General features: G+C 41.5%; 4 protein-coding genes, 1 long non-coding RNA gene and 1 pseudogene across 16 annotated transcripts in view; 5 read left to right on the top strand and 1 right to left on the bottom strand.

The window, feature by feature from the left end:
• Window positions 1-19,051, top strand: part of LOC129734925 (uncharacterized) — a 254,926-nt gene extending 235,875 nt beyond the window's left edge. The window contains exon 2 of the mRNA XM_055700346.1: window positions 17,118-19,051. Coding sequence (XP_055556321.1) covers window positions 17,464-18,195 — 732 coding nt within the window. The 5' untranslated portion in view covers window positions 17,118-17,463 and the 3' untranslated portion in view covers window positions 18,196-19,051. The remainder of the gene's footprint in view (window positions 1-17,117) is intronic.
• Window positions 19,052-63,623: 44,572 nt separating this feature from the next.
• Window positions 63,624-68,012, top strand: LOC129734935 (uncharacterized). Its single transcript, XR_008730462.1, has 2 exons — window positions 63,624-63,737; window positions 67,403-68,012. It is a non-coding gene; the product is annotated as an uncharacterized LOC129734935 (long non-coding RNA).
• Window positions 68,013-69,553: 1,541 nt separating this feature from the next.
• LOC129734928 (iron-sulfur cluster assembly 1 homolog, mitochondrial-like) lies at window positions 69,554-77,429 on the top strand. Of its 3 annotated transcripts, none has more exons than XM_055700351.1 (4): window positions 69,554-69,802; window positions 71,290-71,343; window positions 73,125-73,230; window positions 76,983-77,429. In XM_055700351.1, exons 1-4 carry the CDS (start codon window positions 69,608-69,610, stop codon window positions 77,129-77,131), a joined length of 504 nt encoding a protein of 167 aa, XP_055556326.1. In that variant the 5' UTR covers window positions 69,554-69,607; the 3' UTR covers window positions 77,132-77,429. The 3 variants fall into 3 exon arrangements, with proteins under 3 accessions (XP_055556326.1, XP_055556325.1, XP_055556324.1); XM_055700350.1 differs by having other exon boundaries at window positions 69,556-69,811; XM_055700349.1 differs by having other exon boundaries at window positions 69,574-69,856.
• Window positions 77,430-95,934: 18,505 nt separating this feature from the next.
• Window positions 95,935-182,970, top strand: LOC129734914 (ras GTPase-activating protein 1-like). 10 transcript variants are annotated; one of them, XM_055700322.1, is made up of 25 exons: window positions 95,942-97,598; window positions 114,172-114,321; window positions 120,649-120,784; window positions 121,716-121,786; window positions 129,258-129,375; window positions 130,388-130,419; window positions 132,127-132,179; window positions 132,890-133,040; window positions 142,402-142,480; window positions 144,725-144,845; window positions 146,806-146,962; window positions 149,269-149,356; window positions 150,211-150,288; window positions 152,748-152,905; window positions 153,202-153,278; window positions 160,144-160,316; window positions 160,471-160,630; window positions 160,805-160,947; window positions 161,693-161,808; window positions 167,513-167,599; window positions 170,550-170,617; window positions 174,870-174,958; window positions 177,530-177,607; window positions 178,781-178,915; window positions 182,106-182,970. In XM_055700322.1, exons 1-25 carry the CDS (start codon window positions 97,135-97,137, stop codon window positions 182,187-182,189), a joined length of 3,066 nt encoding a protein of 1,021 aa, XP_055556297.1. In that variant the 5' UTR covers window positions 95,942-97,134; the 3' UTR covers window positions 182,190-182,970. The 10 variants fall into 10 exon arrangements, 3 of the variants coding, with proteins under 3 accessions (XP_055556298.1, XP_055556299.1, XP_055556297.1); XR_008730449.1 differs by lacking the exons at window positions 174,870-174,958; window positions 178,781-178,915; window positions 182,106-182,970 and adding an exon at window positions 175,031-175,147 and having other exon boundaries at window positions 95,938-97,598; XR_008730450.1 differs by lacking the exons at window positions 170,550-170,617; window positions 182,106-182,970 and having other exon boundaries at window positions 95,939-97,598; window positions 178,781-178,840.
• Window positions 182,971-202,155: 19,185 nt separating this feature from the next.
• LOC129734924 (endogenous retrovirus group K member 8 Gag polyprotein-like) lies at window positions 202,156-203,088 on the top strand. Its single transcript, XM_055700345.1, has one exon. It carries the CDS (start codon window positions 202,156-202,158, stop codon window positions 203,086-203,088), a length of 933 nt encoding a protein of 310 aa, XP_055556320.1.
• Window positions 203,089-231,819: 28,731 nt separating this feature from the next.
• LOC129734892 (cyclin-H-like) lies at window positions 231,820-267,249 on the bottom strand (annotated as a pseudogene).
• Window positions 267,250-288,358: the final 21,109 nt, after the last annotated feature.

Here is a 288,358-nt window from a genome sequence, read left to right as displayed (position 1 = left end):
CCCATTCTCCCCTGACACATTTGTATTTGAAATATCCTCATTATGTGACTAATCAGGGAAGTTGAGATGAAGGCACAGAAGCTGACAACGGGAAATTACCAATTTTTATAAATGTGGCTTATAAATTATTCTGTCTCTGAAGGGCAGGGACACTTCTTCCCCTCCCAATCATGTAAAAAAAAAAAAAAAGTGCAAAACTGAGGTTCTTAAAGAAAAAACTATTTTTATTCCCAGAAGTAGCAGTTCTCATCTTCTCCCCTATTTGCAAAGCTTGCTCCCAGTTCCCTCAGTTGTAGCACTGCAGTTTATGCACTGCAAAGGGCCTAGAGAGCCTGCCAGCCCCATGCCACCACCTGCTGGGGCTCAGCTCAGCAAGGTGTCAGACAGCCACAACACTGCCTGATGATGCAGATGGGAATAATAAGCATGGTTAGTGTTTTACCACGTTGAGCTTAAAGTCAGCAGCACACAAAATGCCAGCCACATTCCCGGCTGTCCCTCATGAGCATCTGAAGATATTTAGCACTGTTATCTTTCACATAGCACAGCAGACTGATCAAAGACCAGAGCATACCTTAAATATTGAGGTAAACTGGGCTTGGCAGAAGCTGTTTGAAATAAAGGCAAACAGACACTATTTAACAGCACGAGGAGAACATTTGTAAAGGAGAATTTGTTTCCCATCCGTGTTCCCTGCTGTCCTGGTTTCAGCTGAGATGGAGTTAATTTTCTTCTTAGTAGCTAGTACAGCACTGCGTTTTGGCTCTGATATGAGAACAATGTTGATAGCACACTGATGTTTTTAGTTCTTGCTGGGTAATGTTTATACTAAGTCAAGGACTTTTCAGTTTCTCAGGCCTTGCCAGCAAGAAGGCTGGAGGGGCACAAGAAACTGGGAGGGGACACAGCCAGGTCAGCTGACCTGAACCAGCCAAAGAGGTATTCCATACCATGGGACGTCATGCTTGGCATATAAGCTTGGGGGGAGGTTGCCCGGGCCTGCCAATTGTTGCTCAGGGACTGGCTGGGCATCGGTCAGCAGGTGGTGAGCGGTTGTATTGTGCATCACTTGTTTTCTTTCTTTCTTCCTTTCCCTTTGGATTTTATTCATCGTTGTCATCGTCCCCCCCTTATTATAACTGTTATTATCATTATTGTTCTTTCATTTTTATTCTATTTCAATTATTAAATTGTTCTTATCTCAACCCTCAAGTGTTACATTCCTTTCCAATTTGGTGAGGAATTATAGAGGAATGAAGGCAGGTTAATTAACAGTGATAATATACAGCTGTGGGCTGGCTTCAGGGGCAGCGGGTTGGCTGATGTGGATAATGTGCAGCTGTGGCTGGTTCCTGCTAAGTAGTTAAATAGCTCTAAGGGGTATGGAAGAGGAGCTCCAGATAAAAAGAGATCTGGAAGAAGCAGAGGGAGGAGAGAGAGAAAAGCCCTGGATACAGGAGAGGCAGGAAGTAGGGTGGCCTGGCCTGAAGAGGATGAAGAAGCAGTGTGGACAGTAGATGAACTTTTGAAACCTTGTGGGGGATTGGTGGCTGTGCTGGGGTGAGGTACAGGAGCTACTTATTGAAGTTAACCTGGTATGGGATGGTAAAAGCCTTGTTGCAGCTGGCTAGTTTTGATAGTGCTGTGACGCCAATTCCCCCCCCCCCCCCCCCCCCCAATCCCTCTGGGTGAATGGGGGAGGGAGCGAGTGGCTGTATAGTACTTGGTTGCTGGCTGGGGTTAAACCATGACACCTGTGATAGAGCTGGTCTCCATCTGGCTCCAGCTCGTATCCTCAGCCTCCTGTTGACAGCACCAGAAAGAGATATCAGGCCAGACCAGATGGCTTCTGCCTCCCTTCTCCTTTGAAGACAGCCCCTTTATCAGCTGAAATCAAGTTATCTGGCCCTCTTAGAGGAGCCACAGCAGATCGTGGAGCAGTGGAGGAAGCCCTGCACAAGGTGGGCACAAGAGGTCGAGGGGGCTCATTGCACACGCAGAAAGCCAAATCAGGTCCCTGGTTGAGCTGTGAAGGGAGATGAAAGGATGACTGCAGCATCAGTACTCTCTGGGACAGGCTCGGGCACATGCTTGCTGGCTCTTGGCCTTTGTTTAGCTCCATCTGGGCTGCTGCTCCTTCTGCTGTGGAGACGTGGACCTGCCCCAAAGCCCTGTGCTGGGACTCCAGAAGGCCTTGCTGGAAGGACTGCTGCAAGCCATGGAGGGGTTTGCCTGCTTTGCTCGCTGAGCATGACTGTCAAAATCTTTGCATTTTGACAGGTTTTTTCAATTGCCAAGTATCTACTATTTGGGATGAAATTTTGCACTCTGGACATTTCCCTCAGCCTGATTTAAAAAAAAATAAATATATATACACACTTTTTTTTTTGTTGGGGTGGGATGCTGGTAACACACAGGTTTTGTCACCCTGAGCCTTCCCTCTCAGCAACTGCAGTTCAAGGCTGAGGCTGATGAGGGCAGGAGATTGGTAGGGTCTGCCAGGAGGACTAGAGCTGCTTGGAGAAGGGGATGGGGGAAACGGACTGGATGGGTAGCTAGGAGGGGAAATGGGAATGGCTGAAGGATGTTCCTAGAAGAACAGATCCAAGAAGACAAGGAAGAGACAGGACAGGGAGAGTGAAAGGCAGTCAGGGTTAAAAGCACTAGAGGACACCGCTGTTGGACATCTGTGATACAATGCATCTCTGTGCTCTTCCAGGGCTTGTGCACACAAAAGATAACTGACTGTTGCTGTTACTTCCACAGCTGGTCCCAGACTACTTTTGAGTGAAGCTCCAGAAGCCTTCTTGCAATGAAGAGAAATGAATGGGATTTAGGAACCTAACTCTCTCTGTGGCCTGAACATAGCTAAGCCTGGTGGCACAGAGTTGTGTGCTCCTGAACCATGCTGATGCTGCTGTGCCAGGCCATGCTGGGGTTTCTTTATAGTCAGTTTCCCTCGGTTAAAACTGCAGGGAACTGACATTAGTAAAAAAACAGTAGGGCTGGTTTGCCAAGCTCTCAAATACAGCTACTGCAGCCTAATTTGAGCCCCTTCAATCTATGTGCTACAAAACAGTCTTTAATGATATACTCATGTAAACCCTTTTTCTTGGTAATTCAGGGGCCAGCATGGACCTGTGCTGGATATGAATCAGGGTTATGCAATGAAGGAACAGAAGCCCAAGTACGTGATTTCTTGCAGAAGTTGCAAGTCACGTAGGGAACAGGGGAGCATAGTGCACAGGAGTAAAGATGATCTTGTCTTGTGGTTATACAATGTGGGACTGTCCCCGAGAACTGAGACCTTTACACTCTTATGTGAAATGTGCCAAGTCTCTAAAACCAGATTTCCCACAAAGGGTCGCTAATAAGGTCTCCCTCCTTTGCTGGGCTCCTGGATCACAGCTCTGGAGCATGATATGCTGAGTGCTTACAAATGCTACCAAAGTGTGCAGGAGCTGCGCTTTGAGTGAGTGAAAAGCTACAAATTGGGGGGGGGGGGGGGGGGGGATAAAAACATCAGGTGATATGTACATTACACTGAAACCCCCAAATGATATTTTGGCTTTAATCAGTCTCTGTCTCAAGCCCTCATCTATCCAGCCACAAGATAATGAGGGAGAGGGAAGGGAATCTGGTGACGCTGTCTAATCCATCCCCTGACCTAGCAGGAACACTACAGAGATGAACAAGGACTTTGTGAAGTGCTCAGACACTATCTGTCATGCCAAATGCCATGGAGCAGCCCACAAAATGACCGACTTGGTCATCAGAGGGAATTTTGGGTTTATGCCTTTTTTCATCTTGTGTGTGGCTCTGCCATGTCTTTCTGTAGTGGTAGGCCTATCCTTCTCTCCTGGTGCACCGGCATGTCTTGCAACCCTGTTTGCAACTGCCGGGTTCCTTGCCAGTGTCATCCCACTGCCAGTACAGCTGTTCTCCACCGAGAGCTGGGAGAGCAGGAGGACTCATTGAAGTAAGAGCAAAGGAACTATTATAACAAACCAGAGCAGCAGCCCTGATCTTTACCTAGATCTTACCAAAGCCCTCCATTCATTCACCCCAAACAAGGTTAAGAAATCTCTTTTGGGATGACCTGGTGCTTGGGAAAATTCCCTTTTAAGTTCCAGTAATTAGGGGGCTGCCAGAGATGCTGAAACATGAACATCTATTCCTTCTCAGACTGTTTATTTTTACTCTGGTGTAGATTTGGGCATCCTCCTTATCCATTGACTGGTGTCTTGTGCCAGTGGGTCCATAAGCTGTAAGGAATGGATTCATATCCCAGCCTCTCCCCCTCACCCCGCTAACTCAGCTTTGGGATTGGTGTCTTTCAGTCTCACCAAGTTCTTAAAATCTTGTGTTCTGAAGTAGGAGTTTTGGGTATCTAACCCTTTCTCTCTCTCTCTTTTTTTTTTTTTTTTTCCCCCCCCCCCCCTAGCTCCTTGTTTATTTTCCTCCTCCTAGCATGCCTCCTACTATTTGCTTCTTCAAGAAGAAATAATCTCAGTATTTTCACTGTCTCTCTCTTCCTTGTTACAGACCCCCAAACTCTTCCTGATTACATAATATCCTTTTTAGGATGAGTGATCAGAAACACAGGCAATGTCCCAGGCAATGTACTATTGATCTAGAATGGCTTCACAGCTTTTTGTCTGCATTTTCATCTCCCTGAACTTTTGTTTGCCTTTTTGTCTCTGTCACCACACTGCACAGATGACTTTGTGTTCCCTGCAGTGACGCTAAGTTCTTTTACCAGTGTCTCAGCTTTTCTATCCTCCTTTTCATCTTTCAAAGTGGTTTTGCACAGATATTTTATAGTTGGGAAAACTGAGATCAAGAGGTGAAGCTGCTCAACAGAAGAGCAGGAGAGCTGAGTCTTCCTCCAGGTTTCTGTCCCCTGTGATAAGAGCATTTTCATAAATGCACTTCTACTGAATACATTTGATAGCATGCACCAGAAAGCAATAAGTACCAATATTACACTTCAAACTACACTGCAAGGGAAAAAAAAAAAAGTGATCAGGAGCTGCAGTTCCAGGATTATGTTACAGTCCTAAAAAGTGGTCCCTTCCTGCAAGCATTTGATATTAAGCAGGAAATTACATAAATCACAAGTCTCACAGGCCAGACTGTTCCCCAGACATTTTAAAGGTTGGGTTTAGTATACAGGCTTGTTTCTTCATCCTACCATCTTCCTTTTCCAGCAAAACATTTTTCCAGAATTGCCTTGTGAACGGCTGCATGCTCTTTGCTCAGTTAATTTTTTCAGGAGCTTACTCCTTTCTCATTATCATCCAAACTACTGCAATTCAGACAGAGCTCCCCAATGTTTCAATTATGTTACACATCCCTGCCCAATCAATGTGAAGAGTCACCTCTCTACCAGTCTGTTTCATTTGACAATTTCTTCTCCTTATGAGTCTCATTTATATAAGGAGATCACAATAAAAAAGGGAAGAGCAACATGTGATCTTAAATAAAAAAAAATAAATAATAATAATAAAAAAGTGTACAACTTTCCTCCTAAGGTACCTTCTCAGTTGTAAACTTGGAGGCTAGGTCCATGTTTCTGTCTGTTTCTTCTGCTACGTGCACTGTATATGGAAAAGCGGAGACTAGAAAAAGAGTCAACAAAATGTAAGAACTGAGTCATCTGGAAGAGTTTTAATTTGGTTTGTAAGTTGCCTATACAATTAATACAAGGGAAAGCCATTAAGACAACTTCTCATTACCATTGAAGCCTTTTAGCTTAATGAAGATGGCTTAGATAATACATTCAGATAGAGGAGAGATGGTTCACAAAGTTTCTGTAAGAAAGGTCCCTTGAGCCTGGTTCTACCTCTTTGTCTTCACAGCTTTCAACTAACACTGCAGGTGGGCACAGAAACACTTTTAGCTCATTATTCTCTTTTCAAATACCAGTGGACATGAGATATTTAGCTGAAACAGCCCTTTGTAGATATTTTAAATTCCATTATCATTAAGGAGACAAGCATGGGAAAGCGATACTGTTTTCCTTACCTATTAGTTCCATCTTTTGCAGGGTAGAAGCAGCTTTGTGCATTAATTTAAGGTTTGCAACATCTGCGCTGCTGGAAAAAGCTATCTGAAATGTAAATCTTAAGAGCAATGATAGCTTGAAGCTGAACTCAAGCACTTCACTTATGAAGGCACAAATCAGGAATGTTACTGGCTCAAATATCCAGAAGCCTCCCAAAGAAATAAAAAAATGGTAAAGAAATTGGAGTCTCTCTGGGTGATCGTTCTCATTATCTGGCTATACAAGATAACAAGAGAAGCACCAAAGCAATCTTCTTGTTAGCTGTTAATTGAAGGCATTTTCAGAAAGTGCTGCTTAAACCTTGAAAGACAGGCTAGGCTGTCTTTCCAACCACTACCCAATACGTATGTTAGAGCTGTATTAAAGCAGACTCATTAGGTCCTTGCCCCCAGCACCACAGCTCAGAGAGCTGTGTTTTATGTTTTAAATCATGTTTTAAAAAGCTCATGTACATATAGACTAACCCCTGGGCATATCTTCAGCATACTTTACTGCATACAGATCTATCTAAACTGATGCTGTCATGTTTTACAAACACAAGATATCTAAGTATGTTGTTATGACCTTCAAAAGAGGCAGCAGATTCCTGGCTCATCATGATGTATAATCACATAACGTACTAATGACACAAATCATAACAATTAACCTGTGAGCTAAGTGCAGCTATGTCAGGACATGATTTTAGGTTCCTTTGCTCTTTACTGCACTTTCACATACCTTCTTTTGCTCTTACCATCTCCCTCTCCTTATTCCCATACCTTTTATTTTCACCAATAAGTAGCTTATTGCCCATAGATGAGAGCCCATTAGTCTTGAAGTGGGTCTCCTGTTGAGATAATTCCTGGGTGAGACATCTCACTTCTTATGAAGCAGCCAGCCTCTACCCTACCTGTAACCTGTGCTCTAACCTGACAAAACGTGGAGGCTTTCAATTTACTTTAAACTGGTTACATTTCCATTTAAACTCTTCTATGTCTCTACAGTTGTTGAAGTAAAACCCCATCTTGTAACTACTTTACGTCCAAAGCAACATTTTCAATCTAAGTTACAGGACCATATGATCAGTATCATGTCTGGAAACTGGGCATCATTACAAGAGCTTGCGTAAAGTGCCTGCAGAACCATAGTTTTTAGTTGAGGGGTGTGATGTGGGGTGATCCCAAGACAGCACACAGAGGTGGCCTAAGCCCAACAGAACAGGGTCACAGAAACAGAAACAGGGTCATGGCCAGAAAACACCCAAAAGAACTGATGTGGTTCATCTATACCAGATAGGTCAACAATTTAATTGTAATCTGCACTTCACCCAGTTTGCACAGCCACTAGGATAAATATCATATATGAAGAATGATATTAAGATTGTCTTATGTTTAATCACAGGATAGCTCGTGCATATCTACCCTGTCTTTATTTAGTTTTTATGCTTCTACTTCAGCAGTATTTGCAAACATTTGAAGCAGAGCAATGTAGCCAACACTGAGTGTACACCTGTGTTGGGGTCTGGAGCGGGTCTGCAGGCGAGTTAGTTGACTTCAAAGACTTAGCCGTGTACCTTTAAGACAGCCACAAATTGTCAGGTATGTAAACAGGATGTGATGAATAGGAACTTAGGAACGCAGCATACGGGCACCTACAGCAACAGCAAATAGCAAGCAAGAAGAAGGACACAAAAACCTATCAGGGTCTAACACCTGCACTGTCTAAGATATATAAATAGTTTGTATAAACAATAAAGGGGCCATTTTGTCCGAACCCAGCCACGCAGACATAGTGTTTCTTTTAAGTTTGCCTCGACTTGCGTCACCACATTTGGTGACCCCGACGTGCCGATGTGATCCCAGTAAAGGGTTTCAAAAAGAGACCCTGAGACTGTGCCGATCTGACCCCGGTAAGGGGTGTCAGGAGCAGATCCTGAAACTGTGACCAGCGGGTTGCTGGGGAGGCAGAGCCTGGTGAAGCGGAGTAGCGCAGCGAGCGGCTGCAAGATCCCGGGAGAAGGTGACACTTCTCCCTGGTAAGGTGAGCCACCAGGGACAGCATGGGGAGTAAGTTATCTAAAGAAGATACCATGGTGCTATCAATGTGGAAATTAGTATTAGAGAAGCATGGAATTACTTTAGATGGGCTTCGGTTAAAAGATATGTTATTGTGGGCCAAAACACATGGAGTGGAAATGTCCCCCGCGACTGCTCTTAGTGTGTGGACCTGGGACAATTTAGGATCAACAGTGTCAGAAGCTCTGGAAAAAGGGGACAAAGAGGCGTCGGGGTTTTTGCTTACCTGGGGACTGCTTAGACATGTTGTAGGGGGCTTCAAGAATCCGCAAGACGCAAATGGGGGCTTGCAAAATCAGCAAACTGGGATTGGGGGCTTGCCAAATCAGCAAAATGCGACTGGGGGCTTGCAGACTCCGCAAGACGCGAGTGGGAGCTTAAAAAGTCAGCAAAATGCAAGTGGGGGCTTAAAAAGTCAGCAAAATGCGAATGAGGGTACATCGTTCAAACCTACCCTGTATCCCCCTCCGGAGTACAGACAAGAGGATGAGGGGATGGGGGAGGGGGAGAGTCTGTGCCCCTTAGCAGACGCCACTCCCCAATGCCTGAATCCCCTAAATCTCTCCGACTGCATCAACTTATACTTGATACCGATTCCGAGGACGACAAGCAGAAGCCTCGGTGGACCGATCCCAGCCCCCCTGACTCCCCCCAACATTTGTGCCAGCCCACACGCCTTCCCCCCTCGGCTCCGCCCCACCCCGCCCCCTCGGCTCCAGCCCTGCCTGCGCAGGATGGAAATTCCGAAAACCCGGATTTGGGTTCAGCTACAACAACGTTATCAGTCACAGACAATGAAAAAGTTGGAGTTGGTAAAAATCCAGTTTCCAGTGCTACAAGTAATGACGCGTGACCCTCGCCGATTTTGGCAGGCTGTAAGAGATGGGGCATTAAGAGACGGGAACTGGGATTTAGCAGAACTGATAGGCGGACCACTCCTTGATCTTCCTACTCCTTCCACCGATGCACCGCATGCATATCCTATTGTACTGGGAGATGCGGCTGCTGGTAATCCTCACGTTCATACACCATTTGCTTGGAAAGTAGTACAGGACTTGCAAAAAACTGTTTTGCAGTACAGGGTGACTGTGTTCTGTCACGCAGAAAACCTGTCTATAATTTACTGTATTACAGTGGTTGAAATGTATTTTGCTGTTAAAAAAAAAAAAAAAAAAAAAAGGAATTGTAGAATTGTACGGAACAGAGACAGTGGGTTGTTTTGACATTGATAATGTGCAGTTTTGGCCTTGCTTTGAATGATGTGTAGCTGAGATCCTGCAGCAAAGAGTTAAATAACTTTGGGGGAGTATGAGTAGAAACTAGGATGAGATGGAAGTCTGTGAACGAGTAGTTTTAACCTATCACCTTTAAAATAACAAAGTCTGCATAGCATGTGTATTTTTAGCTGGGGGCAGAAATTGGTGTGAATCTATTAATAAAGTGGCACTAACTTAAAAAAAATTAAAAAAAAAAAAAAAAAGGGAGGGCGGGTGGGAAATGAAGGGAATGACCCCAGAGGCACGATTAGAGAAAGCATGAAGGTGTCTTAGTACGCATGAAAAACCCTCGTACCGGGCATTGGTCAGGACCGCATGAATTGTTAACTTGGGGGAGAGGTTATGCTTGTGTTTCTACAGATGAAGGTCTGTTATGGATACCTGCTCGCTGTGTGCGGCCTGAGCTTAGCGTGCCGGATCGTGGGAGCGCTGCTGCCGCCAATCAACCCAACAACTAATGTGTGGCCTCCTTACTGAACCAGTCCTTGTTTGGTGTGCCCTTCCTTGAAACTGACTTGCAGACATTGTTGCAAAAAAGTGAATGTAGGCGGGGAATGAAGAATCTTACTGAAATTCTTGATATTTTCGATAATTGATTACCTCTGTATAATGTTAACCCAAAAGAAGTCAATATTGTTTGCACTTTGAATGTCGATACCTTGTTTGTTAGGCAGTTAAGAATGTGAGTCAAATTTGCCACCATTATATACAAAACAGAGCAACTATTGGTTTTTGTTGTTGGCTCAAGAACATGGCCGTGAGGATTTTGATAGTATGTGCTGGGTGGATTTTAGGCGCCCCATTGCAGCAACATGTTACCAAAATCTGAGAAAATGTCAGCCTTTTTGGCATCCATTCACTCAATTGGCAGTATTGTTTGTTTGCTATTACCTTGGCTGCCGTCATGTTTGCAAGGGCCCTGCAGAACATGGCAAACCTGGTACAAGCTGTTCAAAAAACAAAAAGGGGGAATTGTTGGGGTCTGCAGTGGGTCTGCAGATAAGTTAGTTGACTTCAGAGACTTAGCCGTGTACCTTTAAGACAGCCACAGATTGTCAGGTATGTAAACAGGATGTGAAGAATCGGAACTTAGAACCGCAGCATAGGGGCACCTACAGCAACAGCAAATAGCAAGCAAGAAAAGGGACACAAAAACCTATCAGGGTCTAACACCTGCTACCACCTTCCCAAGGAAATTGCCAACCGGATTGTTTCTTATTTGTGGTAATAGAGCATGGAATGGAATTCCTTTCCGACCTATTGGTGGCCCATGTACAATTGGTCGTTTAAGTCAGTCTAGCACTACCCCATCTAGCATCACCCCAATAAAACTCATCCCACACGCTGGAAAAGAGATACAACGGTCCAATCAAAAAAGGACTGTGATGATAACGTAAAATTATGGAATTATGGGGAATTCATTGCTGCTTCAATATTTTTTCCAGGCTTGGCTGCTGGTAAAGCACGCTCTAACCTAAAAGAACTGTCTAGTTGGGTAACTAAACAAGCAAATTTGACTAGTAGAGTTTTAGGAGAACTAGCAGATGATTTAGCTCAGACTCAGCATGCTGTCTTACAAAATCGCATGGCAATAGACTTTTTGCTTTTAGCCCACGTGCACGGGTGTGAAGAATTTGAAGGGCTCTGCTGTATGGATTTAGAAGATTGTTCTAATTCCATCCACGGACAAATAAAAGAATTAATCAACCATGCTGATAAAATCCAGCAAGACAAGGGATTCTTTGGTCTTGAAGGTTTTACAAATTGGTTTGGTTTGTCAGGATGGATAAAGAGCTTTTTGCAAAGTGCTATGCTTATCATGATTGTAATCATAGTAGTAGTAGTAATATTTTCTTGCTTATTGTCATGTATGCGTAAAAGCTTAGATCGTGTTGTGAATCAGGCCCTGCTCATACAAAAAGAAAAAGGGGGAATTGTTGAAGAATGGCTGGATGAGAAGGGTCACAGATCATTAGGGCATTTGTACGAGCAGAGCCAAATCTAACCGGTGTGCTATCAAGACTAGGCCTCAGCTGAAATTGCCAGCTATGCCGATGGCTGCAGAATTGCAAGGACACCGCGACCTTAACAAGTTTCACAAACAACTCCAAGGAAGTATGTGCAGTAAAGATAAAGAAGTTCCTTAAGCTAGCTAACCGCAAGTAGGAGGACCATGTAAATGAGTAGGTAGTGATTCTAGCCAATCATAGACTGCCGAGTATGCATAATTAGATACACTGTATAAATAAGAGCTATTCGGGCTAATAAATTGAATCATGCTTTATCACTCATACTGAGTCGGCTGCGTGTTATTCCCCGCTGCTCGCGGGTCAGGAGAGTTATTCTCTTCTCAGTATCTGGTACAATGCTGTCTTGGGTTTAGTATGAGAATAATGTTGATATTACACTGATGTTTTTAGTTGTTGCTAGGTAATGTTTATACTAAGTTAAGGACTTTTCAGTTTCTCAGGCCCTGCCAGTGAGAAGGCTGGAGGGGCACAAGAAATTGGGAGGGGACACCACCAGGACAGCTGACCTGAACTAGCCAAAGGGATATTCCGTACCATAGAACGTCATGCTGAGTATATAAACTGGGGGGTGGGGCAGGCTGATCGCTTCTTGGGGACTGGCTGGGCCTCAGTCAGTGGGTGGTGAGCAATTGTATTGTGCATCACTTGTTTTGTTGTTTTTTTTTCCTTTGGGATTTTATTCCTCTCTCTCCTTTTCATCACTATTAATATCATCATAATAATAATATTTATCATAATATTTCATGTTAATTATTAAATTGTTCTTATCTCAACCCACGAGTTTTAGCTTTTTCCTGATTCTCCTCCCCATCCCACTGGGGGGGGGGGGGAGGAGTGAGCGAGCATCTGTGTGGTACTTGGTTGCTGGCTGGGGTTAAACCATAACAGAACATGTTTGCACAAAGTTCCCAGGGTGTGAAACACACTGAGATCATTACCCACCACTGCTGTGAGAACCAGATGGTTTGCAATGAATCTGGCTGGTAGGCTGCTAGTCATGCCTGTTCCTGCACACACCAGATGAGGGGCCTGAAGAGGGACTACTCTCAAAGCCAGGCTACCAAGGAACCACTCTCCTGTAGGATGCACACATGCTACCAAAATCAATGACTTTGTCAAGGGCATAGTCATTGCACTTTGCCCCAGAACATCAGAGCTGCAGAGGAATTAATTTTTGACTTAATTGTTGAAGCAAGTCCATCCATACAAAAGAAGGAACTCTGCTAATGAGAACTAGGCACAGCAGGACCTGAGTGGCTATACTCTGTTATGATGTGATGGGCAGCTAATTCATTTAAAGGGTCTGAAACACTAGTGGAGGTTTCTCCAATATGGTTCTTCTCCCAAACACAGCTTTGATTCAGTCTAAATCTGTGTGGGAGAGGGAAAAGCCAGCATTATTGTAACTGAGGCTTTCACAGAGTCTTAATCTGTTGCTTAGAATGTTTTTTTCCCCATCATCTTCTGCCTGAAGGAAATTGCAATCTATCATTTAAATTGGAAAAAAAAAAAAAAAAGACAACCCAAAAGAAGACCCCACCACACACCCAAAAAACCCACACAACCCCAAAACCAAAAGAACAAACCAAAAAACCCAATCAATATACAGAGGAACATTGGGCTACTGGGGACAACAGGAGATACATCAAAGAACCAGGAACAGAGAAGTCAAAGCACAGGGTGGAAGGAGTAAGTTTACAGCCTCAAAAACAAAATGAAAGTTAACAAAACATGATGCTCAGAGGGGCCTTTCTGAATCATCTCATACAGTCCTAATCCAAAGTGCTCTACTACCATGTGGTCAAAGTTCACCCTTCATTAACATACTTTGTACCTTATGAGTTGCTACTCTGCCAGTTGTTAATTACACTGATCAATAGTCAGATTTTTTTCTCTAAAAATCAACCCTTCTAATTTCCTTCTAAAAAAGTAACAGGCTGCTCCCCTGAGTAGGGAACATTTTTAGTTACTACTAAAAATAGTAACTATTTTTGCTATGACTTTTGCCTGGCCAAAGTAATCACCATTGTTATGTTTATCCAGTCTCTGGTGTCATGATAAATTAATCTGATTTCCTTCCCCGCAAATTCCCACTCTTCTGCTAAAACTATATTTGAATAGAAATTGGAGGTCAAGTGCACAAATCCAACTTTTAAAAAGCAATAGAAAGTCTTAAAAGCACTGCACACCTAAGATTATAAATGCACATTTTGAATCAGTATGTTGCAAAATTGATCAAATTTCTGACCACAGGTCCAACAAGATTTCAGAACAGGTCTCTGCTTCAGACATCTTTCACAGCTTGAAGACAAGTAAGCTTTTTTCCCTTTTTCCAACTCCCAATTGATTTCTCACCTGTGAAATTATTCAACTATTTCAGTTTAATAACCTGAAAAATCTTTTTCATGCCCCTGAAAAGATGATTACCAGAGAAGCTGGGGCTTTGCACATAAACCTAGGCACCAAGTGTTCAGATAGAAACTTTTCCAGTTCACTAGTTTGACAGCAAAATGTTGATATCATGTTCTTCTGAATGTTTTATTTATACAGTAGCAAGTTTCTTTCACACAGGTTGATTCTGAATTAAATATTTGTGTGGAATCTTTAAAATAGCTGATTACATATTGAAAATCAAACCCAGCTATGTTAGCCAGTGAAATGCCTGGCAAGTTCCATATTGTTATCTGTTACCACCTGACAGACATCAATGGTTGAGATTGCAACAATAAGCAATAATATCAAACTAGATTTCTCCAGCAAAATGTTTCTGCACCTGTCTCTGCAATTTCCCTTCCACTAAACCCCCAAGCATCTCCCTCTATCTCTTCCTATCTTTTCTTTATGCACTGTTAAGTCCCCAAATGTTTAATCTCCTACCACCTGCTCCCTGCCATGGATATTTTGCAGCTGCTCAGAGCTTTACAGCTCTTGTAGTCTGTGACTTCCAGGAAAGCAACTAAAGCTAAAAGAGTGCATGTAGTAACCACTACATTCCCTACTTCTGCAGTAATATTCCAAGAAACTTTCTTTAAACTTGGATATAAGACTGTTTCTCTGCTTAACTGTCTCTTTCACACAGGACCTCTATAAGCAGTAGCTTGGTAGAGGGAAAGTTGAAGCATACCAGAGAACAGGCTGACAACTAATCAGACATCTCTGAAGCCTTGCCACTTGTCTCCAGGGTGCAGAAATTTATCTTGTTCAGATTAGTACAGGACAAGCATATATACCTAACCAGAATGTTGCTCTCTTCCAGCAGCAGGAAGCAGTACAGCTTATCTATAGAGGTGATAAAACCAACATGCAGCCTCAAATATTTGTAGGAAAAACAACCCTCTCTGCTTCGGAATTCTGTTCTGCTGACAAGCAGGTGTTGAGAAGTGCACTGCAAAATAAGCAGCTGTCCCAAACCCAGAGTCATTAATGCTTTCAGTGATTAAATGAGCTACATATGTCCCCATGAATGTATTGACAAGAATTTCTCAAAGTGCCATTTAAAATAAGGTGGCCAAAAAAGCTGGGCATTGCTCAAAGCAAGCAAGGTATTTTTTTATGCTGCAATTGCTTTTGGTCTCTGATATGTTGATTCCTATACCTGTACTGTGAAGGAGCTGCCCTTGGCTGTGCAACCCACTTTACGGGGGCAGGAAAAGAAGGGTCTAGCAGAAGGCAGAGGCCTCTCCCCTACAAATTCTGAAGCGGGAGGTAAATTAATGCTGATTTGTTTAGAAAAAGAATTTGGTGCTCAGAGGACCACTGCAGTCGTCAGCCGCAGCAAAAAGTGTACGCCCAATGCATATACCCAAGTGTTACATTTAATGTTTCCTGGAAAAGCTCCCTCCATCCCAGCAGGTTTTGGTGGCATGTTTGTGTCTACCAAGGTTTCAGAAACTCTGACTTTGGAAAAGATTTGACTACTGTGGGAAAATCACCTTGAGGGAGGGAATTAGAGAAAAATTGGGTCCTAATAGAAGCGTAGTATTACAGAAAGATTTTTTAGGGTAAAATACAGCTATCACTTTCAGGATGGTTGGCATGCACGGAATCTACATCACCACAGTTCCCTAAGCAACACACCCTGCCAGCTCAGCACATGCTGATAGGCGTGACAGAGGATGGAGCGGAGTGGAGACACCATGGCCAGGCTCTGTTGTGCTCCCTGCAGGAATGGGAACTTGATGGCACCACACAGCTGATAAGCTGCATAGCAGTTGTCGCATGAAGAATCCATGAGATGTCTGTGGCTGAGTCAACCATTGTGGCAAAATGACTTTCCTCAGATGAAATAATCTCATTGTAATACTAACGCACACCTCCCATGTCAAAGTTACCTGCCTCCAAGGTAACACTACACCTCACTGGGCATGTGATACCAGTTAGCAACAACAATATGTATGACTAGAGTCACTCAAGCGCCACCTAAATGTGATGGAAATGGACTAGTCCTGGACTGAAATAAGTCCAGAGGAGGGGAATTGTCTAAACTCCTGGATTACCACACTCTGATTCAGTGTTCACAGAGCTAGGTCAAGCTGACTCACTCTCTAAAGTTGTTATGAATGAAGGGACTCCTAATCAAGGTAGTCAGCCTTAGGGAGGATGAGAAACACAGAACAGAGAGTGAAAAGAACACCGTTATCTACGTTATGCAGAAAGAAGCCTTCAAGTGAGGGAAGTTCTAGCTATAAGAGGAAACAGGCTGATAAGGTGTTGCAATCCACTGACATCAACAGAAAATTAGTTGAAAATAGGACAAAGGTAATTGTGGTAGCGGGAGACAATGACCTCCAACTCAAATAGCGGCCCCAAAAGAAGGCAAAACCATGCTTGAGGAGCATGCGTAGTTGTTAGAGAACTTCAGTAGTACTATCTGAGGATGCATACTAATTTGCATTGGAAGCAAGAAACTTGTAACCAATCCTGTGTATGATGAATGAATACGCAATATACTATGAAGTATAAAAAGTGGAGAGATGAGGGGAGACGAGAGGGGAAGATTCCATCATAACTCCTGGGATCAGTCGGCGGGCTGAACCTGTCTTCTCCCCCCATAGGGACGCCTATTGGGTAAGAACTTTGTCTTATGCATGCTTAATAGCTAACTCACGCTAGCTGTTATTAGTGATTATAGTTTGGTTGTATATCACTTCAAGCTTGTTTTTGCAGACAGTCTCTATCAATGGCAATCACGAACCTTAATTTGTCAGGATTTTATATTAATAAAGAGTGTTCTTCCGTAAACTGATAGTGTTAGTCCTTTGTGGACGCTAGCAGTTCCTGGCAACAGGTAACATATTCGAATAAAGTGGAAAGACCCGCTGGGGGATCCCCCTTATGCTGTAGAAGAATGGCTGCAGAAGCGTGGCCTTAGAATCTCTGAAGATCTGCACAATCCAGGCCTGGTATTAGAATAGGCCTGTAATCAGAACTGTACTGAAGTTGCTGTGCTGAAGTTAACAAGAAAGGTAGCCTTGAGCTATTCTTGAATCCTGAGACCAAGTAATTATGTTGTGCCAACAGGCCGTGGCTGTAACAAGATACAGCTGCTGGGAAAGCAGGTGCAGGGCCAAGAAAGATAGGGACCGGTATGGGAATATAGGGAGTAACAAACTACAAGGCTGAAGCATAGCAACACAATTAGCTACATGGATAGAATGCTTATTTTAGTCATGATAGTTAGGGGTGTGAGAACCGTGCGTGTTTAGAGACTACTAACCAATTATATTTCTGCTTTACGAATATGCATGTGTATCGGTTCTATATAAGTAGTGTTAGAAACTAATAAAGTTGAGCAAGATGCATAACTCATATTGAGCATCTTCTTGACTCCGGTGAACCCTTCTTCCAACAATTGGCGCCCGAACCACGGGAAAGCTGGAAAAACTCTGCCTTTGCATTGCGAGGGTCGGCTTTGCGAATTGAGAGTCGCTGAGAGGAGTTTGAGCAGGAAGGCATCCGTAAGGAGTAAAGACGTCTGAATCCGGCAGTGAGCTCCTGCACGGATCCGCACCGGTAAGACCGTTTTTCCCTCGATAATGGAAAGGGAGGCGGCACTCACGCTATTATCTGATATTCTTGCTAAGCGAGAGGCTAGCGTGAGCACAAAGAAGCTCCATGATCTCTGTAGGTGGACAAATGAAAAAGGACACCTAAAAGACCCGCAATTGATGTTTAGTGTGACTGAGTGGCGAGAGATCGGGGATTCCCTTTGCGATGCGACCCTTAGTGGCAGCAAGTCGGCCAAGGACTTGGGGACTACCTGGCGGGAGGTCGTGAACCATTTACGATCAATGGTTGCGGAGAAAAAAATGGCTATGGCTGCTTCAGACCTCCTTGGTAGGGAAACCGAGTCGGAGTCTACCCGATTATTTGGTCAAGGCGCTCCGTCTGCAAAAGGCATAATTGTGCCTATTACAAAATCTGCGACAGAGCTATTACAGCCGACACCATCTCCGGAGGGTGCCGCCGCAACAGGTGCTCCACGCCGACCTGAAAGCTACCGAGAGCCGCCCCCCGTGCTAGATGAGGAAGAGGGTACAAGTGCGGGTCCGAGAGCGCCTCTGAATGAAAGCGCAGAGTCCGATAAAGAAAATGAACCCACCCCAGCTGCCCCGATCCCCCGTCCCCGAACAAAACCCTCCGACCGGACCCTAAACCGCTTGCAGCAGCAATTGAACGAATGCCATCTGCCTACTGCCGGTCGTGATCTTCGGGTCCTGACCCAGGAAGGCGTTATCCTCCACCATGCCGCTTCCCAAAGTCGTTAGTCTGGGGTTATATGAGACGCTATATTGGAGGGAGAGTGGCAGGCTGCTTCTGCTGTTGCATGTCTGGTGTGGACCACCACTTTACCAGATGGTTCAGCAGCCGCAGCATGGAAACCTTTTGATTGGAAGTTTATGCAGCACCTACGACAAACTGTTACACAATATGATTTACAATCAGAACCAGCCAAGCACCTGCTGAATTATTTGTTTGACTCTGAAATCATGACACCCAGTGACTGTACTTCGCTAGCCAGATTGCTTCTTACACCAGCACAGTTCCCCGCACCCCACCAGCATGCCGTCAGTGCCCCGCGGCTCCCCCCGCTCGCCCGACCACCCACCGCCACGGATCCCCCCAGCTGCTGGCGAAAAGTGGAGTCCAGAGTTCGGTGTAGAGCTGCAGATCGCACCCCCGCCGGTGGTAAGACCATGTAGAGTAAATCGCGGCAGAACTCTACGCTAAATTCCTCTCTGTGAGAGGAAGGGGGGGGGCACTACGTAAGGCCGCGACAAGTAAATCGCGGCAGGGCTTCCCCGCGCTGATATCCTTTCTGTGAAAGGGGAGAGCTCTGAGAAGACCGCGATGGAATGATGGAATTAGACGCGGCAATTAAACTGTTAACTGGCATCCTCCTTGGGAGAGGGGAGGGCGTTAAAGAGACAAAAGTGGAGACCTTAGTTCGCTGGGCACGAAAAAAGAATAAGAAACCCGAGCCCGCGTTATTGATTAGTATTGCGGAATGGAGAGAACTGGGAAATTGCCTCTGGGGTGGCGGTCGATAGTTAACACTCTGGAAACTATGAAAGCGGGGAAAAAAAAAAAAAAAAAAGTAGCGGCAGCTATAGAAGCCTTGGGGAGAGATGTTGTAGAAAAGCCGGTGGAGCAGAAGGGTGATTCACCTAAGCCTTCTCTCTTGGCTACACTTTTCGGAGTTGGGCATACTATTCCTATGAAGGGTATGTCTGCCCCTGCATGTTCAACAGTGCCGGAGCTTTTAGATAAGACAACGGACAAACCGAAAGTTACTCCTCGGGAGCCTGCTGTAACTGAGCCGAACCCGAAGAGGCTGCTGAGCCTCCCCAGGAGGGCGGGGTAGCGAGTCCTGCTGCACCAATCACGTCAGGGCGGGCAGAAGCGCCGTGCGATGACGTATCCTTGTCGTCCTGAAACATCATCTGACGAATTTGAGGAGGAAGGCGGGGAAAAGCCTTGTGATAACAGTACAGAGAAATCCTTACAGGAGGTAATAGATAAATTAAGAAACCTGGTAAAGCGAGTTAAAATGAACCTGCCTACTACTTCAATACCTGTAGTTCCTCCAGTTAGCCCAACTACCCCACCGATGCTGAACTCGAGAAAAGATCCAATTCTACAGCATTGGTCTGGTATTGTTCGTGATGCTATTTTGGAGGACGATTGGCAGGTGACCAGCTCGTTAGCTTGTCCAGTACTGATTAATAATCGTGATGCACATAACTGGGACACGATTTATGGAAGGTTAATGATCAGATTTTAGTGATGGGAGTGTTGCAACCTCCTCTTCCACCTTTTATGATGATCCCTCAGATTTGGCAAATTGTTGTGATAGACTTGAAAGACAGTTTTTTTTTTCATGATTCCCTTACACCCTGATGACACACAAAGAGACTCACTAACGATGATTTGCAACCGTTCCGATCCTGGTTGCATGGCACCGAAGCCAACAGTCCCCGAACTTGTTCACCAGAACAGCGGGCTGCCCTGAAAGTTGTGTCCCGCAAGATTCAGACTGGCTGGTGTGGTCACCGAATGGCAAATCATCTGTTATCCTTTTTGGTTTGTAATGTTGCCACTTCACCTTTTGCCCTGATTTTGCAATGGCAAAAGAAAAAGGGGGAAAATACAGCGATCATTTTAGAGTGGTTGTTTTTGCCATTGCAACCCAGACATCGTATTTTAAGTCGCCCTGAAGCAGTAGCGGCCTTGGTGAGAAAAGGAAGAGACAGGATTGTTGAAATTGATGGGACTGAACCGGCAGATATCAGTATTCCAGTCCATGGTGATGATTATGAGTGGCTCCTGAGACATTCAACAGCCATACAGGAAGCCTTGATGGGCTATACAGGTGTTGTACACAACAACCGGCCAAAAAGACCTCTCTGGAAGATGTTAGAGCATTACCAGTGGATTGCGAGACCGTTATCCTCAAAAAGACCAGCTGAAGGGCCAACGGTATTTACAGATGCAGGACGAAAGATGAAGAAGGCTGCGTGTGTTTGGCAATCCGATAATCAGTGGCAGAAACACGTGACCACTGGTGAACCACGGGACAACCTTCAAACCTTAGAACTGAAAGCAGTTGTTGAAAGGGCAAACCGTACCCTGAAGGATTATCTTCAGAGACAGAAAGTATCGCAGGACACAGACGTAACTAAAGGGTTGACTAAGGTGTTGTTTACCTTAAACTATCTCTCCCTTATGGAGGGTAGAAAGGGACCACCTGTTGTTATACATCACCAAACAGCACGAGGGAACTAAACAACTACAGCTCCTGGTTTGAATGTTCTGTATAAAAATATGACCTCAGGCCTATGGGAAGGACCTAATCAGGTGTTATTTATCGGTAGAGGTTATTTTTGTATCTCCACAGATAAAGGACCTATATGGGTCCCTAGCAAGTTTGTGCGACCTGTATGTCAAGACCAGAAGACGGAAGAGAAGACTCAGAGCAAGCAGACGGAATAAACTGTCTATGTTGTAAGGGATGTAACCCGCGGGTATTGTGCCAATGTATGCTATGTGGGGTAAAACGGTTCTGTAAGCCAAAGCTGAAATGTCAATGGTGTAAAGAGTGTATGTGTTTGATTAGTAACCGGGCATGAAGCAAGAGAAAGCATACGACTAGTGTAATACCATGCTGATTGGCGACAGCATACATCATCAGAATCTGTGAAAGCACAGATTTGTGGGGTGGAATGTGAGGAAAAAAAAAAAAAAAAAGGTGGAAATTGTAGGACTAAACATGTTTAAGTGGTGGACTTGGTTTACGGTCTTGATGAATTCTTTTACCCGTTGGCCAAAGTATTTTTGACATCTTGCCTAGGACAAACATATGGGTGACATGGGCAAATATCATGGGAATAACAGTCTTTTGTTTAAGTCTGCAACAGGCAGACAACCCCTTTAGAACTTGTTTAATTGGTATTCCCCTGCAAGAGAATTAAACAAATTTTGATGGGTTTTGGAATGTTAAAACAGTGGATCTGACTTCCAGTCAGAATGGTACATGTATGAGTCCAAATGGGCAATTTGTTTGGCCTTCTATGTGTAATGCAGCGTGGCAGAAAACGGTTATTGAGAATTTAAATCGACCATATCATTTACCATTGCATGAGTTAGACCTGTTATAAACGATAACAATTAAAACAATTTTATTTTGGGTTCAATCAATTTAAGTTGAGAAACAATAAGCAAGGACAGCGCTGGGTGCGCGCAGAACTCAATTGGTTCCACCACGCACACACCTGAGTCCTAAAAGCAGCGTCTTTTATGCCTGGATAGCTCAGTCAGTAGAGCATCAGACTTTTAATCTGAGGGTCCAGGGTACAACAATTACACTTATCACAGTACATTCTATTTTTGACATGAATCATGACTGCGTTTATCACAGACCTATTGGGTAGCATTGTGCCCATTAAATACGTTAACGTAACTGCAATGGGAATGCCAGAATACAACGACACGCTATCACCACTTCAACCTCTGAATGGCACTGGAGTAATTTGGTTTGGTGAACCGTGACGATTGTGGCTAGCACGACAAGGTGAATGGGAGTTTTATACAAGGTTTCAAAATCTAACCGGTTCACCTATTTGGGTGTTGGAAGAAGGGTTCGCCGGAGTCAAGAAGATGCTCAATATGAGTTATGCATCTTGCTCAACTTTATTAGTTTCTAACACTACTTATATAGAACCGACACACATGCATATTCGTAAAGCAGAAATATAATTGGTTAGTAGTCTCTAAGCACGCGCGGTTCTCACACCCCTAACTATCATGACTAAAATAAGCATTCTATCCATGTAGCTAATTGTGTTGCTATGCTTCAGCCTTGTAGTTTGTTACTCCCTATTTTCCCATACCGCTCCCTATCTTTCTTGGCCCTGCACCTGCTTTCCCAGCAGCTGTATCTTGTTACAGCCACGGCCTGTTGGCACAACATAATTACTTGGTCTCAGGATTCAAGAATAGCTCAAGGCTACCTTTCTTGTTAACTTCAGCACAGCAACTTCAGTACAGTTCTGATTACAGGCCTATTCTAATACCAGGCCTGGATTGTGCAGATCTTCAGAGATTCTAAGGCCATGCTTCTGCAGCCATTTTTACTACATTAGGGGTGAATTGAAAACTGGAGGCCTACATGTAAATATATCAGGGGGCTATCAGTTGCCACCGGGAGTCTTTTTGATATGTGGAGATAGAGCATGGCCAGGGATTCCTTTGAATCTTGTCAGTGGACCATGTTATTTAGGGCGTTTAACTTTCTTTGCTCCACGTATGAAGGACTTATTGAAAATGACTCCACAATTTCATAGATCACGAAGGGCACTGCGCACCTTTGATGAAACATGTAATGACCGAGTCGATCTGCAGCCTGTAACAACAAATGTCTTAGCCTCCATATTTATGCCAGGAGTAATGACTGCATTAAACGCTAAGAATATACAAAGATTAGCGTGTTGGGGAGAGAAACAATTTAATCTTACATCGCAGATTTTAAGTTCGTTATCGCTTGACGTAGATAGTGTTAGGCATGCTACATTACAAAATAGAGCTGCAGTAGATTTTTTGTTATTAGCACATGGACACGGTTGTGAGGATTTTGAAGGGATGTGTTGTGTGAACCTTTCCGATCATTCCATATCTATGCACAAGAAGTTGTCACAACTGCAGGGAAACATGAAGCATATTCTTGCTGATGATAATCCCTTTGATGAATGGTTGAGAGGATTGGGCATAACAGGTTGGTTAAAGACGTTATTGATGGAAGGAATACGCTTTGTTATAATCATTATTGTAATGCTTTTAGTTTTTAGCTGTGTTTTATTTGTTTAAAGAGAGTAGTTTTTAACATAACCAATCAGGCCTGGCTTGTGCAAAAGAAAAAAGGGGGAACTGTAGAAGAATGGCTGCAGAAGCGTGGCCTTAGAATCTCTGAAGATCTGCACAATCCAGGCCTGGTATTAGAATAGGCCTGTAATCAGAACTGTACTGAAGTTGCTGTGCTGAAGTTAACAAGAAAGGTAGCCTTGAGCTATTCTTGAATCCTGAGACCAAGTAATTATGTTGTGCCAACAGGCCGTGGCTGTAACAAGATACAGCTGCTGGGAAAGCAGGTGCAGGGCCAAGAAAGATAGGGACCGGTATAGGAATATAGGGAGTAACAAACTACAAGGCTGAAGCACAGCAACACAATTAGCTACATGGATAGAATGCTTATTTTAGTCATGATAATTAGGGGTGTGAGAACCGCGCGCGCTTAGAGACTACTAACCAATTATATTTCTGCTTTACAAATATGCATGTGTATCGGTTCTATATAAGTAGTGTTAGAAACTAATAAAGTTGAGCAAGATGCATAACTCATATTGAGCGTCTTCTTGACTCCGGCGAACCCTTCTTCCAACATTATGCTGTTGGCACATTTCCCTGACAAGTCAGTCGAATCACCCTCCAATCGAGCGGGACCATTCAGTGAAGGATCCCTGTAACAGGACACTGACAAACTGGTCGGGCACAAGGGTCTTGGTTTTCCTGGGGTGCTGATAGACCGATCAAACACTAGGGTTCATGAAAATCTTCCCCCTCCCTTCATGTGACAACTACCTTCCCATCAGAAGCGTTGTTAAAGGTCTATGACCTCTGGTATTTCTTCATCAGCCCTTTTGCTGCCTAATTACAGCTTAATTCTTGGCAGAAATCCCAACCTGCTGAACACCCAACAAGCCTGTGGCTCCCTCTTCTGTGCATAGGGCTGATGGGCGGGTTGTTGTTTTGAAGTTCTCCAGGGGGCTCTTTTCCTCTGCTCTGCTACAACTTATAGATGCGACAGCCTGCGTCACATCTTAGGTCTTCCCATAACCTACATGCTGGTGCCTGCTGTCACTCCCTTGCCAACATCTACACCTTGTCACACAGAAAGCACCTTACAAACCTCTGCTGGGAGTTTGTGAGACATCTTTCCTCAGCTGCTTCATCTGCAGTCTCTTTACAGGTGCACACAAAACTCAGTGGCTCTCACATTAAGGACAGAAACCTGCAAATGTACACAAACATACTTGGCTGTGCCCCGGTATTTAAAGTCGTATCGGACCCCACAGCAATCTGAAGTAACGTGGGGGGACAGCAGCAGGAAGGCTGGCAGCAAGGAAGTCTTTAAGAAAAGCATGTTTAGTGATACATGCTAGGCATGTAGGCCAAGGCATACAGATAATTTAAAACTCTTATCTGATGGCTTTCACAGGGGCACTGTAGAGGACTTCCATTGGTTTCCAGTTGCCTCTAAAGCCTAGTGCACCATGGCAGCATGTGAGGTTCAGGCTGTTGTTTGGAAAAAACAAAAAAGAAGAAGTGTACTGAAGAATGGAAACTGCCATTGAAGCCATAAGAGAGGAGCAAAACCGGGCATAGGCCGGGTAGTTTCTTCTTCACACATCCAGTGTTGTAACACCTCCATGTTGTGTCTGAACTGATAAAAAAGGCTTGCCTATCAAAGTTATCCATACAAAAAGCCTACGTGACTGCAAGGGTATAAAATCTCAACTCAGAGAGTGCTCAATGGAGCTCCATCTCAGCCGGCCTGAGATTCCCTATCATCATCACGCTGCACTTTCCCTCTGAGCAAGTTGTATGTCTATTTGCTTTCTTTCACTTGTATCTTACTATAATGTTTTAATCAACTTTTTAGTCTATTTATTTACCTTTCTGTGTGCTGCTTATTATAATACTATCAAGGATGAACAACATACGATCACTGACTCCATTATATTAACAGGGATAGTGGTTTGTTTGTGGGCATTGATTTATGGTGTTTATTAAAGCAATCACATTAATCAGACTGTGAGTCCTAGCATTTGTTTGCACCACCTGGGTCCATAACCGGTGAAGTGGATTCCCTGCTCTGGGTAGCAGGTGGGAAGTCTGTCGGGTCATGACACAGCATAGGAGTCACCTACAGAAACTGCCAAAACAATCTGAAAAAGGCTTACTGAGTAAAGTTATTTCAAGCAAGAACAGAACAGATACCAGAGGCCAATCCACACAACTTGCCCTGTTCTGAAACTTTTCCAACAGCAGCAGGATGCAAAAAAAATCCTCCTCCCAGAACACTTTCCGGACAGTTTTTTAGGAAGGAACATGGCAGCACTGGAACTGGGTAGCAATCTTCCATTACTCTGCAAGAGCTCTAAAAACTGCCCCCAATAATCACTGCCTTGCACAAAACTGAAAGATATGAAACTCTACACAATATTCTGTAGGGCTTATAGATTGCTTGGAAATTTAGTTACAGTTCAGTTCAGCAACTGACAGTTAAGAGAAATAGTTTTCTTCCCTATTTTTAAAGCAAAGACACTTGTATCTGGCTTTCCTCGCTGCCTCCCCTGCAGAGTCATCTACAAAACACATCCTTTAGGACTCAGAAAACTCAAGTCAAATAAGTGAACATCAAAAGAATCTCCCCTCCAGACTCACTCTTCACAAGTAACCTTGCTGGAAGCAGCTCAAATATGTTAGTAAGCGAAGACATGTAACCATGAGGCAATAGAACCTCTGCATGACTGGCATGCACTCTTGCATAGCTTGGAGGCAAATCCCTTCCATGTGGCTAAAAACATTCAGTGCTCTGAGGGACTCACTGCTATCGAGTTACTGCAGTGAGGCTGAAAGACAACTCCACTTAGCTTTAAACAAGTTACCTGAGGTATATTTTCATCACAAAAGCATGAAGCTCACTGAAGGCTAATTTACCTGCCTTCTGGGACAGACCTTGCAGTCCTGCTGGTCTCCATGCTGGGATGCCTGGACAGAGATTCTTTCTTATCTTAACATTCATTCAGGCATCTCTACACAGTGCTGGAGTTGTTGATGTGGTTACAGCACAGATGAACCCTCAGATGTTCCTGGGAATGGAAAACAGTACTGCAGACCCATTCATTTTCCCGCACATTATAACAGCCATCACCACCGTGAAGCCAAGGACTATGTAATATCCTGTCCCATACCAGACAGGAGGTTCCTTCCATGAAAGGGATTTAAGAAACCCATTAGAAGATAATGATATGTTGCTCATAAGGAGAGAGAGCGCTACATCCTATGCCAGTTAGCTAAAAGACGCAGTCAAGTAATTAAGTTGTAAGACACAAAAATTGTTATAGAAGCATTTTTTTATTCCTGGTACAAGCACATTCATATACTTCTGGTCTATATAAAAGTGAAACTGTTTCAGAATTGTAGGTCCTGCATTAAGCCAGCTTGTAACATCATGTCTGTAGGAACAAGAAGAATGGTGGCTATTTGGGGAGAACAGATGTGGATGTCACACTGATATCCCAAAAGGCTCTTTCTATCCTAATATGGCTGTTGACTACCATCTGACTTCAGTGAGAACAACCAGAGGGTATGAAGACAAAAATTAATGCTGCAAGATCACTTTAGAGACCATCTGTGGGACACAAGCATCTAGCACTCTGGAGCCGTAAGGTTTCCTACACTGTCTATTTAGATTTCATTGCCAGGATAGGATACATTTTTCTTTGGGTTGTTTTTGTTGGAGAATTCCCATCACCTCCAAGCAAGCCATGAGCTGCTAAGCTCCAAAAGGAAAGTTGACACTAACAGTCTATTCAGTCTTGGTTTGCCCTCACCTGCCTTGTTGGTTTCTCAGGAAGGTGGCCAGTACCTCCACAGGGAGACCTGCCAGAATCTCAGAGGTGCTGCTGAAGTGTAAACTCAAAATTAACTTTTTAACCTTAGAGATACAGGATGAATGTTGTGCAGTTCTAATGTTTGCCCCTGACCACCCAGGAAGCAAAGGAAAGGCTTAAACAGAAATCCTGATCCACAGTGGAAAGATGTTTAAAAAAAATAAAAATCAATTGAGAACAGAAATCTAAATCCCTGATCTTGTTAGCATTGCTTCTGTGTACTCAACAGGGCTATCAGAGCCCTCTTCATCTATGGGAAGAAACCTTGTTCCTACCAGAAGGACCATGGAAACATTAAACAAATCACACACAGCCTATACACCAAGTCCTACACACGTGCTTTTGGAGTGGCCCAAAATGCAATCTTTTGGTTTTTCTCTTGCACATTTTCTAGACAACAGTAGGATTCCAGAAGGGAGCTGTTTGCATTAAAAATAGGATGTGTCACATTAAGCCATCAGGGCATTCTGTAAAAGCTGAGGAAAAGCTTTTGAAGAAAACACTCCAAAGTATACTGGCTTTTCCTCTTGCTACTACCTGGCCTTTGCATTCAAGGGGCATTCAGCACAGTGAAGGCTACCCTGTGGTTGAGCTCCAGCAAGGAAAGTCCTGACCCAGCACCACAAGCATAGCTAAATCTGTAGAAACCCTTCTCTGAGTTACAAGAAAGAGATATCAACTTCAAAGAGCAGCTCCTCTGGAGATCAAAAAGAATCCCTGCTCGTTGCTTTACCAGCAACTTTTAACCCAGCACTCTGGATTTGTTTTCAAAAGCTTTAGCAAAAGATTTGGTCAATATGCAGCATGAAGCACAGCCTGACACTGGGGCCGGTCAGTGTCCTGTGACATTTCCTGGCACGTATGGCCACAAATTCATCTCTGCCTATAACACTCAAAACTGTGACCATACAACTCGCTGTGGAACAAGTGACAGAAGCACACAGCAACACTGCATCAGGTTCAAGGCAGCTAAGTTTACACGTCCATGTAAACAGAGCTTAACCACATGCTGAAGACTTCATTGAAGACTGGCCACTGCATGGCAAGTTCACAACCTGGTTTTCCTTAAAGTGAAAAGTGTGTGTACTAATAAATCTAGCCAATGTACTATGAAATCCTTTCTGTTTTATCAGAGCAATGTCATGCAATCATTTCTTTAGATACTTACATTGACACTTATAGTTCTAATATTTCAGCCACTAGTTACTACTGGAAACGTCTAGTTGTGGTGACGCAAGTCGAGGCGGACTGAAAAGAAACACTATGTCTGCGTGGCTGGGTTCAGACAAAATGGCCCCTTTATTGTTTATACAAACTATTTATATATCTTAGACAGTGCAGGTGTTAGACCCTGATAGGTTTTTGTGTCCTTCTTCTTGCTTGCTATTTGCTGTTGCTGTAGGTGCCCGTATGCTGCGGTTCTAAGTTCCGATTCTTCACATCCTGTTTACATACCTGACAATTTGTGGCTGTCTTAAAGGTACACGGCTAAGTCTTTGAAGTCAACTAACTTGTCTGCAGACCCGCTCCAGACCCCAACATCTAGTAGCCAATGAAAGCTTGGTGCAGTGTTAAAGCCAGCATCTAGTATCTGAGATGGAGTAAAAACTGGAGTGATGCTCAGCGTCTCAAGTAAGAACCAATCACAGGAATATCCTTCTTATAAGGAGAAGTTACTGGGCTTCAACAACCCAAAGTAACACGTAAGATTAATTTTCTCTCCACTGACAGCTGTAAGAATCTCAACCATTCCTTCACACCAATCTGGTAATAATGCAGATTTCAAGGAAAGATGCTGTTGATCCCATAAACCTACCAAAGTTTGGAACATCACCAAAATATACAGGTTTCTCCATTATCTCTTATTTCTTAATTTGACTTCAGGGGTAGGAGTGGAGGAAACCACAGAGAAAAGTTGTAAGAAAAACTTCCATACAACAGCTAGTGGGAGAATTGTATCAACACCAGAGAGACCTCTATACAAAAAGCAATAAAAGCAAAATGGTTCTTTGGAATAACTAAAAGCGATACCAAAGCTAGGACAGTTGGTCAAAACACTGACATATCATGGCTTGGAACAGCAGAGCGAGATAGTCCTGACAGTTCACAAACACAACTCTGTACAGCAAGGAGGAAGTTCCCTGCAATGGCAAGTATCAAAGACAGGCACAATAGGTTACCTTGCATATGAACAGTATCTTTCCCACAGAGTTGACCAAGTTGGATTAAAGCCCTCTGAAGGTATCGCAGTTTCCAGTACCCTACTGCATCATGTTTTATTTCATATGGACACTGCCTACTAATGACATGCAATTATCTCTGAAGCTACAACAATGACAAGGTAAGACAATAAAACTGATACAGATTAGTTCCACAGCAGCATTTCACTGAGAAAAACTGCAACGCTAGAATTGAAAATCAAGTCTACTTTTGACCCATCATTTCTACAGAGATCTAATTTGCCATTTCCCTTGCTCCACTTTAGTAAGAGAAGGCAGTATACAGAGTTGTTTTATTTAACCATCTCTCCCCAATCAAATCTCAAAGCTACAATACTGTCCATTTTCAAAAAGTGTCCAATTACTACTATTGAAGATAATGACACATGGTGATACTAATTTGTTCCTTTAAGAAAGTATGAATGAAATGACAGCATATTGGGTCTGGTTGAGCCCCATAGCAGCCCTCATAGTGCTGTGCTTGTACTGGTAGCTAGAAAGGTGGTGATAACACACCAGTGGTTTGGCAGTGCTCCCACAGCATCAAGGCTGTCCCTCCAACCTTCCCTCTCCTCACCAGTAGGCTGGGGATGGGCAAGATCTTGGGAGGGGACATAGCCTAGACAGCTGACCCAAAGTGACCAATGGGATATTCCATACCATATGACATCTGCTCAGATAGAAAAGCTAAGAGAAAGGAGGAGGGAGGGGTGGCATTCATTATTTACGACATTTGTCTTCTGGAGCAACCACTATGTGTACTGAAGCCCTGCTTCCCAGGAAGTGGCTGAACATCACCTGCTGATGGGAAGTAGAGAAAAACATCTTTTGTTTTCCTTTGCTTCCATGCATGACCTCTGCTAATGCTTCATTAAACTGCCTTTATCTTGACCCACAAGTTTTTTTAATCTTATTTTCTCCCCCTCCTGTTCTGCTGAGGAGGGAGTGATAGAGTGGCTTGGTGGGCACATTGCATCCAGCCAAGGTCAATGCTCCACAGACAGCTAGAGTTATTGATTTATTTCCATTAGTATGTTCCTTAAGAAAAAGGTGCATAAGTACAACACTGATGGTGCACCACTTTTTAAAGATTCTTTTTAAAGGCTGAAAACAGGACTTAGGATTTCAACACTTGTACTAGGGATATAGACACAAACAAGTCCATGGGGCCAGATGGGATCCACACAAGGGTACTGAGGGAGCTGGCGGAAAAGCTCAACAAGCCACTTTCCATCATTTATCAGCAGTCCTGGCTACCCTGGGAGGTCAGAGTTGACTGAAGGTTAGCAAATGTGACACCCATCTACAAGAAGGGCCATAAGGAGGAACCGGGGAACTACAGGTCTGCCAGCCTGACCTGGGTTCCGGGGAAGGTTCCGGAGCAGCTCATCTTGAGTGCCATCACGTGGCATGTGCAGGACAACCAGGTGATCAGGCCCAGTCAGCATGGGTTTATGAAAGTCAGGTCCTCCTTGACTACCCTGTTCTCCTTCTATGACAAGGTCACCCACTTACTGGATGAAGGAAAGGCTGTGGATGTTGCCTACTTGGACTTTAGTAAAGCCTTTGACACTGTTTCCCACAGCATTCTCCTGGAGAAACTGGCTGCTCGTGTCTTGGATGGGTGTACTCTTCACTGGGTAAAAAACTGGCTGGACAGCTGAGCCCAAAGAGTTCTGGTGAATGGAATTAAATCAAGCTGGCAGCTGGTCATGAAATAGTTAAAGCTTAAAATCATTTGATAAATATGCAGACCTTGCAACTAGTGCTTCATCACTTGTAGATAACAGAATGACTAACAAGGACACTGTCTGCAGCTGTAGATACAGAACTAATAGCTAAGTTGTAAGCAAGAATTGTGTTGTCTACAAAATGTACTACCCGGGAAGAGAACTAGTACAATCTGGCTCTGCGGTTGCTGATGTGGACTACTCAGCATTTTTCTGCCAAAGGGAAAAGTACATCTTGAAGAAGACTGTGAGCCTTCCTCCCAGAGACCTCAGCCCACAACCACCAGGTGTCAATGCACCTTCACCAGAGGGAGGAGATTTATGATAATGAGTTCCTGGAACTAATTGTAATAATCCCATCTTTTCTTGGGAATCTAATGAATATGTATGCTTCTGTGTTATAAGTATTTGCTTATTTAACCCCTCGGTGTGCAGCTTAGGAGGAGAGATCCCCCTTGTACCTGGCGCCACAATAAACATACCTACTTTATAATTCCCCGTGAGTTGTAGAGTTTGATTTCGCACCACAAGTGGTGTTCCCCAGGGCTCAGTATCAGGGCCAGTTTTAATATCAATGATCTGGACAAGGGGACCAGGTGCAGGCACCCTTAGTAAGTTTGCAGACAACACCAAATTGGGTGGGAGCATTGATCTGCTTGAGAGTAGAAAGGCTCTACAGAGGGATCTGGACAGGCTGGACCGATGGGCTGAGGCCAGTTGTATGAGGTTCAACAAGGCTCAGTGCTGGGTCCTGCACTTGGGTCACAACAACCCCATGCAACGCTACAGGCTTGGGGAAGAGTGGAAAGCTGCCCAGCAGAAAAGGACATGGGGATGTTGGTCGACACCCAGCTGAATATGAGCCAGCAGTGTGCCCAGATGGCCAAGAAGGCCAATAGCATCCTGGCTTGTATCAGAAACAGTGTGGCCAGCAGGACTAGGGAAGCGATTGTCCCCCTGTACTCGGCAGGCCAATAGCATCCTGGCCTGTATCAGAAATAGTGTGGCCAGCAGGACTAGGGAAGCGATTGTTCCCCTGTACGTGGCACTGGTGAGGCTGCACCTCAAATCCTGTGTTCAGTTTTGGGCCCCTCACTACAAGAAAGACATTGAGGTGCTGGAGCACGTCCAGAGAAGAGCAATGAAGCTGGTGAAGGGTCTGGGGAACGAGTCTTATGAGGAGTAGCTGTGGGAACTGGGGTGGTTGTTTAGTTTGGAGAAAAGGAAGCTGACGCTCTACAACTACATGAAAGGAGGATGTAGCGAGGTGGGTGTCAGTCTCTTTTCCCATGGAGCAAGTAATTGGATAAGAGGAAATGGCCTCAAGTGGCACCAGGGGAGGTTTAAGCTGGCTATTAGGAAAAATTTCTTCACTGAAAGGGTTGTCAAGCATTGGAACAGGCTGCCCAAGGAAGTGGTTGAGTCACCATCCCTGGAGGTATTTAAAAGATGTGTAGACATGGTGCTTAGGGACATGGTTTAGTGGTGGACTAGTGTCCTTGGTTCAGCTGTGACAGAGGTGTTTTTCTTCTTAGCAGCTGGTGCAGTGCTGTGATTTGGTTTTGGTGGGAGAACAATGTTGATGGCACACCGATGTTTTTAGCTGTTGCTAGGTAATGTTTATACTAAGACAAGGATTTTTCAGTTTCTTGGGCCCTGCCAGCGAGAGGGCTGGAGGGGCACAGGAAATTGGGAGGGGATACAGCCAGGACAGCTGACCCAAACCAACCAAAGGGATATTCCATACCACATGACATCATGCTGAGTATATAAACTGGGGGAAGAAGGAGGGAGAGACATCCAGCATTATGGCATTTGTCTTCCCAAGTAACTGTTATGCATGATGGAGCCCTGCTTTCCTGGGGGTGGCTGAACATCTGCCTGCCAATGGGAAGTAATGAATGAATTCCTTGCTTTGCTTGCATGCACAACTTCTGCTTTACTTATTAAAGTGTCTTTATCTCAACCCACAAGTTTTCTCATTTTTACTCTTCCAATTCTTTCCCCCATCCTACTGTGGGGGTGAGCGAGTGGCTGCGTGGTGCTTTGTTGCTAGCCAGGGTTAAACCACAACAACTTGGCAGTGTTAGATTTATGGTTGGATTCAATCTTCTTAATGGCCTTCTCCAATCAAAATAATTCTGTATTACAGATTCAAACTTGTTAAGCCCTCTGCCTTGCATCATAATTACATTCAGCACTTACTGCTGCAGTAGCTGTCTTCCAGGAGGACTATATCTGCATCCTTCTTCCAACACACTCTCCCCTTGCATCACCTTTCAGTTTCTCACCTTTGCCTGGAGCATTCCACTACCCAAGCCTTACTGTGCTCTTACCATCCTACATATAACCCCCCAAAAAAATCTGCCACTTGTAGGTTTGCAGGGTCCTCCTTTGTAGAGGAATGAAGCTGGGTTAATTAATATTGATAACATACAGCTGTGGGCTGGCTTGGGGGGGCTTGGCCAATGTAGATAAAGTGCAGGTGTGGCTGCTTCTGTTCAGGGGTTGGGCAGTCAGTACAGAGGGAGCAGCCAAGGAAGAGAGAGGAGGATAGGGATGTGATGCATGCCAGGGATGTGATGCATGCCTGGGATGAGGAGCAATTCGGAGATGGCAGTGGAGGGACTGGCATGAAGAGTATATTAGTATGAGATGGTAAAAGACCTTGTTGCAGTTTCATAGTTTTGAGAGTGCTGTGACACTCCTTTGTGGTTTTAAGGGAGACTTCTAACAGCTATTCTCTCTCTGAGGCATCAGTTGCCCTGATGTGTCTCCCTTGTTGTGGGGTTTGTTTTGTTGTTTTTTTTTTTTTAAGTTCTTCACAGAGCACAGCTTTCTGATGCAAGACAGGACAGTTACACAATTCTGTAACAAGTAAAATGCTTCCCACCTACTGACTTAGAGTTATGATGTCCTCAAGCCTGTAGCCCTTTTAAATGGCTGGGGGTTTTGTGCTTTGGGGAGCTTTTTTGTGGGTGGGTTTTTTGTTTGGTTTATTTTTTTAAAAGTATATAAGGAAACATACAGACTTTCTATGTACTGGGGGACACAAGCTCTATCAAGAGTCCACTAGCTTTGTGCAACTAAAAAGTGTATTGCTTTTTAGCCAAGTCTGAAGGCCACTTAAAACCTGCAGCAGAACAAAGCAACAAGGCATCCACTGACCTGGAAGCACACCATGCTCCTTAAGATATTATTTTCTTTCTCCTTCTACACCCCCCCCACACACACACCCATCCCCATCATTGGTGATGAGATCTCAGGGATCAGTCCTTCTGCCCTAGAAGACACATTTGCTTACCATTTAGGGCTTTTTGGTGTACACTTATTGCTCAGCACACCTCTCTGCCCTAAATAAAGTTTTTGCTCTTTCCTGGTACAAACCCAAGTCAGGAAACATTAGATAAATATTCACTGGACATGGTTGGTAGTTTTCCAGGTGCTCTGCCAAATTGAAAGGCCAAATTTACAGAACCACTTACTACAGCAAGCAGTAAAACGGTTTTTAATAGACCTCAGTGGTTTATTAGCCCTTTCTCCATTGTAGTACAGAGAAGTTACCAAGGGACCTGTAAATACTATCAGGCAGAAACAGGACAAATTTGGATAAACCTGTTAAATAAACTAGTAAAATACAGCAACAATGCCTTTTTAAGGTGTTATGTTTCTAGTTATGAAAAAAGTTTCTGCAAGACAAAAGCAGTTTTTAAATGACTTCAGTAGACATTCATCTAGTGGCTCTAGCCTTTAAGAAGTCTGTAACTTGAACTGTCAACACCATTTAGAAGATGGTTAATCTGAATCCTAACCATCAATTATTTTTACCCCATATTAGCCATGTCTGTTAGGTGCCTCTTGCCTTGCTGAAAGGGGACTGTACATCCTACAAGCGCTTGAAGTGACTGCAGTGCAGTCCTCTCTTCCAAACAGTAACAGACATACAGAGGACCTGGCTGGAGCACATATTTGCAGGACGTTACTGAAAACTAACCAAGCAGCTATGGTTTAGAGTGCTATACATGTTCACTGCCCGAGCACTGCTCGCACCAGTTGATCCAGGGTGAAACTCAAGTTCAGACAGCGTTCGCTTATAATAGACTTTGGCTGTGGGCAGACACTAAGTACTACTATCCAAAGGTCATGCTGACAAGTATAGCAAAACTTATCTGGAAACTCAGGGAAGGAAAACAGTTAGCTTTTGAAAAATCTGACCCAGCAATACAAAATGGCAAGTGACACTGCTATTAGCCAACTCTTTGAGTAAAAGATATTTCTACATGTTTAACACTATTTTGACATTTGAGAGGATTCTGGTGGCAGCAATAGATCCCTAATGGCATTCACTATCAGTGCAATACAGGATGGGTAGTAGTACAGTCTACTAGGGAAGCAGCCCTGTCTTTGAAGAGAAGGCAGATATCCAACTAAAAACTACTATTTAGACACACTGTGGTAATTATTCCTAAAGAAAAGTCAGGGTGGGGACTACTGCAATTACCAAAATACTCATTTGTAAGTGATGCCCAATTAATTTGGTATGATTTACCAGTTAAGCTGAAGTCTCTTTTTTTAACATAATTGGCAATCAACAGAATTAAGTCCCATGCCCTAAGTAAGGACCAAGGAAGAGCACTTTTATTTTGGCATAATAAAAAGGATTAATTTACTTCAACCTTGAAAAATTCAAGGATTTGTCATGTTTATCAATTAAGATCACAGCCTGAAGTACAGCTTTAGGCTATTAAGAGCAAGTTCCTCAGCCCTACTAAACCAGAAGAACAAGTTTGCAACATCAAGGGAATAAAATCTCATCAAGGGTCTAATACGCTTCAGAAGGTCAAGCTTGGAGCAGTATTTAATAGGCCTGCCTCAAGCATGCCTCCTGGCTCTCTGTGTGTCAGCATGAAAACCTTATCATCATTGTAACTGACTGCTGGTAATTCCCTGTGATGTTAATGAGTTTGGAATTTATGCAGAGTCTCCCAGCAGATTCTTCCCCAATATCTACCAACCACCATACCAACGGAGGATACCTGTGGTAAAAACATTTAGCTTTCACCCACTTTTATTAATTAATAAAACAAGCCAGACTTCGGTGGCCATTTGAAAATCTCTCAAAAACCCGAAATCAACTGGCCTGGAAAGAAGAAGCCAACAAAGAAAAGCATCAGGACTTAGTTTTGAGTTCCTATATAACTATAAAAAACCCTCTCATAATGTGTTCCTATAATTTTGACTAATCTTCCAAAAAAGACAAGTCAGGAACCAAAATGAAGTGTTCGATCCTCAAACCAATTAAGAGCTGTCAGAACCTTGTGCAATCAAGTGCATCTGCAATACTAGAAAAAACTCACAGCCAGATGTGGACTTAGAAATTAACATGTCTGAAGGCTTAACGTTGAATTTTTCTACTTTTTAGCAATATTATCAATGGTTATTCGGCATCAGAGCCACTGCCAAACTACCATGGCTTGCAGGAGCGGGCTGGAAACTAGGACCACGCGTGGCAATCAGTTAGCTGAGGGGAATGTACTCGAGCTTGTCTAGACAACAATTAACATGATGAGGCGTGTTTGCAGAGCACAGGGGAGTGGGAGAGGGATGGCGCCAAGGAAAGGTAACACCTTGTTGTTAATTGATGGTAGTTAACCACCAATCAGGGATTGCCTAGTATGCAATGCTTAGCTTCAAGAACCAATCTGTTTAAAACGCGCAGCTTCTGAAAGTGTATAAAAACTCGTGCTTCTGTACAATAAATTGACATTTGCTTGCATCAAGCTGCGTCCCGTCTCTTCATTCGCCGCAATGGCTTACTAAGAAAAAGTGAAATTTCTTGCTCATAACACAGAATCACAGAACCATAAAACAAATGAGGAAAGCAAGTAAAACAGCATCAAACATATACCTCATGCCAGTACAAGCACTTTGTTTGTCTCCAGCCAGGCTTTTACTAGAAAATTAGCTACCAACTCCTCATATCAGCACCACTATATAGGCACATAGTACTAAATATTGCTTCTAGGGTTAATCATATGGACAAGCAAGGGAAAACTTTGGCACTATTAGAGTCTATATTGTGGACTACTAGTTTCTGGATCAAAGTTGAAAAGAGAGCTGGTGTCTTGGCAACACATGCACATATTTTCTCCATCTCATACCCAGACTGATCAACAACCAGTCTTAGTCACTGAAAAGAGGTTGAGTGTGCACCTAATTCATACATCTCTATTTGTCAAATGAGCACAGCCTATAGCCACAAACCAAGCAGCAAGCACTGAAAACTTCACATCTCTGAAAGTCAATACAGAAGCACCTGCAGATTTCATGTGTGCGCTACCAGTGAACCTCGTGAGACAAACTGTTTTTGCTGGGTTGGCCTCCACCTGAAGAAATTTTCCCCAAGTTCAGAGATTAATTTTTAAGAATTCAATGTTGCAAATACAAGCATTTATCAACATTAAGGTTCCATATCTGACATTTCCTATTGCAGCACAAGGAAACATTTTTCTGCAGAAAAAATGGATTACATGTAGCTACATGATCCAAATGAAGCGCTTTACCATAAAGAGATTATCTTGTTATGGGAATTTTTACATGCAAAGCATAGATCATCTCAGTTATTTTCACAATCACTCTGCCCAAATTTTTGGAAGAGGTACAATGAATTATTTTCACAGAGAAGTGCTTTTGTGATATGCTACCTAAAGTATGTCCACTGAAGAGTTTGGCTCTGCTGGAATAGATGAAGACCAGGAGCAGCATGTCTTTTTACACTCCATTGGAGCAGCAGAGGAATCACTAGTGGTTTGCAGATTTCTAGACTAGATCTTCAGACTTCACATTTAAAACCCAAACATTCAATACCTGGCTCTGTGATGGGTGTCACCAGCAGAATTTGGGTTTTTTTGATCATGGGCCAGCCTACACAACACCAGGCCTGCTGGTGACATGGGGTACACCTGTCTCAAAGGGGGGAAAGGATTGTTGCGCAGGAGTTAGCAGGGCTCATTGAAAAAGCTTTAAACTAGATTTGAAGGGGGAAAGAGATGAAACCAGCCTCACTCACAGATAAGGGTGCGGGCACCACGACAATGTTTGAGGGACAGTGTGCTAGCAAGGTCCTTCAGTCTGTTCCACGATGGGCTGAGTACACTGGAGCACATTTGAGATGTCTCTATACTAATGCACGCAGCACCTTAGCCATCTCAGTGGGGGTAGGGGATGGAGATCTGCGCAGCAGCAAAGATGCAAGGGTTGTTGATGCGTTAGAAACCATGGAAGCACCTTGAGAAGAGTCATAATAGGAATTAGGGATTCTCCCCCCAAAAAGGTGGCAGGATCAATAGCGCAACTGAAGTGCATCTACACCAATGCATGCAGCGTGGGCAACAACAGGAGGAGTTGGAAGCCATTGTGCAGCTGGAAAACTATGATATAATTGCAATCACAGAAACATGGTGGGATGACTAACACAACTGGAGTGCTGCAATGGATGGCTATAAACTCTTCAGAAGGGATAGGCAAGGAAGGAGAGGCAGTGGCACTTCGAGACATGGGTTAATGGTGGACTTGGTAGCGTTTGGTTAATGATTGGACTTAAGGATCTTTTCCAACCTAAATGACTCTATTCTATGAAAGGGACAATTTCTGCCAGTTAAACCTCTGTACGGATGTTTTGTAACACATTTTCAAGAAGAGTTGGACTTCCTGTAACTCCTTTACCTGTACTCCATTCCCCTTTATCCTAGTGTACTGATTTAGTTATCAGTTTTGATCAAGTTTTTGATACATATAGATTTACAGAAATTGAATCACTAGCTAGCAGTTTCTTCTAGGCTTATCAACTGCCAACAACCCAAAGTGAAGCGCAGCTTTTATATGCTCCAGTGGGCTAGGTGACCTCTGTTAAAGAAAAAGTATTTTGAATTAAGAAATTTAAAGTGCTGAAGCTGCTAAATGGCAGAACCAGGCCTCGGCCCTTGTATAGCCCTAATCCAAGGCTGGTTTAAAACCCAGTCAAGTTAATCAGTGGGAGAATAGAGAAACAATAGATGATCAATTTGTGTACACAGGTGCTCTCAGAAATGCAGGTGTTTTTAGAAAAATTAGTATATGTGAATAGGAATTGCTTGTTCAAAGACTAAGTGTGCTTGAAGGATTGTGTGAGTTAAAGCAGGCAGAAAGAAGATCATGGTCCAGGGAGGACCTTGGAACCAAGACAGAAACTGCAACCGAATAGATGAATCAACTGTGACAGAGTCAGGTGATGGATTTGCAGAACTGACAAGACCAAAGGAAACTTCTAAAAACTTCAGACACCGACTAATGATTTGATAAGTATATATAAGCTGTGCTGCATCCCTTTGTTCTGTGCCACTCACTGAGGTGGTGGCCCAACTCTGAGTTGTGATTAAAGCAAACCTAGTGGTACCCATGTCTGTGTAAATGTCTCCTTTAACAACCTCCATCTTCAAAGCCTGTGAACATGCAGTTCCTACAAATATTCTCAGGACTGCTATTCACAATTTTTTTCTTATATAATTTTAAGAATCCTAAACTTAGAAATAAAGTTTTTCCTGCTGTTTCCATATCAGGTGGGTTCTGTGAAACCCATTACACATTCCCATTCCCGTACTGTTCACATACCCCCCAAGCTTGTCTCAAGGGATATCGTACTCAGCTTTCTCATACTCCACACATATTCCACAGCCAACCGCCACAAGAACTGAAGTTTAGGTACTGTGTATTCCCTTCTGCTTTCAAAATAAATCCACATTTGCAACCATGAAGGCTCAGTGCTGCTACTAAAAAGACCCTACAGTGTTTTGATGACCCAGGCTGTACTTATGCTAAATCAATTTTGCCACTGGAACAAAGCTGTCCCACCGATAATACTGGAAGTGTTGTTGCAGAGGGGAAGCTATGCTGACAGAGATGGTCCCTGTACAGACACAGAAGCACTGTACATTTCTTTGTACATGTGAGACCCCTACTCCAAATGGCAAGCCAAGCCAGCAGGGGTAAACCTTCACTACTTTTGTTCCATATCTGTGATCAACAGCAGAGACCCCTTTCCATGCCCCAACAGAGAACAGTGCCTGTAGAAGCCCTTTGACTATGTGGTCTTCAACTGGAGGGTCTGCTCTGGCCAGAGACAATGTATTTTCCATTTGCATCACACATATGGATGGGAAGAAAATCATGTTTTCGCAGAAAGGAGCATATTGGTTTTAGAAGCATCAATCACAAGATCTAGCCAGACAAAACTTTACAATGCCATTGTTGGTCAGGAACACACCTATTTGTTTTTTCTTCTCAATTAACAACATGCACCCTGCGTGTAATACAGACACCTCTCCCTTTCTCTCCCATTTCTCAGAAGGTCAGTCTGCTCAGACAGCTCCTTGGATGTTCAGGTTTTGCAGACTTCAGAAATTTGTCTTTTACCACTCCTCAAGCTACTTGCAACAACCAACCACAAAAGTTTCAGATGAAAAGTTAAGCCCCACAATTGAGTCACTACCAATGAGGATAAACCCCATGAGTATTATAGTAGTACATTTCTCTACTGCATTAACTACTGCAGGTAAAAGCCTTTATACTCAGAGACTTCTAACCATGGCCACAAACATTAGGACATGACTTATGGGACTGCTCTACTCATACAGAATTCAAATGTTTTCTGAATAAATGAACATCATCACTATGGTTCCTGTGCATTTTGTTTGTTTGACAATCTCTCAATATGAAGACCACTTCAAGCATCAGACTGTTTACTGGACTCAGTATTTGGGGGAGGGGGGTGGTGTGTTTTTTTAAAGATATGGTGACCTTAAAGAACATTTCACATCAGAGCAAGGCAGCAATAATCATTTCAGTCAGGAACTCAGCTAGCACTTCAGCAGAACTGGAAGGCTGAGCAAGAGTGGATTTGAATCCCCTTACCTCCTCATCTGTAACAGATACTAGAACCGCATGCTATGACATGCTCCAAGAAGTTGCTTTCCTAGAACTAGCTTGGCTCAAAACATGGCAAGTCTCATCTGCTTCCCTGGTCCCATCACTACAAAGCCTGGTGTAAGACTGGTACATCAGCCAGAGTCAAACCAACACAGTTCACTGTCAGGGGACATGATTTAAGCAATACTAGCAAAGGAGCTTAGGGAAGCATAAATGAATCTCTTCCAATTTTACAAACATAGGTCTAACCAACAAGTCCTTTTAAATACTGCAATGCACTACCAGTGCATTCTTCTGTGAGGACTGCAGCACTTTCTTTGAGGGGAAAAAAGGAAGTCGCAGTACCTTTAAGCCTGAGAATACCACCACAGAGGTACACGCAGAAACATGAAAAATCTCAAGTTATCTTAGACAACTGTGTATAGGAGTGTAAGGGATGATACCCAAGTGACTGTACTGTGAGTCCAGGCAACAACCAGAGAGAAGGTTCCAGAGGTAGCAACAGGCAGTCATGGGGGGAATGACGACGACACACAACAGCTGGTGTCACTTCCCTTGACTGACTGCTGTCTCAACCACTCCTGGAACTGGGGAGAGAGAAAGTTCCAGAAGTCCAGGGACTGGTGCAAATAAATAGGGGCACGTGCAAGCCTCTGGGGTGTTCTCTTCACTGAACACCCATGTTGGCAGGTCTGATGCTGGATCCAGGACTGGTGATCCCTCCACCCTCCCCTTCTTCTCTTAAAGTTGTTAAGTAATAGAAAGACCTACCTCAACTTCTCATAAAGCCGCATAGTTTGATTGGATATAATTGTGAAAGAGTCAACGTTTACTGAGTGTTTGTTCCATTAAAGTTGATGCTTATTTGTGGACCTGGAGTGTTATCTCGCCTTAGTCTGCACCAAGGGGATCTGTGAATCTGAGTCACTCTCCCCTTCCCATAGGTGGGATGTTGTTGCGACGGAGGGAAGACACAGTCGCTCAATATGAGTGATCAGCAGACTTCGTTTATTGTCTCTTACAGTCACCTTTTATGCCTTCTTATAATTAGCTCATACATATTACAAAAGTTAAGCTCATTATTGGTTAGTTGCCTAATACCAAGCCCGCCCCTTGTTTCTCTTCTGTAGTTATCTGTTCCCACCTGCAACATTCTTTTCCCACCAAAATCTTCCTGTTACTGTGTAACAAGGACAGCCAAAGACAGTGTATTTTGCTTTACTTCAGATAAGCTGAGAGCGATGTGCATTTTTGTCCAGCCAGCTGGACTATGTCTATGTGACCCTTTTCAGCTAGCCAGTTGTCCACAATTCCCCCGTTTTTATTTTGGGCGACACAGGCTTGGTTGACCATTTTCAATAACAGCGTTTTAACACAGGAAGATACACAGCCAACTTATAAAATCTCAGTTCAGAAGTATAATTCCAGAAATACTTGAAAAATAAAGTTAGCTTGAAGCTTTAATTTAGATGCTCTTTCTGTTCCAGTGATATAAAAAGTTAAAAAAATTCAAAGGTAATTTTAAAGTTCTGAACATGGACTAATGCAAGCTCAAAACCCAAAAAGAAACCAAACTGATGTTTGACTAGGAATATTTGCAAATATTTTAGTGGAAAATCCCTGACCATTGACAATTTTCTGTCCAAATAACTGCCCTTATGCAACCAACCAGTCCATACAATTTCTGAAGAATACCTCATTGATATCAAAGAATTAACAAAGGGGGAAAATTAGTTCTAAGCTATATACATTCATAAGTGGATTTTTCAATAGTTACATACAGATTTACACACTAAGCCATAATGGCTTGTAGGTGATACACACAAGAAGAGTACGTTGCTTATCTGTCTGAATGTCTATGCTAAATTTGACAACTGTGCCACAAGCCAAGCCTACATGGGTGCTGTATGTTATGCACGTTCCTTAACAAACAGAAGTATAATAGACAAATTCCCAAGATCTAGTCCCCAACCTAATTATATTATTTTGTAGCCAATTAAGGAAAATAACACAAATGTGCATATCTACATGTGCACACACCTTTTAGTTCAGAACCAATCTGTGATAAAAGGCCTTAGCCTTATGGCATCATTGAATCTTAACGAGTACAGTAATTAAAAATGCAGTCTTACTGTAAGTGCGATTTATGCTGACATTCCCTCAAATGCTACACGTGAGTATTTCTCACTCAACTGCCTCAAGTTAAAATAGTAGTATTTGTTAATATGTATTAAAAAATCAATAATTCTCTACAATAGCAGTTGACTTCCATAACACTATGTAAGCAAAAAGAGGCTTAAGATGGGTTTTCTGAATACTAACTATTTTAGACTGTCTAAACTCAGGTCTTGAAAGATTTCACTCTGCCAGACATAGAAACACTGTTGCACTCCAGTTGTGATATCCCTTTTCCCAAGTTGTCACATGCACATCTCGCTCAAGCAACATTATTGTTAAAGTTTCTCTCTGCTATATAAAAGCATATTGCACTTGTAGATATAAAAGACAGCACGCTTACTTAGATTATTACCTTATTACCTCATAACTCTTAGTATCTCTGATTTCATCACTTCAAAAATTCACCAGAAGCAGATAAAACCACAGCATCAGACTAAACTACACCTTAACTGCTGATTCAAATAAAGGCATTCTCTTCAGATATGCCTAATGCTTACAAATAATTTTGGCTGGTTTTGATCAAGAAACTATTATTACAATAATGATCAAAAATAATAATCCCGTTTGCAAAATGCCTTTAAGCCAGCCTCCTAGTCCCAACCAATTTCCACATTCAGAATTCAGCATAAATACAGAATACAGAATAAATTATCTCCATCAAGGCAAAAAGGCTTCTCTTTAAGCACAGAGATGTTTGCCAGTTCAAGGCAGAAACCCATTTCTTGTAGGTGACATCTGAAGCACTTCTTTTTTTTTTTTTTTTTTTGTGGGTTTGTAATCAAGTCCGTATTTTTCCTTGAGAAGCTTAGGCTGTTCCTCTTGTTTCAGGAGTGTTTCCAACTCTGATTTGTCGACTAGGTCCGTATTTCCCAAACATATCATACATTTCCTCCGCTGTGATTTTATACGGCAGGTTCCGAATATAAAGGATCCGATTGACCTCTGGGGGCAGCCGGATGTCAGCTCGCTTGGCCGCTTGCATCGCCATGGCGCCGATCGGAGGGGGGGGGTGGGGGGTGGGGTGCCGCCTTGGAGAGAAACCGCGGCCGGGAAGGGGCCTGCCGGGCCGCGCCGCCGCTCGCCGCTGCCGCGGGGGACCCGGACGCTATCCCATTCGCTAATAACCCGAGTAATTCCTTTTTACAATCTATGTCCTGAACGCTCCGCTTTTCTAAAAAGCATATGAGCGAATCGTACGTCGCTTGTCTCTCCATACCTTCGTCAGCGCTGTTGCAGCCTTTGCGAGACTTCGGCGACGCGTGGCCGGCGGGACCCTCTGTAGGTGCTCCCGGGCGCGGGGACTGTGCCCTTCCGCCTCCTGCGCTGCTTTCAGGACCGGTACCCGAATCTCCGTCGAACCGTGGCTCGCAGGTTCAGCCCTCTCTAGGGTCCCTGTTCGGGCGCCATTTGTCGCGACGGAGGGAAGACACAGTCGCTCAATATGAGTGATCAGCAGACTTCGTTTATTGTCTCTTACAGTCACCTTTTATGCCTTGTTATAATTAGCTCATACATATTACAAAAGTTACGCTCATTATTGGTTAGTTGCCTAAATACCAAGCCCGCCCCTAGTTTCTCTTCTGTAGTTATCTGTTCCCACCTGCAACATTCTTTTCCCACCAAAATCTTCCTGTTACTGTGTAACAAGGACAGCCAAAGACAGTGTATTTTGCTTTACTTCAGATAAGCTGAGAGCGATGCGCATTTTTGTCCAGCCAGCTGGACTATGTCTATGTGACCCTTTTCAGCTAGCCAGTTATCCACAGGATGTGACATATAAATTGGCATCGCAGACAGGATCCCCTCAGCGTTGGAAGGTCCTAAGGGATACCAATGCTCCACCTGGTGAGTGTGGGTGGGGAAAGCTGGGAAGTAACCTCTCAGTGATAAGCTGGGAGAGGTTTGAGCAGTGGCAAGCCATGGCTGCCTGGGAAATGCCAGTGCTTGACTGCTCCCCTGTTATTGAAAAGTTGAAGGAATATAAGGCATGCCCTTCCCCACCAGGAATGGCATGGGCCCATATTAGTTGGCACAATCTGAAAGTTGTAGTGGCTAGAATTACAATGCTTATGAAGGAACAAAAGGCATGACCAGGAAAAGGAAAAGCCATGGTGTGTGCTGTGTTGGGAGCAGCACTAGTGGTGGCCCAGAAGGAGAGGGACCTGATTAAGTAAACTAATGATGAAATGGTTGAATCCTTGCAAGAAGAAATAAAAACCCTGCAGAGCCAAATAACTGCTGAATGTAATACCAATCAGTGACTCCACGCAGCTCTGTCAGATGTGTTGGATCGAGAAAAACTTTTACAGTCTGAATTAGAGGAAGAGGGACAAGAATCTCCTGATCAGACAGATCTTAATTCTGTTCCGGATAGCGTGCCAAAATTTACAAGCTTGGCACAGCTGGCTGAGAAACAGGGCCTAAGACCCTTGTACCTGACTAAGGAGTTGGAAATTGACCAAGAAATATTTTACCTTGAGAATGAGGAAGTGGTGATGAGGCCAGTAATTAAGACAGAGAACACTAATAACGGCCAAGGTGGGAGAGCCCTGCAAATTACTATCTGGACAGTGCCGTACTCGGTGGCCAAAATGTCAAAAATCCAAGAAAATACACCAGGTTATCTCAAGAAACTGAGACGGAGTATGTATGGAGAGTATCACTGACCGGTGGCGACTGAGTTCTGCTGTCAGAAGACGAGGCCCAGGGATACTGGAGACCAGGAGTTTTCCTAACTACTGATGACCCAAGAGAGCCATGGTCGTTAACTCAACAAGCTGCCTATTGGGCAGGGGGTCTGGACCCCTTGAAAAGGGGGGATCCAGTATGTATTGAGACCCCAACTATAAACCACTTGACCAAAAGTTTGCAGAAGGCCGCTTGTCTTCAATAAATGCATGATAGGCGTTTAGCCCCTCAACAGCCTTCCCTGATGCTATTAATTGTTAACCCTGATAGAATGACTCCCCTGATTTGGGGTCTGCCTGATTCTTTGAAACTATATGCAGTACAACTACAAGACTGTTTGCGGGATGCATTAGCCCCACAAGGAGGGAGACAGGCATGAGGAGGAGGGCCCATGACTTGGGGGAGAAATAGCCCAAGAGTTAATAAACTATGGTAGGAGGATGGGGATCACAGGGGGAGCTACAAAATAAAAAACTGCTGTGTGAAGAGTGGAACAGCAGGAAAATCAATACCACCCCCCGGACCTCAGGGGCAAAGAGAAACCTATTGTGGGCTGAGGGAATTGAAAAGGGGGTTCCCTGGGATTTAATGGATGGTATGCCTACTGTGGCCTTAGAAAAGCTCATTTGAGCGTGAAAAGACAAAAAGAAGGTGCCCCCCAAAATTGAACAGCCCACTCGAGAGTACAAGGACGGAACCCCATTCTGACAACATGATGGTAATTGCCTCCAAGGCACCTACTGTCCCTGAAAAGGATTTGATAGATCTTCAGATGTGAAACTGGACGTCCCGTCCCCAATAAGTGAGCCAGAAGACAGCCAGTGGGTCTGTTTAAGAAGGCTCACAGAAAATAATAAGGGAGACTTGTTGATTACTTTCCCCCTTGGTCCCTTTAAAACCCCAGTTACATTTCTAGTAGATACAGGTGCTCAAATGTTAGCACTTTGGGCAGATAAAACAAATTTGGGTCACATATGTTTTTGGAAACTCTAAGCTGCAGCGAACTGCTTGAGTCAAGTGCTGGCTACTAGGAGATGCAACTCCAATTGAGGTCACGATGATACTGGGTATTTTGCCTATGAACATTTTGGGACTTGATTTATTGAATGGAAGAGCATGGGTAGACGCAAAAGGAAGGGAGTGGAAATTCAGACTCCCCATGGTTTCTATAAGGCTTTTACAACCGGCACCTGCACTTCCTCCTTCCAAAATCGTTAATGTAAAAGCCTGTACCCTACCATCAGGGGCAAGGGAGGGAATCACTCCCATAATAACTGAACTGCAAGAACAAGGGATAATTATCCCAACTCACTCCCCAGTGTGGCCAGTCTGTAAACCCAATGGAAAATGGCAACTGACAATTGACTATCGGCATCTAAATGCCAATACGGGCCCCTTGACAGCTGCACTACCTAACATAGCAGAACTGATTGTGACCATACAGGAGCAAACCCACCAGATTTTAGCAACTGCTGACATGAAAGTTATGTTTTTTATGATCCCTTTACAGGAAGCAGAGATTGCTTTGCCTTTACATGGGAAGGTGTGCAATTCACTTTTACATGTCTCCCCCAGGGATATCACCACTCACCAACCATTACTCACTATGTGCTGGCACAAGAGCTTGCCCGGGTTACTCCCGAGGAAGGAGTCAGAGTATATCAATATATCGACGCTATATTGGTTGGTGGCTCCAATGTCACAGCAGTGGGACAAACCCAAACAGAGATAATTACTCACCTAGAAAATTTAGGGCTCCAAATTCCAGCAGAAAAGGTACAACTCCCATCTTCTGAGGTAAAGTTCCTGGGTATCTGGTAGAGGAATGTGTATTCCCACCAAAACCTTGACTACCCCTGAGCAAGTAACAATGCCTGAAAATATAAAGGAGCTACAACATACCCTAGGCCTGCTGGTATTTTGGAGAAAACACATCCCAGATTTCTCCATCATAGCCTGCCCCCTTTATGATTTAACACACAAAAGGACCACCTGGGACTGGACCCTCATCCATGAAGAAGCCTTAAAGTTGTTAAACTTTGAAGCTGGGGTATATCAGGCCTTAGGGCAAATACACCTGACAGATCCACTTTATATTGAATGGAGCTTTGCGATTTATGGATTATCCATACAGATATGGCAACATGGACCTGAAGGTCTGACTTGCCCTGTTGGGTTTTATTCGCACAGCTTCAAAGATTCAGTTTGGGAGAAGGGTCTCTCTGTGGTTAGTCTAGCTCTACAGGAAGCTGAAAAAATCATATGGCAACAACCAATCATTCTATGAGGACCTTTTAAGGTCTCGAAACTGGTATTGGCCAGAACCCCACCCCCTGTGGGGATTGCACAGTGAGAAACATTAAGAAAGTGGTATGCGCAATTAGATCATTACTGCCATACGTGTCAGAGGAGGGAACACCCAAAATACTCTAAATACAAGAACTGCCTGACAATCAACCAGATCAGGGACCTCCTCCCTCTTATATAAAACCTGCCCCTCCATTTGAACCCCACCTCAAAAACATATGGTTCACTGACGCATCTTCTAGGAGAGAGGGAAAGGTATGGAAATACCGAGCAGTAGCCCTACATGTTGATTCAGGGGACTGAATTGTGACAGAAGGAGAGGGAAGTGCTCAGGTGGGAGAATTGGTAGCTGTATAGAGCATGGTTATCAGAAAGGCTGAAACTAAAGAACCAGTGTTATTTACACGGATTCATATGCTGTGTTCAAGGGATGTACCGAATGGCTCCCATTTTGGGAACAAAACCAACGGGAGGTCAATTGGGTACCAGTGTGGCAACGAGGAAAATGGGAAGAAATCCTAAAAGTTGCTAAACAGAAGTCCTTTCTAGTAGGATGGGTTGCTGCACACCAGGCAGTGGATCACCCAACTCACCTTTTGAATAATCAGGTGGATTCCTTGACCTGCTTAGCAGGAATGGCCGTGGAAGGTAAGGGGGGAAAGTGGGTTGTACGTAAAACAAGGCCATTCAGGAAGTGAAGATCTGTTTGGGGACGCAGTTAGCACAGGGTGGTCTGTAACCAGGGAGTTCTATAACACCATTCTCTCCACATGCAGCCTATTCTGCACTCCATTAGGAGAATGCAACCCTCTTAAGGACCAACCTCTGCACTTAAGGGATAATAAAGGGTTGTTGGATACTTGGCAGGTGGATTATATTTGCCCATTTCGAATCTCTGAAGGAAAGCAAAATGTACTAGTAGGAGCTGAAGTGGTATCAGGGTTAACCCAAGCAGAAGCAGTACGACGAGTGACGGGAGACAGTATTGTAAAGAGGTTTGAAGTTATGGTTCAGCTGTTTAGCCGAACACCAATCACTCCAATTGGATAATAGAAGCCACTTTACCGCCAAGGTGGTTCAAGAGTGGGCATGGGGAGAAGGGATCCAGTGGATCTTTCACACCCCATACTACCCCAAGGTGAATGGCATTGCTGAATGCACCAATGGGCTCTTGAAGCAGACTCTGAAGCCTCACAAAACTGGATGGGTATGGTGAAAAATTATTAAATTGATTACTGCTTACGAAAAAGTTTTTGTCTTTAATTAGGGATCGCTTAACTTGGGCAGGGAGCTCAGGAAGCTCAAGGACAACTTTAATGAGCAGATGGCCAAGCCAAAATCTCTCAAATTGATGTGGAAGACCCTCAACAGGAATATCAGATGGGTCTGGCAAAATGGGCTCATCAAAAATGCAGACATCTTCGAGAAAAAGCCACTTACAGGTGTGCCCAAGATCGAGGTTCATCTAAACTTAATCAAAACTATTATAGTCCATTGCCCCATTTTTCAACACATGCAACGAAGATCTGTGCCCCATATTGTGCACGGGCAATTAAATCGGGGAAAATTACCAGGACAGGGTTGGCAGATCAACTATATTGGACCATTGCCACAGAATAGGGGGTGCCAATATATATATATATATGTATGGTTGTAGATACATATTCTGGGTATTTAGTAGCACATCCCTGCAAGCAAGCTACACAGCAGAACATGATTTGAGCGATAGAATTAATTATTTTATACTATGGTGTCCCTATGCAAATTCAAAGTGCTAATGGGTCACATTTTAGAAATAAGTTAATACAGCAGTTTGCCAAAACTTATAATATACAATTGATATTTCATATACCATATTACCCTCAGACTGCAGGACTGATAGAGGATGAACGGGCTCCTCAAAGAACAGCTGAGGAAATTGGGAGGTGGTCAGTGAAATCAGTGGAAGGAGCACCTCTTAGAAGCCCTGCAAATACTTAACAATCGCCCCATTGGTGAAGCAGACTCCATTGATGAGAATGACTATGCCTAATTTGCAAATTAAACCTTTAACTATTACTGATACCATCACTTATTGGGAAATTAGAGATGGGGCCCCATACTGAGCTACTCCAGATGCAGCAGGTTTGGACCTATATGCACTACAACAATATCAATTGAATGCCCGAGATATTTGTATTATTGATACAGGAATTGGAATACAGAACCCTCCTGAACATTTTCGATTCGTAGCTCCCAGATCCAGTCACGTTATAAAGGGCATACAGATATTAGGAGGAATTACTGATTCTGATTATCAGGGAGAAAATAAAGTTATATTATTGAACAATGGCACACAAGACCTATTGATTCAACCCCAAGACAGAGTTGCTCAAATCTTAATCCTACCACTAATAAAGGCCAAGGTAATTAAAGGACAAGCTCGACAATTAACAACTGTAAGGGGTGATAAAGGATTTGGATCTACTAATACTTTTAATAATGGAGCTAAAATATGGGTGCAGAGGCACAATGGCCCTCTGGAGCCAGCTGAAGTCATTGCTACTGGGAAAGATAACACTTAAAGTCAAGACAAGAGAAATGGGAATATGTCCCTGCTAGCAGATGTTATCTCCAAGAATGATATCACAACCTTTTAGCCTTGTCTTTTACAAAACTACCTGGTTTGGAGCGCAAATCTCATCCTGTGTCTTTTGGTCGATTTGGATGATGCCATTACCCCAGGAAGCTATCTAAGAAAGATTAATACAATGACCGCAAGCTGGTGGTGGAGAAATAGTACACACTTACGAACACAAGGCAACTATACCTGCAGTGTGAATAACCCTTGTCAGATGGTTAATCTGACATTTTCACCAGGAGTGACCTTGTGAAGAGAGAGCCTTTGGAAGGAATGGATGTCTCTTCATGCAATAGCAAATGGACCGAGACACAGTGATATTGCCAAATGATAGTACTTTTGCTAGCAAATGCTGTAATGTTTCTACTCCTTGCATGCGTAACGTAGAAATAGATAATAATTGCTGTGTTAACGATACTACTAATATGTATAATTTTAGCAGTAGTGGTACCATAACCTTAGCTATGCTCAATACGTTATTTGGTATTAATGCTACTGTGATGCAAAACAGATCAATCTGGGCTGACTATATAACTGTTTTTCAGAATCACCCTGTTGGTAATACTAACCAATTAAATAGAGTACCAGCCACCTGTGTTTCAGTTGCACAACAGTATCAGAAGAATGTTATTAATTTTAATATCTTTCCCACATTTACTATTATGTTGGAGGAAGAGAGCTTGGTGGGACACTCTATTGGGTAGCACAGGTGCTGGTATAGGATTTGTAAATAGTATAGACACAGAACGATTACAAAATAAGTTAAAGATGGGAGGACAGGATATATCCCAACTGATCAACTTACAAGCACGCTACTGTGTTCCAACCTCAAAAGCTCACATTAAAATATTATACTGAATTCTTATAATTGGTCGTTGTCACAAGCCAACAGATTGCAGGTAACCCAGAACACGAATCAGTTTGTAAATTGGGCTGAATGTACTTTGCAAAAGTGATATATAATCATGCAGCAAAATAAGGCCCTGAATGATTTAATGGGTAACAATTAATTAATTTGGAGGATCGTATTTAAACCATGGATTCCTGCAACACATTGGATTCTGTTGTCACCCAAAACATTATAACACACTATTACTGTGCAGGGAAAATAACATGCTTTAATGTAAGCCGACCCTCCCAATTAATGTGTAAATTTGTAGTTTTACCCATTATCTTTGGGGAAAATCCTCCATTTATTCCTGAATACTGGCTACTCCATTTTGAGGGTACATATCTAGATGCTAGAAATAAAACACACAATTTGAACTTGTGTTCTTGCACTATGAATGGGGTAGCATGCAGTCAAAACTCTCAATTATCTGAGCCTTGTCTTCTAGAACACTCAGTACATTTATGCTGATGGTCAATACTACCATCCACCTTTTTCTACGTTTATTGAAATAGGGCCACAACACGTTTGTGTAGTGACCTCTGACCAAAACACAACTCAGATGTATAATTTGACCACCCCCTTTTCAGGATCTTTAGAAAACGTGAGTCATTTATATTGGAAAGGGAGAAACCTCACTTTTATCCCATATAAAGAGCAGCCAGTAACTTTGTACTGGCATCCTGATATCTTACCCCAAAGTAATTTGAGTATCTCTTTGGAACCCTTAAAGCAAATTTTGGAAGGAAACTGAACACATGAAGAAACATTTGGCTATAAGAAATAAAATCTTGATTGACAGTCAAATACAAACCATGATAGTGGGCAACAGCTAGTTGATTTTGGGCATTAGAGCATGAACCTGCCCATCCTTGGTGGGATATATTTACTGGATATTCACCTTCCACGACTAAAGTGTTAAACATTTTACTTCATCCTACAATTGTAATTTTGATTTCTATTACATTCTTAAGAATTACATTGTGGAATTGTCATTTATGGTATAAAATTCGTAAGCTAACGCAAGATCCTACGATGATACCTTTATCATATGTTTTTCATGAGCAGTAATCAAAGGACCGAACGTGGTGAAAAAAAATATTAAATTGATTACTGCCTATGAAAAAGTTTTTGTCTTTAGTTAGGGATCGCTTAACTTGGACAGGGAGCTCAGGAAGCTCAAGGACAACTTTAATGAGCAGGTGGTGTTTGTCTTGAGCCCCCCGAACAAGCAAGATATGAGCAGGAACATCCAATTAATATTGTGTGCAGCTATGTCATGACAGTGACTCCACCACGCTCAGGCGCCTGGCCAACATCCCTGGCATGTGCGAACCTTACGAATCATGAGATAGTGCATGCTTGCACTTAGCCTAAACTTAAAAGTTTACACTAGGTGTGTAAACTATTTTTCTTTTTCACCGAGTATAAAGACGGGTAAGCTCTGGGACTGGGCCAGAAGCCTCACCTACAGGTAGACGCACCATGTAGGAATTTCCCAGGTACCAAGAGACTCATGACGCTGGCTGCAATGGAACTTCCCACCCAAAGCGTGGGCCTGGATGATGTTAAGGTGGTAATTGGTGATGTATCCTTTTCTTAGTCTCTGTAACGCTTTGCAGTAATGATTTGATGCTTCACTCCTATTGCTCTTTTATCATATTGTGCATAATAACTAGTACTGTTTCCTTTCATCATATCGCATGCTATTTTTTCCTTTATTATACTGTAATATAATAATCTGCATTTATTCCTAGATTTCATTTGGAATTCATTTTTGCTTGGTATCCAGTCAATTGGCAAAACAGTGGGCACAGCAGGTGTCAGATGCAGTATATAAAGTCACTAGCCACTGGGAAATTAACGGATGCCCACGACTGACTGCGTTCTGTCCCAAGCCTCCATCCATACTCCCCAGGAAAAAGGAGGCCAAGGACCCTGGCAAACCTGCTCCATTATCCAGGACAAACTTTTCTGGTGGACCTGCTGACAGTGGGAGCAGTGCCCCTAACCTTAAAAAAAAAACCACCACCAAACAAACAAAAAAACGCTCAACCTTTATAATTGGGTGGCCACCAATGCACATGGGAAGGATCACCAAATTCACACCCGATGGATTGTCCCATCCTTCTAATCATTGTACACATACTTTCAGGTTGTCAGAAGCCCACCGTGTGAGACATGTTCTCAGTTGTTGAGTGGGTCACTTTTGCATTTGTCTGATTTTATCAAGTCTTACTTTACTAGGGAAAGATGGTGCGGGAAGTTTTTATTCTTACTTTGTGAATGTATAATCTTGTGTCAGTCAACTGGGAATATGAATAACCAACTCTACTTGGCATGGGAACTGATTACTGGTTTTAGCCAAATATGGAATTGACCAGACCAAGGTCTTTGTGTGGACCTCCCTACATCCGCATCAGCGGGCTTTAAGTTCACTATCATTTGGCTACATTTCTCATAAATTCTAAATTCAAAGCTAGAAATATTAAACCAAAAGTGCATTTGGAATACACACAGGAAAGGAAAACGTTTGTGATGAGTTGCCTTATTCCTATTCCAAGAGAACACCTTGGTATGCACCCTCTCTGGTGGTCTATTCATTTCTGGTTAACTCTACTTGGAGAGACATGTGGAATACTACCTGTTGGATGAAACACCCGTGTTTGGGAACTACAAGTCAGACCCTCACAGCCCAAAGAAATCGGACATGGTGTCCCTGGAAAGGGTGGACCCCCTGTCAACATGTACTGAATATGACACGGCGTTCCCCTGAAATGAAGATCCCCTGTAATCCGGTACATTGGTGGGGGGCCCCCCACCTCACAATGAACCCCTACACCACGAATATAGAGTCCCCTTATCCCCGGGTTGGTGTATTCAAAGTCTTAGCAAATGGGGTAACTATATCCACCATGATTGTTCTCATTGTGAACGTGCTTTGCCCCTTAAACATTTTTTGTCCAATCCAGATAACATAGTTGATGCACAGGAAATAGATCCCCAATCCCATAGAGAATATTCCCCTAATGAATTGTTCATGAACGATTAGTTGCAAATTGTAACCATAGGACCCAATAGAAACACGGTATATCCCAGAGTCACAAAACTTTATTTGGGATATGTGTACTTGTTATGGTTTTCCAATACCATTATTTAAACCTAGAGATCCCATAGCGTTATGGAAAAATTACCAATCAAGAAACCATGTTAAAAATGTGGAGTTACGCTTACCCACAAAAGAAAGTGGAGCTTTACATGGGAAAGGGAAACCAGACATGACCCATTAACATGCTTCACTGTTAAATATCCAGCCTCTCAGGGTACTTTCCAGGCGCATTCAGATGGGAAGATTTACTTGCACCTGCATGTGCACAAAATGGCAGGTTTATGATGTACCATTGGTATTCCAACAACACGCCCCTCTAAAACATTTTACTTTATTGACCCCAAATATAACCTGAAGAAACAGGATGTTCAAACGCCTCAGGCTGCACCCAAGTGGATAAGAGGGTCTGAGCACCCAGTTGTTACACCTGGGGAATTAAAGCAACCCTTGCATTCAAGGCCAGTTTCACCCCAGGTGTGCTTCTATGAAGGCACCAGCTTGTGTTGGAAAATTTGACCTGGCAGGTACACACTAAGCGGACTGCACATGCTTTTTGAGAATTAAATTTGCAGGTTCAACAGGCATCAAAGATGGCCTTGCAGAATCGTCTAGCTCTGGACATGCCATTAGCCAAAGAACAAGGTGTGTGCAGAGTGCTGAAGCATACAGCTGGAGAATGCTGCGTTACCATACACAATGCCACAACCACAATCAAGAAAACACATCAAAAGATGCAGGAAGTCACAGCCAAGATGGGAGACGGGTTCCAATCAATGTTACAGAATGAATGGAAGGTGGACTGGAACCCTACCTCATGGATCTCAAGTTTGCTCAAACTTAAACTTGGGGTATTGATTAGTGGAGGCTTTAGTAAAGCTGCAATAAGGTGCCCGACTAGCTGTTTACTCTCTCACCTTCAATAGGATATGTTCAGATCACCACTGTTCAAGAGGGCCTTGGAGCGTTTGAGCCACGAGGTGGTGTAAGGGACAAGACCCAAATGACTGTACTGTGAGTCCAGGCAACATCCAGAAAGAAGGCTCCAGAGGTAGCAACAGGCAGTCGGGGGGAGGGGGGAAAACACGGGATGGGATGACAGGCAGGACACACGACAGCTGGTGTCACTTCCCTTGACTGACTGCTGTCTCAACCACTCCTGGAACTGGGGAGAGAGAAAGTTCCAGAAGTCCAGGGACTGGTGCAAATAAATAGGGGCACGTGCAAGCCTCTGGGGTGTTCTCTTCACTGAACACCCATGTTGGCAGGTCTGACGCTGGATCACCAGTCCTGGATCCCTCTCCCCCCCACCCTCCCCTTCTTCTCTTAAAGTTGTTAAGTAATATAAAGGCCTACCTCAACTTCTCATAAAGCCGCATAGTTTGATTGGATATAATTGTGAAAGGGTCAACATTTACTGAGTGTTTGTTTCATTAATGTTGATGCTTACGTGTGGACCTTGAGTGTTATCTCACCTTAGATTCGCAAATCCCCTTGGTGCGGACTGAGTCACTCTCCCCTTCCTGTAGGTGGGATGTGACAAGGAACGAAATGAAGAAGCAATGAAGATACAAAAATAATTGCATTTAAGGAAGCTAAAGATACTCAGTCCACCAGGTAAAAATAGATCTACTGCTGGCCAACCATAAGAGATCTGTTTGAAAGCAAGAAACAGGAAAGGCCACCACCAAAGCAGGCCATCTCATCCCAGCTCAAAAGCTCTTCCAATGCCTGCAGCAATCTTAATGAATGAAACAGACATTCCCTCCCTTCAGCTTTACTAGTAAAAATAACAAACTTTTCTTAATCCCCAACTAAGAGGGCCTTGCAACTCACTTAGTAAAAGCAGTTTGGATATAGCCAGTATACTCGGTACATATCAAAGAGAACATTTCTTCCCAGAGAAGCGATAAACCTTGTTATCCTGTGAATCCATGGCAGGTATGTCCAAAAGCAGGTACTCTTCAGAACTGAAGAAAATTTCCATCTAGAATTTCGTTTGCTCCAACTTGCTATCTTCAAAGCAGAGAAGCAAATGCTTGCTTACATATTCCAAAACAGACACCAATCCATTGTACAAGATTACACTTTAAGCCTCAGAGAGAAGATTAACAGTCAGGGAGAATACACAGGGTTAGAGCTGGAACTGACAGCTTTACTAGTTGCAAGTGGTTGCAGCGCTACAATGTCAATTTTATAGCGACAGACACAGAATAACCTCAGAGACCTTATATTCAAAATGGCACAAGACTTCACCAAAGATGCATGGTATATGCAAGTGAGGGGAAGTGGAGATGCATTTCTACAGAGTCTGTGGAAAGTGACAGATAACTGATCTGCATAGAAGCAAAAAGACAACTACTCCAGCCAAGACCTTAAAATGTCTGGAAAAAACAGGTACACCATCATGACTTACTGACTTCCAGTCCTGCCATTAGCCAGCTCCCATCTTAGTCTCCTGCCCCACAGATCAAACCAATGATGGAGTCCCCTCCTTTCCTTATCAGGTTCAGTCTTCAATTTCACAGCAAGGAAGATGCAACTCCAGAGAGGCTGTATATGCCTTACATTCCCCAGGGGTAAGTTGAGGGGTTTCCTTGAATGAAAGCTTTCAGAATTGAACAGTATGCATTGTTCTCCTCTCTCACCCTAGCATTTCACTCCTCATCTGACTTCTTACAGACCTGCCACTATCAACTGGCAAAGAGAATATATGGCTATTTCCTGTAGCAGAAGTTGGTGTCTGAGTAGATATTAATATATCAAGCTCCCGGGAGTTATGGAAGAATCCCAAGAGGAGACTGCACATTTAATTCTTTATAAAGTTCAGTGCCCCTTCTTAAACACCTTTCTTCACTCAAGAAATACTGACAGAACAACTACATATAAGATTTTGTGCCAAGAAGCGAAGAAGAAACAGCATGCCTGCAGAGACAGTGCCAGCCAGAACATGCTCCTGTGTCCTGATAAGTCATCCTCTAGCAACAGCAGCCGCATCCCTCACCACAGCTGTCCAGGAGCCCGTGCTGGAATCTCTGCTGGAGTTTCTCCCTGGCCTGGGGGGATAATAAAAATGATCCTATACCTCTGCACCTAAGGCCTGATACAGGGCAGGGGAGCAACAAAACAACCCAAATGACAGAACTGAAGTATGCAAGGGGGTCATTTTTAGGCTACTGCTATAAACGACACAGCAGCACATCAAAACAGGCTGTATAACTAAAAGCAGTACTATCTGAATCAGTTTAATTTCAGAACCCATAGTACTGCAACTTTACAAGTCTCATGTACTGTAGGCATTTACAAAACATATAGCTGTGTAACCCCTGGGTTACATTACAATGAATATACATAGGAATGACGTTTTCATTTTAGAAGCTTTTTCCTTCTAGAAAGATGAGTTTCTTGTGTATCTACACTAGGGACCTAATGTTATATTAACACACCCTTTCTAAGCCCTACAGGTATAACCTTTCTTTTTGCTTCTTAGTTACTCTTGCTTTTCTGTTTTCATGTTTTTCCCCATTTCAGGGATGCATCAGACAAAAAGAAAGATCTTGACACATAGCACAACTTTCCTAGGATGAGACAGTCAATATTTTCCAAAAATAAAGAACACAGATTTTATAAGCGTGTTCAATGCTCATACTGTCCACTGACTAAAGATAGTTCATTTTTTAAAAACTAAGCATCTAATAGTTAGTTTAGTTTTTTCTTTTGTGTTTTTTCTTTCCTAATGTTCAAGAAAAAAAGCTATATAGAAATGTATCTTCTGTACCTTCCAAGTTTTTGGAAAATTTACACCTCCAGTAGCAGCACAGATTTGGCATCTCAGCTAGAAAACCAACAACCTCACTGCAGGATGTGGCTAAGCAAAATCCTTAGGTCAGCTATAGTCATCACAACTAGAGCTACCAACCCAAGGTCCCACAGCCTGGCAAACATCTGCAAGGAACCAGCCTGGCCACAATGCTTCAGAATGAGATATAAGAACCATCGACCCAATTTCTCCAGAAAAAGCTCCCACTTTTCACATGAGCATAGAATTGGAAAACTAAAATACTGCATTACACCTGCCACTTTCAGAAAGCAAGCCAAAGTCGGAGGAGCTTTGCCACAAACTTCTGAGAAGCTGCTGCACTTTAACAGGTGCTTTTTCTTAGGAAAAGTCATACTGGTGCCATGTGGGCAAGAGCACTTTTATTCTACTTCCATTTTTGTGCTAAGAACAGAAACTGCCTGCATCACTGTATAGGAGCAACATGTGATCCAACACCATCACCTGTCAGTTTGCCATCAAACACTAACCAGTACTTGATGTATGCTAGAGACAGGCTCAGGAGGATTTCAGACAGCTGATCAATGGCTGTGTGGCAGGATTGGAGGCTGAGGGGCTCAGAAAGGCTTCAGGCTACTTTCTGAGAAAGGTTTCCCTTCAGCATTTAACAACCATACCCATCTTAATTTTGAACAGTAGCAGATCAGCAGACCTGTCTGTCAGATGGTTTTAGGCAGATCTCCAGCAGTTATCCTAAATTTCAGCATGAAGACATCAGAAGCTAAGATAAAGTGTTATCTATGCAGATGAACAGGACATTCAAAAGTGTGCATGCTGGTCAAGAACACAAAGTTTTCAAGAGTTTCAAGAAAAGCCTAGCTTCACAAACTTCACTTCAGGGCCCTTCTCACACTGCCCCCGGATACTAGCCAGGCTCAGAGGAAATTGTGCTCTCCTAGGACACCCTCCAGCCTAAACAGGATGAAAAAGCATTTCTTATAGTGTATGCACTTCAGAACAGGCAAGGGACTTTATTTGCTTTCAGCAGGGGATCATGTTTCAAAACAGTTTGATAGCTTTAGAGGCAGTTCACAACAGCTCTCAGGTTACACCTGGAAAACAGACTTCCACCTCAGATCTTTGGATGGGGAAAACATTGCCAGACTCCTTTGGCCTTCAACATTGGATGACCCACCTGTCTGAGACCAAGTGGAACTGAAAGCTTTTCATACTGGGGGGGGGAAGTCCCAAGATGCTAAGATTATTCTACACTTAAAAGCGTTGGATGGGGGGGACAACAAATGGTAACTGTAATAGAACAAAGCAGCAATATTGGGCAAAATTGTGTTACCCAAGCAAAGTACTATGATAAACCCCAGCTGGCTTCTGTACTGCAAGGATTCTTGCAAGCATCCAGTCCCTACTTGCAAGATACAGGCCAAGAGTTACAAAGCAGACAAAGCCACGGGAAGCGTTATACCAGACTTTTTCTGTCCCACTTATGAGCCAAATGCCAGCATTTCCAGGTACGCAGAAGAATCCCACACATCCAGTCATAGCAACAGCCCCTCACATACACATTTCACTGTGAACTCCATTAGTAAAAAAAAAAAAACAAAAACAAAAAAAAAACCAAAACACACCAAAGCAAAGGTTCAGAGTATTCTTTAAATGCAAGTGTTAAATCCCTTCGTGAAAATTTCCTAATTCTTGGCTGGTGAAAAAGGGAAGGAAACCTACTTCCTAAACTCACTATCACAGCTGCATAATATACCATCCTACCCTGCGACAGCAGGGCTGGACCAGACAACCTCTTTGGGTTCTGGTCACTCCACAGCCCTGCAAATGTGCATGCACATGCCAATTCCACTCCTCTTGATGCCACTGTATGTACATTTATGTCAAAGTATCCTGTTAAGGGGAGGTTGCTGGCATTAAACAAAGCTGTGCACAAAGTTTGGGTCAAGCTGACCCACCCTCTCAAGTCATTAGATGAGACACCTTCTCAAGTACCTACCACCTCAAGTCGTCAAAACTGATGAATGAAAGGACTTCTAATCAAGGGACTCGACCTTGAGAAACAAAGAGCAGATAATGATAAGAATACCCATCATGTAAATTATGCAGAAAGAAGACAAAGGTACTTGCGATAGTGGGAGATTGTGACCTCCAACTCGATACCCACACCCACCCCACAAGAGGGCAAACCTTTGCTTGGGGAGCATGGGTAGTTGGTAAAAAACTCCAATAGCGAGCGCACTAGTTTGCATTAGAAGTGAGAAACTTGTAACCAAACCTGTACGTAACTGAATATGTAACGTACTATGAATATGCAAGTACTCTACTGTATATAATGTGTACCCTTGAGTAGCTTGGTGTACTGCATGCCCCCAGCACTGTAATAAAGAATGCCTGCCTTCTAAAACTTCAAGTCTTTGAGGGTTTTTCTCTGTGACTGACTTTAAAGTATCACTCTACTACTATCATGGGGTTTCTAAAAAATACTTATGTGTATTTTTTTTTTTTTTGTCTGCCAACAGCTTTTCCAAACTTGCTAATCTCACTACAGTGTCTGCTGCCCGAAACATGAATAAAGAGGGCCAACCTTATCACATCTGCTGCCTCTGCTTGACAAAAACCACACAAGTAGGGCATGCAACAAGTCTACATGAGCTTTTATGGACAGTTTTCTTCCCCACCACAAAGGTTGGAAGTTAAAAAAACCAAAACAACCACCTCTAAACTAAAAATATTTTCACAGTTTTTCAACGCTCCCACCATAAGAAAAGTGGGTTTCTTGCCACTGAGGGGTAATTTGAGTTTATAGACCTTCATAGGAGAGTCTTTCCATTCATAAGACAATTATCTTGTTCTCAACTTTTTGCAAACACTAGCTGCAACGAGAAACCAAGGATTGGTACATCAACTCTAAATAATGTACAGTTTAATATACTATAAATCTCAGTAGTATCTTCAAGTGCTAACATGAACCTGTCAATAACCTATTGTCACCTGCTGTCAAAAGGATCCGTACAAGTATTTCATTATGGTTCTTTCCACTTTTCCAAATATTCATATCACTGTCTCACGCAATCAGATGCTGAGATGGAATTCGCTTACTCCAGGTGCCAAAGGGAATCAACATCTTGAGTGAGTCAGCCCATTATCCAGCTTTCACTTTAATGCCAAAGTGAACTGTTTCAACAGGTTCCAGGTTACACATAACAATGCACCTTCAAGCAGAGAGTGAGGCAGACCGGAGTAAATGGAGAGGAACACACAAGGGAACCTTTCCCCAGCTGAGAAACATAAACGGATAAACACATTCAAGTGTTCTGCAGAATGCAGCTGGGGCACACCACACACAAGCAAGACTGTAGCATCAAAGCAAAGCAGCTACACGCTCACAAGAAGTCTTGAACTACCTGGTGATGATCTAGTATCTCCCATGGCTGCCAGTCAGTTGGCCTTTCTTCATAAGTGTCATTTCAGAAGCTACTAAGAGCCCAGAACTGCTCTACCTGCCCATTTATGCAGCCACAAAGTCCCACAAGCCTGTATACTTCCTTTTGCGGCAAGATTCCCCAGGGCCCCATATGGTAGGTAGTGTAATCATCATGTCAACTTCTTCAAAGCAAGTTAACTGAGCATAATTGTGTCTACAAAATGAAAAAAACATCCTGAAAAACACATACCCTGGCATGGGGGGAAAAAAACCCAAAATACAACCCATCACAGATTGTAGTTTTACATTAAGAATTTTATGTGAGCAAAACGGTAATTTGGCAGAGATGTTTCTTTGCATAACACCTGGATTTTCCACACGAGTATCTAATAGCAGCTTTGCATTAAGAGCAATGGCTATAAAATCAGCCACAAAAAGCATTCGGCAGCTTTATACCACAACTTAGACCAGACACGCATTTCACACCCATCCCGCGCATGCATCCCATCCCTGGGGAGCACCTCTCAGGCCGGACTGCGCACAAACGCGGCCTAATTCTTCCCCCAGATCTCACGTATATTGTAAGAGTCAACTAAAATCCCACCAGTCCTCTGCGCCTCCAGCTGTTCTGGCTGCCCGTCCTTCCCCGGACAGACTCCTCAGTCATATCACCGCTCCCCACCCCCTAAGGCGGCGGGAAACACCCGCCCAATGCGCCAGCCAGGCCAAGGCGCTCCAGGATGCCGACATGTTTGGAGAAGCGACGTTTCAACCGAGGCAGGAGCAGAGCCACTACCGTCCGGCTGCCGCTGCCCCCGCCCTCCCCGCGCACGGCTCCTGCCATTGCTACCAACAGGGAGATGCCGAAGGAGAAGAGCAGAACGGAAGAGCCAAGCAGAAAGCCGGAACCACGGGCGCCCCGAGATAACACGGAAGCCGCCGGTAGGGACAGCCCCGGGATGGCCGTTACATAACAATCGCGGCGCGAAGGCCCCCCCACAGCACCGCCACCGTCCTTCAGCCCCTTGGCAAGGCGGCGACTCCCGGGAACGTGCGCAACCCCACCCGCCCCTCACCAGCAGCTGCATCTCGGCTTGAACGGCAGGCACCTGGAACCGGTCTATCTCCTCCATCATGATGGTGGAGGCAAGGCAGGAAGAAAGAAGAGCAAACGCAGTGAAACTCCTCAAGCGCCGAAAGACGACAACGACGACACCACCTACCACAAGTTCTACCTCATCCTCGCCGCCGAAGTGACTCAGCCGCGCCACTTCCGGGCCCGGTCGCTCCGCCCTATGTTTTCATATTCATGAAGAGGGTGAGGCCTCTGGCAATAATACCAAAGGCCAGATGCTCGGTCCCCCGCGGCACTCGCCCTACTGCTACCAGGACGTACCATTCCCTCCCTCGGGGGGAGCTGGGACACTTCGGTAGGAGGTGGGAAGTGGGAGGAAAGGAAAAGCCAGCGCCGTCGGCGTTCTGCGGCCGAATTAACCGCACACCGCTTCCGGCGCGTTCCCGTGGTTGCCGCTATCAACTTCCGGACAGTGGTTGGCTGGGAGGGTGCGAAGTTGTCAGGAGCGACTGGTGGCGGGGAGCTGCTGCGGAAGCCGCCATGTCAGCCAAAGTGGGCGACAGGCACCAGGCACCAGCAGGTAAGGGTTTGTCCCAAGCGGACATCGTAGCATGTTGGGAGAGGGGTCCGCCGGAGTCAAGAGACTACTCAATATGAGTTATGCATCTTGCTCAATTTTATTGGCTTCTAAACATTTCTTATATAGCCTCAATGCACAAGCATGTTCCCAAAGCAAACATATAATTAGTTATTAGCCCCGAAGCACGCGCTGCTCACACACCACTATTTATCATGATTGGAACAAGCATTCTGTCCATGCAGCTATTTGCGTTAGCTATGTTTTAGCCTTGTGGTTTGTTACTCCTTCTGTTACCGAAATCTCGGAATGAAGAACTTATCGACACCAATGTGATGTAGATAAGCAGACACTTCTTTATTAACGGCCGGGTGCGTGAGCGAGTCCTCTCACGATCAACGCACACCAAGTCTCAAAATCAGACACCATATATAGAACATACTCATTCATATTCATTAAATATTCATGCATAATCATAATATTTCCAGTAAATCATTAACATACTCTCCTCCTATATCCGATTCTGCGCAGTAAAGGTTAGAAAGGTCTAGAAATGGGTCTGGGGTACGATTTGGGTAGGTGGTATGTGAGTCGGTGGTCGCGATCTCCCCCTGCCGGAATTACCTTTTACTAAAGTTCACGGTTTCTTGGCAGGCAACTACAAGCTGTTCCAGTCGACTCTTCCCAATTTCCATTAATCTCATATTCTGACATCTCAATACACTTTCTACATCAGAAGACTGGTCAGATACAAAGAAACCTTTCAAACCCTAAATTATTACCTAAGTTTCAACAATGATTCCAGCCCATTCTTCTGGCCTTGGTACAGGATGTACAGAGGGTCTCATAGCAGCTTTTACTGAGCAATTATAAGTTTCCTCAAAATATGTTTTTATCCTTCTATATTTCTATTCTATAAAATAATTCTATAAAATAAAATAATCAATCAAATAAAGTCAATCAATCTTAACTTATTAACAAATCGATAACACAGGTCAGGAATCCATGTTTGCAGAATATCAGACGTAATAAGCCATGTTTAACTGAATTCTGTGTTTCTTGCTTGAAAAGGAAAACCTGTTGAAGTGACAACAAAACAAAGCAGATACTCCATTAACTTTTACTTCCTGATGCCTTTTCTGGAGCGAGAATTTTTCCTTGCAGCCTAACACATCTTTTACCTGATTTGCAAATTACCGAGTGCTTGAGACATAGAGGTGTTTAGTAGGAGGTGACCAGGCACTCAGCATTGCACTAGACTAAGGGTTGATATGTGGGAAACAGCCCGTCCAGTTCCATATCCGCAACTGACTGTGGATCCCAAAGTTTGTATACATATATTTAATTACTGCTGTAAAGCAACTGCTGTAAAGTTTCCTCAAAATATATTTTTATCCTTCTATATTTCTATTCTATAAAATAATTCTATAAAATCAAATAATCAATCCAATAAAGTCAATCAATCTTAACTTATTAACAAATCGATAACACCTCTATCTACATTCCGTTCTCTATGTCCCTTGGCCTTGCACATGTCCTCCCTAACAGCTGCAGCTGGTTACAGCCACGGCCTGTTATTACAATAAAGTTACTTGGTCTTAGGATTCAAGAATAGATCAAGGCCACTTTCTTGTTAACTTCAGCGCAATAACTTCAGCACAATTCTAATTCCAGGCCTGGATTGTGCAGACCCTCAGGGATTCCATGGCCACGCTTCTGCAGCCATTCTTCTACAGTAGCAGGGCGGCTCCACACTCCTGTGTGATAGCACCTTGGTGACGTCACCCCCGAATGGCATCACTGCGGTGCCTCGAGCTGTGGGGCGATAGAGGTAGCGTCGCTCTGTGGCCCCGCTCTGGCTCTGCCACCCTCAGCCCCTGCTCTGAGTGGGTGCCACAGTGTCACCCAAAATGGCATCGCTATTCCCAGCACTACCACACTTTACATCACCATGCATAGCCCAGCTCGTTTCCTTCCAGGATGCCCCGCAGAGCTGTAACCCTGCAGGGCTGGGTGGGACATAAGGGTTCAGCACAGCCCCTCCTTGGTACTGCTTGCCTTGTGGTTACATCACGTTGCCCCTGCACTGAGGTGTCATCACCCTGCCAGTGACACCCTGCATGTTCTGTGGCACTTCTATGCATTGCCACCCTACTCAAGGCAAAGCAGCATGTCCCAAAGCTGCAGCACCCCACATTGTGTCACTGTAGTGTTGCATCCCTGGGAAACTACAAAGGTCTTTGGACATCATTATGTCGTGCCATTTTGTCACTGTTACAGTGTGTGACACTTCTCTTCCAGGGCAGGTTTTAATGCACTTGAGATGTCCCCAGTCTGTCAGAGAACCTTTAAGGGATGCTGAATTGACAGGTTGAAATCCCTGTTTTTAAAAAGTTTTAAAAAAATGCTTTAAATTATAATTACCTATAGCTTTTATCACTTTCCTTTTTGTTTTACTGTTTGGTCTTCTCTCAGTTCAGACAATGAAGTGAGGTCACTGCTAATCTTTGTGGCCCTACCCCTACTCTGGGAGCAGCAGCGCGCGTGGATCTGTGTCTATGACACCTCACTGTCTGCCTTTGGGCTCTGCATGGGCATCCTCTCACAGGATGAAGGGCTCAGTCAGATTCATTCCTGGATCTCATCTACTACTGGAGTTTCAAAGTGTTTAATTTAAAAGCAGAAGCTGACCTGGCAGATAAAACCTTTTTCATAACAAGTTTAGGTCAGTCCCAATGTATTTGATTTTTAGGGTGGGGAAAGAGAGTTAGCATAGGTGGCCCAGAAGTGACTGAGAACAAGCAGCCTGCTTCCTCAGTCCAAAACACATGCCAGAAAGCCATAACTGACCAAGGAATGCAGAAGGAAAAAAAGAGGGACTGATGTGATGGTTCAGAGCTGTGAGGTGGTAGCTGAGATCCCTGGACAATCCCAGTGGTCTGTGAGGGAATCCAGACAGCAGGAGCTCTTTCAACAATGAGGGAACAGCAACCCTTCCTGATCAACTGATTCCCATCTAGTTACCCAAGGGTGATTCATCTGGACTCTGGTTTATCCACGCTAGAGCTGTATAGACTCTGTACAGATCTATGCGACTTCTGAAGCCTGAGCTAATAAACCCTAAGTGTGAGCTGACTCTGCAGAGCCAGATCAGATCTCCCTGTTCCTGCAACCAAGGGTTGGAGCCTAAAAACCAGAAGTATTGAAATAGTTGTGCATGGGCCTGATGTCTCTGGGAGCCATCTGGGTATTTCTGCACACGTGATATAAGGGCTTGTGGACTTTAGAGTAGGCAAGAATAAAAGAGAGGATCACCGTGGTGTTCCTAATACACAGCATTTGGGGAATTTTGAGAAGATGCGGAATTATGTAAATGCATAAGCCAACATCCCTAAATTAGACTGAAGGGAATGGAAGAATTAGATTCTCAGCTCTCCTGAAAATGAGGTCTTGAGTATGACAAGTGGGACACCCAGAAGTGTAGTATTCCTTAAAAACACTGACCTGTGTGGCATGTACAAGAACATGCAGGAAGTTGTTGATAGGGCAGGGAACAGCACCCTGTTAGCCCTGTGTAAGTCCCATGTGTGATCCTGGATGGTGAGAGGGTGGCCAATGACTTTGAGATTTATAAAAGCAGTTATTTCAGACATGGTTATCTATTATAGGTATGCTATTGGAGGTATTGGTTCCAAACTTCCATGTCTTCGCTTTGTGGCTCAAGGAAAACACCTTGACTGAGCAGTGGAGAGCACCCTGTGCTGCTGTGAACCTCTGTGGCTGAAACTGCCCCAAGGAGAAGCAAGATTTGGCTATGGTTTCTTAACTGACATTGCATAAACTTATTTGCATTTACAGTGCATAAAACCAGACCGGCTGGACTTATTATTTAGGGTCAACTCCACTGTCAGCAACTATAGAGGATGGAGACAGTGGGTTGTTTGACAGTGACAATGTACAGCTATGACTTTGCTTTGACTATGTGCAGCTGTGATCCTACAGCAAAGAGGAAAATAACTTTGAGGGAGTATGAGAAGAAACCTGGATGAAACAGAAACAAAGGAATGTGATCTAACCTCTAGAAGATAAGGAAACAGCGTGAACAGTGTTGGGGTCTGCAGACAAGTTAGTTGACTTCAGAGACTTAGCCGTGTACCTTTAAGACAGCCACAAATTGTCAGGTATGTAAACAGGATGTGAAGAACCCGAACTTAGAACCGCAGCATACGGGCACCTACAGCAACAGCAAATAGCAAGCAAGAAGAAGGACACAAAAACCTATCAGAGTCTGACACATGTACTGTCTAAGAGTATATATTTGTATAAACAATAAAGGCCGTTTTGTCTGAACCCAGCCACGCAGACATAGTGTTTCTTTTCAGTCCGCCTCAACCTGCGTCACCACAGAGTGATGATTGGAAGCATACTAAGGGCATAAAAGAAGGTAAAGCTCTTCATATCTTCATGGTAAACTGTAAATGATGTATTAGTTGCATTCATACAGAAGCTTCCAGTTTATAAGCATACGTATTACTGACACCAGCTTCAGGCTGATAGAAGGTTTAAGGGCGCTGCCCCCCCCACCCCCCCCCACCCCCTGGTGTGTTTTAGATGAGAACATGTGCACAAGTTGCATATATTTTGTGTAGCTAAAGAAAAGGCCAGGTTAGATGGAGCTTTGAGCAACCTGATCTAGTGGAATGTGTCCTTGCCCATGGCAGGGGGTTTTGAACTAGATCAGGGGTCCTCAAACTATGGCCCGTGGGCTGGATACGGCCCCCCAGGGTCCTCAATCCGGCCCTCTGGTATTTACAGACCCCCCCCCGCCCCCCCCCCCCCCCCCCGGGGGTTGGGGGGGGAAACCAAGCAGCCGCAGATGACCTCCTGCCACTTCATCCACGCGCCAGCCCCCTGTTTAAAAAGTTTGAGGACCCCTAAACTAGATGATCTTTAAGGTCCCTTCCAACCCAAACCATTCTATGATTCTAAAAAATGTAGCTTTTTAAAAACATTTGCTATCTTGATTTTTATATTTGCGGTGGAAGTACTATGCCTCAGTCATGGTGTTAGAAAGGAGTGGCATGATTCTGTATATTAAAAAAAATACCTGCACATTTACTATTAAGCTATTTACAACTGGCTAAGCATGCAACGAGTTTGTTATCCAAACTACATCCAGTAATGAGATGCAGAAGTGTTGCTTGTGTTTCAACTTCGTAGATTAAAGGTAAATATAGGTTTAAAGTATTGTCATCCCTAACTGTAAGGGCTGCACAGTCACGCCTCTCCCTTACATACAGTGCAACTCTCCCACCTCACCTGCCCTGCCTATCCCTCCTGAACAGCCTGTAGCCCTCCATCCCAGCTCTCCAATCATGGGACTCATTCCACCAAGTCTCACTAATACCAATGACATCAGAGCTCTGGGAGCTGACCAACGCTTCCAGTTCATCCTGTTTGTCTCTCACACTGCATGTGTTGGCGCACAAGCATTTCAGATGTGCTCCTATGTCCTCAGTGCTCCCTGGAGCAGCATAAATGTACTAATTTGATTTTAGTGGGAGCCTGGGGTGGGGGTGGAATAGGGTTAAAAACTAGTATCTGATGCTAGATGCTGTTCCTGAAAAAAAATCAAAGGGGAGATTTTATTTTTTCCCCTCCCCCTGCCTTCCCCTCGGGACTGCCAGTGGAGGCCCAAAGGGAAGGGCTTCCTACTCCTGCTCCCCTGGCGAAGTCTCAGCACCATCCGCCTGCTTATCTCTGCGAACAGCCCTCCTGCGTGCACCGCTCTTCCTTTCCTGGGTGCACAACATCCAAGAGTTTAAAATAAAAAGGCACGTACACACCACTTGGCAGCGGGGTTATAACAGTTGATGGCACGGCTCCTTCTCGGCAATAGCCGGGGAAGGAGGCAGGGCTGTTGCTGGTTGCCGATCATGGGCTGCTGCCCAATGGGGGTGGGCGCAGGGAGCGTGCTATGCGTCGTGGCGTCATGTCGGCTGTGCCTAGGGCAGATGGGAGAGGAAGGGGCTGAGATGGTCATGGCTTCGTCTGTCGTGAGGGCTACGGTGCGGGCCGTGAGTAAGAGGAAGATCCAGGCTACCCGCGCTGCCCTCACCCTGGTCAGTGCTGGAGACGTGGCGGGCTCCACCCTGCCCCATGGGATGCCGGTCACAGGCCTCTCTGATCTGTGCCTTTGTCCTGAGAGCGGGCCTTAGAACTGTGCCACGGGCAGGGCAGGGTTGAAGGGTTTCCCTCAGCCTGACTCTCTGTCCGCCCCGAGACAAATGCTACGCTGAGGCCTCTAGGCTGCTAGTGGCAGTGGGACGGCGTGGGCCGTGCTGTCGAGCCTCTGTACGTGGCTGGCGGTGCTGCACGACTGGCCCAGCAGCAGGCGAACCTGCGCCCGGCACTTCTGAGCGATGTCTCTGTGTAGGGCCGTAGTTGCCATCTGCGCGCTGGCGTTGGGATTTGGTCGCTAGGAAGGGTCTACAAGGAAGCGGAAAGGACTTATTCCCACTTGTGAGCTTGCCGGGGGCATTTGTGCTCCCAGTGAGGAGAAGACTCTGGTGTTTCCTCATCTGCACCTGTGTAGAGACAATGCTTGGGGAAAGCGGGTTTGTCTCGGGTCTCTGGCCTGATAACTGCTGGCAGGCAGTGGGGAAAGGGGGAAAGACCGGTGCACAGTCACTCTAAGAAGTATATTTATTCTGAAGAATGGAAATTCAGTACAGAAACTGGCAAGTAGGTTGCCTGTGTTAATTGAGAAAGCGGATTTACTAGTTGTGGCAGTATTGTAGAGGCCGTATGTACAGTTGGGAAGGCTTACTCCAGAGGGAGGTGCAGCCCTCTGCGTTGATGGGGGCAGACTAAGTATGTCTATAGTTCAGTCAGGGCAGGTAATTCCTGTATTGTAGTGATCTTGTAGCAACTGAACATTAGCTATTAGCACTAACTAGAAAAGGTATTCTAATGTAAACCTAGTAGAAGTTTTCTTTGTGTGTTTGAATCTGCTAGTAATACAAGCTTCACCTTACTCAATATCTTGGAAACTTGTAAGCATGTAAGGGGGGCTTTTTCATGTATATTTTGTGTATGTAGTCTTGCATTTCTGCAGCAACTAGATAGATCTATGTGAACTATGAGTTTATCTTCTGTAAAGTCATAGTTCCCCCCATAAGTTAATGGGAGCAGAAGGGAATAAACATTTCTGTGCCTGGCTGATTTTTTTTTTTCTGTAATGCATATATGACGACATTTTTACTAGAACAGAACTGTTTAATTGAGCTGTAGTAATTTTGCAGTATGTTTCTTGAGGCATTGGTTTCAACTAGAAGAAAGGCTAGTTGACAGTGTCCGATGGTTGGTGCTGTCGGTGGACTCTGCGGATAGGAGACAAAACTTAATTGTGCAATCAAATGTTGTCTTAGTTTACAAAAGTAACTTTTTATTTGCAGTGTGTGACTTGCATGTATTACAAAGTGTGTAACGTACTTGAATTTTAATTTATTTTTTTTAAACTAAAGTCAAGCATATGCATTTATCTGTCTTTCAGACCCCATCGGCTGCTCAGAAGATAAAACACCTTCTTAAAGATAAACCTGAGCATGTAAGTGCAAACAGGGCTATCTTGCAGATTATACTAAGGTATTGGCACTGCTGGTTATTATGAAGCATTTCTGGCTTAACCTAGCATCTTGAAATAAACACTTAAAAAACTTGGAGATGATGGTGTCTTGTTTTGGATGAGACTGTGTAAGTTTATCTATTGAGCTTCATTTCTATATAAAGTAAAATGCAGAAAATAATGGACTGTAATGACCTTTCACTGTACAGTTACTTTTGAGATGGGCAAAACTGAAGGGGGGGGGGGAGCCACCTTAAGCTTGAAAAATATTTCTAAGCCATATTTTAATCAACTATTCTAGTATGGCATAGTGGTGACTTCTGGTAGGGCTAGAGATCTTCAGCTGTTGATACTAAGATGTTATTAATTTCTTGAAGGCTTTCTGGTTTTGAAATAGATAATAATGTTAGATCCATACCCTTTGGAAAAGGTATAATTCTTAGGAAATTTGCCAGACAATGTCTTTTTTTGTAAAATAATTGGTGTTTCAACAAATAGCTGATTGAGAATGTAATCTTCTCTTCTTGGGAAGAGTGCACAGTCTTGCTTTCTAACCATTATAAAAGCAAGCATTAGGCTTTCTTCTTTACAGCAAGTACTAGTTCAAGAAGACCATTTCCCTCAACTTTTGTATAAAACCCCATTGTTTCATTTGCTTCCTGCACATCTGCAACTAGCTAGACACTTAATTCTAATGTTTTAAACCATCCTAAAGAAGCCCAAAGCCTATAGCTTAGCAGATCAGTCATCCCCCTTGTTGTAAATGGTGTTCATGTTTTCCAACCCATTATTTCTAGCCCTTCTTGTAGAGGAGGGTATTTAGTCTGAAAAGAACAAGTGCTGTTTGTCTGAGATTCCACTTGTCATCAAGTGATGCATTTTGATATGTTTTTAATCATAACATTGGTTACATAGATTATTATACTTCTCAAATTATGTACTGAAAGCATTTGTGTGTGGAAAGGGGTATAGATACTTTTGGAAGATCCTTGTGCACAAATAATTTTCCAGTTCATTTTCAACAGCCTGTATCAACCTCTTCTACAGCCTTATCTCAGCTCTTGCATAGATGCTCTGTTTGATTTACAGGGTCATGTTAGATAATTGCAAATTATCCATTATCCACAAACATATTGACTAGGTTGGGCTTTAGTATTGATTAACACGGTAAATCAATAAGCTTACTTGCAAAAAGGAGAGGATTAAGTTTTAAGTGTGAATGGTAATGTGGATAATGAAGATCTTAAAGTAGTGTTTTCAGAACTTTGAAGTAGTAGATTTCTGATGGTCATTATAGGAGTTATGTAAAAATCTAGCAACTGCCCTTGGCTTGGCCTCACAACCTCATAATTATGTTACTCTCAACAATCTTAAAATAGTGCCTGAATTACCGTCTGAATCCATTTCCATTTGAAGTCACAAAAACATCTGTCTGAGGTTTGACTTTTATGAGATCAAACACCAAGGAGTGTCAACAGTTCATTACTTTGTTGAGGTTTTTTAATCCTTTGTTTTGTTTTGTTTTCAACATGCTTTAGGGCTTGGTCCACAGTAGCAAACATCTGATGTCTGCTTGGTAGTCAATTTTATATGAGGAAAAAATGTTACCTTTTAATCGATTAAACTAGTTTACTTCCCCCCCCCCCCCCCTTAGCACTGGCCTTGAGGCAAGGGAGAAGAAATGCCAGCTTTTTGTTGTTCTGCATGCTTTTTTATTTTGGTATTCAAGAATAAGTTAAAAAAAAATAAATGTTTTATTTTAGGTAGGTGTGAAAGTAGGTGTTCGTACAAGAGGATGCAATGGACTTTCTTACACACTAGAATATACAAAGTCAAAGGGAGACTCTGATGAAGATGTAGTTCAAGATGGTGAGTTTCTGATGTAGTAAAGAAAAACTGCATGCGTGTGTGGGAAGAATAACCTAATTACAAGTTTGCCGAGGGACAGGTTAGGACTTCAAAGTAGCAAGTTATTGTAAGAGGTTCTAGTGCTCTGTTATAGGAGTTGTCACCTTGGTTTCTGTTGTGAGGATGTAGAAGTAATCAGTTAGCTAAATCTGCAGCTTTGTAGAGTGTGGATAACTGGCTAGCTGAAAAAGGTCACATAGACATAGTCCAGCTGGCTGGACAAAAATGCACATCGCACTCAGCTTATCTGAAGTAAAGCAAAAATACACTGTCCTTGGCTGTTTTTGTTACACAATAACAGGAAGATGGTGGTCGGTAAAGAATGTTGCAGGTGGGAACAGATAACTACAGAAGAGAAACTAGGGGCGGGCTTGGTATTTAGGCAACTAACCAATAATGAGCTTAACTTTTGTAATATGTATGAGCTAATTATAACAAGGCATAAAAGGTGACTGTAAGGGACAATAAACGAAGTCTGCTGATCACTCATATTGAGTGACTGTGTCTTCCCTCCGTCGCGACAGTAGAGGAAACAAGCAATATCCTCGGTCCAACCTTCATTCCATGCCCATGTTGGGATAAGTTGGAGTTCCCTATGATAACAACAAAAAAGCCTCTGTACTGGGTCAGAATAAATGCCCTAGCCCTTTATTCCTGTCTTTGGAGGCAGCCAATAGCAAATATCTGAGAGAATACAGAACAAGGCATGGACAGACGGATACCTTACTAATGTACCTAAAAGTACTTGACAAAGTAAAAGCTTTATTTGCAAAGTTTTCCCAACTATCTTCTATAGCTAGCCTTATAATCGACTTCTTTTTTTAAATGCCTTTATGCTTTTGATCTTGACGTTATTTTGTGACAATGCATTCTATAATTTTAATTAAGCATTATGTTTGAAACTGTTTTCTTAGGTTGGTATTGTGTGCTGGGTTGACCCTGGCTGGCTGCCAGGTGCCCACTAAGCTGCTCTATTACTCCCCCTCCTCAGCTGGACAGGGGAGAGAAAATATAATGTAAAGCTTGTGGGTCGAGATAAGGACAGGGAGATCACTTGGCAATTACAGTCATGAGCAAAACTGACTCAACTTGGGGAAATTGGTTTAGTTTATTACCATTCAAATCAGAGTAGGATAATGAGAAATAAAATCAAAACCACCACCTCAACTTCACTCCCAATTTCTCTACTCCCTCCTCCCGAGTGGCACAGGGGGACAGGGAATGGGGTCAGTTCATCACACGTTGTTTCTGCCACTCCTTCCTCCTCACATTCTTCCCCTGCTCCAGCATGGGGTCCCTCCCACGGAGCACAGTCCTCCAGGAACTTCTCCAACATGGGTCCTTCCCACGGGCTGCAGTTCTTCATGAACTGTTCCAGCGTGGGTCCCATCCACAGGGTACAGTCCTTCAGGAACAGACTGCTCCAGCGTGGGTGTCCCCGTCCCGTGTCCTGTCCCCCCTCCCCCCGAGTTCACAAGTCCTGCCAGCAAACCTGCTTCAGTGCAGGCTTCCCACAGGTCCCAGCCTCCTTCAGGCATCCATCTGCTTCGGCGTGGGGTCCTCCACGGGCTGTAGATGGATATCTGTTCCACTGTGGACCTGCATGGGCTGCAGAGGAATCTCTGCTCCGGCGCCTGGAGCACCTCCTCCCACTCCTCCTTCACTGACCTTGGTGTCTGCAGAGTTGTTTCTCTCGTATATTCTCACTCCTCTCTCTAGCTGAAGTTGCTGGGTTGTTCGTTGTTTGGTTTTTTTTTCTTCTCCCCTCTTATTAAATATGTTATCACAGAGGTGCTACCACTGTCTCTGATTGGCTCGGCCTTGGCCAGCGGCAGGTCCGTCTTGGGGCTGGCTGGCATTGGTTCCATGGGACTTAGGGGAAGCTTCTGGCATCTTCTCGCAGAAGCCACCCCTGTAGCCCCCCTCCTGCTACCAAAACCTTGCCACGCAAACCCACTACAGCTTGCTGCCCGATAATTTCACTGAGTAGTCCCGTTGTAGGTCTATTGTTAAAGTACTGAAAGTTCCATACATCTTTCCAATTTTTATGGAACCTTCCCTTGGTGATATTTTTGTCAAGCATGAATTTTTAGGAAGGCATAATAATGTTTGTTTTGGCTTCTGTTCTTCTAAAATTTGCTAAATTTTTTTATACGTTATTGAACTGTGCTGCGTTTGCATCCAGAAAGATTACTTTTCAGCTGGTGGCAAAGTAGGAGATTTGAATAAGAGTAGGATATCACAGTTACTTTCTTACAGAAGCTATGCTGCTTGGCAGAGCTCAAATTCCAGCTGCCTTGAAAATATCTGTGACCAAATCTTAATATTTAATTTTTTTAGGTAACTTTTTTTTAAGATAACTTTTTAAGGAGCTTCAGCAAATGACTAAATTGAAATGGAGTAGATGAGATCAGGACTGCCACCTAATTTTGCAGGTGCTTCTTGACTTCAGATTTAGCTGGATCCTAGAGTTGCCTCTTCTTGCCTCCAGAGCTGCTCTGGCTTTACAGGGCTGAAAACACACTTTTCAGAAGGCAGTTCCTGGCTTGGTTCTTAAGGGAGATGACAGCAGTTTCCCTCAGTCACAACAGAGGCCTTAATCTCTGAAGCCAGATGATGTTTCAGTTGTGGCTGTGTCCCTTCTGTTTTACTTTGATTGCTTCTAGACAGTCTTCCACTGAAGGCTCTAACTTTTTATATAGCACAGTGAGCTGGTGGCTTTGGGTACCAACCCAATTCTCCTGGCTTTTAGTTAGCAAGTGCTGATGCTTAATACAGAATTGTGATTCTGCTTCAGGGTTCAGGTTCTCTCTCATTAGATTTAGCCTTCCCTGTGTATTACTGTCCAGGTTGACCAAGGAAAATGTGCTTAGATGCCCACAGACTTGACTTGTTTTACTAAAGTGTTCCATCTCAACTTCTACTATGATGAAACAGCTTTCCAGCACCCTCCTATAACTTAATGAGTTCTTGTCGCTGCTACTGACACTATTTTTAAACTTTTATTTTTATTATTTCCTAGTCTTATGGACAGCTAAAGCAGTCTATTCATACTAACCACTTTATACCATACTTGCAGTTTTAAAGTTCAATAACTTTCCAGGCTGGTAGATACTTTGCATACTTTAGAAAAAGGAGATCTTTCTAGTTCTGCAGATGAACTGCTAATTCTTACACCTTAAAGGTTATGATATCTTCAAAAGTTCGCACAGCTACCTTGGTATAGAATTCAATATTGCTAATAATTCATGTAGATCTAATAATGTTGGCAGAGCAAAGGACATTCCTTATGAGAGAAGGGTTCTTCGGTGTTTTTTTTTTTTTAGGAATGCATAGGCTTTAAGAACAGTAGAAGAAAGTGGGTTACTGAATATAATGCATGGGAAAGGAAGTATCAAAGCTGAGACCCACATCCAAGTTCTACAACTGATTGCTCTGGGTATCGTGATTTTAAATCTGAATGAAAATAAATGCGCACATATACACAAATACCAGCACTAGACTGTTGCTAGAATTTTGTAGCTAGAGTTTGGGGGGGGGGGGGGGGGGGGAAGGAAGAAAAAAAGTGCCATATCTTAGGCTAGGGAAAATGAGTTCTATTGACATATTTTTGTATTTGGCTTCCACTTTTATCACTGGTTGGAACAACATTTCAAAGTAAATGATGAACGGTTTTGCTGTACGTAATTTTTTTTTTCTTTGTTGTCTTTAAGGGATTAGAATCTTTATTGAGAAGAAAGCACAGCTGACACTTCTAAGAACTGAAATGGACTATGTGGAAGACAAACTGTTCAGTGAATTTGTCTTCAATAATCCAAACATCAAAGGAACATGTGGCTGTGGAGAAAGCTTTAACGTTTGAAATTTCAGGATGACTACTTTGACTTTGAAAGCCACAAAACACTTGCTGAATATGTGGCTTTCAAAAGCAAGTGCATTTTCTTCAGGTACTTAGGCTGTGCAAAGTGTGGATGCTATTAAGGAAAATAAGGTTAATTAATTTTGAAAATTTAAATTGTGTGTTAAATCCCTGCACTGATGTTTTTACACTGCAACTTGTGATTAATTGGAACCCAGAAGGTAAGAACATTAAGTGGTGTGGCACTTCTGTGTGTTTATGTACCGTGGAAATAAAGTCTCGCTTTTTTTTTCCTTTGCCACTTTCTTTGTCCACTCTACTTGCACTTCCCCATCCAAAAGCCTTCTGCAAGAGTATATTGGCTATTTATTCTGATTTGAGTTGGAAAACAACAAAAAACCCCAAACACTTCTATATTTGTGTGTGTTTAAATATGTATATATGCAGACACCCACTCTTCAGCTTCAAAGTTCACTATGATTATGTACATAAATAATTTGTTTTATTAGGTTTCTGCTGGTTTTATGTATAGACTTGTCTGGTGGTTTATTTTCCCATAAATCTAGGGAAGCCCAAAAAGCAGTTCATGTGCTACAGCTGTTGGGAAGGCAGGTGCAAGGCCAAGAAAGATAGGGAGCAGTATGGGAATATAGGGAGTAACAAACTACAAGGCTGAAGCATAGCAACGCAAATAGCTACATGGATAGAATGCTTATTTTAGTCATGATAATTAGGGGTGTGAGAACAGCGTGCGCTTAGAGGCTAATAACCAATTATATTTCTGCTTTACGAATATGCATGTGTATCGAGTCTATATAAGTAGTGTTAGAAACTAATAAAGTTGAGCAAGATGCATAACTCGTATTGAGCGATTTCTTGACTCCGGCGAACCCTTCTCCCCAACAATTGGCGCCCGAACGACGGGAAAAATGGAAAAACTCTGCCTTTGCATTGTGACTGTGGGCTTTACGAATTGAGAGTCGCTAGAGAGGCGTTTGAGCAGGAAGGCGTCCGTAAGGAGTAAAGACGTCTGAATCCGGCAGTGAGCTCCTGCACGGATCCGCACCGGTAAGACCGTTTTTCCCTCGATAATGGAAAGGGAGGCGGCACTCACGCTATTATCTGATATTCTTGCTAAGCGAGAGGCTAGCGTGAGCACAAAGAAGCTCCAAGAGCTATGCAGGTGGGCGAATGAAAAAGGACACCTAAAAGACCCGCAATTGATGTTTAGTGTGACTGAGTGGCGAGAGATCGGGGATTCCCTTTCCGATGCGACCCTTAGTGGCAGCAAGTCGGCCAAGGACTTGGGGACTACCTGGCGGGAGGTCATGAACCATTTACGATCAATGGTTGCGGAGAAAAAAATGGCTGTGGCTGCGTCAGACCTCCTCGGTAGGGAAACCGAGTCGGAGTCTACCCGATTATTTGGTCAAGGCGCTCCGTCTGCAAAAGGCATAATTGTGCCTATTAAAAAATCTGCGACAGAGCTATTACAGCCGACACCATCTCCGGAGGGTGCCGCCGCAACAGGTGCTCCACGCCGACCTGAAAGCTACCGAGAGCCGCCCCCCGTGCTAGATGAGGAAGAGGGTACAAGTGCGGGTCCGAGAGCGCCTCTGAATGAAAGCGCAGAGTCCGATAAAGAAAATGAACCCACCCCTGTTGGGGCTCTTGCTGTATTGAATGATTATACTGAACTCTGAAGCAAGTGGAAAAATACTGAAGAAATAAGACAAGGTTGCGACCAGAACAGTGGAATGAAGAAAGAGGAACAAATTGCAGATGTTGGCACAAAAGCAAGGCCAACGGGACGTGATAAGAGGAGCTGGGAAACCGCAGAAAGGAGCCTACGTGCCAGAACAAGCAGAAACAGAAATCTTCCCAGTAAACAATTGTTAACCAATCATATTATTATACGCTTGTAAAATAGCCAACCACATTATTGCACGCTTATAGAATGCCTTATAAAAGTCTACCTGGTTTGTACAATAAACGGATCAGATCTTGAACTCTGTGAGTATTTGAATCTGACTCCCGCTCGCCCGAAATGCCCGCAGCATCTGGTGACCCCCGACGTGATCCGATGAGGGTCGACAGGATCGGTTAAAAGGTCAGGAGGATTCATTAAGGATCGTGTTACGAGCTGCGGAGCCTGCGAGGATCCTGCTGCCAGCGGAGAGAGAGCTGGGCGCCCGAAGAAAGGCGGAACGTGCACGGCTGACCGGTGAGTCAGGAAATTTAAGCAGGATGGGAATCACTGCATCAGTGGTGGAAAAAGCAATCGTAGACAATTTGATGAAACTGGCAGAAAAAACTGAAACGCCAGTCTCACGGCAGGCAGTAGTTGATCTGCTATGTTGGAGTCGCCGCCGTGGTTACCTTGCTTCTACGCAAGATGTATATAATAATGAAACATGGAAGAAAGTAGGAGAGGACTTATGGGAATCTGTGCAAGTTGGGACTAAGGGGGTAAAGACTTTGGCTCGCACGTATCGAGCTGTACGGGGTATGGTCGCGCAGTTACACGGCGAGGCTCAAGTCGCTGCAGCTGTTAAGGCTGCAGTGCGGTCTCCCGGCGATCCTACTGCTCAGTCGGAGGAAGAGCCAGAGGGACAACCTCCGTGTGAAAATCCCCCCGATTATACATCCAAAGCTTATCCAGTACTGACCACTGCTGAACGAATAGCGTGGGGATTAGATGATGAATTACCACCCTGGTGTCCTGAAAAGGAACAAGCGGCGAGCGGCGGCGTGCGGCCCGGCAGGCCCCGTCCCGGCCGCGGTTTCTCTCCAAGGCGGCACCCCACCCCCCCCCTCCGATCGGCGCCATGGCAATGCAAGCGGCCAAGCGAGCTAACATCTGGCTGTCCCCAGAGGTCAATCGGATCCTTTATATTCGGAACCTGCCGTATAAAATCACAGCGGAGGAAATGTATGATATCTTTGGGAAATACGGACCTATTCGACAAATCAGAGTTGGAAACTCTCCTGAAACAAGAGGAACAGCTTAAGCTTCTCAAGGAAAAATACGGAATTGATTACAAACCCACCAACCCCCCCCCCCCCCAAAAAAAAAAAAAAAAAAAAAAAAAAAAAGTGCTTCAGATGTCACCTACAAGAAATGGGTTTCTGCTTTGAACTAGCAAACATCTCTGTGTTTAAAAAGAAGCCTTTTTGCCTTGATGGAGATAATTTATTCTGTATTCTGTATTTATGCTGTATTCTGAATGTGGAAATTGGTTGGGACTAGGAGGCTGGCTTAAAGGCATTTTGCAAACGGGATTATTATTTTTGATCGTTATTGTAATAATAGTTTCTTGATCAAAACCAGCCAAAATTATTTGTAAGCATTAGGCATATCTGAAGAGAATGCCTTTATTTGAATCAGCAGTTAAGGTGTAGTTTAGTCTGATGCTGTGGTTTTATCTGCTTCTGGTGAATTTTTGAAGTGATGAAATCAGAGATACAAGGTATACTAAGAGTTATGAGGTAATAAGGTAATAATCTAAGTAAGGGTGCTGTCTTTTATATCTACAAGTGCAACATGCTTTTATGTAGCAGAGAGAAACTTTAACAATAATGTTGCTTGAGCGAGATGTGCATGTGACAACTTGGGAAAAGGGATATCACAACTGGAGTGCAACAGTGTTTCTATGTCTGGCAGAGTGAAGCACTTACATTAAGACTGCATTTTTAATTACTGTACTCGTTAAGATTCAATGATGCCATAAGGCTAAGGCCTTTTATCACAGATTGGTTCTGAACTAAAAGGTGTGTGCACATGTAGATATGCACATTTGTGTTATTTTCCTTAATTGGCTACCCTTATATACACTGGCCTGATTTTGAGCCTTTGGGAGTAAACTATACGGCTATAAATCAATCATATTGGGGTTGGTTAGATCGGCAGTATAATGACACGAATCATGGCCTTGGAGATAACTGTACCTGGTGGAATACTACACTTGTTAAAAATACGTATTTTTTGCAACAGTTGATTTACCGTTTAAATGTATCAATTTATTTACCTCAACAAGAATTGAGGGTGATTGAGGGATTTATTGAAACAAGGTCTGTCTATATTGTTGTTTGTTATTCTTTTGTTACTTTTAGTGCCTTGCCTTTTACAATGTTTTCAGAGCTGTGTGGAACGCAGTATTAATGCTGTATTTAAAAAGAAAGGGGGAGGTGTTGGGGCTCTTGCTGTATTGAATGATTATACTGAACTCTGAAGCAAGTGGAAAAATACTGAAGAAATAAGACGAGGTTGCGACCAGAACAGTGGAATGAAGAAAGAGGAACAAATTGCAGATGTTGGCACAAAACCAAGGCCAACGGGACGTGATAAGAGGAGCTGGGAAACCGCAGAAAAGAGCCTATGTGCCAGAACAAGCAGAAACAGAAATCTTCCCGGTAAACAATTGTTAACCAATCATATTATTATACGCTTGTAAAATAGCCAATCACATTATTGCACGCTTATAGAATGCCTTATAAAAGTTTACCTGGTTTGTACAATAAATGGATCAGATCTTGAACTCTGTGAGTATTTGAATCTGACTCCCGCTCGCCCGAAATGCCCGCAGCACACCCCAGCTGCCCCGATCCCCCGTCCCCGAACAAAACCCTCCGACCGGACCCTAAACCGCTTGCAGCAGCAATTGAACGAATGCCATCTGCCTACTGCCAGTCGTGATGTTCAAGTCCCGATATGTTGGAAACCTTTTGATTGGAAGTTTATGCAGCACCTACGACAAACTGTTACACAATATGATTTACAATCAGAACCAGCCAAGCACCTGCTGAATTATTTGTTTGACTCTGAAATCATGACACCCAGTGACTGTACTTCGCTAGCCAGATTGCTTCTTACACCAGCACAGTTCCCCGCACCCCACCAGCATGCCGTCAGTGCCCCGCGGCTCCCCCCGCTCGCCCGACCACCCACCGCCACGGATCCCCCCAGCTGCTAGCGAAAAGTGGAGTCCAGAGTTCGGTGTAGAGCTGCAGATCGCACCCCCGCCAGTGGTAAGACCATGTAGAGTAAATCGCGGCAGGACTCTACGCTAAATTCCTCTCTGTGAGAGGGGGGAGGGGCACTGTGGAAGACCACGACGAGTAAATCGCGACGGGGATTCTCCGCTGATACCCTTTCTGTGAAAGAGGAGAGCTCTGAGAAGACCGCGATGGAATTAGACGCGGCAATTAAACTGTTAACTGGCATCCTCCTTGGGAGAGGGGAGGGTGTTAAAGAGACAGAAGCGGAGTCCTTAGTTCGCTGGGCACAAAAAAAAAATAATATATAAATAGCGGCAGCAGCCATAGAAGCCTTGGGGAGAGATGTGGTAGAAAGCCGGTGGAGCAGAAGGGTGATTCACCTAAGCCTTCTCTCTTGGCTACACTTTTCGGAGTTGGGCATACTATTCCTATGAAGGGTATGTCCGCCCCTGCGTGTTCAACAGTGCCGGAGCTTTTATATGACAGCGGACAATCCGAAAGTTACTCCTCGGGAGCCTGCTGTAACTGAGCCGAACCCGAAGAGGCTGCTGAGCCTCCTCAGGAGGGCGGGGTAGCGAGTCCTGCTGCACCAATCACGTCAGGGCTGGCAAAAGCGCCGTGCGATGAAGTATCCTCCTCGTCCTGAGACATCAGCTGACGAATTTGAGGAAGAAGGCGGGGAGAAACTTTGTGATAACAGTACAGAGAAATCCTTACAGGAGGAAATAGATAAATTAAGAAACCTGGTAAAGCGAGTTAAAATGAACCTGCCTACTACTTCAATACCTGTAATTCCTCCAGTTAGCCCAACTACCCCACCGATGCTGAACTCGAGAAAAGATCCAATTCTACAGCGCTGGTCTGGTGTTATTCGTGATTCCATTTTGGAGGGTGATTGGCAAGTGACCAGCTCATTAGCTTGTCCAGTATTGATTAATAATCATGATGCACGTAGCTGGGACATGATTTATGGAAGGTTAATGATCAGATTTTAGCGATGGGAGCGTTGCAACCGTTCCCATCCTGGTTACATGACACCGAAGCCAACAGTCCTGGAACTTGTTCACCAGAACAGTGGGCTGCCCTAGAAGTTGTGTCCCACAAAATTCAGACTGGCTGGTGACGTTATCTTTTTTGGTTTGTAATGTTGCCACTTCACCTTTTGCCCTTATTTTGCAATGGCAAAAGAAAAAGGGGGAAAATACGGCGATCGTTTTAGAGTGGTTGTTTTTGCCATTGCAACCCATGTTACCGAAATCTCGGAATGAAGAACTTATCAACACCAATGTGATGTAGATAAGCAGACACTTCTTTATTGACGGCCGGGTGCGTGAGCGAGTCCTCTCATGATCAACGCACACCAAGTCTCAAAATTAGACACCATATATAGAACTTATTCATACATATTCATTAAGTATTCATGCATAACCATGATATTTCCCGTAAATCATTAACATATTCTCCTCCTATAGTAAGAGCTATAAGTAGAGCTTAGAAAGGTCTAGAAATGGGTCTGGGGTACGATTTGGGTAGGTGGTATATGAGTCGGTGGTCGCGATCTCCCCCTGCCGGAATTACCTTTTACTAAAGTTCATGGTTTCTTGGCAGGTAACCACAAGCTGTTCCAGTCGACTCTCCCCAGTTTCCATTCATCTCATATTCTGACATTTCAATACACCTTCTACATACAGAAGACTGGTCAAATACAAAGAAACCTTTCAAACCCTAAATTTATTACCTAAGTTTTAACAATGGTTCTAGCCCATTCTTCTAGCCTTGGTACGGGATGTACAGAAGATCTCATAGCAGCTTTTACTGTGCAACTATAAGTTTCATTAAAATATATTTCTTATCCTTCTATATTTCTATTTTATAAAATAATTTTTATAAAATCAAATAATCAATCAAATAAAGTCAATCAATCTTAACTTATTAGCAAATCTATAACATTTCACCCCTTTGAAAGTGTTGAAAATCATTATTTCAATACTTTCACATTATTTATATATCATTTGTTTCAACATATTTTGGTGGTGGACCATGTCTTGATAAAATAGTTGGTACTTCTCTCATAATCATACAATTGACTGAAATTCTATTGGTAAACTGTTTCTTCAACCATGCATATACTAGCACGATCATCAAAAAGACAATTAGTAACAGAAACAAAGTTTTGATTATGGATTGTATCCAAGAGCTCAAATTCCATCCCAGTTTGTTAAAAAAAATTTCCCCAGCCAATCTTCTGACATATCTTCTTGAATTGATTCTGTATCTTTTCTCAATTTTACCTAATAGGTCCAGATCATGTTCCACATCTTGAGTGACATTTGGAATGTGAATGCAACTGTGGTCCAGTCTATCCTTGAGATATCCACATACCCCATGTTCTTTAAGTAGGAGCATATCTAATGCCATACTATTTTGTAAAGTCATCTTGGAAGTCGCCTGTAACTGTATGTTCAATTCCTTAAACCTCTTTTTGGTGACATTTGTTATTTTTTTTTACTTGACCAGTTAACTGATAAAGCCATTCTTTATTTCTATATGATGCTATAGGATTCAAAAGTGATTCAAGTACCCAGCCAATTTTCACTCCTGTTGAGGGTTCATTCCAAGTATCATCATTTGTCTCAGATCTCTTTGTTCGTTTCAATTTTAAATTCTCTAGGGATCCTCTAAATGGTGATTTCTTCCAAATTAGACACAATGTTGGCATGCCTAAAATAATTTGTTTCACCTTACCATCTAATGGTAAATGAGTTGTCCAGGTTCCATCACTCAATGCCCAAATTAGATGTCCTGGACTTTGAATAGTAGATTTTCTACAACTAAACAGAGTTCCTTTCCTGAGTATAAAAGTACTGGTTTAAATTGAAAGTATTCTTAAGATCTCGACAAAAACAACCATATTTCCAAGCAGCAGCCAAAGGAAGAATTATTTGAATTATTAAGTCTGCATTGCTGCAATCATACACTTTTTCACATTTCCACCATGGCACTATTTTATTTTCCTTTTCTCTCAATGAAGTTGCTTTATCATTAACTGAGGGTAGCACTGCAAAAACTTTTCCATCCCAGGTAAAACACCAAGGAGTTCTGGCCATGTACTGACTAAAATTGAAAAAAAATATCACCATGGACCATAGAGTCCCATTGCTCTACTAATTGTATACCTTGGCCAGTTTTGTTACACTTCCATTCCATGATATTTTTGCTTACATTGGTTTTAAGTTATTCATCATAAGAACACCATCCTAACTGGGGATTTAGACCCCCAGGAAAAAGAACTCGAACTATGGCACTAGGTCGGGATCCTGTTATAAAATCATGATGCAATAGTTTTTTTACAATCTGTTTCTTTACCTGGTGACTTCCACTGTTTTCTAATAACCTTTACTTGTTCATACCATTGAGTTACTGGCCTTTGTTCACAATAGGTGGTCTCATTTTTATATTCCAGATTGGCCAGATTCATGGTTAAAATTCCCCATAGAATAGATTCACCTACTGCCCATGGAATTGGCAAACAAGCAGTGATCTGCATGACATTTTGTAAATTGGCAAATTCTTTAGTCAATCCTACCATCAAATTTTCCTCAGCCATTTGTTTGGGAACTTCAATCACTTGTTCTGTTTCTACTTGTCTTTTGTTCCTGTCCACCAAGTCAGCCCATGATCCCACCAACACTACCGACCAAAATAAAATCCAAAAAATAATCATAACCTGATATGAAAAATTAGACATGTTTCAAAGTCAATTTTAAAGTCTCTGGGTCACGATTGACAATCTTCCATGGAGTAGGTGCTTTCTTCACTCGAGTATAATGTATCCAAGCATCTGATTCTGCTATCTTGATAGCTGTAAAAGAGGTTAACAGTATCTGGAAAGGTCCTCTCCAGTGCTCCTGCAAAGGTTCGGAGGTCCAGGTCTTCACATAGACATAGTCCCCTGGTTGGAAATCATGCACTGAATTTTCCTGGAATAAAGGTCTATTCCAAGGTACTGCACTCCAAATTGCAGCAAAAGTTTTCCTTAGAAAAAGCAAATAGTTATACACATCTTGTTTTCCTTTTACATGTATGTTTAGATTTGGTTCTGGAGACTCATATGGTTTTCCATATAATAATTCATAAGGACTGACTGAGGTTCCACTCTTTGGCTGTACCCTGATTCATAATAATGCCAATGAAAGTGCCTGAGGCCACTTTAGACTGGTTTCTTGACAAATTTTACTTATTTGTTGTTTCAAAGTTTGATTCATCCTTTCCACTTTCCCACTAGATTGTGGTCTCCAAGATGCATGTAAATCCCAATTAATACCCAATACTTTGCTAACACTTTGGACTACTTCAGCAACAAAGTGTGGACCTCTGTCAGAAGAAATTCCAATAGGAACTCCAAATCTCAGAATTATTTCTTGTAATAACCACTTCACTACTTCTTTTGCTTGTGTGGTGCGACAGGGAAGGGCTTCTGGCCATCCTGTAAAAGTATCAACCCTTACCAGGATGTACCGGTACCCATTTTGTCTGGGTAGCTCTGAGAAATCTACTTGCCAATTATCTCCAGGTTCTGTACCAGATTTCAGTCTACCCGTTTGAAACTTTTTCTTAATCATTGGATTATTTTTCAAACATACTTCACACTTTGCAGTTACCATTTTAACTATTCCTAACATCTTAACTGATATTACTTGCTTTCGTAAAGATGTTATTAAGGCTTCTGCCCCCCAATGACATTCTTGATGTCTTGTTTAAATTATCTCTCTCATCAAAAGAGGTGTAATTACTACTTGTCCATTAGGAGTTATCCACCACCCAGCTAGGTTTTTCTTAGCATTTAATAACTGACCCAATTTGTTGGGGCTCTTGCTGTATTGAATGATTATACTGAACTCTGAAGCAAGTGGAAAAATACTGAAGAAATAAGACGAGGTTACGGCCAGTACAGTGGGATGAAGAAAAAGGAGCAAATTGCAGATGTTTGCTCAAAACCAAGGCCAACGGGACGTGATAAGAGGAGCTGGGAAACCGCAGAAAGGAGCCTACGTGCCAGAACAAGCAGAAACAGAAATCTTCCCAGTAAACAATTGTTAACCAATCATATTATTATACGCTTGTAAAATAGCCAACCACATTATTGCACGCTTATAGAATGCCTTATAAAAGTCTACCTGGTTTGTACAATAAACGGATCAGATCTTGAACTCTGTGAGTATTTGAATCTGACTCCCGCTCGCCCGAAATGCCCGCAGCACAATTTGTCACCTTCTTCTGAATATTTGGTTTTTCCCTGGGAAGGGTTACTGTTTTAGAAGGAATTATTGCCATCTGTAATGCTTGTTTCTTTGCTACCTTTCTTGCCATTTTATCAGCCAAATTATTTCCAGCTATTATTTTTGTATTCCCAATTTGATGTGCCTTACAGTGCATGATTGCTACTTGATCTGGCTTTTGAACTGCTTGCAGTAATTGTATAATTTCCTTTTGATGCTTAACGTTTGATCCTTGAGAGGACAATAGCCTTCTTTCTTTCCACAAAGCCCCATGGACATGCACTACCCCAAAGGCATATTTTGAATCTGTCCAGATATTTACTTTCTTGTCTTTACTTAATTCTAGGGCTTGAATCAAGGCAGTAAGTTCCGCTTTCTGGGCTGATGTGGTACTCGCCAATGCTCCTGCTTCTATAACTGTAGTATCTGTTGTTACCGCATATCCGGCGTATCAGACGCCTTGCTCCATAAAGCTGCTTCCATCAGTATACAATTCCCAGTCTGATCGCTCCAATGGTACATCCTTCAAGTCTTCACAACTGGAGTAAACATACTCGAAGGTAGCCAAGCAGTCATGTTCCAGTTGTCCTTCCTCCTGTATGGAACTTAAAAACACTGCAGGATTTACCAGGTTAGTTGTCTTTAAAATCACATCATCTTGTTCCGTCAGTACTACCTGGTACTTCATCATTCGGCTGGGAGACAACCAATGTCCCCCCTTTTGTTCTAAAACAGTTATCACCATGTGTGGGACACAGGCTGTTATTGTTCTTCCCAAAGTTAACTTCCGAGCTTCTTGTATGAGCATCACTGTTGCTGCCACTGCTCAAAGGCAGTTCGGCCACCCTTTACTCACTGTGTCCAGTTGTTTAGAGAAATACCCGACTGGTTGTTTCCAGCTTCCTATCCTCTGGGTTAACACGCCCAGTGCAAGGTGTTGTCTTTCATGAACAAACAACTGGAAATCTTTGGTTAGATCCGGCAGTCCCAAAGCAGGTGCAGACATTAAGGCACGTTTTAACTCTACAAAAGCCTTTTGTTGTTGTGGGCCCCATACAAAGGGAGAGTTCTTTTGGGCCTCATACAGCGGTTTAGCTATTAGCCCATAGTTCATAATCCAAAGGCGACACCACCCAGTCATTCCCAAAAATGCTCTGAGTTCATGAATATTTATCGGCTCAGGTATACCACAAATAACTTCTTTGCGATCTTTTCCTAATTGTCGTTGTCCTTTTGAAATCTCAAAGCCCAGATATATCACAGTCTGGCAGGCTATTTAGGCTTTCTTCCTGGACACCTTGTACCCATTTAGTCCCAGGAAATTCAAGAGGTTGATAGTCACTTGTATAGAAGTAAATCTTTCTTCTGTAGCAATCAGTATGTCATCCACGTATTGTAAAAGTAAATGTCCAGGTCTTGATTTATCCTGTTTCCAGATTTCAAGTTCCTTTGCTAACTGATTTCCAAAAATAGTTGGACAGTTTTTAAATCCTTGGGGTAATCTAGCCCATGTCAGCTGCATCTTTCGCCCGGTTTGAGGATTTTCCCATTCAAAAGCAAACAGTTTTCTACTTTCCTTTTCCAAAGGTATACAAAAGAAAGCATCTTTTAAATCAAGCACTGTAAACCATTGATAAGTCTCCTTTAACGCTGTTAACAGTGTATAAGGGTTTGCTACCACAGGATAAATACCCTTAACTATTTGATTTACTGCTCTCGAGTCTTGTACCAGTCTATATTCACCCGATGGTTTTCTGACTGGTAAAATAGGAGTATTATACTCAGATTCACATTCTTCCAAAATTTTATACTCCAAAAATTTATCAATTTCTTCAATTCCTGTCTCACTTCTGGTTTGATTGGATATTGTTTAATTCTCACTGTTCCTGCGCCTTCCTTCAAATCTATTTTAACAGGTTCTGCTAGTTTCGATTTACCAGGAATATTTGTTTCCCATACAGTAGGGATCACTGCCAAATCCACCTCCGGTGGAATTTCTTGTTTCTTTACTTTTTCTTGTATCATCAGGATTTCTCCCGTTTTTGACTCAGGTATTTTCAAGAAAAGTTCTCCTTTGTCAAAAACAATTTGTGCATTTAAGTTGGATAACAAATCTCTTCCTAAGAAGGGTATCGGACATTCTGGTACATACAAAAATTCATGTGTAATTATCTTATTTCCAAATTTCAAATCCAGGGGTTGCAGGAATGGCCTTTTTTTTTTTAATTTTTCCTTTACTGGTATTTAATAAAAAAAATGTTGCTCCTGTATCCACTCCCAATCTCACAAGTTGAACATTTTTTTTTTCCACTTTCTTATTATCAGAAGTTATAGCCATTACCAAATTATCTCTAATAGTTAGCTTACATTCATCCTGCCAATCCTTTCTTTGTCTTAAGTAAAAGAACAAATCCACATTTGGCATTTTATTCCATTTCCCTTCTCTTTTACAATACAGCATTAACTGCAGAATAGTGTTATAATTCAGTGTCCCATTCATGGGCCACTTTTCCTGATCATCCAACATATACAAAGGCCACCAATTATTACAATACTCAAATTATTACAATACTCAATCATCTGGCTCTTTTGCAGATCATCATGTAAATTTCCCCAATGTGCCAATAAACATCCCAATAAAGAATTTTTTGGGATTTTGTCATTTACAGCAAGATTACCCATGCTTTTAGTTTTAAACAACCGAGTTAACTTAGATGCCATGGTATAATCACTCACAGTACAATACACGATTATTCAACTCTGTCACTCTGATCCGTGGATCCACTCTCCACACTCGCTTTTGTGCTCAATTGCACGTCTCACCCTTACAGCCACACTCACACTTTCCCACAGTTACTTTAAACAAAGACATAAACCACAATATTATACACTTCTTAATTTTCTTCTCAATACACAAACACAATAAACAATTCCGTATCAAAAGAAAAACCCCTTCTAACTTCTTGTTAGAGGCACTACCTTAGAGAACACTATAGCATATAGGTTCTCTTGTTTCCACTTTTGTCCAACCCTGCAATAGCTTTCGCTTATGTCTTACAGGCAGACGCCTAGTCCTACCCTGCGCAGCTTTCACCGCGTCTGACAGGCAGACTTACTCAGTGGGACATGTCAGTTTTGACACAAACCTTGCTAGGTTTCTTTGGGTACTGCCTGTCCTAATTCTACCCTATTAGTCCTATGTAGACATAACACTAATCCCAAGCAATTGATCCTTTGGAACTCAACTTTAGTTCTGATTAGTAAACACAAATGTTTTTCTGTTTTGAATGTGGGCCCATAGAGTAGTAGACTGATATATCTCCATCTAGCGAAGACATCAAATAAGTGTATTTGCTATTTTTTTATGATGAAGATTACTTTTAAATTCCAGATCTAAACCCAGCCTCATCCTTTGTTCAAGGACTGTCTCATTTAACAGAGGCAGTTTAAGATGATACCGCACCTAGCTGTCTATTCCACTTCTCTGCTGAGATTATCACTTTCATAACTGAAGGGGCAAAATGAGACATGTATCCACACTTCCATTTAGCTCAATCTATTAACATAGGCCCACTTTTTTGGCATTTTATATAAATCAGGCTGTAAAGTAGGATTTCTGCAGTACAGAAATGCTTCTTGCTCCATTGTCACTATTGTGGGAGCAGTAAAATCTTGTGAATGAGCAGGACAGCCATCTGAGTGTAATAGTGTTGTAAATGTAGCTTTACCCAATAGATCTTGTCTGTCAGAATCCAAGAAATGTGTTAGTGGCACTAAGGTTAGGATTAAGACTGGGGTTTGCAAGGTCTAATCATTAGCCTCACAGATTTGTCCAGAAGAGGACAGATTTGAAGGATGAAGGTTAAAACTGACACTGGAAAATCTGAAGTTACCCAGAATAATTTCCAGCAAAACTCATGAGGATAATGTAATGCTCCATTTGTGAATTATAAAGCTTGCTATACAAATATACCCTGTCAAATATAGATTTTTCTTGGAGGCCAAATAATAAAATTTATAGAAACATTATAATTGCCAAAATTTGCAAAAATTTTTTTAAAATGTTCTTGGAATAATTATGTTAGGAATTCAACTTTCTGACAGAATAAAGAAGGCCAGGACTAAAAGAGGAAGTGACCTCAAGGATACAGTAAAACTAGGGTAGAGAAGCAGGTTAGTGGACTGAATGTACTATGAACAAGGATGAGGTGCTAACTCCAAGATATAATTTAGCAAATTTGGATAAAATATGGTTTTGGCATGCGCTCTTTAGAAAGAAAGAAATAGTTACCGCATATGATTGGGAAAGATGTAGGAGGGGGTGTTTTCTGCTTAATAGTTTGACAAGTAACCTGAACATGGTCAGAGTAGCAGTTCTTAAAATGTGAATTAATTATTTCTCTTCGAAATTAGTCCCCTAGTTTACTGGTCAGTATGCATCTGGTACAAACTTGGTCCGAGTAGCCTCCTTTGATTTTCCAGGGTTTCTAAGGTACTGAGATAAGGGAACTTCCTGCTTTTAGACAGTGGGATCTGAAAACTTGTATTCATATTCATCTCTGGTTTCCATAGTATATGTACCACAATATATAGGTCACTTTGCCTATTTTGTTTGGCATTTTTTTCAGTGTTGTCTAGCCCTATTCATTAAATGTGACTACCTGCTTTGGGGAAATTGTTTAAAAACTCCTTGGGAAGTGAGAATTGATCTTTAAAGACATTATTGAAAAAGACATCTAAACCCCAGGACCATGTTTTAATCAGCTCTGAGTTCCTTTGACACAGGAGCTCATTCCACAGCTCAAAAATTGGGCTAGGAATTTGATAATTAAAAAGTGGTGGGCACCGTTTTGACTCGTATTTCTCATACTTCATCTTACTTGCTGCAGCATGTCTTAGCATGAGCATGAAAAAAAGACATTGCATGACTCACTGTGATACAGCACAGTGGAAAGCTGAAAAGAAAGGTATTTAAAAAAAAAGTCTAAGCACACAATTTCAAATTTACAATCTAATCTCAATACAGATGACAAACAATAGACCCAGATTTTTGCATACAATTACCTGGTTCAGTTATCCATAAAAAGAGGGGAATATTCCTATGAGTAGTCAGCAGGAGCAATTGGTGCATATATTTTAGTAAATGTCAGATCTCTTTGGGTCAGTAGTTTTCGTTAATTGTATGACTCCTATCTTGATCATTTGGCTTCATTATAACAGGAAACACTGACTTGCTCAGTGAAACTTTTGTCAGCACTAGAATGGTTTTTCACAATTCAGTTATAGATGCTAGCATTCATTCATTATCTTGGGACTTCTTTTTCCTTTCTTCTGATACTCCATTGTGGTTTAACTCCAGCTGTCACCTAAGCACCACAGAGCCACTTGCTCACCCCCACCCCCAGTGGGACGGGGGAGAGAATTGGAATAGTTAAAGTGAGAAAATTAATGAGTTGAGAAAAGACAGTGTAATAATAATATTTTTTAAAAAAAATTGTAAAAAACCCCACCCCCCAAACAACAGAGTGGAAAATAAAATCCAAGACCAACAAATCCCAGAATCACAGAATGATCAGGGTTGGAAGGGACCTCTGGAGATCATCTAGTCCTAAAGCAGGTTCACCTAGACCAGGTTGCATTGAGTTGCATCCAGGTGGGTTTTGAATGTCTCCAGAGAAGGAGACTCCACAGCCTCTCTGGGCAGCCTGTTCCAGTGCTCTGTCACCCTCAAGGTAAAAAGAAGTTTTTCCTCATATTCAGATGGAACTTTCTGCGTTGCAGTTTATGCCCGTTGCCCTTTGTCCTGTCGCTGGGTACTGCTGAAAAGAGCCTGGCCCCATCCTCTTGACATTCACCCTTAAGATATTTGTAGACATTGATAAGATCCCCTCTCAGTTTTCTCTTCCCCAGGCTAAACAGGCCCACCTCTCTCATAAGGGAGATGCTCCAGTCCCCTCATCATCTTGGTAGCCCTCTGCTGGACCCCCTCCAGTAGTTCCCTGTCTCTCTTGAAGTGGGGAGCCCAGAACTGGACACAGTACTCCAGATGCCACCTCACCAGTGCAGAGTAAAGGGGGAGGATAACCTCCCTTGACCTGCTGGCCACACTCCTAATGCACCCCAGGATACAATTGGCCTTCCTGGCCACAAGGCCATGCTGCTGGCTCATGGTCAGTCAACTTGCTGTCCACCAATACTGCAAAAGAAAACAATTGCTCACCACCAACCTTCTGATGCCCAGCCTGTTCCCGAGCAATGGCAGCCCCTGCCAACCTCCAACCCCTGCCCCCAGTTTTATTGTAGAGCACAATGTCATATGGTATGGAATATCCCTTTGGTCTGTTGGGGTCAGCTGTCCTAGATGTTTCCCCTCCCAACTTCTTGTGCACCCCCAATCTACTTGCTCTGGCAGGCCAGTCTGAGGAGCAGAAAGGTCTTGATGCTGTGTATACACTGCTCAGCAATAAATGCTGGGGGGAGAAAGAGAAGTGGGGACATTCACAGTTATGATGTTTGTCTTCCTAAGTAAGAATTATGTGTGTGTATTGGGGTTACATGTCAGAGAGAGCCAGTTCTAGCTGACTCCAAGATGGACCTGCTGCTGGCCAAAACTGAGCTGATCAGTGACAGCGGTAGCATCTCAGCGACAACATATTTAAGAAAGGGTACAAACTGCTGTGCAACAGCAGCTGGGAGAGAAGAGTGAGGAAACTGTGAGAGAAATAACTCTGCAGACACCAAGGTCAGTAAAGAAGGAGGGGGAGGAGGTGCTGCAGCTGCTGGAGAAGATTCCCCTGCAGCCCATGGTGAAGACCATGGTGAGGTAGGCTGTCCCCCTGCAGCCCATGGAGGTTTAATGGTGGAGCAGATATCCACCCTGCAGCGGCTAGTGGTACATCACTTTAAGGCTAGTGGTACATGTCAGTTTTGACACAAACCTTGCTAGGTTTCTTTGGGTACTGCCTGTCCTAATTCTACCCTATTAGGTAGGGCAGTCTGTTCCTGAATAACTGCAGCCCATGGGAAGAACCCACGCTAGAGCAGTTTATGAAGGACTCTCTCTCACGGGAGGGACCCCTGGTGGAGCAAGAAAAGAGCATGAAGAATAAGGAGCAGGAGAAGCAGACCACAACCTCTGTTCCCTATCGTTTTGTGCTGTTTCAGTCAGGGGGGGAAAACACAACAACACACAGGTAGAGAAGTCAGGACTAAACTTGAGTCTGGGAAGAGGGGAGGGATGGGGGGAAGATTTGTTCTTATTTCTTGTTTTCCTACTCCCCGTTTATTCGGCAGTAAGTTTATTTCCCCAAGTTGAATCTATTTTGCCTATGATGGTAATGGCTGAGCAATCTCCCTGTCCTCATCTAGGCCCACAAGGTTTTGTTCTCTATTTTCTCCCTGTCTTGCTGATGAAGGGGGAGTGATAGAACAGATTGGTCAGCACCTAGCTGCTAGCCCACCACACTATACAAAAGCCCATCTCAGTGAGCAGTGTTGTCATCTTGTGTGAAGAGGTCGCCTAGCTATGCATTCAATCCCTATTATCTTATTGTTGTCAACATTAAATGATTCTCTAATTCTAGTGAGGTTAGGTTAGTCCTGTATCTGTAACTTTGTATTAACGACTGTGCCCTTGAAGGGGAGCTACAGGCCTGATAAGGGACATCCTGTCCCTGTAGGTGCCAACAGCCAGTTAATTGCAAAATGAGACTGTAACTAGGGGGAAGGTAAAGATGGCAGGGGGAGATCATGACCACTGAGTCAGTTCACACTAAAAGACTCACCCCACCCCACCTCCCTCAGACATGTGCTGTAAACTAAAAATACACTGTAATTTTAAATCGAAGCAAGAAATATAGACAAATAGAAAACTACTGTGCATAACCAAATACCAATAGTATGTTTTAGGTAAAGCTTGGAAAATACATATGTATAGCTAGACTCTATAAATATTCTTGTTCTTCTGAGTTTTGGGCTTGCTTTTGTGGAATTCCACCTAGCCCCGAGCTTCGCACAATTCTGCAATAAAGAAATACCTCGACTCTGTGTGTTGATTGGCTCTTGCACACCAGGTGAAAGATTCCACTTTTTGGACAGCAGAGACAGTCAGGGCCAGAAGTGCTGAATTAATGCTAAATCTTTCAAATCATTCTGGTTTTTTTGTATCTAGGCTCTTATGTAGTATTTTCAAGCCACTGTATAAGCACAACGACTTCCAGTGCGCTGAGAAAGTCCGGATCCAAGTACCAGAGCATCACCGAAAACTACCCCTAAATCCTGTCAGGATATTACCCAATCTTACCCAGAAGCTAACCCACCAGGAAGGCCTCATTTGTGGCTTGAAGCACACCACCATCTAAACAAGCATGTGAATACCCAGCAAGATCTTCATCACCATGTATACGGCTACTGGGCAATGAAAACAGATTTCCTCTCAATCCCCTGCCACCTCAGCCATAGCACCACCCCCTGCCCAAATCCACTCGCCCCTCCCCAGCCCCCCACATTTGCAGCATCCATGCTACAGTGCCTCACTGGACCTGTTCTCCCTGGAAGCAGCAAGAGGCTCACGCAGTTTTTCTCAGCTTTGATGCCATAACTCAGGAGAGGAATAACGTTTGGCATGATCAGAGGAGAGCCACCTTTTCCTGTTTGGTTGTTGTGGCGTTACTTTGCCTCCTTTTTATTAGTATTCCCCTGTCACAGCACTAGCTAAACTAGTGAACTGCAACAAGGCTTTTACCATCGCATACCAGGTTAACTTCAATAAATAGCTCCCATGCCTTACCCCAGTACAGCCACCGATACCCCACAAGGCTTCAACAGTTAATCTACTATCCATGCTGTTCCTTCATCCTCTTCAGGCCAGTTCACCCTGGTGCATCGGGATTCTTCCTTCTCCAGGCTCTTCTTCCAGCCAGGCTCTCCTCACCCAGGCCCCCTGCTTCTCCCAAGACCGCTCCTTGTCTTTCCTACATCCGGGGCACTCATTCTCCTCCCTGTTTCTTCCAGGTCTCTTGTCATTCAGTCCTCTTCTTCCATCCCCCTTAGAGCTATTTAACTACTTAGCAGGAACCAGCCACAGTTGCACATTATCCACATCAGCCAACCCACTGTCCCTGAAGCCAGCCCACAGCTGGATATTATCAATATTAATTAACCCAGCTTCATTCCTCTACATTTTCTCTACGTTCCCCCGAGGCGGGGATGAGGGGAGAATTCTTATTCTTCTCTTCCTTCTCTGTATCCCTTATACCCCTCAGGAGGGAGCAGGGAACCTGCCCCTATCTTCTTTCCCAGCTACCTTGCGCTCTGCGAGCTGCTGCCTACTCTCTGCATGAGATGATGAGATGGGACACTAAACGCGCAAATGCAGCTCACCAATCTGCTCTTTTCTTTGTCACTAGCTAGCTAGCTTCCTCTTTTCTTCTTTGCCCCGCCCATGTAGTTGTGCGTCTTCGCTGGCTCTTGGGCGGGGGTGTATGAGGGCGTGTTGTGTTTCTGTAGGAGTTGCTCCCCTTGCGGCTGCAGGGGGCAGCGCTGGGGCCTTGTGGAGTTGTTTTAGGCGCCCAGACGGCTATTGTTCGGAGCTTGTCTCTGCTGGTGAAATCTTTCCCTCGTCCCGGCTCTGCTTTCTGCAGGCGGAGGCGTGGGGAGGGGGAAGTCGTCGCCACCTACCCGGCGTGCGGCGGTCGGTGTGGGGGGAGGTAGGAGGGGGCGAGGCTCAGCATGATGGCGGCTGAGGCTGGGGCTGAGGAGGGCGGCTCGGTTACTTCCGCTGGGATGGCGGGAGCTGTTGGCGGAGCTGAGTCGGAGCACTACCCCTTCTTATGCCGGGGCAAGGAGCTGGAGCCGCAGGGCCCCTTCCTGGTGGGCTCTGACGGGGACAGCCCGGGCGCCGGCGGTTCGGCTTTGTGCTCGGCGCTGGGACTCCTGGCGCTGGGTTCGGGGCCTGCTTCTCTGGTGTCCGGAGGCGATGGCACCGTGACAGCGACTGGCCAGGGGCCGGAGGTGTCCGGAGGGGTGCTGCCCCCACCCGAATCCAGCACTGTCGCTTTTCCCTCGCTGCCGCTGCAGCAGCCACCTTCCTTGGCGGGGGGGCTGGGGACCGCGGACGAAGGCGACTCGTTGGATGGGCCGGAGTATGAGGAGGAGGAGGTGGCCATCCCGCTCAACGCTCCCCCCACGAACCAGTGAGTAGCAGCGCTTCCGCGCCCCGCCGGGCGCCCGCCACCTCGGCCGCTTCCCCCGCGGGAAGGGGGGGTGCCGCCGCGGGGAGCGCGGCGTCGGGCCCCCACCTTTTCTCAGTGGACGGAGTCTGTCAAACTCTTGTGGAAGCGTCGTAGAAGTTTTTAATTAGATTATGTTTGGGGAGAAGAGGCAATTGAAAAAAGAAACTGCAAGTCTTAATTAAAGTTTTTATTATCTTTCCATTAGGTTAATCGGCATTCCTGTAGTGCTAGTTATATAAAGAATCTTGCACTAGAGGTAGAGCAATTCTGTGTTTATGTTTTGTGAAATAAAAAAAATTATGTTATTTTTGAAGCTATTGTAAGTATAGAGAATAACGGGGTTTCAAGATACAGGATGGCAGATATGTTAAAGGTATAGGTCAAAGTTCATCTGAATTTGGGTTCATTTTTACCTTCTCTCATGACTCCAGTGTCAGAGAGTTAACTTCTGCATTATTTCAGGTATTTCCAAGATTTCAGAAGCCATTGCAGTTGTAAGGAGGAGATGAGCTGTGATATTAAATGTTTTTTTTCTTAAAGAAAATTAATCTCTCAAATCCTGACAGGCTTTCTACTAATCCTTTCCTCTTTTAGATTTTTGACTTTTTGTGAAAGTTAATAAAGAATAAGTTTTTATTTTTGTGAAGACAGTGTTTGAATAGTCTTAAAATTGTACACTTCCATAAAGAGCTAGCAATATAATCCGGCAGTTTAGATAAAGGCTGAGGAGGAAGCTAGAAGCATGTAAAGGCGAAGTTACTTCTTCAATATTTTGTATTAAGTCAGAGAATTACAGAATTCTGGTCTTCTGGTTTTCTCTCTGAAGGATCAGACTGCTTTTTCTGTTAGAACTGGCTATTATGTTTCTCAGAAAGTAGGGGGGGTGTGGAAATATTTTTAGAAAGAGGGGTAATTCTTGATGAATTATCATATATTTTATATTAATTGTTACTAATTTCACAAATGTAAGTGGATTTCGCCATCAGAGTTGTCTTGTAACTCATATGATAGCATGAAGGTTAGCTTTCATAAAGGATACAAAATTTCTGACAAAAAGCATGTTCTAGGTCAGGGGTCCTCAAACTTTTTAAACAGGGGGCTGGCGCGTGGATGAAGTGGCAGGAGGTCATCTGCGGCTGCTTGGTTTCCCCCCCCAACCCCCGGCGGGGGGGGGGGGGCGGGGGAGTCTGTAAATACTGGGGGCCGGATTGAGGACCCTGGGGGGCCGTATCTGGCCCGCGGGTCGTAGTTTGAGGACCCCTGTTCTAGGGGAAAGACTGTGAAGGCCCTAATCTTATGTATTGGTGGGTGAGGCTACTTATTAAGACAAAAGGGATATTGAAGTCTTTGCAGGACCAGCATAACTGTGTAGTTGAGTATTTGCTCTTGCAGATGCTTTAATATAAAAACATCTAAGCAGTAAAACACTTTAAAAAAATTGATTCAGAAACTTATATCTCCATCTGCTTAACTGTTTTTTCTTGGTAACATTTTTGTGACTTTAAAAAAAAAAAGTTGTTGGCTAATTAAAAATAATCAGAAACCTTTTTCTCTTTCATGCATCTATTTTAATACAAAGTCAATTTTTTTACCATTCTCAGTTAAGTCATTTAAATTAGCTGTATGGTGATAGTAAGTCGTATCCTCTCAGTCCTGATGTCTTATTTTGGAATGGCCCTTTCTTTGTAGTCATACCATCTGCTTTTATAGAATTGAACTCTTGATTTATTACCAGAACAAAGATCTGTCACCTTAATATTATAAGCAAACACCTAATACACTTAATTTCTCTTTTCCAAGTACCTCAGGAAAATGGGAATACTTTTAAATGTGATTTCTTTAGTTTTCTAGCAGTGGGAGGAGCTTGTCAATAAGTAACAGATTAATTAAAATAATCAAAATCTCGAAGTATGATTGGTGTTTATCTTTGATCCTTGTAAGGGCCTAAGGTGGCACCACCAAGTTATAGGTTCAGGATATGGTAACAGATGCCAGACCAACAGCTTTAGGGATAAACAAGCTATTGCTAAATATAGGTACAGTAATAAATACAGATCAGTAGTACAATTCACTGTGGTGTTACAATAACACATCCAGTGATTGAGTAGTACTATTATCCAGGTCAAAACAATGGCAAATCCAATAATTTACCAACACTGAGCCAAACTTAATATCCTTGAGTGCAAAGGCTCGCATAACCATGGTTATTGAGCAGGGTTGCAGGAAGCAGGGCATGGCTTTTTCAGATGAGTGATACAGACCAGCCGACAGGCTCGGGGAATTCAGAATTCCCTGATCGGGCTGTCCTCTTTAATTTTTGAGTTGCAGAAGCACTATCTGGACATATTAATCAATCATTACACATCCTATCTCTGTTCCAGTTCTGTCCTTGGTGTGCAGGGGGCATGCAAATACTGTGTGAGGGCAATGCTAGCACCACAATCCTGAGTGAGACTGACTTAATGATTGTCTGTTCAGTGTGTGCTTTTTCGATTGAGTATGGAAGTAGCATGTTTATGCTGTAGCTTAATGGTAGGTGGGAGGCACAGAATGCTAGGGAATACAGTGAACATTTCTGTGTGCTTTTTGGTCTATTTCTCTGCACTCTAGCCCATCTGCAAAGCTCACTTGCAGAGATTGATGGCAGTCTGAAATGGTGTTATGGAAATGCCTACGAAATGAATGAATGATACTTAATTTAGTAGTAAACCAGTGATATGTGAAATAGTTCAGTTTATGTATTTGAATAAAAATCTTAAAGTTGACAAGATACATCTTAGTGTTGCATTAAGATGGCAGAAGTAGTTCCAGTACATTCCAACACAATTCATATTTTCATATGGTGTTTCTTTAAGCAGTGATTATCAGTTTGAAATGGAAATTGGTTGAAATCAAAAGATACTAACCTTAAAAGATGAAATAGGTTGTCAAAATACTGTCTTGTTAAAACAAAAATCCTACCCACAGTAGATGTATTCTTACAGTCACTCTTGGTATCTGTTGAGGCAACATATTAGTGATAAAAAACAGTTGAAGATAGAGAGCTAGGTAGAGAAATATTAAATAAATGTGGCTTGAGTGAAAGTAAAAAAAAAATGTTTTGTCTTAATGTAGTGTGAAGGTATAGTTTCTTCAGATGAGTCTGTCAGAGGTAGCAAGTCCAGTGTTCTACAGCATTTGTTTATTTCAGTAGCTAATAAGAAAACAATGTTTTTCTGAAAGTGCATAGTTTTACAATAATTATTGAAGGCCATACTCTGTACCAAAGAATAAATGTTTGTTGCATTGAAAACTGAGGGGAAATGCTATTGGCATGTTTGGACCCTACAACCTCTCTGGGCAACCTGTGCCTAGTCACCCTCGTGGTAAAAAAAGTGTTTCCTTATGTTCAGACAGAACCTCCTGTGTTTCAGATAGTGCCCATTGCATCTTGTCCTGTCGCTGGGCACAACTGAGAAGAGCCTGGCTCTGTCATCTTTGCACCTTCCCTTCAGGTATTTATATATGTTGATGAGATCCCCCTGAGCCTTCTCCAGGCTAAACAGTTCCAGCTCTCAGCCTTTCCTCATAGGAGAGCTGCTCCAGTCCCTTTGTCATCTTCGTGGCCCTTTCCTGGTCTCTCTTGTATTGGGGAGCCCAAAACTGGATACAGGACTCCAGGTGTGGCCTCACCAGCTCTGAGTAGAGGGGAAGGATCGCTGTTACAGAAATCTTGGAATAAAGAACTTATCAACACCAATATGATGCAGATAAGCAGACACTTCTTTATTAACGGCCGGGTGCGTGAATGAGTCCTCTCACGATCAACGCACACCAAGTTTCAAAATCATACACCTTATATAGGACTTATACATATTCATGCACAAACATAGTATTTCCCAAAAATCATTAACATACTCTCCTCCCATATCCGATTCTGCACAGTAAAGGTTCGAAAGGTCTAGAAATGGGTCTGGGGTATTATTCGGGTAGGTGGTACATGAGTTGGTGGTTGCGATCTCCCCCTGCCGGAATTACCTTTTACCTACATTCACTGTTTCTTGGCAGGTAACTATGAGTTGCTTCATTCGACTCTCCCCAGTTCCCATTAATTCTACGTTCTGACATCTCGATACATTCTCCTAGGCTACACGTAAACACTGTATCCAATCATGCATTCAATCATGAAACTGTTATCTAAGTTCTAATCATTCCTACTAGGCGATTCTGACCCTTGGTATGGGGCTGTACAGAGGATTTCATAGTAGCTGTTGGTTGCTATGCAAACATAAATTCCACTAAAATATTTCTTATAACTCTATATTCCTAATCAAATGTGGTTAATTAATTCTAACTAATAGCAGATATGTAACATCGCCTCCCCTGACCTGCTGGCAACGCTCTTCCTAATGCAGTCCAGGATATTGTTAGCCTTCTTTGTGGCAAGGGCACATTGCTGGTTCATGTTCAACTTGGTGTCCACCAGGACCCCCAGGTCCTTTTCTGCAAAGCTACTTTCCAGCTTGTAAGCCCCCAGCATGTGTACTAGTGCCTGGGTTTATTCTTTCCCAGGTGCAGGATTTTGCACTTCCCCTTGTTGAATGGCATGAGGTTCCTGTCAGCCCATTTCTCAAGCCTGTTGAGGTCCCTCTGGATGGCAGCATGAGCCCCTGGTGTATCAACTGCTCCTCCCAGTTTTGTGTCATTTGCACACTTGCTGAGGGTATGCTCTGCCCCATCATCCAGATCATCGATGAAGATGTTGAAAAGGACCGGACTCAGCATTGACCCTTGAGGTACACCACTAGTTACTGGCTTCCAACTAGACTTTGTGCTGCTGACCACCACCCTCTGTGCCTGGCCCTTCAGCCAGTTTTTGGTTTGTTCATCCTGCCCGTTCATCAACAGCTTCTTTGTGAGGATCTTATGAGAAACGATGTCAAAAGCCTTCCTGAAGGCTAGGTAGGCAATATCCACTACTCTTCCCCTTGTCTACCAAGCCAGGCATTTCATCATAGAAGGTGATCTGGTTGATCAAGCAAGACTTCCCCTTGGTGAATCCATGCTGACTACTCCTGGTGATTTTTTTTTTTCTTGTCCTTCATGTGCCTAGAAGTGGCTTCCAGGATTAGCTGCTCCATCACCTTCCCCAGGGATTAAGACAAGGCTGACTGGCCTGTAGTTCCCTGAGTCTCCTTTCTTGAAGATAGGGGTGACATTTGCTTACTTCCAGTCTTTGGTCACCTCTCCCAATCGCCATGATCATTCAAATATTATCATTAGTGGCCTTGCGATGAGTCATCTCCCTTGGCACTTGTGAGTGCATCCTATCAGCTTATGTACGTCCAGTTTGCTTAAGTATTCCCTGACCCGATCTTCTTCCACCAAGAGTATGTTTTTCCTTGTTCCAGCCTTTTCCCCCGATCTCTGGGACCTGGGATTCCTGAAAGCCAGTCTTGCCAGTAAAGACTGAGGCAAAGAAGGCATTCAGTACCTCAGCCTTTTCCATGTCCTGTGTCACCAAGCTCCCTGCCCCATTCAGCAGTGTGCCCACATTTTCCTTGGTGTTCTTTTTGTCACTTGTGTACTTATAGAAGCCCTTCTTGTTGCCTTTGGTGGAGGTGATCCTTGAACATTAACCAGCCTTCATGGGCCTCTCTTCCCTCCAGGGCCTTATCCCATGGAACTCTTCCAAGCAGATCCCTTAAGATGCTAAGACTGCTCTCTTGAAGTCCAGTGTTGTGATCTTGCTTTTTGCTGCCTGACCCCCCCCCCCCCCGAACTTCACCATCTAATGGTCACTGCAGCCAAGGCTGCCTTTGACCTTTGCATCCCCAAGGAGCCTTTCCTTGTTTATGGGTATGAGGTCCAGCAGAGCACCTCTCCTCATTGGCTCCTCTATCATCCATGTCAGGAAGCTGCCGTCAGTGCTCTCCAGGAACCTTCTGGATTGCTTAAGTTCTGTTGTGGTGTTCTTCCAGCAGATATCAGGGTGGTTAACCCCCACCCCCCCTGGCTAATTCTAGCTGGCTATAGCTGTGATGTAACTTATGTAACTATTTTAGTGCATGACGGTTTTTTTCTGTTTCACTGTTAATTAGGTTAGCAGGTAACCCTTTTTTTTTCTTCTTCAGTTAACAAGTGTCTTACAAATGCCTGTTCTTGAATTGTAGAGGGAAGATAAACACCTTTTTTTTTTTTTTCATTTTTCCTTCAAGTTTCTGGGTATTTTGCTGATTTGTCCATATATTATAATTTGTGTACTTACAGAATAGAATTGTATATCAATCTGGCTTTATTTTTGTCTGAATAGATGATGTCAGAAATGCTATTTTAAAAGAATGGTTAGGAGCAGCAGAACAAAATTGTACTTTAACCTTATGTTGGAAGTGAAACAGTAAGTAAACTGAACATAAGTACATATATAAATGGAAGCTTCAGATTCAGAAAAACAAAAGTGGAACAACATTTGATGCTGGAAAAAATTTGAAGAAGGATTTTCTGGGTCTTTTGTTTGGGTTTGGGTTTTTTTTGGTGGGTTTCTTTTTGGTTTTTAGTCAGTACTTCTAATTAACATCAGTTGAAGGTTATTTAATCTAAACAGTGGATAGAGACTCTTAACCTGTACTTTATCAAATTTTTATTTTGTCGTATATTGTTTCCCAGAACTTCAACACAGGACTTATGCACTTCACCTACTGGCCTACCCTATTGAGAAACATACTATCGTGCCATATTTTTTTAGCTTTTGTTTCCTTTCCTTCCGCTGGGGAGGAACACTAATTTTGCTCTTAGGAGGCATAGATCTCTTCATCTGTTGTTTCAGCCATAAATTCTTAGGATTCCTGCAGTAGTTTTCCTGTTTCCCCCATATCTTCCTTTTTCCTTTAAAAAACAAACAAAAAACTCCTTGGTATTTATCTCGCTGGTGGGCACAATAAGGATGGAGAAGGCATCTTATTTCAACGTTCTGTTTGTGTTGCATAGAAGTATCTAAATGAAACAAGAATTCTGTGTTATTCTATATTTTACTGTGTTCCTCTAGATTATGGTCGGCACCAATAGGATTTTACTGGTTCTTGACAAGTTCTTTCTACTGTTTTATATACTTTCAGGCAGTCTTAATTTTATTTTTTTTTAATGTAAAACATTTGCTTGATCACTCTGGAATAGAAAAAAAAGTAATTTTTTTTTCATGGGTCTGTCTTTAAATTATATTTTGTATATTTATAAGTATGCTGTTTATAGGTGAGGACCGTTATTAGGGGACCTGCTTACTGAAACTTGTTACTTGAAGTAGTCTGGGATTATGTCAGTGGGAATAGCTATTAGCAAAGGCTTTGAAGAAAAGTACAAGAAAAGCTGAGGTGGATAAAGGAGAGGGTTTTTTTTGTTTTTTTGTTTTTTTTTCTTTATATAGACAACTTTCCTCCTAATTTCTTCTGTAGAAGCTCAAGAATTTGTCTTGTCTTTTTAAAATTCCTTCTAAGGTAGCTAACAGTGTTGCTTAAGTAATTATTTTGTAATGTGTACCTTTAATATTTATCTTCCATTAATTATTAATGTATAGAAACCAATATTGCTAAATAAACTTGTAAGCTGTGGTAACTTTTGAGGAAAGGTGTAGCCAGCTTGCTAGGGAGCAAAGTGTACCCATTCATTGTTCTGATAAGTTAGTTAGAAGTCCGATTCTTGCAATGATTGGGTTCTAAAAAAAAGTCATTCTCATCATCATTCTCATTCAACTTTATATTTTCAACAACTACTTGGGACCAATTTCACAAAGAAACAATTTTTTTAATTAAAGGTTGGTGGTTTCATTTTGTTAACACTGAAATTGTAATACTTGTCTATCCTTAAGTAGAATTTGAGTTTATATAAGTTTCCTCGAGTTGGAACATATATGTTAATGTTAATGTATTTTAGCTATATGTAATTATATTTAAATAAGTTGATTATGTAACTATATGGAAATCTTAGTTTGCTGTTAAGGAATCCTGTCATTGGCTCAGCAGGGGTGGGTGTATGTTTTTTTCTTGTTAATACCTACTTATAGATATTTGGAAAAGGGTTTATTTTATGAACTTCCCCACACAGAGTATGTTGCTTTATTTTTCTGGGATAGTTTCCAGAAGCTGAGGTTAATGATGCACTTAGATTTAGCCAACGTTTGGTAATCAGCTTGGGAGTCTATGGTGATTCTGTGTAGTTTGTATAAGCAGTTTTTCTATAAATAAATAAAAGTTAAGTCTACTTGTTTTTTCTGTAAAATTATGCATATGTATATACACGTTTCCCCTATATGTAATATCCCCCCAAAAGGATATTCTGTCTGTGGCTTGTTGGGTTTTGTTTGCTTATTTTATAGATAACATTTATATATAGAAAGTTTGATGCAATTTAAAAGCAATCATAAATCAATTAATTCCTTTTCCATATATCCATCTGTTAGTAGAATAAATAACATTGGAGACTTTGCAAGATCCAAGCTTGAATATTTGCTTAGTCAAAAAGATTAAGGAATGGCTTGCATTGTCTTGTTCAAACTACAGCCAGATTTCTATACCCTTTCTTCTTACAAAGATTTATGTGCCTCCTGAGCATCTGTGGAGAAAGGGTATTTTTTGTTATTCTTTCTACTCCTTGGCAATCTAAGGGATGCTACAGAAATGTCTTCATCTTTCCAAAAGCAGAATGTAACATATAACCTCTGTAGTAATCATCTTATTTTTTCTAGACTTGAATATATAATGTTTTATTTATACCCATATATGCACACATAATTAATGGAATTGTGAGGTTGCAAGTAATTCAAAACAAGCATTATGAGTTGGATAGTTTGCATCCTATTTGTTCTTTTCTTAGTTCTACATGCAGTTCTTTTAAATTACACTATTGGATTCAGTGTGTATATGGATTGTACTCTTTAGACAGTTCCACCTGTTCCTATTGCAGGTGTGAAGCATTGGACATCTGTCGATTTAGGCATTGTTTCTATCTTGGATTTTAGTGTATAAAGCCCTAAATTTCAGAGTTTTCTCATTATAACAAGAGTTCTTCACTGATGAGACATACCTCACTAGTGAGGCATTCTAGCATCAAAGATTAGGTGATAGTGGAGCACAAAATAAAAATAAAAACCAAAAACAAAACAAAAAACACCAACAAAAAACCCCACCAAAGCCATTGAACTGTGCTTGGTTAGTTTGGGCTCTAATCTAGAGCTGTGCTGCTGACTGGGAGGTGAGAACAAAGATTGGTATGAAGTAAGGTTCAGCACTAGTAGAGGTAGGGACTATATTTCAGTCCTTTGGAACGCTAGTGTTGCTTCCAATGAGAAAAGCTGACTGAATGGGTAGAATAGTAAAAGGATGGGAAGAAAGTCCAAGAAGGGTTGTAGGTAGGAGAGGATGAAGTGCAAGGAGAACGTTGAGGAAACATTGGTACTTCTAATAAAATCAATGGCAGACAAGACAAATAACACCTTAGAAATTAACTGTTGCCAACCAGAATCTGGTGATTTGCACAACAGTATTAATACTGTTTCCATAGGACAGAAAAAGGCATATATTTGACCTGAGAGCACAAGAGATGCTTCTTGCTAAAAACTTTAATGAGTTCCAGAATTAATTTTCTAAGCTGAGCTTTCAGTAAGAAAATGTGAGCTGCTTCAAGAGCCTATTTAGTGAAATTTCATCTATCTATTGGTGGCTTTTTTTTTTTCCAAAAGGTGATTAATGATCTTTTTAGTAAATATATATATTGGGTAGGATTGGAAGAAATCTTTTGAGTTGCAAAGCTTGACTTTATGCTGTTGTCACATCTCTATTTTAAAGCTTATTACACTGCTTGTCCTTACAGTACTTGAAACTTTTAGAACCTTGCTTTAATAAAATTACTAAAATGTATTACCTTTTGAATGTACGCTTATTTCACCTTCTGTTTACTTTTTTATTAAGATTTATTGAGGTTTTTGATTCATTTGTCCATGTGTAAGTCCATAGTTTGCATATGCTCTGAAAGTGTTTTAATGGCTGGTATTGGTAATGCGTACAACTCCCACAGTTAATGGCTTGACACAGCTGCTATACTGAGGAATGCCTATGAAAGTGACTTTCCATGTTAGTTGCCTGGTTCCTAATCTTGAAGTGCAGGGGTGTTCTATTTTTCTACATACTGTTTCAAACGGGTTTTAGAACAGGTAACTGAGAAAAGCAGACTTATTTATTAGATTTATATTTGCTTTGTACCTCCAATTAGAAAAATGTATAGGATCAAAAAAGTATTAAAAAACCCCCGCTTTCCTAGAAGAGCCTGAAACTCTCTTAATTTCATGTATGCTGTATAAAGGACAATTGCTTGGCTGTTCTGGCCCTCCCCCCACTTTTTTTGAATTTCAGGTTACTTTGCAGTCTTTTGTTTCATTATCTTAAGCATGCATCCTTCCACTGTAGAAGTTAAAAGGTTTGCAGAGCTTTTTCTGTCAGGAAGTTTTGTAAAGTGGAGAACTGCAAAGACCCAGTCAGAAATTGGTAACTAACAAGGCAGAGGAAGGCACTGCATTTAATAAAGTGTGAGTGAAACTTACCTTAATTTAATCTCTATGAATAATGCACATAAAGGAAATAATGCAATCTTGCATGATATCTGCATAAATCTAACAAAAATGGGACAAGGTGTTAAAAGGCATAGTTTGGATTAAAAAAACCCTGCATTTTTAGGATCATATTAACATTTTAGGCTGAGAGAAACTAGAAAGGCTAATGTCATCATCAGTGACCTGGATGAAGGGACTGAGTGTACCCTCAGCAAGTCTGATGATGATATAAAACTGGGAGAAGTGGCTGATTCACCAGAAGGCTGCGCTTCCATTCAGCAAGACCTGGACAGGCTAGAGAGTTGGGTGGAGAGGAACCTAATGAAAGTCAACAAAGGCAACTGTAGAGTCTGGCACATAGGGAGGAACAACCCCATGAACCAGCACAGGCTGTGGGTTGACCTGATGGAAGGTAGCTCTGCAGAGAAGGACCTGGGAGTTCTGGTGGACAACAAGTTGCCCATGAGCCAGCATTATGCCCATGTGGCCAAGAAGGCCATTGGAATCCTGGGGTACATGAGGAGGAGTGTGACCAGCAGGTCGAGGGCAGTTATCCTCCCCCTCTACTCTGCACTGGTGAGGTGGCATCTGGAGTACTGTGTCCAGTTCTGGGCTCCCCACTTCAAGAGAGACAGGGAACTACTGGAGGGAGTCCAGCAGAGGGCTACAAAGATGATGAGGGGACTGGAGCATCTCCCTTATGAGGTGGGCCTGTTTAGCCTGGAGAAGAGAAGACTGAGAGAGGATCTTATCAATGTCTACAAATATCTTAAGGGTGAGTGTCAAGAGGATGGGGCCAGGCTCTTTTCAGCAGTGCCCAGCGACAGGACAAGGGACAACGGGCATAAACTGCAACGCAGAAAGTTCCATCTGAATATGAGGAAAAACTTCTTTTTACCTTGAGGGTGACAGAGCACTGGAACAGGCTGCCCAGAGAGGCTGTGGAGTCTCCTTCTCTGGAGACATTCAAAACTCACCTGGACGTGCCTCTGTTCAACCTGCTCTAGGTGAACCTGCTAAAGCAGGGGGTTGGACTAGATGATCTCCAGAGGTCCCTTCCAACCCTAACCATTCTGTGATTCTGTAACATGAACCTTGAACAGTGAAATTTGAACATCAATTCTTCAGCTGTTTATTATCAGGTTTGGAAAGCAGAATAAAAAAGAAAGAAATGAAAATGCAGGATATCTTGGTGGTATTCTCCCATCTTTATGAAACTGTTCTTGAGATTTCTGTATGCCACTTCAAATTAAGGATTTTTCCTGGTTCAAGATAATCATATATCTGCTCCTAATGGGATTAGAACTCACATAGCCTCAGGAAATGATACTAACATTCTGTAATGTTGTGAAAGGTATGAAGGTGGTGATTGTTAATTTATAGGCAGGGAACTTAGACCATGTCTCCCAGAAGTTCACTCTTCTTTTGGATTTTGTTGAAATAGTCTGGTATGGTTAAGGAAAAGAGTGAAATGGGTGTGGCATTTGATGATGGATTTTTCTACTCACTATAACTTGTTTTTTAGATTGAAACAGGGAGGTTTCCAACAGTTATCAACATCTTCATTTCTACTAAGTTGCTGAAAAAATTTTTTCCTCCCCTCCAGTGCTTTCCCCTTCCATTCTTTCCTCCCTGGGCTATTGTGTTCCTAAGTTAAAATTGTAGTACACTGTAAAAGCAAAATGCTTTAGTTAAACAACAAAGCCTCCGAATATTTGATTTTTCCTATATGTAAAAAGGAAATACGTAAATAAAGGGATTTGGTTGAACCATGTGACACACAGTAGCAACTACATCCTTCCAGATGGTAAGTTCACTATCTGATACCTCTTTGCGAACAGCCTGTCTTTCATGAACCTTGTAGTGCTTCGATGTTGGGGGCTGTTAATTGTCATGTGATTGTCCCATAAGACTGCTAAAGGGCTGCAGTGTAATTACATTCCTGCTCACAGTAGAAGGTCTGTTAGCTGGGCCTAATGAGACTGGTGTGACTAGTTTTCTGGTACCTAGCTTCTTCAGTGGAAAACTAAGGAGATCTTGTTTGTAGGCTAGGGATAACAACTCTTAACTCCCTATGCAATTCAGTTAAAGAAATTCATGGCTTATGGCTCTCAACTACATGAAGTGTCAGGAATGGTATCTTATGCAGCTGTATGTTGCTTGTGTATATATCACAATGCATAGAATCCAAACTGTTTATGATTTCATAGTTGTGTATTAATTCTGTTTATTTAATTAAGAATGTGGTTCATAGGGTTGGAGTTTTGAACATGCTGCTTTTGATTTAAACTGATACATGGAAATATTTCCTTGCACAGCATCTGATTGCTTTGTGAAGCATGGAAGTCTTTTATTGATATTCTCAACATTGAAAAAAAATTAAAATTGTAAATATAGGTAACAAGCTATAGCAATGGTTAAACAGCTCATCATAGAAGCAACTATCTAAAACTTTGGTCTATAATTAGTAAGACATCTTGTAGTTGGATCATTTCATAACCTGTTGCAAGGCTACTTATGTTTTCTTTTTTGATGCATCTGATAATAGCTATTGTATTGTCAGGGCACTAACTGTGTGATTCAGAATGTTGTTTAGTTATATTTGCTCAAAACATTGTGAAAATAATGAGTTATTGTTGTGATTTAACTCCAGCTGGCAACTATGCACCACACAGCTGCTTGCTTGCTACCCTCCAGTGGGATGGGGGGAGAATCAGAAGAGCAAAAGTGAGAAAGATCATGGGTTGAGATAAAGGTAGTTTAAGAATTAAAAAAAGGAGGGGGAAAAGCAACAGGGAGGAGGAAAAAAACCCCAGACACCAACCCAAGAAAAACAAGTGATGCAAATGAAAAAGATTGCTCACCATTCACCAACTGATGACCAGCCAGTCCCTGAGCAACTGCAGCCCCTGCCAACCTCCACCCCCCCCAAGATTTATTGCTGAGCATGATGTCATATGGTATGGAATATCTCTTTGGTCATTTGGGGTCAGCTGTTCCAGCTGTGTCCCCTCTTGATTTCTTGTGCACCTCTAGCCTACTCCTTGGTGATGTGGTGTGAGGAGCAGAAAAGGCCTTGGCTCTGTGTAAGCACTACTCAGCAATGACTAAAACATCCCTGTATTATCAACACTGTTTCCAGCACAAATCCAAAACATAGCCCCATGCTAGCTACTGTGAAGAAAAGTAACTCTGTACTGGTTTTGGCCTGGATAATTATCATCACTTAAAACTTGCGATTTTAATGTTAGAAATACAAAAATATTCCTAGTTAGGACTAGGCAAGAAAGAAAGAGGTGACTAGAAATTTTATGGATCTTGTCCTTGGCAATGATGAAGGGTATAAATCGTAGTAGTAGTGAGTTACTGTTTGAAATGAGTACATTTGATAAGAGTCATGGCCAGGGGGGCAGCTTTCTTTTTATGAATAGTGATCTGAAGAATCACTTTACCAATATACGAGTGAGTGGAGTTTATCTTTATTTATTCGGCAGCGCTGGGTGCATGGGGGATTGCTCCACCAAAGTCATGCACACCAAGGGAACCTTTCAGCCCCCTCTTTATACAAGTCACTCATGTCTATTCATTAACTTTCCGGGAACTCATTAATGTATCTCTCATCTGGACAGTTAGCACATTCCCATTCAAGGATTTAGTATATCTTCAAGTTAACAATATTAACATATCTCATGCCTGGACAATTAGCACACTCCCTGTGTCACCCATTTAAGGATTTAGTACATCCTCAAGTTAACAATAAGGGTCTCCTCAGATAAACATGAGCACACCTTTCTTTAAATAAATCATATATGGCCCATTATTCAATAGATAGGCAAGATTTTTATGTTGGTACCCTCCTATCCAAACTTTAATTCTTTTCATGAGTCTAATATCATAGTGCACTCTAGGTAAGACAAGATTTTGCATCTCTTCAGGAAAAAAATATATTTAGTGTAAAGTTGAGAGATGTTAAACATTACTTCTAACTGCATGCATTAAGCATTTGGCAGTTGGAACAGCATCAAATTTAAGTTATTGATCTTGACCTATAAAATTCTAAATGGTACAGAGCCTTCTAAGAGAGTGTCCTGGATCTGGCTGGGCTGGAGTTGGCTTTCTTCATAGCAGCCCCTGTGGTGCTTTGTTTTCGATTTGTGGCTAAAACAGTGTTGATAACACATAGGTATTTTGGCTGTTGCTGACCTGTGCTTGCACAGCATCAAGGCTTTCTTCCTTTCTCACTCTGCTCCCTCTGCCCTCCAGCAAGTAGGCTAGAGGTAGGCAAGAAGTTGAGAAGAGAGACAGCCAGGACAGCTGATGGAAATTGGCCAAAGGGATATTTCATACTATATCAAGTTATGCTCAGTAATTTAAAAAAAAAAAAAAAAAGAGAGAGAGAAAAAAAAAAAAAAGAGGAGGAGGAAGAAATAAAAAGGAGAGGGGTGTGTGTCTTCCAAGGTAGCCATTGCTCAGAGACTGACTAGGTGTTGGTTTGCTTGTGGGAGGTAGTGAGTGATTGCCTTTGCATTGCTTCTGTTGTTTTCAGTTTCCCTCAGCTCCCTTCCTTCATTCTTCTTTCACTTATTAGTCTTTATTTCAACCCAGAAATTTTCTTGCTTTTGCTCTTCCTGTTCTCTACCCTGTTCTGCTGGGGGTTGGGGGGAGTGAGCAAGCAGCTGTATGGGTGGTTAGATGCTGGCTGGGGTCAACCCACCACAGACATGATCTTTCTAACCTTGCCTCAAGAGCTATACAGTGTACAGACAAAACAACTCTTTCGCTGATTTAACTTGTTTTAATTGGGATGAGGAGAAGCAAAGGAGAGAGCTCTGCTAACAAGACTGCAGCTTTGCCAATGTAAACAATATCTACACTGGTACTGCTTCTACTGGTATACAATCTGTATAGTCTATTTGACTTTCATTCTGATAGAAGTTCTCAAAGCCAACTTTTACTTCCATTGCATAGAAAAAATGTTTCTGGTAAGATTTTTATCAACAGCGAAGCTCTTTGGTTTTTTTGTTTTACTCTAAAATTTGCAATTTTTCATTTTTTCTTGTGTACGTTAAGCCAAAAGATGACTTTCATATCTCTTCCAAAATGCTTTTTTTGCAACTCTTGCAAGACCACATGTGAACTGGTAGAATCAGTAGGTGAATGGTCTGAAATAGTTAATAATTTAAATAGTATAAAACAATAGCTGTATAAAGGTGGGGTTTTTTTTCTTTTTAAGAGGTTTTGAGAACACCACTTGGCAACACTTGGCTTTTCTTCAATTGCTTCTTCCACTGCTGCTGCTTCCCCCCATTTGTATGTTTGGTGTAGAAAGAGGTCTGATCAGAGTTGAAAATTCATGTTTGAATGAGTCTAACCTTTGGATTAAACTGAAATATTCTTTTGTCATATTTTGCAGTCTGTGAGTTGCTGTGCATCAGTATTTGCTTTTAATAGGCTATGTGTTGGGTTTGGGGAAGGCTCTTTTTTGGCTGAAATATGGTCTGGTGACTGCTGTCATTTTGTTTAAGTGCAGGCTTTGATACTGTGTTCTATTTGTTGTTTGAGAAACAGGTTATAGCCTGAATTGAAGCCTGAGTAGGCTTAAAATACAATGGTCTGAGTCAGATCAGTTATCTCTTCCCAGAAAATTGGGAAGGAAAGAAAAAGCTGGTTATAGAGATCCTTTGTCCCTTTTGGATGGTTCAGAGTATTTTCCTACAGTGTGAGTTATTTGGGGAAATGGGTTATCTGAACCTGTGAAGCTTTAAAAATTCTGTGTATTGGAAATCTGAGTAATCTGAGAGAGGTTGCACACGTAAACATCTGATAACTTTATTTGAAACAAAGGTTTGGAACTGCATCAGTTTTAACTGAGAACTTTCATTAGTTTCACAGGTCTGTTCTGTGAGAATAAACAGAAGCCTAAATTCTAAGGACACCCATTGTTACATTGTTTTTTAGGTGGTATCATGGAAAACTCGACAGAGCAATTGCAGAAGAACGTCTTTGGCAAGCAGGAAAACCTGGAAGTTACCTTATTCGAGAGAGTGATCGGAGACCGGGTTCATTTGTGCTTTCATTCCTTAGTAAAACAAATGTCAATCATTTTAGGTGAGAATTAAATGTTTTCTTTTAAAACACTTTAATCTGTTTATTTGTGGGTTTAGAATTTAGTACAGTATAGAAAACAATCGTATTATAAATTGAATATTTTTTATATTTTTTTTAATCCATGTATGGTATAGCTCTTTACTAGGGTTTAATTGTTTTAAACCATGCTACTTAAAAATTCCTTTACAGGCTAAAGAATGAAAATGTGAGGAAAACAACATAATCAGAATAGAGAAGTTTATCTAAAGCTGTTGTGACTATATTTGTAGTAATACGCAGGCTTCTTATTAGTAATAGGAGGAGATTGTTTTGAGTCTGTTCCTCAGTTATTGCAGCTCACAGGACGTACTTGAATGTCAAAGTCAGCAAATCAGGGTGTTTCCTTTATAAGAAGGAACAAGGAGAAACAAAGAGGGTATGTATTTAATAATATGAAGATTTGCTGAATCAGCTTTTAGTATGTTCTAGAATTAGTTGTTCTAAATACAAATAGCCCTTTTTCCGAAATTGTAACCAGAATTATTTTACCATTAGCAAGTTATATACATCAATTTATTCTTGTTTACTGTAAATGAAAGATGTTCTGGGAAGGCACTTGAATGTTAGTCAACAAGTTGCATGCTGCAGTATAATGTTCATCTTCACAAAATAGGGTATCAAATGCATCTTCAGCATTAGAAAAATCCTTTTGTCAGCTATCTAAAGAAACAGAAATAAACAGAAAGCAAATTTATTTGCAAAGCAAACAGATATAGCATGCTCATGTTTGCATCATGTTGTCTGAGCTAACAATTCATGCTTCTCAGCTATACTGATTCTTGTTTGAGAACTGGTTACTATGTAGCAGTGGTAGAAAAATAAATTAATACTTGCTTTTTAAGTACTGTTTTTAAGTTTTATTTTTAATAACTTTGCTTATTGTAGCCTATATCAGGTGTTGAATGTTACTTCATGTCCACCATAAATTTTTTCTGACATCTCAGATAGAAAATGGGAAACCATTAAAAACCACTTTCTAAGAAAGGGATCCTTATAATCTTTTCATATCTTAAAGAATCTTTTCTTCTTGGATACATTAAATATATGAAGAGAAAACTATTCAAAAGAAACAAATTTGTTTGCTGATACTGGTCTCCATAAAACAGACCTGCTATTGATTCATTTGTTGACTGCAGTGTGTGTATATGTTTTCGTTATTAGAAGGGCAGATCACAGAATGGTCAGGGTTGGAAGGGACCTCTGGAGATCATCTAGTCCAACCCCCTGCTTTAGCAGGTTCACCTAGAGCAGGTTGAACAGAGGCACGTCCAGGTGGGTTTTGAATGTCTCCAGAGAAGGAGACTCCACAGCCTCTCTGGGCAGCCTGTTCCAGTGCTCTGTCACCCTCAAGGTAAAGAAGTTTTTCCTCATATTCAGATGGAACTTTCTGCGTTGCAGTTTGTGCCTGTTGTCCCTTGTCCTGTCGCTGGGCACTGCTGAAAAGAGCCTGGCCCCATCCTCTTGACACTCACCCTTAAGATATTTGTAGACATTGATAAGATCCTCTCTCAGTCTTCTCTTCTCCAGGCTTGTAGAGGGATTTTTAAAGGACCGAGGACATATGTTGCCATTGTCCAGGTTGGACAACCCAGGCCTGTTAGTTGAAGCTGCAGAGCAGTTTTAAATAGTCCTGGGAACAAGCAATGGGAGAAGGAAAACAAGCTATGCACAAAGAAGAAGCCAGGTGTAGAGCAAGCCCTGGGAGCCGCGAAATCAGCACATTCTCATTGACGCATTCTGATCAGGCACCTGCAGTATGCTCACCAATCAGCGACACGGACCCCCATGTGACTTTTATCCAATCACCTGCGTGTAAAGTCGTGTGAGCGGTTGGTTTAAGTTATTAATATGACCTGTTTGTTTAATAAAGGGAGCACGGCATGTAGCCATATTGGTGTTATTGTCGTGACTTGGCCGACTCTCCACAGGGGACCCTCTTCGCAGGCTAAACAGGCCCACCTCTCTTGGCCTCTCCTCATAAGGGAGATTCTCCAGTCCCCTCATCATCTTTGTAGCCCTCTGCTGGACCCCCTCCAGTAGTTCCCTGTCTCTCTTGAAGTGGGGAGCCCAGAACTGGACACAGTACTCCAGATGCCACCTCACCAGTGCAGAGTAGAGGGGGAGGATAACTGCCCTCGACCTGCTGGCCACACTCCTCCTCATGTACCCCAGGATTCCATTGGCCTTCTTGGCCACATGGGCATAATGCTGGCTCATGGGCAACTTGTTGTCCACCAGAACTCCCAGGTCCTTCTCTGCTACACTCTAATGTTTTTCAGCTTCAAGTATGGCAGTCTTGAAGTTATTTCAGCCAAATATAAGGATATATCTACTGGGTCCCATAGACTGGAAATGTCACTTTCACCAAAGCTTGTTCTTTGCCAATTGCAGCCTTCCAAAAATGGGTGAAATTTCCATTGCTCAAGAATCTCACTGATATTTTGTTTCCTGAAAGTTATATTTTTTTGATTAAACTTTAATTTCTTATTTCTGTTTGACTAAATTACCAATATTTAGGTGAAAGTTCTCCAATTCCCCTTCCCCAAGTTGGATTTAGGCATATGTTCGTGCAATGTATGGTTGACAGATAGTATATGAGTCCATCAAAACTAAATTATTTTTTTGCTGTAGTAGTATGTTTTCTGGTGAGTTGCTGAATGATATAAAATATATATATTTTAAATTTTATATAAATATTGGGAAATAAAATCTTTTATCTTTTCATCTTGTCCTTCAGAATTTTATGTGGTTACAGAAGTCTCTGTATTTACTAGTCCTGTGTGTTCTGAAGAAAGGTTTAATTTCGGCTTGATTTAATAATAAAATATGAAACACTAAATTTCATTTAGAAGCTGATTCTGTGAATATCATGGATTTTATACGGAGTTTGGTAGGAAATATGCCAAGAGATCTAGTCTAGATCCTTAAAGTTGCATTATTTTCTGACTTCCCTTGCAGTGCTATGTGCTTAAAAACTTCAAATTTCATCTCTGAAGATTGATCTTAGTATACATTTTACACTCCTATTTGGTAGAAATAATATAGTTTTAACAACTGATCTGAGAAGAGAGATTTTTAAAGCAGGAATGTATTAGAATACTGACCTGTTAAAGCAAAGTAAAAGTGTAAGAAACCAAGTAGAGATAAACAATATACTCTTTTTCAGCAGTTAAATTTGTTTTCTCCTGTTGTTCTTGAATTGCTCATGAGCTTTGTAAATAAGTCAAATGCTAAGTAGAAAACTAAGTAGTCAGACATGTTTAACTTTTTGTACTGTAATTTGTTTTGAAATATCTTTAAAATAACTTGTTTTCTGGAAACGAGAGAGGTAATGTGAGGTTAGATGTTAAGATTTTTCTTTATTTTTCAACTTATCTAATTTCACTTAATTTCTCTGTTTCTTGTATTTTATTGCATATTTTTATCTTCACTGATCAATGATGTTATATATTCTTAGACTTCAGTTTGTGAAGGCATATCATAAGAATTCCTCCTTTGGTGGAAGTGCTCACCAAGCAACTTTATATTGTTTATTATTAGTCCTGGCTAATCAGAGGAGGTCCCAATTGACTGAAGGTTAGCAAATGTGATGCCCATCTACAAAAAAGGCCAGAAGGAGGATCTAGGGAACTACAGGCCTGTCAGCCTGACCTCTGTGCCAGGGAAGGCTATGGAGTAGATCATCCTGAGTGCCATCACGTGGCATGTGCGGAACAACAAGGTGATCAAGGCCCAGTCAGCATGGGTTTATGAAAGGCAGATCCTTCTTGACAAACCTGATCTCCTTCTATGTCGAGGTTACCCGCTTAGTGGATGAGGGAAAGGCTGTGGATATTGTCTATCTGGACCTTAGTAAAGCCTTTGACACTGCTTCCCACAGCATTCTCCTGGAGAAACTCGCTGCTCATGGCTTGGACAGGTGTACTCTACACTGGGTAAAAAAACCTGGCTGGATGGCTGAGCCCAAAGTGGTGGTGACAGTTAAATCCAGCTGGCAGCCAACCACAAGTGGTGTTCCCCAGGGCTCAGTATTGGGGCCAGTTCTGTTTAATATCTTAATGAATTGGATGAGGGGACCAAGTGCATCCTCAGGAAGTTTGAAGAAAAAAACAAGTTGGGTGGGACTGTTGATCTGCTTGAGGGTACAAAGGTTCTGCAGAGGGATCTGGACAGGCTGGACCGATGGGACAAGGCCAATTGTATGAGATTCAACAAGGAGAAGTGCTAGGTCCTGTACTTGGGTCATAACAAACCCACACAATGCTACAGGCTTGAGGAAGAGTGGCTGGAAAGCTGCCTGGCAGAAAAGGACCTGGGGGTGTCGATGGACAGCTGGCTGAATATGAGCCAGCAGTGTGCCCAGGTGGCCAAGAAGGCCAATAGCATCCTGGCTTGTATCTGAAACAGTGTGGCCAGCAGGACTAGGGAAGTGATTGTCCCTCTGTATTCAGCACTAGTGAGACCACACCTCAAATCCTATGTTCAGTTTTGGGCCCCTTGCTACTAGAAGGGCATTGAGGTGCTAGAGAGTGTCCAGAGAAGGGTAATGAAGCTGGTGAAGAGTCTACAGAGCAAGTCCTATGAGGAGAGGCTGAGGAAACTGGGGTTGTTTAGTCTGGAGAAAAGGAGGCTGAGATGAGACCTTATTGCTCTCTACATCTACCTGAAAGGAGATTGTAGTGAGGTGGGTGTTGGTCTCTTCTCCCAAGTAACAAGTGATAGGAGAAAAGGAAACAGCCTCAAATTGTGCCAAGGGAGGTTTAGATTGGGTATTAGGAAAAAAATTCTTCACGGAAAGGGTGGTCAAGCATTGGAACAGGCTGCCCAGGGAAGTGGTTGAGTCACCATCCCTGAAGGTATTTAAAAGATGTGTAGATGTGGTGCTTAGGGACATGGTTTAGTGGTGGACTTGGCAGGTTAACAGTTGGAGTTGATGATCTTAAAGGTCTTTTCCAACCTAAGTGATTCTGTGATCCTAAAAATTATTGTTTTGACACTGCAATAAGAGTTCTGGCAGAAAGTATGATGTTTTTCCCATTTACTGCATAATTTATTGGAAACTGGTTTTAGCATTCTGCAGGTTTCATAAAATGGCTGATTTCACAATTTTTACCAAAAATTATAGTATCTAAGTAGATTAAATATCTTGTTCATTTTTTTCCCTATGTATAACTAAAGGTATAGTTCAGTCATTTTCTCCCTTCTCCAAGTCGGTTTTCCAGGTAGCTCTTCACATTTTTAAAGAAGTGTTATTACTCAGGACTGCTGTCCAGCTTTTGTTGCTGGAAAAACTCAGGTCCTCTTGAATCCATCAATTTACATAACTGATTGTTTCTTTGGATTGTCTTGTCAAAAATATTGTTTCAACTTATGTACTTTTTTCCCCTTGTACAAATTATTTGTGTGTAATACAAATGTTTTAAAAACTGTTAACTCTTACCTAAATAATTTCTCACTGGTTTTAGAACTTGTATTGCATAGCAATATGAACAGGCATGTTGTTTTCCATTTTTTTTTATATAAGTGTATTCACAAATCTGAGTACTAAAACATGCACCACCACACCGCAAAAAAACCCCAAACCTAACACCAACACACACTCTAACTACATGTTAGTAAGATGAGTAATTTTATAAGAATTTTCTTTTGTGTTAAATTATTTAAATGTTTTTCTTAAAGCAATTTTGCCCTTAGCAGGCTTTTAAATTGAGTACGTTATTATTACAAAGTTATTTCTTATTTTTTAGCATGGATACTAGACTAACCATAATAAAGTGACTAATTTTTGAAGGTATTTCAGTATTCTGTACTGTATAATCAAATGCAGTTCTTTGTTACCAAAATATGTTGATACTTTGCCAAATTTATACAGGCCTACCATATAAGCTGTGTCCTGCATGATAGCAGTATTAATGCTGTTACCTCTACTAATGTTGTCATTTGTCCACAATGCTAGTAATTATATTTTTGTGTTTAATTTTATTTAGCTCTAGCAAATCTGCTTGCTTTTTTGTAAATCTACATCTCCTTTACAGTCTTCAAATAGTTTTATTTTGTGATGTTTATCAGTAATTGCTGATGAGATATTAATTAGTTAAGGGTGTGTGTGTACATATGAGAAAGTGAGTTTGTAATACTGCATTTTGTTGAACATAGCCCGCTTTAAAAACTCAACGTTATCCTAACTTCCTTTTAAAAAATAAAAACTCACAAAACCAGCAAAAAACCCCACCCCAACGATTTGTAGCAAGACTTACTTCTATCAAGTTTCCTTTTCTTTATTACCAGGATAATTGCCATGTGTGGAGACTATTACATTGGTGGACGTCGCTTTGCTTCACTCTCAGACCTAATTGGTTATTACAGTCATGTGTCTTGTTTGCTGAAGGGGGAAAAACTGTTCTCTCCAGTAGCACCTCCAGAGGCAAGTAGTACAATTTTTAAATGTCATTAAGTAAATTTTAATATAATTACTCTTGCATTTTATATTCATAGTTCTCTATGAAAAAAGCATTGTAGAAAGTTTCCCCTAGTTCTAGAGCTGTCTCAGTGTATGGTGAAGTATAAGGAATATATAAACATGTTCTTACTGATAGAAAGTAATGATAAAAAATTGTTTTTTAATGAAAATCTGTAATGAGAAAGCTAGATATCGAGTACTGCAGTTATCTCCAAATGTAGTAATAACATGGTACGTAAACAGAGATAAACAAGAAAATGTGTGGTTCTTGGCTAGTAAAGAGCACCACTGTAATGTAGTTAGACTCTAGGGTTTTACACTGACTTAATAAAGTATTTCAAAATAATATTATGGTTTTGTAGCAAAGATTTCAAAATATGCATCCTGGAAAATAAACAAAGTTCCTGAAAGTTGGGCTTCTTTCAAGTAACTATCCTTAAGACAATATCAGTAATTAAAAAAAACCCCTAAACCAACAAAAAAAACAACCAACCAAAAAAACCCAACCCAGACAGCTCCCCAAAAAACCCTGCAGACTGCATGCCCCCCCCGATGTTTCTGAATGTGAAACTTACATTCATTTCCACTAAGTGGAAGAAAGTTCTAAAGTTCTCTTTTATGGGATTTACATTACTGGTAATTTGATTTTTGGAGATAATATGACTGATAATGTTACAAGGCTAGAAACAATGTAAGAGCTTTTTCTAGATACCTTTAGGAATTAAACATTTGCAGCTCTTACTATTTTTGATCCTTTGAAAACTTAAAACTAGCAAAGGGATACAAAGGTTATTACTAGTCTTTTGCATTGGAATAGCATAATGTTGGGGAGAGGAAGCCTACACTAGAATGAAAGGGAAAATTAATATATTTGCACTCTTCTCTAAAATTGTAGCCTGTGGAGGATAGAAGGAGAGTTCGAGCAATTCTACCTTACACCAAAGTGCCAGAAACTGATGAAATAAGGTATGTTTTAGTAATAGGCAGAAGCAGCTGTGAAATTCTTGGAGTATTCATAAATACTCATGATTTCAGTATATGTTCACTATGTAAATACTTTTCAATTGCATCTTAGACAACGCTCTGGGAGGTTAAAGGTATAATGTCTCTTTTTTTCTTGTCTGTCTCGTGTCTTGTCATCTCTCTCCTTGTCTTTTTTTTCTTCCTCCCCTCCCCCCCCCCCCCCCCCCCCCCCGAGGAATAACACTTTTAATCTGGGTATACTGTTTGCATTAATTGTAAGGGGAGTTACATTTAATTGCTAGAACTATGAGACTTAGTTTAGAAATAGAACATTACTAATTTCAAATGCTTACCCACTTTGAGAAAAATGTTAAGTTTGTGCATGAAGGAATTCTGTGCAAAAATCTCATGTGAGGGTTTGAAATAAATTGGCTCCAAATTTGCCTGCAGAAGTAGCTAATAACAGATAAATAGTTCAAACCAAACCAATCTTGACCCCTAGAAAGAGAATGTGAGAATTGACTCTGATAAAATTAAGAACAGTATTTTTAGTGTCTTCCTTGAAATAAGGAGAAAAAGGAGAGGCTGCCAAAAAACCCTTGCCTTTAATATTCTAGCACTTATTTTGTTGCCTGTGCCTAAAAAGTCTTGTCCTTAAAATAGAGCAAGAATGATTCCTTTTCCTTCTCCCTCTCTCCCCTTTTGGAAAGAGTCTGTATTGAACAAATGATACTTTTAAATGTTGAATCTTAATATTTTAAAAAGCTATTGAATTGCCTCTCTAGATGCCAGGTGCCCACTGAGCTGATCTGTCTCTCCCCCTCCTCAATTGGACAGGGAGAAGAAAATATGACAAAAGACTTGTGAGTCGAGGTAAGGACAGGGAGATCCCTCAGCAATTAGTCACAGGCAAAACAGACTTAGCTTGGGAAAATTAATTTCCTTTATTGCCAATTAACACCAGAGTAGGATAATGAGCAATAAGAACAAAACTAAAAACACCTTCCCCCCACCCCTCCCTTCTTCCTGGGCTCAACTTCACTCCCAAATTCTCTACTTCCTCCCACTGAGCGATACAGGGGAATGGGGACTGCTGTCAGTTCATCACATGTTGTCTCTGCTGCTTCTTCCTCCTCACACTCTTCCCCTGCTGCAGTGCGGGGTCCCACCCACGGGAGACAGTCATCCAGGAACTTCTCCAACATGAGTCCTTCCCATGGGCTGCAGTTCTTCACTAACTGCTCCAGCATGTGTCCTTTCCACGGGGTGCCGTCCTTCAGGAACAGACTGCTCCAGTGTGGGTCCCTTCCTGGAGTCCTAAGTCCTGCCAGCAAACCTGCTCTAGTGTGGGCTCTTCTCTCCACGGGTCCATAGTGCCTCCTTCAGCCTGTCACTGCCTCCTGCTCCATCCTCCACAGGCTGCAGGGGGGGGGATATCTGCTCCTCCATGGACCTCCATGGGCTGCAGAGGGACAGCCTGCATCACCACGGTCTTCTCCATGGGCTGCAGGGGAATCTCTGCTCCAGTGCCTGCAGCACCTCCTCACCCTCATTCTTCACTGACCTTGGTGTCTGCAAAGTTGTTTCTCTCATATTCTCACTCTTTACTCTTTTCTGGCTGCTTTTGTGCAGATTTTTCCTCCCTTCTTAAATATGTTATCACAGGCGCTACCACCATCACTGATTGGCTCAGGCACCCCTGAAGCTCCCCTACTACCAAAACCACATAAACCCAGTAAACTCACTGTCATACTTGTTTATTTTTTCTGTGAACTGCTACTCATTTCCTTTCTAATGTTGATCTATCAAGAAAATCTATGGGATGGTCTTTACTCCATACTTCTCTTGCATTTTCACAATATATATTATGTGGAAAAGATGCAAAACCAACAGTCCTATAGCTAATAGAAGAATGTATACTAGTTGCTTGGAATTAATATTGCTTTCTTGATATGAGGTTCTTTTCAGATAAAAAAATAAAAAGGAAGATTTGGAAGACGTTATTAGTGATTTTTAATGAGACCATCTTGTTTTCACAAGTTGATAGAAAATGCTGGTTGAATTGGGTTCTTGATAGGACTATTAGCCTAAGATTATGGAGAAAGGTATATGACAGCTTTATATCCTCATTGGGGTGGAAATTTATCCCAAGGTTGCATGGCCAGTCCATTCTGACCTCTTTAAAAAACACCGTGAGGATATTAATCTTTGAGAAGTCCTTCTAAGCATACAAAACCGTGGTAAGACGGGAGGGAACTCCCTAATTGTGTATTGCAAGTAGGGCTTCTTTCTATTCTTATGCATAGTAGGATCCATCAAGTCCAATAAATGCCTAATTGCACCTACCAATTTAAGAGGAAAAAGTATTTCATTACTCTGCTATGGTAACAAGAATTGCAGGAAATTATGCCTTTTCTCCCTTTTCTAGGATACAGCTGAAATGTAAAGTTCTGTGTGTCTGGCTAGGCTTCTGAGATCTGTGTGATAAAATAGTTCTGTTCATAGCAATGCTGGGACAAAGTACTCTGTTTTAGGTCAAATTAATGTACTATAATCTTGTACTGCAATGTACTCTTGAAAATTTTATGTATTTCAGGGAATCTTGACTTAATTTTGATGTTATAATTAATATTTAGAAAGCTTGAAGTATTTCAGGGTTAATTCCAACCAGTCTTGCATGCAATAACTTACTGTGAACTTCTTTGTAATAGAACTGATTTAGAATGGCCTTGCTGTTTATTGTACATTGTTAAGATTTAGGTTCAGTAGTAGCTGAATTAATTCTAAGTATTTTCATTAGCCTTTTTTATTCTTGCTGTTTGCTTTGTGCTCAACTAATGCATTTTCTGTTACCCTCTGTCACAGATGAATTATTAAGAGAAGTCATCATTGTAGTGTTAACTAAAAGGGGTTTATTAATGATTAAATGATGATTAAATGGTAATTGATTGAACAAAAATCAAATGGTAAATAATGATTAAGCAGTAATTGGATGGTAATTAAGCAGTGATTTGACAATTATTTACATTATCATTAAATCATAATTTAGACTGATTAGACAATGATTTAGCAGTCAAACACTACTACTTACTACACTTGTAATAAGCTATAGCTGGATATATAAGTGTTGCTAGCATACAATATACTCTTAGGCCTAATGTAAAATGTTGCTTACTTCATTATAGATATCACATGCTGGGTAAGGGGTCTCTCAACCTTGAGGAGTAACCTTGAGAGGTGTCCCTTTTCAAGGGGGAGATCACCACTATGCAGCCTGCTGCCATACAGGAGAACTCAATGGGCTTGGGCAGGGAGCTACAGATATTTATAGCATAAAGTGATTGACTCCATAGTCACACCTGCTTTTGGCACATATGCAGTTGTAGCAGTTTTAGTTTTGTCTGGTCCCAGCTCAGGCTGGTACTGTTAGCTCCTGATAAGACATTGCTTAGACTCCTTGGTTCCTGAGAAGATATGGCCTAGCACAATTCTCAAGGTTTGCATGGCAGGACTGATTTCAGATTTCAGTCAGGCCTACTTGTCAGTAATGCTTGAACTAAAGTACTGTTCACTCAGAGTGGGTGCATCCATCACACCCTCTCAAACGAGAGACATTCTGTAGAAAATTGCAGTCTAATTCTGGATTGAACTAGTAGTTGATGAGCTTCAGTACCTCATAGCTATTGCCTGTATTCCTAATGCATCACCTGACTTGACTGAGAAGTCTCCCTGTGCTCCAGTGAAAGGTTTTCATATGACCTGATGTTGTGGTTTAACCCTGGACAGCAACTCAGCACCAACAGACACTGGAGCAGTAATTTGCCTGGATGGATTCATTTTGGCTGTTTTTTCTTTCAGTTCCTGTACTTGAGCCTCTAGTCTCCAGGCAGGTTCACCATCCCGCTTCCTCATGTCCTCCCCATGGTCACACAGGAAGAACCACAGGGTAGCGTGTGGTGTGTACCACTAGTAACCCTCTCCCCTAAACACAAAAAGGCTGACTCTTAATAGCCAAGACATTGGTCAGTATGGGTGAGGAAGACCTATCCTTCTTTAATTGCTGGATCAATTGTTGGGACGTTTTCTCCACAGCCAAGATGCAGGCCTATAGGGAGGAAGTGAGATTCTCTTTGAATTCTCAGAGTTGGCTGGCCAATCCATCCGCAGTTGGTGCTTCTGTGTCTCTCCAGCTGATTATTGCCAGGGTGTTGGCATATGATGTTGGAGCACTTTGTACAAACTTTTGTCAAATGGACCGTGTGCACCAGACTTCATCTGGGTCTTTGGATACCTAGTTGTCATCCAGGTTGCTATAGATCACCTTCACCACAGCTAGTTCCCTCAGATACTTGATACCTCCCTCAGTGGTGGTCTATTTGTTTTGGGAATTTGCAAGACCTTCCTTGAAGAGATACTTGTCCTTCACACTTGACAGGAGCTGTCTCCAAAGACCAAGGACTCCTGTCCCTTTTCCAATCCTTTTGTCAGTGGCCTTATCCCTAGCAAGGGATCCCAGCTGCTGAGTTTCCTTACACTCTAATTCCTGACTATTGGCTCCAGTATCCCAGCATCAGAGTAAGTAGCTGATAATTTGCTCACCTGGTTGATAGCTTCACATATCTCACAGCCCACTTAGGGATAGGGTGGTTTCTGTATAATTTATGATTTCAATTCTGTTCTTGTGGCTGCCCTGCTGCAGAACAGGCTGCCTCTTCTGATTCTCTCTCCTGCTCCCTCTTAAGAGAAGCTTCTTCATCCTTTACTTGAGTTGACTTCTGCTTCCATTGTTTCCTTTTAATTATAAAAGTGACTGATATAGTTGAGGGCTGGGTCTCTGGTTTAGCCACAGTGTCTGTTGGTATGTTTTCAGATCCAGAGACCCTCTTTTCTATTCAGCACCCTCAAGGAGTACAGAGCAGTGTTCAGTAGGTGCAGGCGAGACCCCAGCACAGTGTGATAAGTTGTGCCTCTTTAGAATAGCCAGAGCATCTTTTTTCAAATGTTCTATCACTTCATCAGGATCTGGGAGTGAAGTCCCAGACCACTGGATGTGACAGCTTTTTTATATAGTTGCCCATATTCTCCCACATGCCTTGCCACCCATAACCACGCTGCTGTGGAGCCTTGGTGATATTCCTAAATAATTGGTTAACCTTGGAAAAAGCAGAAACAATATTCTCAAGAAGTACCAATAGAAGTATTTTGATTACCCAAGAATGTTAAAGATACTGAAGAGTTGTTATAACGAGTGAGAAAACATCATGGAAGGTGGTGAAGGTGCCATTCTGTATTTCTTCCACAAAATACCTCTTAGAGGAAGTGTAATTGTTAGTTGTCTCCATGAGATGGTTCTCAAAGTCCAGTAATGGCATCAGTACAGAGCCCAAATAGCAGTTTAAGCTCAAGGTAGTGTTTTAATAATAAATCTCACAGGCAAAACAGCACTAAGCGCTACAGAGCACAGCAAACTGCAAAAGCCAAAACCAGTCTTTAACATGTTCAACAAAAAAGAGAGTACGGCACAGATCAGATAAACTAATGTTGAGGACAGAGAAATTGATATCATGACCAGCAACTGTTAACAGATATAATATTTATAACTTCCTTCTAATACACTCTGGTCATATCTGTTATTATCTCAAATCCTTGGAGTCCCTTGTTGGGTGCCAAAGAGGACTGTTGTGGTTTAACCCCAGCTGGCAGCTAAGCACCACACAGCTGCTCACTCACTTCCCCCCCCCCCCCCCCCGGTGGAATGGAGGAAAAATTGGAAGAATAAAAATGAGAGAGAAACTCATGGGTTGAGATAAAGACAATTTAATAATTAGAAAGAAATTATAAAAAAAAAAAGTAAGGGGGAAAAACCCCCAAACCCAGCAACCAACAAAGAGAGGAAAATGAAACCCAAGAAAGACAAGTGATGCAAATGAAAACAATTGCTTACCACCAACTGACCAATGTCCAGCAACCTCCACCCTCAGTTTTATTGCTAAGCATGATGTCATATGGTATGGACTATCCCTTTGGCCGGTTTGGGTCAGCTGGGACAGCTATGTCCCCTCCCAACTTTTTGTGCACCTCCAATCTACTTGCTGGCAGGGCAGTGTGAGGAGCCGAAAAGGCCTTGATGCTGTGTGAGCACTGTTCAGCAATAACTAAAACATCCCTCTGTTATCAATGCTGTTTTCAGCCCTATTCCAAAACATAGCCCCATGCAAACTACTATGAAGAAATTTAATTCTATCCCAGACAAGATGGGTATGCCTGAGTTTGGGATTACATTTAGGAATAATTTATACTAACCTTCTGGTAACGAAACTCCCTTGGACATCTTAATGCTTTGTATTTATGTTCTTCCTGTAGCTAACTGCAAGTCTTTTTGAGGAACTATTCTGTATCTTCTTTTCAGCACTTTTTTTCATACACAAAGACCTAAATAGTAGATATTCCACAGGCTTTATGCTGTGATTTAACCCCAGCCCGCAACTAAGTACCACGCAGTTGCTTGCTCCCTCTCGCTTGCTCCCTCACTCTCTCTTCCTCCCTCCCCCCCCCGGATGGGGAAGAGAATCAGAAAAAGGTAAAACCTGTGGATTGAGATAAGAACAGTTTAATAATTGAAATAAAGTAAAAATAATAACAGTAATAATATTTGTAATGAAGAGGAGAGGGAAGAATAAAATCAAAGGGGAAAAACCCCACAAGTGATGCATAATACAGTTGCTCACCACCTGCTGACCAATGCCCAGCCAGTCTCTAAGCAGCAATTGGTAGCTCCTGGCCAAGTACCCCCCTGTTTATATACTGAATGTGACGTTCTATGGTATGGAATATCCCTTTGGCTAGTTTGGGTCAGCTCTCCTGGCTCTTCTCTCTCCAAGCTTCTTGTGCACCTCCTCACTGGCAGAGCATGGGAAACTTGAGAAGTTCTTGATTTAGGGTAAGCACTACTTGGCAACAACTAAAAGATCAGTGTGTTATCAATGTTATTCTCATACTAAATCCAAAACACAGTACTGTACCAGCTACTAAGAAGAAAATTAACTCTATCCCAGTTGAAACCAGGACACCGTATTATACAAAGTTAGGTTTTGATAAAAGTATTATTTTCTTAGACTTTTAAGGGTATCTCTTGATTGTTTTTACTTGTTTAGTATTTGATCTCTCTTAATAAAAGAAGAATATTACTCTCTTAATTATGATTTTTTTTTGTTTTATGTGTCCTTAGCACACTTATATATTAGATATCTATTAGATTTGAAATGTAAATCAAAGAAGGATAAATATTCATCCATCATAGCTACTTAAACTGTGAAAAATGCATATGGTATGCTTAGGATACCCATAAATGTATCTTTAATGATCAGATTTCCTCAAATGTTTTGCTGAAACTCTACTCAAGAATTCATTGTGTTCATTAAACTTTGTATTATGATTGTACTTCTAACATAAATTTTACTGTAACTCTCTTCAGTTTCCTTAAAAGAGATATGTTTATTGTTCATAATGAATTGGAAGATGGCTGGATGTGGGTTACAAACCTACGGACAGATGAACAAGGTCTTATTGTAGAAGACCTGGTAGAAGAAGTGGTAAGTAATTTTATATTCAAATCTTATGCAGAACTGACGTGATTATTTTTTATTATTATTTGTGTAAGTTGAAATGAAATAAACCTAACCTAGTGTCATTTAATTGCCTGACTTTATGTACTTTTCTAAACCTTCCTGCAGTAATTGAATCTGCCAGTTTTTAGTTTAACAAACCTTTTACTCTAATTCAGTATCCAAACAAAGTACTTATTCACATATTATCCAAAGAAGTTCATTTCCAAATGAATGATACTGTGAACTTATTAGGCAGTTCCCTAAACTCACCAGTCCTGATAAAGAACTTGCTATATTCAGTTGCATTCTTTTTTGTTTGCTATGAAACATTCATAAATGTATAGACTGAAATTTTGTACTATAATATGTCTTCTGTGGGTTTTTTTTGAAGGCCAACTGTGGGTTTAAACGTAAATTGATGAGTTAGTTAAACCTAGAAGGGCTTATGAAAAGTCAGGAAGCTAACCAGGTGACCTAAAGATAATTGAATTACTTCAGGAGAAGAGATGATTTAATGAATAAAAACACCTACCCCACCCTTCCACGTGCTTTTTTTTAAAGAAGTTCACCATTGCTTTGGAGTCCTGATGATGTTTGCTTTGCAGTATATGTATTTTGCTATTAGTAGAGTTTGCTTCACCTGTTTCTCACATCTATATCAGGATGCGAATGGCTAAACTGAAGTGGTAGTGTTAGAGTATCTAACTGTAGATTTCTACATTAGTAGTTGAAGTTCAGGAAAGTTGAGATTTAAGTTAAGAAGGACTTGAAGAGTGACAAACAACATTTTGAAGTAATGTGTTATGGCTGAATTTCCACTTAGTTAATAAAGTTGAAAACCCCTTTGCATGAACTGTGCAATACGCTATCTAGTTCAAAAATGTCTTGGACTTTGTAGTGCTGTTTATTTCTACAGAAGGTCTTAACCTATGAAGTTTATTTTTCTAAACTCAAGCATACTATTGTCATACACTTAATATGTTAATTCTCCTACTAGGGAAGAGAAGAAGATCCACATGAAGGCAAAATGTAAGGATTTTTGTTTTGTTATTAAAAGTAAATCATAAAATAACTGTAAACTTTAGCTATGAGATTGGGAGGGTGAACCAACTGTGTGTGTACTTTTTTTAATCTTAAGACTTTTCTTCTATACTAGCTGTTGAAGATACATAGGTCATTGATAGGAAATCTTGTATTAGTTATGCGTAATTTTAATGGATTTTGCAGTGATAAAATCTTGGATGAGTCTGTGTGATCACTTTATCCAGAATATGTACAACGGAGGATGTGGTGTTTTCTGATTTGTGGGGCTTTTTTTTTTTTTACTTCTAAAGCAAACTGTATGTGTAACCTTTTTTCAGGTCTGCTCAGCTCTAAATGCCTGAGAGGGAACAAAGCATCATTAGAGGAATGATAGTATGATAGTAGCACTTTCTCTATATTAGCCTCATGTGCTAACACACATCAGTAGTAAAGATGAGTAGCAAATGAAAGTTACATAAATTTTCTAGTAGCTGGATAGATTCATCTGTCCTCCATTTGCTTACTGTAATTGCAGCTGCTGCTTCCTGTATTTATTGCCCAGTTGGCAGTCTCCAAAGGACTGGTGATTGAAGAAGGCATTTCTTGTGTGTGTGGGTTATGTTTTGTTTGTTTGTTTAATAGGGGAAAGAAAACCATTGGTGTGTGACTTCAGTTTACTGGTCCCCAATGTTTTGCTAGTCAGTTTGGTATAGCAGCATAACAGTAGTAGGGATGCCTTCAAATACAAGAATTATTTTTGTTTTGTTTTGTAATACAAAGTAGTTTGTAGCAGATTCTTAGAGCTGTGACACTGTCAGTCCAGTTACTCATGCTGCTTAGAGGATTCCAGGGGAGGCAGGGATTTCTGCAAACACTCCAATAGCCAGAGATTATCCTGCAAAGGTCATATAAAAAGCAAGTTAGAACTAGAGCTCTTTTTTGATGCATAAAAGAGGATTTCTTTTACACATTTAAACACACGTGCATGCACACACACATGTGCTCTGCAATGAAAGGCCATATTTCTAGCTTTCCTTTAAAGGACAGGATGAGCTCTTAAGATGTAGCGTGTGCTGTGCCACATGTAAACTGAATTGCCATGCAATGTCAAGCTGTTTCCTATAATCATAGGTATCGAGTTGAGACTGGACAGATTGTTGTATTTTTTTAGGATGATGCGCTGATGCAGGACACTGGAATATGTAAGATGTAATATTAAAGCAATTCATATTCAATAGTCTAACAAAGCTAGGCCTTATTTCCTCAGCTTCTAGAAAAATTCAATTTTAGTTATTCTGTACAGTATTTTCTGTACAGAAAATAAAGTATATATAAAGTAACTTTCATTAATCTCTGAGCTTTGCATTTCACACTTCAAATAAATTGCTGAGACTTGACTTCAAATATGCCTGTCAAATTATCTAGCATTTAAACAAAGCCTTTTCATCTCTAAACACACTTGGATTTGAACATGTACTTCATGTTGGACACTTGTATTGAAATGAGTTTATTTATATAGCTGTAGATACCTATTTTTCATTCTGTTGGTAGAAAAACACAATCACTGAGTAACATAACAGTTGCTTATATAATCTATACGTACTAGATTTTTAAAATAAAGATTAATTCATAGGTGTCAGAGCTTTAGATGTTACATGAACTAAAAAAGAGAGCTGATAGTCTTGCTTTCTATTTTTTCTCTTCGTCTTTAAGATGGTTCCATGGGAAGATCTCCAAACAAGAGGCTTACAATTTGTTGATGACAGGTACTTGTATTTCAGATGGTAATACAGTGGTAGTGGAATGACACAAAATAATCCTGTTTATAACAGACTGCAGCAAAACCTGTATTTTCTGTATGAACATATGAGCATCAGACCTGTGGTTGCTACTACATTGGAAAAAAACTCATGGCTGAGCACTGAGTATTTTTTTTTAATGTTCTCAAGTACAGTTAGTTTCATAATTCTAATTGAAATAGTTAACTTTTTTTTGTAATTTATATAAATAAAAAAATATCTTGGGCTTTAAAATACCGAGGAGAAAATACTGTTATGTACTTATGGGAGAATGTATTATAACCTTTTTTTAGTCTACTCATAGGGGAAATATTTTTAAAATGAAAACATCAAGATTTCTGACTCATACTGTCAAATAACATACCTTATATATGAGAACAAAAAATTTTAGTTTTTTTTAAAACATTGTCAAACCTCCCACATGCACACGATATGCTCTTGTAAAGAGGTGGCAAAAGTGGGGATACGTTGTCAGCTACAGCCAAATGATTTTACATTAACTTTGGCTTTATCCCATTTTGGTGAAGAATGGGGGATCACTGTTGGAACTTACATCAGACTTTCTCCTTTAAGCATGCAATTCTTGCTAATTTGTACAGGAAGAGCTTTGATAAGAGCTCATAAATGACACTAAGATGAGTAACAGTGAATAACACTGTATTATGATATCTTTTCAGTTGGTCAGGTGTGCAGTTTTCTTGTGAGGCCTTCAGATAATACACCTGGTGATTATTCACTTTATTTTCGGACCAGTGAAAATATTCAGCGTTTTAAAATATGTCCAACATCAAGCAATCAATTTATGATGGGAGGCAGATATTATAATAGGTAAGTTTTAATAGTTGTATGTATTTTATACTTCTGTAAAGAATTTTTATAATGTATTGCTGATAACTTATTGATATGATAATAAGATTTCAGTATTAAGAATATACTAAGAGTTTTAACTAACTTGCTTAGTTGTAACTAACCACATTCTAAAAGCCTTCAAAAGCTTAAGTGTAACTTGTTTCTTTTGAAGTATTTTTCTCCTGTAAATTATTTTCTTCACCCTATAAATTGGATTATGACATGTAATTAGGAGAATGCTGTGTTGTCTTGGAAGCTACTATTTATAATAGGGAGTTTTATATATATGAGAGGGGAAAAATAAAATGTTAGTTTTATCAGAGACATTCAGTAGGGATTTTAAAGTATAAATAATAGAAATGTGTATTGACAAGAAAGGGAAAAATTATTTTAATTGTTGAAAAAAGTAATTAAATTGATCTCCTTAAAACATGTGAATGATATTTTGGTCAGAAGTGCAGATCATTTAGAGTGGTGAAACTTAGGATGGGTTTATTTTGTCATGGGTATAAAAATATGGTAATATGTACAAAAAGAAATTACGAGAGATAACCTTTCCCTTTCATTGGAGAAGCTATCAATATAGCTCCATCACTGAATCTGTGACAACTTTATGAATAAGATTAACAAGACTTCTCAGTAGTGAAAACTCAACTTTCTCTTTTGAGGCCATTGCCTGTCACAATCAGAAATTTTCCAGACTCGTTCACCTAGAACCAGAGCGTTCTTCATCCCAGTAGAGGATTTCTCTTACTTCCAGCTTGGCTTCTGAGTGGGTAGACATCCAGCAGCTAGTGTGTCTAAGAAAACGTCAAGGTCTCCTAACTAAGTTCAGTGGACTTCTTCATATGATTTCAAATAGACGATGGTTTGAGATTAAGCAATTGGAACCTTATTAACCTATGTATATCCCACACACAGGCTGCTTGAGTACCTTCTACATTAATCAGTCTGGCCTCCAGACATCCTCATTGAAAATCAAGCTAGCTGCAGTGTCAGCCTTTGATGAAGGTAAATCCTGTTTTGCCCATTCTCTAGTTACATGGTTTATTAGGAGGATGATAGGCTAAAAGCCCACACCCTAGGTGATGTCAAACTAATTAGCAAATTAGTGGAAGTCTTATTAATCTCAAATGGCTTTGCAACATTAGATAGTATATTCCAGAAGCTTCCTGCAATAAATTATTTAACAAATTAATTTTCCAGTGCTGGATTTACTTGAAGTGTATATATAAAATAAATTTACCTAGAGAAGATTCTTTCCTTGACATTGGATAGAAAACAAGATTAAAATATTAAGCATCACCAGGTTATGATAATATGCTTTTAGAGGTTTTTTTGAATATTTTGGTACCTAGGTTGCAAAGATCCTCCTCAGTGAAAGAGAACTGCTTGGCTTTGAAAGACTTCTAGTTTTAGTTGAATGTTTTGGGGAACTACTAATGTACTCCTAGGCTCAAATTCTGTCCAAGTTAGTATTTTCTGAAAGTTTATAATCTTGAAAGTTCAAACAGTATGTAATGCAAGATAATGATGCAAAATGAAGGTGGTAACTGCCCCAAATAATTTGCCATAAGATCTACTACAGAGGGCAATAAATAAGAAGCAGGAAAAAAGGATTAACTTTCTGTGGGCTTTTTAATTCTTGTACTGTTTTATTTGTTATGGACACTGGAAGAAGGAAGTCTTTAAATATATGAAGACTAAGGTGGATTGTTGTATGGAACAATCAGAAGTGGCTGAAAAGCATCAAATGGCATTGAATCCAGAACAGAAACATAGGAAATATGGATTTATGCAAGATAATGAAATTATTTATGAGCATTTCTTGAGGTGGAGAGAACATCTGTTTTTCTTTGTTATAACTTATCTAAAAACGTAGAGTTTGTCTTCATGGTGAAAATCTAGAGGTTGAAGAAGTGCTGTTTGTTTAAATGCATCTATTAAACAGTTTTAATTGATCTTTTTTATAATAAGCTATTTCTTTAAATGCCTGAAGATATCTACTTTAAATCTGATACTAGTATTAGACTGGAACTTTAAAAAAATCATCATTGGTAGTAGTGTTGTTTCTCTTAATATTCTTCTCTTGCTGTTTTAGTGATTGTAAGTGGGATTAAAAAAAATGGATAAAATAAAGCCAATCTGTTCTTTTGTTTGCAGAGTATTGATTGCAGTTCTAGTAACATAAATTATAGACTAATATTTTCCATACAAAAGTAAGAGCCTGGAGAATAGTAAGGAAACCAACTCAAAAGTTGACTATTGTTTTATTTCCCAGGTAATTTGAATATCCAGGCATGGGACTGGAAGGTCTGCAACCTATATAAGAAATGCTATGTCTCTGCCTATATTCCAAAAGCAAGCCAAAATTATTCTGGGTGATCATGGGGAAAAATTCCTGGGTACATCTTGAGAATCTAGTGTTCTGTGATGCATAGGAAGACTACTTTTTATACTAACCTTTTCTCTTGGCATGTTCTCCCACCATTCTGTATATAAATTGCTCAAAACTTCTGTTGATGAGTATAACTAGCAGACTGTATTTACACTCTCTCATATGGAGGTCTGCTTTCGTTATTTCTTATTCTTACATGATCTCTACAGAACAGCCAATCTGTAGTCTTTTAGTTGTCTATTTGAAGGTCCTAATATATAGGAAATGTTAAATACATTTTGAGTGAATTATTTTGACTATATAATGAAATAGTATTTTCCAATGGACTTCAGCAAAGCATGTAACTTCTGTGATCTTTCTGTTTATTATATTGATAAGATGGTTGATTACTGGAGTAATATCTACTTCTTAATGTAAAAATTGACAATGTCTGTTTGGGGTGGGGGGCAATTTTACTAACTGCGTATCATGAAATCTCAAACAGAAAAAATATGCTTATTAGCCTGTGGCCACAACATCCTGAACATTCTCTATTTCATCTCATCTCAGAAGCTAAGCAGTATTGGGCCCAGTTAGTACTTGGATGGGAGACTGCTTGGGAATAATGAATCCAGGTGTTGTAGGCTTCTAGCAAAGGGCCATGAAGATGATTAAGGGATTAGAGTATCTGTCATATGAGGACAGGTAGAGAGAGCTGGGAGCCTTCAGCTTTGAGAAGGTGGGGGATGGATCTTATCACTGTGTATAAATACCTCATGTGAGGGAGAAAAGAAGAAACAGACTCTTTTTAGTGGTGGCCAGTGACAGAAAAAAAGACAGTAGGCACAAATTGAAATACAGAAAATTCCATCTGAACAGAAACCAATTTTTTTGTGGTTTTGGGAGGTGTTTTACTAGTGTTTTTTCTCTCCTGTGAGGGTGATCAAACACTGGGAAAGGGTATCCAAAGAGGTTGTAGAATCTCCATCCTCAGAGATACTCAAAACATGACTGAACGAGGTCCTAAGCAAGCTGTTCTTCTTAACCCTTCTTTGAGATGGGGACTTGAACTAGATGATCTTGGAGGTCCCTTCCAACCTAAACTATTCTGTGAATAACTTCCATATTTTACAGGGGTTTTTTTTGTTCAATGGATAAGCCCAGAATCCTTAGCTGCTCCTCATAGGACATGCCTTCCAGCCCTTTCACCAGTTTGTTGCCGGCCTCTGGATGCATTCAAGTATCCTTTTTAAATTGTGGGGCCCCAAACTGCACACAATACTCAAGGTGAGGCTGCACCATTGCTAAATACAGTGGGATAATCACCTCTTTTGACCAGCTGGTTATGCTGTGTTTGATACACCCCGGGATGCGGTTTGCCCTCTTGGCTGCCAGGGCACACTGCTGACTCCTATTGAGTCTCCTGTTAACTAGCACCCCCAGATCCCTTTCTGCAGGGCTGCTCTCTAGTGTCTCTTCTCCCAATTTATGCTTGTGTCTGGCATTACTCCATCTCAGGTGCAGAATCCAGCATTTGTTCTTGTTAAATTTCACGCCTTTAACCATAGCCCAATGCTCCAATCTATCTATATCCCTCTGCAAGGCATCTTGTGCTTTCAGGGAGTCAACAGCACCTCCCATTTTGGTATCATCAGCAAACCTGCTCATGGTGCATTCAACTCCTGCATCCAGATCATCGATAAAAATATTGAACAGAACTGGCCCTAGAATTGAAACCTGAACACTGCTGGTCAATGGTCACCAGCCAGATGTAGCCCCATTCACTACAACCCTTTGAGCCCTGCCCTTCAGCCAGTTCTTCACCCAGTGCACCATGAACCTGCTCATTCCAGAGTTGGACAGCTTGTCCAGAAGGATGCTGTGAGGGACAATATCAGAAGCCTTACTAAAATCCAGAAAACCTATATCCACTGCCTTCCCTTCATCCGCTGGGCAGGTGACCTTATTGTAGAAGGATATCAGAATGTTTAGACAGGAGTTTCCCTTTGTGAGCCTATGATGTCTGTGCCTGATGATTGTATTGTCCTTTAAATGCCTTTCAGCAGTACCCGGTATAATCTTCTCTATAATTTTTCCAGGAACTGAGGTTAGACTAACAGGTCTGTGTAGTACCCTGGGTCTTCCCTCATGGCATTCTTGTAAATTGGAATAACAGTGGCTAGCTTCCAGTCAGCAGGGACTTCCCCAGACTCCCAAGGCGTTTGGAAGATTATTGAGAGGGGGCCTGCTGTAACATCCGCTAGCTCCTTCAGTACTCTGGGATGAATCCCATCAGGCCTTATGGACTTGTGAACATTCAGCTGATACAGCTGGTCCCTTATAATTTCAGTGTCCACAAATGGAAAGGCACTGTTCCCACACTCATGGTCCTCTGGTTCAGGGGACCAGGCAGCCCAAGGTCTAGCAGTATTATTAAAGACTGAGGCAAAAAAAGCATTGAATGCCTCTGATTTTTCTTCATTGCTATTAGTCAGATGACCATCTTCAACAGGTACCAGTCCAATGTTTTCTTTGGACCTTCTCTTGCTATTAACATACTTTAAAAAGCCTTACTTGTTGTCTGGCAAAACACTGGCAATTTTCAACTTTAGTTGATCTTTGGCCTTTTGTGTCTTCTCCCTGCGTATATGAACCATAGCATTGTAATTTTCCTGAGAAGCCTGACCTTGCTTCCAGAGATCATACAATTTCTTTTTCCTTTTGAGCTCCACAAGGAGTTCCTTGTTCAGACAAGCTGGTCTTCTGCCCTGCTTGCCTGACTTGCAGCACAATGGGATTGCCTGCTCCTGTGCTTTTAAAAGGTGGTTCTTAAGAACTGACCAGCTCTCATGAACCCCTAAGTCCTCAAAAGCAGATTAGCTCCCTGAATAGCTTGAAGTTTGCTCTCCTGAAATCCAAGACAGCAACTCTGCTGTCCTTTTTTCTCACTACACTGAAAGTTTTAAACTCAACCATTTTGTGATCACTGTGGTCAAGACGGCCACCTACCATCACATCTCCCACAACTCCTCTATTCACAAACATCTTTCCTAGTTGGCACACTGAGGACCTGTGTGTCGTGGTTTAACCCAACCAGGTTTAAGCTGCAACGTGTTTTAAGCCGAAACCAGGACACTGTGACAAGAAGTTATCTTCCACAAACTTCAAGAATTTTCAAACCTGCTTGTCACAGCAGTATGGTATTCCCTGTTGATACCTGGGAAGTTGAAATCTCTCAGAAGGACAAGGGCTAACCGATCCAGAGATTTCTCCTAATTGCCTATAGACTAACTCATCAGTGTTAACATCCTGACTGGGTGATCTGTAGTAGACGCCCGCTATGACAGCTGCTTTGTTTTCCATCCCCCTAATCCTCACCCAGAGGCTCTCAACCATTTCATTGCTTACTGTAAGGGCTGCACAGTCACGCCTCTCCCTTACATACAGTGCAACTCTCCCACCTCACCTGCCCTGCCTATCCCTCCTGAACAGCCTGTAGCCCTCCATCCCAGCTCTCCAATCATGGGACTCATTCCACCAAGTCTCACTAATACCAATGACATCAGAGCTCTGGGAGCTGACCAACGCTTCCAGTTCATCCTGTTTGTCTCTCACGCTGCATGTGTTGGCGCACAAGCATTTCAGATGTGCTCCTATGTCCTCAGTGCTCCCTGGAGCAGCATAAATGTTCCTATTAGCATTGCCACCCTCAGAAGATGCCATGCCAACCCTTGGCTGACCTACTGCAATCCTGTTGGTATCTCCTTCCCCCACTGATTCTAGTTTAAAGACCTCTGCATCTGTCCTGCCAGTTTACGATCAAAGAAGTATTTCCCCTGTCAAGACAGGTGGATCCCGTCAGGACCTAGCATACCTTGTGTCTCAAAGACTCTTCCGTAGTTATAAAAACCAAAGTTCTGGTGGAGGCACTGGTCCTGGAACCAGGTATTGATGTCTTGGGTTCACCTTTTTCTTCCAAAGCCTCTCCCCCTTAATGGGAGGATTGAAGAAAACACTACCTGTGCTTGCTTTTGGAATATAGGCAGAGACAGTATTGCTTATATAGGTTGTGGAACTTCCAGACCCATGTCTGGATATACAAACTATCTGGGAAATAATATTTAAATGTAACATAGTGTTTATTAATGCTTCTCTTCTGATTTTAGAAAGTGTGGTAGGATAGGCATACCTAACCTACCACATATCTCATGCTCCTTTCTCCTCCATCTGTTTTCTTTCTGAAATCTAATCTTCCTAAGAGAGAATTTTCCAAAAACTTGTAAAATTTAGGAGGGGAGCGGCAGCACAGGGTGGTGTACCTGGTGATTCCATGTCAATCCAGAAGATAAAAAACATTGACCCAACAGTTACACACTGAAAAAGCTTTCAAGTTATCTTTGAGGGATGAGGTATTTTGAGACTAGAAGAAGATTGGTGTTGTTGGAAGCCTTTTTTAACTGATAGATTAATTCATATTTTGATAGGCTGAACAATATGGGCTTAACATGTTAATTCATTTTCTTTATAATTTAATGATTTATAGAGTAGTGTTCTGCTTTCTGGATTATTCACGATTTGAAATGTCAACAGTTACAATAACTCTTAATTCACCCATTAAGTATTAAAAGAATGTTACTGCTCATGATGATGAGATATTTTTAAAATTTTCCAAGTAGCTAGGATCTGGGCAGCCTAATAAGCCCTATGCTAAACATTTTACAATTACTAAAGTAACTTTAATGTAGTATTGAGATTCATCTTTATTTCTCTATATCAAACCAAATTTAACCATTTTGGGCTGCTTTAGTGGTAAGACAATTTACAGTGACCACCTGAGTTGACTTTGTGTGGGGAAGAAGAGGGCTAAAGAAAAAAACCTCTTAATATCACTCCATCAAGGCATAAAGTCCTAGTCTCTATGGTACTCTTAACTCCAAAATGAGTTTTCAAATGAGAATAAACTCAGTTTATTCTTCGGCTCATTTTACAACATTGGAAGAAATCAGGCAGTTGCTTCTTATGTTGAGGGATGACTCCTGTTTTTTTAACCAAGGAAGGAGAGGAGACTTTGACAGTCAAAGTATTCTCAATTTGATGAAAGAGGAAAAAATTACATAAAGCTGCTTTATTATTGATTGCCCTTATAACAAGATGTTGGCAATAGCTATTTAACATGCAAAATATGAGTTATTATTTTATATAGTGTGGTAAAGCTTAAATTGTTATGGAGAAAATGGCATATGCATATTGCATATCAATAAAAATTGAAATTTATTTCATTTTTAGTAATACTGAGAAATTCAAGTCACTTTACAAACATGAAAAATAAAAATGTTGGTGGGAAGATTTGTTGACTTAAGCAAGTTCATAGCTTTAGAAAAATGACATAGAGAAAAAGAAAGCAAAGATGTCTTTCTACTGTTTTATTTATATATTTTTATTATCATTGTTATAGTATCCTATATCTTTCTTTTGGACAAAATTGTATCCCGTTGTAATAGGCCAAAGATCTATCACGTGTGTCATATTGATTACATTTGCACACACAGCTAACAGTGTATGTGAAGTGAGAAAGCATGAAGTATATTTTTGTTCTCCACTTAATTACTTAGTTCTTTATTTTCAGGTTGATATTTTGTATATGAATGGTTCATTTGTCTTGATGTTAATGTTGTTTCTCTTTATTACAATGTAACTTTCAGTAACTGCAAAAATAAGAGCAACTCAAAGATATGTTGAATTTTAACTTGTATCTGTCACTACTTCTCTCCTGTTCCTTCAAAATACAATTTAAAACTGATTCTGGTAATTAGAATGCAAGCTTTACTGTAGAGGAGTGTTACTGACTGGGTAGTTAATTTAACATGATAGCTCAGTGATTTTGAAGTATAATCTTCATAATCCACGTTACAAAACTTTTTTATTTCCCACTCCTGTCTTCCTAGAAAAAAAAATGCTTTGCTCAGTTTGAAGCATCTCCCATTCCCTTTCCCTAGTTTCTCTAGGACTTTGAAAATTATTACCAATAAAATAGCAATTTTTATCCTGGTTGGAGAGCTGGGAAATGCACATACATTACTTGTATGTGGAAAAAGTAGTGTACTCATTTGGCATTGTGATGGGTTGACCTTGACTGGCTGCCAGGTACTCACCAAGACCCTCTCTCACTCTCCCCCTCCTCAGTGGGACAGGGGGAGAAAATAAGATGAAAAACTTATGGGTCAGGATAGAGGCAGTTTAATAAAGACACGCAAAGGCTGCATGTGGAAGCAAAGGAAAACAAAAAGATTTATTCTCTACTTCCCATCAGCAAGCAATGTCCAGCCACTTCCTGGGAAGCAGGGCCTCAGTATGCTCAGTTGCTTTGGAAGGTAATTTCCTTAATAATGAATGCCCCTCTCCTCCTCCTCCTCCTCCTTTCTCTTAACTTTTATTGCTGAGCACAATGTCATATGGTATGGAATGTTCTTTGGTCAGTTTGGGTCAGCTGTCCTGGCTATGTCCCCTCCCAACTGCTTGCTCACCCCCAGCCTGCTGGCCTTTGAGGAGCAGGGTTGGAGAGACAACCTTGGTGCTGTGCAAGCACTGCTCAGCAGTAGCCAAAACACTGGTGTGTTATCAACCTGTTCTAGCTACCAATACAAAGCACAGCACTATGAGGGCTGCTATGGGGAAAGTTAAATCCATCCTAGCCAGCCCCAATACAGGCATTTTCAACAATTGATTGAAAATGTTCGGTGGAGTTTAAAATTAATATGTTATGACTATGGTTCTGTGAATTTTCTTGACTTCAATATATTAGTAAATTGTCATTGCTGCAAATGAGATTATAATGTTTAACACTTGATTTTTATTATGAATTTGTGAGGAAATGTAGTGTGATTGCATGGAAAAGCAAATTCTTATACAGAGGAAAATCTAACTGGTTTAATATTTTAAATCTTATTTTTCTTATTTGAACAGTATTGCTGAGATCATTGAACATTATAGGAAAGAACAGATTGTTGAAGGATATTACCTTAAAGATCCTATTCCAATGCAGGTAAAACTTAATTTCTGAGTGCTTGTTATTGAAGATATTGACTTAATCCTCAAATAATTATAATATAGGAACTGAATTACAGCAGAGGTATCCATGATAGCTAAACAGCGTCATCCCCTCCTGTTTTTTTGTTTTGAGCTTGTGTGTTTCTTTCATTTTATACTCATATGCATTCACTTATCTAAGGTTGACTTGTTGTAAACAGAACATATGGTAAGCTTTGTCTGTGCTCTGGGGTGTAAATGCTCTGTCTTGTGCCCCCAGCTCTGGTCCCTGATGGAACCAATGTTGTGCCTTAATACCATGTTGGGGTGGGGGCGCAACTAGGCTGCCCTCTATTCTTCTGTGTCTGGCATCTTTCTTCCTCAAGAGAAAACTTATATGCACAGAAAAGCTTCAGAGATGATCAGGGGGCTGCAATTACAGTGCATGTTCTGGAATATTGTTGCCCTGTAGCATAAATTCATCCTAAGAGACCACCGATAATAAACAAATCACATTGTCTAGTTTTTCATAAAGTTTTAGCTAGTTGTAAAGTATATTTGTATACTTCGTTCCCTCTCTATTCTCAAACTTTTCTGTTTTGATGGTTAGAAATTCAATTTTAATTTTCAACCTAAATAGTTACCTCTCTGTTAGGTCTATTTTATTAATACAATTCTTGTATTCTTTAGTCAGTTCACTAAGCTGAGCATACCAAGTCTGTTTTTTGTCTCTTCATAATGTTCTTGTACTTGCCCTACTACCACCAATTTCAGTGTGAGGTCATGTTTCTTGAATCTAATGGACCAGAACAGCTCAGAATACCATGACATTAGTAATTCCTTTTTTCTGTGAGAGTACTTACCAGATATTTCCTAGAATGTTATCTGTGTTGTTATTGTAGCCACATTACATTATATTGTTTTATATTGGTAAGTATCAACAAGTACAAATTTTATGTTGCATTATTAGACTTATGCCTTATTATTCTGATTGTTCCTTTATTGCTGATTGGCTTGTCATCAGTGCTTCCTAGTTGTCTGCTACTATTAACTCATGCTCTGTAATGTGGTTGAGACAAATGTGAGGAAATTTGAATTCTGAGACTGATCCTTGAAAAGCTTCACTTAATAACTGTTCTTGTTCTCCATAATTCTTTTTGGATCATGGCAATCATCTTCACTTTGGTACTTTGTATATCTACTTATGGTTCCTGTATCAATAAGTTTCTCTGTGTTGACTAATTTTCCATGTGAGACTGCATTAAATTCTTTTAAGTTATTCAGTTATATTTGTGATTTTCCTTTGTTTTTTTTTAAAAAAAGTTATTGGTGGTGTAATTACATCTGGTTGTGTGTTCTCCCACATACTGTCATGCTCTGTTTTTGAAGAAAAACAAATCAGAAGTCTTGAATACTGTTTGGTTCAATCTGATAGACTTCCTGTTTCTAATTTGAAATTTACTTTAAAGCATTTTTCACTAGATCTGTTGTTTTGTAGTTGTTTCTTTCATAGCTGTGTTATGGAGATTATCTTGAGTTAGTAAAAATGTGGGTATTGCTTCCATTGTGAGTCCTGTAATTCCTATTACTGAAATGTTTTTCATCTTGCCTTTGTCATGTTCAAAACCATAATTCTTATAGATATATGGGGGGGAAGGGAGAAAAGTAGAGTATTTAGTATGGAGCCAGTGCATATATCACTTCATCTTAATATTGTTCTCAGTGCTTGACAGTCTTGCTTTTCATGTTTTCTTATGGCTAAAGAACTTTTGCTGATCAGCCAACTCTGTAAGGTCAAACTTGGCTTGACTTTTGCCATTCTAGCTTGGTATTTACATTTCCAGATCTTATTTTTTTATGTGAACTTATCCTTTTTCTATTTCTTGTTTCTATTTTCTCCTATTGTTTTTTATTAGAATGATACTCATTTGGGACATGAGTGCTAATAAGATTAGTGAGGGACTGTGCAACTTTATGTGTTAGTCATTCAATTTTAATTGTGATCTGCACCATTCTTGTTATGGTGTTAAAAAAATAAATACAGATGTTACTTTGTGAAAGTTGGTCTATAGTTAAACCTTATTTTTCTTCTGCCTAATAATTCCACAAGAAATAGTTATATTAGTTTTTTTTAAGACACATTAGAGAATAATAAAGAATTGGTAGCATTCAATAAATTTTCAATTGCAGCTTCAGTGTGCAATTGTTTCATGGTGATTTCTGAGCTTTAAAAAATGTTGATTTCTTCCTTGTTTACTAGCATCAAGAACAAATGCTTAATGATACAGTGGATGGAAAAGAAATCTACAGTACAATTCGTCGCAAAACAAAGGATGCTTTTTATAAAAATATTGTCAAAAAAGGATATCTTCTGAAAAAAAGTGAGTTCTGTTTGCTTCTATGAAATGTTTTTTTTTTTTTAAATGCAGATATGGATGCATATTTTGTGTAGTACTGGTACTAGTGGGGGCAAAATTGAAGTCAGCAAAACGTGGTAGAAAGCCTGTAAAGGGTATGAAAGGTTCTTTTTCCTTAAGAAGTACATAAATAGAAAGACATAATACATAAAATTACACGCAATATAAAGATGTTGATTGGCAGTTGTTGCCAAAAAAGGCATTTAGTTTTTGTGCTGTTTTCTGATTTTTATCAAAGGTAACATTCAGACTAATTAAATGAAGTATGTTTTCATAAAATGTATTCATATTTAATACACAACTTGTTTAAATTTAAGCTGATCACATGGGTTGTAGAGAGTTAGATATAATGTAAATCAGTACATTCATTGGGGACCAAAGCTGGTTTAATTTTGTTATTCCAAGTTAGGTAATATGTTTAATTTAAAATGTATATCCTGGTATACAAGGTACATTGAGACTATTTTAAGGTTCTAATGCTAACACAGTCAACATAGCATAGAATATTTGGATTAAAAGCTGCCTGACTCATCTCAATATATCCCTGAAGAATTACCATTGAGCAAGATTTTGAAGTTCCAAGGAAGCTAGTCCCTTTCCAAGTATCGTGATTTTAGTTCTTGTTTCCACTAACATTGATTTAAACAAAAATACAAAACAAAAAAACCCCCAAAGAATAATAATGTTTCTGCATATGACAAAGACTAAAACAATAAGTACCAGATAGTGATCTGGATAGCAAGCAAAAGTGGGAAAGAAGGTAAGCATTTAAATATAGCCAAATTTAAAAGACACATTCAAAAGAAATAAAAACTAGATCCTCTGAATAATGCAAGGAAAGCATCTCTTCTCTTGAGAGTGCTAATTCTGAGAGAAGGTGTAGAGGGATGTGGTAGTGTGAGGAATCAGCTGAGAATGAACTTGAAGTTAAAATCTTTACCTGAAAGGGATAATGAGTTACTTTAAATGTGCAAGCAGGAGTACTGAGTAGGTGTGGAGAGATGCACATAGCTGCATACAGAACAGACATTTAATAAAATCATTTTTCCATCTAGTAGAGTATAATAACTTGATGTTAGTTTTCCAAAACAGTGAGTACTAGTGCTTGTTTATGAAGAGCTGGGGTGGATCTACGATGATCAAGTTGAAAATTAGGATGAATGTTTTTCTAAAAGGTACTGTGGTTTATGTATGAATTAGTTGTAGAAAGTTCCTTATCAGTTGCAATTCAGAGGACATTAAACAATGAATGATTTAGTTTTGGTTTAGTCAGTGGCTAAATCCACATTTTACTGATACATCTAATGTGTCTTCCAACAAATGTTGACATTTAAATCTCTGGTTATTAATTTTTTTTTAATGTTTTTTTTCTGAAATGTAGAACTGGTCAAATTTTGGATATAGGTGTGTTTGGAGCATGATTCTGATCCAAGTTTGTATATATTGTATTCCCATTCAGTCATTCTGATTTAAGATGTTGTGATGCAATCTGTTATGCTGATCAGTTGATTAGAGTTTAGAAATAACTTTCTCATGTCAAGAGAAATCTATTTCTTAATTAAGATAGCCATAATAAATTGTATCACTTACAGCATCACACATTATTTGCAAACTGTATAGACAGTTTTCCCACTGATATGAATAGAGCTCATATGCACTTGCTTAATCCTGTTGAGATTAATGAAAATGTTTAGAGAAACATCTAAAATTGTACTTGAATCTGTGAAGAGGGTCTAGTTTTAGCTACATGCTGAAAGAAAATTGAGTATGTATACTGATGTTATTGCTTAAGCATGATTAACTGTATATTGTTCTTCTGTTTGTATTTTTGACAAAAACCTTACTGACCTCTTTTTTTCTTCATTTACAAAATTTACTTTTTCTTTAAAACAATATTGTAACTTCTTTCTTGATTTCCTTACAGGTAAAGGAAAGAGATGGAAAAACTTGTACTTTATATTGGAGGGAAATGATGCCCAGCTTATTTATTTTGAAAGTGAAAAACGAGCCACAAAACCTAAAGGATTAATAGACCTTAGTGTGTGTTCAATCTATGGAGTACATGACAGTTTATTTGGCAGGTAGGGCACTGGCTTTTAATTCTTGTACATGCAGCAGGGCAGTTTACTAGTTTGAGGCATATACAAGATACAGACAATATGTCACTGATTAACAAGTTGGCCTGGCACAATAAACTTGCTTTTTGACACCTGAGCCCTGGTAACTGTCCACATCTGGGGTTTTTTAGCTTTTGCTGATTGTGAAAGTATTGTGACTCTTGGTTCATACTGCATTTTACTCTATAGTTGGTGTAGATTGCAAGAACATATGTAGATAGATTTAACTGATTAATGATAACTTGTTAAGCTATGGCAACTTGATTGCTAACAACTGTTCATAAACAACTTCTAGTAAGAACTTTTAGAACTTAGCGTTAAGATTTTCTCATGTAATATGATGTGATAATAATTTGGCTTTTTGTGTTGTCATTTTTCAATATGTGTATTCATTGTTCCACATTTCATATTATAGGCATTAAAAATATTATGAAGCAACTGTATTGAGGATTTTAATTCTATTAAACCAAGAATTTATAAGATCAAGATTTTTGTCCATTCCAAAAGATGTGCATTCTTTTGTTGATAGGTATTAGAAAGCTAAATTAGTTAAATAACTTATGCGTGCTTTTCTATTTAAGAATAAGATTAGACCAACATTAGAGCAGTAAGTTCATATAAGCAAACATTTTACAAATTATTTTTTCAAGATAATTAGATTCAGAGATAATTTTCACAGTTTCATTTACTGTACTAATTTTGATTATTCAAAATGTGTCAACTGCAAGTGATGTGTTTATCAGCAAAGAAGTTGAGAATCAAAATACTTTCTGATATCATTGGTAACTAAGATGAAAGAGGTCACATTATTTTTTTCATTAAGTATAAAAAAATGCACAGTCCTGTATGATATAGAAGCAAAAGATGCATTTACTCCTACAAATGTTATTTTTTCGTAACAGAAAAACTCATTAAAGAAGCTCTAGTTATTCCATGCACCTTATTAATATTTATTAAAAGTATTTAATCAACTTCAAGTCTTTTCACAGAGATACTGTGAAAATGTTTAAATTTCTTAAGCTGCAAAGATCTGGTGTTCTTGCACCATCTGATTTTTATACACTTCTCAATCATTTTGAAATATCTACACAACTATTGCAATGAGGAGCCATAGATATGAGAGTACCATTTAAAAAAAATACTTAAATGTTCCTCATGTAAGTTGGAAGTACATGTTCCTCATGTAAGTATGCAGGAAACTTTGGTGTAGACTAAACAAGGAACATGTTGGTTAATGGTGACTGTTAAGCAGCTTCTAACAAACACTGTAATTTGGGTTAAAATGTAGTTGGATAATAACTAATACTAAAAGTGTGGATAGAAGGAGATGCATGGTTGCATTTGCTTCAGAAAGCTGTTGGTGAAGAACTGTAGTTGAGACAATATTCCTCTTATGTTTTAATTAGGTGGTAGAAACTACCTTTCCCCTTTTCTCAGAAGTACAGTGAGGGCTGTAGCTTTGCATGTCTTTGGTGACAATGATTTAAGTAGGCCTTGACTTGGCTGCTTCTTGCCTTCCCTCCCCAATCCTCCTGTGGGCATGGCCACAAAATTCCATGCCAGTATTTCTCTAAGCAATGGATGTGGGGAAGGGAAGACTGAAACATCATTTGCAAGTGAAGTAAGATCCTTCATGTAACCCTGTGTTTGGGAGAGCTAAATACCCTTGAACGTAACGTGGAAGGCTATGAATTGAGTGTGCACTTCAGCTTGTAACAATACAAAATCTTTTTGATGCTTCTTGAAAAATGAGTGTAGATACATAAAAAGGCAAAGATGTTATAATTGCATTTACAGGTTTAGAAGTTTAGATCACACATATTCAGTGATTAGTATGTGATCCAATACACGTTTTACTGGTTGAGAGCTGTGGAACACATTCAAATAAGGAATTCCTTATGTGAATATAGTTTCCTGAACTCCTAAACCAACAAATCCATAATGCATGATTAATTGGTTGGGAACTAATGCTGAACCTGTGCATCATTTAAAATGTTTGTGGGGAATAGTCCTCATTAACAAGTCATTTACATTAACAGGTGTATTTTGCCTCAACTGTAAGTCAGTGTACATGCATATTCAATACAAAATGTTCCAAGTTTTTAAAATATTCTAAAACAAACTAGTTGAACTACAGTGCAATTTTCTGGAAATTACATAATTTATTCAAACCAAAATGTGCTTTTGAAGCACGTAGAAACTTTTCTTATTGAGATTTTTCCTATTTCCAAGTGTGATGATGCTACATTTTTGTTTTGTTTGTTTTTAAGGCCAAACTGTTTTCAGATAGTAGTTCAGCACTTCAGTGAAGAGCATTACATCTTTTACTTTGCAGGAGAAACTCCAGAACAAGCACAGGTGGGAGCTTTTTTTGGTAAATATAATTGTAAAAGTAATTTTTCGTTTTGTAGTGTTTAATGATATTATCCTTCTCTAATAGAAAGCAAGCGTACCACAGATGGTGGTTATGTCTACATTAGCAAATATTGCCATGTGATAGTAGCAGATCTGTAAGGAAAATAGTTGATGCTGAGAATCCATCACCTACATTAATTACCTGTGCTTCAGGGATTTTACTTTGGACAAATTCTAGTCTGGTCCCGTGGACTGAACTTCCATTAGTTTCCATTAGAAGTTTCTGGAGAATATCTTTTGGAGTTGTTCAGTCCAAAAAAAGTATTACTGTTTTATGTATTTGTGAGCAGACAGAATGGGGGTGTAGGTTATACTTTTCAGTGTTTTTCTGTTAATGCTGCTTTGGTTTTTGTTTAAAGCATATGGAGTAAAATATGACTGCAGTGTAAAAATAGAAGAGAGAATGATCAGAACGGTTTGACTTGTTGACTTATTTTCTCAGAAGCAACCAAGTCCTGCTTCATTTTATATACCATTTTTTATTTAATTCGATATTACTAACCTGGAAAATTGATAAAGGTTACGCTGTATATCCATCAGTAATGCTTGATATTTCTAAAAGAGAAACTTTCAGATTTGTAAATGTTTATTTATTTTTACTGAAAAAGATATGAATTTTTCTTTACTATTTGAATCTTCATACTTTGAAGTGCATACAAGTTGGTTCTTTTTAAGCTAAAGAAGGAACTTGGGATACTTCAATGTATTATTTTTTACTTTTTTTTAGACATGTCTGTTCTATTGCAAGAAGCTGAATCTGACTTTTTGTTACACTGTTTTGTGTGTTTCTCTCTTAGGACTGGATGAAGGCTCTGCAGATGTTTTGCAGTTTAAGAAAAAACAGTTCAGGGACATCAAATAAACGTCTACGTCAGGTGAAGCTATATAGATATAGGGGGGTGGGGGGATGGCAGAGGTTGTCTCCTTGTTGCAAAATGATGATACATCTCAGAATTTTCCTTTCAATAATAGTAAATTCTACATGTACTTTTTTTTTTTGGAGTTATGCAGTACCTTTGTTAAACCAACTGGAATGACTTCTACTTTATAATAATATCTATATACACAATAGGCAATTGTGGCAGATGCTTTGCTAGGTATTAATTTCTGACCAGATTTGAGTAAAAGTGTCAAGCATTCAGCATTTGTATTGTCTTAACTTACAGTTCACCAGATTTGACAGACTTATGTCACATGTAACCAAAATAGTAGTATAACTAATATTATTCATTTTTCAGTGACAAATACATGCTGAACTGCAATTATGGTGTAATTTCTTTTGGTCTCTTGAGATTACTGTTGTGGCCAGTATTTCTTTCAGAGGTAAAGGACAGATAGTCATAAAGGGCTACATCAGTGATGATTGGAGAATAACAGGAATCAATAATCCCTGATATCTTTGAATGCTACAAATGTTGGAAGTAGCTGTTTTATCAATCTATGGAAAAAGGAAAAAAAAAATTTTTTTTTTTAGGAAATGCAGAATTGTTCTGTAGTCAACAGTAAAGATGATTGAATACTTATGAAGAACCAAACTAAATTAGGTAAATTGATATATGAACTGGCAGAAGAAATTGGGAGCCACAAAAGCAAAGCACCTACAGAGTGATCATCTGAACTAATTCTGTACTTGCAAAAGCAAAGAAAATGTTAGGCTGCATGAAGGAATAGAATAGAATAGAAAATAGATGCTATTTAATATTTATGGTATTCTGATTTAGGATACAGTTAGTTTTGATCATCTTATATCAAAATGCATAAAGGAAATGAGAAAATTATTTTCATTATAGGCTGGAATGAGTAAAAGAATTTCCAAGTAAATAAGTGTGGGAAGTGTTAGATTGTTTAGAGGGATGAAAAGTATAAAAAGCATAAATGATCAAGGTAGATAAAGTGTATAAAGATCAAAAGTCATACTTCCAAGACTGTTTTAAGGAAACTATATCAGTTTCACGGTTTCTTGAACTGTCCTTTGAGACGTCTAGTACTGAATATTTGGATTTAAATGGAATTTTGACCTGATCAAGTATCATATTTCCTGTATTTGTCTACATTGACCTCAGTTGATATCAGTAGATATTTGATTAAGCTATGAATTACATGCAATTCAGTAGTAGACTGTTTAAAATGTATTTAATGTAAATGATTTCATAGTTCACTTCTCATTTTCTGGAAACTGAGTTTCCAAGTGCTATTATTTTGAGAATCTATAGTACAGACTAATATCTTCCTTTTAACAGAGAGAAAACAGTGTAGTGTGTTAAACAAGGGAATTTTATGTTATCTACTGTTGTTTAGAATAAAATAGAATAGTTCATTTGGAAGGGACTTACAACAATCATCTAGTCCAAATGCCTGACCATTTCAAGGGCTGACCAAAAGTTAAAGCATAGTATTAAGGGCATTGTCCAAAGGCCTCAAACACTGACAGGCACGGGGCATTGGCCACCTCTCCAGGAAGCCTGTTCCAGTGTTTGACCACCCTCTTGGTAAAGAAATGCTTCCTAATGTCAAGTCTAAACTCCCCAGTGCAGCTTTGAACCATTCCAATGCATCCTGTCACTGGATCCCAGGGAGAAGAGATCAGCACCTCCCTCTCCACTTCCCCTCAGGAAGCTGTAGAGAGCAATGAGGTCACCCCTCAGCCTTCTTTCCTCCAAATTAGGCAAGTCCAAATTCCTTACCTGCTCCTTGTAGTTCATGCCTTCCAGCCCTTTTACTAGCTTTGTTGCCAGCCTCTGGACGCATTCAAGTACCTTAACATTCTTTTTTAATTGTGGGTCCCTGAACTGCACGCAGTACTCAAGGTAAGGTCGCAGCAATGCTAAATACAGTGGAATAATCACCTCTTTTGACCAGCTGGTTATGCTGTGTTTGATACACCCTGGGATGTGGCTTGCCCTCTTGGCTCCAGGGCACACTGCTGACTCATATTGAGCCTAATCTGTTAGGAAAGCACCAAATATGGCATTGTGTTTGGAATTGTCCATGACTCTTACTCAAGATACAAGTCTTTGACTTCAGTAGAATTTTCTATGTGTAGAAAAATTAGTACTTGCAAGTCTTAATATCTTGTAGTGATGGTTTTAAAGTAAAAAATCAGATCAGTTAAAACTATGGTGCGTAAGGTTTATTTTCAAGTTACTTGAGTTGCTCTTAATTTGTTACTGATGTCTCTCAAAATCTTGTTCCATTATTCCTATTCCCTGCTCTTTCTATTAGGAAATTATATTTTGTATTTAATATATATACCTTAACATTAAACCTTCACATGGGGGGTATTCCATTCTTTCTTTTTTTAAAAAAAGAAATAAATTTTGTGTATTTTCTTTAGGTCAGCAGTCTTATTTTGCATGTAGAAGAAGCTCATACGCTCCCCGTAAAACATTTTACTAATCCGTATTGTAACATCTACCTGAACAGTGTTCAGGTAGCAAAAACACATATCAGGGAAGGGCAGAACCCTGTATGGTCAGAAGAATTTGTCTTTGAGTAAGTCTTAATCTTATTGAATTACTGAATTTCATTTGAAAGTTGCATTGCATTTGAGATTTTCTACACTGTACTGTTTTGCATATGCTTTGTAAAAAATACTGTATGCATGGTTATATAGCAGCCACCTTTCAGCCACAAATGCATGGGTAGAATTTTATGTATGCATCTAAGTATCTTTGTTAATATAATTGACTTTGGCTGATCATGAGAAATCAGGATTGAAATAACTTTAGAATAAGTTTAAATGTTGGCCAAGTACAGTATTAATTGAGGCTTTCTGTCTTTTCCCCTAGTGATCTTTCATCTGATATTAATAGATTTGAGATAAGTCTTAGTAACAAAACAAAGAAAAGTAAAGATCCAGATATACGTAAGTATTTTTCTGTAAAAGATGCATATATATTGTGACAATGAATACAGTTTTCATTGCTCTTGTCAAACATTGTCACAAGAGTATTAAGTATATTCTGTGATTACCATATAACTATATTGGTATGTTTTGGATGTCTGTTACTGACTCTACATAAATGTTTTTACAATAAGAACCTGCATGTTTTTTAGTAGTAAAATGCACAGTAATCTAATCCTATGTATCTGATGGCTTTTCTAGCTCTATTCCAGTATACCCATTATGTTATACTGTGACCATGTTTCTTTCTTTTTTTCCTCTCAGAGATTTGTAATGAAACCTTGACCAAAGTAGAAGAATTACTTCTAAGACTGAATGTTCTTGCAGAACCTAATTCAATTTCAAAACTCTTGCCCTTTCCTCTGACTAGAAAAGTTTCTGCATAGCAGAAGGAAAAAAGATGTATTTCATTTGACCTTGTTCTTGCACAGTTTTTCTATTAATTTGAGCTAGAAAATTCTTTATCTGGGCTAAAGCTTTGGTTAGTAAAAGAACCTTTGAAAGGATAATTTATGAATGGAATACTTCGGTAAGTTCTTTCAAAGTGTTTTTGTAGTTTCCTTCTCTCTGTCCAGATTAAGGAGATTGTGCTACCTTTAGATATATCCAACAGGTGGAACGTTATAGATTGTTCCCTTATCTAGGTCAAAAGGATTGGCAATGTTTCTTGATTATGGTTAGGTAGACTCTTAGGGCATAACCTAATAGTTCTTTCATTTTGGGGTAATGATTAGACCATATCAACTTGAATTAACAAACATTTCTGCCTACATCCCCATCCCTATTAAATATTTGAAGAATATAGGGGGAAAACTGAGCTAAAGGAGACCTTATCCAACTTGCCTGTGTGCTGTGTTGCCTAAACCCTTAACCTCTCCAAAAGCAACAAAATGAGTTGGTTACCTTTCTGAGCATTTCTCCTTTGTAGCCACAGTTCTTAAATGTGGATTGCTCTGAAGTGGGAGTAATATGAGGCTCATCTTCCCAGCTAACCCATTAAGTCAACTTCCCTGCTTGTTTTTCCTGTCGTATAAAGCAGATTGAGGGCCCAAAAATCTGATATTGGTTTCACTGCTTTTTCTTCCATCATAATACACAAAACTAAATACCAAAATGATACAAGTGTGAAGGCTATTTTTTTCAGTATTTGTGGTGGGTTGACCTTGACTGGCTGCCAGGTACTCACCAAGACCTTCTCTCACTCTCCCCCTCCTCAGTGGGACAGGAGGAGAAAATAAGATGAAAAACTTATGGGTCAGGATAGAGGCAGTTTAATAAAGACATGCAAAGGCTGCATGTGGAAGCAAAGGAAAACAAAAAGATTTATTCTCTACTTCCCATCAGCAAGCAATGTCTAGCCACTTCCTGGGAAGTAGGGCCTCGGTATGCATAGAGGTTGCTTTGGAAGACAAATGCATTGATAATGAATGCCCCTCTCCTTCCCCCCTCATCATACTGCTGAGCATGATGTCATATCGTATGGAATATCTCTGATCAGTCAGCTGTCCTGCCTATGTCCTCTCCCAATCTCTTGCTCACTCCCAGCCTGCTGGCCTTTAGGCAGGGAAGTTGGGGAGACAGCCTTGGTGCTGTGCAAGTACTGCTCAGCAGTAGCCAAAACACTGGTGTGTTATCAACCTATTCTAGCTACAAATACAAAGCACAGCACTCTGGGGGCTGCTATAAGAAAAATTAATTTAATCCCAGCCAGACCCAATACAAATATTTAAAAATATTTATTTAGTTTTCAAATCTTTCACTTTGAAATTTGCCTATTATTCATTCCATGATGCACAATTGTTTAAGGCTTTTAAGTTTTGTATGCTTTTGTGAATTGATTCAGAGTGGTCACTCATATTCATGCAACACATCCCATCAAAGTCTTCACACCCATGTCCCTGTGCTAACAATAAAAAATGAATAGCAGCTCAGTTCTGTAGCGACGCATGATGAACAGAATCGACATCTGCTAATAAGCTAAAAAAAGCAGTATTTGTAGTATCATTTTCCAAGCAAGGTAGCAGCCTAATTTACTAAGCAAGTTAAGAGCATGTACTATTCTTACAGGAGAGATTACAGAAGCAAAAATGTGTTGCGCTGCATTCCGGAACTCAACCTGAGAGTTACAGTCTGTTGTGAGTTCTGCGTTACAAACATTTGACACGTGGTGGGGTTGCGATTGCGAAAGGGCTGCAATGCCTGCTTGCAATCTTCATTGGCATTAGCACAGCTAGTTGTTTTAAAAGCAACCCTCGAGCTTCCTCATGCTTGACTTGTTGTTGCAAAATATTCTGAAGCCGATCAATAAAGGTAGTATATGACTCTTTAGGACCCTGCAAGACTGTGGCAAACGACTCACTAGAGGCTCACCCAGACTCCCATATCCAGGCTGCCTTAATAGCCATCTCCTTCATTTGCAAATAGACGTCCCTGGGATACCCTTCCTGAATCACAGAATCGGCACAATTATTTTCTCCAGCCAACTGCTCATAGTTAACAGCAATTCCCCGATTAAGGTTTTCAATCAAGGCCACTACACATAGCTCACAAAAATCAGGTAACCACATCATATACTGTATCAGAGTTAGTAACATACAAAGCAATGACTTCCAATCGTGCAGTGTGAGTGTATAAGGCTCTGCCATCGCTTCAAGAAGGGACATAGCAAATGTACTATGAATCCTCCCTTCCTGCACTGCTTTTCTTAACTCTTTAACAGCCTCATATTGCACAGGCTGCCACTCTGGAGGTCAATTTGGCCGATACAATACTGGACATGCCATAGTGACTCCCAAATCCCCTCGTTTAAGCGCTTCCCACTTGCATCCCCGCTACTGATCCCCCAGACCTCCTTTCACCCTCGCCGAAAACACAGTCAAGTCATAGGGGGAGGAAAAAGGTCTGGTTCCTTTTCCAGATCTATAGGACCTGGATCAAAAGGTTTATCAGTGTCAATGGAATCATTGTCAAAGTTGTCCTGTTCCTGCACTTGGTCTTGTGCTGTGAGGGTCGTTGCAATCAGTGACAGGAGCTTTGGGGGCAGAGGAGATGTGGATGGAGTCGCCATCTTTGATGGTGTGTTGAGAAGAGTCACGCTGTCGGTGGAATTGACAACCTCCCCTGGTTTAGCACTGTTAGTAGAATTGGTCGACACTTGGCGAAGAGTAGTCAGAATTTGCCACCAAGGTGCTAAATGTATTCCCACTAGGCTGTCCCCTTCTGTGGCAGCATCATACATCTGCCAACCGCTTGCCAGGCAGGAATTTGCAAAGTGCCATCAGGTGGAAAGTCCGGCACTTTGTCATGGATCCATTCTAACAGAGTCACTAGCTGTGGACCCGTCACAGCTCATTGCTGAGCTGCAAGCAGCTGTCACAATATTTCCAGGCCGCGCTGTTGATCGCGGGATAACTTCCCTCCCATCATTCTCGACTGCTCACCATCACTGTGATGGGTGCACAAAATTTCAGTGGATCCTGGTTCAGTCGGGCTACACCACTGGTTTGGGCTCCGTGAGCCTCCTACTCAAACCCCACTGTGGGGCACCATTTGTGGCGTATGAAGGCACGGACTCCAGTTGTGATGCAACCAGAGACATTTTATTGCACAGAGAAGCTCATATTTATATCTCTGAGCCCGGATACAAATTCCAGCTGTATGTACCACCAGGCTCAGGGCAGAAACCATTCATGCAGTTACATAGCTATATATCACTACAAGCATGCAGACACCTTTTTGCTACTAGATAACCATGTTCATCTTTCTTACTTTCCTTCACAATGCCTAGCTGTTCTCTCATCTCCTGCCAGGTCAGATATTCTCCGTCCTCCTCTCATATATCTCTCTTCAGACATTCCCTATCCTCCTCTCTCTTATCTGCCATCAGTAATGGTCAGACATTCTCTATCCTCCTCTCCCACATGTTATCAACGCTGTTCTCGCACCAATTCCAAAACACAGCACTGTACTAGCTACTAAGAAGAAAATTAACTCTATCCCAGCCAAAACCAGGGCATATCTAATCTAATTCTACCCTCTTTCAGTTTAAAACTATTACCCTTTTTCCTATCACTACATGCCCTTGTAAAAAATCCCTCCCATCTTTCCTGTAGGTCCCCTTTAGGTACTGGAAGACTGCTATAAGATCTCCCCAGAGCCTTCTCCAGGCTCAACAACCCCAGCTCTCTCAGCCTGTCCTCATAGGGGAGGTGCTTCTTCCCCTGATCATCTTTGTGGCCCTCCTCTGGACCTGCTTGAGCAGGTCCATGTATTTCTTATGCTGCTGAACACAGTACTCCAGGTGGGGTCTCACCACAGTGGAATAGAGGGGGAGCATTTCCTCCCTCTGCCTGTTGGCCACACTTCTTTTGATGCAGCCCAGGATATGATTGGCTTTGTGGGCTGCAAAGTGCACATTGCCTCTGTTTCTCCTTTCAGGCAATTTGCGTTTGCAGTACTGCCACAACTCGTTTTTGAAGTTGGTATTTGAGAATATGCAGCTGGAGGAAAAAAATGTCACTGTGCTACACATTTATCACTTCTGTGGCACTGGGAAATAAGCCTACTATGGCAGGTTATAGACTTGGCTCCATCCCTCCCATACTCTCCAGGAAATATGGGCTGAGCACATTAAGTGCAAAGTATGTAGTAAACACTCACATAGACATGAGTGAACTTTGGACAAGGGGGAGAAACTATGGAGCTTATCAGGCACTTGTTAATGGTTGTAACAACATATTGTCTACCAGCACTAGGTACCAAAAATAAGATGTTGACGGCCTCTTTGAAGAACAAAGATGGCCTCTTTGAAGAACAAAGTGTAAGAGGTTTTAGTCAATAGCTCTTCACTTCCTTGTAAATGGTTTGTGCAAACATTTCAGTGAGCTGTGGGTGGGAAAGCCAGGATTTAGAATGTCTGTGTATTTCCAGGTTATAATTATTAATCATCAAAATATAAACTTGTTCCTATATATTAATCCCTAAGCTTTATTTGCAAATAAACCATTATGAAAGCTCAGTCTTTTTTCTTTTTTTTGTGTGCTAATGTTCATCATGTAAAATACTCTTAGATCAAGGTTGTTGTATATAGTTCTTAACTGTGCTTGCAGAGAAGGGATCAACTATTGATTTTTTTCTGTATATTTGTTATTCTATCATAATGTGCTAGACTGCAAAGTGTAAACATCCTTAAATTCTCAACTAATGGCAGTCTTTTATTGAACATAGCCTAATATGTTCAATATAAGTTGCTAAGTAGCAGAAAGTGTTCCTTTAAAGTCTTTGAATATAAATTATGATAAAAAGTATTCTGTAGTCCGTATTTTGATATTTCTGTTTTGATCTTTTAAGATTAAAGCAAGATTATAGTATTTATATGATCACTAGGAAGTACTACTATATAACCATGGGAAAAATTAAATCATCAGATTATTCTAAATCCTGTATCGCGCTGTTCCTGTCAATGAGATATATGCCTTATATGTGCAAGCAAAACAAAAAGGATGTTGGTCAGTTGAGGACACAAGAGCTTTACTCAGAAGAAATATTTTGGGAAAGTCAATTGATTATCTGCTCTAAAGGCAGTTCAATCCATGCTTGTGATAAGTAGCAGATAATGATGAATTGGTTTACCCACTACTTGACTGACTTGAATGTGTTACCTTATCAGTTCATCAACTCCAAAGAATATGAATTATGAAGTGTGTATTAGAAATGTGATGTTATTCTGTTCCATTATCTGAATATGCAAATTATGTCCCAATATATTGCTGAATTGGGGCAGTGACAAGTCTACAAGAACTCATTTAGGCTTTGTAGAAAAGTGAAAAACAAGTGTGTGATGGTGGTTTTGATTATGTTTTGGTTTTGAGGGTTGTTTTGTTTTGTTTAAATGTGAGGGACTTGATTAAAAGTAGATTTCATCAAGAGTTGCAGAAAAAGAGTGTTTGCTTGGAAGTTCCAGACAGTCTGACAGGCTAAATGTGAAACTGAAACTGTATCTCCTCTTGGAACTTTGTGGGTATATCATAGGTAGAACATTGTCTCTGCAAGCATCTGGGCCCTTTCTGTGTGAAGTAACTCAGTTCAGGAGGGCATGTGCTTATTTTGGAATGGTCAGTGATCTGACTTCTGCAGCTTATTAGTCAGCTGTCAGACCAGACTTTCAATTATGATTGAATAGGCTGGTGCAGGTCATTGCTTAGTAGTTTTAAGGTACCAACACCATAAAAAAATGAATTAATGATTTTGTCATTCTTGGTTGACTTTTGTCATTTGTGCAGTAAGCTGTCTGGGAATGCTTTTTTATATGGTTTGCATAAATTGTTACAGCCTTAACCTGGGAGTTCCTAAGTATTAAAGAAATACATCTGGCAACGTTTGGGAAAGATGTAGTAATGCTAATAATAAAAACTAAAAATAGTAACAAAGTAGTTTAAGAGCAGACCTGATGGAGGTATGAGCCCAAGGCTTCAAAAGAGGACAATGAATTCTAATCACTTTACCTGTTTTAATTTTTTAACTGCTGCCTAGGTTTGCTAGGTAGCTGGGGACGGGGGCTTTTTGGGTGTTAAAAATAAAACTTTGTTAATATCTGTGTGTATACGTTATTTACAGCATGCTTTATATTTCAGCTTCAGTTTTTAGGAGTCCGTTAAACCCTCTAAGAGATAATCTGTCAATATATTTGATGGCACAGATTTTGGTCATTTTTATTAATACTCTTTTGCTGAAACAAGATGACATGTGCTGAAAACAAACTTTTTTTACTCAATACTAGCACTGTTTTGCTGGAGATAACCTACTTAACAATGCTTTTTTCCTAAAGTGTTTATGCGTTGCCAATTAAGCCGATTACAGAAAGGACATGCAACAGATGAGTGGTTTCAGCTCAGTTCCCATATACCACTGAAGGGTATTGAGCCAGGATCTTTGCGTGTTCGAGCACGATATTCTATGGAGAAGATCATGCCAGAAGAGGAGTACAGTGAGTTTAAAGAGGTATTAAGTTTGTTTCCTTGGTTTTTCTGTCAAAATTCACTTTCTCTGTTGCTTTAGAGATATTTCAATAACACTAATAGACATTGCTAAGTACTATTTGTAGTGACTGTTATGTTAGGACAAGTTTCTGAACATTATTCTGGTTTTCTTTCAGCTCATTCTCCAGAAAGAGATGCATGTAGTCTGTGCCTTATCACATGTTTGTGGACAGGATAGAACACTCTTGGCTGGCAATTTATTGAAGATTTTTCTTCATGAAAAGCTTGAGTCATTATTGTTACGAACACTAAATGACAGGGAAATAAGCATGGAAGGTACTGTACTAATTGCACTAACATTTACTGAAACTCTGGGGAGGGAAGGGCTCCCATGTCTTCATTTCTGTCTCCTCCCTTAATTACATAATATATCAAAGTGTGAACACAGCATATTTTTTCCTCTGCTCTTTGTTGTCTCCTTATCCCAATTTTCCACTTTATTTTTTTCAGATGAAGCTACCACTTTGTTTCGTGCCACCACTTTAGCAAGTACACTTATGGAGCAATATATGAAAGCCACAGCAACACGTTTTGTTCACCATGCACTGAAAGGCAGTATATTAAAGATAATGGAGAGCAAGCAGTCCTGTGAGGTGATACCTTGAACTATGTATTTTTGAAATTGTGATTTGTTGAAATGATGATCTACTGGTTGTTTGCTTTGGAAGCATTTATTAATCCTTCAGAAATAATTTCAGTACTGGAACCGAACTGATTATGAGTTTTTTCTAAATGCTAATTTGAACAATGTTCATAGCATCACTTTTAAATAAGCTTTTTAATGCAAATTTCTTTAAATTATGTATTTATTCTTTAACAGTTGCAGGTTCTTTTGTAGCAGTTACTGAATGGCCTACCCTAAATAACTTGTGTTAAGCTTCACATATACTAGAAGTTCGTCTGAACTTAGTTTCATTTTAAAGTCCCTTACATTAACTGCTTGTGTTAGATCCTATCTTTATTTCTAAAATGACCCTTCTAACTTCTGTTTCACTTGAACTTGAATATGAAAAGGGGGTGGGGTCAGTGTCCTCAGAAGACTGGATTAAAAGATATAAAAATATATGTAGTTAAAAAAAGATGGGTAGTTATGGGTAGTGTTAAATGTCTGTGTTGTTAAAAGCATAGAGCACTAGAATTTTAAAAAATTGCTTTTTCACATTAGTTTCCTGGCTAACCCTTGAAGCAGATTTATTTGTAAATTCTGTGCAAGTCTGAGATTTGTACAGCAGTAGAATATTTAATTTATTTTGAAATAGTATTCTGTGTGTAATATCAAATTATATATGTAGTTCTATTCAAGAGAAGAAACTTAGTCTTTTTCCCTTTTGGTTTTAGTTAAATCCCTCAAAATTAGAAAAAAATGAAGATGTAAACACTAATTTGGCACATCTGCTCAGTATACTTTCAGAATTGGTGGAGAAAATATTCATGGCTGCAGAGATACTGCCTCCGTAAGTTTGCACTCTTCTATTCAAATTTGTACGTGAAAATTCCCATTTCTGATTTACATTTCACTGTAAAGTGGCGTTCTTATTGGTTTGTCTTATACTAATGAGTCCTAAGATTAATTTCTTTAGGGCTGTTATATGTACAGAGGAAAAACAAAATAACACTTGGATGAATTGTGCTTTTTTGCACATGTAGTGGGTTGACCTTGGCTGGATGTCAGGTGCCCACCAAGCTGCTCTATCATTCCCCCTCCTAGCTGGACGGGAGAGAGAAAATACAGCAAAAAGCTTGTGGGTCAAGATAAAGACAGGGAGAGATCACTCACCAACTACTATCATGGGCAAAACAGACTCGACTTGGGGAATTAGTTTAATTTATTGCCAGGCAAAATCAGACAAGGATAATGAGAAATAAAATCAAATCTTAAAACACCTTCCCCTACCCTCCCTTTCTTCCCAGGCTCAACTTCACTCCTGATTTCCTCTGCCTCCTCCCCCCACCCCAAGCAGCACAGGGTGGATGGGGAATGGGGGTTGCGGTCAGTTCATCACATATTCTCTCTGCTGCTCCTTCTTCCTCACTCTCTTCCCCTGCTCCAGGGTGGGGTCCCTCCCACAGGAGACAGTCTTCCACAAACTTCTCCAACGTGGGCCCTTCCCATGGGCTGCAGTTCTTCATGAACTGCTCCAGCATGGGTCCTTTCAATGGGGTACAATCCTTCAGGAACAGATTGCTCCAGCATTTGTGTCCCCCCCCGAGTTCACAAGTCCTGCCAGCAAACCTGCTCCAGCATGGGCTCCTCTCTCCATGGGGTCACAGGTCCCACCAGGAGCCTTCTCCAGCATGTGCTTCCCATGGGGTCACAGCCTCCTTTGGGTGCATCCCCCTGCTCTGGCATGGGATCCTCCATGGGCTACAGGTGAATATCTGCTCCACCGTGGACCTCCATGGGCTGCGGGGTGACAGCCTACCTCACCATGGTCTTTACCACAGGCTGCAGGGGAATCTCTGCAGCACCTCCTCCCCCTCTTTCTTCACTGACCTTGATGTCTGTAGAGTTCTCTCACATATTCTCGCTTCTCTCTTCTGGGTGTTGTTTTGCAGCAGGTGTTTTTTCCCCTTCTTAAAAATGTTATCACAGAGGCACTACCACCGTTACTGATTGGCTCAGCTTTGGCTAGTGGTGGGTCTGTCTCAGAGCCAGCTGGCATTGGCTCTGTTGGACATAAGGGAAGCTTCTAGTAGCTTCTTACAGAAGCACCCCCCCAAACCTTGCCACTTAAACCCAATAGAGCGCAAAAGCTTTTGGCTAGCACATGTACTTTTCCTTAAGGGAGAAACTACTAGATCCAAGGGGTCAGGGAAAGAAGAAAAAAATTAAAATATCAATATATTATCTTCACAAAGAAGTAGAGGACAGTACTAGTTAGCAGAGAATTGTATATATATAAGTTGGTTACCAATTCTTTCTAGTCCTCCTACTCTGAAAAAGAGATGGATTTATTAACAGCATTAAAAATAGAAATGGGTGGTAGTAGAATGACACCCTGAGGAGTGAGCAAGTGACTGGGTGGGGGTTTAGCTATTGGCCAGGGTCAACTCACCACAATCCTTTCTGTTACTCATTTTGGGGCTTGAGAAGTTCTAGATAATGACAGATTTGATCTGAGTGTGCTAGACTACATTTATAGTTGTTACAGCTGTTTGGTTGTTACTTGGCAAGTTGTTATTTGCTCTTGCTGGTCACAATGTTGACTTGTTTGTTCTCAATACTGGTTTATTTGTTCCATCATCTGCTCCATCTCATCTCTTGCTCTACCTCAAACTAGAGCTTGCTAATGGCTGCTTTTGGCTTTTGCAGTTTGCTGTGCTGTTTATCACTTTGTTGTGTTTTTCCTGGGAGAGCTATGGTAAAAGCACTGGCCTTGAGCCTAATCTGGTGTTTGTGCCATGCACTGCTGTTGTCCCAGTATTGTGGGAACCAATTGAGACAATGATCAACTACACCTTTTTCCTCTTCTTCTCCGGGAGCCACTTTGTGGAGGAAATGAAGAATGGTGCCGCCTCTTTATTCTCATCAGGGGTAGATGTTTCCTGCCTTGTTACAATGGCTCTTCAGTTTCTGGAATATCCTTATGTAACCAGAATGCTTATATTGGTATGTGCTGTGAATCTAATTCCGGCTTTTCAAAAGGGTAAGTGACAGTAAAGGTCAGTAAAGGAGGAAGGATCAGAAGAGGCAGCCTGTTCTGCAGCAGAGCAGTCACAAGAACAGGAAAGAGAAGAGACTGAAATCATAACCAAGTCAAAAACCATCTGGTCCCTATCCCTGAGCAAGCTGTGAGATATGCAGAAAGATTACAGCTGTCTTCCAGGCAAGTAAATTATCACCTGGTTGATCCCATGCTGGGATACTGGGGCCAACAGTCAGGAATTAGAAGGTAGGGATCCACAGCCTCTGAAAGTGGCTCCTGTTGAGCACAAAGGCAAGGTATCCCCTCAAGGAAGGTCTTGCAAACTACTGAGGCAAGTGGACCATGATTGAGGAAGGTATTCAGTATCTGAGGGAATTAGTGGTGGTGAAGGTGACCTACAGCAACCTGGACAATAACCAGGTCTCCAAAGATCCAGATGAAGTCCAGTGCATGCGATCCATGTGGTGGAAGTTTGTATGGAATGCACCGACGTTGTACACCAGCACCCTGGTGATAATGGACTGGACAGACATTGAGGCACCAACTGTAGAAAAACTGGCCTGCCAGCTCTGGTGCTCTGAAGAAAATCTCTTTCCCTCTCTGACTGTACAGGGCAGTGGAGAGACTGTCCCAACAGTTCCAGCAACTTGAAGAGAATATCTCTTTCTCCTTACCCCTAGAGTTTGGTGTCTCAGCTATCAAGAGTGCCATATGAAATCAGCCTTTCTCTGCTCAAGGGAAAGGGAACTGTGGGCGCACGCCATGTGTCACCCTGTGGTTCTAGGTCTGCATCCACAGGGAAGACATGAGGAAGTGAGGTGTTGCACCTACCTCAAAACTAGAAGACCACATACATGAATTGCGAGGAAAAACAGCAGCCAAAAAGGCTCCATCCAGACAAGATTACTGCTCCGGTTGCTGTTGAGCTATTCCCCAGACATAGTAGAAGAGCTGATCCTCCTTCTGATCCTAATGAAGGGACTTCTGGTTTGCAATTACAGGAGTTGGGTAATGAATGCTTCAACCAAGAAGAGAGGGGTCCTTCCTCTGGCCAGGCAGAGGAAAGGGACAACCAGGTTTATTGGACTGTGTGGATGTGATGGCCTGGCACATCAGACCCATGGGAGCATAAGGCTTTGGTGGACATGGGTGCATAGTGTACCCTAATGCCATTAGGGTCCAAGGGGGTGGAACCCATCTGGATTTCTGGAGTGACATGGAGATCCCAACAGTTGTCTGCACTGGAAGCTGTGGTGACCCTTACAGGGGATAAGTGGCAGAAGCATCCTATTGTGACTGGCCTGGAGGCTGCATGTATCCTTGGCATAGACTATTTCAGGAGAGGGTACTTCAAGGACCCAAAAGGGTACTGGTGGGCCTTTGGTGTAGCTGCTGTGGATGCAGAGAAGATTAAACAGTTGTCTACCTTGCCTGACCTCTTGCAGGACCCTTCTGTTGTGGGGTTGCTCTGTGTCGAAGAGCAGCAGGTGCTGACTGCTACCATGATGTTGAACCAGCAGCAATATCACACCAACCAAGACTCCCTGTTTCCCCTCCATGAGCTGATTCATCAACTGGAGAGTCAAGGAGTGATCAGCAAGACTCAGTCACTCTTGAATAGTTCCATATGGCCTGCAAAAGTCTGACAGAGGGTGGACAGTGGACTATCGTGGTCTGAATTAAGTCATGCCATGGTTGAGTGCTGCTGTACTGGACATGGAGGAACTCCAGTATGAGCTGGAGTCGAAATGACCAGTGTGTGGATAAGTCCATGCTAGAGCAGGTATACACCCCTGTGAAGAGACTATGTCCTGTAGATAAGTCCATACCAGTTATGCCCCCAAAGGGACTGCAGCCCATGGAGGATCCATGCTGGAGCAGGGGGCAAGGGATGGAGTTCATTGCAATGTTAAACTCTATAGCCTGGTCCAAAAGGACCAGGGGTGGAGATCGTAATGGATGTATGTTTAAACTGTTGTAACCCATGATTTGAGTTGTATGCTATAAGAAGTACTATAACAGGAACCACCTGAATTAATGGTGGATGAGCATTGAAAGATGCCAGGCAAGTGCAGCAGTGGCCCAACCTGAGCTGGCTTTGGTGCCCAATAACTCCACACAACATACCACCTCTCCTGTCCTGAGTCACCATCATATCAGATGGAGCCCAAATTGCAGACTAAATGAACTCAATGGACATTTTATGGACACTTCATGGGGAGGAGGGGCATAGACTAAGTGAATAATATCTGTATGTATACTAAAGGATGGGAAGGGTGGTGGTAGTTAATGAGGATGTACTGGATAGCGTAGGATGCAAATGGTATGAAATAAGGGGTGGAGATTTGTACTGGTTTTGACTAGGATGGAGTTAATTTTCTTCATAGCAGCCTGTATGGTGCTGTGGTTTAGATTTGTGACTAAAACACTGTTGATAATACACCCATGTTTTAGCTGAACAGTGCTTACACAGTGTTGAGGGTTGTTTATTCTCTCCCCATTCTGTCCCCCCACACCAGCAGGTAGGCTGGAGGTGGGCAATAAGTTGGGAGGGGACACAGCTGACCCCAACTGACCAAAGGGATACAAAGGGATATCCCATATGAAATGACATTGTGCTCAGCAATAAAACTGTGGGGAAAGAAGGATGAAGGGGGGGACATTTGGAATCATGGCATTTGTCTTCCTGAGTAACTGTTACATGTGATGGAGCCTTGCTTTCCTGGGGATGGATGAACACCTGCCTGCCCATGGGAAGTAGTGAATGAATATCCTTATTCTGCTTTGCTTGCATGTGCAGCTTTTGCTTTACCCATTAAACTGTCTTTATGTTGGCCCATGAGCTTTTCTTGCTTTTGCTCTTCTGATTCTCTCCCCCATTCTGCTGAGGGAAAGTGAGCAAGTGACTGGGTGGGGGCTTAGCTGCTGGCTGGGGTCAACCCACCACAGAATGGCAGAATAACACAGAAGTTTCTTTTGTGTCAGTGATGGCAAGGTTAGCATTAAAAGCTTCATTCTTTTAAGTATATAGTGCAATTCTTAATGTTTTCTGAAATACACCAGAGCGCTCCCATTTTTTGATAGGAGAGGACTACTTTTAAATACCTAACCTGTATTTATGCATATACAAATTGTTATTCATTCAATTAAAAAGTGGAAAAAACACAAGAAAAAAAGCTACCAAACCATATTTTTTTTTTCATTTTTTAAAAGGGAACACTACCTAAGAAATAAGAAAAAAAGTATTATAAAACATTTAATGTACATGTGAATAATCAGAATTTTACCTGCACAAATAGAAAAGTGTATTAGTCGAGGACTTTCTTTGCCGTTTGTAAATGGACTGTCATAGCAGATTTTAAATTAATTTTAAGCTTATGTCTGAATTTTAAACCTAGCATTGATAATAGTTCTGCATTAAGCAGAAGGTTGGACTAGATCCTTTCTGACCAGCTTTTTTTATTCAGTGAAGTTTTTAAATGAAATTATTAATTAGCTATTATTTTTATAGGACGTTGAGATATATTTATGGATGCTTGCAGAAGTCAGTTCAAAACAAGTGGCCAGCTAATACCACAATGAGAACAAGAGTTGTTAGGTAAGTTACTTGTCACTTTATGCTGAAAATAATCTTTTAACATCTTATTACTGTCATACTTAAGTGTGCTTATCTATTTTTTTTTAGTGCCAAAACTTTATAGTACTTATATAGGTTACAAGAATATTTAAGTTTATTATGGTACTGGGGCATGATATCCTAATTAAGGATTGAGAGCTTGCTAGATTTTTAGTCATGCTGTTGGAGCCTTGCTAGAGGGTGTAGTATAGAGGTCAGTGTAGCTGTACATAATAGCTTTAACTGATTGTACTTGTATTTTGTTAAGTTTTACAAACTGAGTTCTCTCAGAGTGATAGTTAACCTTTGTGATACCTCTGGAGAGCAGTGACCTCTGAAAATGATGTTCCTGTCGTATGCCATCTGGGAGGATCATGCCTTATCCAGGGACTCCTATGTATTGTGTGTTAATTATTGGAAAAAATCTTACACATGCTAAGATGAATGTCCTTTAAAATGCAGGCATAACATGTTAAGGAAACTAATACTAAAGGTGATTGGACTGTCATTAGATTTCACTGAGGCACTGTCTGTGTTGGAATATATAGTTCTCTGCATCAGTGAAGACTCCCAGTGCTGACCACTCAGAATCAACACATAGTGTTCATTTCTGAAAATATGTACTTTTATCCTGTCCCAGTTTTGTTTCATTTCTCTGCTCCAGCCCAATCATGTTCAAACATTCCAGAACCTCTGTAAAAATGTTGCAGGCTACTGAATCTGGCTCCTCTGAACTGACACTGAGTATAAAAAATACAGTCTGCATTCATAAATCTATTGAATAAATAGTTCTTCCTTTTTAACACTATCAGTTGCCAGTGCAGGTCAAAAAAAACTTTGACAAAAATGAGGTCTTGACACTGTTCTTCTAAATGATACTGGGGGTTTAAGGGTATCAAAGCCATATCTCTTCTACATTTGCTTTACCTTTTTTTGCAAGCCTAGCTTGCTGGTAGACCAGTATCTGGCACTAATATGATTTGCTGAGGTTAATCTCCCACTGAAGTGTCTTCCAGATGATTTGTCATTGGCTTCTGTTTATATCACTTTGTCTGGAGGCAGAAATGAAGACATGGGAGCCCTTCCTTCCCCAGAGTTTCAATAAATGTTAGCGTAATTAGTACAATACCTTCTATGCTTATTTCTCTTTCACTCAGTGTTTCTAACAATAGTGACTCAAGATTTTCTTGAAGAAAAATCTTCAATAAAATGCCTGCCATCAGTGTTCTGCAAGAGTTTTGCCTTCAAATTGAGGCTGCTCTTATCACAGGTGTTGGGGCTAGCCTATTGCAAGTGTGTAGAACTTAGAAGCAAACATCATGTCTCTTTCTGTTCCTCCCCATCTCCAGAGACAGTCATGTGGCTATCCTTAAATGGATACAGCTGACATTCAGAATTTTCCTGGGGTCTCTGCTGGATACTATAAATATTGGGTCCCTTTCTCTCATCGTCTTAGCCTTCATAAGTGGATCCTTGTGACTTGTCTCTAGAGTAGGTTTTTTTGCAGCCTCCAGTGAAGAATATAATCTTTTATTGCATTGGTTTGGGTCCAATAATGTTTACAAATTCAAAGACAGGTGGATAATTTTTAAGTGTCTGGGTAGCTTCCCTTCTGTATCATTCAGAAAGTGCTGCCATTTCTGTCTGGTTGTAAAAACCCATGCATAGGTATTGACTCGTTCTTAATTTAGACAGTTTGACCAGTGTAAGAAGCACCACATCTGTATCTGCAAGGTCTATTTTAGGTTCATACCCCAGTTGTCTTCAACTTCAGGCTGTCTACAAGAGAAATTGATGTATGTGCCATGACTTCAAAATTATTTATTTCCTCATAGCTTTAAGTTAATCTCATAGAAAATATTTTTGTTTCACACTGGGCCAGGAGTGTTTTGTCAGCCCATAATCCATGGTTCTTGGAGAAATAGGAAACTTCTATAACAGTATATATTGGAATTTAAGTGTCTTGGACACATGAAAGGTGTGTCAACCTCACTGCTACATGTGTCACTTCCAATTAATTAATAATGGACAATGCCATCACTGTATACTTAACAAGTAAGGTAGTGCAAGGTCCACTTCCATTCTTTTGTAAGTGGTCAGGTTTTGGTATTGCTGTAGTGAAAAACAGTCTGCTCGTAGTGTCCACGCACTCTGAACAAAAGGAGAGATGAGTTACATTGCTTTAGTTGGTCCATATGTCACTTAACTTTTAGAGCAGTCTTCCAGAATTATGGTTAACCTGAGATGGTTATTTTTTACTTCAGCTGTCAACAGAAAGTTAGATTTTTGTCATGCTAAACTGAAGGCTGCTTTGGGTTTCTGTTTAATAAGTTCCTAGTTTTGCAGTCAAACTGAGCGCTTTTCCCTAGATTTCTAGATTGTCTGAGTGGCAGCAATTACTTCTGTGAGGAAAGTAGCTGATCCAGTATTATTCTTCTAGGATAATAGCATACTGTTATCAGGATATGGATCGGTTCAAGCAGATGTTGCTGCCAAAAGAGATGTTCCATTCTGACTGTGCATTCTTGCTTTCCTTATGTTGGCTTGGTGAAGTGAGGGCTGCAGGATAAATTACTTGCTGTAGTAGACAGTGGAACACTTGTAGGAGGCAGAAGATGAAGTGTTCCTCTTTAAAGCCAGCGTGATCTTAGATTACAGGCTTCAGTGTGGCTTTACAGTTAAGCTTTTCCCAGGTGGTTTCAAAGCCTCACCTTAATTGGGAAATCAATATGCCTGTTTTTATTTCAGTTTTATCATAGTTGAAATCATAACAAGACATTCTTAACAAACATATTCACACAGTGCAATCTGGTTGTTTGTCATCTATCTCACAAAGATTTCCACACTGATTTAAATGCTTAAAGACTACATAATTTTACATTAATAATTTAACTTTATTATTGAACAAAAAATTATTTTTTTTCCATTTCAGTGGCTTTGTTTTTCTTCGACTGATTTGTCCTGCTATCCTGAACCCAAGGATGTTTAATATAATCTCAGGTGACTATGCTTCAGACTGAATCTGTACTTTATGTAGTAATAGGTGTGAACTTAACTTTAGTGCCTAATATAGCAGAATATGAAGTCTTTCAAACACTGTGTCCAAAGTCATGTTATCTGTAGCAATTGACTCTCTCCCTAAGCCAGCCAGCATACGGTTTTCACCCTCAAAGATTAGACTGTTTATTCCCAATGTCTTGTTTTAAAGTAAAAAAAAAAAAAGAAAAAGAAAGAAAAGAAAAAAAAGAAAAAGTGAATGTTAAAGAAAAATATTTCATTAAGAAAAATTGTTGTGGCTTAACCCCTGTGGGGAGATAAAGCACTACACAGTTGCTTGCTCACTTCCCTCCTCACCCTCAGTGGGATGGGGGAAGAGGAAAGGAAGAATAAAACCAAGAAAATGCGGGGGTCAAGATAAAACAAACAAAAAATAAGTAATTGTTTAATAAGTGAAAGATAAATGGAACAAAACAAGTGATGCAAAGGCAATCACACCACTTCCCATGGGTAGATCAATGCACAGCCAGTTCCTGAGCAAAAGATGGCTAACACCCATAAAACCTCCTCTTTTCTCTTTTATTGCTGGGCATGATGTTATATGGTATGGAATATCTCTTTAGTTAGTTCAGGTCATCTGCCCAGTTGTGTCCCCTCCCAGCCTGTTGCACACTCCCCAATCTGTTCACTGGGGAGGCAGAGTGAGAAACAGAGGTGGCCTTGATGTTGTATAAACACTGTTCAGTAAAAGCTAGAACATTAGTGTGTTATCAGTACTGTTTTGGTCAAAAGTCTAAAATAGCACTATATGAGCTGCTATGAAGAAAATTAACTATCCTAGCCAGGCCCAGTAAAGAAGCATTACCCTGGTTTTTGATGCTCTCTTTGTAGAGTGCATCTCTCTAAGTAAATAAAACAGTGATGGGGACTGTTCCTGTCTGCTAGGATTGTGAAATTGGTATACTGATCTGTAGCACAGTTCTGAGTGAGATCAGATAGCATTCTCCTAAACAGTTCTTAGGTGTGATTTGGGTGTTGGCACACATCAGGGACCACATCTGACAGAGTTGGTGTGGGGCTTTGTTGTGAAGCTTTAACAGTGAGCAAATGGATTATTCCATGGTAGTTGACTTAAGCACGTAGAAATGTTTCTGAGTGTTTTAACTTACAGATGTAGTTGAGGTCTTTGAGATGCAACAACTAGTATGTGTGTTACTCTTGTTCTAGACATAAGGCTGTGTTGATGGGATTTCAGGTTTTAAGTTTTGCTGTATTCCTTTATGGTGGATTGACCCTGGCTGGATGCCAGGTGCCCACCAAAGCCATTCTGTCTCTCCTCCCCCTCCTCAGCTAGACAGGGGAGAGAAAATATAATGAAAGGCTCCTTGACTGAGATAAGGACAGGGAGAGATCACTCACTAATTACCATCACAGGGAAAACAGACTCAACTCAGGGAAATTAGTTTATTATCATACAAATCAGAGTAGGGTAATGAGAAAAAAACCCAAACCTTAAAACACCTTCCACCCACCCCTCCCTTCTTTCTGGGCTCAACTTCACTCCCATTTTCTTTACCTCCTCCCCCTTGAGCAATGCAGGGTGGATGGGGAATGAGGGTTGCAGTCAGTTCATCACATGTAATCTCTGCTGTTCCTTCCTCCTCAGGGGGAGGACTCCTCACGCTCTTCACCTGCTCTAGCATGGGGTCCCTCTCATGGGAGACAGTTCTCCATTAACTTCTCCATGGGCTGCAGTTTTTCACAAACTGCTCCAGTGTGGGTCCCTCATGGGGTCACAAGTCCTGCCAGCAAACCTGCTCCAGCATGGGCTTCTCTTTCCAGGGGTACACAGGTCCTGCCAGAAGCCTGCTCCAGCACAGGTTCTCCACGGGTCACAGTCTCCTTTGGGCTTCCACCTACTCTGGTATGGGGTACTCCACAGCCTGCAGGTGGATATCTGCTCCACTGTTAACCTCTGTAGGGGGAATCTCTGCTCTGGTGCCTGGAACACTTCCTCCCCCTCCTTCTTCACTGACCTTGGTGTCTGCAGAGTTGTTGCTCTCACATAGTCTCACTCCTCTCTTTTGGCTGATCTTCTGCAGCAGGTGTTTGGGGTTTGTTTCCCCCTTCTTAAATATGTTATCACAGAGGTGCTATGGCCATCGCTGATTGGCTTGGTCTTGGCCAGTAGTGGGTCTGTCATGGAGCTGGCTGGCATTGGCTCCATCAGACATAAGGGAAGCTTCTAGCAGCTTCTTACAGAAGCCACTCCTGTAGCCCCTCTGCTACCAAAACCTTGCCACACAAACCAAATACATCCTTGTGAGAAGAAGAAGGGAACGGCATAAACTACTGGTGGGAAAACTGTAGTACTAAGATATTAGGATATCTGAGTTCTGTACTTTTAAAAAGTTTGTGTATGTTATACTTCATCTTTGTGTCATCGTTCCCCCCCTCCTTTTTTTCTTTTGGCAAAAATCATCCCAACATAGAGGGCATTTGGTTTGCACTTGCTGTTGTTTTTCCTCCTTCCTTCCCTAACACCTTCTCAATTTTACCTGTAAAATGCTGATTTGGAAATAGGAAGAAATCAGAAATCACTTGTATCAAAAACACTTTGAGGAAAAAACTTCTCCTTTTTTGCCTTTATAGACAGCTTTTCAGACAATGTAGCAAGTTTTTGTCCTCTCTCTTTAAGCTATACTAAATGAGAAGGCCTTAGTCAGTCCAAAAGTTCCTTTCTCCCTTTACTAATTTTCATACACACTTTGGGGGAAGCATTTAAGAACCATAACCTCATATATGGTGATCCTTTCTTTAGTATTTTTACATCTTCAGATTTGTGAATGACATATTTTCTAACTTGGGGACTGCATTGAGACCACAGCTGTAAATGGAGTTGTTATCCATAAATTTTCATAATCCCCTTTAAGCTTGTATGTAAGTGTTATTCCTGTTTAGAAGTTGAAATAATATTCTTCACTTTTGCTAAGGTAAATTTGCAAACTCTATATAGGGCTGTTAGAGCTGTTAAAACAAAAACAAAAAAAAAGGGGGGCTGCTCTTTTGGAACAAAGCTTCTAACATACTTCCTTGCTGTAATGGGGCAGGGAAGGGGAGGGGAAATATTCTGAAGGCTCGGTGTATAGAGTTCAGTTTCAGCAGCAATGTGCCTATCCTGTCACCTCAACAACTGTTCTCAAAAATCTTTACTGAAAAAGTCATTTGTTTCAACCTTCTTATTTGTTTTTTTTTTTTAAAGATTACACTTTAGATCAGTTCTCTTCACCTGACCTTCCCAATTCTAAGGCTAGTAATGTTTTCCAGCATCGCTTTTTCAAAGGGATGTACAGTACTAAGCACTGGATGCTACGAACAACTGAGATTAGTTGTATGATTAGTGCCTCAGTCTAAGCTCCAGCTATGTCTTAAAAGTTGGAACTTATTTTTTAATTAATTGCAATGCTGATCAGGGAAGGGGGCAGAAAGACAGAAGATCAAAACATACAAATATAGACAGTGAAGAGTATATAGCATTCTTATGAAGCACTGTGAAATTTAGAGTTTATATAATAGCCATATCAATTCTGGAATACTTAAGTGGCCTGTAAGTGGAAAGTCAGGTTTGACCATAACTGTTTAAAAACAAACCAAAAAAACCTGTGCTTAACACTAATCTCTTAGTCAGTTATAAACAACTTTTTCCAACAAGTGATTGTACCAGAAGTTTCTAGCATTTGATTTGTGCAGTAAATAGCAATACAAACCATGATTGCATGCAATGTTTAGTCTATTTTCCCGGTACTCATAATTTAAATTATAATTTGCATAACAATAAAGGACCTACTTATATGGGTATATGCAAATAAGAAAAAGGATAAACTTAATTATTTTATTAGATTCTAATAAAAAAAATCATTTAAACAGAGCTGTTTGATTTTTGTGAAAAGGCTTTTCACTTAATTCATAAAACTTTTGTTAACCTTAGGCTTCTGAGGAACGCATTATTTTGCTTTGTTCTGTAAGCACTAGTACAGAAAGTCAGATATGCATATTAATATTTTTTGCGGACATAATTAATAAAACAACAAAAGTTTACTTGATCATGAGATATTTTCCACATGCAGTTCTGTTACAGCATTCAAAGTATTTAATTCCATGATAAATAACAAATTGTATAAGAACTTAACTTCCATGTGACTACTGGAAGTTTTAAATGAAATGGCCAATAACTCTCAATTTGTATTCCTGTCAGATTCTCCTTCCCCTACTGCTGCAAGAACACTGACGCTGGTTGCCAAGTCTGTGCAGAATTTAGCAAATCTGGTTGAATTTGGAGCTAAGGTGAATATAATTTTACACAGAACAGTCTAGAACTGCATTTCCAATATATTTCATTGTTCCTTTTTAATACAGACAAAAATCTGTTGCTGTTTTCTTGTGCAAATCCTGATGTGTGACCTGGGTGTCTTATCAGCAAGGAGGCCTTGTTCCTGCAGTTTCTTCTATCCTCTTCAGTTGGAGCTCAACGGGGTATTGATTTAAACTAGAGCAGTAGCATAATGTCTGGCTGAATTGGAAAGAGGAGTCAATCATTTGAGAATGAGTCATCTAGAAACTTATGTGAATGATTTAGTACATGCCATGAAGATTTTGAATCTGGTAGTATGAACAACAGCAGTGACCTGTTAAAATAATTGATGAACCAATGACCATACTAGTAGGTATTATAAAGAGTGATGCAACCATATTTTCATGCTATGAGAACAGATAAACTCAGACATTTGTTCTCTCAGTGAAGAACCTTTTCCTAATGTCCAAGCTGGACTTCCCCTGACACAGCTTCATTCCATTTCTTTGTGTCCTATTGCTGGTCACCAGAGAGAGGAGATCAGCTCCTCCCCCTCTGCTTCCCCCCTTGAGGAAGTTGTAGACTGCAATGAGGTCACCCCTCAGCCTTCTCTTCTCCAGGCTCAACAAACCAAGTGACCTCAGCTGCTCATCATAAGTCTTGCCCTGAGAACTTTCACCATCTTAGTCGCCCTCCTCTGGACACACCCTAACAGTTTGATGTCCTCCTTATGGTGAGGTGCCCAAAACTTCACACAGTACTTGAGATGGGGCCACATCAGTGCAGTGTAGATTGGGACAGTCACCTCCCTTGACTGCCTAGCTGTGCTGTGCTTGATGCACCCGAGGACATGGTTGGTCCTTTTGGCTGCCAGGGCGCACTGTTGACTCATATTCAACTTGCCATCAACCCAGACACCCAGATCTCTTTCCATGGGGCTGCTCTCCAGCCTCTTGTCCCTCAATTTGTATGTATAACCAGGATTACCCCGTCCCAGGTGGAAAATCTGGCACTTGTTAAATTTCATACGGTTGGTGATTGCCCAGCTCTCTAGTCTATCCAGACCTCTCTGTAAGGCCTCTCTACCTTTGAGGGAGTCCACAGCTCCTCCTAGTTTAGTATTGTTGGCAAACTTACTTAATGTACATTCACTTCCTGCATCCAGATCATTTATAAAAACATTAAAGAGCACTGGCCCTAAAATTGAGCCCTAGGGAGCCCCACTGGTGACTGGCTGCCAACCTGATGTAACCCCATTTACTATAACCCTTTGAGCCTGACCTATCAGCCAATTGCTCACCCAATGCATTATGGACTTGTTTAGCCATGTGCTGGGCATTTTATCCAGGAGGATACTGTGAGAGACAATATCAAAAGCTTTGCTAAAATCCAAACCCACCGCAACTACTGGCTTCCCTTGGTCAACTAGATGGGTATTGGAGTTGGAGAAGTGGGAGAGGAGAGGCAGGCAACCATCTCTCCACCATAAAAAGCATCTATGTGATGGTAAAATAGGTAAATTTTCTTTAGGAATATCCATATCAACAAGACAACTGAGAAATGCTAGAGTACAAATCTGTGATTAGAAAGGATCCACTCAAGAAGGATGTATCATCTGCCTTTAAGTAGATGATGAGAGCCTTTTTGCATTTACATTGATTATTTGATGTCAAAATGGGGAAACATCTTTCATTAATATTGGCATGTCTCTGTACAGAACCTTGAAATACATTCCACATCCATGTTCTTTTATATACTGTATGTAATAATTCACTTTCAAATTGAGACCCATTAGGACTAAACTTCCAGCCTGGATATAGAGTATTTTAATTCTGAAACAAATTAACAACTACCAGCCTCTGGCTCCCCCACTACATACACACACACACACTTTTCCTCTACTTATTCCTTAGACGTGTTTTCTGTTGGTACAGCATTTTGAAACACCCCTTTTATTTGTACTCATTTTCATATTGCTTGATGTAATTTTGTAAATCAGTTTTATAAGTTGCACTAAAAAGCCTCAGCTTTTAATACAGTTTCTATTTCATCACTAAAATAATGCCAGCAACAATTGGTCTGTTCTGGTTCCCAAGTTTTAACATGGTTGAACAATAGCATCTGTTGACTTGAGCATAATGAAAGAAAGCCAAGTTCAGGCTGCCATTATAAAGCCATTTGTCTGACATTCAACTTGGAATGTAAGCATTAATGAAAGAACAAGGAGGGCACTTAGGTCCTGATGTTACCTCTGAAAGTGTTTTCTCCATTATAAAGCTGCAATGAAAAAAAAGAAGTCTATCTTCAGTATTTCAGAAATGTAAAATTTCATGTCACAATGCATATATAAACAATTTCAGAATCCATCTGGAATAGAAAATAGTGTAATCCTTTGACTGGTTGTACACCAGTCATTATAAATTAACTTGAAAAAAAAAAATCACTCCGGATGACACATTTGTGGTTTGCAGTGTCATTTGTCTCTGATTATAATGTGTTCACTTCAGGTGTGACTATTAAATTGGTATTGATTTGTTCTAATAAATACTTTTAAAAATTACTAGGAGCCATATATGGAGGGGGTAAATCCATTCATCAAGAGTAACAAACATCGCATGATCATGTTCTTAGATGAACTTGGGGTAAGTGGTTTAAAACCAAAATTATTCATTTTATTCATTTAGTACTGTCGTAGACATGAGATCTATTTGAGCTTCTCCCCAAGGATTAGGGCTTTTGGCCAAAAATACCAGTCTTTTTAAAAAGCGATTTAAAACAAAAAAATTGTATGTGTAATTTGTCATATGGTTTTGACCTGAGATTGAATAAATTGAAATTTTAAAAAATATTATGTTCAATTTTAGTTATACATTACCAAATGTCTCACTGTATGAATTCTAGATATTGTAGTTTAAAAGAAAATAATAATTGCAGTTCACTTTGAAACTGTTAGTGTTTTGTGTATGATAGCTATAACAAGATTTAGGAGCTCATGTATCTATATATGTCTATGTTTAAACCGTGAGTTTGTTTTAAAAGTGAAGATGAAAGAAATGTGTCTAGCTTCCTGAATTGATCCATTAAAAGTGACCAAGATGACATCTTGGACTATTTTGATAATCTATAAGAATGAGTGTTTTGAAGTGTGTCATTCAGGTGGATTGCCATATGTCACCTTTTTCTGGATAAGCAGCAACTTCTGCATATTATGATATATTTTTTTTTCTTTAAATGGCAGATTATGCATGAGGACTCAGAAAACTGTTGGGTTTTAAAATAACTGATTAATCTACTGCTTTAATTACATTATTTTGTTAGTGGATTTACTGACTTGATAGTTTGAGCGTTTTTTGGTGTCCATTTTTGCTGCTGCTATTGTCTGATTTAAATTTTAAAAAAAACAACACAAAAAACAAACCCTAATGTATGGATCTCCCTCATTTGGGGAGAGGATATAACATGAATCTCTTTTCTCAGTATCTTTCTGACCAGCTCAGAGGTAGCATAACAACATCAAACCTTTTAGTAGAACCCTCCTAGTAGGAATAGGAATTGCTGTATATTTAGTAATCTCTCCATGTGAAATGTATAACCATAATTAAAATATCTTCATAAAATAGATGCTTGTGGAGAGGAGGAAATATATAATTTGTATTAGATAACACGGACAGAAGACTTAATTGTGAAGAAAAACATTGCAGTACTTGCTTGCAGTATCAAAACAGCTGTTAGTGGGTCTGTAGAACTGTAATTTAATTTTCTTATATGCCTGGGTACTCACCATTTTAAGTCTACTCTCATAATTTTTGTTAAAGAATGTTCCTGAGCTTCCAGACACTACAGAGCACTCTAGAACCGACTTATCTCGTTATCTGGCAGCCTTGCATGAGATGTGTGTGGCACATTCAGATGAACTTCGGACACTCAGTAATGAGCGAGGTGTAATGCAGGTAAACTACAATGGTTAACAAAAATCACAGGTACAGATAGCATGTCTTGAGTTATTGCTTAATACCATGATTCTTTTGTAATTTTTCTGTCCAGCAGTATGAGTAATAAATAATATGTGCATTTCATCAGGAGGTTGCTAATTGTAAAGGTAAAGAAACTCAAAACTATGAACTAAATATTTATACAACGAAACCAAAGATGTTTTCAAGCAGCGGGTTGGTTTGTTTGTTTGGGTTTGGGTAGTTTGGTTTGGTTTTTTGCACTTTTTTTTGTTTAGTTTCCAGGTGAAGTTTTTAGTTTCTAGAGGAAGCCTAAATCCAAGAAATTACTGTCTCCTGACAGGCTCTAGTTTTAAGATCTAGTTCTTCTAATTGAGAGCTAAATAACTAAATTTACTTTCCTTAGCTTTCTATCACTACTTCTTTTCTGCTTCCTGATTTATTACATTTTTTAAACAAACATGACAAACTTCTCTAGCAAACACTACAAATGAGTGTTCTGTTCCAACTACTGAACTTCTATACAGCTTTTATGAAAACTTATTTTTTAAAGAGGAAAAAAATCACATGACTTCATGCATTGTCTCAAAATACTACAAAAGTAATATACTTGCCTATGGTTACTAATTATGATGAACTTCAAGTCAGCAATTCTATTTAGTGCACAGTAATGTGTTTTGATATGCTTGAACAGTATACTGTGCTGTGCTGTCCGTTTTTAGTGCTAATGATTTGGGGATGGGGCAGTTGTACTATAGAAAGCCTTTTTGTTTAGAGATGGTCTTCCTAAAATTTAATCAGTGTGAGCTGAAACTATTTAATGACTCATTTTCAAAGAGGTAGTTTTTAAAATAGTTTTTAATTGTTTCAAATAACTTTTTGAAATCATATTTCTTATTATTCTCATTGTTTAAAGACTGGGATTCCTATATCCTGACTTTTTGAGGGCCTTAATTTAAGCCTGGGTAGATGATAAATCTATATTTCTTTCTCCTGGCAGGAGATGTTACTCAAATAATGCATTTTTCAGAAGTAATGTTTTTAAATAAGGGAATTACTGGGAACTCTTATGGTGATTTTGCAAAAGGTGAAGTGAAAATATATTTGTATTTAGTCATCTTTGGTAGAAGAAAGCTCAAGGAATTAAAAATGAGATAATTTTTCATTATAGCAGTTCAAAACTAATCCAGTTTAATAACTATGTGGTGGTTTGATGCTGACTGAATGCCAGGTGCCCACCAAAGCCGCTCTGTCACTCCCCTTCTCAACCAGACAGGGGAGAGAAAATATAACAAAAGACTTATGGGTTGAGATAAGGACAGAAAGATCACTAAGCAGTTACTGTCACGGGCAAAACAGACTTGACTTGAGGAAAATTAGTTCAATTTATTACCATTCAAATCTGTAAAAAACACCTTTCCCCACCCCTCCATTCTTCCCGGGCTTAACTTAATTCCTGATTTCTCTACCTCCTCCCCCCGAGTGGCACAGGGGAACAGGGAATGGGGGCTGTAGTCAGTTCATCACACATTGTTTCTGCTGCTCACACACTTCCCCTGCTCCAGTGTGGGGTCCCTCCCATGAGAGACAGTTCTCCATGAACTTCTCCAATGTGAGTCCTTCCCACAGGCTGCAGTTCTTCACACACTGCTCCAGCATGGATCCCTTCCACGGGTTGCAGTCTTTCAGGAATGGGCTGCTCCACTGTGGGTCTCCTGGGGTCCACAGGTCCTGCCAGAAAACCTGCTTCAGGGCGGGCTCTCCATGGGGTCACAGCCTCCTCCGAGCATCCACATGGTCTGGCATGGGGTCCTCCACAGGCTGCAGGTGGATATCTGCTCCACTGTTAAACTCCATGGGCTGCAGGGGGACAGCCTGCTTCACCATGGTCTTCACCACAAGCCGCAAGGGGAATCTGCTCCTGCACCTGGAGCACCTCCTCCTCCTCCTCCTTCACTGACCTTGGTGTCTGCAAGCAGAGTTGTTGCTCTCACATAGTCTCACTCTTCTCTGCCTCAGTTTTTTTTCACAGATTTTTTTTCCCCCCCTTCTTAAACATGTTATCACAGAGGCGCTACCACTGTCACTGATTAGCTCAGCCTTGGCCAGTGGCAGGTCTGTCTTGGAGCTGGCTGTCATTGCCTCTGTTGGACATGGGGGAAACTTCTGGCATCTTGTCACAGAAGCCACCCCTATATCTTCCATGCTACCAAAACCTTGCCATGCAAACCCACTACAAACTAATACAATTTACCTCCTCAGTGGCATATGAGGGAAAAAAAATCAGTCGTGTTCAAGTTCATCATTCACTTACAGCTACTGCTAGTCTTGACAAAGCAAAAATGATGGTTAGACTGGCAAGGCAGGTTAGTGGAAGTTTTCAGTACTAAATATGTGTTGCCTACAGATAAGGGATATAATTTTTTTCACAAGGCCTGTATCTGAAGTACTTAATGATTACAGATGTGATACTGTTTCCTCAATACACTTTTTCTATTGCACAGGAGTAGTTTCTCCTCATGGGTTTCCATAAAGAAAACTCTTGATTTTTTTTTCCCATTTTCTTCCTCTAAGTGCCCTAATGGTTCAGGATCACCCTGTTGTAGTTGAACATAGTTCTATAATGAAAAAATGATTGAATTCCTGAAAGTGCATTAGCAATACAATTTCTCAGCCTGTTTTATTTGTATATTCAGTTGTATTTGGTTTAGTTTAATGGCCAGGTTTTCAGAAAGTTAGAAGAGGGTAGTTCTGCCTGTGCAGAAGTGAATTGTATTATCACCTTCTTTTTTGTCACCAGACTCTTTTCATTTTCTTGACCCAATTCTGCACTTTTAGATGGGTAAAATACCTGAGAATGGATTTTTGGTTTAAAGATTGTTTTTAACAGATAGGAGACCTCTCATTTTGAAACTCTCAGGTTAAGTTGGCAAAACTTAATGGGTCTCTGTGGGTGCAGATAGATTTCATATTGCTGTTTTACAGTTACCTTTTGAAGTAATGTCTTAGTGATTAGGAAATTGGAGCTGGAGGGGGTGGGGTTGGGGGGAGTTAAATATATTTTAAATTACCTAATTCTAAGTCTGGTAGGTTAATGTTGAAGATGCTTCTCAAGCAAGATGGGGTTGGTTTTTTTTCTAGTTGCTAATGTAGGGTTGTACGGGGGGGTGTTTTTGTTTTTTTTCTACAGCATGTTCTTAAGAAGCTGTTGGCTATTACAGAACTGCTTCAACAAAAACAAAATCAGTATTCAGTGTCTAATAACATCAGGTAGCAGCCCTCTACCTGAATTCTGCATGGATCCAGCATGTCTAACATGTCAACTCACACAAGTATCACTTTTTTTTTTGCTCTTGCCAAAAATAGCACACCCTGTCACGTTCTCAGTGATGTGTGAACTGTGAAAAAAACCCACAAAGATTCTGTTAGTGAATGATTGTACCAGCAGCTTTTAAATTATCTGTGCAGGATATTTGCACTTTTTTCCACTTGGAACCAGTTTTTACAGCCTCTGAGCCTTGGTGTACAGTTTACCTTCTACACGGAAAATGCTGTGACTGTCTTGAACTTTGAAAATTATTTTCAACACCTGCAATTGCCAAAGTTTTTCTGTCTTGTTGGAAAAGAATTCTCAACTGACAAGGAAAAAAATGCATTGTTTTGACAGCTACATGTAACTGGATAACATTTCTTACTGTAATTTCTGACTGGTTACAATTATTATGACTTTGTTTCAACCACTTAAACTTGTATTTACAATTGCCAGAGTTTGACGGTTATAGTAAGAAAAATCTTTCCTGTATACTTTTTATACCATGCTGTTTCTTTTGCTGGAATCATGTCAAAAGAATATGCAGAAGGGATCTTGTCAGCTTTATTCTTTAATGTGCCACTGCTTCAGAATAAATAATTCTTCCATCAATGACTGTATATCCATCCAGGTAAATCACAATACTTTTGTAAAATGTTTACAACAGTGAATAATTAGAATTCAGTAAATTTATTATCACTGTGTCAGACATGCATGCATCCATTAAACCATTTTATAAAACATGTATTGCTTGGTCTTGTGTATAATGTAAGGCTACCATGAATCATATTTTTAAACATGACAAATAAGTTTTTAAAATGATCAAGCTGTCGAACTATGGAAACTGGCTAAATTTGGGTACAAGTAACAGAACATGGTAAAAATGAAATTTGGGTAACATTGTCCTCATTTGGGTGGGATTGAGTTAATATTCTTCTTGGTGGCTACTGCAATACTGTATTTTGGATTTGGTGTGGGAACAGTGTGGTCAGGGACTTTTTGGTTTCTTGGGCCTTGCTGTGGGAGGGCTGGAGGGGCACAGGAAATTGGGAGGGGACACAGCCAGGTCAGCTGACCTGAACTAGCCAAAGATGTATTCCATACCATGGGACATCATACTCAGTATATAAACTGGGAGGTGTTAGCCAGGGTGGCCGATTGTTCTCAGGGACTGTCTGGGCATCAGTCAGCGGGTAGTGAGCAATTGTATTGTGCATCACTAGTTTTCTTTTCTCCCTTCCCATTGGATTTCATTCCTCTCCCCTTCTCCTTCCTTTTCATTATAACTGTTATTGTTATTAATTTTCTGTTGATTTTATTTTATCCCAATTGTTAAATTGTTCTTATCTCAAGCCTTGACTTTTACATTCCTTTTTGATTCTCCTCCCCACCCCTCTGGCTGAAGGGGATAGTGAGCGAGCGGCTACGTGATACTTAGTTACCGGATGGGGTTAAACCACAACAGTCCCTTGTGGCACCCAAAGTGGGGCTTAAAGGGCTGAGATAATGACAGATCCAACAACCAGACTGTGTTAGAATGAAATTGTTATTCATTTGATTGGATTAATAATCATTGGCCACAATGCTGATTTCTCACCTCTTAAAGTTGCTGACCATTGTCTCAGGGTTGCATTATTTACTTTACTTGCAGTATGTGTTCCCTGTTGTGCTGTTTGTTATCATTGGGTCCTTGGCTAAAGTTATAGTATTATACTATATAGTAATGGTTTATGATATGATGGACTCTGGTCATAAAACTAATCTGCTCTGTGTACACAGTGGTATTGTTGCCCCTGTGTGCCACGTGGTCACTGGTGGGGAATGCCAACAACTGCACATTTGGCTTTGATTTCCCAGAGAGTCAGACTATGGTTGGGCTTACACCTTCCCCTTCTCCCCAGGGCTAATTACTGAAGCGTTTAGGATTTTTGGAAATTCTGAATACCTTTGGTCCATTGGAAGCACTGTAGTGCAGGTCTTGACCCTATTGCTAGGAATACTGAATGTGGTTTTCACCTCCTGGACCTAGTGGAGAATTATGTGACTAATTGTAACTACTCTAGCCTCCGTGGCAGAAACAACAGCTGCTCCAGCCCCTGTGGTGGGCACTGTAGCTAACTTGGCCCCCACACTGAGTGATGCAGAGGACCAACCCATGTCAGTATCAGTGGCCCCTATACAGAAGAAGAAAAACTGGAAATGGAAAGCAGCTTGTTTAGTAAAGGACGATGAAGCAGGGCCATCACAGGATCGGGATGAAGAAGCTGAACAAGAGGTAACCTCTCGATCCCTATCCCTGAACAAACTGTGGGATATGCGGAAAGATTATGCCTGTCGATCAGGTGAACACATTGTCACCTGGCTGCTTCAATGCTGGGATAATGGGGCTAATAGTGTGGAATTAGAGAGTAGGGAAGCCAAGCAGCTGGGATCACTTTCTAAAGAAATGGGCATTGACAAGGCAATTGGAAAAGGAACACAAGTCCTCAGCCTCTGGAGGAGACTCCTGTCAAGCGTTAAGGAAAGGTATCCCTTCAAGGAGGATATTACATGTCGCCCAGGCAAGTGGACTGCAATAGAGAAAGGTATACAGTACTTGAGGGAATTAGCTGTGAAAGAGATCTTTTATTATGACCCAGATAATCCAGTCACCCATGGATCCTGATGAAGTCCTATGCACACAACCCATGTGGTGGAAATTGGTACAGAGCGCACCATCATCATATGGCAACTCATTGGCAATAATGAGCTGGAGAGGCGATGCACCACCAATGGTGGATGTAGGTGTTCGCCATCTCTGGGACTATGAAGATAGCATCTCCACCTCCATCATGTCAGCTGTGGAGAGGCTGGTCCAGCAATTAGACGAGGATATATCCTACTCTCCACCTGTACAGAGCCGCATTTCAGCTACCAACCATAGACGCCCTTCTGTTTGGGAGGGAGAATATAGGAGTTACACACCACAGCATATCCTATGGTTTTACCTGTGGGACCACAGAGAAGACATGAGGACATGGGATGGAAAACCTACCTCGGCCCTGGAGGCACGGGAACGTGAATTACAAGGAAAAAAGATCACAAATAGTCTTCCAGGAAAGTTGCTGCTCCAGTCTCCAGAGGGCAGTTTTCCAGACAGAGTGATAGGGGCTGACGTTGCTTACAATCCTGTGAAAAGGAATTCTGATCCATTCTGGCAAGACATAAGTGAGCAGAACTACTCCACACTACATCTGTTTTACACCACTTGCTGTCCTGGTGGGGAACCCTATGACCAGGATTAGAGGGACCCTGCCTCCAGTCAGGTGGAGGACAGGGATAACCAGGTTTATTTGACTGTGGATCCGATGGCCTGGCACATCAGACCCACAGGAATATAAAGCTCCAGTAGCTACTGGTGCACAGTGTACTCTACTGCCATCAAGCTATGAGGGGGCAGAACCCATTAGTATTTCTGGAGTGACAGGGGGATCTCAACAGCTAACTGTATTGGAAGCTGAAATAAGCTTGACTGGGAATGAGCGGCAAAAACTTCCCATTGTGACTGGCCCAGAGGCTCTGTGTATCCTTGGCATAGACTATCTTAGGAGAGGGTATTTCAAGGATCCGAAAGGGTACGGGTGGGCTCTCAGTATAGCTGTCTTGGAAACGGAGGAAATTAAGCAGCTGTCTACTTTGCCTTTTGGAAGACCCTTCTGTGGTGGGGTTACTGAAAGTCAAAGGACAACAGGTGCCGATTGCTACCACAACAGTGCACCTGCAGCAATACCGCACCAACTGAGACTCCCTGGTTCCCATCCATAAGCTGATTCGATGACTACAGAGCCAAGGAGAGATCAGCAGGACCCATTCACCCTTTAATAGCCACATATGGCCAGTGTGAAAGTCTAATGGAGAACGGAGACTAACAGTGGGCTGTCATGGTCTGATGAAGTCGTGCCACCATTGAGTGCTGCCGTACCAGACAAGCTAGAACTTCAATATGAACTGGAATCAAAGGGAGCCAAGTGGTATGCCACCACTGATATCACAAATGCATTTTTCTCAATCCCTTTGTCTACGGAGTGCAGGCCACAGTTTGCCTTCACTTGGATGGCTGTCTGGTACACCTGGAATCAACTGCCCCAGGGGTGGAAACACAGCCCTACCATCTGCCATGGACTGATCCAGGCTGCACTGGAACAGGGTGAAGCTCCAGAACACCTGCAATACATTGATGACATCATCGTATGGGGCGATACAGCAGAAGTTTTTGAGAAAGGGGAGAAAATAATCCAAATCCTTCTGAAAGCTGGTTTTGCCATAAAACAGAGTAAAGTCAAGGGACCTGCACAGCAGATCCAGTTTTGGGGAATAAAATGGAGGGATGGACATTGTGAAATCCCAGTGGATGTGATCAACAAAATAACAGCGATGTCTCCACCAACTAATAAGAAAGAAACTCAGGCTTTCTTAGGTGTTGTGGGCTTTTGGAGAATGCACATTCAAAACTACAATATGATTGTAAGCCCTCTCTATCATGTGACCCAGAAGAAGAATGATTTCAAATGGGGCCCTGAGCAACGACAAGCCTTTGAACAAATTAAATGGGAGATATTTCAAGCAGTAGGCCTTGGGCCAGTCCAGATTGGGCAAGATGTAAAGAATGTGCTCTTCACCACAGCTGGGGAGAATGGTCCTGCCTCGACCCTCTGGCAGAAAGCACCAGGGGAGTCTCAATGTCGACCCTTAGGCTTTTGGAGTTGGGGATACTGAGGATCAGAGGCCTGCTATACTCCAAATGAAAAAGACATATTGGCAGCTTATGAAGGGGTTCGAGCTGCTTCAGGAGTGATTGGTACCGAAGCGCAGCTCCTTCTGACGCCCAGGTTACCAGTGCTGGGCTGGATGTTTAAAGGGAGGGTTTCCTCTCCACATTACGCAACTGATGCTACGTGGTATAAGTGGGTCACGCTGATTATACAACAAGCTCAAATAGAAAATCCTAATCATCCAGGAATCTTGGAAATGATTATGGACTGGCCAGAAGGTAAAGATTTTAGGATGTCACCAGAGGAAGAGATGACGTTCTGAAGAAGCCCCATTGTATAATGAACTGTCGGAACATGAGAAGCAATATGCCTTGTTTTCTGATGGGTCCTGCCATATTATAGGAAAGCATCGGAGGTGGAAGGCAGCTGTATGGAGTCCCCTACGACAAGTCGCATAAACTGCTGAAGGACAAGGTGAATCGAGACAGTTTGCAGAAGTGAAAGCTATCCAGCTGGCTTGAGATGTTGCTGAACGAGAAAAGTGGCCGATACTTTACCTCTATGCTGACTCATGGATGGTGGCCAGTGCCCTGTGGGGGTGGTTATGGCAATGGAAGCAGAGTAATTGGCAACGCAGAGGTAAACCCATCTGGGCTGCTGCATTATGGCAAGATATCGCTGGTCAGGTGGAGAACCTGGTTGTAAAAGTATGTCATGTAGATGCTCGTGTACCCAAGTGTCAGGCCACTGAAGAACATCTAAACAGCCAGCAGGGCAGATCAAGCAGCCAAGACTGAAGTGGCTCAGGTAGATCTGGATTGGCAACATAAAGTTGAATTATTCATAGCTCGGTGGGCCCATGACACTTCAGGCCATCAAGGAAGAGATGAAACATATAGATGGGCCCGGGATCAAGGGGTGGACTTAACCATGGACAGTATTGCACAGGTGATGCACAAATGTGAAACGTGCTGCAATTAAGCAAGCCAAGCAGTTAAAGCCTATTTGCTATGGAGGACGATGGCTGAAATATAAATATGGGGAGGCTTGGCAGATCGACTATATTACACTCTCATAGACCCACCAAGGAAAGTGTCATGTGCTTTCAATGGTGTAAGCAATGACCGAATGGCTGGAAACATACCCTGTGCCCCATGCCACAGCCCAAAACACTATCCTGGGCCATAAAAGACAAGTCTTGTGGCGACATGGCGCCCCAGAAAGAATTGAATCAGACAACAGAACTCATTTCCGAAACAACCTCATAGACATTTGGGCCAAAGAGCATGGCATTCAGTGGCAGTTGCATAATGTGTAGAGGAAGCCCTCCCTTTAAACATCCAGCCCTGCACCAGCAACCGGGGCGTCAGAAGGAGCTTCAGTACCAATCACTCCTGAACATCACATTCCGTATCTTGCACCAGCCTCTGGGAAAACTGAACGATGTAATGGACTGTTAAAGACTACACTGAAAGCATTGGGTGGTGGGACTTTGTAACATTGGGATACACATTTAGCAAAGGCCACCTGGTTAGTCAACACCAGAGGATCTGCTAGCCGAGTTGGTCCTGCCCAATCAAAGCTTTTGCGTACAGTAGAAGGGGATAAATCTCCTGTAGTGCACCTTCAAATTATGCTTGGGAAAGCAGTCTGGATCAATCCTGCTCCAGGCAAAGGCAAACCCATTTGTGGGATTGCTTTTGCTCAAGGGCCTGGATGTACTTGGTGGGTAATGCAGGAGGATGGGAAAGTTCAACGTGTGCCTCAAGGGGATTTGGTTTTGGGTGAAAATAACTAATGAATTGAGTTGCGTGATATTAATTGTTACATAATGTTGTATATTGTCACTTCTATATGCCTATTATTACACTGGGTGCCTTGTGGCACCCATCTCTACCAGTCTGGATTTAAAGATCTGAACCTGACTCCTTTTGAACTGCCACACCAACAAAGAATGACTTTGGTGAAACCAGATCAGTGCAGCCATGATAGAATCTAAACTGACTTCCAGATGCAACAATCCATCACCTTGTACCATCTTTCCTGCCTTGAAAGACTGTTATAACAGATGGAGCCCAACGTCATGGACTAAATGAACTCAACGGACTTTAAAGGGATGCTCCATAGACTAAGGGAACAATATCTGTGCATTCACGCTAAAAAACAGGAAAGGTGATTACGTATTGGAAAATGTAGCATGATGTAAATGTCATGGAATAAGGAGTGGATACTGTCTTGGTTTCAGCTGGGATCAAGTTAATTTTCTTCTCGGTGGCTTGTGCAGTGCTGTGTTTTGGATTTGATGTGGGAACAGTGCTGTCAGGGACTTTTTAGTTTCTCAGGCCTTGCCAGCAAGAGGACTGGAGAGGCACAGGAAATTGGGAGGGGACACAGCCAGGTCAGCTGGCCTGAACTTGCCAAAGAGGTATTCCATACCATGGGATGTCATGCTCACTATATAAACTGGGAGGGTGTTAGTGATGCCAAAACAGCACAGAGTAACTGCTCAGAGACCAATTTTGTCTTTAAGCAGCAAAGGTATTTCTTTTGTGCAACGTTGGGGAGCTAGCTGATTCGCACCAGACAAACTAGCTCCAAAGTTTTCAGTGAAAAGTTAGGTACCTATTTTATACAGTTTTTAGTGAGAGGTTAAAACATCTTTCCATACATATTCATTTGATTTTGACATCCTATCATTCCATTTATAATAGGTGGGATCTAGGTGGAATAGACCTTTCAATTTTCTTTGTTCAACAATTTCCTGACTTGATGTGATGGTCTCCTTATCTCCTTCAGGTGCCCACCTTATTTTTTCTAATTATTCAGAGTACATTCCTTTCCCAACACAAACAGAACATCACCCAGAGCACTGTACCAAACTCATCCTGACTAATCTTTTTTTTTTTAAGACCTTGTTCTGTTTTATTCCCCCCTTTTCTTAAGACTTACTAATTCTTTTGTCAAGTTTCAAAGACAAAAGGCTTTGGTAGACATGTATCATTGCCCTTATTATTTGTGTTCTTCTAACTATGGCATTTAGTTTATACCACAGACAGATGTTCAAGCGGGATAATAGGATCATTCCTCCCAACGTGATTAGTATGGGATGTATTAAATAGTGGAATACTTGTGTTGCTTTAGGGGAATGTCCTGCGAAGATGTCCCACCAATAATGTTCTCCTACTTGCTCTGCATTGGCTAATATAGATTTTATATTTTCAGAGTCATGTTTTACCTGCCAAAGCATGCATTGGGCTGTTCTGTTTACTTCTTGGACCAGTTTTTTTATGTCGGGGTGTCTGAGCATTGCTTTAAAGAGACTATTGTTCATGCCTATCATACCTATTTAGGTACATTGTGATACAGGGTATAGTCAGCTTCAATTAACTGTCTAGTTGTTACGGGAACAACATAATCAAAGTCACAGCCTATAATTCTAGTAAAACTACACACACAAAAATTGGTACCATTCGCTATTTCATGACAATTATCAATATTAATGTTAACACAAGAAATTCAAATGCATGTACATCCATTTCCTATGTAAAACACACTTGTGTTTGGGCTTCAATATGTGGAAACATTTCAAAAGTACACGTACCTTTTTCAATATCTAGGCGTAGATCTTCATTCTCTATCTATTACTGCATTTTCACAGATGTATCCCAGTTGTTCTCTGGGGATACATGCCTCAATGCTAACCGACTGCCATTTGCCTTTGGTCTGATCATAACTTGCCCAAACATTATGGTCCATGGGTCTGACAATGACTTTTTGGTGTCAAAACAGGAAAGATTGTTCTTTTGCTGCACTAATTGTGAGCACATATGCTTCAATTTGTTCATGTTGTGGGTTGTAGGTGAAGTTTACTAGTTGCCACCAAGCCTGGTGATCTTTTTCAAACTGAGTGGTGAGGCTGGTTTTGGCTATTATTTCCCTTATTTTTTGAGATAGTATTGCTGATGTTCCTTCCCTCAGTATTCCTGTGGCTATGGATTGTACCCACTGCTGAGTTTGGATACATTGGATGGAAAGTGCAACCTATTTGCTAATGCCCCCAGTATAGTAGATAATTTTTCTGAGATCTTCAGCTGTGTGATTAGCTACTAATGTTAATAATCTGATTGCCAATGATTGAGTTTCTGCTAACGTGAGCATAGATGATCTCAAGGGAACTTTAAGCTTTCTCAGGTCAGAAGTGACAGCAGTTTGTTGACTAATACTTCTTGGTCTATGGTATTTAACACACCCAATTCTGTGCCAATCCATTCTTTAAGACTTTGTTGTATATAGGGTTGGCAACCCTTTTGTATGTGAGATGTATTTGTCTGGACATTTATCTGAACTCTTTTTAGTGAATAGGTAGGATCTAATAGTAGTTTTTGCTCATTTGATTGTCTAATTACATGAAGGTTAGATTACGGATATTTTCACATCTCGTATAATGAGTTGTAGGTGCATCAGTTGTCCCAATAAATGGTTAGACAGCTGTTTTAATAGGTAGCTTAGTAGTAGGACTTTCTTCAAGCTTAATGATAAACATTTCAGAAGCACTTCTGTCTTTGCTAGCCCATAAACACATAATTGAAGCTGATTGATCTAACAATAGTTTAAGGTCGCACTGGGCTTTGTTTCTTTTATCCTTTTTAACACTATCCCATAGGCAAGAAACTGGTCCTTCCTTTTTTTTTTTTTGCCAAACATTATTGTCTATATCTTCCATATGACTAAATGTAAGTGACCGGTTTTTCATAGGTGTTATTAGCTTGACTTGTTTTGTCTCTTGTCCTATTATATTAACACCTTTAATGAATTCTGAGTCTTATTCCAGTCTTGTTGCGTATATGATTTGTTGTTAGATAAAACTTAAACGGCTAGACCTGGGTTAGGCTCTAGGTTCATCCAGAGCAGTGTGCCAACCCATGGAAGTGATTCGATAATTTGTGCATCAGACCATGGCCATTCTAAAATGGGAGCTTGAGATGAAGTTATACTTATCAAAAGTCCAAGAATCAGCATTGAGAAAGCTTGAGAGCATGTGCTCCTCCTCATTTAGAAGTCCATGGTTTCTCAGGAGTTTTCTCAGGAGTTTTCTTGACTCGGGAGTAGTGACTCCAAGTGGGTTGTTCTTTTATCCATACTGCTGTGAATGTAGTCAGTAACACCTGGAAGGGTCTGTCTCACTTTTCTTGCAGAGGGTTCCCTGAAAAATTCTTAACATATACCCAATCACCAGGACTAATCAGATGTAGTTTATAGTCAGATTATTTAATTGTTTCCCTACAGTTACGTACTGGTTACGTATTTGATCTAGAGCTTCGCTATTTATAACTTGTATCACATAGGGTCTGCCATACAAGATTTCAGATGGGCTCAGCTACTCTTTGATCTTGGTTTGACCCTCAGTCTGATTAGAGCAATAGGTAAGGCTTGATACCAATAAAAATTTGTTTCTTGGCATATTTTGGCAATTTGTTGTCTAATAAGATGGTTCATTTTTCTCTACTTGCTCACTTGCTTGGGATCTGTAGGGTGTATGCAGTTGCCAATTGATTTTTAATGTTTTACTTATTACTTGTATGACTTGTGCACAAAAGTGTGAGCCCCTGTCTGAAGAGATTACTGCTGGAACCCCAAATCTCGGTACTATTACTTATAATAGTACTTTGGTTATTTCTTTAGATTTATTGGTTCGGCAAGGGAGTGCTTCAGGCCACCCTGAAAAGGCATCTGTCATGACCAGCAGGTATTGAAACCCCCTTTTCTTGGGAGTTCTGAGAAATCAATTTGTCACTATTGCCCTGGATAATTTCCTTTTCCCATTGTCCCAGTTTGATTCATGTTCTCCCTACAATTTTGTCAGTCTAAATATTTATACTATGAGTCAGTGCCCCAATGGGTCTTATTATGTTCTTCCTTCCTGGATGATACTCTTATAACAGAGGGGGCCATTCCTCACATCAAGGTCTGGCATGGCATATGTTCCCACCACTCAACACCTACTGGGTTGCAGCCAACAGTGGAGCTCAAGATTCTTCTTGGTGGCAAACACAGAGGCCAACCCAGTCTTGCCATTGACTATGGTAGGAGGCACTTGACCAACCTTATTCCTTGTACTTCATTGTCAATGCAGTTTCATCTGCACATCCCATAACAAGTCACTGTCATGGAAAAACACACAGATTTACATTAGTAGTAGAACTACTACAGAGTGTATTTTATCTCAGTTTTTCTGCCAATATCCCCCACAGCCCTGCTGACCAAGGGATATTGTTTTATCTGAACTAGGCATGACGTATGGAATTAGACTCTATAACTCGAAAGTTATAAAGTAGGTATGTTTATTGCGCGCAGATGCACGGGGGATCGCTCCTCCACAAGTGTGCATGCCCGAAGTGACGAACCATCTCACATTTATACAATAAAACAAATGAATATTCAATTAACACCTATACATATTCGTTACCTAAACCCTTTTATTCTCGCTTCGTATGTTAATTAGCTTATCAGTCCTTTGCCTGGAATGTGGTGGTCTTGCAGGTTTGTAGGTGATTCATGTCCTTGTGACCATCTGATCTTCTCCAGCAAGAAGACTTAGCACTCCCTCCCTCTAGATAACATTGGAATGTCTCTCATCCTTTTCTTATCCTTTTTATAAATAGCCCCTTTGTTAGAGGAAGAAGGGTAGGCGTCTCCTCAAAGCTGTGTGGCTATGTGACCAGACACCACACCCATGACCAGTCACCATACCCACATTCCTTGAGCAGACACATACAATCACAATCGATGTCCATTGTCCCCATTTCACACTATTTCTCCATATCAATCCCCCCTTTTCTATCAAACTAAGTAAATTCTTTTACTTAAGCAGTCTTCCCGAATGATATAAAGCATCATACATAAGTGTTACCCTTTTAAACATTCTCCAAACCCACAAATATAACATAATGGTTAGTATTAAGGAAATTCCTAAACTGATCAATAAGATCACAATGGGGTGTACCATAGTGTTAAGAATTCCTGTTGCAGAAGGTGACCAGCCAAAGAGAGTATCCCACCAATTATGGTTTCCAACCTGTTCTACCTTTTTTAAAACTTTCTTGATCCCCTCTACATCATGATGGATCATAAGAAGAGTTTCGTGTCCCTTTTCTTTGGTTTCTTCCAGTATATGTTGTAAATCTGCATGTTTTAATAGTTCTTTTATACTACTTATATTTAGTCCTATGGAGGTAGGAATTATCATCTGTGATAGGGTAAAGTTGGATTTTAAGAATTGATGAGACACTACTGGGGCTGAGTAACTAAAATTGCATCCTGTGATTCCCGTGAATTAAAGCACATGGTTGTATTTAGAAGGGTAAATTCCTTATCTACCTTTCTGACATTAATCAGGGTGTCTCCTGAAATCTTGGTGTTATCCTTTTCATTATATGTTTGACACCCTACTTTTATCCTATCTCCTAATTTTCCCCATAATCGGTCGACTTTGTGTACATCCTCCCGATCCCATTGATTCCTTTGGTACACCTCATTTTCAGAAAAAACCACCATAGCTAGTTTCGTCTTTGAGTCCACCTTTCCCATTATTCCAGTGTTTTTTTTCTGGGCATGATTCCAAGGCCAGTTATCAGGCTCTTGGTTGTAGGCAAGAGAGAGGGTACAAAAAACCACAAATGATTTAAACCCACTATTGATCATTTTAAGAATCTAAACGTTCCTCATATATACATATAAAATCTGTTTTAACCAAAATATCTTTGTTTGAGTTGGGGCTTACCGATAACAAGTTGGGGAAGACTGGCCACTGGCTCAGTCCCAGACTCTTTTGTTCTATATTGTTTGTTGTGGTGCCCTTCCCGTATGGTGGATCCACAACCTCTCAAGTTCACTTACTTGCCACCCACATTGTTCCCATTTGTCCGAGTAAATTTAAGTTTCATTTCTTTTTTATCTGGGGTTACTTTCCATGAAGTTGCAGGGGCTTTCTTAGTCCGGGTATGGTGAATCCAAGAATTCTGTCCCTCAACCTTGATTGCAGTGTAGGTGGTGAGTAGGACTTGAAAAGGTCCGGTCCACTGTGGTTCCAGGGTTTTATCTATAAAACACTCTAACGTATACATAGTCCCCTGGTTGTATATCGTGAACAGGTCCATCCAGACTCCTACTGCGTGTTCCCATCACATGCTTCTCAATTCTTATTAATTGTTTGTTTAGTGCCACCATATAGGAAGTCATTGTTTCTTCACCAATCTGTGAAGACGTCCCCTTTTGTACCCCATAGGGTCGTCCATATAAAATTTCAAATGGGCTAAGCCCCTCTTTTGCTCTCGGTCTAGTTCGAATTCGTGTAAGAGCTAATGGCAAAGACTGGGGCCAAGTTAGATTTGTTTCTTGACCTAACTTGACAATCTGTTGTTTGATTAGATAATTCATCTTTTCCACCTGGCCACTCAATTGTGGTTGGTATGGGGTATGTAATTGCCAATCTATTCCTAGATGGTGGCTGATCTGTTGTACTATTTTGGACACAAAATGTGGTCCTCTATCTGAGGACATTACCGCTGGGACTCCAAACCTAGGTATTATCTCTTGGAGTAGTATTTTGGTCACTTCCCGGGCTTTAGCAGTTCTGCAGGGGAAGGCTTCTGGCCAACCTGAAAAGGTATCTGTTAGTACCAATAAATATCGATACCCCCCTTTTCAAGGAAGTTCCGAGAAATCGATCTGCCAATGTTGCCCTGGAACATTTCCTCTACTAATGTTCCCTAGTTTTATTTTATTTGCTGTATTGGAATTATTGCGTAAACACATTTCACATTGCTGAGTCACCTGTTTTATTACAGTATACAAGTTTCGCCCTATCAATTTCTGATTTAGACTTTTATATAAAGTATCAGCTCCCCAATGCTTCTTATTAATAATAGGGCTGTGGTCCATATTAAATTGGATGGTTCCACTATACAACCATCCCTTAAATAAGTCCACTTATTTATTTTTATTTTATCATTCATGTCCTGAATTACCTTTAGTTTTCTTTAGAATAGTTTGGCTCCTGATCTGTACTTACAGTTTGGATTTTATCGTCTGGTATTAAGGATAACTCTTCCTTTCCTACCTCCTCTGTTACTCATCTGGCCTCATGGTCGGCCAGGTGGTTTCCAATTTCCAAATCAGTGCCTCAATGAGCCATCTTATGTTCTTTCTTCCTGGATGACCCTCTTATAACAGAGGGGGCCATTCCTCACATCAAGGTCTGGCATGGCATATGTTCCCACCACTCAACACCTACTGGGTTGCAGCCAACAGTGGAGCTCAAGATTCTTCTTGGTGGCAAACACAAGAGGCCAACCCAGTCTTGCCATTGACTATGGTAGGAGGCACTTGACCAACCTTATTCCTTGTACTTCATTGTCAATGCAGAGTTTCATCTGCATATCCCATAACAAGTCACTGTCATGGAAAAACACACAGATTTACATTAGTAGTAGAACTACTACAGAGTGTATTTTATCTCAGTTTTTCTGCCAATATCCCCCACAGCCCTGCTGACCAAGGGATATTGTTTTATCTGAACTAGACATGACGTACGGAATTAAACTCTATAACTCGAAAGTTATAAAGTAGGTATGTTTATTGCGCGCAGATGCATGGGGGATCGCTCCTCCACAAGCGTGCATGCCCGAAGTGACGAACCATCTCACATTTATACAATAAAACAAATGAATATTCAATTAACGCCTATACATATTCGTTACCTAAACCCTTTTATTCTCGCTTCGTATGTTAATTAGCTTATCAGTCCTTTGCCTGGAATGTGGTGGTCTTGCAGGTTTGTAGGTGATTCATGTTCTTGTGACCATCCGATCATCTCCTTGCGTCTCCAGCAAGGAGCAGTCTTCTCCAGCAAGGAGACTTAGCACTCCCTCCCTCTAGATAGCATTGGAATATCTCTCATCCTTTTCTCATTCTTTTTTAAATAGCCCCTTTGTTAGAGGAGGAAGGGCAGGCATCTCCTCAAAACTGTAGGTGTCTCCTCAAGGCTGTGTGCCTATGTGACCAGACATCGCACCCATGACTAGTCACCATACCCACATTCCTGGGCAGGCATATACAATCACAATCGATGTCCATTGTCCCCATTTCACACTATTTCTCCATATCACAACCCATAGGAGAGGGATTCACTCTTTCACTTCTGCCTGACATTCCTCCTCTGCCAGTTTAGCACGACCCAGCTCTTCTTCTCTATCAAGGTTCCCTGTTCCTTCTATCAACTTTTCTACATCACAATTACCTAGTAACACTCAACTCGAACCTTTATCTAGTCCTAATAGATCATCCCGATAGTCTTTCACAACCAACTTCCAAGCATCTAAATTTCCCCAAAGATTCACCTTTATTCTCCTCAGACCCTTCGGGCCCATTGCGTGCCCTAAAGGGGCCAGTTACCGGTCCTGTAGTACTACAAATTCATGCAGCAATTGGGGTAACATTTTCAGGTCCTTCTGTTCCACTGTCAGCAACAGCAACCCCCTCCTCCTCACTATCAGAAGGATTCGGGGCAGGAGATGCTCTTCCTGCTCTGCAGGTTACAAATGCCTGCCTCTGCTACAGCACTTCTGCTTTAACTCTTTAAGTCTGTGTTCTTACATATCATGCCTTTGCAGGCAAACAGCAAATGGCCTGCCATGCATCCAGCATGACTCAGTCGCACCTTCGAGCGGGTATAGGGGTTTGTACAAACTCACACCAATACTTTAACACTTTCACAGGGTCCTTGAATTCCCCCCTGCTTCAGGTCCTACATTGGTGCAAGTTTTTATCTCACAAAGAGCTTCACTCTGGTTGCTCCACAGGAGGAGCCACAACCTGAGGTTTTTTGTTTTTGAGATTTTTTGTTTGTTTGTTTTGTTTTTTAAAAAATTAGCAATCACAAAAATTTCAACAAGAACATCTTTCTAGTTTAGGTCTCAGCTTTTCCCTATCCTTTTCTAGAGCCATAATCAAAGGAGCAGGTGGTGTTATATTAATCCCGTACTCCTTTTGCCACACTCTGTATGGCTTCTCAATGTGAAAAACATCTGCATACATTACTTCATCCCACTTTTGCTCTCTACGGAGAAACAGCGTAAGCTGTAAAAATTGTATTGTAATTAAGACTTCCTTTGGGTGGCCTTTTTTTTCTTTTTCCCCCACCATCACCTAATATATACAGAGGCCACCAATTCTGACAGTATTTTAAAAATGTCTTTTTGTTCAAATTTTCTCCAGGAATTCCACCTAATTCTTTCTAATGCTTCAAAATACATCCCAGGGGTGTTTTGGTATTTATTTCTTTGCTCAGTCCACCCCCCATCTTCCTAATAAGTCTGATATATTTGTCTACAATGTATTAGTTATTACTGGCAGCACCGTACTTATCTCAGAACATACAATGTTAGTTCTAATGTTTTGTCCAGTTTCCCGTTCTAATTTCTCATTATGCATTCCACCACTTCATACGTTGATTTTTCAATCGCTTCGTCTGTCTCTGGCTGGCCCCCTCGCGGGGAACACAAAAATGCAGATTGGGACTCCCCACTCACTTTGCAGTTAGACTGCATCTCTCACACACACCCCACTCTCCTGGCAGCCCTCAGTCACACAGACAGTATGTTACAAGGTACCGTGCACTTACATACAACTCTAGTAATGCTGACAGTTTGCGTTATCACACAAAGTATGTATTTCAATGAACAATTGCCAGAAAACAGATTCTAATTTTTTCGGGCCTAAGCAGCATGTTAAGTTTTCTGTGGCGAATGAAGAGACTGGACGTAGCTTGATGCAAGCAATATGTCGATTTATTAGTGGTTCTTTTACATTTATATACGTTTCTACCTTCTACATGTTACACACTAATTGGTTAAATCTTAAGCATGAACTACACTGATTGGTTATCTTCTAAGACACATCATTTAAACAATAGGTACTGATTATCTTATCTTAGCAACAATCTCTATTCTAAGACTAGGGTTTTTTTTCCTACTTGACTTTCGTGAATAACAAAGTTCCTTATCAGCACTATGGGTTCCCTTATCTTGCTGTTTGTCCCTCTTTGTCCTGCTGTATGTCCCTCTTTGTCCTTCCGGTCTCAACCGCTATGGCTCAAGAGTCTGCTGTTAACTTGTTCCTTTGTTCCCAGGGCTTATGCCCTACAAGTTCTAACAGGTCTCCATTCATCAGGCTAACAGTGCTCAGACTCTTGTTCTTGAGGCCTTGGCCTACAGTTTTCAGCTATTCGCCTAGAATTACCAGAATTATAGAATTATTTTTATTTATTTATTTATTTATTTATTACATACGATTCATAACTCTAATTTTGAACATGTAACAAGACAACACATAAACAAGACACAGACCGCTATTTCAGTTGTTACGTTCTAGGAATTCCCCAAATCTTAAGACACCCTAAAGGAAGTTTACAGCTTCCGAAATCGTAAGACAATCAAATAGGGCTATTACCCTTTTCAGAAGGCGTCCCTTCTCTCAACCCTGCGAGACGGCATCCCGTCTTTTGTCTTATGGGGTAAAACCAAATCTTAAGACACCCTAAAGGAAGTTTTTAGCTTCTCAAATCTTAAGACAAATATTCAAAACAAAGAATAAATATAAATACCTTTTATGTTGTGCAGAAGTCCTTATCTACCTGTGTGAGAAGCCGAGAAGTAGGGGAGTCTCGCCGACAGAAGATGCAGTCGGGGGCCCCAAGGGTCCCCAGGCCCCTGGATAACAGCACCGGCAGAGAGTTCTCCTGCCTGGCTCGCCAAATTGATGCCAAAACAGCACAGAGTAACTGCTCAGAGACCAATTTTGTCTTTAAGCAGCAAAGGTATTTCTTTTGTGCAACGTTGGGGAGCTAGCTGATTCGCACCAGACAAACTAGCTCCAAAGTTTTCAGTGAAAAGTTAGGTACCTATTTTATACAGTTTTTAGTGAGAGGTTAAAACATCTTTCCATACATATTCATTTGATTTTGACATCCTATCATTCTATTTATAATAGGTGGGATCTAGGTGGAATAGACCTTTCAATTTTCTTTGTTCAACAATTTCCTGACTTGATGTGATGGTCTCCTTATCTCCTTCAGGTGCCCACCTTATTTTTTCTAATTATTCAGAGTACATTCCTTTCCCAACACAAACAGAGCATCACCCAGAGCACTGTACCAAACTCATCCTGACTAATCTTTTTTTTTTTAAGACCTTGTTCTGTTTCATTAGCCAGGGCATCCGATCATTGCTTGGAGACTGGTTGGGCGTCAGTCAGCTGGTGGTGAGCAGTTGTATTGTACATAACTAGTTTTCCTTCCCTTTGGATTTCATTCCTCTCCCCTTCTCCCTCCTTTTCATTATAACTGTTATTGTTCTTCTTATTGTTGTTCTTTTGCTTTTATTTTATCTCAATTTTTAAATTGTTCTTATCTCATCCCTTGAGTTTTACATTCCTTTTCGATTCTCCTCCCTGCCCCACTGAGTGAGGGGGGAGGGAGCAGCTGTATGGCACATAATCACCATCTGTGGTTAAACCACACACAGATATGGTTGGCTATTTATCTACTATGTATAAAATGCATTGATAAAAATGACTGTAGGTTAATGTTAAAGTTGCATTTAGGTATGTATATTAAAAAATTGACACTACTACTTCTTTCCTGAAAGAGGAAAAAAATCCCAAACAGAACAAGTGATGCAATTACTCATCATCTCCCAGAAGTAGACTGATGTCTAGCCAGTCTCTGAACAACAGCTAGCTTCCCCTCCCCCTCAAAAAAACCACCTTCCTGTGGATAACTGGCTAGCTGAAAAAGTTTACATAAACATAGTCCAGCTGGCTGAACAAAAATGCACATCGCTCTCAGCTTATCTGAAGTAAAGCAAAATACACTGTCTTTGGCTGTCCTTGTTACACAATAACAGGAAGATTTTGGTGGGAAAAGAATGTTGCAGGTGGGAACAGATAACTACAGAAGAGAAACAAGGGGCGGGCTTGGTATTTAGGCAACTAACCAATAATGAGCTTAACTTTTGTAATATGTATGAGCTAATTATAACAAGGCATAAAAGGTGACTGTAAGAGACAATAAAGGAAGTCTGCTGATCACTCATATTGAGTGACTGTGTCTTCCCTCCGTCGCGACAAATGGCGCCTGAACAGGGACCCTAGAGAGGGCTGAACCTGCGAGCCACGGTTCGACGGAGATTCGGGTACCGGTCCTGAAAGCAGTGCAGGAGGCAGAAGGGCACAGTCCCCGTGCCCGGGAGCACCTACAGAGGGTCCCGCCGGCCACGCGTCGCCGAAGTCTCGCAAAGGCTGCAACAGTGCTGACGATGGTATGGAGAGACAAGCAACGTATGATTTGCTCAAAGGCTTTTTAGAAAAGCGGAGCATTCGGGGCATAGATTGTAAAAAGGAATTACCAGGGTTATTAGCTTATGGGGTAGCGAGGGGTCATTTTGGGAATCCAGATACGGTTTTCGAGCATGCAGAGTAGCGTAATTATGGGGACACACTGTTTGCCGAAGTAATAGCCAACAATAAAACTGCCAAAAAACTGATGAAACCGTGGCAGGCTGTCACTAATGCCCTTTTGCAACATCGAGCCGAACAGAGAGCGGCTGCTGCTGCCTCTGAGCGGCTGGGAGTTGCAAGCGGGACTGCAATAGCCACACGGCAGGGGGAATCGGCTTCCCCCCTCCCCCCGATTGCCCGCTGCCTCCCTCGGTGCGTACGCTGACGGTTCAACAGGGGACTGCGGGAAGGTGGGACCAGTCGCCCTTCCCGTTGCCGCCCTCTTCGAATCCCTCAGCCCCTCCGTCGGGGAATGATGATGTAAGCGAGGAGATAGACCGTAAAAACCCGGTAGAGAGTAGGGAATGTACAAATCCTTTTGCAGAATGTCTTCAGGTTGCCCAAAATAGGCAAAAGGTCTGGAAGCAGATAGCAGACAGTGCTATGCTTGAGGGTGAACGCGATTTTGCCGTGGGAATCGTGCATGAGGCTTTCCCGGTCACGTATTCACAGCCAGATGCGCAGGGGAATATCACGGTTTCTCTCACTAACTTAGATTGGAAATTATTAACTCAGCTACGGGCTAAGTGAGTGAGTCAGGTTTGAAAGGGGAACCCACCAGGCAAATGTTAGATTATATTTGGGGAACTAATATCTTACTCCCGAGTGACATACGCAGTATAATGAAGTTAATCTTGAGCCAACATCAGCAGCTTCTGTTTAACGCTCATTGGCAGGCTGCTTGTCAGGAATCGATAGCAGTGGTTAGACAGCCAGGGGACCCACTGCATGGGGTTACTCTACAGGAGCTGATGGGTTTAGGACCCTATTTTCAAACCGAAGCTCAGGCACTGATGGGACCAGATAAGGCAAAGGAAGCGATGAGGCTAGCTAGACTAGCGCTTGACCGTATAAAGGAGCCTGGGGGAATCCCTTCATATATGGGAATCAAGCAGGGAAGAGAGGAGCCATTTGGGTTATTTATCGATCAGGTAGCAAACGCCATACAGGCGGCTGGGGTGCAAGACTATCTCAAAGGCTCCATTTTAAAGCAGTGTGCCATACAGAATTGTAACCCAGCCACACGTAACATCCTAGCTACGCTACCAGGGACATGGACCATAGAAGAAGCTTTGGAAAGAATGGCACAAGTGCCAGTCGGGCCCCAGGCTATGTTAGTCGAGGCAATAAAAGAAATAGGGAGTGCTTTAAAAGAGCAGGCGCAGTCTACCCAAAGTCAGGTCTTGGCAGCCCTTGCTCCTTTGCAAGCCTTTGCTGGGCGATCAAATGACCACGGCCCATCTCGTCTACAGTGCTTCCGTTGCGGTGCCACCGGACACGTGAGATGGGACTGCAATGTCAACTCCGTATGGTGCCAAAACTGCCGCAAGGACACTCACAATGAAGCTGCTTGTCGTCGATCGGGAAACGGGCGACCCAGCGGGAAGAGCCGCCCCACGCCGACACAAAAAGCGGCTGCCTGCCCAGCAGCACAAAATCCTTTCCTCTCCGACCTGCAACCAGTGGAAGCCTCGGCTTGGACCTGGCAACTACAGTAGATTGTACCCTCTTGGACTCAAAGCCTACAAAACTTGCTACTGGCATACAAGGCCCAGTTTGTATAGGCGGACAAGCTGTTGGAGCATTACTCATCGGGCGTTCATCAGCCACCATGTTGGGACTCAATGTTTTGGTGGGACTGATTGATAAGGACTTTCACGGAGAAATTCATATTATGGCTCAGACGCTGTTTCCCCCACTCTTTATACCTAAAGGGACCAAGATAGCCCAGCTGATTCCACTACCGCATCTTGCAGGCACCCTCCAACCACTGCAAGAACAACCTCGAGGACAAGGTAACTTTGGGTCTACAGGGCAAATGGCTTTATTGACTATTGGCTTGCGTCAACGACCACGGCGATCGGTCACAGTGCAGTATGGAGACCAGACACTCTCGATTACTGCGCTGTTGGATACTGGCGCTGATGTCTCTATAATCAGTGCACAGAAATGGCCGGCGCATTGGCCAACCTGTATGACCAATGCCACAGTTGCAGGAGTGGGGGGATTGACCCTCGCTCGCAAATCCCCCCTTCTGCGATGGACTATAGCTGACAAAGTTATAAACTGTTGTGTCTCGATTATTCCATTGCCTGAGGGGGTGCATGCTTTGATAGGCCGTGATATCTTGGCCCAAATGGGGATGGTCCTCACTTCAGACCTCCCTTTCTAGGAGCGACCATTGCTTGGACTTTCCTGATCCCACTCCGATGGAAGACAGAGGAACCAGTGTGGATAGAGCAGTGGCCGTTAAAAAGGGAAAGTCTAGAACAGGCGCATGAACTGGTTAAAGAGCAGTATCAACAAGGTCACTTGCGTCTGTCAACGAGCCCCTGGAATACCCCCATCTTTGTTATCAAGAAAAAGTCTGGAAAATATCGATTGCTTCATGATCTGCGAGTGGTAAACAAACAGATGCATGATATGGGGGCCTTACAACCCAGTTTACCCAACCCAGCTATGATACCGGAAGGGTGGCATTTACTCATTGTAGATTTGAAAGACTGCTTTTTCACAATTGCTTTACATGAAGATGATCAGCGCAGATTTGCCTTTACCTTACCCGCGATCAACCGGGAGGGACCGGACCAACGCTTTGAATGGACGGTCCTCCCTCAAGGAATGAGAAATTCGCCCACCTTGTGTCAACTCTATGTTGCTGCCACACTACAACCTTTGCGACAACGCTGGGCTAAGACTTTAATCTACCATTATATGGATGACATCTTGTTAGCACAGCCGACACCCTTCTCTTTACAACAAAAACAGGTTTTAACTGAACAACTCAAGCTTAGAGGCTTGGTAGTAGCACCCGAAAAGGTGCAAGAATCAAGCCCCTGGAAGTATCTGGGGTGGCGCATCACTGATACAACAATTCAGCCTCAAAAGTTGTCACTCCACTTGGATATCCAAACCCTTCACGACGCCCAACGACTGCTCGTTGATCTGCAATGGCTCCGGCCTGTAGTGGGCATCCCCAATGAACTATTAAATCAACTATGCCCCCTGTTGAGAGGGACAGATCCTTCAACCCCAGTACAGCTTACTGAACAGCAAGAACAAACGTTACAACAAATAGCTTCAATGGTGACTACGCGCTCCACGCATCGGCGTGTTGTAGGGTTACCCATCGATTTGACTATCTTATGTGGCACTCGGTGCCTCATGGGTGCTCTAACACAGCAAATAATAAAAACGGGGGAGAAAGGGGTGTACTTCACCATCGTATTGGAATGGATAGCTCCCCCACTGCAACCACGACGCACAATACAAGACAAGATCTCGACGCTGACGGAGCTGATCAAGAAAGGTCACTGTCGTATTTTACAGGTGGATGGCACTCCTCCTGGCACGATATGGGTGCCGATGAGACAGATCGACTTGGAGTGGTACTTGCAGAATTCCGAGGAACTGCAGGCTGCATTACTCCACGATGGAGCAGTGATAATAGTGAAACCACTCCCATCGCCCATCCTGTCGTGGATGGAGAACATGGGCTGGATTGTTAAGCCAAAGCGATCCAGCCAGCCTATCCCACACGCCCTCACGGCCTTTACTGTTGCGGGTCGGCGCTCTAGGACCGCTGCCATAACGTGGAAAGATGAGCAAGGGTGGCAACACCAAATTCTACAAGCGCAGCCAAAGGATTCTCTACAGACACTAGAACTCTATGCAGTGGTCTGGACATTTATTAGATGGAGAGATGTCCCACTGAACGTAGTCACAGATTCTCTCTATGTTGCCGGCATAGTCAGCCGGATTGAAGATGCAAGCATGCGTGAATTAAAGAATCAACGCTTGACAGAACTGCTTGTGAGCTTGCAGCTTGCAATCACACAGAGATCGGAATCGTATGCGGTGATCCATATCCGAAGCCACCAGTGGGAAGAAGGCCTCGGAGAGGGCAATGCTCGAGCTGATCGTCTCGTCACAATCGCTACTGAACCCCCATTAGCACCACATTGTCGAGCCCGAGAAGCCCATTCGATCTTCCATCAAAATGCGAAGGGGCTGGCACGAGCCTATAAACTGTCTATGGAGGAGGCTCGGGCCATTGTGAAGGCTTGCCCTATATGTAGTCACCATAACTCAGGCTTGGGGCTTGGTTGCGGGGTCAACCCGCGAGGACTAAAGTCTAATGATGTTTGGCAGATGGATGTTACTCATGTTCCTGCATTCGGTTGATTGAAATATGTGCATATTACTATAGACACCTATAGTCATATGTTATGGGCCACGCCACAGCCCGGAGAAAAGGTCCGGGACGTGCGCCGGCATTTAACTAGTTGCTTTGCTGTTTTAGGGGTGCCTATTACTATTAAAACTGATAACAGTCCTGCATATGGTAGCGGATTACTTAAACGCTTTATGCAAATGTGGAATATTAAGCATGTTACTGCAATCCCTCATTCTTCAACTGGACGAGCAATTGTAGAGCGGGCTAACGGGACGCTAAAACGTTATATAGAAAAGTTCAAAGAGATTCAGGATGTAAGAGGAAGGGTAGAGAAGGCCCTTTTTGTGCTTAATCATTTGTGTGTGTTTGGGGACAGTAATGAGCCGCCTATAATAAGGCACCACACTGGCTCAGATCCCCCCAGGCCACCACACATGAAAGTACTGTATAAGGATGCAAAAACAGGACAATGGGTAGGTCCTGGGGAGGTGATTTATGTAGGGCGTGGTTATGTCTGTATTTCTACCAATTCAGGCACTATTTGGGTTCCCAGCCGTTGGGTAAAACCTGCTGTAGAGCACGCTGGAGGAGCTCGACGCGAGAACGCTGCTTCGCCTGCACTTTGCGATAGGCCCTGTTCTGGAATCTATTCGACATCTGTTCCAATCCCACACACAGAGGACCATGCATGAAAAACTCGAACTTTTGACAGCAAAGATACAATCTCATAGCAAATGGGATTATTATTTTTGATCATTATGGTAATAGTTTTAGTAGTGCTTAGCTGTGTAGTTTTCCTGTGTTAAAACGCTGTTATTGAAAATGGTCAACCAAGCCTATGTTGCCCAAAATAAAAACGGGGGAATTGTGGATAACTGGCTAGCTGAAAAAGTTTACATAAACATAGTCCAGCTGGCTGAACAAAAATGCACATCGCTCTCAGCTTATCTGAAGTAAAGCAAAATACACTGTCTTTGGCTGTCCTTGTTACACAATAACAGGAAGATTTTGGTGGGAAAAGAATGTTGCAGGTGGGAACAGATAACTACAGAAGAGAAACAAGGGGCGGGCTTGGTATTTAGGCAACTAACCAATAATGAGCTTAACTTTTGTAATATGTATGAGCTAATTATAACAAGGCATAAAAGGTGACTGTAAGAGACAATAAAGGAAGTCTGCTGATCACTCATATTGAGTGACTGTGTCTTCCCTCCATCGCAACACCTTCCCTCCACTTTTATTGCTGAGCATGACATTGTATGGAATGGAATATCAGTTTACGTCAGTTCAGGTCAGCTTTCTCAGCTGTGTCCCGTCCAAACTTCTTGCTCCCCAGCCTACTCCTCGGTGGGGCAGAGTGGGAAAACCAGAAATCTTGGACACTGTGCTGACACTGTTCAGCAATAGCCAAAATACTGCTGTGTTGTCAAGACTGTTATAGTCACAGACCTAAAACACAGCACCATATGGGCTGCTATGAAGACAGTTAAATCCGTCCCAGCCAAAACCAGTACAAAGAGATACTTTGACCTAGCTTTGGATGGCATATAACTAAAAAAAATATTCTCAGTAGTCCTTGTACATTAGTCACAGTAATCTAATCTATGATTATAGCTGCAGGATCAGCAGATGTAGCAACAGGTTAAGTCACACAACTATGATTATGTTCCATACTGTAGATGCTGCAGTCCCTTTTTAAAAGTACATGTAAGAAAAATGTTGGAAATGCTGAAAATGTTATAAGCAAGGTGGTTTTCTTTCAATTAGTTCAATGACAAGCTTGGGAAGAAGGTAGCACATCCTGCTTTAAAGCACTTAATGTTCTATTAACCTTAAGGTTCTATTAACATTCTATGAACCTTAATCACTGCCCTCAGGGACAAAGGAGTTGAACAGAGCTGACAGCTCTTGCAAGAGCTCTCAATTCCCACAAGTATAAAATTGTACAAGAATGGCAGGAGATCAACATGGCTGAATAAGGACCTCCTGGTCAAACTAAACTGTAAGAAGGAAATACACAGCAGTAGAAGCAGGCACAGGTATCCTGGAAAGAATACAGGGACTCTGCGCTGATGTGTAGGGGTATGATCAAGAAAGCCGAGACACAGGTGGAGCTGAACTTGGCAAGGGATGCAAAGAATAACAATAAAGGCTTCTACAGGTATGTTGGCCAGAAAAGGAAGATTAAAGAAAATGTACCCACCCTCCCAATAAATGAGACAAAAGAACTAGTGACAACCAACCTGGAGAAGTCTGAGGTACTCACCAAATTTTCCCTCAGTTTTCAATGGTAATCTCTCTTCCCATATCTCTCAAGCCCCTGAACCTCAGGGCAGGGACTGGGGGTGTCACCGAAATCAGGAATAAGAAAACTCCTTAACACCAATGTAGCATTAGAGAAGCAGGCATTCTTTATTGCAACGCTGGATGCACAGGGGATTGCTCTGTTGGAAGAAGGGTTCGCCGGAGTCAAGAAGATGCTCAATATGAGTTATGCATCTTGCTCAACTTTATTAGTTTCTAACACTACTTATATAGAACCGATAAACATGCATATTTGTAAAGCAGAAATATAATTGGTTAGTAGTCTCTAAACGCGTGCGGTTCTCACACCCCTAATTATCATGACTAAAATAAGCATTCTATCCATGTAGCTAATTGAGTTGCTGTGCTTCAGCCTTGTAGTTTGTTGCTCCCTATATTCCCATACCGGTCCCTATCTTTCTTGGCCCTGCACCTGCTTTCCCAGCAGCTGTATCTTGTTACAGCCACGGCCTGTTGGCACAACAAAATTACTTGGTCTCAGGATTCAAGAATAGCTCAAGGCTACCTTTCTTGTTAACTTCAGCACAGCAACTTCAGTACAATTCTGATTACAGGCCTATTCTAATACCAGGCCTGGATTGTGCAGATCTTCAGAGATTCTAAGGCCATGCTTCTGCAGCCATTCTTCTGCATTACTCCCCCTTTTTTCTTTTGCACAAGCCAGGCCTGATTGGTTATGTTAAAAACTACTCTCTTTAAACAAGATAAAACACAGCTAAAAACTAAAAGCATTACAATAATGATTATAACAAAGCGTATTCCTTCCATCAATAACGTCTTTAACCAACCTGTTATGCCCAATCCTCTCAACCATTCATCAAAGGGATTATCATCAGGAAGAATATGCTTCATGTTTCCCTGCAGTTGTGACAACTTCTTGTGCATAGATATGGAATGATTGGAAAGGTTCACACAACACATCCCTTCAAAATCCTCACAACCGAGTCCATGTGCTAATAACAAAAAATCTACTGCAGCTCTATTTTGTAATGTAGCATGCCTAACACTATCTACGTCAAGCGATAACGAACTTAAAATCTGTGATGTAAGATTAAATTGCTTCTCTCCCCAACACGCTAACCTTCGTATATTCTTAGCATTTAATGCAGTCATTGCTCCTGGCATAAATATGGAGGCTAAGACATTTGTTGTTACAGGCTGCAGATCGACTCGGTAATTACATGTCTCATCAAAGGTGTGCAGTGCCCTCCGTGATCTATGAGATTGTGGAGTCATTTTCAATAAGTCTTTCATAAGTGGAGCAAAGAAAGTTAAACGCCCTAAATAACATGGTCCACCGACAGGATTCAAAGGAATCCCTGGCCATGCTCTATCTCCACATATCAAAAAGACCCCCGTTGGCAACTGATAGCCCCCTGATACATTTACATGTAAGCCTCCAGCTTTCAGTTCACCCCAATTAGGTGAACCAGTTAAATTTTGAAACTTTGTATCAAACTCCCATTCACATGCTAGCCACAATCGCCATGGTTCACCAAACCAAATTACTCCAGTGCCATTTAGAGGTTGAAGTGGTGGTACCGTGTCCTTGCATTCTGGCATTCCCGTTGCAGTCACGTTAACGTACTTAACGGGCATAATGCTACCTAATAGGTCTAACTCCTGCAATGGCAAATGATACGGTTGATTCAAATTCTCAATAACCGTTTTCTGCCATGCTGCATTACGCATAGAAGGCCAAACAAATTGCCCATTCGGACTCAGGCATGTTCCCTTTTCATTGGAAGTCAGATTCACTGTTTTGACATTCCAAAACCCATCAAAGTCCGCTTCATTCTCCTGCAGGGGAATACCAATTAAGCAAGTTCTAAAGGGGTTGTCTGCTTGCTGCAAACTTAAACAAAAGTCTGTTACCCCCGTGATATTTGCCCATGTCACCCATATGTTTGTTCTAGGCAAGATGTCAAAAATACTTTGGCCAACGGGTAACATATTCATCAAGACCATAAACCAAATCCACCATTTGAGCATGCTTAATCCTACAGAAACGTTACTTTCTGTGAACTCTCCTTGCCCACCCATTCTGAACCTTCCCCCACCATTTGGCAGGGGCAGCATATTGTCGGGGTATAAAAATACCTTTACCACACTCCCTACTTATAATTTTAGTCTAACGTAGCAGCCCAAGGCCGTCCAAATATCTGCAAACCCGCCGCTGCCACTGTGCTTGATTCACACTTTCAGTAGCTTCAAACAGGGCAAACAGATCTTGAGCAAACCGGTGGTCTCCTCTAATGCCTTCTTGCAATTCCCAAAAAGGATTCCTCTCTCTAATTTTCCATTTACACTGTAAACACCCCAAATCCGTTCGCAAGGTATATACAGAGACCCACCATACAAGTTTACAGAAGCCACAAAGTAATAGAACCCAGCCACATTCCCTTTGTCCACAGTCACAGGCATGTAAGGAATAGTACAGAGTTCTGTTCTCTAGTTCTGCCCGTAGCTGGTCACATGCATTCCTCGGGGAGGCCCAGATTGTCCTCTTCTGTAACAGCAGCGATGCCTCCAACACCAGAGGCTGTGTGGCTAGATGCCGCCGATGTAGCTCCCGCTGGCAAGCTTCCGGTACCAGTTTTATGATTACTGATATCAGCACGTATCCATTTACTGGGTACCCATACTGGACCTGTAGGGGTGGAAACACACATATAACCTCGACCATTAAACAAAACAGGGGCAGGACCTTCCCATTCCCCTGACCGCGAATTTCTATAATAAACAGATAATTCAGTTCTTGGGGCTGCAGTATTTACACAAGTAGCATGAATGATAGCTGGGGGTTCTGAATCATCCCCAAACACACACAAGTGATTGAGAACAAACAAGGTTCTGTGTAGACGCTCCTTTGGATCAGTAATGTCCGCAAATTTCTGCAGTTAGTCCTTCAATGTCCTGTTTGTTCTTTCAACGATGGCTTGTCCCATGGGAGAATGAGATATTCCGGTTTTATGCTGTACTCCCCACGTAATAAGAAATTTCCGCAGAACTTGACTGACATAGGCAGGACCATTGTCCGTCTTAATCTGTTCTGGAACTCCCATGATGGCAAAACAGGCTGTTAGATGTTTACACACATGCAAGGCTCTTTCCCCAGGTTGCACAGTTGCCCAAATAAATTTTGAATAGGTGTCTACCGTGACGTGTACATATTTCAATCTGCCAAATTCAGGAACATGAGTGACATCCATCTGCCAGACCTCTAATGCCCTCAGGCCTCAGGGATTGATCCCCATCCCTAGGCCAGGGCCATGGTGGCTGCACTGCGGGCAACTCCTAACAATACCCTGTGCCTCAGCATATGTCAGCCGAAATTGTCTTTTTAATCCTTTAGCATTTTGATGGAACTGAGTGTGGGAGATTCGTGCGGCTTCAAATTGATTGACGGGTGCAGTTCGTGTCAGGCTAACCAATTGATCTGCTCTGTGATTACCTTCTCCTAAGCCTTCCTGCCATTTGTGGCTTCTGACATGAATGATACAGTATGGCGCAGATCTCTGCTTTGTAGCTCGTTGAAGTTGCTGGAATAATTAATTTAGTCGTGGGTTGGTTACCTCTCTCAAAAGTGAATCCTCTATCCTTTGAGCTACTCCTGCCACATATAGTGAATCGGTGACAATGTTCAACGCCACCGTGTGCCAGTTTGCCATAGCCCAACAAACTGCAAGCAGCTCCAATGTCTGTAAATTATCTGTAGGGTGGGCAACAATAATATGTTGCTGCCAGAGTTCCTTTTTCTTCCAGACCACAGCAGCCCGTCGAGTAGCCTTGCCTGAATCAGTGAACGCTGTAAGATCATCCCAAAGTGGAACAGATGAATGCTTAGGTATTTCCATCCATGATTACTTTCTCAAAAAGTGGATATCTTTCCCCTTTAGCTGTTCTCGTGATATCTGTCCAGAATATCCTAAGAGTGCCAATTGTAAAGCAACAGAGTTCCGCAAGGCCCATTCTAGGTCTGCTCCCTTCATTGGCAGGTGAATACTAAATGGTTCTTCCCCTGAAATAGCTATCATCCTATCACGACCTTTGCGAATGACTTCAGCTATTGCTTCCATGCGAGTTTGAACCGTTTTCTTAGGTTGAAGGGATAAGAATATCCATTCCAAGACATAGAAGAGGTCATCTCCCCCTTTTTTCTTTTGCCACTGCATGATAACAGCAAAAACAGAGACAGGGCGAGAAACCACCAGTAGTCGAAGGGGGAGGGTAGCGTCTCGTCGAGCTGCCCATCGCGCTGAGACTAGGTGCCCAAGATGCTGTATACATTTCCGTTGGTCATTAGTGAGGCGAATGGACTTAGCTGCATCTGTGCCTTGTAAAAGAGGCCGTAGGGGAGCTAGATCTTCATTAGTAATGCCCAGAAGGGGACGTACCCATTGTAAAACCCCCATCAGCATCTGCGCATCAGTAAGGGTTTTAATCTCAGTGGCAATGGTGGTTTTCTGTGGCGTTATTATGCTGTCATTAATCTTCCATCCCAGGTATAGGAACGGAGATTGTTTTTGAATCTTTTCTGGTGCCACTTGTAATCCCGCCCGTCCAAGCGTTCGCATAAGGTGTTGTAGGTTTTTTTCTGTAAAGGGCTGTGGTTGAGCTACTAAAATATCGTCCATATAATGATAAATGAGAGCATGCGGCCACTGTTGATGTAAGGGCTGTAATGCTGCAGCGACGAAAAGTTGACACATGGTAGGACTGTTGCGCATTCCCTGTGGAAGGACCACCCATTCATAACGGTGAGCTGGCCGATCCTTGTTAATCGCTGGCAAGGTGAAGGCGAAGCGTGGTGTATCTGAGGGATGTAGAGGTATGGTAAAGAAACAGTCCTTTAGGTCTACAATTAATAAGGCCCAGTCTTTAGGTATCATAGTAGGAGTTGGTAATCCAGGATGGAGCGCTCCCATGGCTCGCATTTGTTCATTCACCTTGCGTAAGTGATGAAGTAAGCGAAACTTTCCAGACTTTTTTGGTATAACTAAGACGGGGGTATTCCAAGTGTTACCGAAATCTCGGAATGAAGAACTTATCGACACCAATGTGATGTAGATAAGCAGACACTTCTTTATTGACGGCCGGGTGCGTGAGTGAGTCCTCTCACGATCGACACACACCATGGTTCAAAACCATACACCTTATATAAAACTCATTCATACATATTCATTAAGTATTCATGCATAATCATAATATTTCCCATAAATCACTCACATACTCTCCTCCCATATACAATTCTGCGCAGTAAAGGTTAGAAAGGTCTAGAAATGGGTCTGGGGTACAATTTGGGTAGGTGGTATATGAGTCGGTGGTCGCGATCTCCCCCTGCCGGAATTACCTTTTACTTAAGGTAACTGTTTCTTGGCCGGCAACTATGGGTTGCTTCACTCGACTTTCCCCAGTTCACGTTAATTCTCATTTTGACATTTTAGTACATTCTCCTAGGTTACATATAAACAATCATCTCAAATCTTAAGTCTGTTATCTAAGTTCTAAACATTCCTACTAGGTGATTCTGACCAATTCCTCCGGCCTTGGTACGGGGCTGTACAGAGGATTCTTATAGCAGCTTTTACTATATAAGTTTCATTAAAATATATTTCTTATCCTTCTATATTTCTATTACATAATTGATTTTATAAAATCAAATAATCAATCAAATAAAGTCAATCAATCTTAACTTATTAGCAAATCTATAACATTTCCCCCCTTTGAAAGTGTTGAAAATCATTATTTCAATACTTTCACACTATTTACATGTCATTTGTTTCAACATATTTTGGTGGTGGTGGGCTATACCTTGGTGGACTAGTTGGTACTTCTCTCATGATCATACGATTGATTGCAATTCTATTGGTAAACTGTTTCTTCAAACATGCATATACTAACATGATCATCAAAATGACAATTAGTAACAAAAACAAAATTTTGATTATGGATTGTATCCAAGAGCTCAAGTTCCATCCTAATTTGTTAAAAATTTTCCCTAACCAGTCTTCTGACATATCCTTTTGAATTGATTCTGTTTCTTTTTCAATTTTATCTAATAAATCCAAATCATGTTCCACATCTTGTGTGACATTTGGAATGTGGATACAACAGTGGTCTAGTTTATCTTTGAAATATCCACATACTCCATGTTCTTAAAGTAGGAGCATATCTAATGCCATTCTATTTTGTAAAGTCATTCTGGAGGTCGCCTGTAATTGTATATTCAATTCCTTAAACCCCTTCTTGGTAACGTTTTCTAATTTTTCCACTTGACCAGTTAACTTATAAAGCCATGCTCTGTTTCTATATGAAGCTATAGGATTTAAAAGTGATTCAAGTGCCCAGCCAATTTTCACTCCTGTAGATGGTTCATTCCAAATATCATCATTTATCTCAGATCTCTTTGTTCGTTTCAGTTCTAAATTTTCTAGGGATCCTCTAAATGGTGATTTCTTCCAAATTGGACACAATGTTGGCATGCCTAAAGTGATTTGTTTCACTTTACCATCTAATGGTAGATGAGTTGTCCAGGTTCCATCACTCAATGCCCAAATTAGATGTCCTGGACTTTGAATAGTAGATTTTCTACAACTAAACATAATTCCTCTTCTGGGTGTATAGGCGCTAGTTAGATTGAGAGTATTCTTAAGACCTCGACAAAAACAACCATATTTTAAAGCAGCGGCCAAAGGAGGGATTCTTTGAATTATTAAGTCTGCATTGCTACAATCATACACTTTTTCACATTTCCACCATGGCACTATTTTATTTTCCTTCTCTCCCAATGAAGTTGATCTATCATTGACCCAGGGTAATACTGCAAAAACTTTTCCATCCCAGGTAAAACACCAAGGAGTTTTTGCCATATAGTGAAAATGAGAATATAACGTCATAGACCAAACCGAATCCCAAACTATTTCCATTTCCTGTAGGGTTCGATTCTTTTTCTCACATTTTGTCTCGGTTATCCACACACTGGTGTTTGTTGTAGTCATTTTAGGGTAGTAACACCATCCCTTGTTCCCTAAATCTCCATATAATCCCGGTTTTGCTACAAATCGTCCTTTACATTCCCAAATGGTTGAATGTACTGGTGATTCTTCCCCAACTTTAACCTTTTGCAATGACCAAGTTTCCCTAGGTTCTTCTTTACAATTCATTGTCCCATTTTCATATTCCAATTTGGTCAGATTCATGGTTAAAATTCCCCATGGAATAGATTCACCTACTGCCCTCGGTATTGGTAAACAAGCAGTGATCTGTGTAACATTTTGTAAATTGGCAAATCCTTTAATCAATCCTACCATCACATTTTCCTCAGCTGTTTGGGAATTTCAATCACTTGTTCTGTCTCTACTTGTCTTTCGTTCCTGTCCACCAAGTCAGTCCATGATCCCGCCAACACTACCGACCAAAATGGAATCCAAAGAACAATCATAACCTGATACGAAAAATTAGACATGTTTCAAAGTCAATTTTAAAGTTTTTAGGTCACGGTTGATAATCTTCCATGGAATAGGTGCTTTCTTCACTCAAGTATAATGTATCCAAGCATCTGATTCTGCTATCTTGATAGCTGTAAAAGTGGTTAACAGTACTTGGAAAGGTCCTTTCCAACGTTCCTGCAAAATTTCGGAGGTCCAGGTCTCCACATAGACATAATCTCCTGGTTGGAAATCATGCACTGAATTTTCCAGGGATAAAGGTCTATTCCAAATTACTGCACTCCGAATTGCAGCCAAATTTTTTCCTAGAGAAAGCAAATAGTTATACACATCTTGTTTTCCTTTTACATGTATGTTTAGATTTGGTTCTGGAGACTCATATGGTTTTCCATATAATAATTCATAAGGACTGACTGAGGTTCCACTCTTTGGCTGTACCCTGATTCATAATAATGCCAATGAAAGTGCCTGAGTCCACTTTAGACTGGTTTCTTGACAAATTTTACTTATTTGTCGTTTCAAAGTTTGATTCATCCTCTCCACTTTTCCACTAAATTGTGGTCTCCAAGACGCATGCAAATCCCAATTAATTCCCAGTACTTTGCTAACACTTTGGACTACTTCAGCAACAAAGTGTGGACCTCTGTCAGAGGAAATTCCAATAGGAACTCCAAATCTCGGAATTATTTCTTGTAATAACCACTTCACAAGCTTTTTTTTGCTTGTGTGGTGCGACAGGGAAGGGCTTCTGGCCATCCTGTAAAAGTATCAACCCTTACCAGGGTGTACCGGTACCCATTTTGTCTAGGTAACTCTGAAAAACCTACTTGCCAATAATCTCCAGGTTCTGTACCAGATTTCAGTCTACCCATTTGAACCTTTCTTAATCACTGGATTATTTTTCAAACATACTTCACACTTTGCAGTTACCATTTTAACTATTCCCAACATCTTAACTGATATTACTTGCTTTCGTAAAGATGTTACTAAGGCTTCTGCCCCCCATGAGATACCTGATGTCTCGTTTGAATTATCTCTCTCATCACAAGAGGTGGAATTACTACCTGTCCATTAGGAGTTATCCACCATCCAGCTAAGTTTTTCTTAGCATTTAATAACTGACCCAATTTGTCATCTTCTTCCAAATATCTCAGTTTTTACCTAGGAAGGGTTACTGTTTTAGAAGGAATTACTGCCATTTGCAATGCTTGTTTCTTTGCTACCTTTTTTTGCTGTTCTATGAGCTAAATTATTCCCAGCTATTATTTTTGTATTCCCAATCTGATGTGCCTTACAGTGCATGATTGCTACTTGATCTGGCTTTTGAACTGCTTGCAATAATCGTAAAATTTCTGTTTGATGCTTAATATTTGATCCTTGAGAGGACAATAACCCCCTCTCTTTCCACAAAGCTCCATGGACATGCACTACCCCAAAGGCATATTTTGAATCAGTCCAGATATTTACTTTCTTGTCTTTGCTTAGTTCTAAGGCTCGAATTAAAGCGAGGAGTTCCGCCTTTTGGGCTGATGTGGTACTCGCCAATGCTCCTGCTTCTATAACTGTAGTATCTGTTGTTACCACATATCCAGCGTATTGGACCCCTTGCTCCATAAAGCTGCTTCCATCAGTATACAATTCCCAGTCTGGTCGCTCCAGTGGTACATCCTTCAGATCTTCACGACTGGAATAAACATACTCGAAGGTAGCCAAGCAGTCATGTTCCAGTTGTCCTTCCTCCTGTATGGAACTTAAAAACACTGCAGGATTTACCAGGTTAGTTGTCTTTAGAATCACATCATCTTGTTCAGTCAATACCACCTGGTACTTCATCATTCGGCTGGGGGACAGCCAATGTCCCCCCTTCTGTTCTAGGACAGTTATCACCATGTGTGGGACAGACTGTTATTGTTCTTCCCAAAGTCAATTTCAGAGCTTCTTGTATGAGCATCACTGTTGCTGCCACTGCTCGAAGGCAGTTTGGCCACCCTTTACTCACTGTGTCCAGTTGTTTAGAGAAATATCTGACTGGTTGTTTCCAGCTTCCTATCCTCTGGGTTAACACGCCCAGTGCAAGGTGTTGTCTTTCATGAACAAACAACTGGAAATCTTTGGTTAGATCTGGCAGTCCCAAGGCAGGTGCAGACATTAGGGCACGTTTCAACTCTACAAAAGCCTTTTGTTGTTGTGGGCCCCATACAAAGGGAGAGTTCTTTTGGGCCTCATACAGCGGTTTAGCTATTAGCCCATAGTTCATGATCCAAAGGCGACACCACCCAGTCATTCCCAAAAATGCTCTGAGTTCATGAATATTTCTCGGCTCGGGTATACCACAAATAGCTTTTTGCATTCTTTTCCTAATTGTTGTTGTCCTTTTGAAATCTCAAAGCCCAGATATATCACAGTCTGGCAGGCTATCTGGGCTTTCTTCCTGGATACCTTATACCCATTTAGTCCCAGGAAATTCAAGAGATCAATAGTCACCTGTATACAATAAATCTTTCTTCTGTAGCAATCAATATGTCATCCACATATTATAGGAGTAAATGCCCAGGTCTTGATTTATCCTGTTTCCAGATTTCAAGTTCCTTTGCTAACTGATTTCCAAAAATAGTTGGACAGTTTTTAAATCCTTGGGGTAATCTAGCCCATGTCAGCTGCATCTTTCGCCCGGTTTGAGGATTTTCCCATTCAAAAGCAAACAGTTTTCTACTTTCCTTTTCCAAAGGTATACAAAAGAAAGCATCTTTTAAATCAAGCACTGTAAACCATTGATAAGTCTCCCTTAACGCTGTTAACAGTGTATAAGGGTTTGCTACTACAGGATAAATACCCTTAACTATTTGATTTACTGCTCTCAAGTCTTGTACCAGCCTATATTCACCCGATGGTTTTCTGACTGGTAAAATAGGAGTATTATACTCAGATTCACATTCTTCCAAAATTTTATATTCCAAAAATTTATCAATCAATTTCTTCAATTCCTGTCTCACTTCTGGTTTGATTGGATATTGTTTAATTTTCAGTGCCCCTGCGCCTTCCTTGAAATCTTTTTTAACAGGTTCTGCTAGTTTCAATTTACCAGGAATATCTTTCTCCCATACAGTAGGGATCACTGCCAAATCCACCTCCAGTGGTATTTCTTGTTCCTTTACTTTCTTGTATCATCAAGACTTCTCCCGTTTTTGACTCAGGTATTTTCAAGAAAAGTTCTCCTTCATCAAAAACAATTTGTGCATTTAATTTAGACAACAAATCTCTTCCTAACAAGGGTATCGGACACTCTGGTACATACAAAAATTCATGTGTAATTATCTTATTTCCAAATTTCAAATCCAGGGGTTGTAGGAATGGCCTGTTTTCTTCTTTCCCTGTTGCTCCTATTATATTGGCTGGTTTTGTTCCAATTTTTCCTTTACATGTATTTAATACTGAAATTGTCGCTCCTGCGTCTACTAAAAAATTAGCTTCTTTATCTCCCAGCTTAATTTTAACCAGAGGTTCAGCTGGGTTCCCCTCCGGTCCCTTTCAGTCATCTAAAATCATTACCTTGGCAAGGTCATGAGGAACACTCCTGTTTCTGGGGCAATCCTTTTTCCAATGTCCTTCCTCTCTACACAAGGCACACTGATTTACTCCTAAGGGGGTATTAAATTTCTGATTGCCACACTGCATACAACCTCCCCATCCATTAAATCCTTGTCCTCTTCCTCTGCCCCTTCCTCTATCTGTCGTCCCTGTCATTACTGCCAATAAATCTGTTCTCCTTGATTTTCTTTCTTCTCTTTCTCTGTTGTTATATACTCTCCATGAGACTTCCAGCATTGTATTCAAACTCCTTGAATTCTCTCCCTCCAGTTTCTGGAGTTTTTTCCTTATATCTGGTGCCGATTGCCCCATAAAAATCAAAGCCAGTTGTATTTGTGCTGCCTCTGTTTCCACTCTCAAATCAGTATATTTTCTGGCATCTTCCTTTAATCTTTCAAAAAATGCTGAGGGAGATTCATTTTTATCTTGTCTTGCTTCATATAATTTAGACCAATTCAGAGATTTAGGCATGGCATGTCTGATCCCATATAAAACCCATTTTTGATACCGTCTCAGTCTTTCTCTATGTGTCACATTATTTGGATCCCACTGCGGATCCCCAGATGGAAAATTCTGTTCTATTGTTCCACCTGTTATTCCACTCATCACATCCAACTCTGCCTGTGCTTTACCAGCTTTTAATACCATTTGCTTCTCTGTATCATCTAACACATTATCCAGGATCACCTGTAAATCATTCCAGTCTGGATTCTGTGTTCTAATTATAGTATCTACCACCTTGCCCACTTTTTCAGGATCTTCTCTATAATTTCCTGCTGCCTGCTTCCAAGTCATCAAATCCATAGCTGTAAAAGGTACTTTCACATAGACCGGTCCATCACTGCCAACTCCCTGTCAGAGGGGAGCTATTGTGTGGGTCTGTTGCCGAGTTCTCCGTGAAACAGGAGTATGAATTACAATCTCCGATAATCTCTCTTCCACATCTCCTGTTCCACTGCTATCCGGTTCAATCGCCTGTTCTTGTGCCCTAGATTCTCGACCCTGATTCCCTTCTCTCCTAGGAGGGGATATATCTAATTCTGGTCCATCATCACTCTCAGTAACAATCCTTTTCTTTAAACAACCTTTCCCGATCTCACAAGTTGAGCAACACTTTTCCACTTTCTTATTATCAGCAGTTATAGCCATCATGAAACTATCTCCAACAGTTAACTTGCATTCATCCTGCCAGTCTTTTCTCTGTCTCAAGTAAAAGAACAAATCCACATATGGCGTTTCACTCCATTTCCCTTCCCTTTTACAGTATAACATTAACTGCAGAACAGTATTATAATTCAGTGTTCCATTCATGGGCCACTTTTCCTGATTTTCCAATGTATGCAGAGGCCACCAATTATTACAATACTCAATCATCTGGCTCTTTGGCAAATCCTCATATAAATCTCCCCAATGTGCCAACAAACATCCCAATGGAGAATTTTTCGGGATTTTGTCATTTACAGCAAGATTACCCATGCTTTTACTTTTAAACAACCGAGTTAACTTAGATGCCATGGTATAATCACTCACAGTACAATACACAATTATTCAACTCTGTCACTCCGATCCGCGGATCCACACTCCACACTCGCTTTCGTTCTCAATTGCACGTCTCACCCTTACAGCCACACTCACACTTTTCCACAATTACTTTAAACAAAGACATAAACCACAATATGATACACTTCTTAATTTTCTTCTCAATACACAGACACAATAAACAATTCCGTATCAAAAGAAAAACCCCTTCTAACTTCTTGTTAGAGGCACTACCTTAGAGAACACTATAGCATATAGGTTCTCTTGTTTCCACTTTTGTCCAACCCTGCAATAGCTTTCGCTTATGTCTTACGGGCAGACGCCTAGGCTTCCACTTCCACAAGGATCCTTTTAGTCCAACCCTGCACAGCTTTCGCTGCGTCTGACAGGCAGACTTACTCAGTGGGACTCCATCCCACTCCTTACCATACACTTATTATAGTGGGACTCCAACCCACTTACTTTAGTGCACTTATCTTAGTGGGTCTCTAACCCACTTACTACAATTACAGAAAGAAGTGTCTTACCAAAAATCCAGGGAACGTTGCGAAGAGCCTTACGGATTGGGGATCAATGGGTATCCCCGAGAAATCCATGGTGCCGGCTGGAACCGATCAGGTCCCCGACTCCTCCGGTCTCCTTCAGCGAGGTCCCACCTGGGTCTCCAAAACTGTTACCGAAATCTCGGAATGAAGAACTTATCGAAACCAATGTGATGTAGATAAGCAGACACTTCTTTATTGACGGCCGGGTGCGTGAGTGAGTCCTCTCACGATCGACACACACCATGGTTCAAAACCATACACCTTATATAAAACTCATTCATACATATTCATTAAGTATTCATGCATAATCATAATATTTCCCATAAATCACTCACATACTCTCCTCCCATATACAATTCTGCGCAGTAAAGGTTAGAAAGGTCCGGAAATGGGTCTGGGGTATGATTTGGGTAGGTGGTATATGAGTCGGTGGTCGCGATCTCCCCCTGCCAGAATTACCTTTCACTTAAGGTAACTGTTTCTTGGCCGGCAACTATGGGTTGCTTCACTCGACTTTCCCCAGTTCACGTTAATTCTCATTTTGACATTTTAGTACATTCTCCTAGGTTACATATAAACAATCATCTCAAATCTTAAGTCTGTTATCTAAGTTCTAAACATTCCTACTAGGTGATTCTGACCAATTCCTCCGGCCTTGGTACGGGGCTGTACAGAGGATTCTTATAGCAGCTTTTACTATAGAACTATAAGTTTCATTAAAATATATTTCTTATCCTTCTATATTTCTATTACATAATTGATTTTATAAAATCAAATAATCAATCAAATAAAGTCAATCAATCTTAACTTATTAGCAAATCTATAACACAAGGGCTAGTGGATGGCTTAATATGGTGAGCATTCAGTTGTTCTTGTACCAGCTGATGCGCTATCTGCAGCTTCTCTTGTTGTAGCGGCCACTGCTCCACCCAGACAGGCTCATCTGTAAGCCAGGTGAGTTTTAGGATGGGAGGCTGCCCCGCAGGGGCCGCTGCCAGAAAACCGTACCAGGGGTAGTTAACACAACTCCCGAGTCATTATTTCGCGGCCGATGAGGGCAGAGATGCCATCTGGTAAAGGCAAAATCAGTACATGTGCTGATGCTATTTTGTCTTCCACTTGAATAATGATTGGCTCCGTGCTAGAATGTGGGAGAGAGACGCCTCTGATGCCGCTGACTCCTTCTGCAGCCAGTCTAGTATGCCAATGTCTAGTCCATACATGGCGGGCGATGATAGTAACATCAGCTCCTGTATCAAAAAGTGCAATAAAAGTACAAGTTTCGTTTCCCCTCCGTAACGTGACTCTGGCTTCTGGGCGGTTGTTCATTGACATAGTGAAGCATACAAGTTCGTCTGTAGAGCCAAAGCCGTTATTGCCACGATTCGGTAAAGAGTCACAAGGTGGCGCACATACGCTATCAGTGAAATTTCTCATGGGAACTAATTGAGCAATTTTACTGCCGCGCGGAATGTGGAGAGGCAGATACAATGTGTAAGCCACAATAATAATCTGTCCTGTATAATCAGCATCAATAAGCCCCGGAATTACAAAGATACCCTTTAGTCCAGCCAAAGATCGGCCTAAGAGGAGAGCTCCAAATCAGTGATACGAGGAGTGTACGGGGCCAAAGGTCGTGGTCGAAATCTTTTGCGGCGTTGTGTCAAACAGGGTGACATCTACTGCTGTTGCCAAGTCGAGTCCCAAGCTTCCCCGGGTTGCTGGGAGACCGGGGTCTGCAGCGGCGGGGTCTGCGGTGGCGGAACTACTTTTGTCTGCGCGTGGCTGCCGTTCGCGCTGCGCTTGTAGTTTCCCGGACGCCAACAGAATTTAGTAGCATGAGAAGTAGTTCGGCAATGTTCACACCATACAGACGCCGAGCAGTTATGGCGCTGATGACCTCTCCCCCCACAGCGAAAACAAGGTACCGTATAAAACTTTTGCAGAGTTTGCGGTCGCACAGTAGGTTTAAGAACAGCAGCCAGTGCCTGGGTATGGGTTTGCATGGCTGTGGATACAGCAGAAATTACAGCATTAGAGATGAAGGCGGCCTGCTGGGCAGATGCGCTGTGTACCATCAGCTCCAGCATGTCCTCCACCGTGGCCGTTCGGGGAAGGGAGGACAAAATCATTTTGGCCCATGGATTAGCATTTTCAAAAGCTAGCATCTGGAGCATTTGTACCTTAAGGTCCTCTGTCATATTGTAGGTTTGGTCTAAGGCTTGCACTAGCCGGTTTACAAAACTATCAAAGGGCTCCGTCACTCCCTGTTTCACCGCCATAAAGGAAGGGGCCTTACGGTCCGAGGGAACAAGCATCAGAGCGTGCCGTGCAGCCAGGGCAGAGGCACTATGCATTTCCATAGAAAACGTTAATTGTACCTCAGGGTTGGCATAAATGTCCCGACCTAGCAGCATGTTCTCCTCTAACATGGCACAGGGGATGCCCCTGAGCCCTGGGCTGCAGCAAAGTCTTACGCACTTGTCGTTCCCATTCCTTTTCAAAAAGTAAATACTGCGCTGGAGTTAGAAGCAACCTAGCCAGCGAAGCACAGTCACCGGGTGTCATAATTTCAGAGTCAAACAAATAAGTCAGCAAGTGTTTGACTGGTTCAGATTGTAATCCATATCGTGTAATGGCTAGTCGCAGCTGCTGCATAAACTTCCAATCAAAAGGTTTCCACACAGCGGCTGCTGAACCAGCAGGTAAAGCAGTAGTCCGCACTGAACAAGCAACAGCAGAAGCAGCTTCCCACTCTCCCTCCAATATAGCGTCCCTTACAACCCCAGACCAATGACTGTCGGGAGCGGCAGGGTGGAGGATAACACCTTCCTGGGTCAGGATCTGAACATCAGGACTGGCAGTGGGCAGATGGCATTCAGTCAATTGCTGCTGCAAGCGGTTTAGGGTCCGGTCAGAGGGTTTGGTTCGGGGACGGGGGATCGGGGCAGGTGCAGGTGGGGTGGGTTCATTTTCTTTATCAGACTCCGCGTTCTCATTCAGAGGCGCACTCGGACCTGCCGTAGTACCCTCATCCTCATCTAACAGGGGGGGCGGCTCTCGGTAGCTGTCAGGGCGGCGCGGAGTACCCGATGCGGCGGCACCCTCCAGAGATGGGGTCGGGTTTAACAGTTCGGTCGCAGATTTTTTAATGGGCACAATTATGCCTTTTGCAGACGGAGCACTGAGACTAAACAATCGGGAAGACTGCGACTCGGCTTCCTGACCGAGGAGGTCTGAGGCAGCCATAGCCATTTTTTTTTCCGCAACTAGGGATCGTAAATGGTTTATGAGCTCCCGGCAGGCAATCCCCAAGTCCTTGGCCGATTTACTGCCACTAAGGATCGCATCGCAAAGGGAATCCCCGACCGCTCGCCACTCAGTCACACTAAACAGCAATTGCGGGTCTTTTAAGTGTCTGTGTTCAGCCACCCACCTACAGAGCTCATGGAGCTTCTTAGTGCTCACGCTAGCCTCTCGCTTAGCAAGAATATCAGTTAATAGCGTGAGTGCCGCTTCTCTTTCCATTATCGAGGAAAAAACGGTCTTACCGGTGCAGGTCCGCGCACGATGTCAATGCTGGATTCAGATGCCTTTACTCCTTATGGACGTCTTCCTGCTCGAACTCTTCACAGTGACTCTCAATTTTGCAAAGCCCACTGTCACGATGCAAAGGCAGAGTTTTTCCAGCAATTACCAGCTTTCACGTTGTTTGGGCGCCAATTGTTGGAAGAAGGGTTCGCCGGAGTCAAGAAGACGCTCAATATGAGTTATGCATCTTGCTCAACTTTATTAGTTTCTAACACTACTTATATAGAGCCAATACACGTGCATATTCGTAAAGCAGAAATATAATTGGTTAGTAGTCTCTAAGTGCGCGTGGTTCTCACACCCCTAATTATCATGACTAAAATAAGCATTCTATCCATGTAGCTAATTGTGTTGCTGTGCTTCAGCCTTGTAGTTTGTTACTCCCTATATTCCTATACCTGTCCCTATCTTTCTTGGCCCTGCACCTGCTTTCCCAGCAGCTGTATCTTGTTACAGCCACGGCCTGTTGGCACAACATAATTACTTGGTCTCAGGATTCAAGAATAGCTCAAGGCTACCTTTCTTGTTAACTTCAGCACAGCAACTTCAGTACAGTTCTGATTACAGGCCTATTCTAATACCAGGCCTGGATTGTGCAGATCTTCAGAGATTCTAAGGCCATGCTTCTGCAGCCATTCTTCTGCATTGCTCCACCTATGTGCGTGGCTTCCTGCGCTCAGGTATCTCTTTTTATGCAGTACATGTATATTCAACATATTTCCCAGAGAAGACATACATATTCATGAGATTGCCCTAAACTAATTCTAACATTTGCTCTCCCCCTCGCGCATGCCCATTTGTCCAGAGCGGGGGTCTTTAATGGTCTTGAGGGTCTGCAAATCCACCCACTCCTCTATTCAGTTGGCTAGAGTTCTCCTTTGTAGTCGTCACATACGATCTTAAACCAGGTCTTCTCAGTCTCTTGGCCTTTCTTGGCCTGGAATTTCTGGCCTTGGACTGGTTTTCCTTCATCCTCCAGAGCTACCTTTTTGTTAGAACCTGAATTTATTGCTTATGACTATACAAAGATTAGTTTCAAACAATCAAGGTACCTTCACACTAATTGTTCGAACCTAAGATGCATGACTACTTCTAAATTCTTAAGATTAAACTTTAACCCTTGCGTAAAAGGGGAATGAAGTCCTTTCCATTGTAGGAGATAAGGTTCAAGACTACCTGAGGATCCTGAACATACACAAGTTCATGGGATCTGACAAGAGGCATCACAGGGTCCTGAGGGAATTGGCTGATGTAGTTGCCAAGCCACTCTCCATCATATTTGAAAAGTCATGGCAGTCAGGTGAAGTCCCCAGTAACTGGAGAAATGGGAATAGTGCACCCATTTTTAAAAAGTGTAAAAAGGAGGACTCTGGGAACTGCCAACCAGTCAGTCTCACCTCTGTGCCTGGTAAGATAATGGAGCAGATCCTCCTGGAAGACATATCAAAGCATATGGAAGACAGGCAGGTGATTATGTTACTGAAAATCGTAGCCAAGAAAACTTCAAACAAAATGATCGTTTAGAAAGCCGGCATTGGTTTATATTGCAACACTGGGTGCATGGGGGATTTTTCCTCCAACATGCATACCAAGTTAATCGAGGATACACATTATATACAGTAGAGTACTTGCATATTCATATTGCATTACATATTCATTTTCATTCACGCACAGGATTGGTTACAAGTTTCTTGCTTCTAATGCAAATTAGTGCGCATCCTCAGATAGCACTACTGAAGGTTTTTACCAACTACACATGCTCCCCAAGTGGGGTTCTGCCCTCTTTTGGGGGGTCTATTTGAGTTGGAGATCATGATCTCCCATTACAATTACCTTTGTCCTACTTTCAACTAATTTTCTGAGGATTGCAGCACCTTATCAGCTTGTCTCCTCTTGGGGCCAGAACTTTCTCACTTGGAGGCTTCTTTCTGCATAATTTAGATAATGGTGTTCTTATCATTATCTATTTTTTGTTTCCCAAGGTTGACTGCCTTGATTAGAAGTCCTTTCATTCATCAATTTTGATGACATGAGAGGGTCAGTTTGATCTAAACTTTGTGCACAGAGTTGTTTAACATATAGTTAAACACTAAATCAAAATTCAATAATTCAGCAGTTTAGGCAGCGATTAGGGACAGACAACATGGCTTCACCAAAGGGCAAATGATGCCTGACTATTCTAGTGGCCTTCTATAATGGAGTGACTGCATCTGTGGCCAAGAAAAGAAGAGCTGTGGATGTCATCTACCTGGAATTCTGTAAGGCCTTTGATACAGTTCCCCACAACATCTTGCTGCTAAATTGGAGAGATATGGGTTTGATGGATGGACGGACTGTTAGATGGGTGAGGAATTGGCGGGATGGCCACATCCAAAGAGTTACAGTCTGTGGCTCAATGTCCAAGTGGAAACTAGTAATGAGTAGTGTCCCTCAAGGGTCCATACTGGGAGCAATACAGCTTCATCAATGACAGAAACAGTGACTTTAAAATGATGAGGTTTTGGAATGGATCTACAGTTAGTTACTTTAGCAAAGTCTAATGTGTTATTGTAAGATATTACAACTGAAAGAACAAATACCTCACACTACAGAGTAAGGAACCTGTGGTAGGCTTTGAGAGCTCAGTTAACGCTTGCCACTGAAAAGTAGATCGCCTGAGTAGGTCCTGGCACTCCGAATTGCAGTGGTTAAGATTACATCTTTCTTCAAGGTTACAGTGGATCCACAAGATCATCATCAGTCTGTTCTTTTTAATATAAGGAAAAAAAGCCATACCCTGAGCTGTATGTGCAGTTGGTTTATTTTATAGTGAGGGGAACTAGGCAATACCTAACTACAAGTACACTGTACTACTGCAGCATCAAATTAACTTCTATTATGTATGCCAGTTGAGAAATTAAGTAACATAGCTATCTTTTCATGTTGGTCTCTTTCAACTTTATCTACTATTGGCAACAGATTTAAACAGCAAGTTTAAACTTTTTTTAACCTTAGTTTAGAAAAACAAACAAACGTGATTTGTCATGTCCACATTATTTGATATTTACTTGTCTGCCAGGACACTTCTGGAGGAAAAAGCACAGACCAGGGACAATGGTTACTTGTGTTACACACTCCATTCTACTTCTGACAACCAACATTGACACTCTTAGTTAATTTATAAGACTAGCTCAAACTAGAAATTTAAATTACTACGTCATACACAGAATTTACTGGAGATAAAATGTATATTTTTTAAGTACAACATAAGAAGTTGAAAGGAAACCTGACCTCTAAGATTTGGGCAATAGCTCAATAACCTGAAAAGATATTTCTTTGCTCAGCCTCCACACAGTCTAGATTTCTGCTCAGACTTTCTCACATTGCTCAATATGAATACAGAATAAAGTTTCTTCAGGCTTTCCCTAGTTGGTTGCAAGACTCCAATTATGTTTTTCTTCCTGGGATCGTTAAAAATATTACCCACTGAATTCAGTGTCTTTTGCAGGGGAAAAGTAAAAACAAGTAAACGCATTATAGGGAAGATTTTATTTTCAGCTAATGCTGACTAATCCCAGAAAATCTTCTGGGTCCAGTTGAAATTTTTTGCTTCTGCAAACATGCCATAAAGAAATAATAATAATAATTAAAAAAAAAACAAATCAAGCAACAAAACAAACACAACCAACCCAAACTTTTGACCTCATTATGCCCAGGATTTAGTATATAGTGGCAGTATTCCATGAACAGACTGGAGCCTAGAAAAAACATCTTAACTAGTGTTGTTACCGAAATGTCGGAATGATAAAACTTATCGACACCAATGTGATGTAGATAAGCAGACACTTCTTTATTAACAGCCAGGTGCGTGAGCAAGTCCTCTCATGATCAACGCACGCCAGGCCCCAAAATCAGATTCCATATATAAAACTTATTCATACATATTCATTAAGTATTCATGCATAACCATGATATTTCCCATAAACCATTAACATATTCTCCTCCTATATCCGATTCTGCGCAGTAGAGCTTAGAAAGGTCTAGAAATGGGTCTGGGGTACGATTTGGGTAGGTGGTATATGAGTCGGTGGTCGCGATCTCCCCCTGCCGGAATTACCTTTTACTAAAGTTCACGATTTCTTGGCAGGTAACTACAAGCTGTTCCAGTCGACTCTCCCCAGTTTCCATTAATCTCATATTCTGACATTTCAATACACCTCTACATACAGAAGACTGGTCAAATACAAAGAAACCTTTCAAACCCTAAATTTATTACCTAAGTTTTAACAATGGTTCTAGCCCCTTCTTCTAGCCTTGGTACAGAATGTACAGAAGATCTCATAGCAGCTTTTACTGTGCAACTATAAGTTTCATTAAAAATATTTCTTATCCTTCTATTTTTCAATTTTATAAAATGATTTTATAAAAAATCAATTAATCAAAGTAATTTGATCTTAACTTATTAACAAATCGATAACAGTGTTGACTAAACACTTTAACCTTAAACCCAGTTACCTATGCCTACTCTAAAAACCAAAGTCCCAATCATTTTAGCAGCCCTTTTTCATCACCTGTTTGATGTTTAACTTGTCTGTCTTCATTATTGAGAACCATGCACAGAATTCCAGAACAACTAATATCGGGACCTTTTAATAATAGCTTGCCCTTTTTATGGATTCATTAATGCGGCAGCTTAGTCATCTACAGTCAGCCAGTACCCTGTGGATTCCTTCTACCATTTCTCATTTGATCTCTCCACACCACTTATCATCTTTGTATTGGTATTAACTAATGATTTCATCTATAAACTGGTAAATCCCCCAAAAGATAAGTAGATTAGAACTGATTGTGTACTTGTATATTATGGTACCCTAATTACTTACAGCTACAAATATCGATATCAGCTATCTTCAGCATTACTGAAGCCTCAAGGTGTAAACACTGTACAGGTACTATAAGCTTTAAAAAAAAATTAAACTAAATTTTCCTTTGTGTACATGAACTGGCCAGCTCAAATCTGATCTTGCATATGATAATTACTCAGAAATGAAGCTATATAAGTACAAACCCTTAGCATTTCAGATGCATTCTTATTATTTTTTAAAATCCTAAAGTTTCAAGAGCTGTTTATTATATAAGAGCTGATCAGAGAAGAGAAGAGTTCATTTGGAAGGAACCTACAATGATCATCTAGTCCAACTGCCTGACCAATTCAGGGCTAAACAAAAGGTAAAGCATAGTATTAAGGGCATTGTCCAAATGCCTCAAACACTGACAGGTTTGGGGCATCGACCACCTCTCTAGGAAGCCTATTCCAGTGTTTGGCCACCCTCTTGGTAAAGAAATGTTTCCCAACATCAAGTCTGAACCTCCTCTGGTGCAACTTTGAACCATTCCAATGCATCTTGTCATTGGATCCCAGGGAGAAGAGCTCAGCCCCTCCCTCTCCACTTCTGGTCCTCAGGAAGCTGTAGAGAGCAATGAAGTCATCCCTCAGCCTTCTTTCCTCCAAACTAGACAAGCCCAGAGTCCTTAGCTGCTCCTCATAGGACATGCCTTCTAGCCCTTTCATGAAATGCTGTGGACTATATCAATTTATCCGGTCAGTTCATCCAGTTACTTTTGACAGAATAATTATCAAAATAAATAAGTCTGTAAGAGAATCAAGAATCAGCACAGCCTCAAAATACAGAGAATAGCATAACTAAAATAAGACACCTTAAAATTAAACAGGGTGGGGGGTATGAGTCTCCAGGGCTCAGTTGGAGCTATTTTCTAGATCATTTTATCAGAAACTGAAAAAGCTATGAAAAGTCTAGTTTTACAGAGTTGCCAGTTTCTGCATGCTTTTAAGATTGGCATTTAGAACAAACTAGTTAAAGTTCTTACAGCATTAAATAGTTTTCATTAAATATGCTTGAGGTTCCACATTTTGTAAGAACACATTCTTAATGCTAATTTTACCATGGTTTTGCTCAAAGAGTCCTTAAACTACACAAATTTCAACTTATTTTGAACAGGAATATTTTTTAAAATTCATGCTATAATGTCAAACTATAATCTACTATGATAATTTGCATAATTTAAGGGGTCTTTCTATTTAAAAAAACCCAGCAACTCAACCAATACATCCTGCATTTTATGGTAAGATTTTAATAGATCACCCTCTTCAGCAATTAACGAGGTTTTTTTAAATGCCATACTTCAGAAATGTCTTAGACTATCAGGATGCAGAAAATCTGCTCTTCAATACCAACATGTTCCATTAAAAAGAGGGGGGGGGGGTGTTGGTTGGTTGGTTGGTTGATTTTTTTTTAAAAAGCTCTTCCTCCATCAGAATATAGCAGTATTCTCTACAATGACCAGTCAATGTTACAAATGAAAGCTGTGAAAGGTATTTCAGATTAGATGTGAACAATTACTTAATTCTGTTTTAAAGTTTAAACTTTAAAAAAGTTAAGGCATTTTTAGAGTCACGTAGTCTCCTTATTTGGCCACAGCATGTAAAACTAGATTATGAAGGTATTTGTCACATACAAAGCTACCAAGGTCTTAACTAATAACTTGCTAGAAATTTGCAGTTGCAAGTACTAAAGCAAAAAGGGCATAATACTCTCCAGAAAACTCAAGAATTTAAATTTTGCAGTTCACATATAAGCCTTAAGAAAACATTTACCCTTTACACAATTTTTATTTTAGTCAAATGATTTTGAAGCCCATGATTCTTCATTACATACGATATCAAGTGGCCAGACCTTAGAAACCACCCTGTATTCCAGATCTGTGTTACAAGTACTAACTATTAATGTTTGTGGTGTAAATCAGCACAAAGAATGTAGTTATTTATTACTAGAAGCACTATTGGAAGCAGAGAACCAAGACAAAATAATAGAAACTCACAGAGTAAGAATTTGAACAGACATCCTCATTTATACATTTAGATGATTTAGTTTTCACTCACACTGAACAGAAAAAATTAATGTTTTCATAATAATAATAAAAATTGCAGAAAATTGAAACATTAAGGAGGAAGAGTTAATACAAATCTGCAAGTAGATACTTAAGTGAAAGCTCTGAGCTGTGACATTTCTCTTATTTGTTTTAGAGCAGCAAGCTCTTCAGGCCTTGGTAGCTCATATTTCTTCATTAGATTTTTCATGCCCACAGTAGCAACACAACAGTTTTAGAGCTCCACCCTGTGGATTACAAAAGGTACTATCAATCAGTATTATGTCTACTGTTGTTGCTTATCCCTTAATACTTAAGCTTGAACCAGCAGTTTACCTTCCCTCCCTATAGCAATGAGCACAGTATGTATTTTTGAGCAGCTTCTACTAGAAAGATTTCACCAAAAAAATCAGTACAGTATACAGGGAAAAAACTTAATTTAAGGAGTCTTAAATGAATTCCACGCCTCTGTTAGATTTTGAATGCATTACATCTAATTTTTAAACAGACTTCAAGAAGCTACAAGGCAACATGCTACAAAACAGTTTTAATTATAAAGCTTACCAAATAGTCCTTGTATTTGTCAAAACAAGATTATATGTTCAAAGTACTGACTTCTTCACTGCCTCCAAACTGCTTCATAAACAGAATCTCAGCTTAGACTCTACTTCCCATCCCACATAACACTCAAACTTTAGAGAATCTGAGATTACATATGTAGAGCAATTGTCATCTTACATCAGAGGGTTAATTTTAAATAACATCAAGATACAGCAGAATCTCAATGCAAAGAACTGTCCTGAAACAAGTTGTTAGCATCCAGATTCTGGATTTCCTCAAGGCAAATTATAACAATGCAGAGTTCACATTACCATGCTAACAAACACTAGAATACATGGATATTTTTTGCATTCAGCATTGTACCTCAGTTTTGAGGAGGAAAAGTAAATGAGAGAGAACTACTAAAATCAACTTGGTCAAAAGACTGGAGTTTTAATGCTATCACTATCCCATTTAAAATGCATGCATTCACTTAGAAAATTAGAAAACTGATTACTTACTGAAAATTTCATACCCCAAACTTTTTATTTAATTAAAAAACTTAATAATCAGTGTACTACATTCCCCATTGTTTTAGAAAAAACATGCTAGCATTCTTGATATCTCAAAACTTAAAATTATTTTGAACCATCTTTATAGCTGCAAAGTGAGATATAAATCCTGGCAGGTCACTTAACATTAATAATTTTGCTTAGGAAAGGACTGAAAGGAAGTATTTAATCTTAAGACTTAAGACAATAGAAATATCTAGTGCCCAAAATAGACTTCTCACTTTTGAACAGTTGTTAGCACTTAATCAACTACAACACTTACATTCTGATAAGCAGGTCTTTTTCCTTTTAATTTTATTTGTTTATATCAAAGATAAATTTCAGTATTTTCTCCCCCTGCTTCCACCTGCTAGGTGCTCCATTTCATTGCCCATGTTTTACTTAGCTTATGCTAGCCTTGAAGCAAAGAAAATCATTTGAAGCACATTTCTGCTCAAAGCTTCTATTGTTTGGAAAAAAAATATTTTCCCTTTAGAGATGTTTTATAATTTCAAAATCCAATGTTTACTTACATTTCATCTAGTAACTTGGCTAAGTTCTGTTTTCTTCCAGCATAAGACTTCCTGATAAATAACTGTAAAGAGACATGAAAGAATAAGTCTTAAGTTCTTAAAATAAAGTGTGATAGTTAATTGTGGAAGCTACCACTAATTTATTTATCATTTGCGCCCATTAAAGCTTTATGATTAGACTTAATAAAAATACTTGTTACATAAATACTATAAGCTGATTTTTAAAAAAACAAACTCCTGTCACTTTCAGTATTCTTTTGTAATGATTTAACAAAAGCATTTCTTAACCATGTAAAGAACCAAAGTTTCTATGTTGCAAAATTAAATATTTTTAAATAAACTTTTCTAAGTTAAGTCAACTTATTTTTAAGATTGTATAAAATGTCACACTAAGATCACACTATTGCACAGTATAACTGCTGGAAAAGCAAATCCTACAGAAGAATAGTTTTCAGACAGGAACGCTTGTGAGATGAGACTACTTCTTTTGGTAGCTGCATGGTTTTGACTCTGCCAAAATCAAATCTTGAAAGCTTAAAAAGAAAGTTAACACAGCACACCAGGGGAACACCATTGTGTGTGTTTTATTTAAACACATTATAGTCTTAAAGAAAAGGAACTTTACTTAAGCTGTAAGCCAGACAAATGAATCTATGGTACATGACCTCATCAGAGTAAAAACCATCACATATATGAGACAGATTTTACTTATTTCACTTTGAGCTTTAGCATCAAGTTTCTCATTTACACTTCCAAATCTTAAAACAAACAAAACAAAAAACAAGCAGAAAAAGCGCACACAACACCAGGGTAAAATGTGAGCAGCAATCCTCACAGAGCTCCACAATAAGCAACTAGTTTTAGTCTTCCTTGGCAAAGCGTGTACTTATGGATAAATTACAAAAAAATCAAGACTCCAAAGTACAGCAATCTGTGTTAACTTAAAATAGCTAATATATAGATGCACACAGCTGCATCAGTTGCAGTTCCCAGTCTGAAGCATTGGCCACCACAAAGATAATTACTGTAAACTGATAACTGCTTTGTTAGTATCACTGTTCTTGTAGAGCTCAGATTTAAGCAAAGGTATTATTTAACCTGTTGCTGGTAGCATAACTGAAGACTGATTTGGAGCCACCTATTCTCTAGAGCACAATAGCACTTGTTTTTTTCTGAAGGTGTAACTTTTTCAAGACTGTCCTACATATTACTGACCTTGCAGAAGCAACAGATTTTCAAGCCTTCCACATTCCATCCCACTCTAGTTCCATATCCACAGGCGCACACACCTACAGGCCCATAAGATCTGAGCTGCAGTATTAGTTTCTCTCATATCCAGCAGCTCACAAACTCATTTGAAACAATGAGTGACTAGGTTATAGCAATTGTGTGGTATAGACAGCTGACAACAATTTAGTTTTTCATGAATATGAGATGTTTACATACCTTGATTCACACACTGCTTACAAATTATTCCAGCTCTTTTCATATGCCATAGTTCAGAAAAGCTTGCTTAAGTAGTATAGACTATAAATTCAGGAATGAGAGCAACAAGTTATAAATACCCGAATGTTTTCATGCTATTCTGAGAGGACAGTGAACACAGAACAGGACATTCCCACACTGACTCAGTCTTATAAGAAAAATACTTTTTACTTCTTCCTAATAAATCTGAGATTCTTTTAGGGCAGGTGAAAGAAAGAACAGCTTTTTTAAAAAAAGAATTACTTGCATTTATTATCAGTCCTTGTACCTACAATAGGCTCCAGATGCAAGGCACTCACATGGAGCATCATATGATGAGTAAAACACACAAGATATAGATGCCTAGAGCAACTACATCAGTTGCATTTCGGGGGGGGGGGGGGGGAACAACAAATAAAACCCCAACAACTACACACAAACACACACTTCAGCAATAATATCAAAGGCCTTTGCAAATACCAGTTGATAGACCACAGAAAGGCAAGGTGACTGAAAGGGCAAAACAGCACTTTTATTATCCCATGGAAATCAAAACAACTATACCAGCTAAATACAGTAGTTACAGTTTCTGCATGTCTAGTTGCTGTCAGTTAAAAGCAATTCCATTTGACTCTGAAATTTTAAATATATAATTGTTAAAAAAGGATATAAGTGACTCTTTAGGTGCTTTGTACCCTCAGTTCCTACTGTTTTTCCAGTTTCTTCACTCTAATCTTCAAGAGAAGTCTAAGAAAATCTTATTCTGTTCTAATTAATTGTCATGCTTTAACCCTGGCCAGCAACCAAGCACCACACAGCTGCTTGCTCACTCCCCCTCACCTAGAGGGATGGGGAGGAGAATCAGAAAGGAATGTAAAAGTCAAGGGTTGAGAAAAGAAAAATTTAATAGGTAAAGCAAAAGCCATGCATGCAAGCAAAGCAAAACAAGGAATTAATTCACTACTTTCCATTGGCAGGCAGGTGTTTGGCCATCTCTAGGAAAGCAGGGCTCCATCACACATAACAGTTACTCAGGAAGACAAACACCATAATGCCAAATGTCCCCACCTTCCTTCTTCTTCCCTCAGCTCATATACTCAGCATGATGTCACATGGTATGGAATACCTCTTTGGCTAGCTTGGGTCACCTGTCCTGGCTGTGGCCTCTCCCAATTTCTGGTGCCCCTCCAGCCCTCTTGCTGGCAGGGCCCAAGAAACTGAAAAGTCCTTGATTTAGTATAAACATCACCCAGCAATAACTAAAAACATCAGTGCGGTTGTCAACATTGTTCTCACATCATAGCCAAAACCCAGCACTGTACTAACTACTAAGAAGAAAATTAACTCTATCCCAGCTGAAACCAGGACATTTAGGTAAAGAAGTCAGTTTGGAAGAAGCAAAAAAAAAATTCAAAGAAATATGAAAAACAGACACAAACTAATCATATTACCTCCTGCTTTCCAAAAAAGGGAAAAATACAACAACAATGCTTCGGTTTTGAAAAATACTGAAAGAATGCACCTGTGTATTAACTATTGGTAAATACATACTTCCATCTAATACTTAAGAATGTCAAATAAAGCAAATAAAGTGCTTAATTCATACCTATAAAGAAAAAGAAAAGACCACTTTTCCAAATTAATTTCCACTCCTGAAGCACTAGATAAGGCAGTGAGAGCTATCTGTGAGAGAGTAAAGAGCAGATATGCATCTGCCAGAGCTACTCAACTGAGAAAGTAATCAGCTTCTGTCCTCACAATTTCATGATTCATTGGATAACAAGCCTATAAAATAAGTATTTATGAATGGAACTAGCTGTCCCATGATCCTCTGCTTCACAAGTTTAAAACACATAATTCAGAAGTTTTTTTTGAAGCAAAAGTAGCAGGCCATCTTAGTCCAAAATTAAACCAAAATGCTTAAAGGCCACAACAAAACAGATTTCCTTTCAGATATTTGCCTATTTATCCCTTTAGAATCTAGATCATTCATAGCACAATCACAAAAGGGAATAAACCCATGAGAGGTTTGTATTACATTAGTGTATAAAGTATTGTAAGAGTCAGTCCAAAGAGAACAATATTGTCTCAACATTGCCAACAGAGACCTGGAGATGGAATGTGGTCCTCATGGACACCAAGATGCAAATACCCTGGGAAAGAGAACTGCATGGTATGAGGAGTACTATGCCATTCCCTGCTACCTGGGACTGAAAGGAACAACTACAATAAGGCCACATAACTGCTGTCCAGAAGACAGATCACAACCACTGTCATAGCAACGAACCAGAAAACTTGAACTTCAGGTGAACTTATTTCATTATATCATTAAAATACAAAAAAACACCTCCTGGTCTGAAGCTACCAGCCTCTAAGATAAACCATGCCTCAGGCACTCCTCTTTGGACACACGTGGTAACCTTGCTCGAGAAGGTGGAGACTGGCAACAATCCATGGGCCAGAGGAGGAGCAAGGTGTGTTGCTTGGTATAAAAATTGGCTCCTTAGCAATCAAACGTTGAAGATCTTCCCCACGAAGGATCATGACAATCGGAAGGACTGGCAGGACACTGCCTGGACCTGGGACCATAGGAACACCTTGGACTCATGGTGGTAGCTATAAAACTCTTTTCTCTTTTTTTTTTTTTTCTTTTTACTTTACCTTTTCTTCCCTTCCTGTCACTCTATTTATTGCATGCTACTTCACAGGCAAACAATGAAGTTGCGCTGTTTGATCAAAGCATAACCCCTTGGCGTGGTCGCCTTGATTTTTTGCGCTCCGAGATCATAGTAAACGAACTATCATGAGTCCACTGAGTGGACCGTGACATTAAACTGGCATCACGGACAGGATCCTGAGGGACAGAGGGGCGCAGGTTGTGTGTGGTTTGTAACAGGGGAAGGATGTTTCGTTCTAGCCACACCTGGCCCTACACCCAACTGGGTGAGAGATGTCCAGAATGCAAGGGGGGTGACTTGAATTTCCCGCATACCACACACGCCTAGGACTTAGCACTCCAAACTCCAATTGAGGGCTCTGTCTATTGGGATCTAACTAAAAGAAGTTGAAGTGCAAAAGGGGGAAAGTGCTAAAAGGGGGAGCTGCACTCATATTAATGAGAATTATCTGCTCAGGAAAGTGAAGGGACTACCTTATAGTAACTATAAGCTGCCTTCCCGAAGCAGATTTTGGTCCCTTCAACCACTCGGGGAAGAGAAGGGCGACACAGCAGTGGCTGTGTGTTTCTAACTAAGTCTAGCCTCCCCGAAGTGGGTTTGGTCCCTTCGTAGTGAGAATGGCCGAAAAGGCTGATAATCAAGACTCTTTGTTAACGAAAGGTCAGGACTTGTTTTCCATTTTAGGAGCCAGCCTGTTTGCAGCAATTGAAGATCTTCCCCACCAAGGATCACAACGATCAGAACGACCAGCAGGACGCTGCCTGGACCTGGGACCATAGGGGTGCCTTGGACCCGTGGTGGTAGCTATAAAACTCTTATCTTTTTTTTTTTTCTTTTTACTTTGCCTTTTCTTCCCTTCCTGTCACTCTATCGCATGCCACTTCACGGGCAAACAATAAAGTTGCACTGCTTGATCAAAGCATAACCCCTTGGCGTGGTCACCTTGAATTTTTGTGCTTCGAGATCATAGTAAACAAACCATCACAAGTCAACTGAGTGGACCGTGACAAGTATGTAGCATATAAAACAATATTACCTTCAGATCAATTAGAAACCCCTCAAATGGCCCGTATAAATTGTGCATAATAAGATGCAAGTTCAGTTGCTGAATAAGTAGTAGTTTATATTCCAATATCTAAGAACTTTTTTCCTGCCCAACAGGGCTTTCTTGAGTTACCAGCAAACTGCATATTAAATTAATCTACTTTGACATGCCTTGAGGAGGGAAGGAAAAAAACCCACAAACCAAACCAAACAACAACAGAGAATGAATAACTGCAACATCCATCGTATTATCAAAAATTCTGTTCAGAAAATGTATGGTTTCAAACTACCATGTTTAGAACACAGTAAACTCTCCCAAATGGAAAGTGACCATACTTGTCTTTATGCTCTCAGATTTCCTTTCTCATTTCTTCAAGTTTTTATAAGTATAAACAATTGACTTACAATGTTCTGCTCCGTACAATAACTCAAGATGTGTTGATAACTCATGTTATTATCCAAGGATGATACTCCATCATTGACTTACTGAGATAAAAGGATTTGAAATACATACAACCTGTTCTCTAAATAAAATATATTTTTATTTAAAAAGGGGGGGAGAGGAAGGAAAAGTAAGTACAGAAGTAAAAAAGGATTAAGAAAATCATAAATCAGAACAAGTTCAAATATACACTAAAGACATACAAGATACACTAAGGCTACAAATACAAGCACACACTTCCATGTCATTAAGTACTTCAAAGTCTTAATACATTTATTCCTGTAAGAACTTCACAAAAATGGCACTTCACTTATCTTTTCCTCCTCCATGTTTAGACATATATTTAGGAAGACAATGTACAAAAAGACTAAAATTATGTCCATGAGAAAAATTTGACATTTAAATCAAATTTAAGAACCAAAGACTGAAAAAATTATCTTAAAAGATTTGACTAATACTATCCAAAGACTTTTTAATCAGCATATTTCCCAGCATGTTTAACATTCATGCTTCTCTCTGTATCTGAAAATAATTCAGTCTTCCAATGCCAAATTTCCAAGCTGATCTGAATCCCATCAACATGAAACCAGCTATACTCCAAAATAATTTCTTGAGGAGTCTGATAGTATACATATGCTAAGGTGGCTACTTCTCAAATATGTCAGTCTCTATACAGCATGTAATGGAAGCCTACTGATATGTTTCAAGGAAATGTTCAGAAGACATGCTTTTATTTATTTTTTTTTAATAACTCGACATGCTAGCCAGAAAGAGGAAAACTGACTGGGGACAACAGTTAACACTTCTTAATAACTAGTTGACAAACAAAAATTTCATTCCCTGCTTCAGCTATAAGTCTCTACTGTCTCTTCAATTGCACTGTTCTGCCTTCAAAGATTCAATTAAGAGTTGTTCCTTTTCTTGTAGGTTAGTTTACTGCCAGTGTAGGTGCTTGTACCAGCTTACTTTGAGGTTAGACAAGCACCAGTGCTGATGCAAAAGAAGCACCTGGAAAAGGCAGCCCAAATATGGAACTGACCCCTTCACCAATAATAAGATTGTTTATTATAGCATCAATATGTTACAGAAGGGTTAACTTTAATCTTAAGAACTTAGAAGTAGTCATGCATCCTAGGTTCGAACAGTTAGCGTTAAGGTACCTTGATTGTTTGAAGCTAATCTTTGTATGCTTGTAATATGCTTGTATGCTTCAAGGTGTACCTTCCCCAACATGGACTTGTCCTTCGGCCACAATTCCTTCAGAGGCATACCTGCTGCAGCACAAACATAACCATGGCTACAGACGCTCCAAAATATACCTGCTCTTTTTCTTCCCTCAGCTTATATACTCAGTATGACATCCCATGGTATGGAATATCCCTTTGGTAGTTTGGGTCACCTGTCCTGGCTGGACGCAAGCAGTTCCAGATGGCTTTCCAATAGCCCCATCACAGGCCACAGCTGAGCCAATCAGCTAAGTTTGTGGCACCTCTGTGAAAACATTTAAGAAATTGCAGCAAATGTCAGACAGGTAGAGGAGGAAGAAACAAAGAGTGTGAGAGAAAACAGAGGGAACACTAAGGTCAGAAGAGGAGAAGGAGGTGCTCCACAGCAAAACATGTATTCTCTGCAGCCTGTGGTTGACCCACATTGGAGCAGAGGAAAGGCTTGAGGAGAAAGGAACAGCTGAAAACTCCCTGTGTACTGACTTCTGCTCCTTTGTGCTTGCAGTGCTCCTTGCCTTGCCAAAGGGACTGAGTGTAACCTGTGGTGATAATAAGTGGGGGGAGGAGTCTGGAGTGAAAGAGTGAAGTTCAGCATGAGAAAGGGGTGAGGAAAGGTGGTGTTTTAATGCTTGCCTTTTTGTTTCCTACTACTTAAATCAGTAATTATTTTTTAATTGGTAATAAGTTACTTTCCCCAAGTCAAGTCTGTTCTGCCTGTGACAGTAATTGGTAAGCAATCATCTTGTCTTTATCTCAACCCACAGAGATCTATACGTCTTATGATTCTAGATGATTACTCTGAGGAAGCCTCATGAAAATGTGCTCCACATGTGAATCCTGAAGAGAAACAAAAAAACCCATGTAGGCCAAAATATGAAGAAGAGAGGCATGGATAAAACCACCACATTTTTCTGCATAATACAGCTATCAGGGTTAAATAAAGAACAAATGGCAGACAGAACTGACATGCTTCATAAGTTTTGCTTCCAAAACAACCCCCAAAAAATCCAACACGCTTTTCCAGTAAAAATTTGTCTTCACTTCAGCAGCCTGTCCAGACTGCTTCTGTGACTGACAGATTAGGTAGAGTTCCCTTTTCTCCTCTGAGAGGCATTCAGTGGAGGAAACACAGAATGGTACTTTCACCACTGTCTTCTGTGTGGTAGATTTTTTCTCCCTTGTTACAATAACTCTTCAGTATCTTGAACACCCTTGGGTAACCAAAATACTCCTATTGGTACTTCTCAATAATATTGTTTTGTCTTTTTCTAAGGTTAACCAGCTATTTAGGTATAACATCTAGGCCCTGTGGCAGTATGGTTATGGGTGGCAAGGCTTGTGGGAGAATATGGGCAAGAACCTAGAAAGGTTGCCACCTCCGATGATCTGGGACTTCACTCCCAAACAAATGTGGGATCCTGATGAAGTGATAGACTGTTTGAAAAAAGAATGCCTTGGCTATTTCAAAGAGGCACAACTTAATGCACTGTGATGGGGCCTGGCCTATGCCTACTAAGCACCTGTTCTGCAGCAGAGCAGTCACAAGAACAGGGAGGTGAAGAGAATGATATAAACAAGTCAAAAGCAACCTGATCCCTATCCCTGAGTGAGCTGTGAGATATGCGGTGCCTTTGACACCATTTCCCACAGCATTCTCCTGGAGAGACTGGCTGCTTATGGCTTGGACAGGTAAAAAACTGGCTGAATGGCCAGGCCCAAAGAGTGGTGGTGAATGGAGTTAAATCCAGTTGGTGGCCGGTCACAAATGATGTTCCCCAGGGCTCAGTATTGGGGCCAGTTCTGTTTAACATCTTTATCACTGATCTGGATGAGGGGATCAGGTGCACCCTCAGGAAGTTTGCAGACAACACCAAGTTGGGGGTGTGTGGGAGGTTGATCTGCTTGAGGATAGGATAGCTCTTCAGAGGGATCTGGACAGGCTAGACCGATGGACTGAGGCCAATTGTATGAGGCTTAACAAGGTGAAGTGCTGGGTCCTGCACTTGGGTCACAACAACCCCATGCAATGCTACAGGCTTGGGGAAGAGCGGCTGGAAAGCTGCCTGGCAGAAAAGGACCTGGGGGTGTCGATGGACAGCTGGCTGAATATGAGCCAGCAGTGCGCCTAGATGGCCAAGAAGGCCAATAGCACCCTGGCTTGAATCAGAAATAGTGTGGCCAGCAGGACTAGGGAAAGTGATTGCCCCTTTGTACTCAGCACTAGTGAGACCACACCTCAAATCCTGTGTTCAGTTTTGGGCCCCTCACTACAAGAAAGACATTGAGGTGCTAGAGTGCATCCAAAGAAAAGCAACAAAGCTGGTGAAGAGTCTAGAGAACAAGTCTTATGAGGAGAGGCTGAGGGAACTGGGGTTGTTTAGTCTGGAGAAAAGGAAGCTGAGGGAAGACCTTATTGCTCTCTACAACTACCTGAAAGGAGGTTGTAGTGAGGTGAGTGTCAGTCTCTTTTTCCCAAGTAACAAGCAATAGGACAAGAGGCAATGGTCTCAAGTGGCACCAGGGGAGGTTTAGATTGGATATTAGGAAAAAATTATTCACTGAAAGGGTTGTCACGAATTGAAACAGGCTCCCCAGGGAAGTGGTTGAGTCACCATCCCTGAAGGTATTTAAAAGATGTGTAGATGTGGCACTTAGGAACATGGTTTAGTGGTGGACTTGGTAGTGTTAGGTTAATGTTTGGACTTGATGATCTTAAGGGTTTTTTCCAACCTAAATAATTCTATGTTTCTATATGCAAAACTATTTCAGCTGCCATCCAGGAGAGCAAATTATCAGCTGGTTGCTCCAATGCTAGAGCCAGTGCTTTGGCTACTGCTGAGCAGTGCTCCCACAGCATCAAGGCTATCTCTCCAACATTCCCCCCTCACCCCCAAAGGCCAGTATACGGGGGATGGACAAGAGCTTGGAGGGGGCATAGCCAGGACAGCTGACCCAAAGTGACTAAAAGGATACTCCATACCCTATGATGTCATGCTGAGCAATAAAAGCTAGTGGGAGAAGGAGGAAGGGGGGACATTTGGAGTTACGGCATTTGTCTTCCAGAACAACTGCCATGTGTACTGAGACCCTATTTCCCAGGAAGTGGCCGGACATTACTTGCTGATGGGAAGTGGAGAATAAATCCTTTGTTTTCCTTTGCTTCCACACGTGGCCTTTGCTTTTCTTTATTAAATTGCCTTTATCTTGACCCACAAGTTCTTTTTCATCTTATTTTCTCCCTTCTCTGTCCTGCTGAGAAGGGAAGTGATAGAGTGGCTTGGTGGGCACCTGATGACGAGCCAAGGTCAAACTACCACAGTCCTTTTTGGCTCCCAATGTGGGGCACAAGAAAATGTCAGCTTTGTATTAAGCATGCTATAGTTATAGTAGTTATTAAATGGCAAGCTTCTGTGCAGGTCATGGAGTTTGCTGGCTGCACTGCTTATCTTTTTATTTTGCTGAGCTTGAGAACATGTTAATACAAAAAATGGCTATGTGCTTTGCCCTGGCATTGATGCCCTTGCTGTTCTGGGGAGCTATCTTGTGGAGAGGATGAGGGAAGATATCTTCCTCTTCCTAATCAGAATGGATGTGGGTGGTTTTATTATCCAGGCTCCTGAGGTCCTTGTTCACCCTTACATGAGCAGTTTAATACTACTAATTAATACTGCTGACATATTGTGGGGTTTGTGGAATCTGGTGGTGTCTTGGTGTAAGAGAAGACAACTTTTGGCTGAGGCTGTGGTGAGCTGACCCTGGATGGACTCTAGGTGCCCACCAAAGCTGCTCTATCAATCCCGCTCCTCAAATGAACAGAGGAGAGAAAATATAGTAAAAGACTTATGGGTCGAGATAAGGATAGGGAGATTACTCAGCAATTACTGTCACAGGCAAAACAGACTCAACTTGGGTAAATTAATTTAATTTATTACCATTCAAATAAGAGTAGGATAATGAGAAATAAAACCAAATCTTAAAAACATCTTTCCCTCATCCCTCCCTTCTTCCTGGGCTTAACTTTACTCCCAGTTTCTCCATCTCCTCCCCCTTGAGTAGCACAGGGGACTGGGGAAGGGGGATTGCGGTCAGTTCATCACACATTGTCTCTGCCACTCCTTCCTTCTCAGGGGGAGGGCTCCTTACTCTCTTCCCCTGCTCCAGTGTGGCATCCTTCCATGGAAGACAGTCCTCCATGAACTTCTCCAATTTGAGTCCTTCCAACGAGCTGCAGTTATTCATTAACTGCTCCAGCATGGGTCCCCTCCACGGGGTGTGGTCCTTCAGGAATGGACTGCTCCAGCATGGGTCCTTCAAGGGGTCACAAGTCCTGCCAGCAAACCTGCTCCAGTGTGGGTTCCTCTCTTCATGTGTCCAGAGGTCCTGCCAGGAGCCTACTCCAGCACAGGCTTCCCACAGTGTCACAGCCTCCTTTGGGCGCATCCACCTGCTCTGGTGTGGAGTCCTCCACAGGTTGCAGGTGGATATCTGCTGCATCATGGACCTCCATGGGCTACAGGGGGGGCAACCTGCCTCACCATGATCTTCTCCATGTGCTGCGGGGGAATCTCTGCTCCGGTGCCTGGAGCACCTCCTCCCCCCTCCTTCTTCACTGACCTTGGTGACTGCAGAGTTGTTTCTCTCTGATATTCTCACTCCTCTCTCTGGCTGAAGTTGCCAGGGATTTTTTTCCCCTCTTCTTAAATATGTTATCACAGAGATGCTACCACCATCACTGATTGGCTTGACCTTGGCCAGCAACAGGTCCATCTTGGAGCCAGCTGGCATTGGATCTATTGGACATAGTGGAAGCTTCTGGCAGCTTCTCACAAAAGCCACCCGTATAGACCTCCACTACCAAAACCTTGCCACGCAAACCCAATACAGAGGTAATAGTGAAATGTGCCCTGAGGTGGCTATTCCCTGAGCGGCAGGATGTGTGGAAGGATTTGGGCAGATTCCTAGGATGGTTATCATTGCCCATATTCTGGGACTTTACACCTGAACAGGTAAGCAACCCTGTCATGCTGACATGCCACCTGATAGAAGGGTGCCTTGCCTACCCCAATGAAAACCAGCAGCTTCTAGCACTGTACTGGGGCCTGGCCTGTGCCTACCAAGCCACAGTTCAGTACTCTCAGAGGACTGTAGTTAAGGCAGGGACCCAAACCACCTTTGAGAATGCCTTTACTGAGACCAGGATGCAAACTACATTTGAGGACATGATAGTTGAGATAGGGACCCAAACAACAACTACAGTAACTGTCACAGAAGTGAAAAAGAAACAGTTGACAAGAAAAACAACAGGTCCATATCATCAATTATTAAGGGAGGAGGAAGAAGAGAAACAGTTTGATTGAGAAGCTGGTCCTTCAGCAAAGAAAGAGGAGGAAGGAATGAGAGAATTTAGAAAGGAAACAGAAACTACCAGATCCCTGACCTCATCAGAGCTTTGAGATATGCAGAAAGATTACAGCAGCCAACCAGGTGAGCGGATTGCTGCCTGGAAGCTCTGATGCTGGGATAACGGAGCTGACAGTCAGCAACTGGAAGGTAAGGAAGCCCAAAAGCTGGGATCCCTTGCTAGAAACCGGAGAACTGAGAGAGGAATTGGAAGAGAGGCAGCAATCTTCAGTCTTTGGAGATGGCTCCTCTCAAGTGTGAAGGCAAAATATCCATTCAAGGAAGACCTTGTGAACTCCCAAGGAAAGTGGACTACCGCAGATGAAGGCATCCAGTACCTGAGAGAACTACCGGTACTGGAAGTCATCTACAATGATCTAGACAACGTGGAGTTCTCCAAAGAGCCAGAAGATGTCCTGTGCACATGGGTCATGTGGAGGACAGTGATTCAAAGTGCTCCAGAATCACATTCTAACAGCTTGGCAGAGATGTATTGTCTGGATATGGATATACCAACTGTGGAGAAAGTGTCTTCTTGGCTCCAAAACTTCGAAGAAAATCTCTGTCCTCCCTTATCCCTATGGGCCAGCACCTTGACTATCAGGGGCACCCCAAGAAATCAGTCATCTCCTGCTCCAGTCAGAGGGAAAGGGAGCCCCAGGCACATGCCATGTGGTGCACTTTGGTTCTGCCTGCATGACCAGGGGGAGGATATGAGGAAGTGGGATGGTGAACCCACCTTTAAGCTGGGAGCCCATGTACATGAACTGAGAGGGAAGACAGCTGTTAAGAAGGGGTTACCCAAGGCGGCTGTCAGCATAGTTGCTGTAGAGACACAAAAAGGCAATCAATGCTCGTTTTTTGCTGCCCAGGTATAGAACCTGGTTCTAAAAGTACATCATGTAGATGCTCACATACCCAAGAGCTGTGCCACTGAAGAACATTGAAACAACGAGCAGGTGGACTAGGCTGCTAGAATTGAAGTGGCTCAGATGGAACTGGACCGGGAATACAAGGGTGAGCTGTTTATACCTTGATGGGCCCAAGACACATTACATCCGCTCGCTCACTACCCACTCACCCAGAGGGATGGGGAGGAGAATCCGAAAGGAATGTAAAACTCAAGGGTTGAGATAAGAACAATTTAATAGGTAAAGCAAAAGCCACACATTCAAGCAGAGCAAAGCAAGGAATCCATTCATTCCATTCAATCGGCAGGCAGGTGTTCAGCCATCCCTAGGAAAGCAGGGCTCCAGCATGCGTAACCATTACTTGGGAAGACAAATGCCTTAATGCCAGATGTCTCCCCCTTCCTTCTTCTTCCCCCCAATTTATATACTCAGCATGACGTCATATGGTATGGAATACCTCTTTGGCTAGTTTGTGTCACCTGTCCTGGTTGTGTCCCCTCCCATTTCCCATGCCACTCCAGCCCTCTCGCTGGCAGGGCCCAAGAAACCAAAAAGTTCTTAGTATAAACATCACCCAGCAACCATCAGTGTGCTATCAGCATTCTTCTCACATCAGAGCCAAAACACAGCACTGTACTAGCTACTAAGAAGAAAACTAACTCTATCCCAGCTGAAACCAGGACAGTATCCACCCCTTATTTCATACCATTTACATCATGCCACACTTTTCAACACAACCTCATTAACTGCCATCACCCCTCCCATCATTTGATATAATACAAAGATATTATTCCCCTAGTCTATGCACCACCCCTGTAAAAATGTCTATAAAATGTCCACAAATGTCCACTGACTTAATTTAGTCATTCATAGGTTGCTGCTATAGTCATTACTATAACATGAAACTCAAATAGTGGGTTACAACAATTTAAAGGTATATCCATTACAGTCTCCACCCCTAGTCCCTTTGGACCAGCCTGTATGGTTTAACATTGCAATGAACTCCACTTGCCCCTGCTCCGGCTTCGACTTATCCACAGACTGCAGTCCCTTAGGGCTGTACCTGCTCCAAGTGGAGCTTCAGCTACAAGCCACAGTCTCTCCAGGGGTATACCTGCTGCGGCATAGACTCATCCACAGCCACAGTCACTTTGAGGTGCACCTGTTCCATCCATGGGCCATGACCATAGACCTGCTGCAGCGTGGCCTTACCCACAGCCACAGTCCCTTCAGAATTGAATCAGCTCCAGCATGGCCTTATCCCTGGCCACAATCCCTCCAGGGCTGTACCTGCTCTGTTGTGGGCTTATCCATGGCCACATACTTTGAAGTACTCCAGCATGACCTCATGCACAGCCACAGATGCTTCAAGGTGTACCTTCCCCAACATGGACTTGTCCTTCGGCCACAATTCCTTCAGAGGCATACCTGCTGCAGCACAAACATAACCACGGCGACAGACGCTACAAAATATACCTGCTCGGAGATGGACTTATTCATGGCCACAGGGGTTTTGGGGTGTCCTGCTCCCACGTGGACTCATCCACAGGTCACAGTCCCTTTGACTCGAGTTCACACTGGAGTTCCAGCCTGTCCAGTACAGCAGCTGAGAAACAGCAGCCATGCCCTGGCCATCTGCCAGCCCCGGGCACAGCACAGTAAGATGATCAGTAGTACAGCAAGTAGCAAAAGCAAGAAGCAGCAGCTAACAAGCACTAGACTCTAATATACAGTAAGGCAAGCAAGCCCCATGGCAACCATAGAAACGTGACAATTAATAGCTAAATAGCAATAACAGCTATGAATTCTGTCCTGGCTTTGTCCCCTCCCAATTTCCCGTGCCCCTCCAGCCTTCTCGCTGGCAGAGCCCAAGAAACTGAAAAGTCCTTGACTTAGTATAAGCATTACCTAGTGACAACCAAAACCATCAGTGTCCTATTGTTACAGAAGGGTTAAGGTTTAATCTTAAGAACTTAAAAGTAGTCATGCATCCTAGGTTCGAACAGTTAGCGTTAAGGTACCTTGATTGTTTGAAGCTAATCTTTGTATGCTTGTAATCAATAAATTTAGGTTCTAACAAAAGGGTAGCCCTGGAGGATGAAGGAAAACCAGCCCAAGGCCAGCGATTCCAAGCCAAGAAAGGCCAAGAGACCGAGATGACTTAGTTTAAGACCATTTTTGGGGACTACAAAGGAGAACTCTAGCCAGCCGAATAGAGGAGTGGGCGGATTTGCAGACCCTTGAGACCACCGAAGACCCCCACTCTGGACAACTGGGCATGGGTGAGGGGGAGGGCAAATATTAGAATTAGTTTTGGGTAATCTCATGAATATGTATGTCTTCTCTGTGAAATTTGTTGAATATGTATACATGTACTGTATAAAAAGATGGGACTTTGCTTCTGAACCTCAACAGATCCATGGGATCGCAGGACCTCCAGACGGCACCGAGGGATTCTTGGGGAGAGCTTCCGATCCCCAGACCGGAGAGATTAGAGCAAGACCCCTGGAAAGGTAAAAGGTATTCTTTTCTGTTAAGGTAAAATAGCCTCCATTTCAGTCAAGGTGAAAGCCTCACAGGGTGGGACTACAGAGGTGCCGTGGTAAAAAGGAATGCTTGCCCGTCAGTCAAGGTGAAAGCCGCGCAGGGTGGAGCTGTAAGAAATCTGTATTGGTAAGGTTTGGTAACTCCGGGGATGCCCAGAATTGGTATTTTTTGTAAGAATGTGTGTCTGAGTGAATTGTCTTGAATATCTCAGAACAGAATTGGACATTGAGATCTGGATTATGTTTTGAGACAAAAATTTTTGTAAGAATGTGTGTGTGAGTGAATTGTCTTGGATTTTCGTAACTGTCCTGTCTAAGGTATCTTGTCATTTATGGTAATTTGTGTTTATTACGATGGTAACAGCTCAATCTGTTGAAGGAGGTATTTTAAAGGTGTTTATTTAAGCACTGGGGAACAAGGGGATGAGTCCTCTCACTCGGAAACAATTCAGAATATTGTAATCATTGGTGGCAAATGTATACCCAAGACCAAGAAAGATGACCAAAGAATGGAATTTTTAAGATAGAATACTATATTGCAATTAATGTTATTTTGCAGACGAGAGGGAAAATGGGATGAACTCTCATCGACATGCTATGCCAAAGGTGATCAATTGGTCCAAATTGTATGAAATGAAACAGGAGCCAAATGAATCACCATTGGCTTTTATGGAAAAGTTAAAAATGACTGCTAAAAAATATACAAATTTAGATCCAGAAAACCCAGAAAAAGCTGTTCAATTGACCTCTATTTCTACAGGACAATCATCCCCAGATATGAGAAAGAATCTTCAAAAATTAGAAGGGGCAGATTCAAGGGATCTGGGAAAGTTACTGGAAGTAGCATGGGCTGTTTTAATAATTGAGAAAAGGAAAAAAGGACACTGGAAGAGGGAATGCCCTAACTTGGATCATGCTTTGCAGGCCATTAAGTTGATGACATTAAATGATGAGACCTGAAGGGGACCAGGGGAGTCATTCCCAGGTGAACACCTGGTTATATTAAAGTTGGGGAACGATGAGATAGAATTTTTGGTAAATACAAGCTCTGTACTCAATACTTGTAAAGAAGGTCTTAGTTAAGAGACTGTAAATTTTGTTGGAATTGACCTTTCCTGCAACCCTTAAAATTTAAGTTAGGAAAGCAATGGGTAACTCACCAAGTTTTATACATGCCTGAATGCCTGATGCCTTTGATGGGAAGAGATTTATTGAGTAAGCTGGATGCACAGGTAGTCTTTACTAACGAAGAAGCACAATTGTTAATACCTGAATCAAAAGCTGTGAAGGCAAAGATTTTTATGTTACAGAATACACAGACATCAAAGGAAGAACCCCCTGAAGAAGTAGAAGATGCAGTAACCCCTTTGGTATGTGCTAGTGGAATTCCGAGTTGATCCAAGTTGGCCGAGCCAGTAAGAAACTATTTTAAAGTCCAAAAACAAAATGGTAAGACAAAAACAGTATCCTCTTAAGTAGGAGGATAGGAAGGGATTGGAAGAGTTAATACTGAGATTTTCAAATTATGGTTTATTAGTAGAATGTGAATCAGAATATAACACTCCAATATTGCCAGTAAAGAAACCGAATGGGGAGTATAGATTAGTTCAGGATTTAAGAGATGTAATTCAGTTTGTTCAAGATATTCACCCCGTGGTAACTAACCCATATACCTTGCTGACATCCTTAGAGGAAAAACATACGTGGTTTACGGTACTTGATCTTAAGGATACTTTCTTCTGCATACCTCTAGACAAAAGTAGCCAGGCAATATTTGCCTTTGAATGGGAAAGCCCCACCACTGGACACAAAGCTCAACTTGCTTGGACAGTATTGCCACAAGGGTTCAAAATAGTCCAACAATATTTGGCAATAAACTGGCAAAGGAATTGGAATTGTGGAAAAAGGAAAATCCAGAAAGAACAATATTAGAGTATGTGGATGATATTTTATTGGCTGCAGAAAACTGGGGAGAATGCCTACAAATTACTATAAGCGTGTTAAATTTCTTAGGACAAGGAGGATATCGCGTATCAAAGGACAAATCCCAAGTAGGAGAAGAAACTGTGCTCTATCTAGGATTTGAGATTTCTCAAGGACAACAGAAACTGGGATCCTACAGGAAAGAAGCAACCTGCCAGACTCCAGAACCAAGAACTCTGCGGGAGCTGAGAGCATTCCTGGGCATGGTCAGATGGCGCAGACTGTAGATCCTCAACTATGGACTATTGGTAAAACCCCTTTATGAAACCCTGAAGGGGTCAAAAGAGAACCACTTACTAGGGACCCCCAAATGCTGAGTAGCCTTTAAGGACTTAAAAGGGTCTCTGATGTCAGCACCTACATTGGGACTACCTGATTTGTCTGAGCCTTTTGAGCTATTTGTATATGAATGACTACATTTGGCCCTGGGTGTGCTGACTTAAAGATTGGGAACATGAAGGAGGACTGTGGGGTATTTTCTCAAACAGTGGAACAATGTGAGCAAAGGATGGCCAGGATGTTTGCGTGCTGTGGCTGCAACTGTTCTCTTAATTCAAGAAACAGGAAAACTAACAACAGGACAGAGAATTACAGTATATGTTCTGCATATGGTAGTTTCTGTTTTAGAACAAAAGGGGGGACATTGGTTGTCTCCAAGCTGCATGCTCAAATATCAAGTTACCTTGTCGGAGCAGGATGATGTGGAACTTAAAACCACCACAGCAGTTAACCAAACAATGTTTTCAAATTCAGATGTAAAGGACTCTGAATACCTGCATCATGATTGCCTATCCTGATTTGAAATTGTTTACTGATGGTAGCAGCTTTGTATGAGATGGAAGACAGATGGCTGGATATGCAGTGGTTATAACTACACAGGTGATAAAGGCCAAGGCTCTACTTGTCTATACATCACCAAATATGCATTTGGGATAGTCCATGCACATGGGGATATCTGGAAGGAAAGAGGACTGTTGTCGGCCCAAGGTTCACCAAGGAAGAAATTCTTAATAATGCATTGCAAAACACACCAATTTGGACAAACTGCAGTAAACATGGGTAATCAATTGGCTGATAAAACTGCTAAGGAGGTGGCTGAACAAAGCATCCTTGCATTACTGCCAGTAAAACAGGAACAGCTCCCAGTTCTGAGGCCCAATTATAGTGAGGCAGATCAACAATTGGCATCGCTGTTAAAAGCAACCATAAACAGAGAGGGTTGGTTAATAACCCCCACAAAACAAGTCATTGTTCCATTGCAATTAATGACTGGGTTTGTACAAAAGAGACATGAAGAAACACATTGGGGTAGTGAGGCCACGATCTTTAGTCTTCAAAATTCAATTATATGTGTAGAAAGGACTGGAATAGTAAAGTTTGCAATAGCAAATTGTCCCATTTTAAAAAAAAAATAATCCTGTGAATAGGAAAAGTCCACCCCCAGGGACCACTAAGCAGGGAAATTCACCTGGAGATTACTGACAAGTTGATTTTTCTTAACTACCATGACAGAATGGGTATAGGTGTATCTTAGTATTGATTGATTCCTTCTTGGAGTTGTTGAAAGCTTTTCCCTGACACACCAACAAAGCTAGAGAAGTAACTAAGGCATCACTCACAGAAATAATACCAAGGTTCAAGGTACCAATAGGAATGTCCTCTGATCGGGGTCCACATTTTGTAGATCAATTAGGCAATTTAGGTGAGACTCCCAAAGAGAATCCCTTTTAAAAATCTGACTTAAATAATTGAGTCATATAAGAAAATGAATAAGTCTCAAAGGGGGGAAATGTTACAGAAGGGTTAAGGTTTAATCTTAAGAACTTAGTAATAGTCATGCATCCTAGGTTCGAACAGTTAGTGTGAAGGTACCTTGATTGTTTGAAATTAATCTTTGTATACTCATAAGCAATAAATTCAGGTTCTAACAAAAGGGTAACTCTGGAGGATGAAGGAAAACTGGCCTAAGGCCAGTGATTCCAGTCCAAGAAAGAGTAAGAGACTGAGATGACCTGGTTTAAGATCATATATGAGGACTACAAAGGAGAAGTTGAACCAATTGAATAGAGGAGTGAGTGGATTTGAAGACCCTCAAGACCACCGAAGACCCCCGCTCTGGACAACTGGGCATGGGTGGGGGGAGGGCAAATATTAGAATTAGTTTTGGGTAATCTCATGAATATGTATGCCTTTTCCAGGAAATCTGTTGAATGTACATGTACTGCATAAAAAGAGCTACCTGAGTGCAGGAAGCCATGCATGTAGGTGGAGCAATCCCCTGTGCATCCAGAGTAGCAATAAAGAATGCCTGCTACTTAATGCTACATTGGTGTTAAGGAGTTTCCTATTCCTGATTTCAGTTACAAATCCATACATCTTTAGTTTCATTTCTACTCTTTGCTTAGGGAAGAGAGAAGGAAGAGATTAAAACTCATCCCTGCAAGCCTAACAGCCACAAGTAACAGATGAAGTTGAGAAATCATTCTCTGCTTTTAAAACTGTTGCACTCCCCAGAAGACAGGAGAGAAAAAGCAGTCTAAAACACAATCTGCAACACTGGAGGATGAAAAACTTAAAGAATGTCTGTGCTTTCAGAAATAAGATAAGCAAGCAGCAAGCAAAGGAACAAGAAATACAGAGAGGACAAAGCTTGTAGTTTTGTCAGTCATCATGATGCAGAAACTTCTCATTGTAAGCACATCAAAGTCATACTTGAAGAAGCAGCAATATCTCAAATGACCACCTCTTGAGAGAAGTGTCTGAAGCATGTTTCTCTCAAAAGGCAGAACCAGGAGAAGGAAGACGGGAAAATCTTGAGACAAATCCCAAACATTTCTGTTTACTACAACAGATCTAGGCATTGCTAGCTTCAAGGCAACACAGAAGTCCAGTAACCTTTTTTCATAGTATTTGCATACCATCATCTCCTCATGCAGGTTAATCTGCCTGGTGAATCTTTGGGAAACAAAGTTGATTTTGACTCAAGAGTTGCACACAGACACTACCTATCCACCTTGGGGTCACCTCTCTTCCTCACCCTCAGCTCGTGCTCAGAGGTGTAAGGAGAGGCACCCCTGCTGGTCAGCACAGAGGGGCTGCAGAGGTTATCACCCTGACTCCAGTGAGGCTAGCAGGAGTGGTAGACTCTCAGCTCAGTGCCCGCACCCCCAAAACACACCACACACACACTCTTTCTGTCCATGACTACTTTGCCATGGAATCTGCAATTGATATCAGCCCAGCAGAATGCCAGCTCCTCCTTGCTGTGGAAGGTCCAATACCGGTGCTGCTGTGATACATAGCAACTCCCAACATTGCCAACAGCCTGAGTACCCATTCCTTACGTGCTTTACCACTTCCTCATGCCCTAGCAGATACACTGCATGTGCCATGCCGCCACACCACTCTGCACCTACTACAGCTCCCAGCATGCACCATGCTTCCTGCACTTCCCGCACTTCCCACACTCTTCTGTGAGCCCAGTGAATACCCCAGCATGCACCCACCAACCTAGTCCCCGAGACACTGCCACATGTTCATGATGACTTGCTTTTCCTACCAGGTCGTGCTTCCTCGTGGGAGGAGTGGGGTATGTCAAAAGTTGTAGTTACTAGTTGTGAAATGTGTTCATTTGATTCGTGTCAATATAGAACAATGCTAGGACCGCATGATGAAATGTAACCTTCTGTCTTACATGCCCTTGTATAACCACATGCTTAAGAAAAAGTGATCAATGTATATAGTTCCTGTATCTTGCAAAGAACATCTGGCTACATACCTAGTTCCTGTATCTTACAAAGGACATCTAGTTACACACCCTGATATGCTGGCTAAAACTGGCTGGGCTGCTAACCGAATAGTGTTAAGTAAGAGAAGTTTACAGGGCGCATGCGCAAAATCTAGGGTCATCCTAAGGGTGAGCCGAGGAAGACTGCTGACTTCATCCACCGACCACCAGATAGGGGTTAAGAAGACCCTCAGAGATAGAAAGAGCATGCGCCATGAAGTACACGCCTATTCCAAGGATCCATTTACATAAACCAACCCTTTCTTAGAAATAACTATGAATGTGTATTAGTTTAGGAAATATAAACCAAAAATAAATTTTGTACGGCGCGCATCTTGGTGGAGCGGAGACTCCTGGCGCACCCAGTGCTGTTTGCTTGCCTCTATTCACTTAATAAATTGCAAACTTTGATTGCAATCCTATTTTGGGTCTAAGTCATTTATCACACTAGTGAAGGAGTAAGAGGCAGTGATGGCTATATGGTGCTCCTGGTTTTGCTGGCTGGCTGGCTGGTTGATTGGTGTGGTGGTTAGGTGTAAGCCTAGATGTCCAACCCACCTAGATGGGTCGGACAAAATCGAAGACCAGGGACCAGGAGAAAGGGAGCAAATTACCAGACATACCACCAGAAAGTCCATTAGGAATAATGATTAGAAATTGGAATGATAGGGGCCCCAGAAAAGGAAAAAGTAAATTAAAAATGATCCAGTATTGTATGGTAGAATGGCCAAAAGAGCCTATAAGACCACATCTTTTGGCCTGGTTTTGGTTCCTTTGAAGACTGGATTTGCCAGGCCTTAAATACACATGTTAATTCAAAGGAACCTTTTAGTCAGGAGGAAAGTGATTATGCAGGATTATGGATCAGGACTTCACGTCCTTTTCCAGCCTCAATACTTACACTAAAAGCAGCAGCAGAAAAACAGGAAAGAGAAAAAGATGATAAATGGGAGCCATTGGATAACCTACCACCTCCATATCTTAACAATCCACCCCCGGCGGCAGCTCCCCCTCCGGTGGCTGTGGTACCTCCACCACTACCACCGTTGCCCCTGCCTCCACTACCAACAGCACCGGAATTAGGTCGACCTCCGGCTGCATGTACAAGAAGTAGGACTGCCGTATCTGAGGGAGCTTCTTTATATCCCTTATGAGAGGTACCCCTCGGAGGCAATCAGGGAGGCATTGGGTTTGTGGCAGTCCCATTAAACACTACAGATGTAAGAAATTTCAAGAAAGACATGGGGACTCTATTAGATGATCCCTTCGGAGTAGCTGAAAAACTGGACCAATTTCTAGGCCCCAATACTTATACTTGTGAAGAAATACAGTCCATTTTAGGGATCTTATTTACTGCTGAGGAGAAGGGAATGATTAGGCAAGCTGGAATGAGAATTTGGGAAACACAGAATCAGGCAGGACCCCCGGGAGACCAAAAATGGCCAAATGTGGATCCCCACTGGGATCATCAACAACCCCAAGGAAGACAGATTATGAGGGACTTGAGAACATTAATCATACAGGGAATAAGGAAAGAGGTTCCCCGAGGGCAAAACATTAATAAAGCATTTAATGAACAACAAGGGAAAGATGAATCTCCAACAGAATTTTTACCAAAATCTCAGAATGAAGAACTTATCAACACCAGTGTGATGCAGATAAGCAGACACTTCTTTATTGATGGCCGGGTGCGTGAGTGAGTCCTCTCATGATCAACGCACACCAAGCTTCAAATTCATACACCATATATAGAATCTATTCATACATATTGATTAAGTATTCATGCATAAACATATTTCCCGAAAATCATTACCATACTCTCCTCCCATATCCGATTCTGCGCAGTAAAGATTAGAAAGATCTAGAAATGGGTCTGGGGTACGATTTGGGTAGGTGGTACATGAGTCAGTGGTTGCGATCTCCCCCTGCCGGAATTACCTTTTACTTAAGGTAACTGTTTCTTGGCAGGTATCTACGGGTTGTTCCAGTCTACTCTCCCCAGTTCCCATTAATTCTACATTTTGACATCTCAATGCATTCTTCTAGTCTACACGTAAATACTATATCCAATCATCTTGAACCTTAAGTCTGTTATCTAAGTTCTAATCATTCCTACTAGGTGATTCTAACCTATTCTTTCAGCCTTGGTACAGGGCTGTACAAAGGATTTCATAGTAGCTGTCGGTTGTTGTGCAAATACAAAGCTCCACTAAAATGTTTCTTATAATTTTATATTCCTATTAAAATAATTCTATAAGATCAAATGTGTTTCTATATAATCAAATGTGGTTGCTAATTCTAACTAATAGCAGATATGTAACAGAATGGTTGGAGAGATTAAGGAAAAACCTACAAATGTATTCTGGAATTGACCCGAATACAGTGGCCGGAACCGCACTCCTTAGAACACAATTTGTGTCTAGAACCTGGGGTGACATAAGAAGGAAATTAGAAAAGTTGGAAGACTGGCAAGAGAGAAGATTAGAAGAGTTACTTAGGGAAGCACAGAAAGTATATGTTAGGAGAGAGGAGGAAAAACTAAAAGCAAAAGCCAAAATCTTTGTAGCAGCAGTAAGAGAAAGTCAGAGAAGTAAGACCCCGTCTGAAGAGAGAAGGGGAAAAGGAATAGAGAAAACACCCAGGGGACAATCTTATCAAGAAAGATCCACAATTCCCATCTGTTACTATTTCATTAAGAAGGGACATGTTCAAAAGAACTGTCGCAAGCAGGAACAGGATGAGAAAATATTCAAAGAAGAATAGAGGTGTCAGGGGCCATATCTTTTGGGGATTTCAACATCAACAGAGCCCCTGATAAAATTATTAATTGGTCCCCATAAGGAGGAAGTTTTATTCTTAGTGGACACAGGGGCTGAAAAATCCACTATTAGAAAACTTCCAAAAGGAATAGAAAAAGGGAAGAGTTATATGTCAGTAGTAGGGGCAAAAGGAGAGCCTTTTAAAGTACCTGTCTTGAAAGATGTAGAAGTAGAAACAGAGAAAAAAATTTGTCTTAATGATTTACTTTTTCTCCCTGAAGCTGAGTACAACTTATTAGGAAGGGATGTGATTTTGAAATTAAACTTGAGCATTCAGAGTCAAGGGGACAAATTGCAGATTAAATTATACACTTTAACACAAGAGGATGAAGAAGCCATTAACCCTTCAGTATGGTATAAGGAGGGGGAAACTGGAAAGATAGAAATGGACCCCATAAAAGTTCAAATAATAGATCCGCATTGTCCAATATAGAGTCAAACAATACCCTATACCAATGGAGGGTTGAAAGGGATTAAAACTTGCAGTTGACAGACTTCTGGAAAAAGGAACTTTAGAACCATGTGTGTCACCTCATAATACACCCATCCTCCCTGTAAAGAAATCTGATGGGTCATACAGGATGGTACAGGACCTGAGAGCTGTAAATCAGTGAACAATCACTAAATTCCCTGTGGTGGCAAATCCTTATACTTTACTGAGTCATATATCTCCCAAACATACTTGGTATAGTGTAATAGATTTGAAAGATGCCTTTTGGGCCTGCCCCCTGGATGAGGGATCCAGAGATTATTTTGCCTTTGAGTGGGAGGACCCCAAAATGGGACGAAAACAACAATTAAGATGGACTGTACTACCACAGGGGTTTACAGAATCACCAAATTTATTTGGACAAAGTTTAGAGAAAATCTTACAAGATTTTACATTACCCAGGGAGGTAAAATTATTGCAATATGTGGACGATGTATTAGTAGCGGGAGAAACTGAAGAGGGAACCCAAGAAGCTACTATTAAATTGTTAAATTTTCTAGGAGAAAAGGTATTAAAGGTGTCTTGATCAAAATTACAGTTTGTAGAACAGGAAGTGAAATATTTAGGGCATTGGCTGAGTAAGGGAAGAAAGAAGTTGGATCCTGACAGGGTATCTGGGATCCTATCCTTAAGACCCCACAAACTAAAAAGGAAATTTGGCAGATATTGGGATTATTAGGATATTGTAGACCAAGGGTCCTCAAACTACAGCCCGTGGGCCGGATACGGCCCCCCCAGGGTCCTCAATCTGGCCCCCAGTATTTACAGACACACACACCCCCCACACCGGGGGTTGGGGGGGAAACCAAGCAGCCGCAGATGACTTCCTGCCACCGGCCCCCTGTTTAAAAAGTTTGAGGACCCCTGTTGTAGACCATGGCTTGAAAGCTACAGCAAAAAGGTAAAATTCTTATATGAGAAATTAACTAATAACCAACTTAAGTGGTTCACAGAAGATGATCAGAAATTTGAGGAAATAAAAAGGGCATTAATACAAGTGCCTGTATTGAGCCTCCCAGATCTGGGAAAACCTTTTTATCTTTTTGTGAATGCATCAAACCAGACAGCATATGGAGTCCTTACTCAAGACTGGGCAGGAATTAAGAAATCCGTGGGGTATTGTTCTAAGTTACTTGATCCAGTAAGTAGACGATGGCCTGCTTGTCTCCAAGCTTTGGTCGCTACAGCATTACTAATAGAGGAAGTTAGGAAGATTACCTTTAGTGCTCCTTTAAAGGTGTATACTCCACACAATGTCAGAAGTGTTTTACAACAGAAAGCAGAAAAATGGCTAACGGATATCCGGATCCTAAAGTGTGAAGCAATACTAATTGACTCCCCTGACTTAGAACTGAGGGTAACCTCTGCTCAGAGTCCAGCACAATTTTTGTTTGGAGAGCCATCGGAGAAATTACAATACAACTGTTTAGAGGTAATTGAAACCCAGACTAAGGTAAGGCCAGATTTAAGGGATACTGAATTGGAGAAAGGAGAAGCACTGTTTGTAGATGGCTCGTCCCGAGTAGTGGAAGGGAAAAGAAAATCAGGATATGCAATAATTAATAAGGACCTAGAACCTGTGGAATCAGGACCTTTGAGTCCACCATAGTCAGCTCAGGCTTGTGAGCTGTATGCCCTATGTAGGGCCCTGGAATTATTAAAGGGGAAAAGTGGGACTATATTTACAGATTCTAAATATGCATATGGGGTGGTCCACACTTTTGGAAAAATTTGGGAAGAAAGAGGTTTAATTAATACTCAAGGGAGGAATCTTATACATCAGGAATTAATAGTAAGAATTTTAAGGGCATTAAGAGAACCAAGGTAGATAGCAGTGGTACATGTGAGAGGACACCAAAAGGGATTAGATTACCAAACCAGAGGAAATAATTTAGCAGATAAAGAAGCCCAGGAAGCAGCTTTGAGGACTCAGGTTGTTAAAATTAATGTAGTACAGGAGGAAGAAAGACGAGAGGAAGAAGAAAAGTTTACCCCTGAGGAACAAACAAAATTGGAGTGAAAAGGAGCTAAGTTAGAACGAGGAAAATGGACGCTGCCCGATGGGCGAGAGATGTTGCCAAAAGCCTATGCTAGGCAAATATTGGAACGTTTGCATGCACAACACATTGGGGTACAAAGGCGTTAAGTGATCATTTCCTTAAACAATTTGGCTGCATTGGGATTTTTGAAATAGCAAAGCAAATCACACAGGGTTGCTTAACTTGTCAGAAGATAAATAAGAAAGTGTTTCAACAAGTAGCCATGGGGGGGAGAAAAACAGCTTACAGACCTTTCGAGAAAGTACAAGTTGATTTCACTGAATTACCCAAGGTAGGGAGGATAAAATATTTGTTGGTAATAGTAGATCATTTAACGCAATGGGTAGAAGCTTATTCTGTAGCACGAGCTATGGCACAAACGGTGGTAAAAATTTTACATTTGATACCTAGATATGGGATAATCCAGTACGTTGATTCTGATCAGGGCACACACTTTACTTCCAAGATAATAAAATTATTATGTCAATCATTAGGTATTCAGTGGGAATATCACACTCCATGGCACCCACAAAGCTCGGGGAAAGCAGAAAGAATGAATCAAACAATAAAACAACAATTAGCTAAGTTAATGATTGAGACACAAATGCCCTGGACGAAATGTTTACCATTGGCACTTTTAAACATAAGAACTACACCACACAGTGAGACTGGATTATCGCCATATGAAATGTTATATGGCATGCCTTATTCTCAAGGGATGCCTCTAGGGAACAATGTAGTTGAGGATCGTAGTATCCAAAAATATATCATTGCCATTGGAAAGAGATTAAAAGAGCTGAGAGAAATTGGGATGATGGATCAAACACCACCTTTAGGTTTTGCAGTACATCAGTTGAAACCGGTAGATCAGGTTTTGATAAAAACATGGAAAGAAGAACACCTATCTCCCCTCTGGGAAGGACCTTTTCTTGTTTTATTAACTACAGAAACAGCTGTAAGAACTGCCGAGAAAGAAAGGACACGTTTCTCGAGTAAAAGGTCCAGTGAAGGAGTGGAAAATAACATCTGAACCAGGAAGAACTAAACTAACCATCAGAAGAACTTGACGAAGCCTAAGCTAAGTTGCTGTGGGAATTTCATTGTAATTACTCCTGTAGAATTAAGTAGTAACAGGGAACAGTTAAGAGCCAGTAATGTATTAATGTATAGGAGGATTGACAAAAAGTCATACCCTATCAAGCCCCTGGAGAGGAGCTGGTACTAGTGCCTGTCCATCGTGTAAGGAATGACGCTGGATTGACAATGTTAGTAACCATTATTTCAACATCATCTTGTTCCACCAGGTTAGCTTGATATTTAAGGAATCTCTGTGGTGAGAGCCAACGGCCTCTCTTTGCTTCTAGTACAGCAGACACTGTATGTGACACCAGTAATCTTCTGGCCCAGAGTGAACTTTCATGCTTCTTGTATGTTAAACGCCACTGCTCTCAAACAACTGGGCCATCCTTTATTTACTCCGTCTAATTGTTTGGAGAAGTATGCCACTGCTTTCCTATATGGTCCCAGTTTTTGAGCGAGGATACCTAGGGCTATTCCCTGTTTTTCATGGGAAAATAGCCAAAAGGGTTTGGTAGTGTCTGGCAGGCCTAAGGTGGGGGCTCTCATCAACTCCTGTTTCAGTTTTTGAAATGCCACTTTAGCTTCCCCATTCCAAATGAGGTTTTTCTGGTTTGTCTTTAATAATTCATAAAGTGGTCTTACCAGTAGTCCATAATTGTAGATCCATAGACAACACCATCCCATCATACCTAGGAACGTGCAAAGTTCCTTAGTTATTTGTGGCCTGGGGGTTTGACAGATAGATTCTTTCCAGGCAGTTCTGAGGGTGCGTTACCCACTGGTGAGTTCGTATCCTAGGTAAGTTACTTGTTGCTGAGCCACTTGTACCTTCTGTGGAGAGACTCGATAGCCATTTAGTCCAAGAAAATTCAACAAGCTAACTGTCCATTGTATACACTTTTCTTCCGTTTCAGTGGCTATTAACAAATCAGCTACATATTGTAACACCACTCCAGCTCCCTGAGGGTGTTTCCATTGCTCTAAGTCCTTTGCCAGTTGGCTCCCAAATAAAGTAGGGCTGTTTTTAAATCCTTGAGGTAACACTGTTCAAATGAGTTGTGCCCTTCTTCCGGTATCTGGGTTTTCCCATTCAAAAGCAAATAATAAATGGCTTTCTGGGCTCAAGGGCAGACAAAAAAATGCATCCTTTAGGTCCAATACAGTAAACCAAGCCAATTCAGGTACTAATTTGGTTAGTAAGGTATACGGATTTGCCACTACTGGGTATAAATCTTCCATTATTTTGTTTATAGCCCTAAAATCTTGTACGATTTGATAGCTTCCATTTGGCTTTTTAATAGGTAAAATGGGAATATTGCATTATGACCTACATTCAACTAGTAACCCAAATTCAATAAACCGTTCTATTATTGGTTGAATTCCTTTTCTATCTTCCAATTTCAGAGGATATTGTTTGACTTTTACTGGCTGTGCCCCCATTTTGAGTTTAACAATTATTGGGAGTACAGCTTTGGCTTTCCCGGGCACTTCTGATGCCCATACTCCTGGATAAACCTGACCCTTAATCTCCTGGGGTACTCCCCATTCCACAGGGGCATTTATTAGGGTCAAATTTAGGATTTCAATCAGCTGTTCATTTCCTACTTCCAGTTCTATTTTGCTGTTCCTAAATATAATTCTCGTTTCCAATTGCTCTAATAGATCTCGCCCCAAGAAAGGTTTTGGTGAGCTAGGCATATACAAAAATTTATGTATCCCTATCTATTTTCCTAATTTATATTTTAGGGGGTTTAAGAAGAATGCCTTTTCACTCTGGCCAGCACCACCCTTAACTGTTACAAAGTCATCACCTACAGGCATTAAGGCTTGGTTTAAAACCAAAAAGGTCACTCTTGTATCTACCAAAAATTCTATTCCCTGTTGTTGTTTCCCTAGCTTAAGTATAACCAGTGGATCTGCTAGGGTAGATTCCCCAGGTTCTCATCAATCCTTCCTGACAGGAGCCTGTATTCTGTTTCTGCCCCTCCTTTTTTTCGGGCACTCATTCTTCCAATGTCCCTTCTGTTTACACCATGCACACTGATCCCTTCCCAAAGGCCTCCTAGGTCCCGTATTTCTAAGTCCCTTATTCTCCTGTAATGCCATTACCGATGCTTGTTTATCTTTCCTTCGATCCTCCTCTTCTCTATTGCTAAATACCTTCCATGCCTCATCTTACTAGATTTCCAAATTCCAAATTCACTAGGTTTCCAAATTCCTACTTTCTGCTGGTTTCATCTTCTGCAACTTTCTCCAAATGTCACTTGCTGATTGTCATATGCATAGAGACATGAACTGCTGTATTCCTACTTCTGACCCCGAGTCTAGAGGAGTGTGTCGCCTCATAGTGTCCCATAATTTATCCAAAAATTCTGATGGAGTTTCTTTTGGACTTTGTCGAACAGCATATAGGGCTGACCGATTAATTGTTTTTGGAATGGCCCGTTTCATTCCTCTTATGACCCATTCCCTGTATGTATTTAACAGCTTCAGGTGAGCCCCTCTATTAGGGTCCCAGTGTGGGTCTTGTAAGGGAAAGTGATCTTTTATGTCCTCCTCGGTACTTTTAAGTTGGTCACTAGCCAGATCCTGGGCCATTTTCAATATCAGCTGTTTTTCAGTTTCCGTCATGTGATCTAGTAGTAATTGAATATCACTCCAATCAGGATTATGTTGTTTTATCAGAAATTGAAAATGCTTAGTTACCCCTACAGAATCACTCCGGTAGGTTTTTTGCTACATTTTCCCAGGTTTCCAGATCAAAGGAAGAAAATGGGACTTATATCAAAATTGGGTCCCTCACCAGCCCCACCACTTCCCTCAGAAGGGCCTGAACTACTATTTTCTCTTTTTTCACCTGGATTCAGGAAGATACTGGACTATCAGGGGGGCTCTCAGGATCATCAGAATCATCTTTGTCCTTTTCCTGACTAGTTATGGGTGGTCGGTAAAGTTCCGGCAACACTTCTGGTTTATGCATTTTTTCAAGCCTAGTGATCTTTGTTCTATACTACTGTAAGAGTCGGTCCAAAGAGAACGATATTGTCTCAACATTGCCAACAGAGACCTGGAGATGGAATGTGGTCCTCATGGACACCAAGACACAAAGACCCTGGGAAAGAGAACTGCATGGTACGAGGAGTACTATGCCATTCCCTGCTACCTGGGACTGAAAAGAACAACTACAATAAGGCCGCATAACCACTGTCCAGAAGATGGATCACAACCACTGTCATAGCAATGAACCAGAAAACTTGAACTTCAGGTGAACTTTCTTCATTATAATATCATTATAATACAAAAAAACCACCTCCTGGTATGAAGCTACCTGCCTCTAAGGCAAACCATGCCTCAGGCACTCCTCTTTGGACATGTGTGGTAACCTTGCTTGAGAAGGTGGAGACTGGCAACAATCCATGGGCCAGAGGAGGAGCAAGGTGTGTTGCTTGGTATAAAAATTGGCTCCTTAGCAATCAAACGTTGAAGATCTTCACCAAGGTTCATGACGATTGGAAGGACCGGGGGGACGCTGCCTGGACCTGGGACCATAGGGGTGCCTTGGACCCATAGTGGTAGCTATAATCCTCTTTCCTTTCATTTTTTACTTTAGTTTTTCTTCCCTTCATGTCACTCTATTTATCGCACACTGCTTTACGAGCAAACAATAAAGTTGCGCTGTTTGATCAAAGCATAACCCCTTGGCGTGGTCGCCTTGATTTTTTGTGCTTCGAGATCATAGTAAACAAACCATCATGAGTCCACTGAGTGGACTGTGACAACTACATGCTGAACAACATCCTTTTAACTTTCCTTTCCCCTCCCTCTTATTTTCTTTTTCCAAAGCCAACACCATAGGGTCCTGAGGGAGTACTAGACCACAACTCCTTTGCCACTCTGTGGTTACAGAGGGTGAAAAACATATTGGCATATGATACCTTGTCCTATTTCCCTACCCTCCTTAGGAACAGCATTAGTTGTAATACGGTATTATAGTTAAGGGTTCCATTAAAAGGCCATTTTTCTCCATCTTCCAGCTTATAAAGAGGCCACCACTGATTACAGTATTTTATGAGTCTTTCTGCTCGTGGACCCTCCAGGTATGCCCCCTATTTCTTTCCAATGGGCTAGGATACACCCCAGGGGGCTTTTTACAATTCCATCACTTTGTCTTCCTCCCATTTCAACTTTATACAATACAGTAAATAATAAAAGCTGTTACAAGTTACAGGTTTCAGCACTCTCTTCACAGCTCTGCTGCATCTCAGTCACTCACCACCCACACCAGTCTTATTCTTTCACTTCGTCCCTCTCCAGCTGTTTCCCTCATGGGATAACAGAACCATGGATCCGGACTCCACACTCACTTCGTGCACAATTGCATGTCTCACTTATTCACACAAAGGGCCCTTTGTTCCAAAATATTGACTTAGTTCAATAGTTAAGTTCACTTATACAGATTGTAAACCATTAACCGTTTGCCAGAGGTCATTTTCCCATTACCATGAATCAGAATGCAATATATGGTACCAAGTTTTACAATAGATGACAAAAATGGCCAAAACACACCACTCTGGAGAAAACCTAAGTTACCCCTTGAGAGGCCCCTTCCCACTACTGCAGTGAAGAGAGAACCCAAATTACTGTACCCAGGGGCGAGCACCAGTGCTCTTTACCTCACGTAAGACATCTCCTCCTGACTTACAGGTATACCCAACCCAATTACAACATATCTGGTCTGCAAATGATGGTCCTTGTCTGTCCCCACGGTGATCTGGGTGAGTAGGGGAGTGTTGCAGAATGGATGAAAGAGAACGGCCACGGTTCCATAGAAGGACTGTGTGATACAGCTTTTGACATAAGTCTGGAGTGAACCAAGCTAGGCCGCAGCGAGAAATTACCAGACTTGCTAGAAATGGAAAATTACCAGGCTTGCTAAAAATGGAAAATTACCAGGCTTGTTAATAAGGGAAGAGAGATAAGGTCATGCTGACCTTGTGCCTAATGTTGTAAATAACTTTGAGGAATTCGCGTAGACAAGAGAGAAAAAAAAATATATGTAGCTAGCTATCCGCAGAAACCGCAAATAGGAGGACGTATGAAAGTGTAACCCTTTAGAGCTTAGCCAATCAGCAGATGATTTGTAGGCATAATTAACTGGAACTGTATATAAGACATAATCGCGCCGTAATAAATTGAAGCTTGCTCTATCACTCATATTGAGTTGGCTGCTTGCTTCCCCTCGCTCGTCAGGGGAGTCCTCCCAGGAAATCTCGGGGCGCCCAAAGGAGTCCTGTCCTCAGCAGGTGCCGCAATCGGGCAGAGAGAGTCCCATCTGGGTCGCCAAATTGACTTGCGGAATCAAACTCTACAACTCAAAGAGAGTTATAAAGCAGGTATGTTTATTGTGGCACCGGTGCAAGGGAGATCGCTCCTCCTAACTTGCACACCGTTTCAACAAGCCAATGGATATTTATTATACAAAGTCATCCATATACATAAGGTTTCCAAAAATTCATTATCATAATCTCCTCCCTCTGACACCTCTTCAAGATGTACTTTTCACCTTCTTGGGCAGTTACCTAAAGTTCCTGCTTATCTTTGCATACATTAGCAGTCTAATGTTGTTTAGTTTCTGTTATTTACTAGAGTTCTTTACATGTCATCCATTATCTAACCTTTTGTTCAAGTGTAAAACGTCTGCTAGCTAACGATTAGCCCTTCCTTATTGCCCACTCTAAACATCTCAAGATAATACATGCCCACTGGTCTGGTTTCAACCTATATCATAGGCAGTCAAAACACGCCCTGACATACAGAGCTACCCCACCACCTCTCCTCCCTTGCCTATCCCTTCTGAAGAGTTTGTAACCATCCTTTACAGCACTCCATTCATGTGAGTTATCCCACCATGTTTCTGTGATAGCGATTATGTCATAGTTTTCCTGCTGCATGATGGCTTCCAGCTCCTCCTGTTCATTTCCCATGCTTCGAGCATTGGCATAGATGCACTTCAGCTGTGCTATGGATCTTGCCTCCCACCCTGCAATGCTGCCCCCAGGCTCATCTCTATCGAGCTTGGTTTTATTCCCTTCCCCCTTTGAATGTAGTTTAAAGCTCTCTTGATGAGCTCTGCTTACTCCTGACCTAGGTTCCTTTTCCTCCTTTGAGATAGGTGAACCCCATCTGTTGCCATCAGGCCGGGTGCCATGTAAAATGACCCATGATCAAAAACCCCAAAGTTTAGTTGTTGAAAGCAGGCCCAGAGCCAGGTATTGATCTGTGTGACCTTCTGATTACACCCCCCATTGTTCCCTGAAACTGGCAGGATAGAAGGAAACACTGCTTGTGCTCCTGATCTCTCAACCAGTTGCCTCAAGGCCCTGAGGTCTCTCTTGATTGCCCTCAGACTTCTTGTCATTTGGACTTTATCATTGCCCACTTGGAAAACCAGTAATGGGTGGTAATCAGAGGGCCACACCAGACAAGGGATTTTTCTAGTATCATCCCTTACCTGAGTCCCAGGGAGGCAGCAGATTTCCCTACGGGTTGGTGTTGGAAGAAGGGTTCGCCGGAGTCAAGAAGGCGCTCAATATGAGTTATGCATCTTGCTCAACTTTATTAGTTTCTAACACTACTTATATAGAACCGATAAACATGCATATTCGTAAAGCAGAAATATAATTGGTTAGTAGTCTCTAAGCACGCGCGGTTCTCACACCCCTAATTATCATGACTAAAATAAGCATTCTATCCATGTAGCTAATTGTGTTGCTGTGCTTCAGCCTTGTAGTTTGTTACTCCCTATTTTCCAATACCTGTCCCTATCTTTCTTGGCCCTGCACCTGCTTTCCCAGCAGCTGTATCTTGTTACAGCCACGGCCTGTTGGCACAACATAATTACTTGGTCTCAGGATTCAAGAATAGCTCTCAAGGCTACCTTTCTTGTTAACTTCAGCACAGCAACTTCAGTACAATTCTGATTACAGGCCTATTCTAATACCAGGCCTGGATTGTGCAGATCTTCAGAGATTCTAAGGCCATGCTTCTGCAGCCATTCTTCCGCATTACTCCCCCTTTTTTCTTTTGCACAAGCCAGGCCTGATTGGTTATGTTAAAAACTACTCTCTTTAAACAAGATAAAACACAGCTAAAAACTAAAAGCATTACAATAATGATTATAACAAAGCGTATTCCTTCCATCAATAACGTCTTTAACCAACCTGTTATGCCCAATCCTCTCAACCATTCATCAAAGGGATTATCATCAGGAAGAATATGCTTCATGTTTCCCTGCAGTTGTGACAACTTCTTGTGCATAGATATGGAATGATTGGAAAGGTTCACACAACACATCCCTTCAAAATCCTCACAACCGAGTCCATGTGCTAATAACAAAAAATCTACTGCAGCTCTATTTTGTAATGTAGCATGCCTAACACTATCTACGTCAAGCAATAACGAACTTAAAATCTGTGATGTAAGATTAAATTGCTTCTCTCCCCAACACGCTAACCTTCGTATATTCTTAGCGTTTAATGCAGTCATTGCTCCTGGCATAAATATGGAGGCTAAGAAATTTGTTGTTACAGGCTGCAGATCGACTCGGTCATTACATGTTTCATCAAAGGTGCGCAGTGCCCTCCGTGATCTATGAGATTGTGGAGTCATTTTCAATAAGTCTTTCATACGTGGAGCAAAGAAAGTTAAACGCCCTAAATAACATGGTCCACCGACAGGATTCAAAGGAATCCCTGGCCATGCTCTATCTCCACATATCAAAAAGACCCCCGTTGGCAACTGATAACCCCCTGATACATTTACATGTAAGCCTCCAGCTTTCAGTTCACCCCAATTAGGTGAACCAGTTAAATTTTGAAACCTTGTATCAAACTCCCATTCACCTTGATGTGCTAGCCACAATCGCCACGGTTCACCAAACTAAATTACTCCAGTGCCATTTAGAGGTTGAAGTGGTGGTACCGTGTCCTCGCATTCTGGCATTCCCATTGCAGTCACGTTAACGTACTTAACGGGCGTAATGCTACCTAATAGGTCTAACTCCTGCAATGGCAAATGATACGGTTGATTCAAATTCTCAATAACCGTTTTCTGCCACGCTGCATTACGCATAGAAGGCCAAACAAATTGCCCATTCGGACTCATACATGTACCATTCTGATTGGAAATCAGATCCACTGTTTTAACATTTCAAAAAACCAGCAAAATTTGTTTCATTCTCTTGCAGGGGAATACCAATTAAGCAAGTTCTAAAGGGGTTGTCTGCTTGCTGCAAACTTAAACAAAAGTCTGTTACCCCCGTGATATTTGCCCATGTCACCCATATGTTTGTTCTAGGCAAGATGTCAAAAAATACCTTGGTCAATGGGTAAAAAATTCATCAAGACCGTAAACCAAGACCTCCAATTAAACATGTTTAGTCCTACAGTTTCCACCTTTTTTTTTTTTGTTGGGTTTTTTTTGGGTTTTTTTTTTTTCATTCCACCCCACAAATCTGTGCTTTCACAGATTCTGATGATGTATACTGTCTCCAATCAGCATGGTATTACACTAGTCGTATGCTTTCTCTTGTTTCATGCCCGGTTACTAATCAAACACATACACTCTTTACACCATTTACATTTAAACTTTGGCTTACAGAACCGTTTTACCCCACATAGCATACATTGGCACAATACCCATGAGTTACATCCCTTACAACATAGACAGTTTATTCCGTCTGCTCGCTCTGAGTCTTCTCTTCTGTCTTCTGATCTTGACATACAGGTCACACAAACTTGCTAGGGACCCATATAGGTCCTTTATCTGTGGAGATAAAAAAATAACCTCTACCGATAAATAACACGGGATTAGGTCCTTCCCATACGCCTGAAGCCATATTTTTATACAGAACATTCAAACCAGGAACTGTAGTTGTTTGGTTCCCTCGTGCTGTTTGGTGATGTATAACAACAGGTGGTCCCTCTCTATCCTCCGTAAGGGAGAGATAGTTTAAGGTAAAGAACACCTTAGTCAACCCTTTAGTTACGTCTATGTCCTGCGATACTTTCTGTCTCTGAAGATAATCCTTCAGGGTACGGTTTGCCCTTTCAACAACTGCTTTCAATTCTAAGGTTTGAAGGTTGTCCCGTGGTTCACCGGTGATCACTTGTTTCTGCCACTGATTATCGGATTGCCAAACACACGCAGCCTTCTTCATCTTTTGTCCTGCATCTGTAAACACCGTTGGCCCTTCAGCTGGTCTTTTTGAGCGTAACGGTCTCGCAATCCACTGATAATGTTCTAACATCTTCCAGAGAGGTCTTTTTGGCCGGTTGTTGTGTACAACACCTGTATAACCCATCAAGGCTTCCTGTATGGCTGTTGAATGTCTCAGGAGCCATTCATAATCATCACCACGGACTGGAATACTGATATCTGCCGGTTCAGTCCCATCAATTTCAACAATCCTGTCTCTTCCTTTTCTCACCAAGGCCGCTACTGCTTCAGGGCGACTTAAAATACGATGCCTGGGTTGCAATGGCAAAAACAACCACTCTAAAATGATCGCCATATTTCCCCCCTTTTTCTTTTGCCATTGCAAAATAAGGGCAAAAGGTGAAGTGGCAACATTACAAACCAAAAAAGATAACGGATGATTTGCCATTCGGTGACCACACCAGCCAGTCTGAATCTTGCGGGACACAACTTTCAGGGCATCCCACTGTCGTGGTGAACAAGTTTGAGGACTGTTGGCTTCGGTGCCATGCAACCAGGATCGGAATGGTTGCAAATCATCATTAGTGAGTCACTTTGTGTGTCATCAGGGTGTAAGGGAATCGTGAAAAAGACGGAACAGTCTTTCAAGTCTATCACAACAATTTGCCAAATCTGAGGGATCATCATAAAAGGTGGAAAAGCAGGTTGCAACACTCCCATCACTAAAATCTGATCATTAATCTTCCATAAATCATGTCCCAATTATGTGCATCAAGATTATTAATCAGTACTGGACAAGCTAACGAGCTGGTCACCTGCCATTCTCCCTCCAAAATAGCATCACGAATAACACCAGACCAACACTGTAGAATTGGATCTTTTCTCAAGTTCTGCATCAGTGGGGTAGTTGGGCTAACTGGAGGAACTACAGGTATTGAAGTAGTAGGCAGGTTCATTTTAACTCGCTTTACAAGGTTTCTTAATTTATCTATTTCCTCCTGTAAGGATTTCTCTGTATTGTTATCACAAGGTTTCTCCCCGCCTTCTTCCTCAAACCCGTCCGATGATGTTTCAGGACGAGGAGGAACTTTTGGTTTGTCCGCTGTCTTATCTAAAAGCTCCGGCACTGTCGAACACGCAGGGGCGGACATACCCTTCATAGGACAAGTATGCCCAACTCCGAAAAGTATAGCCAAGAGAGAAGGCTTAGGTGAATCACCCTTCTGCTCCACCGGCTTTTCTACCACTTTTCTACCCAAGGCTTCTATAGCTGCCGCCACTACTTTTTTTTTTTTCCCGCTTTCATAATTTCCAGAGTGTTAACTATCGACTGCCACCCCAGAGGCAATTTCCCACTTCTCTCCATTCCGCAATACTAAACAATAACGCAGGCTCGGGGATCTTATTCTTTTTTCGTGCCCAGCGAACTAAGGTCTCCACTTCTGTCTCTTTAATACCCTCCCCTCTCTTAAGGAGGATGCCAGTTAACAGTTTAATTGCCGCGTCTAATTCCATCGCGGTCTTCTCAGAGCTCTCCCCTTTCACAGAAAGGATATCAGCGCGGAGAAGCCCTGCCACGATTTACTCGTCGCGGCCTTCCTTAGTGCCCCCCCCCCTCCTCTCACAGAGAGGAATTTAGCGTAGAGTCCTGCCGCGATTTACTCTACGCGGTCTTACCATCGGTGGGGGTGCAATCTGCAGCTCCACACCGAACTCTGGACTCCCCTTTTCGCCAGCAGCTGGGGGGATCTGTGGCGGTGGGTGGGCGGGCGAGTGGGGGGAGCTGCGGCGGCACGGCACGCTGGCGGGGCGCGGGGAACTGTGCTGGTGTAAGAAGCAATCTGGCTAGCGAAGTACAGTCACTGGGTGTCATGATTTCAGAGTCAAACAAATAAGTCAACAAGTGTTTGACTGGTTCAGATTGTAATCCATATCGTGTAACGGCTTGTCGCAGCTGCTGCATAAACTTCCAATCAAAAGGTTTCCACACAGCGGCCACTGAACCAGCAGGTAAAGCAGTAGTCCGCACTGGACAAGCAACAGCAGAAGCAGCTTCCCACTCTCCCTCCAATATAGCGTCCCTTACAACCCCAGACCAATGACTGTCGGGAGCGGCAGGGTGGAAGATAACGCTTTCCTGGGTCAGGATCTGAACATCAGGACCGGCAGTAGGCAGATGGCATTCAGTCAATTGCTGCTGCAAGCGGTTTAGGGTCCGGTCGGAGGGTTTGGTTCGGGGATGGGGGATCGGGGCAGGTGCAGGTGGGGTGGGTTCATTTTCTTTATCAGACTCCGCGTTCTCATTCAGAGGCGCACTCGGACCTGCCGTAGTACCCTCGTCCTCATCTAACAGGGGGGGCAGCTCTCGGTAGCTTTCAGGGAGGCGCGGAGCACCCGTTGTGGTGGCACCCTCCGGAGATGGTGTCGGGTGTAACAGCTCTGTCACAGATTTTTTTATGGGCACAATTATGCCTTTTGTAGACGGAGCGCCGAGACTAAACAACCGGGAAGACTGCGACTCGGCTTCCTGACCGAGGAGGTCTGAGGCGGCCATAGCCATTTTTTTTTCTGCAACCAGAGATCACCATGCCCTGTTTGCCCACTCTGTTCCCTGTGCTCCTGGTCATTTGCACTCCACTGGGGTTTGGCTGCCTTCACTCCTGGCCTCACCTACACTGAGTCAGAGCTGCTGCTTGTCAGGGTCTCAATGCTTCCTGTTGCGACCCCCCTCCTCCCCCCCCACCCCAATTCTCTGTTTTGCGGGTTCACAGAAAGCTCCCCACAGTCCCTCGGTGCAGTCCTCCACTCTGGAGCACCTCTGTGGGAGTAGCACGCCTTAAACACTTCTGAAGCTGGCCAGGGCATCACTAGAACTCCAGTGTGAACTCGAGTCAAAGGGACTGTGACCTGTGGATGAGTCCATGTGGGAGCAAGACACCCTGAAACATCTATGGCTATGATTTTGTCTGTACCGCAGCAGGTATACCTCTGAAGGAATTGTGGCCCAAGGACAAGTCCATGTTGGAGAAGGGACACCTTGAAGCATCTATGGCTGTGGATAAGTCCATGCTGTAGCAGGTATACCTTAAAGCATCAGTGGCTGTGCATGAGGTCATGCTGGAGCACCTCAAAGCATGTGGCCATGGATAAGCCCAAGACAAAGCGGGTATACCCATGGAGGGATTGCAGTCAGGGGTAAGGCCATATTGGAGCAGGTACACTCCTGAAGGGACTGTGGCTGTGGGTAAGGACATGCTGGAGCAGATATATTTCTGAAGGCATTGTGGCCCATGGAGTAGGCCATGCTGGAATAGGTGCACCTTGAAGTGACTTCAGCTATTGATAAGTCTATGTTGCAGCAGGTCTATGCCCTGAAGAGACTGTGGCTCATAGATAAGGCTCTACTTATAGCAGGAACCTCTTGTTGCTAGACAGACTAGGAGCAAAGGAAGGAGTTCATTGCAATGTTAAACTGTATAACCTTTTCCAGAGAGACCAGGGGTGGAGATTGTAATGGATATACCTTTAAATTGTTGTAAACCATGATTTGAGTTGCATGTCTCACCAGTAGAATATGTTTATTCACTCAAGGGAGGGCTGTTCATTTCAGTAAAACTAGATCATGTCCAGTGTGAAAGCAGATGGAATGGATACCAGTACAAAATGGCATAAAAGTAAAATCATAATCTCCCCCAGAATGAGGGAGTTGGTACATGTATGTTACAAACATACTACTGCAACATGAAGAAGCCTACCTGTACTAGCTAGCATGGGTGACAAAAATTATGAGGAAAGAGCGGCACTGATCCTGTGTAGTATCTATAATTTGGTTAGGACATTGAGGTTCATACTCATAACTGCTAGCCTGCTTTGAAATCTGAGATGTTTGTCTTCATAGCTACTTTTACCTGTGCTCGTGAGATCAGAGTTAGATGGGCAATAACTTTCTTGGCCAATTTCAACCAAGCTTGATAGCTAGGCTGAAGCATCCAAGATATTAAGGTCCCATAAGGTTCTTGAAAGCAGACTTTTTGACAGAGGTGAAAGATCCTATTAGTGTCCCAGGAAGCTATGTGGGAAAGAGCCTTTGGGAATGATACTTCATTACTTTCAGTGTTCATGAAACTATGTGTTTTGATGTCTAATTATAAAGATGAGAGTATGAATAATAAATATACTGCTGAATGAATCTCCTTTCACATGCCCTGCAGTTGAGGTGGGGAAGAGATCACAGTGGCTATTCCAGGCATTATGGCCCTGTGGCAGAAAGTCAACAACAGGCAGCATCTGAAGGGAAGTTATTTTTCTGCTTTGCCATAGCCCTTTGCCCACTGCCCTCATGGAGCAGAGTATGCTCTGACCTTTTATTGCTCTTTGTTTGTTAAATCTTCCTTTCATAGGAACACAGGAAATTAATGATATTGTTGTATTACACAAACATTTTCCATATTTCAGGCTGTGAGTATAATTCTTCAGTGTTCAGTGGGGGAATTTTGCAAACACCTTTTTGTCATGGGCAAGCATCCATTTGCCTGAACTGCACTCTGGGACCTCTGTACAGTCCTGTGCAGTGTGGCTTGAATGCTCATTCTCAATCTGGCAACCAATATGAACCCTACTGAAGTCTTCCTTAGATATTAATTTAATACAGGGGTCACCTTCTAGTGCCGGCTATATTGGTGATTTACCTGGGTATAACTAAAATCAGAATCTGGCACAAGAAAACTTTACTGTTTTCAGCATGCTCATTTGATTAGCAGGATAGTTCTGTTTGCTGTGAATCAGCAGTTGCTTCAAGATGCTTATGCTGATTGTTTTAAATGTCCTAATTTCTTTCATGCTCTCTCCCTCTCATTCTTCTTTTCTCGAATGGGTAGAATATATGCCCAGCTTGCTTTGCAAATAAAGCTTCAGGAAAAAGATATTGTAGATTTCACTTTCTGACTAGCTTTGCAAGTACCACATCAAAAGAGCTTTAAAATGATAATGCTATCTTTTGTGTATAAAACAGCTCTAGTCCTTGGTTTTTGAACCACTCAAACTAAAGCTTGAAATGAAGGGGAAAATGATAAACAGAATAAGATGAATGAAGCCTGACATTTAATTATATATTAATAATTACTCATAAAATTTCATATAAGAAGTCAAGGGGCCCACAAAGCAAATTGGTGGTCTTCTAGTCTCATCTCCACTGAGAATACTATATATCATCTGAAAAAAGATGTTGAAAGAAGTTGTCATGGTTTAACTCCAGCTGGCAACTAAGTACCACACAGCTGCTCTCTCACTCACTATGCCTCATCCGTGTCCATCCCCCCCCCCAGGCATGGAGAGGAGAATTGGAAAAAGGTAAAAAGTGGGCTGAGATAAGAACAATTTAATTATTAAAATAAAGTAAAATTTAATACTAATACTAATACTAATATTAATACTAATACTAATAATTGTAATGAAAAGGGCGATAACAAAAAGACAAACAGAACTAAAACTCAAGGAGAAAACAAAACAACAACACCCCCCCAAAAAAAAAAACAACCACCCAAGTGATGCACAATACAATTGCTCACCACCCGCTGACTGATGCCCAGACAGTACCCAAGCAGCGATCCCCCTGCCAACCAACTCCCTCCAGTTTATATACTGAGCATGAACATCATATGGTACAGAATATCCCTTTGGCCAGTTTGGGTCACCTGTCCTGTCTGTGTCCCCTCCCAACTTCTTGTGCCCCTCCAGCCTTCTCACTGGCAGAGCCTGAGAAGCTCAAAAGTCCTTGACTTAGTATAATGATTATTTAGCAACAACTAAAAACATCAGTGTGTTATCAACATTATTCTCATACTAAATCCAAAACAGAGCACTGTACCAGCTACTAAGAAGAAAATTGACTCTATCCCAGCAGAAACCAGAACAGAAATTCTCAGTGCTACGAAACTGGATTTATTTTTATTTTATACTGTAGTTTCCTCATATCTAAATAAAAAATATAAATAAATCAATCTCCCTACTTCATTGGTGACACCTGATGTATCCATGGGTTTTTCCATGGCTGCCTGATACCTTTTTTCCTAAAGAGAGATAAAGGAGATATTAGAATGCCCAGAAAATTGAATGATACAACTAGCTGAACCTTCTTAGATGTTCTATAATTTTAATGATAGTCTTTGAACCATGTTGCCACCAGTAACTTGGCAATAAAATGAACATGGAACTCTAAGATGAGGAGAATGCACCATATTGATGACTGCTATGCTGGAATTCCTTTTTTTTTCCAAAGAGACTAAGGTAAATGTCATATATAATTCCTTTTACTCTCCCACCTGCTGCTGTTTGTGTTCCTAACTTTCTTTCAGGCTACAAGAAAGGAAAGTCAGCTTATATGACCTTTTCAGGAAACAAATGTTTGTCTGCATCCAGATGTACATTTCATCCCATGTTTAACTGCAAATTTATATTTTAGGACTATTGAAAGTGTCACATATAGCAGTATACTCCTCTTTCTGCACTGTCACTCATGAGTCAAACTATGAATATGAACTTAGTATAGTATAGTCTGCTCAACACAGTGATGCTCATCATGATTGAAACTAAATTTGAACTGTATTTCACAACTCCTAAGCCATCACTGATTTTTTTTAACGTAGTAACAGAACTGTGCTTTGGCTTCTTCTAATGTGCCTATCACTACTATTAATTTCTCCTACAGATACAGCGGTATAGAATGTTATGATTGACAGCTTAATATGATGACTTTTTAAACCATTAGATAAACTAGTAAATCAGGCTCTGAAAGAAGCTGCACCTCAGTTCCTTCAAGTCAAATTCTTTTTCTCCTCCTGACTGATATGGTCTTTCTCTGAGCATATTTCATGTAAACTTAATATGATAGAATACCGTAAACTATGGTAGACAAGCTACAGCATAATGAATAAAAAAAAAAAATCAATGCCCTGGTTTCAGCTGGGATAGAGTTAATTTTCTTCTTAGTAGTTAGTACAGTGCTGGGTTTTGGCTATGATGTGAGAAAAATATTGATAGCACACTGATCTTTTTAGTTATTGCTGGGTGATGTTTATAATAAATCAAGGACTTTTCAGTTCCTTGGGCACTGCCAGCGGAGGGCTGGAGTGACATGGGAAATTGGGAGGGGATGCGACCAGGATGGGTGACCCAAGCTAACCAAAGAGGTATTCCATACCATATGACATCATGCTGAGTATATAAACTGGGGGAAGAGAAAGGAAGGGGGGGACATCCGGCATTATGGCGTTTGTCTTCCCGAGTAAGCATTACATGTGATGGAGCACGGCCTTCCTGGGGATGGCTGAACACCTGCCTGCCCATGGGAAGTAGTGAATGAATTCTTTGCTTTGCTTTGCTTGCATGCACAGCTTTTGCTTTACCTATTAAATTGTTCTTATCTCAACCCTTGAGTTTTACATTCCTTTCCAATCATCCTTCCCATCCCTCTGGGTGGGGAGAGTGAGCAAGCAGCTGCATGGTGCTTGGTTGCCAGCCGGGGTTAAACCATGACAATCAAGTATGACTTCTTTTGAATTACTCCTTTAACAATCTGGTGTATATATGGAGAGCTGGATAGACTAGAGAGCTGGGAAGTCTCAAATTATATGAAATTTAACAAGAGCAAGTGCCAGATTCTCCACCTGGGATGGGGCAATCGTGGTTATACATACAAATTGAGGGACAAGAGGCTGGAGAGCAGCCCCATGGAAAGAGATCTGGGTGTCTGGGTTGATGGCAAGTTGAATATGAGTCAACAGTGCGCCCTGGCAGCCAAAAGGACCAACTGTGTCCTGGGGTGCATCAAGCACAGCATAGCTAGGCGGTCAAGGGAGGTGACTGTCCCAATCTACACTGCACTGATGTGGCTCCACCTCAAGTACTGTGTGAAGTTTTGGGCACCTCACCATAAGGAGGACATCAAACTGTTAGGGTGTGTCCAGAGGAGGGCGACTAAGATGGTGAAAGGTCTCAGGGCAAGACTTATGATGAGCAGCTGAGGTCACTTGGTTTGTTGAGCTTGGAGAAGAGAAGGCTGAGGGGTGACCTCATTGCAGTCTACAACTTCCTCAAGGGGGGAAGCAGAGGGGGAGGAGCTGATCTCTCTCTGGTGACCAGCGATAGGACACAAGGAAATGGAATGAAGCTGTGTCAGGGGAAGTCCAGCTTGGACATTAGGAAAAGGTTCTTCACTGAGAGGGTGGTCAGTCACTGGAACAGGCTCCCCAGGGTAATGGCACCAAGCCTGTTAAAGGAGCATCTGGACGATGCTCCTAGTCATATGGTTTAGTTTTAGATAGTCCTGTGAGGAGCAGGGTGTTGGACTCTATGATCCTTATGGGTTCCTTCCAACTTGAGATATTCTATGATTCTATGATAAATATGGGTGATAATATCACTGAAGCAAAAACCAAGGGTTTTTTGCACATGATAGCGATAGTTTGTCTTTCTTTTAACAGTGAACCTGTACTTCCTGATTTTCCACTGCAACTGACAGCAGCTAGTGAACTTTGGAATTAAGCATATATGTGTATATATGTTTATATGCACATTGGAAAATTAGATAATGTGTCTTATGTTTTGCTATTAAAACTGAAGTTGGTACGTACTGCTAGTAGGAGGGAACTCCAGAGCTAACTGTGACAGTTTTCAGTCAATTTTATCCATGGGACTGGGAAACAAAGTCTTCCTTTTGTCTCTGAAATGTCCAAAGCATGCTCACTTATATTCCTTGAAATCCATATTTTTTTACCACTAAACTCCATTCTGGTAGTAGCTACTTGCTTCACTTTTTCTCATGAAATATTTTAAGAAAGTCTATCAACATTTATAAAATTACTTTTCAAAATTATGGACTTGAACCATTTTTGTGTTAACTCTTGCACATATTCTCTGGGATAGGACAAATGGATTAGAAATATGACTGTGTCTTGAAAGAAATCAGATTACTTGATAGGTCAAGATAATAGGGAATCATAACCTCTTCCTAGCACTGAGGAAATTGAGCAATCCAGTTAACTAAATCTTCTACTTGTGCAGGCTCAGATGGTATGAACAAATTGAAATGAAAATTTTGCTTTCTATGCACTCAGTCATTTTGTCTTACTGTGGCCTATGTTTTTAAGCACGATGCTTCAGGCTGTGATGTTTTGATCCTGAAAAAACAATGTTCTCTGAAATTTACTTGTATTCATCTCATTATTTTCTTATCTCATTCACAGTAAATGAAAACTGCTCTTCTTCAAACTCCAAACCAGCAAAAAAGTGGTCAAAACATAAGTGCTAGCTTAATTCATATGAGTATGAATGGTTTTTCAATTTAAGAATCTAATTTTTCATAAGTCTTAGTTTTAGTTTTAATGGTGCTGTGGGTGTTAGCATCCATGATTTCCTGGAGGGAGCTGCTTTTATTCAGGCGTAATGGATCCAGGGGTTGATTCCCTTTATTTTTATGCACTATATGTGGTCAGGAGGACTAGATGCGGTCCTTTCCACTTTTCCTTCAGTGGTTCATCTTTCCAGGTCTGGATGTAGACTAGATCTCTGGGCTTGAAGTTGTGTACTGGGGAATCCAAAGGAAGCAGAGCTCATTGGTTAAGGTACCTGTGTAAAAAGACAATACCCAAGAAAGAGACATCAAATAATCCTGCAGTATTTCCCCTCCCTTGATATGCATCTGGTCACTCTGATTCCCTATATCATTAACTAGTTATGGTTTTCCATACAATACTTCAAAAGGGCTTACTCCTTCCCTTATTCGGGGGGTAATTCTGGCCCTCATTAAGGCAATTGGCAAGATATCTACCCATTTAAGTTTGGTTTCCTGACATAACTTTGAAAGTTGTTTTTTAAGGGTTTGATTCATCCTTTCTACTTTTCCACTAGACTGAGGCTTCCAAGGGGTATGTAGATCCCATTTAAATTGGAGAAATCTTGACACTCCCTGGACTACTTCTGAAATAGAATTAACTCTATTGTCAGAGGATAAACATTCAGGGATTCCAAGCCTAGGGATTATTTCTTTTAATAAGATTTTAACCACTTCCCTAGCCCAATTGTTGTGACAAGAGAAAGCTTCTGTCCATCCAAAAATGTATCTACTAGAAGAAGTAGTTATTTATATTGTCCACATTTTGGTGACTCAGAGAAATCTATTTGCCAGTATTCTTTGTGGGTTATTCCCCTCTTTACTTCACCCGCTGGTGGCTTCCTCTAGATCTTAGGGTTATTTGCGCAGCAAATCTGGCGTCTCCTATTGCGTCTGCATTTGATTGCATTTTTGGCCCTATGGCATATCTCTTGGCGCTGCTTATCATAGCATCAGCTTCCATGTGAGTTTCTTCATGCAACTTCTTGAGGAGAGTTTCCATCATTTTGGCTGTAGTGAGGACTTGTTGGTTCAGTTACCCACTATTTTTCTGTATTCTTAGAGCAGGGGTCCTCAAGCTTTTTAAACAGGGGGCCGGCACACGGATGAAGTGGCAGGCAGTCATCTGCAGCTGTTTGGTTTCCCCCCCAACCCCCGGCAGGGGGGGGCGGGGGGGTTCTTTAAATACCGGGGGCTGGATTGAGGACCCTGGGGGGGCCTTATCCGGCCCGCGGGCTGTAGTTTGAGGACCCCTGTCTTAGAGCATTTTAGTTTTTCTGCCAATTGGTTTTCCTTCTCCAAATGCTGAGGAGGTTTCATGTTAATTTTTCTGTCAGATATTGGGGGTCCAATTATTTGTTCATGCAAAGCCACCCTTTTTGTAGCTTAGCCTTTCTATTACCCTGATTTATTTCTCTCTGTCTTTTCTGATGGTCTCTGCAGTAGATTATGGGTACTTCTTTTGGTTCTAATACTGCCTGGAGTAGATTTAGGATCTCCTGTCCATACTTTATACCATTTTCCTGAGAGTTCAGTAGTCCTCATTCATTCCAAATAGCTCCATGAACACATACAATCCCAAAGGAATATTTAGACTCTGTATAAATATTAAGTCTTTGACCTTTTCCAATTTTGAAAGCCCTTGTAAGGGCAACAATTTCTGCCTTTGAGCTTTCTTTTTCAAAACTCAGTATCCTGCTAATCCCCAAAAGTTCAATAAATTTATTGTTGCTTCCATGCAGATTTGTTCTGTGTCAGCCCCGATCAAAATGACATCCACATACTGTAAAAGAGTTATGTCATTATTATCTCTTTGCCCCATTCTAATTCTTTGGCCAATGCTTAATCAAATAAAGTAGGGCTGTTTTAAAATCCTTGAGGAAGACCAGTCCAACACAACTGTGTCTTTCTTCCCATAGAAGGGTTTTCCCATTCAAAGGCAAAAAAGTTTGACTCTGCTCATCCACTGGAATGCAAAAGAGAGCATCTTTCAGATCCAGCATGGTACAATAAGCATTGGGTTTGGGTACTGAAACCAGCAAGGTGTAAGGGTTTGGTACAGTGGAATGTGTATCATTTGTTATTTGGTTTATTACTCTTAAATCCTGTAATAGTCGATATTCTTGAAAGTGAGGTTTCCTTACAGGCAGGATCAGTGTATTGAACTCGGACTGACATTCTCTAAACAGTCCATATTGTACAAAAGTATCACAGGCTCCAATCTTTTACATGTTTCCAATCTAATAGGGTATTGATTTACTCTTACTGGTCTTACCCCTGGTTTCAGTTCTGTTTTAATCGGGGTTATATTTTTTGCTTTACCTTATTTCTTAGAAGACCATACCAGAGGGATTACCGCATTCAGTATCATGTCCAGGATGTTGTCTTCAAGCTCCTCTGAAGTTTTATACATCAGCAAGCAAATTTGTGCTTTCCAAGTTGTATTGGGTGGGATGTGGAGCTGTATGGAATTCTCAGAGAAAGTTATTTGAGTGCTCAATTTGCATAGTAAGTCTTGTCCTAGTAAAGGAAGGGGGCATTCTGGCATATATAGAAACTCAGGAGTTAATTTAATATTTCCAATCGTGCATTCCATAGACTGTAAAAACAGCCATAAAGTTCTTTTTCCTGTTACCCCCACAACTGGGATCATAGTTTTACTGAGAGGCCCTTGGCAACTAGTTATAACTGAGTGGGTGGCCCTGCTGTCTATTAAAAAATCTATAGTCTCATTCCCCAGCTTTACTGGAACCAGGGGATCAGCTGGGGATGCCTTAATGTTTGTTATCTGAACCCTCCAACATGATAAAGTCAGTGCTTCCTGATTGATTCTTTTTTCTCCCCCTTACCTCCCCTGTAGGGACATTCATATTTCCACTGTCCTTCCTGTTTACAAATGGCACATTGATTTAGTTCCAAGGGTGGTTGACCTTGCAGATTTCTTCCTGACCCTGTTCCTATTCTTCCTTCTCCCCTCTTTATTCCTCCTCTTCCTCTGCCTATTCCTCTGTTACCTGTAGCAGTCTCAGTTATAGCTGCTGTCAATAGAGATGCTTGCAACTTCATCCTATTCTGTTCTTATTGTTCCTTTTTCTCCTCTTGGTTGTTATACACTTTATATGCTATCTCTATCAACTGCGAGATAGACATTCCTCCTTCCCCATCAACCTTCTGCAACTTTTTTCTTTTATCTTGTAACAATTGTCCAATGAATAACATGTTAAACATTTTCTGATTAGCTTCTTTGGATTTAAATCCATCCACTTTTTGGCTGCCTCACATAACCTCTTATAAAATGCTGACGGACTTTCTTTAGGACCCTGTTTCACCTCATATACGGATTATGCGTCAACATTATAGTTCCCAAAAGCTGGTACATTCCATCAGTGTGGGAGAGGAGGATGGAGAATGTCTGACCTGTCAGGAGATGAGAGAACAGCTGGGTATTGTGAAGGAAAGTAAGAAAGAAATACATGGTTATCTAGCCAAAAGGTGTTTGCATGCTTTTAATGATATATAGCTATGTAACTGCATGAACAGTTTCCACCCTGAGCCTGGTGGTCCATACAGCTGGAATTTGTATCTGGTCTCAGAGATATAAATATGACCTTCTCTGCACAATAAAGTGTCTCTGGTTGAACCACAACTGGAGTCCGTGCCTTCTTACACCACACATCAGGGTTTTCCTGATAAGAGCTGACATTGTTTCCAGTTCAATAGATCAGAGGTAGAAAATGGCACATGTACAAAAACTGGTAGGCCCTCCACCAACCACTGCTTGTCTCAGAGGTACTTGAATAGCTGATAGGGCTTTACCCCTTGTCCTGCTGGAAACAGGACTAAAATTTTCATTACCCATCTGTTTTTTGTAAGTATCTGATGATTTTTCTGCATTTGTACCATATCGGGGTGGGGCTATGGGCACCAGCAATTGCACATCCTCCAGTTCCTTCCATCTATAACATACAGTCCCATTCTTATTGCAGTTGTCTCCACTTACACTCTCCTCCTTTTCCAGCACACACAGCATCAACACATCTCCCCCCAATTTATACTTTTTCTGAATACCTAGTTCTCTATACAAAGTCATAAAGGCATCGATATAAGGCACTTCATTCCACTTCCCCAATCAGTGACAAAACAACATCAATTGTAATATAGTATTAAATTGCAAAGACCCATTTTCTGGCCACTGTTCACCATCATCCAATTTATGATTTGGCCACTAGTGGTTACAATATCTCTTCATTTTATCTGTAGTCATTGGATTACCCCCAAACTTATTCCAATTTTTTCAAAATAGACCCCAAAGGTCTACAGGGAGGAATTGTGGATTGGCCTGATCCCATTTTAATCAAATACACAGATTTGCTGGCTCTGACACCCCCCACCCCCTGGTCAGTAATTCCTTTGTGCGCACTCAGGTCTGACCACATTGGTCAATTAAGGCGCTCTTGCTGAGTGTCTACATATGACTTAAACTTCCACAGAAGCAATCAAATTTATAATTACATTTTACAGTTATGAATCCAAGGATTCACACCCCTTTCTCCCTGAATGCAAATATCTCTATTTGGGCATTGCACCTTTGAGTCACTCGTTGCCCCAACTTTGGAGAGAATCCAGAGTAGACCCCAATCAATAGGTTGGTGCATGCATCTGATCCAGTCCACTGACAGGGACAGCAAGATGATCTGGGCAAGGTTTTATGGCTGTCCCATCTGGGTCACCAAAACATTGTCCCAAAATGAGGGTTCTTCGTCTGGTATGCAAAAGCTGATCAACACATAGAGACAAGATTTTTATTTATTTCATATCTATGCAGAGATGGGTGCTAGGTGGCAAATCCACAAAGCTAGCACATCTTTTCCTGGGTTTAGGAGGTTTATATACAGTTCAATAAACAGGGAATTTAGTCATTGTACAACATGATCAGCTAAAACTCTTTACACAATATTATATACAATATGCACGCTCCAGGAGTTTGGGGGCTACCTTTTCAAAGTTTCTGCTTCAAGGGGAGTTACTTTTACTATTATAATTATTTTATAATTAAGATAGGTTACTTTTGGGTAGTTTGTCTTAGCAATTAGTGGATCTGCAAATGTTTTCCTTACCCTGCTTCCACAACATTGACTCTTGAGGGTCACTGTGTCTGTGCTCTGTCTGTATTCTGTTAGTCTTATCAGTTCCTTGCATTATTTCACAATCTTCCTTCAGCTGTTTGTCATCAGTTGGACCTGATGACATAGAGCAGCAGCAGCTCTGCCTCTCTTGAGCTGTTGGATCTGGCAGGATATATTTTCCTCTAATCCCTGGCATAGTCAGTAGGATTTGGTAGGGCTGTGAGTATTCCCAAATGGCAGATACAGTGCTCCCTATGTGGGGAGGGGATTGATCCTTTTGCAAACATATCCTATCTGTCAGAAGTATTCACCAGACCTTTGGAATATCATGTGGAAAATTCCCGGTCTTAATGGGGGAATGGACTGAGAACATAATCTATTTTATGTAAAGATTGGAGTGTAAATTGGCTCTGGTGGGTAGAACCAGTTTATTTTGAAAAACATGTAGCACACCACAAATTGTGACCTAAACCAAACTGACCATGAAGAAGGTAGAGACTGGAAAGCTAAGCCCAGGGTCTTATGAGCCACTCACTGGAACTTGAGCAATAAAGTTACAAAGAGATTTTAATAGTTGCAAAAGGATATCCTCATCTTACAGAACTTCCAACTTGACAAAGTCAGGTTAACAGGGTTCTAGTTCCTACAGGGCTGGCTGGGCTGGTCTGCCCCTGGTCCTGCTCTAAATCTGACCATGACATGGTGCTGTCAGTTTTTGGAACAGGGTCAGGGATACAGGGTTGTCAGGGCTGGGACATCCTGCCTGGACACCCTGTGGATATGCTCCCATGCCCTCAATGGAACTTCTGCAGAGGGGCTGGTGGGAGCAGGAGAGGGGGGAGGTGTGAGCTCTGCTCTCACCGGAAATACCTTCTCCACATACACCCTTTCAAATAGCTGTAGTCAGTTCAGACAGGGCTAGTTGCCACCACGGGGGCCAGGCTGGGGCTGACAGGAGCTCCGCTGTAAATTGCAATCCCATGTAGACCCCTTTCTGGAGCAGGGTCAGTGTGTGGGATCAGCTGAGTCAGGACATGCCTCCCAGGCACCCCATGAGTATATTTGACCTCTGCTGCAGGCACAGGGATCTGTCTGGTGGGGCAGGAGGACATGGGGCTTGGAAGGAAAAGGAGTGTCTGGGAGGTTGTCATCTGAAATATCCCTTCCTGTAGCTGTACTCAATTCAGATCAGGTTCATTTGATACTTATTTAATGGTGCTAAAACTACCCAGGGGACAGAAGGCATCCTGTGATGAGCCTAGCCAGAATCTTTTATGGTTGTATCCAATTGTCCTAAAAGATTAAAAAGATCTGTCAAATGCCCTGTTGTGAGCTCCCTGGGGCATGCAGGCAATGAGGTTTGTTGGGGGGGAAGAGGTAATTTTAAAAAGCGGCAGACACCTGTCTACACTCACTGTCCTCATGTAGCCACAGGACTTCTGACTGAGAGAGGACTGGCCTCTAATCTGGTACTAAATCTACTAATATGCTGGTGGCTACTTTGGGGATGGAAATTATACAGTTAACAATCCATCTGTATTATTTAATGATCCATGAGATATATGTATCTAGATCTATATCCTTGTATGTATCTATAGCTGTATCTGCATGTTATGGGCTGTGGGGAGGTTATGTATGGGACTGAATAGCTGTTGCAGAATGAGTGATGCACTTTACTCATAAGAGAAGCAGCAGTTTGTTTATTGGTATAAAACACTGATTTAACAAAGTTTGATAGTAAATGCGAAAGTGGTTTAACGTTTAACAAGATTCAATGATAAAGTACACGATTATTTACTGCATAGAGGATAGGGTCAGACAGCTGTCGGGGAGACCCTCCTGTTATGTCATGAGGTTCAGAAAGGACCCCCCTTGCATTCTAAATTCCTTCTCAGAGGGGAGTTTAGGTGCAGCTGGATCCAGACTTAGTCCCAAACTTGGTCAATGGTTTATACCTAAAGGATTATATGTGCACAATCAATCCTTCATATCACATAGCTAAGATTTCAAAGTTTAGCATCTTATTAATCACTTATTGAGAATCTGTTGCAGCAAGAAATCTATCAACCTTGAGGACTAACCTTGAGAGGTGTCCCTACTCAAGGGGACATCCTGGCATGCAACCCACTGCCATGCAGGAGAGTTCATCAGGCCCTGGGCTGTCCACTATTTATGGAGTAAGATGACTGACTTACAGTCATATTTGCATATCAGCTGTATTTTGGTTAGTGTGTGCTCAACTAGACCTCAATTGTCGAGCAAGATTTATGGTCCTTCGCTATTGTGTTGTTATCTGTCTCCCCAAAATCCAGCTTAAGACAGATGCAGCCATCATGACCACCACTGGTGGCTATTGCTTAAGCAGAAAGAGTTAAGGGGGAAGCACATCACCGCAGTAGCACAGCAAGGGGGGTGGGATTCCAATTTGAAGTGCAAAACTTGACTGAGATCAGAGAATATGTGTTGGAGTGGGGAACCTAAGGGAATGACAGCCCCTGTGGTCATCAGAGCTGTACTAGGAAAAAATTTAGAACTTCAGTTTGTACAGTCCATCTGTATTGTTGTTTGGGTGACCTGGGAAGCATATGGGTCTGTGCTTGTATATATTTCAGTGTTATAAATTCCAAGTCAATTTTTAGTTTTATATGATTTATTTATGGGGTTAAAAAAAGGCAAGTAAACAGTGCTGGGTGCGCAGGGAGTCAGGGCTCCTCTAACACGCACACGTGTTGCACACGTGTTACATCAGGCGGCTGGTTCTTATGTTCCTAGGCTAATACATATTCATCACTACTTCTAAGAAAGGCAGGGTTATTACAATTAGTTTCCGGAATTCGACCCCTTCCACTGGCGCATGTGTATCAGTTCTCAGTGGTCCCTCTGGGGGTCGTTTGGGCTGAAGGCTTGCAGTCTTCCTCCCAGGCTTTGTCCTCCAGTCCTCCTTCAGTTTCCTTTTCTTCCTTATTTGGTAATCTCTTGGCTGGATGTCAGAGACTTGTGTAGCGTCTGGTGCAATAGTTAACAGCCATTTTGAAACTCCTTTGTTCTCCTGTTCCCTAGATCCAGGTCCCAATGTTTACCTTTTAAACCCTCTATTGACACGAATTGTTGGACCATTGACACGAATTGCTGGACCATTTCTTAAATCGGCATCTTCTTTTTAATATTTTCAATTTGTGTCTCTTCTTCAACTTTTGCTAGTACCAACTGGATTTCATCATTCGGTTCTTGGGGGGTCCATTTCTTAAGCATCATTATGGGTACATTACCTTTCTTTTCTATCGGAGTCATCACAAATTGAGTACTATTTATTATTCAGCATATCAATAATATAAAGCAAGGTATCATACAAGATATAAATAA

Source organism: Falco cherrug (genome assembly GCF_023634085.1).
Source record: "Falco cherrug isolate bFalChe1 chromosome W unlocalized genomic scaffold, bFalChe1.pri SUPER_W_unloc_1, whole genome shotgun sequence".
NCBI lineage: Eukaryota > Metazoa > Chordata > Aves > Falconiformes > Falconidae > Falco > Falco cherrug.
Note: the sequence above shows the minus strand (reverse complement) of the source record. Positions and strands in the feature narration are given on the sequence as shown.

Coding starts and splice junctions, on each gene's coding strand:
- LOC129734928 (XM_055700349.1), top strand. CDS start 69,608: ATGGCACGGCTCCTTCTCGGCAATAGCCGGGGAAGGAGGCAGGGCTGT. Junction 69,857..71,289: donor CCCGCGCTGCCCTCACCCTG/GTCAGTGCTGGA, acceptor TCTGTCTTTCAG/ACCCCATCGGCTGCTCAGAA. Junction 73,231..76,982: donor TGAAGATGTAGTTCAAGATG/GTGAGTTTCTGA, acceptor GTTGTCTTTAAG/GGATTAGAATCTTTATTGAG.
- LOC129734914 (XM_055700322.1), top strand. CDS start 97,135: ATGATGGCGGCTGAGGCTGGGGCTGAGGAGGGCGGCTCGGTTACTTCC. Junction 133,041..142,401: donor GGAGGCAGATATTATAATAG/GTAAGTTTTAAT, acceptor TTATTTGAACAG/TATTGCTGAGATCATTGAAC. Junction 153,279..160,143: donor AAGTAAAGATCCAGATATAC/GTAAGTATTTTT, acceptor TTTTTCCTAAAG/TGTTTATGCGTTGCCAATTA.
- LOC129734924 (XM_055700345.1), top strand. CDS start 202,156: ATGTTAGATTATATTTGGGGAACTAATATCTTACTCCCGAGTGACATA.